General features: G+C 36.9%; 2 protein-coding genes across 16 annotated transcripts; both read right to left on the reverse strand.

Moving 5' to 3' along the window:
• Nucleotides 1-414: 414 nt before the first annotated feature.
• Nucleotides 415-38714, reverse strand: LOC137008155 (urotensin-2 receptor). 4 transcript variants are annotated; one of them, XM_067370013.1, is made up of 3 exons: nt 38252-38714; nt 36475-37566; nt 415-2788 (listed from the first exon to the last, which is right to left on the reverse strand). In XM_067370013.1, the coding sequence occupies exons 1-2, from the start codon at nt 38301-38303 to the stop codon at nt 36476-36478; spliced, it is 1143 nt and encodes a 380-aa protein (XP_067226114.1). In that variant the 5' UTR covers nt 38304-38714; the 3' UTR covers nt 415-2788; nt 36475. The 4 variants fall into 4 exon arrangements, with proteins under 4 accessions (XP_067226114.1, XP_067226117.1, XP_067226116.1 ...); XM_067370016.1 differs by lacking the exon at nt 415-2788 and adding an exon at nt 33782-34665; XM_067370015.1 differs by lacking the exon at nt 415-2788 and adding an exon at nt 33782-34669.
• Nucleotides 38715-69251: 30537 nt separating this feature from the next.
• On the reverse strand, nt 69252-219815 carry cacna1g (calcium channel, voltage-dependent, T type, alpha 1G subunit). Of its 12 annotated transcripts, none has more exons than XM_067368655.1 (37): nt 219691-219783; nt 205484-205617; nt 194029-194126; nt 182633-182792; nt 180986-181277; nt 177899-177991; nt 176327-177146; nt 174516-174895; nt 163909-164060; nt 161261-161446; nt 161054-161168; nt 160379-160534; nt 148277-148351; nt 145307-145400; nt 144435-144616; nt 143288-143767; nt 143004-143104; nt 139143-139266; nt 129341-129409; nt 125930-126114; nt 114905-115031; nt 113749-113874; nt 113454-113543; nt 112345-112537; nt 110060-110107; nt 96341-96492; nt 94265-94374; nt 91863-91996; nt 89242-89312; nt 87274-87352; nt 84645-84766; nt 84100-84519; nt 78695-78817; nt 75524-75713; nt 75260-75429; nt 73995-74127; nt 71094-71225 (listed from the first exon to the last, which is right to left on the reverse strand). In XM_067368655.1, exons 1-36 carry the CDS (start codon nt 219781-219783, stop codon nt 74044-74046), a joined length of 6228 nt encoding a protein of 2075 aa, XP_067224756.1. In that variant the 3' UTR covers nt 71094-71225; nt 73995-74043. The 12 variants fall into 12 exon arrangements, 11 of the variants coding, with proteins under 11 accessions (XP_067224754.1, XP_067224758.1, XP_067224760.1 ...); XR_010892598.1 differs by having other exon boundaries at nt 71114-71225; nt 73986-74127; XM_067368653.1 differs by lacking the exon at nt 73995-74127 and having other exon boundaries at nt 69252-71225; nt 219691-219815.
• Between the last annotated feature and the right edge of the window lie 68543 nt (nt 219816-288358).

Genomic DNA, 288358 nt, shown 5'->3' on the forward strand with positions numbered 1-288358 from the left:
GAAACTATACTATAGAATTATCTGTGTAGGTCTCAACCAAACAGCTTAAAGATAAAAGTTTTTGCATTCCTGCATTGCATTTGAACTGCCTCTGGTTGTTTGTATTTGCACACTAAATGCTCTTCCAAAAACATGTCCATTTGAAAGTTTATATTAGAAATAAATTAACTTGTTACACAGCAGTCGAAAAAGTGTACTGTTTTAGTCATTTGGAACCAACTCATTCTCCCTTGAGGTACAAAATTCAGCCATGGAACTATTAATTCTCATACTCCATGGAAGGCTTCTCCCTCTGATTTACACACAGATTTTTTATTTTTTATTTTATTTTAGTGTCATTTTGCAATAGGTGCAATTTATATATATATATATATATTTATATATATATATATATATATATATATATATATATATATATATATATATATATTTATATATTCTTTTAGATTTCATATAATATAATTCATATAATACATATTTGTGTACTTCACCTGATCTGTGATTGCCATTAGCTTTTGTGTAAACAAAGATGTAGGCAAAAAATTAAATAACATAGCAGTAATATTTACAAGTAATCTGCCCATATAAATTTAACATAAAACACAACACAGTCATTAAGTATTTGGTAAAACTTTACAATAATTTGTCAGCATTAGTGCATTAGGTATCATGAAATAACAACGAACAATATTTTTTACAGCATGTATTAATCATGTATTAATCTAGGTTAATGTTAATTTTTAGATCGCAAAATAATGAAAACGCTGTATATCAGTCTGCACAACCCGTAACTTTAACCAGCACTACATTCATGTCTTCGTATCATACCGCGGACACGTGCTCTCTTGTTTCATACTAACAGAATAGTGACATCTGTAGTGAACATGACCTTCGAGTACTGTTGTCAGAAATATCAATATTTACATAAATTCCCAAAATCAATTGTTCACATGATGCTTTTGCGCCACATTTTTGTTTGTAATTTCAGGAAACATTAGTTAAGTACATCACATATCTTTATTTAGAGCAGGTGGTCTCAAAGGACAACACAACGTAAGAAAATGCGTAGATCACGGAGTGACATGACATGCTGCTTGGTTCAACCATTCCGAACCGCATACAACTACACTACTCGTACTACGATTACAATATTTTTTGGCATAAATAGTAAGAGTAGTACGCAGGTTCGAATTCAGCACTGCAGTATATGGCAGTTTTCCCTGTGGTATCAAAAATGGTACAGAATATCGATATTTTTCAAGGAATCGAATAGAGGTTAGAAATTCCAGTATTGTGACAACACTACCTCAGAAGACTTCAGTTTTAATATTACTGTAATATTGGTGCGATGTTTGTTTTTGTACATTGTAGCTTTTTTCTTATCAGAAGCTTTAAAATATTTTCATCTCAAAATGATGTGAACATGCATGAATTAAAAGTGAACAATTATAAAATTAAATTAGCATTAACCTAGATTAATAAGTGCTTTAGAAAAAGTTCATTATTAGTTTACGATAGTTAATGCATACCTAATGCAGTATAAATATTGTTAAGGAATTAACGTGTTACAAAGTATATTTAAGCTCTCTGTACAAAAACAAAATAGGCATTCCTCAGATTTAACATACAAAAGCAACATACAGACTTTGGGCAGTACTTTCCTGTTTATCTTTTATGTAAAACAAATAGAGAGCCCGACAATAATAAGCACCATTGTGCATTAAGATAAATAATCTGTTCCTTTGGAGTCAGGAAGCTAAAGTTGCCAAGTTGGTGAGTTTTACTCTGCAATGCTCATATTGTGCACATTGTGTTTATCCTATGTGTACAGGCCTTCCGTATGGATGGATTCTGATTTGTCAGTATAGAAAGTATAAATGTCCAACTCATTAGAAGTCAAAGCCAAGAATCCTCTGCATTGTAGTTTGGAGAAACAGCTCTCAGGTCAGTCTGAGGTCGACGCAGAACTTCCAGTCTTGTCTGCCTCAAGGAAATAGGATGGAGGAGACAGAATCCTCACTGATCAAAGAGAATCCATTTGACAGGCCTGGGGAATGGAAAACATCACAAAAATAAAACGGTGTGGAGAAGTTCTTCCCACAGTGTTCTGGAGGGCTTTCCATGGCTGCATTGTAGTACCCTACAATGAAGATCATCAAATCATCAAAGCCCATAAGATCAAATCATCACAGCCCATAAGATCAAATCACCACAGCCCATAAAATCAAATAGAGCAAGAATCTTTTCATAAATATGAGAGAAACTGATTTTTGCACTAGGAAATATGCCTCTTTTTTGATGTGAGTCATGTTCGGAAGGATTCTGATGGCTACTGTTGCAGTTGTTTGAAGGAAATGACTCGCATCATAGTGGGTCACTTGGGAGAGGGGAGATGAAAGTTCTCCCATTTTTCTTTTGGTTATTGCCCTACTTTGAAATTTGATTCTTGATGACAAATTTTGACAGATGATCAAAAAATAAATATATATAAAAAATAACTCAGTTCACAGTGATAATAGCCCAGAGTTTGAGAAAAAATGATGAACTGGGAATTGCTTTTTCCCTCTTAAAAGTCTTCCAGGATTGAAACGGATCAACAAGTGAGGTGGTGGCAACTCCAACCCCATATTGGCAATTTAATGTGGGGATAATCCTTGTGCCGTGACTTGCTTTTCTTCCTTTGCCCACTCTGCTCTTCCTTTGCTCTCCGTCTTCTGTTTGGAGGAGGGAGGTACCAGCCGTCTTGGCTTGCTTTCCTCTTGTCTTGCCCCCAGACAGTCATCTTTCCCTGTAACGGCAGCAGAACAACCAGTTAAACTATGTGGAGCTGATCTGGCAGATAAACATGCGTTTAGTCTGTCGGATCGTGCTAACCCAGACCGCTCTCCCATATGGTCAGGTTTTGAACAGAAGGGAGAAAGAACATTATGTGACTGTGTGGAATTGATTAAGCAGTGCACGAAGGCCAAGACTCTTGCTTTATCTAGCTTTCATTTTCCTATGTTACCTATTACGGTAGTGCTCGATTACTAGAATGCACTGCCTAGGGTGTGATCCATAAAAATGGTGGTTTATAGATTCTGGCTTCTAATAAAACAAATCAAGATATCATTTGCTTCACTTTAAATTTGCTCCAGTATTTTAGAGATCTGGCACTGCAATGACATTTCCATATCTGCAAACTGTTTGAGAACAATGGCATTGCAAACAATAAGATTTTCTTGACATCTATATTACAAAAGCGAAAATTGTCTCTTTATTTTCCAATTATGCCTTACAATGCAGTCTTATTTAGTTTTTCTCTATTACTAACCTTTTAATGAAAGAAAACTATATTTCAATAATAATAAAAGTTCTGAAAGAAGTACTGAAAAAGCATAATTATGAGTGTACTCCAGTTCTTTGGTGACCATACTGCCCCCTTTAGTTACAACCATATTGAGTCCAATCCTAGCTTTGTTTGCATATAAACCTGAGAACAGTGTGCAATCAAACACCTACAGTACGTCGCATGATTTCGGGCTTGTTCCATTGCCCAGGAAGGTGCTGACACACACAGCAGCTGGTGTATGTTGTGTCATGTCATGACATGAGTCAAAATCTGCCATAACCCTTGAAGCTATCAGAAGGTGAGATATAGTCCTGTGCTTTAAATAACACAGTAATAATAGAACAGTCTATTCAGCTGCCTCAAAGATTTGTTGACCTAGTGAACTGAGAACGATTGCCTCTGTGTATTTATGTAAGCACTGCTCACTCAAATACTTGACTGTGTTTAGTCTTGAAGGTCATTTCAGTAGTATAATATTAAACATTAAACTTAATTACATTTTTCCCATGAACTTACACTTGAATATTTATTTTAACACTGTAGCATAGTAAATTATTATTTTTTTTTTTTACACTGTAGCATCATTATGTCAATTATGTAAATAGAAGACTGCATCCACATGTACCTTATCCTATAACAGTTAGTTCAGGTCCTCGAATTTGATTGGCAGAGTGAAGTTCCACTGTGTTTGCAGGTTCCTGACAGGCAGTGACTCTTTCTGCAAGTTACATCAATATAGACCTTAGTCAGTTTAGATGCCATATTGAATTTAAAGGATTAGTTCACTTTAAAAAATAAATTACCCCATGATTTACTCACCCTCAAGCCATCCTAGGTGACTTTCTTCTTTTAGACGAATGCATTCGGAGTTATGTTAATAATCACCCTGATTCTCCAAACTTTATAATGGCAGTGCACAGAAATCACATGTTTGAAGCCCGAAAAAAGTGCATCCGTCCATCATAAATGTACTCCACACAGCTCCGAGGGGTTAATAAAGGCCTCCTGAAGTGAAGCGATGCGTTTGTGTAAGAAAAATATCCATATTTATCCAAGTTATCAAGTAAAATAACTAGCTTCCGCCAGACCACCTTTGTAAGTTGAATACGGAAGGCGTTGGATGTAGCGTAAGCATTTTGAACTGTGAGAGGCATTGCACTTTCTTCGTAAGTTGAATACAGAAGGTAGTCTGGCGGAAGATATATATTTTACTATATAACTTGTTAAATATAGATATTTTTCTTTCACAAATGCATCACTTTGCTTCGGAAGGCCTTTATTAATCCCCAGGGATTAACAAAAGCCTTCACTTGGGTTAATAAAGGCCTTCTGAAGTGAAGCAATGCGTTTGTGTGGAGAACGTTTATAATGGATGCATGCACTTTTTTTCGAGCTTGGTTTCTGTGCACTGCCATTATAAAGCTTTAGAGCATCAGGGTGATTATTAACGTAACTCAGACGAATACTAGATTGTATTCGTCTGAAAGAAGAAAGTCATATACCCCTATGGCTTGAATGTGAGTAAGTCATGGGGTAATTTTCATTTTAAAGTGAAATAATCCTTTAACATGGATGAAAACGAGACTGTGAGGCATATGGCAAGTACTGTATAAAGGACATAGATCATGTAATTTTTACAACTCACAACTCTTAAAACATGAGGTTTTTTTTTTTTCTTTAGAAAGACATTTCGTCAGCTGAACAATCAGTATGTTGTTAAACAACAGTACAATCCATTGAATGCACTCTTATTCTATCCCTCACAGCCACGTTTTCATTCCTGTCAGAAATGAAATATGACACTACTACCTTAATTAAGGTCTATACCAGTAGGTGGCCTCAAGTGACTGTCTTTAAATGGTTAGTTCACCCAAAAATGAAAATTCTGTCATTTATTACTCACTCTCATGCCGTTCCACACCCGTAAGACCTTCATTAATCTTCAGAACACAAATTAAGATATTTTAGTTGAAATCCGATGGCTCTGTGAGGCCTTCATAGGGAGCAATGACACTTCCTCTCTCAAGATCCATAAAGGTACTAAAAACATATATAAATTGGTTAATCGAATCTGCTGTTCGGAGCGCCAAAGTCACGTGATTTCAGCCGTTGGCAGTTTGACACGCGATCTGAATCGTGATTCGATACATTTATGATGCGATGCTTCCTAAAACAGTGTTTTTAAATCAGTCATCACTAAATTAGTCATTATTTAGTTTTTTTTGGCGCACCAAAAATTTTCTTGTTGCTTTATAATATTCAAAACGTGAATGGCTTTATGAGCGCAATACTGATTCATTCTGTTAATCGATGAGGAACAAAACAAGTGACTTGCTTAATGAGTGAGTCATTGAATCATTTAGTTAACCGATTCATTATAACACACTACTTTATTCAGAAAAGAATTGATTCTGCTTTGGCTTAATTTGGAAGTATTTTCCATCATGGAGCAAAACTAACAAAGTAAGATGGAAATACTGTCTAAAAAGTTATTTTCTTCTTATTAACTTTTTTTTTATTGAACTTTTGTAGTATAAAAGCAGTATAACACTCTTGCTTATGTGCTATTGCTTAAATAAAAACACCTAAATGAAGATGGCAACACAGAAGAAATAATAAATCATAACTTACAAGTAAGTGAAGTAAATGATTCTAACCCTAAATCAGAGGGGTATGTGGCAATATGTGCAGCTGTCAGTGGCCTTTTAGGCTATTACTCTGGGCAATAAGAAAATCATGAAGGTCCTCATCCGAGGAATTATCACAGTGGGATTTAAGCAAGGTGACATCTGCCGGACAGACCAGCTGCGCGCAGCCCTACCGATCACAGATTAGCAGACAGATTGTTTACACTGCATTTGATCTCCAACTGTTTAAATTCCATTAGCTGTGCAACAGGCTTCCCAAAAATCTGAGGTCCTACCAACCAAAATCATGTCATGTCCAAAAATGTCTTTCCTAAACGTTTTCCTCTTAACACCTACGATAAATTGCATATCTGCCACTAACCATTCCATGAATATTAATTGAGCAGACACGTTCTCCATTAGTTCTTGTTTAGATTTTCAAAAATAGACTTCTCTCCTGTTGTGTGCAATAAGCGATTGTTTTCCAGAAAAGGCAAGAACAGGAAGAAGACCTCACTATGTACCAGCAGTCATTAGAAATGTCCCCAAAATAAATGAAGCTTGTGCTCATTATAAACAGAATGACTTTGCATCAGGGCCAGAAGATCAGGGGCTGAGCAACAAGGCAGAGCAGTCCACAGTCTCCTTACTGTAATTACTAGGAAATAGAGAAGAAATGTCATCACTGGGTGAAAGAAAGAGGGGGAAATCCAATAAATTAGATTTAGTCAGGCACCAAGCATCTTCTGGCCTGTTAGCACCTACAGCAGCTTGAGTCATGCCCTGAATTCTGAGTACGTTCTGGTCGAACAAAATTGAACTCCTTTAGGGCGGTTGTAATTTTGTATGGTCCTTTCATGCTACTTTAAGTCAATCCAATCACCAGTGAAAATACAATGCAGAAAGAAAATGTGCAAGAAGCTTTTGACAATCTCCATTTCCAAGAGCACAGCTGACACGCCACTCTGCTAGTTTGTTCTTTGGTTAATGCAGTGATTACTGTTTAGGAGCCATTCCAAGTGACATGAATTCTGTTGAGCTCGCTCCAAGCTTTTCTTGTTTGATTTCAAAATTGTTTGTATACTACATACTCAAAAAAAAAAAAAAAAAAAATAGCACTTTGGCTGAACATGATTCAATCATGGACAGTGGTTCCACGTGATTGAAACAAGTAAAACCAAATTGAATCAACCATGTACAAGTAACTAGAATCAATGGTGTTTATTTAACTTGAATGAATTGTTTTTATTTAACTTAAATAAATGGTTTTCATTTAAATTGACATTCAAATAATCCTACAATTAATGCTTTTTTTGTTCAATACTGTGATGTAACAATGTAAATTTAACTTTTCTTTACACGTGTGATTTTTGGTGTTGGCAGTTCAGAAGTGATACTGATTTCAGTGCACTACTAGTTCACTACTATAACAGTTGCTTTATTGTTAAAGCAATTTGAATTCTTAGCAAGTCCTCAACCCAAGCATATGTGGAAGCTCCACACTTTACCACAATGGTAACCCCTAAAACCACTAACATAACAGAAACTTTTAAATACCAACATAATAGAACATTGAACATTAACAAGTCTCTCCATTTTACCATCTTGCTTGAAAATGCATACAATAACACTTTATTTCAACATTTAAGTTGCGTCCTAAATGACGCACTATACACTATGGACTTATACACTATGTACTTGCGCACTATGTATTCATCCATGTAGTGCCTGAATTGTATAAGATTATTTTGTCATTTAACAACAGAGTCCGCTACCCCCTCCCCCTCCGCTACATAATTAAAGCTGCAACAGTTGAGTGCATGAAGTGTCCAACATTCCACACTTTGTTTTTTCCATTAATTTAGTGCATCATCCGGGTATTTAAAGTGTACTTTTTCTTTTTGGAATTTCAGTGTGAACGCACTACTCACACTATTTATACTTAAAAACATCATAGAATAGTGCATATGCAAACTGGGATGCACAGTTACTCTCCTAATTCAACCCCTTAGCAAAACATAATGGGAAGAGAAAGTCCTGTTGATTGGGTTACTTGATTTAAACATGTTATTTAAAAATGAAAACATCAAGTGAAGTCAAAGAGTAACCGTTTCAAATCAAATTAAGATGAAGCAATCACATTTTATCAGAAACCTGATAAAATGGTGTTAAATCAAAATAAATTGTTTAAATAAAGTGAGCATCATTTTTGAGTGTATTGTACACATCAATATAAAGCTTAGTACCCTTCATTTGCTTACTTAAAGGGATAAGTCACCCAAAAATGAAAATTGTTTCATCATTTACTCTCCTTCAAGTTGTTCCAAACCTGTATGAATTTTCTTCTTCTGCTGAAATGGGTGACCAAGCATTTGATGATGTTTGGTTACCCATATTCCTCAAATTCATTTGGTTACCCATATTCCTCATATCTTCTTTTGTGTTCAGCAGAAGAAAGAAATTCATACAGGTTTGGAACAACTTGAGGGTGAGTAAATGATCATTTTTGGGTGAACTATTTATTTATTTATTATGCATGTTTTATCCAATGCAACTTAACATACATTCCCTATATGGACATTCCCTTCTGGCCAGCTATCATAGTGCCTTAATTGTTTCATAGTGCAACAGAGATAAGATATCCTTCTTATAGACTAGATCATAGATCACAATCTTTAGGGGTTTGAATGCACTTCCTTTGTACTTCTTTCATCATCAAAATGTTGTATATTTAAAGAAATGAATAGTACTTTAAAAAATATCTTTAAATATCAATTCAAATGAGATGTAGTTATATCAGTAGCCTAATAAAAGCTGTTTTATTTAATATGCAAAAGGATTTAAAACAGCAAGAATGTTGACAATCTTTCATTACCATTATTTGACTTCAAAGTTACAGTAGTGCTCAGAATTATTGGCACCCTTGGTAAATATGATTAAAGATGGCTGTAAAAATAAATCTGCATTGTTTATCCTTTTGATCTTTAATTCATAAACTTAGCAAAAGTCTAACCTTTCCTTGAAGAAAAAGAATTGAAAGTGGGGGGAAAGTCACATTATGAAATAAATGTTTATATCCAAAACACGTTGGCCACAATTATTGGCACCCTTTTATTCAATAGTTTTTGCAACCTCCTTTTGCCAAGAAAACAGCTCTGATTCGTCTTCTATAATGCCTGATGAGTTCGTAGAACACCTGACAAGAGATCAGAGACCATTCCTTCATACAGAATCTCTACAGATCCTTCAGATTCCAGCTCCATGTTGGTGCTTCTTCTCTTCAGTTCACTTCACACATTTTCTTTAGGGTTCAGGGGCTTGCACCATGAAGCTGGATTAGCTGGCTAGCCAGGTAAGTTTCAGATTAGTTTGCGCCAACCTGGGTTTTAGGTACCATGAAAGTAACTTGGCTTTTAGTGGTGTTCATCGCCATAGTAACTTACGCTCCACGACTAACCTGCTCCAGGGCAGGTTATGTTCTGTGTTAGAGATCTCAAACTGAAATTGGACCAATCAGACGTAAGCTAAGTGACACTGACACACCCAACGCAATAAAGTCACTCCCCCAGTTTCTCTTCATCTAAATTAAAGGTCATTATATAGTAAAAACAAATATTTAACGATGAAATTGTCTGGTTTTAATGATAATATAATTTATATATGATTTTTATAATTATATGATCTATATTTTTATTAATCACATGCAAATTTAGTGTAACAGTAGTTATTAAGCACTTAGTTTCAATGAATATTAATATATATATCATATTTAATATAGGCCTAAATAAGGACTAAATATACTCTTTAAAAATTACTACATGTGACCTTGTATGTTTAAGTCTCTATCGCTATATATTATCAACTAACTTCACAGCTTTCACTTGCACTGATAGAGAAAGATCATTTCTTTTATTTGTCCTCTTTCACAGACAAGTATTTTCCATTAGTGTAAACGCATTTAAATTCTTCATTTTCAGCAAAAGAGTTTTGAATCACGCTGGCTCTCGTGAGAAGTGAATCACAGTTTATTTCTGTTGCAAGACATGTGATTGGCTGTTTGCCACTGATGTCACGGATTCATATGCACGCGCTCCACAAACTCAGGATCAAAGCCTGAGTTGACAGAGAAAGTTGATGATCAGCATCATGGTACCAACAAAGCCAGATTGGAGTGGTTTGGTTTTGCCAACTCGAAACTAATCCTATAACCCTGAGTTTGTTCATCTACCATCATGGTACAGGCCCCAGGTCAGGGAACTGGGAAGATCACGGCAGAAGCTTCATTTTGTGCTCAGTGACACATTTTTGTGTTGGTTTTGATGTTTGTTTTGGATCATTGTCCTGATGGCTCATTAAAGGATTTCTAGCAGAAGCAGTCAGGTTTGACTTTTTATCTGTTGATATTTGGTAGAATACCATATATCTGAACAAGATGTCCAGGACTTCCAGCAGAAAAATAGGCCCACAACATTAAAGATCTAGCAGTATATTTAAATGTGGACATGAGGTATCTTTTATCCATGTGTGCACCAAACCCATCTGGTGGGTTTGCCGCCAAAAAGCTCTTTTTTTAAAGTTTCATCTGACCATAGAAGCAGGAGTTCCAATCATGTCTGACAACTTAATATACTGGAGATTGTTTCTGGATGAGAGCAGAGGATTTTTCTTGAAAACCTCCTGAACAACGTGTGGGGATGTAGGTGCTGTTTGATATATATATATATTTTTTTGCACTTTCTGAGACTCAAGACTCAACTAATCTCTGCAATTCTCCAGCTGTGATCCTTGGAGAGTCTTTGGCCACTCAAACTCTCCTCCTCACCGTGCATTAGACACTCGTCCTCTTCCAGGCAGATTTGTAACATCTTTAGTTAATTGGAACTTCTTAATTATTGCCCTGATAGTGAAAATGCTTTAGCTGTTTTCTTACAGCTACTTTCTATATTGTTCTATAAGCTCAGCAATCTTCTGCTGCACATCATAACTATATTCTTTGGATTTACTCATTGTGATGAATGATTAAGGGAATTTGTCCTTTGTGTTTCCTCATGTTTATACTCCTGTGGGACAGGAAGTCATAGCTGGACAATTTCATGTTTATGGTCACCCTGGTGTGCTAAAAAAAATGTAAATATGAATGGGAATATACTACAGAGATATATTTTTTACTCATAAAAAATTATAGGGGTGTGAATAATTATGGCCAACATGTTTTGGAGAAAAACATTTGTTTCATAATGTGATTTCCTCCCCACTTTCAATTCTTTTCCTTCAATGAAAGGTAAGATTTTTACTCATTTTATGAATTAAAGATCAAAAGGATAAACAATGCAGATTTATTTTTACAGTCATCTTTGATCATATTTACCAAGGGTGCCAATAATTCTGAGCACCACTGTATCTATTTTCAGATGACTCAGAATGCTCTGCACTTGTATTTGTTATCTGTCCTCCCTGTACTTCTCTGTGCTTTGTACATATTTGTACACATTTATAGGTCACAACATGTTCTTGTTTCTATTTCAACACCAGCCCAATATAAACCTGTTTAACTGCCACTTGATTCATTCAACAACAACAATGAGCACTGGATGATTATATAAAAAATATGAAATTGGCGAGACAATTTATGTTTTGGGAAGAGTCTTTTCAGGATATTTTCAGTGGTGTTAGTCACTTAGGTTTTCTGCTTTTTCTCTTCTTGCCTGAAGGATAAGCCTGTTTGATTTACCTCTCATTTAACTGCTAAGAATTTAAGGGAATTAAAATAGCAATCTGTGAAAAATATGGGGAAAAATACATAAAAAGCAGGTATTGTTTTTGTGGTCTGATTTGTGGTCTAATGCATTGCACTAGTAAATCTTTTGTGTTGTTTCTGATTAAATCAAGCTGTTGGAATATAGTGTTTGGCTGGAGGTGGGAAACCATAATGCAGTGCATTATGGCGCGGTCTGTGGAATGACCTGAAATGCTTTGTAAATCAGTGAGATTCAGACAGTGAAAGGCAGAGTAGAAACTGAGGGCAGGACAATCAGCCAGAGAGCACATAAGCGGCAATCGAATGTCAACAGGTGCCATGATTCTCTCTCTCTCTCATTTTCCTTATCAGTTGCGCTTCATCTAACATGTGGTGGGCACAGTGATCCTGGCCAGTACACCCTGCAGCATGCCAGCTGAATATCACAGTATTGCCAAAGCTTCCTCATCAGAGTGCCTTCATTTGCAGGTTAGCAGGGAGGAACTGTGTATGCGGAAGCCCATTAAGCAGGATTTCTAAATGAAGTCCTTGTGTTATATGCAAAAGGATTTATAAAGAAGGTTATTACTGAGTATTATGATATGTGTTGCAGGTCCTCCTGATATAGAGATGGCATGTATGTGAAGTGTTCGCTCCACTACACTTTGTCTGGTTTCCAGCATCACCTCCATCCCATTCTCATTTCAGTTAATCCCAGTGATTTTCAACCCCCATGCTTATCAGTGTACCACAGGGCACTTCTCCTCTACACCATCCTGTGTCTTTGGGTTAAGAGCTGAACAGAATGGGTTACTGGTGATGATTTGTGTCGAGACCCCTGTTGGATTAGCTTGCTGGGTGACGCTGTGTGAGTCACATTTTCCAGTTGCCATAAAAGAATGGCATACCATAAAGAGGGCTTTTGCCCTGACAGTTTTGTGCATGCGAGATGTTTATGTTATATTGGATCTGTTTAAGGGGTTAGTTCACCCCAAAAGGAAAATTCTGTCATTAATTACTCACCCTCATGTCGTTCCACACCTGTAAGACTTCCGTTCATCTTCAGAACACAAATGAAGATATTTTTGATGAAAGACTGCCTTTGTAACTAACATTTTGATGCTTCAAAAAACTTCATAAAGAGTCCATATGAATTGAGTGGTTTAGTCCAAATTTTCTGAAGAGAATCAATCACTTGTTATGATGAACAGATTTAATTTAGGCTTTTATTTGCATGTAAACATTGATCAGTGAACAGAAGCAGAAGCTCTTAAACCACTCGATTCATATGGAGTTATTTCCGATCTCTTTATAAAATATTTGAAACGTCAAAGTGGTAGTTACAAAGGCAGTCTATGGAAAGAAATCTGACAGCATTCTGTCATCAAAAAGGTCTTCATTTGTGTTCTGAAGATGAACAAAAGTCTTACGGGTGTGGAACGACATGAGGGTGAGGAATTATTGACAGAATTTTCATTTTGGGGGTAAACTAACCCTTTAAGACATCTGGTGTACTCTAACTAAGTGATGTTTTGTGCCCAGTTTAGAATCTTTTTTAGAAGATATTTGAAAGAAGCTATAAAAGAATATATTTAGAAAAAAAATGTCTGTCTTTTGTCAATGTTGTTTGGGCCCTATTTTTTTATTTTTTACAAACATCTTTATTTTAAACAAAGTCATAAAGGTATGGAATGGCATGGGTGTGAGTAAATGATGACATAATGTTCTTTTGTGAGTGAACTAACCCATAAAGTTTGCATTAGATGATGGTGAAATTAATCTAAAATCTAAAAACATATACTACCATTCAAAAGTTTGAGGTTGATAAAACTTTTTAATGTTTTTGAAATGTTTATGCTCACCAAGTCTACAATTATTTGATCAACAATACAGCAAAAACAGTAACATTGTGAAATATTATTACAATTTAAAATAACTGTTTCTTTTTTCAAAATATTATACAATGCCAAGCTGAATTTTCAGAAGCCATTTCTCCAGTGTCACATGATCCTTCAAAATCCAGCTGATTTGGTACTCAAGAAACATTTCTTATTAATATCAATGTTGAAAACATATTTTTGTGGAAACCATGATAAGTTTTTCATAACTCTTTGATGAAAAGAGCAACATTTAATTAAAATACAAATCTTTAACAATATACACATAACAGTATGCATGTCTTGACTGTCTCTTTTGACCAATTTATTGTGTCTTTGCTGAATGTAAGTATTAATTATGAAACCATACTTAAAAAAAAATAAAAATACAACTGTCTGCCGATAACAGATGTGATTGCAATATGTTGTGCACTTCAGTGACAGAAGTAATGGGACTGAGATTTTCCCTTTGAGGTTAGAAACCAGGTTTAAATTTCAGTTAAATGAAGTAGTATCTTGCTTTTCAAGGGCATTGGCTGCATTTTCATGGACAAACATCCACAAAAGATCCTGCAATGTCCTTTTAAATACATCTCATGAATCTATAATGTTAAGTTCTGGATTGAGTGTCTGTTTCATATGAACAGCAGCTAAAGCAGCGGGTGGATGGGCAGAAATGTGAGTACACCATGCAGTGCCACTGTGTTTTCTGTGTAAGTAAACCCTGCAGTGAAGTCCCTGTCACTGAGATTAGAGGAAGCTTTTTCCCCAGTTTCCATTTCCTTAAGTTATTATTGTGGCGAGACCTGGGAACACTACCTCTTTGTTGTTTAAAGGAAAAGGAAAAAAAAAACTGCATTTCATGAATCTTGAAACAAATTTTTGGGGAGAAGTGTTTGTGTTTTTCAAACTCCCCTATCTTGTCTTGTACCGATGATGTGTGGAGGGTGAGGAAAAGTTCTCCACTCTATTTCAGATGGATGGTTCATATGGTACATCATGCATCAGACGAGTGAACCTGGGGCACTAATGTCTGATCCTTGTTACTTCCCCTGTGACTCATTCCCTCAATTAGCTCCATCTGTAGTGCTGTAGAGTTCACACATGCACAGACACTCAGATAAATAAGTATGTGTACACAAAAAACATGCACGGCACACACGCTCTTGGTGCAGAATTGGACAACCATGATTTTGGGTGAAATTTGTATTTATTTATTTGCTATTAAAGTGCATGGAAATTTCTGATATTTATGCACTACTTTTTAAAATAAAATGGAATATGCTGAGTTTGAAATACCAGAGCTATTTAGCATCAGCATTTATCTGCTGTGTTTTTAATACGCTGGACATCATCTTTAACAGACTTAAACATATTAAAAAAATGTTTTTGTTTACTTTTAAGAATCACACACCATCCAGAGAGTCAGGGGTAGTCGAATGGTTAAGTATCATTGTGAGGTTAAAGTGACATTGGGGACACATTGAGTTCTCAATCCCGCTCAATAACAACGGGACCCCTGAGCAAGGGTCTTCACCTCAGATTGCTCCAGTGAGACTGCCCTGGCAATTAGTCTGCTGTAGGTTGCCTCGGTTGAAAGGCAGGTCGCAAATAACTGAGCACACAATGTATGTGCCAATGACAATTTACTTTGAGTCTGTGTCTGAGCAAAAATACCAGCTGACAGGGACAACCTTTAACTGCCCTATAAGAGAGAAGTGATGCATCTTGAAGCAGGATTAGAGGTGCTTCATCAGAAATGTTGAGCCCATGTGCCTTTTCAGTTGTATCTGTTTATCATATCTCTGCAACATCCTGTATACTGTTGAAATAATTTGAGAAGTGAACTTCAATTGTTTTAAATCACTAAAAAAATAAATATTGTAATGATTTTGAATTACTTTGCACTACTGTTCATTTATAACTGTCAGAACAGCAAAATTTCCAACATCATTTAAATGGAACCTCAGGACAGAATGTGTCTAGACTCACTAAGCCAAATTTAGGCTTAGCTGAGAAAGCATTTGAGCCAGAAGCATTTACCTGTGCTGGTAATTGCTATTTATGTGACTTGTGCAAAATGTTTTGGTAAGGAAGTATCTGCTAAAAACATAAATCTGTCAGTTATCTCATAATAGGATTATATGGTGGGGTCCAAAATTCTTAAAATGTCTTAAAATTCTAAATGATGTAAAACTAATAAGAAATATTTGAGATTCTGCACTATTTATATATTATATATATATATATATATATACAATTCAATAGTTTTTCCATTTCAAATTTTTAATCAAATTGTTAAGACAAGACAATTTTAATATTTTTTATAGAACTTAAAATGTAATAAAATATATAATTTATTTTAATAAAACATTTTCAGTAGTGCTCTAAGACTTTTGCTCTAAGACCCCACTGTACAGTATTTAGTTTTATTATTTATTTATGTATAATGAAATTAATACTTTTATTCAGAAAGGATGCATTAAATTGATCAAAAGTCACAGTAAAGACAGTTTGTATGTTACAAAAGATTTCTGTTTCAAATAAACACTGTTCTTTTAAACTTTCTGTTCATGAAAGAACCCTGAAAAAAAAAAAAGTTGAAATTTTTCCACAAAAATATTAAGCAACACTGTTATATTAAGCAACACTGTTATCAACATTGATAATAATAATAATGATAAAACAAAAAATGTTTCTTTAGGACCAAATCAGCATATTAGAATGATATCTGAAGAATCCTGTGACACTGAAGTCAGTTATTTTAAATTATAATAACATTTCACAATATTATTGGTTTTACCATATTTTGATCAAATAAATACAGCCTTTGTAAGCATAAGACTTCTTTCATAAACATTTAAAAAAAGTCACCAACCCCCAAAATTTGAACAGTAGTAGATTCAATTTGTTAGACACTTACATTGCCATAAATGGACAAATACACACTGGTGGAAATTTGGGGTGTTCCTTCGTTCTTCCTTCCTTTGTGAATTCCTTTGCTGTATCTATTGAGAGCTACAAATAGAGCACAAAACTTAGATCCAACATTTTTACACCCTTCTGGATCTGGAATAGGATAATTGTTTCTTAACTGCTGCAGTAATGGATCTTACATCATTATGAAGGCTACAAAATACCCTAGCGAGAACATTTCTGGGTCATACTTCACTAAAACTGCATAACACCCTGGTGTATAGCTATTTCAGTTTACTTAATAGTCTTCTGTAGTTTCTTTCACATTCCCATTGTAGTTTATTCCACAGTCGCACTGTATGTACTTTCATTTAGTTGCCTTAAAATAGTAATAGTTGGGTATAAAGTAAGATTGCATGTGCTGGCATTCTGAATACATTTTCTGACTCTCAACAAAATTCAAGGTTGCAGGATTCGGCTGAGCTCACAGGGTCCCATATTTGAATTTGTTCTGGTTCAGAAAAACTGGAAACACTGTGGCACACTTGCATTACTTACGTGCCACCCTTCAATAAGCAAGATGACGCCACACACTGAACTGTGCAAAACAAAGACAGGGATCAGTAACACAAGTGGAAAGTAATATATGACTATATATTTAAAAAAAAAAAAAAAAAAGACCCTTGGGGAAACAGAACACATGAGGAGACCGAATCGAGTTTGCCTTTTTTTCCAGGATCTACGATTGAAACACAAATGGAAATAATTAAGATCTCCAAGCAGCTTTACAGATGTCCTTCTAATTAATGTCAGGTTGTTTACTACACTGTCGCACACATGCTACGGCGAAGAACAACCTGTAATCACTGTTCACTCATCACTCATCACGTGGTCATGTTCTCTGTGTCCTTTTAAACTAATGCTTGCCATAAATAGCCATTTCTCTGAAAACTTTTTTCCATTAGTGACTTTTCCGTGGCATAATGTCTCAAGTGCAGGGATGCGATGGGTGCTAATTGGAACACATGATCTTAAAGACCGCAGGTGATTTATTCAAAGGTCAGGGCTTTGCTCAGAGGAGACAGCAGATAGGAGGATAACTTCATCATAAGCAGTTTTTGGCAAACAGCTTTGCACATTTATATGTTTGCAAACTTACATCAAATAAAATCCTAATTAGTTTAAAAGGAAAAAGAAACTATTATCTCGACAATTAAAATATTTCCAACCTAGGTTTATACTCGCAACCCTAACAATTTATTCACACCACAGGTGCTCTGAATAATTACCAAGGATGCAGGAAATAACAGGCAGTATCGCAACATTTACTGAAAGAGCACATCTGTGATTAACATTGCAGAACCGGTAATGAAAAAGGCAATTTTTTGGACAGTCTAAGTAAAGTTGGATAAGATAAACCATGTGGGAACCTTGGTGATCTGGCTCTAAATGATCATGCTTTTCATTCAGCTTTTATACAGGATTGAGCTTGAACAGCAGCTGTATCATTTAAACCAGTGAATCATGTCTCTTTTGTACAAGCCACTACATTCTTCACGACTGAATACGTTAAAGGTCAGTAAAAAAAGTGTGATTGCATTCCTATTATTACAATGAAACCAGTGTTACCAGACATGATTTTAAAGTAGACCACTTGTTTATTTTTTCAAATTGATTGAACTTACTTTACATGGAAGCTCTTTACAAACATTCAACCAGTGGCTAGACCAATGTAAATTTAATTTTCTGAAAGTCATTTCTGATTACAATAGTAAAGAGTGCATACAAAGGTCTGTCATGAAACTCTAGATGACGCAGGCTAATACTGTAGGTCCTTTAAAGGGACTATCATGTTGTTCCACACCTGTAAGACCTTCGTTCATCTTCGGAACACAGGTTACGATATTGTTGATAAAATCCAATGGCTCAGTGAGGCCTGTATCGACAGCAAGATAATTAACATTTTCAGACAGCCAGACGTATTTAAAACAGTGCTTGTGACTAAAGTTGTTCACTCTTAATGTTATGAAGCGATGAAAATACTTTTTGTGCACCAAAAAAAAAAAAAAAAAAACGACTTTATTAAACAATATCTAGTGATGGGCGATTTCAAAACACTGCTTCATGAAGCTTCGAAGCTTTATGAATCTTTTGTTTCGAATTAGTGGTTTGGAGCATGTATCAACTGCCAAAGTCATGTAAACGAGGCTTCGTTACGTCGTAAACGTTTCGAAATTTCAATGGTTCACATGACTTTGGCAGTTTGATACGCGCTCCGAACCACTGATTCGAAACAAAAGATTCGTAAAGCTTCTAAGCATAATGAAGCAGTGCCCATCACTAAAAAAAAGTACACGAAAAGTTTTCTCGTCGCTTCATAACATTAAGGTTGAATGACTGTAGTCACATGAACTGTTTTAAATATGTCTTCAGTAACTTTCTGGGCGTTTGAAAGTGTAAATTAACTTGCTGTCAATGCAGTGAGGCACTGAGCCATCGGATTTTATCAAAAATATTTTCCCGAAGATGAACGAAGGTCTTACGGGTATGGAACGACAGAATTTTCATTTTTGTGTGAAATAACCCTTTAACTCAACCTGCTCATAAACACATCATTATCTATAGGGCACAGCTGATTGGTTCCTACTGTACCAGCAGCCAATGAGCTCACATGCTCAACCTTCAAAATACTTTGGTAGCATTGCCTTAGCAGTGCGGCACGCTTCAGAAACCCTCCATCTTCCCCAGCTCCACCTGTATAGATCTGCTATGTATGCTATATTGTACAGCAGCAGCATGTCCTACCTGGTCACAGTAGCGTGTTGTGTATGTATCAGCAATATAATGTCCTGTACTTGCTCTGCAGCAGCAGAAATAAAAGCAGCAGCGTAGCAGATCTATTCCACCAAGACCAAACAACATTGTCATACCCATTAGCATGCCAAACACTCTGAGAGCTGTCATGACAGAAATGTAGTTAATCTTAAGAAAGAACAAAATATATATATACTGAAGAAATCAATAGCATTGGGCCCCACTGACTTTCATCATGATAAAATCCATTGATACATTCTTCATAATCTTCTTTCATGTCCCTCAGAAGCAGGAAAGTTATACAGGTTTGGAACAACATGAATGTGAGTAAAAGATGACAGTATATAGTTTAGTTTTATATAGTTTTATAAGTCATTTGTGCCAGATGTTACCCCAAACCCTTTCAGCCCTTGAAGTCTACACTCTTTCTAATGACAGTGGTGCATAAACTGTCAGAAAGTAATCCAAATGCATTGTCCGCATTAATGCTCAGCTGAAGTGTGCATCAAGGGCATGTAGCGGTTGCAAGGGCAGCAGTCATGAGCACTCTTTTGAAACGTAAGATGGGACACCCTTCAGTGCCTTGGATTCCAAAGACCAACATAACCAACTCAAGAATGCAAAAACATGTCAAGTCTGCCATTTGGGACACAGCCACAGTCATGCCATGTTTTTTTTTCATCTTAAAGTTCATCATTGAAATGCAGTTTTAGAATATTTCGAAAGGGAACTAAGACTAAAAGATTAAGACTAGTGATGTTACTTAATGTCACTTTCATTCAATAGGGGTGCACTGGCTGGCTGCCTTTTGCCGTAAGAATTCAAGGAAGAACTAATTAACGAAATTCAGGCACCATTTCAACCTTCAACTCTTGTGAACAGATTTTAATAAGCTTTGCATCTGCCAGGCACCCACTGATACTCACACATGGTGTTTTCGTTCAGCCAGTAGCAGATCATAGTGTTTGTGCTTGCTTTTGTATTTACATGTGTTTAGTTTAGTGTTAATCTTCATTTATTATCTTTGTAGGATGCCTGCCAAGTTTCTTGAGCAATCTAACCTACTGCACCTCATAATAATACACATTCCTGCTTCTTGGACAGACTTCATGCAGTCTTGTGTGTAATGGCTAGTCTGAAGCAGTCTGCACCATCACTTTCTTTAGGCTTTTACCCAAATCATTGGGAAAGAACATTTCTAAATGGCTTAATCAATCAGCTAAATCCAGATGTTTTCTAGATTCTCCCTGTTGCTTAGAAATCATTGCTGGGAAGCATACAAATCTATTCACAAAACAATCATTATGGCACCAATACTCACATTATTAAAAAAAATAGTTTGTAACTATTTTTTTGAAAAGGAACAGTAAGTCTAAACTAATATTTGACTGAAAATCCTCTTTTTTTCATCGGCGTCCAGTCAGAATTAACAGCAGGCAGTCAAAAGCTGTTTTTTAAAGCACTGAACACGCAAGACCACCCAAGAAAGACTTCAAAAGCTGACATTTCACGAAAGGTAACAGCTATTATGTACAAATTAAATTAACTTAGTGCCAAGCAAGTAAGGATTACTATGAGCTGGAATGATCCTGGAAAGACATTCACACACAATTCCCGCACACACACACACACACACACACACACACACACACACACACACACACACACACACACACACACACACACACATTATATATATATATATACATATATATATATATATATATATATATATATATATATATATATATATATATATACATACACAGTACAGTCCAAAAGTTTGGAACCACTAAGATTTTTAATGTTTTAAAAACAGAAAGTTTCGTCTGCTTACCAAGGCTACATTTATTTAATTAAAAATACAGTAAAAAAACAGTAATATTGTGAAATATTATTACAATTTAAAATAACTGTGTACTATTTAAATATATTTGACAAAGTAATTTATTCCTGTGATGCAAAGATGAATTTTCAGCATCGTTACTCCAGTCTTCAGTGTCACATGATCCTTCAGAAATCATTCTAATATGCTGATTTGCTGCTCAATAAACATTTATGATTATTTTCAATGTTGAAAACAGTTGTGTACTTTTTTTTTCAGGATTCCTTGATGAATAGAAAGTTCAAAAGAACAGCATTTATCTGAAATACAAAGCTTCTGTAGCATTATACACTACCGTTCAGAAGTTTGGGGTCAGTAAGAATTTTTTTTTTTTTTTAAATAAATCAAAGAAATGAATCCTTTTATTCAGCAAGGATGCATTAAATCAATCAAAAGTGGCAGTAAAGACATTTATAATGTTACAAAAGATTAGATTTCAGATAAACACTGTTCTTTTGAACTTTCTATTCATCAAATAATCCTGAAAAAAAATACTGTACACAAATATTTTGTACAATTGTACGCATTAAATGTTTCTTGAGCAGCAAATCAGCATATTAGAATGATTTCTGAAGGATCATGTGACACTGAAGACTGGAGTAACGATGCTGAAAATTCAGCTTTGCATCACAGGAATAAATTACTTTGTGAAATATATTCAAATATAAAACAGTTATTTTAAATTGTAATAATATTTCACAATATTACTGTTTTTACTGTATTTTTAATTAAATAAATGTAGCCTTGGTGAGCAGACAAAACTTCTTTTAAAAACATTAAAAATCTTAGTGGTTCCAAACTTTTGTACTGTATATATATAAAGTGTAAAAAACATAATGGAGATATAATTCATTTTCAAGTTTTATTAAGTGTTAACAATGGCATTATGTGGTTTTTATAATCAATTAATACTGCTTTTGTCATTTTTTACAAGATGGACAAAATTTGTCACCAAAAAAAGTAATTCGGTTTAACCAAAATTTCAGTTTTACCGAATGGCACTTTTGGTTATACCAAAAGACGATATTTTCAAACAATGCTAACAGACTGATATCTAGCTAGCTAGCAAAAGGACATGTTTTCCATGTTTTATAGCAGTTGTACCGAAAGACCTGAAGTTTTGGGACATGCGTATTAGCAAATGAAACCATGAATTATTCAAATAGTTAAAAGAGAGTTAGTTACAATGTGGTCCTTTGCAGGTGTCTGAATGATGTTACATCCTGTCACATGATACTGACCGCATGACAACAAAATGGTCCCTTTATATTGGTTACTCCCAATGACATCAATGAAATTTATTTTTCCGGACATTGTTCTCATAACAAACCAATGGCTTCTACACATAATTTTAATAACACTTTGCACTATGTTGATATATGATGTTATAAAAATCATGCCAGGATAAAAAATACATACATTTATTACATTTTAAGATGTTTAAATCACAAATTAAATGGCTGTATTGGCCTTTGGATGGTTAAACCGACTGACCTTTTGACACATCTTTAAAATACCTTTATATGTAGGAAAATATAATTAAAACCATTGGATTCATTAAATGTGATCCAGTTGTACTACCACACATACTTTGGATGTCATGTCTTTGTTTCTTATTATTATCAAGGCCTTTGGACAAAAAAATTACCCATCATGTCATTGACCCATATAATATAGTACTATTACATGTTTCATATTGATATATTTTTTTCATTAGCAGGTTCCAACACCTCCAAAATCATAATTTAACCCCTGCAAGTATGTAATTGACTAAATGAGACTTGAGCGAATGAAGCGTAGCACCTCATAACCAAGATAATTTTTCAGATTATTCCACTAATAATAATAATGTTCTCTGGAATCCTCAGGAAACCAAATTTAGTGCAGATGTAATTGTTATAGCAAGTGTTATGTGGCTTTGTGATGTATTTTGTTAAGAGGTAAGTGATTATTGGAATGCCTTGGGACTTTGACCACCGAGGAGACAGTCAGCTGTGAATTGAAGAGCATATCTCAGGGGAACATGACATAAGCCTGCAATATGATCTGAGCCAGAGGGCACGAGAACCACGTTCCTTTATAAAGCTGCTTGACACCTCTGTCTAGGTCACTTTCTCCTGCAAGGACACACTAAAGAAAATCACAGGCCATGAAGAAACTCTCTCACTAAATATTTCAGTGTGAAAACCCACAAATCAGCAGCTGTCAAATCAGTGTCTTTATTTAGGAGATTATCACAGAGCCATAGGGGTGTAATGAATGAATTACTTTCTCTTCTTCTACATTATATATACCAGAGCAAGGTAGAGCATATAGATAATACAGAATATTAACATTCATTAATTCATTTATTTTCATTTGTTTAAAAATACAGTTTTAATGACAAATAAATGATCAAGAGTTTTGGTTGCAATTTAGAGTATGGATCGTTGACGCATAACATGTCCATGCACTTTCTTTTAATCAAGATCAATATTTTTGGTAAATATTTAAATACATTTATGAAAGGAGTATATATTTTAGGTACTTTGACTGGTCAAATTTTAAATCCCTTTTTGTGTTCATTATTTCACTTCAAATAGTCCTGCAGTGTGACAAGACAATCTTTATGAGGTCATAAAAACTGCATGCATAATAATTCTAAAATAATGGGCAAAATGCAGTTTAAATTACTTTTAGATGAAACAGAAATCTGCAACATCCATCACAAAATTATTGTTATTCTTATTAAAATGTAGTTTAAAATAATTTTACACGAAGTGTAGCATAGGACTGTCAGTGATTAGTGTCCTGAATATGTTTAAAACTTATTTGCATAATAAGTGCAGTAAAATCTACTGATCAGTGAAGATATGAGGAAGTTGTGATAATTCTAAGCCAGTCTGATATCTCATGGTCCTGTAAAGTGACATCTAACAGGAAGTGAGTTGTACTGTGTGTTCAGACTTTCCCCATACATGATTATCCCTTTAGATTTCCCATGCAAATCACAATTCGGCAGTATCACAGAAAACCACAGTCCCTCTGTCCAATGAATAATCGCTATTGGCCTGTGATTATCAGTTTAGAGACCATGTGGCTTGGACAACATACAGCTGTAATTCTGAGGTAGTGTGAAAAGTGCATTCGTTTTCCCCATTACCCTTTCAAGGCTGAAGTACAGGCACACACAAATGCACAGATACATCAGTTCTGTGATGTCACACTTAAAATAATTTACCATGAAGGTCTGCCATTGGACATTGGGGTCCAAAAAGATGGAAAATCTTAAAGGGTTATTTCACCCAAAAATGAAATTTCTGTCACCCTCATGTCGTTCCAAACCCGCAAGACCTCATTCATCTTCAAAACACAAATTAAGATATTTTTAATAAAACCCGAGAGGTTTTTTTATCTCCCATTGAAAGCAACAAAATGACCACATTCAAGGTTCAGAGAAGTACTAAAGACATTGTTAAAATAGTCAACGTGACTACAGCAGTTCAACCTTAATGTTATGAAGTTACAAGAATACTTTTTGCACGCAAAAATACAAAAATAAAAACAAAAATAATTACTTTATTTAACAATTGCGCACAAAAACTATTCTTGTCACTTCATAACATTAAGGTTGAGCCACTCTAGTCACGTTGACTATTTTAACAATGTCTTTACTACTTCTCTGGACCTTGAATGTGGTAATTTCGTTGCTCTCTATGGGAGATTCTCAATTTTATCAAAAATATCTTAATTTGTATTCTGAAGATGAACGAAGGTCTTACGTGTGTGGGACGACATGAGGGTGAGTAATTAATGACACTAACCCTTTAATACAGGATATAATTACATAAACCATTGAGCCTGCAAAACCTTTTACTTCCAGCTGAGATTAATTGAACCGATGTTCTTCGGGAACATAAACGAGCAGTCCAGAACAATTAAACAAGTGATTTGTTCTGCAACAACAGTCATTTTACAGAGGACAATGTGTTTATAAGTTAACTGCAGAGGACACGATTGCAGCACAATCATCATTGTTCAATCCAGCTCTTTGTGTCCCCACTGAATCTCAAAGGGCAGAAGGCCACACAAAGGCTGCTTGCACAGACTTTATTTATCTTTCTTGGACCGTACATCAAGACCATATATCATCCCTGAGTTCCTGTTGCCTTAATGGTTCCAGCACCTGAGAGAATACCCGCTGCGGCAATGCCCTCCCTCTCTGAGCACTTACAAAAACAAAACCACTCCGCGCACAGCACCTGGAATCAGTGTGGAGTTATAACTCTCCTAAGAGTCACCCTGCCCTATCCTGTGTTCCCCGCTCTGGGCTTGCACTGCGGCATCGTCCCAGCTCGCAGTTTTCCTCTTTCCGCTCCTCCCGGTCACTCCACATAACTCTAATTATTGGCCCACCCCGCTGATCCCCAACACCTTCAAGGACTTCCTCTCCATTCAAAACAAGCCCGAAAGCTTCTGCTTCACCGCTCTGATCTGTGGGAAAAGAGAAACTCACAGCATGGGCTGCAGTGATAGGATTATGGTAAAATTATGAGGTGTGAGTGTGTGTATAGATGTGTTAATGTGTGTTACTGGAGCCGTCAGCCAAATTTTCAACTTCCAGAAAGCCCTAAGAAGTTGCCAAGGGGAATCAGAGACTGTTAAGAAATAGCAAAAAGTGACTTTTATATGTGTTTTATGTGTCTTTATATGTGCAGTAAGTGGCTTTTTGGAATGTCACACATAAAATGTCCCTACTTCCTTTCAGATAGCACAGAAATGGGTGTCCTAAGGAATCGGCGCGTCTCGGTGATGCCTCACACAGTGTCCAAACCAGACTCAAAGTGATGAAGCTACAAGCAATAAAAGGTATGTAAATCTGAAAATTTTGTCAGTTGCTCATTTTGGTTTGCAGTCACGCCTTTGGAAGTTTTGGAGTATAGGGTATGTCGAGTTATGGGGGTGGCTAAGCCCAAAAGAATTAGGAAAAATGAGATCCGCCTACAGCACCTTTAAGGTCAAACACAATCTATTTTCACATTTCATTTCTGGGAAACAGAAGTGTCAAAATAGAACCATGTCAAAGTTTGCTAGAGATCTCAAGTACACAAAGGGTGAATTTAAAAGTAGAAAAGGGTGAAAAAAAAAAGCAGGTGAAACGTGCATTTATAGAAGTTTTGCTTTGTCATTGTCTCAGGTGTTTTGGTTTCCTTCCTTCTTTTCTTTTGCAGAACACAAAAGAAGATACACCATTTTGGTTACCACACACATACTGTACAAAAAAAAAAAAAAAACCTTGAGACATTTTTCAAAATATCTTCTTTTATGTGCCACAGATGGAAGAAAGTTGGAATAGCATGAGGGTGATTATTTTAACTATCGCTTTAAGGGAGTAAAAGGACATTGCGACAAAGATCAGAGGGCATCAACAAAATGTTGAGTGTTTCATAATGAACTGTACAGGCACAGCCATGCAGTTGCAGAAAAGACAAGATGGACAAACACAGGGTCAGCACACAGTGTACCATATTTTTACACAACCCATTTGATTCACATTCTGTAAGAAAATACATCCCACTACTCTGAATCTTTGATTTAATTGCCTTACACCTGTGGAATTCAGAATACAGAGCTGCTGTGCTATTTCATTACTGATACTCTGGGGATCAGATGACCCTGTGATCCAGTTCCTCACTGAGTGTTTCACATGGCATTGGGAAACTCACACATCTTAGCTAACAAAATATACTCCTCGGCTATTGCAGTAAGCAAATGTTATGGCAGGAAAAGGGACAAACAGCTCAGAGAGAACATAAAGAGTTAAATTAAATAAAAATAAAAATAAAATGTAATAAAAAAAAAAAAATCAGTATAGTACTATATTATGGCATTGTTTTACATAACACTTCCATAAACAAATAATTTCATTTCAGACAAAAATTGGCCACTTAGTTATTCATATATTTCTTCTCCGCCAACTAAAACACCAAACACAAGCTTTGCATATCAAACAAGCAATGCACAGGCTAAAAAGTCTGGTCTAGAACAGCATGAGTGGATTGACATAGATTCCTTCTCAAACCGCTCTGTAATCGGCATGTTATTTTGTTAATTAGAAAAATGCAAATAAAAGCAATTCCTCTAGTGCTCAGACATTTGGACCCCACTGTATTCACTGTATATTTTTTTTCCCTTGTACAAACACCCTTCCAGAACTGAACACTTTGCCCTAACCACACTGTCAATAATACTTGTTTAGTCTAATATAGGAAATCATTCTTTAAAAAAACTGTTTTAAAGACTTAGCAGACTAAAAAAAAAAAGTTCTTAGAAGAGGTATGTGTGAGGTGGGCTAATAGTGTTTTCATTATTAGTTACAAAGGGGAAAAATTAGCATATAAATTGGCACATGTTCACAAAAACTGAAGTTAAAACTGAACAAATATTGAGGATGAATCCAGCTGCTCCTCTTTAAAAGGAATATAATTTTGTCTTAATTTTATACTGTTTGTCAGGTCATCAGAAGTAAGTATTTCAAAACTAATTAAACTCTAGGCAACAGATTTGAAGACAGTTTGTATCTGTTAGTTTCTCACATGTTATTTTCTCGGTTTAAAGCAGGTCATATTGTTTTCAAACTTTTAGGGGTAGATCTGGTGGTGACATTGTTGATTATCTTCTAAAGTAGGATTCCCTATCCATCATCTAAACCGATGTTATGAATACATGGAAACAGCACGATCCATGACAACAGTGCTGAACTTTGAGGCTAAAATCTTGTGAATCACATCTGCTCATTATTTTTTTTAAACATCTGCTTGTAATTACTATCAGCTCTGACTTTTCTCATCATCAATTGTAGGCTTTTGCAACCAAAAGCTTGCCTTAAATAATTCGGATAGATAAGGCAAACATTATTTTAAAAATGGGTATGTTTATACGCAGGACTGCAACGCATTTCTGAGGGAAATGTTATAAAAAAAATAAACAATGTCTTTAACAAAAGAATATACCTGTTAATGAATATTAGTTTAAAGTCTCTGATGGTTAATATCTGTGCTGTATGTGTTTCACATTCTGTTTCCATGCTCAATGTCAGTAAAGATAATCCTTAATTATTAAGTCCTTTATTAATGGGTCTCTCTGAACTTCTAATGCCCTGTTTGTTGATCTTTGTAATCCCTGTTCTCTCATCTGTCTCTTGCCATTGTAACGCCCTTGTCTCAAAAGCTTAGTCATGCTCTGAAGAACATTCCTGAGTTATCCAAGTGACCGAGTGCAAAATCTCAGTGTGACAAAACGCTTTTTAACTGCCATTATCAGTACATACAGTAAAAACACCAGTACATATCTTTATAGGTAGCAAAAGCACTGAAGGGCTTCTTGTTTGAAATCTTTGTCGAACATTATGCTGGGAATTCATTCAGAATGAATTATGCTTGCTCTTTTTGAATTATGAATTATGTTTTGTTTTTTGTTTAGCTCCCAATTTACCAAAAGAAGTATACAAATCCGCACTGTGCACTCTTGCATTAAGTACATAATTAGGGCTGTCAAGCGATACATTTTTTTATCTAATTAATAATATGATGTGGCGATTAATTAATCTAATTAATCGCAAATTAATTGCACATCAAATTTGGATGAGAAATTACTCTCAAAAGATAATTTAAAGTCATTATTGTGTAAAGCAAGAAACAGCTTAAATGCACACCCTAAATGCACTTACACCATGCGCTTTAAACCATGCACTTAGATCATTAAAATACTCCATTGAGTCATTCATTCATTCATTCATTCATTCATTCATTCATTCATTCATTCATTCATTCAATTAGTTCAAATGGCTTATTCATTCAGGAGTGTAGTAAATGTTTTTCTTTATGAATGGTTCATTGAAGCTCTGCTTTGTCTGTATATTCTTGTTAACAAAATTGAGCAAAACAGAGAATATCGTATCTAAAATAACACAATATTAACTTATTTATTGAAAAATGTTGTCTAAAATCAATATCACATTTGCTATTCTGGACAGAAAAACAGCATTGAGTGATTTAGTTCAAATATGAGACAAAAACTCAAACGGGCATTTTTTGCTCCATATCTTTAATTTTAGGGACCTTCTAAATACATTCTATAGGCTCCATCATGCATTATATTAGTCATCAATCAACTGTATGAAATGTTAGATGACCTACAAAGGTCTGGGGCGGGGCAAGTGCATTAAATACGTTAATAAATTTAAATTCACCGTACTTAATTAAAGGTGCCCTAGAACTTTTTTTAAAAGATGTAATATACTGTAAGTCTAAGGTGTCCCCTGAATGTGTCTGTGAAGTTTCAGCTCAAAATACCCCATAGATTTTTTTTTATTAATTTTTTTAACTGCCTATTTTGGGGCATAATTTGAAACAAGCCGATTTCAGGTTGCGGCCCCTTTAAATCGCGCGCTCTCCGCCCCCTCCCGAGCTCTCGACTCTAACATTGCATAAACAAAGTTTACACAGCTAATATAACCCTCAAAATGGATCTTTACAAAGTGTTCATCATGCATACTGAATGCATGTGTCGGATTGTGTGAGTATTGTATTTATTTGGGTGTTTACATTTGATATTGAATGAGTTTGAGGCTATGCTCTTTGGCTAACTGGCTAACATTACACTGTTGGAGAGATTTATAAAGAATGAAGTTGTGTTTATGCATTATACAGACTGCAAGTGCTTAATAATGAAAATAACGATGGCTCTTGTCTCCGTGAATACAGTAAGAACATTGGTAACTTTAACCACATTTAACAGTACATTAGCAACATGCTAATGAAACATTTAGAAAGACAGTTTACAAATATCATTAAAAATATCATGTTATCATGGATCATGTCAGTTGTTATTGCTCCATCTGCCATTTTTCGCTATTGTCCTTGCTTGCTTACCTAGTCTGATGATTCAGCAGTGCACATCCAGATGTTCTGCCCTTGTGTAATACCTCAATCATGGGCTGGCATATACAAATATTGGGGCCGTACACCCCGACTTTTACGTAACAGTCAGTGTTATGTTGAGATTCGCCTGTTCTTCAGAGGTCGTTTAAACAAATGAGATTTACATAAGAAGGAAGAAACAATGGAGTTTGAGGCTCACTGTATGTCATTTCCATGTCCTGAACTCTTGTTATTTAACTATGCCAATATAAATTCAATTTTTAATTCTAGGGCACCTTTAATCTAATTAACTCGTTAAATCGACAGCCCTATAAATTATAATATAATATAATATAATATAATATAATATAATATAATATAATATAATATAATATAATATAATATAATATAATATAATATAATATTACTTTATAAAACTGTGTAGTAAAATAGTGCTCAGTTTTGAGAAAACAGTTAAAGTTTTTGCAGATAATACCTGTCTTAGAGTAACCTTAATCATTTTCCTTTTTGTACAACATCTTTTATGGTTGATGTATAAAAAACAGCATGTGATTCCGGCAGAGTAGTACACACTGTAATTTCTCACCCTAGAGTCACATTTATCATTCATCATATTAAAACATCAGGAAAAAAACATGTACAAAAAAAGTACCATTAAATCATCAATCATTCAAGCATTTGTTTTTAACATTGCCAAAGTCTGACAAAGCACTAAAACAAAAGCTTTCATGTAAACATCTGAGCGTAACATGGCAAACCTCCAGTGGATATCAGAATAATCAAGAAAATAAAACCAAACTTATAGTTTCTTTTCATCTAAAATGGGGACAAATTTATAGATGCAAAGATAAGAAGTCTGTAATGTTTCTTAAGTTGCACAACAAAACTGTTTTGCAATGTTTGCAAAAGGAAAGGGGTAATGCTTATGGGAAAGAGCTGGTCATTTTGGCACAGCATGCGAGTTTCCTGTACATTTTGACAGGATAAAGACAGAAGGGACCTGAGCCGCACTGATTACTTCACAAAAAGTCATTAGCGCAGATGTGTGCATTAAAAGCAGCTACGTGCTGCGAGAGTGATGGCGGTGTCAACTGTCTGTAATGGCCTGACCTTGTAGAAGATCATTCACCTCTCCTCGTAAGACAGATACTGCAGCAGCCTGCCGGGTGACGTGGGGTGATGGAACTCTGGGAACCTCTAATATCAGAGAAAGCCACATTCACCACTGTCCTCTTCAAGGGGAAACCCTGACACATTACAGTGCTCGGATCAATGGCGGAACAGAAGGAATCTGTGGGCTTGTAAATAGTGATCGATATCTCAGTATCTGACTTAGAGGCACAGATCATAATTAATGCAGATAAATGGATTTTTCACAAGCGTTCGTACGCACAGTATGTGCGAGATAAGATGACCCCACCAGGGTCACTGGAAAGGTATTTACAAGCATGGACAAAAGAGCAACGGGGCCTCATAAACTCAGACAGCTGTCCTGGAATTGTCAGTACGCTGCTGTCTTTAAAAAGGTCTTCAGTGAACCTGTTTCTTGATTTATTTCCATTACCACCATCTATACTCCCACACCATATTGACTCGGAATACAAAATGATGCAACACTATCATCTTAAGGCAAACAAATGCATACCTTTCTGATATCCTGACGTACCCAGAATTGTGCAATGTTTGCACTTGCAGTCATTTTTTATTAGATAATGTAGGCAGCTCTGTGGTTTATGTATAATGCATAATGTATTTGTAGCATAATCTGAATCTGCACTTTTGATGCACATCCTGCTGATATTTTCTTTAATGGCACAAGAATCTCACTCAAAATTACCAACGAAATGAAAGCTAAAAATTTAAATCTTTCTGCAGCCACTGCATTTGTATTTCACTTGCCCAGCTCAAGCTGTTATCACTAGCCCTTCAAGGGAAGCTCAGCATATTTCTGCAAATTCCGACAGAATCCATCAAGTTCTGCACATCCTTCCCCTATCCCTGGAGTATTTTATTTACAAATAGCACTCTCAGCCAGAATGCAACAAATTACACCGATGTTCTCCCACAACTGTGGTAGAAAAGTGGGCAGATTTGTGGTATCAATGTGAATTATAAATCAATTGATCCATGATTGCTGCTTTTGTGAGGCAAGCGAAACATTGATTACTGAACCAAGCCGAAGTTATTTTTATAGAGTATGATGAAATATGTGCCATTCTTCTTATTTCTGGATTACAAAGATCATAACAGTTCATCATCATAGAATTGTTCTGCCAGGAGTATCTCATTCTAGGCTCAAGATGGTCTGGAAAAGCTCCTGGAATATATGAGATGTATTGATTTGGATTCTTATTGGATCAGTACCAGATGAAACAGCCTACCGTCTAGACAAATAAGGTCTTTCACTCGGTGACAGAAAAATATTGGTGTCTAGATTGAAACAACTATGGGGGTCCTTTTAATTTAACTTTAATGTACCTATAATAACTTTGTTGAGTCTACACTGTAAAAGTTATTTTCATGATTTATCAAATTTTTTCTTTTGTAAAATCAACTTCAATAATTAATGCGGTTCAGATAACATAATATTTTGAGTTTCTAAACTAATAGCCTTCGTTGTATTAACTCAAATTTTTTATTTCAATGAACTCAAATTTTTAAGGCAACCTGGAAACTTACTTTTTTTAAAATTAAACCAACAATTCTTTTTTACAGTGTAGTGGCTTTGTCTGGGACACTTTGTCTTTGCGCTTCCTTTTGATTTGAATGCTAAATGTGACTTTTGTTAAGTTATTTCCTAGGCCTTAAGTAAAAGATTATATGGATGCAAATTCAGGTAATGATGTTACCGCCAAAAGCTATTCATGTAGCTAAATTTACTATGCAAAAAATAGATAAGGTAGCAATTCTAAATGTAAATGTTGACCTTCACGTTTTGTTTTTTTGGCAGAATGCCATGGAAACGTTATGTATTAATTTATAATTAAATTAAAATTATTGACAAAAAAAAAAAAAAAAAAAAGACGTGTTCATCTAAAATTATGGTCCCACTTTATATTAGGTGGCCTTAACTACTATGTACTTACATAAAAAAACACTTTTGCTGCTATTGAAGTGGGATATGGGTAAGGTTAGGGACAGGTTTGGTGGTATGAGTAGGTTTAAGGGATGGGTCGGCAGTAAAAAAACGTCAGATGTGGTTGCCAGAACTTTACCGTTAAAAATACAGTAACATAGTAAAAAAAAAATCTGTTAAATTTACGGAAAAATAACATATTTCATTAACTGATATAATGTTAATTTACCAACCTAATGAAGTACTAATATCTGTTTTGTACCTTTATAATACACTGACAGTCACCAAACACAGTGGTGATAAGAGTCACATGATGAATCAAAGTTCATCACAAGCAGATTTTCCACAAGCTGAGAAGGACAACACTACTATATAGAAGGTGCACACAGTGTCATTCACACACACACTAAACACCATCATGGAAACATGCATGAAATTTTAAAAAATGCAATAAACATTAATTTAACAACATTAGATGTAACATAAAACCCTAATGTACATAACTGATTAGAAAAAAATGAGAAAAACTAAGAAGAAACAGAGTTATTTCAACAAAAATATATCAAATGTGAAGTGTCACGCAGGGAATTGTGGGAATGTCAATTTATGTTTTTTCACTGTAAATTTTACAATGAATTGTTATTTTTCACTTACAAAAAACTGTGAATTTAACAGTATTTTACCATAAAATTACATTAAATGTACCGTTAGATCTATTACAGTTATTCACCGTATATAGTACAGAAACTTTCTGTAAACCAACTGACAGTTTTTCACCGCAGCATTTTTACAGTCTTTTACTGTTAAAATCATGGTCATTTTTTACAGTGTACAGATGTAATTACATGCAGGTAATTTTTAAAATATAATTACAATGTAAAATGTAAGTAAATTATAAGTGCATTGTATCAAATGATTCATTTAAATGTAAATAATAGTTAAGGCCACCTAATATAAAGTGTGACAAAAATTATATGTAATATGATGACAAAATCAATTCAGAGTTTCATGTTATTTTGATATTAGGGCCTGGTTTCACAAACAGGGCTTAGATTAGGCCTTAGTTCAGTTAGGGCATTTAAATAGCTTTTTAAAACATGCCATAGAAAAAAAAAAAAAAAAAAACATTACTGGTGTACATCTTGAGAGAAAACAATGGCACAAACATATTTTAAGGTATGTCAGAGCAAGTTGCTTTCATTTAAAACAGCTTAAAATTGCATTTTACTCTATGACTAGGCATGACCATTGTCTGTCAAACCGGGTATAGAAGTAATATTTGTCACCCACCTAATTATAGTATTCACACCCTCAGTTGTTGGTGAATCAATATTTAAACCCAGGGGAAGAGCAATCATTACACGTAATGTTGATTTAGTGTCTGCGCCAAATAGAGACATTGCAGGAGAGGCTGTTGTAGAGGACAGGTTATTTTTAGAGCTGCAGGGACACACAGGTCTTCCTTCTGGCAATGTTCATCACTTCCTAAACGTGGGTCATGTGGCCCACCAAAGACAGATTATCAAAATCCACCCAAGAAGCAAGACCTCAGAAAAATATTTTCATTGCTCTGCTGACTGATTTCCTCTCTCAGTAGTGCACTGAAGTTGTACAACAGAAACATAATATGACTTTGAGAAGAAAAAAAAAACACACACACACAAAAAAAAACAAAAAACAAACTCAAACTGTATACACCTGGGAAGTTATGATATTGTAATCATGGCAGTGATTCAATCGACTGTTTGATACTTTCTTGTTCAGCTCTCTAAAATTTATTTGATTTTTTTCAGTTAACTGGTTTATTTGTTCATATCTTTCTATTAAAAAAATATAACTATAACTTTTTCTTCAAACTATCATTCCAGTAATCTCAGTGTTTATGTTTTTAGATTTTTTTTTGTTTTTGCAGTGCTCGTAAAAATAATAAATTATTATTATGACCATATCAGGCTGCATTATATGTGCAGTAAATAATTATGTTCTTATAACAGTTTGTCTGGTGCTCAGAAGTCTGTTTTATAAATTCGAGAGAAATAAATGAATCATAAACATGCTGTGATCTTTTATATTATTTTTTTTTTTTCAGCACATTATCGTTCATATGAAGACTGAACTCTTTTCAATATAAATGATTACAGATTTTGCATTTATGATACAAAAAGGATTCTGATAACCCAATCAAGAATTTTAAAATTCTGTTACCTGTTCTATCTTTAGTGGGCGTTAAAGAAAACCTAATTACAAAAATACTCTGCTGAAGCTAAACGCAAAGCTGAATAAGACATGCTGAAACCCAAATTGGATCTGAGAGATCTTAATGAATATAATATGAGAAAGGAGCTTTGGTATGTTCTTTTTTTCCCCCTCTCTACTTTGTCTGCTCTGTTTTTAATTTTGTCATTTGGAGGGAAATTAAAATAAATTTTAGGATTAGATCAAGTTCTAATCTAGAGGGAGTTTTGTTGTTTTGTTTTGTTTTTTCCCCTGAGTGATTCCAGACAGAATTATTGCAGAAAGACACTGTAAGTAATTTATTTTTGTTAATGTTAACACATTTTTCTTTCTAACTCATAGCCCATTTCAGCCTTGTTAGAGCTTTATTCTTTCAGTCTACAGTCATTCATAAGATGCAGGTATTCAGTATCATGTAGATGATCTTGAAGGCAGCAGGTCTGCTGATTGGAGAGTAATTTAGTGCTGAGATCCAATCAGTGGAACCCAATTATCATGTAGCCTATTTTATTCAGACCAGCAGTTGCATTATGACCAATTATCTATGAACTACTGCCTCGAGACTAATTAATTTTTTTTTTTTCTTCAAAATGTTTGATACTTAAATTGCAAACATAACATCTTAGAGCTGAAATAAATGAAAGATTGTCATACAATAAGTAGAATGGTGACTCATCCAATGATACAATTTCACCTATTCAAAAAACATTTTATTTCAATGTCTCTCCAGTTTATCCGTCCTTCACCTGCATTGTCTAGTCATACGTGTACTCATGTTTTGAAAAAAAAAATAAAAAATCATAATGAGCAACCAAAAAAGGTTTATCAAGCATTTTAAGTTCTCATATCTCATCTGTAGCCCTTTGCAGCGACACATGCTGATCTGAAAATCAGACCCACGACCACAAAACTAAAACAGTCTGGCCCTGGCTTGATTCAAAACAGATCCGCTGTACTCTAGAATATTTGGTTTTATTCAGACAGGATCTTTATCTTTCACATCGACAGCATGTAGTTCCGATAGAAGGCTAAAAAAGACAAGGTCAATGACCTACCTCAGAGACTGCTATTGTTGGTGCGAGAAGTATGTGCGAGAACAAAACTCTCCGTGCACTGCTGACTGCTGGAGGACAAGGAGCGACGGGGCGACCGCTGGAAGCGGTTCCGTCGGTTGAGGTAGCTGCCAGCCGTCCAAGTCCTCTGTCTTTTGCGAAGGTAATCCTTATAGTTCCTGGTGAGCAGGGTGTAGAGGAACGGATTGATGCAACTGTTGCTGTAGGTCAGACAGGTGGTCAGATAGTTAATGTTGCGCTTGGCCTTGGTGGAGAGATCCAGCGCGGGATGGAACTGACCTAGAAGCTGCCAAATCCAGAAAGGTAGGAAGCAGGTCCAGAACAGGAGCACAATGGTGAAGATCAGATACAGGACCTTCTGGTTTGGGAGCTTCTTGGTCTGCTTGAAAGTCTCAGTCTGGGAGATCCAGTAAGTTCGTGCCAGGCGTATATATAGGTACCCGATTATCACCCCTGGAGCCACAATGCTCGTGCCAAAGAGAAAGGAGATGTAGATTTTATACGAGAGAGGGCTCAGGGTGGGTTGACACATTGGCTTGGAGCTCTCCGTCATCAGCTGGACGCTGATGATCATGGGTAAGGTGAGAATCAGCGAGGCTGTCCACACCAGAAAGGCGATTGCTTTTCGGTAGCTCTTGGAGCGTTTGACTGTATCCAGAGGCTTGAGTACGGCAAAGTAACGTTCTGTGCTCATAACTGTCAGGGTGAAAATGCTGGCATGCATGGTAAGGAAGTCCATGCTGATGAGGATCCGACACCCGGCGTCTCCAAAGTACCATCCCTTCAGGAAATGAGTGCATACCACAAATGGAATCGTAAGCAAGTAAAGCAGATCAGCTAGTGCCAGGTTGATGATGTAGATGTACATAGAGGCAGCCGAGCGCATGGAGTGGCACATGACCACGAGCGTGTAGATATTTCCAGACACACCCACCAGACACATTAGGGATAGGATGGTGCCAATGGTGAAGGTGGCAGCCATGTCTTCAATAGAAGCTTCTACTGGACGCTCTGTGACATTGGAAATCTTTTCCAATATCGCCACTATGGGCTCCATTGACACAGTGGTCATCTCTACAAAGGAATTAATGGTCAAAAGTGGTTAAAAAGTAAGTTGCAACACTTGTTTTGCAAATATGAATAAAATGATTAAAAAAGAAATCAAATTCATATTAATCTGATGATACATATTTTTTAATAATTCCTAATATTTTAAACTATGCTGTATATTAGGTCAAACATTTTATATGACTTTAATTCTGATTACAGGCTTGTAAAGGCTTTAAATAATCATTTTAAATTAGTATAAAATAACATTTTAACACATAATACAAGCTTAGACATGTTTTAATGTGCCCGGAGTTCTTTTAAAGGCTTGTTTTGTAAGTTAATAAAATTTTTATTATAAAATAGTAACATGATAACCTATGGTATATATATGGTTATATATATTTTAGTGTGCCTTAATTTCTTAAAAAAAAAAAAAATCCACTCTTATCAATAAAAATTAGGTAGAGAGGTTGATTAAGGTTCCCACTTTTTGATATAATCGCTTTAGAGTCAGCTGATTTTAATTAACTATATCTATCACATGATTAATACCTAAGCATCAAATGAAATATTTAACATCTGAAACTAGTCCCAGCACCCTCAAATTAATGAAATATGCTTATCTATCATAGCAGTTAAGGCATTTCGGACAAATGACATCCAGAGTCAAACATAATGTCACTACAAGAAGAAAAAAATAATGCTTTACCTTGATTGAATTCCACAGATGGAGTAGCTCCAAGCAGACAGACGTTTAGCATTTATAATGAGTCCAACTCATGGTCTCTCCGAAGAGTTTACTCAGGGATTCCTACCACGTTGTCAGCAAGAAACCCTTATATGGCAAAATAAAACAATTCCAGTAGACCAAAAAGGAATTACTTACGCTGTGTCATGTGTGTTAGGACACACAGATCACGTCAATAAAAAAAGCGTAAATGAGATAGGCAGGTGCTTCAGCCATGTAAGAAAAACTTCTGTTATTCTTCAGCAGAACACTCACTATATCACTAACCTGAGTGGCAGATAAAAAAAGAAATCCTACAGGTTCAGAACAACAAAAGAAAGTGGCACGAGGGGAAAAAGGGCAGAATCCTCTTAGATGGATATGCCCAAGGAGGCGATCACTTTGAGCTACAGCTGGATTTCGAAACCCTCTCCTCCACTGACAGAGTGCGTGCCTGCGAGGGGTAGAGAGAGAGAGAGCTACTCACACACTAGCATAGAGTGGGAGGGGAGATGAGGGAGAGAGGAAAGGAGAGAGAGCAAGAAGCGAGAGAGAGATTGGTTGGGGGGAAAGCATTGTGAGGAAGCATTCGGGAAATGTGTGTGTGTGTGCATGTGATATTTGTAAATGACTAATGAGCTACTACCTGAACTCATTCATTCGGCTGGCAGACAAGAGATTGACACACATGAGGATTCGTATTACACGTTAGTAACAAGCTGCTCTCACAAAATGAAATCTGCAGACATTTTTAGCGAACATGTTTAATGTAAATGTTTTTTGACAGAGGCAATTTACCCTTTCCTTCTGTCAGGTTCCTGTTAGCGATGCAATCAAGATTTTCTCCACTTTGGTGTTCCAAAGTAAACATTTTGCAGCGTTGATTTCACATAGAAAGCACAGACCGAGTCTTGGCAGAAAGAGTCAGAGCTGGCCAAAGTGGGTGTAGTGCCCTGTGACAAGTCCTTTACTTTACAGATGGCGTTTTTTTTTTTTTTGGTCCCAAAGGTCATCCCCTTTATATAAAAAAAAATGGCTTAAAAGACTATTCTCAGTGGGTACTTAATACATACCTGGGAGTTTTCGGCACTTTTATGAAAGAAAGCCACCCTTGTTCAGTTTTTCACAATGATGTGTTACCCTTACAGAGAGGAATCCACATTCATAGCTTGTTTACGACTCTAGAGCTGAAGGATGTGTTGAGATGGCATGGATTTAGAATGAACTTTATACAGAATACTCCCACATCTGCTGAGTTATGAAGCAAACAAATGTCTCCTTTTTTTCTAAATATTGAAGGGTTTTTCTATTACAAACCTTTTTCATGGGGGAGGGGAGCAAAAACAATTAACACTTCGCAGTAAGGTTTAGTTTATTAACGCGAGTTAATGCAATATATACACTCTCTAAAAATGATGGGTTAAAAACAACCCAAGTTGGGTTGAAAATGGACAAACCCAGCAATTGGGTTGTTTTAACCCAACGGTAGGGTTAAATGTTTGCCCAACGTGCTGGGTAGTTTTATTTAACTCAACTATTGTTTAAAAATGACTGTATTGCTTAATAAAAATTAACCCAAAGTATGTTGGAAATGAACATTTATTAATGTTCAATGAATAATTATTAAACAATAAACATTTATTAAATTGCTTATTAATAAATGTATATTAATAAACTACACTCTAAAAAATGCTGGGTTGTTTCAACCCAAGTTTGGGTCAAAAATGGACAAACCCAACCATTGGGTTAAATTTTTAAATGCATTTTTTAAAGTGTATTAAACTATTAAATTTATATTAATAAAATATTAAAGCTTATTAATAAACATTCACCTTTTGTCTATTATTGATGTCTCTAATTGCATCTGGTTTTTAATTTCCCAACTATTTTGGGTTCTTTTTAAGCTAGCCATATAGCAATTTTTAAATAATAGTTGGTTTAAATAAAACTGCCCAGCAGGTTGGGCAAACATTTAACCCAACCGCTGGGTTAAAACAACCCAATCGCTGGATTTGTCCATTTTCAACCCAACTTGGGTTGTTTTTAACCCAGCATTTTTTAGAGTGTATCATGAACTAATAATTAACAACATTCTACAGAATTTAATAATCTTGTAATTCAGAAATATATTGTTCGTTGTTAATTCAAGTTTGTTCAAAATAATATTAACTAATAAATGTAACTTTAAAAGTTAAAATTGTATGGGATTAGGTTAGGTTAATATTTACCTAGATAAATAAATGCTGTAAAACGTGATGTAATGGAGGTCGCAACAGTCTTTTATTTATTGTGAAATATATTCATGTGAAATGGAAACGTAGGTGAAGGACTTGGTTCTATCCATCGGTTGTTGATCGTATGGAGGCAAAGAATACTATGAAGTCAAAAAATACTAAAGTTTTGAGAAATCTGCATTTTCTGGGGTTGGAAATCTAAAATCTCGTCTAGGGCACCAACAGAGCCTGAGCCGGCCCAGTTAATAATCTTATTCTGAACAGTTTTCTTATTGAGTATAACAGCATAACATACTGATAAGTATTAACATAAATAAGTAGTAAATAAATTAATAAATATACAAATTTGACTTACAGTCATCTGAAGAATAACACAAAAATTAATCAACAAAAATTTTCAGAATTACAGAAGTTTCAAAACTGAACATGCCTGAAGGCAACTAAATAAAGGCTACATATTGTAATTTATTTGTAGATGTTAGCCAGCAAGCTAACTAGTTAATCTAATTAGCATACCCATTTCATTTCCATTTTGTGCATACTGTGGAAAATGGCATACTTGAACTTAAATTATTTTAATACATGAATGCTATTATAGTCCTAGTTGTGGTCTTTTTCAACAGACATTTAGTGCACTTTTTAGTGAATTAAAAGCAAGAAGTAATGTAACTGAAATTAAAACAACATTATAGAAGCTAACATTTATTTTAAAGAAAATAAAGTAAAAATAAATGAGCAGTTAACTCAAACAAAAACGTTCCACAGTGTCAGTGCTGCCAGTTAAGATGTTCTAAAAATGCCATTTCAAAATTCTGCATAAACATCACGGGCTAATACACAGTGATTACACTCTAAAAAATGCTGGGTTAAAAACAACCCAAGTTGGGTTGAAAATGGACAAACCCAGCAATTGGGTTGTTTTAACCCAGCAGTTGGGTTAAATGTTTGCCCAACCTGCTGGGTAGTTTTACTTAACTCAACTATTGTTTAAAAATTACAGTATTGCTTACTTAAAATGAACCCAAAATATCTTGAAAATTAACATTTATTAATATGTTTAATAAATGAACATTTTAATTTCATTTTAGATTAATTTTAAGTCAGCCATATAGTCATTTTCAAACAATAGTTGGGTTAAATAAAACTACCCAGCAGGTTGGGCAAACATTTAACCCAACAGTTGGGTTAAAACAACCCAATCGCTGGGTTTGTCCATTTTCAACCCAACTTGGGTTGTTTTTAACCCAGCATTTTTTTAAGAGTGTAACTTGTGATTCTTACCTCTATATTGCTCCTTTTTTCTGCTCCTCTTCTTTGCGTCGCTTCCTGCTTTGTGCTCCTGATAATTTTCTTTTTTTAACTAAATTTTTAGAAATGATACTTTTAGAGCACATAAATGGCAAAACTATTTTTAACTGCTTGCGCCATGCATAATTAATGCATTATGATGATGTATTACAATTACGTCATGATGCAGAAAGTGTTTCAGTTAGTCCAACATGACATGTTGTCAAATCTTATGATTTTTCGTTGATGTCAATTTTATTTTATTCTAACATTATTTTAATCAGTTCGATGAATGATCAGTACTAAAATTCTTAATTGTCAGTATTGACCCCCCATTTTTCATTTTGGGGGGGGATTTATAATCATTTCTATGATTATAAAGGAGCAAAAACTCTCCACTGCGATTTGCATACAGCATTTGTATTCATGTGGCAGTTGGTGTGATTCAATGTTGAGTTAACACATGAGCAAAATTAATACCAGTCTCCATCATCGTGTGATGAGTCCGTGCAAATGTGCCACAGCACTGTCTCAATTAATGGGAAACCATGAAGTGGTGAGAGGTCAGAGCAAATGCCAGAGCACTCATTTATAAGTATGTCAACGCCACCTCAATGTAATCAATGGCACTGGGCTTATCAAAGAACACATTAGGATTTGACTCCATCAAGAATGTAGGGGAAAAACCAGCTGAATTATAATGCACCATTTCGGATGAAATAGTCAAGTCTTCTGGAGTCAACAATATGAATCCGATCTGGAATCCTCAGGAAGTCATATCTCCGACTTTAATATAGCCAGGTTCATATCATGGCACGTTGCCTCGGTTGGTAAATAAAGTTCAAAGGGCTGGAAATGAGTTTTAGAGAATTTTTGCCCTTTCAGATAGATGGGCAATGCAAGCTGATAATACGCTCTGGTACACACGGCACACACCGTCCACAGCTGTAGCATTTTGTTGTAGCTTGTCATTTGATGCAGAGAAAATTATTTGTAGGTCAACCGTTTTGCTCTTGAGCAAATTAGCTGTGCTCGCCTCTCAGAGCCAGAGTAAAGATCATCATAACCCTTATGTCAAAGGCAGCTCATATTTTAGGCCCTTTTCTGCTTGGACTCCAAGATCACTCTCAGATTAATAGAAGTTGTGCCGGTCTCCTGTGGCTCCTGTGAAAGTTACATCTGGAGAACATCGGGAAGGGATACATGGGAAAGGTAGAAGGAATAAAAAGAGAAAATGACAGTTGAGTCATAAACTGAACAGCACGAACACAACGAAAAGTTAAGTGTGTTCGTCTGGCTGGAAAGTAGAGCAGTGTAATTATAATAACAGTGTTCAGCTTGATCAACAGAGATGTGGGAGTGGGTTCAGGAGAACGGCTGTTTTCTTGTCTGATTCCCGGGTTGTCATGTAACTGATGGTGACCAACTGATAAATCCAGTTGCACTAATCTGTTATAATTTGATGTGCTGTCAGCCACTGAAGGCTATGTGGGATCTGACAGTCAGACTTTGACTAATATACTTGTTCTTACTGTAGCTGTAACAATACTAAAATGCAGTGGCATGCAGTGGTGTTCTGAAATGAGGCACTTTTTTTTTATGAATCAATTAAAAAATTAAATTAATGTGCATTACTCTTAAAGTTGACACATCTTCCTTGTTAAATGAACATTACTTTACAGTACATCAAAAAAAAAAAAAAAAAAAGAAACCAAATACAATTCTATTTTGTAATTTTACATTAACAATGTAATGTTCTATTTATCAAAACCAAGTCAATCTCATCAAGTTAGTGTTTTAAGCATTTCTACATTCATTTCAAAATAATAACTAAAGGCAATAATAATTTATTAAACAATATATTTTATTTGTGTATTGCAGTTTTTCTTTTTAATTGTCAACCTAGGATATTTTGGATCATCAGTCATGCTCCGTAAACACGTCTGTCACAGACACAAACTGTATTTTTAATTTCACCAAACTGATTGCACTAAAAACCCCGCAGTCATCATGTTTTCAGTCCATTTCAAGTTTGATTTTGACGTGACATAAAGCGGTGATATCTAATTGTGATCTGTTTACTTACTTTTCAATTAGTCTTCCGATTGACGCCATCATTTGTTCAGTCAAAACCGGTCAAAACCATGGTCAAAACCTACGAGCAGAACGCGCACGAGGCGGGATTTATTGCACAAACCAATCATATCCAATCATAACCAATTACATCCAATGATAGCGCGATGGAGACATTGCCTCCTCTCACGTGACTTTCCCCCATTCATTCTCAATTACCCCCCACAAAACCCACTGCACGCCGGGGGTCTGATGATTTTATATGGTTTTCTATGAGAGGAAAGGGAGGCATGACTCCATGGACTGTAAAGCATGACTCCTCTGTGAACTTTACCTGCGGGTGTCGCTGTTTGACAGTGTTCCTTAAGAAATACGCGTGACTTTCGCTCTTTTTAATGTCATAATTTGTAATATTTGTGTTGTTTTATATGTAGTATGGATTATTTTCTCATCCTATTTTTTGAGGAGGCACTGCCTCTATTGCCTACTCGGAGGAAACACCCCTGCCAATGTTCCATTCCTGAATGTGAGTTTTAGACAGATTGTCAGATTGGTGAGGATTTTTTCGGTATATCACTGTACACTTTAAAAACCTAAGTTGGGTTGAAAATGGACAAACCCAGCAATTTGGTTGTTTTAACCCAGCATATTAATTTTAATTCCAACATATTTTGGCTTCATTTTAAGCAAGCAATAGAGTAATTTTGATTTGTCCATTTTCAACCCAATTTGGCTTGTTTTTAACCCAGCATTTTTCAGTGTATGAACATCATATAAAATATGGTATAAAAAATTCTAAATTTTTATTTTTCTTCATAAAGTTTGTTATGAAGCATCTCTTCAACCCAAAAAAAAAAAAATAATAATAATAATAATAATATATATATATATATATATATATATATATATATATATATATATATATATATATATATATATATATATATATATATATATATATATATATATACACACATTTAATTATTGTGAATGAGTTTTCATTCATTTAATGATCATTGTGAATGATATAATAATTGATTATTAAATTCTATACAAGTCACCTTTATTTATATAGCACTTTTTACAATGCAGATTGTTTCAGAGCAGCTTTATAGTGATGGTAGGAAACATAATTTTGTAAAAATCATTAGTTATTAATATAGTTCATTTAACTATACAGTTAATTTAATAATTTACAACAAACAAGCAGCTGTTTTTATGAATGATTCACTGAATTATTCATTCAACCAATTTGTTAAAAAGAATCTCTTCATTCAGAAACTGAAACACCATTATTGTAACTTTATCTGAAATCAAATAGTTGGACATCTGGGGACTTTTTTAGTTTTACGAGTACTGTGAATTTGGACATATCACTTGTTTAATATGCTGTTATATGTTGCTACACTTGAAGCATCAAAGCTGCACATATCTCAGAACATTCACTCAACTCTACTATACATAGTATAGGCCTATATATCAATCATAGTATGATTGAACATTTTGAGATGATATGAAGCCTTAACGTTTTAAGTATACACAGATTCAGTGAAGATATGTTAATCAAAGCTATGTTAGTTTGAAAGTCACTTTTGAAAAAGCGTCTGCTAAATGATTAAATGCAAATGTTATTTCATCAGTCAGTCAGTTTTTTGTTTTTTTTTGCCCATTTTCTTTTGCCACATATTCACGTGATGCTTTAAAGGCACACTCTCAAACGATGCTTTTTAGGCACACTCTGACAGGCTGTGAGAGTTTAGGAGACTTTAATTTAGCGATGAAAAAAAAAAAAGCATCATGACTAGGAACACTTTGTGCATAGAAACCTGGACAATGTCTGTAAAACTGTGGCAAACGTTCAACATCTGAAAGATTAGCAAACCCTTCATTCAATACGTAAATACATGACATGCATCTCTTGAGCGAGATTTATTGTTCTTGCAGACGTTCGTCTGGTGAAGAAGTGCTTGGCCCGCTGCCGTCTCTGCTGGGGCTGATTGACAGCAGGAAATCACCTCATGAACATAGTGTTCTCAGGTACATGGAATGTCAAGGGGAGTCACGTGTGTTATGACTTTGACGAAGTGCCTTTTGTCAGGACGCCGCATTTGCTGACAACAATCCTTCCCTTGCAACTCTAGAGTGTCTGGAGACACCATTAACCCTGCACTTCTATAATGACTGAATCAGCAAAGAGGTGGTTAAAGTTATGATGTGGCCTGAGAGGTTTTTGTGCCTTCCTAATTAGTTTGAGCCTTGGTGTCATATTCCTGCATTGCTCTGATTCCACAGTCACCTAGAGGAAAACTGAATTGAAAACTCGCATACTAGTATAACTTACTGTAACATTATTGGAGATCTCATTTACGCATCTTTTATGCAAATTGAAGGTGAAGCATGTAATTTATGCAGCACTACTGACAACCAAATGTATCTTTTTTGAGTGAACATAACAACATTGGCTCAACCAATGGCGTGAGTTTGGGGCGGGACAATATCTTTCGAGTGGTGGGGAATATCTTTCAAGCAACGAGTGGTGGGGAAGTGAAACTTTAAACTTTGAAAAAGGCATTATTTTTCAATTATATTGTTATTTTATGGTGGCACCAACCTGATCTCATGAGAGAACATAACTATGTCATGATTTGTAAAACTTTATATTATGTGATTTGTATGAAAATATGCAATTTTTAGAAAATAGTAAGCAAGCAAGGGACTCTATACCCTTACCCTTAAACCTAGCTATCTGTGGGCTGTAAGCAGACCATACGAAAACATACAAATGAGATGTATACTTTTTTTTTTTTTTAATTACCATGAGAGTAGCATAAAAATTATATACTCCACATTTAAGTTTAATGTGTTTCTCCTAAAATTGTCCTTAAAAAAAGCCAATGAGACAGTATGACATATGATAGGAATATAGAGCTACAAAATTGTCCTTTTTGAAATGTCTCACTCCCAATTGCAGACTTGGCAAATCTGAGCACAGTTTGTGACAGAGCTGAGAACTCTGGAGGAGACACATGAGATCAGCACAGTTTTGTCAAGGGGAGACTTCTGAAAAAACAGAAGTCTTAATTTGCACTTTAGCTTTGAGAAACTATTGAGATTAGTGTTTTTTCACCCTTAAAGTCACTTGTTGATCAGCACTCATGTATCAACTTAATCTGTACCAAAACCCCACTAGAATACTGGCTGTGAACATGTCTCCTTGCAATTTTAAGCTTCTACGTGCATCTCTGCTTGTTTGTTTACTGAAACATGTTCTTCAAAGGTTTACAAAAACATAAAAGGAAAAGCTTGAAAGAAAGAGGAATACTTCTTCCTGCTTTATAGGCTTAAAGGAAAAGGATAAAATGAAAGAGAGAGCTCAAGAGAAACAGAGAGAGACTTGATTTTAGTATTAATGGCTGAGTGATATGCACAACCTAACACCATACTGCCCTCTAGCACCATTTAAAAGTTTAATACGGTTTAGTTTTTATGCATCCCTGAGAGCCAATCACAACCTTTAGTAGAGCTCTAATATTTATTCCAGCCACAAATGAAGTCCATAATAAATCTATAATTCAACCCAAGTCAGAGCTGTTGCCTTGTAGACATGGTTGATCACTTTGGAAGGCCTCTCATCACAGCACAGCTTTGATGCTTAAATTAATATAATATAAATATATATGAAATAAATTTTAAAAAGCAATATTATATATAAAATATAAAATCATGTCATATGCAAAAGCAAAATATATAGCAAAATATAGCAGGAAACATACCCTGCTACTGCTGAACTTTGCATACTTCTGCCTACGGCAATTTTAAAAGGCAGAATACACTGTAATTTGGCCCAAACTGGACCTAAAATATAGTAATTTAAAATGGATCCATATATGATATAAACCAATAATATTGTCAAGTGTAATTTTGATTCTTTGTGTATCTAAAAAATAATTGCATCCAACAAAAGTAAAAAGGTAGATGGTTGAAGCTGAAGGTCAAAAGCAGCACATTTCACATTGATCTGTGTCATCCAAAAAGGATTCACATCTAAAGTACTGCCTATTGAAGCATCACTTCCAAGGCTTTAAAATGTCCATACCTCGTTCTCCCAACACACACTCTTTGAAAAAACAACAACAAAACTATCACATACTTATTTTTTTAAAGAAATAAAAGCTGCTTATCTCAGAAAAAGAAATCAGGGGGCAAAATTTTAGTGATTACCCAGCTTAGATTACTTAGACTGTTATATACACATCAAGACTAATTCAACACTGGTTCCTTCAAGATTTTCCTATGGGGTTTTATAATGGGGTTTTTCAATTTATGAGTAAAATAAAGCTATAGTAAACATAACTTGACGATACTTTGATGTTTTGTTCTACAATGTACACTGCACAGTCTCATACCCATATGTTTTCAAAATAACTGACTGAACATAACTGCTTCCAAATTCGCTTTTTCGCTATGGATGTGTGTAATTTACATTGTAGAACAAAACGCCAATGTATCATCAAGTTATTTTATTTTACACATACCCCATTATAAAATCCCATAGAAAAATCTCGAAGGAACCAGTGGCGAATTAGCCTTTCAGGTTCTGACGGGTTCAAATATACTCTATAATCAAATAACTATTAAATTAATCTCAGGTATGCCTTGATGATATGTTTGTTGGTGCTTTGTTTATTATAAGGATGTAAACCAGGATTGGTGACAATGAAGTTTGACCTATTTCAGAACATTCTTATATTAGTTACAGCCATTTCATTTGATGATTTGCATAATCGTGTTCTTGAGCATTGCAAACAGGGGCATAGCAATGATTACAACTTTTATAAATGGCCAAATTGGTTCCCCCTCACTTTCAGTTCATTACATTGTGCTTGACTGCGGTGTGAATAAAACAAAATTGTAGCTGGCCGTGAACAACAATGACTTCTATATCAAGCAAAAAGCCTCTGCTGCTCGACTAATTTAGCAATTTGCTGAAAGAATGCGCTTACGCTCTCCTACCAACATCTTTCAGCAAATCAGTTATGGTGAATGTAATTAATATTCATAAGCCAAGACACACCTGGCACACTTAGCCTCTGTAGTTCCTGTGGAGAGAAGATGCATTTGAGCTTTTATATTCATAGCTGTCTCAACAATGTTTATACCTTATTATTATGCAAAAAAATGCTGTTTTTAGGCTTTCAAATAGCATCTCATATGAGCAAATCCATGACAAGCAGGCATTTTAAACCATGCCATACTTTTGCAGGCAGTTATGCCGGTGAAAACCATTACAAATGGATGCATATTTTCCTTTGCAATACTCTCTAAAGCACTTCACAGACATCACTTATAATCAACTAAAAGGTCTGCCATAGTGCCTTGCCAACTATCTACGAAGAATCTGGCTCTATCAAGCTGTTGTTATTGTAACAACAGCAGTACACAGGTCAAGACAGGCTTGATCCCAGAAATTTGTCGCCTGATGAATCACAGCCTCTTTTTCTTCAGCATCTGGGTTCTGTATGCTTTTACTCTTGTTTTTCGGGAATAGCATGTCCTCGGCCACTTCTCCCTTGCACACAAGTGAGCATGCTCAGAAACCATAACCTACAGAGGCAAAAGATGAATAGAATCAGCGTGATGTAAAAAGCCAGTGGCTCGTATTATAAATTACCTCGCTTTTTTTTTTCTTTTTTCTTTTACGCAGACCTAGGATGACCCCAAGTGGATTTACAAGGGATAGTAGTAATGAAAAAGCATGCAGAGAGTGGGAATTGGCCGGCACACACCACTAATCAAGCAGAGGTCATGCTAGCTGCCCTATTATTACAGCCAGACCTCTAATTTCAGAGCTTACTGTTGCCCACTAATTGCCTCTAGTGACACTTCTCCTCTCCTCTGACATGGAGTCATATTAGTGTCTCTTAGTGTCATGTCGGCGTGTAGAGCAGATATGTATTGTTGTTCTCTCATGACTCTCACCGCTTGGTGAAATCTCCTGTGTACTCTTGCACCATGCCAAATCAAATACCCAGAAAAGCCTCCAGTCATTTTGCTGCAGGCCAAACGAATGTGTGTTTATCACAGAGTGGATGTGCTGTAGTCTTTTGAATGTCGAAATTGCAGTTGAAAGAAATTGGCTCGGAGCCTGGGATACAGAGCACAGGGTGCCTTTGAGTTGTGCTGCCAATTTTGTTTAGCTGTTGTGTTTGTCTCTGTTTACATTTTAGGAAATTGAATGACCTTGTATGCAGTCAAACGAGTTTCCATATATCAGCTGGACTTCTTTATAAGATTTTAAAAAGTGATATGCACAATTATACAAATGTCATTCAAATCCAGCTGTGTACACATAAAGACATTTTTTGGGATCTCATTTGACCATCTTAAACTATGGTCTTACTGTGTTTATCTATTTCTAATGCAACCTTATGCTGTATTTGCTGTTCTGCAGATATGGAAGGATATAGAAGGATATGGAGACTGTTCACTCGACCCCTTAAGCGAAGATTATATCTGGGTTATTGTTGGTCAAGCCATCAATTTTAAAGCTAGGTCAGCTTTTTCCCATGGTTTTTGCATCATTGAGAGGGTAGTTTATCCATAAGTTAAAATTCTGTCATCATTTACTCAACCTCCTGTCGTTTCAAACCTGTTTGATTTTCTTTCTTCATTGGGAGATATAATTTTTTTTGTCTATGCCATGGAAGAGAATGGTCACCAGAACAGTTTATTTGCCAACATTTGTTTAAAATATCCTTCAAAAATGTTCTGCAGAAAATAAAGGTTTTGGAGTGAGGTTTGAAACTTTTGGACTGAGATAAGTGTGAGTAAATTATGACAATTTTCATTTTTGGGGAAAACTATCCCATTAATTTGCTATTGTTTTAAATTATTTCCCAGCTCTTTGAAATGTTTGATTCTGATTGATCAATCGCAGCATTAACTGATGCAAAATTTTAATATAGTGACCATTAAACTGTATATTCAGCTGTTGTTCGTGGTAATATAACAGTGTCTCTTGTAATATTCTGCAGTCTCTCTATTTTTTCTCACTTACCATTTTTCAGAACTTTTATATTACTTTTATGGTATGAAACATTTTGATTGATTATAAGCTCATGAGACCCCGCATAAAGCAATATAATGAAAATGCCACTCAGAAAAACAACAAACCATTAAGAGACACAAAGAGCTTTAAGAGAGAGAACTGAAAATAGAGGGGAATCTTATTTTATAGCTGAATGTGTTAGCTAACTAGTCCATAGAGAAAGTAACCTAGATTGCAGATAATATTGATACTGTCATTTTGTTGCAGTGTTTTCTGTTTCAATGGACGACTATTTTATAGGCCCTACAAGTCACAAAAATAAATCAAATGCACACATCAATATATGATTTATCTATTAAGGACTCATATAATAAGAAATATGGTATAATGTACGGTATAATGTACAGACAGCCAGTCAGTATAGCAAAATGAAGAACTCTCTGTCAGGTTTATTTACCAGTTATGACCAGCTGACTGTACATTATTCCTTAATTATTTATGCTTGGCTTCCTAGAGCTAAAAATTGACTGTAATGAATAAATTAGATGAGAGAGTGCTGAAAGATTACATAGGGAATAAAATTGTATTGCGATTCAGCAGCCAGTCACAGTAAAGACTAATTATTGTTCTTTTTTTTTCTTTTTTTTTTGCTCTCAAACACCTGCGCTATTGTGTCACACATCTTGTTATGGTTGTCTAAAACATTTCCCTAGCTTTTATTGGTTTCATCAAAAGGTGACTTTATCCTCTGTATAGGCAGTCTGTTTCAAATCTAAGGAAGTGTGTTAGTATGAGAATAAATTTGTGATTAAACCATTAAAGTTAAACACATAGAAAGTCCTGGATGTGCAATTATAAATGAGGATTTAAGAGGAGTACGGTGTCCTCAGCTCATCCCAATTTCCCAAATGAAACCTGTTTGTGTTAGGAGATAAGTGGACATAAAGGGTGAGAGTTTCTTTACTTCTGAGATGTGGTAGAATATCATCTTGGCTTGATAACAGAAAAGAGAGAGAAATCGCTCACCCTTTGATATCAATGCTTTGAAATACACCAAATCTAGCATTTGATCTGTTGTGAATAATATTTGTCTCAATCTTTGATATGCTTCTTTATGCTCAGTTCTGCTTGACACTAAAAGCAAACCTGAGAAGAAGCAACTCAAAACTGGAAGATTGACTAAATATGTCTGATGGGGTGAAGATGCGAATGATTGAGGACTAATTTATGATCCAATTAATTAAAAGTTCACTTCAGTTTGTCACTTTTTTTGTTCAAAATTAATAACATGTAAATAATGAGTCAGTACATCATCAATTCTTCTTCCAAAACATGTTTTTTCCTGGTTTACTAAGCCTTCTATAAGTCTTTACATTGTAAACTTGGCGGGATGGTTTTCACAGGAAATTGCATGGGCCTACGTCACTCTCGCCAGTGCGTGTCTCATCATATCCATAAATACAGAAAAGTTGCTCTGGCTACTTTTATGTCTGTGGGCGTGGCATAGGTTAGTTGTCACAACGAGTGAGAAAGGTTGACATGGAACACGCTAAATCTCAAACCTCAGAGGAATCACGCGTTAAAGAAAAAAAAAGGCAAACAATGGAGAGTTAGTTGGCAAAAAGAGAACATGACAGAGCTTGTAATAAAACAAGAATCAACATTGGCTTGGGTTTTCAGAGATGGCGAGAACTGAGGGATTTAACATGTAAAAATCGCGCATAGATGGTGTTTTTATTAAGGTATAAGGTATTTTAACAGTTCATTATAAAGCATTATCTATTGTGAGGGTCATTTCATTATGGTTGTTGTAGTTCTGTACTGGAATTTATATTATATATTATATTAAGTACCATGTCTATTAATGGGTTATACAGCTACAATAACGTCTTCAGCTACTCAGCTTGAGATCCTTTCCATCTTAACTAGTTATATCCAAAGGCTTTACTTTTTTTATATGTCTTAAGCCTTTTAGTGAATGTTTTATGAGCAGTAGGTTAACCATATTCATCCACACATTCGCGTAGAGCCAAAGCACAACCAAAATGTTCTTCTGCAAAAGGTGTGCAGTTTTGTTATTTTAATATTTCAATTCGTAGTCCTCTCCACCGTCACAAAAAAGAAAAAGAAAAAGAAAAAAAAAGAAAAATCTGATCCCAATTAATAGTTCACATGATGGTGAGTGAATCAAGAAATAAATAAAAATCGATGTTGGGTTTCCGTGTTTTATGGGGACTTTCCAAAGACAATGATTTTTATACTGTTTTATACTTTATACTAATCTCCTATTTTCCCCTTAAAAAAAAAAAAAAAAAACTAAAATTGTCAGTGGGTTAAGAATAATAAACGTAATACAAAGTACATACTCTGAAAATAAGTCTTACTATATTATCTTATGCTTCTCAAGTACATTAATGTTGTTCTGAGGATGCTTAGATTTTCTTGCTAGAAACAAGATAATAATCCTCATCAAGAAAATGATTATTATTATTATCATTTTTTGCCGTGCAGCAAGGGTAAATTAAAAGGTTAGAGGGCTCTGGCCACTTGAGCTACAAGCAAAATTAAATGACACAAACAGGATTAGTCAATAAGGACCAGTGCAAAGAGAGAAACACATGACTCATCTCTGAGGAGGAACAGCAAATCCCTGAATTGCCTGTGTTTATTCTCCCCAAAGTGATTATTCTAAGCCACAATTTGTGATGCAAACATCCTTTTTTCCTTCTTTTTTTTTGAAAACTTGACCTAAACTACATCACACACTCTGTGCACACATGAATTGTGAAGCTCATCACGATTGCACTAAAACAACAGGAATGCTTAATGCATGAAATCAAAGCGTGGCAGCTGGTTGTATGTGAATTATTGAAACAAGTCAGTGACATGGAGTCTGCAGGAGCAAGCGACACCACTGGTGCAGAAGGTGGTTGAAAGGAAAATCATCACTGGAACAGACACTGACAGAAACCTGATCCCCAGGCTATTTAGTTCATGAAGATGTGCTACCCATATGTATCTTGTTCCTACATAATTTACTGACACCACAACTTAAAGGGACAGCAACCTACAGAAATATGCACAAATAAATATACACAATTTATTAATTATTTAAAACATACAGTGACTATTTAAATTTAAAATGGTTGAATATGCATATGAGCTGAGTTAGGATTGATGCTATTGGTTTACAAGGAGAAGCTTTTCAGTACTTGGGCTTGAAATCAGTCTTTTTCTCACACAAAACTATCGTATGACTTCATAAAATTTGAAAAACAGTGTAAACGTTTTATGAATTTATTATGCTTATTCTGGAACTTAATAACCCATAGTATTTGGAAAAAGCAGTGTTAACCTTTCTTTTGTGGTCTTTAGAAAAAAGCTTATACAGTATATTCTTTAAATTGAAGAAATATTTACACCTTTCCTTTACATGATCTAATCGTAAGCAACAATCCCAACTAGATATGTACATTTTCTGAAGAAAATTTACAATTTTCTGTCTTAAGTCAAAAAAAAAAAAAAAAAAAACTCACCCTTATGTCTCTATGATATTCTAAGCATGTTACAAACATAATGTTAACATGATTAGCATGTTGTCAACATGATGCTATTGCTAACACAATTAGTATGTTGCTTGTATGTTTTTAGCAAGATGCTAACATGATTAACATGTTGGTAGTATGTTTTAGTTAGCATTTTTGACGTTTTAACACTTAGCTAATCGCTTCTATCCAAAGAAATTCCCCTTTGAATGGAAGTCTATGGAACTTGTAGGGTGCTCAAAATGGTTGCTAGTGCGTGGCTTGATAGCTCCATGATGATCCTGAGAGACTGATTGGTGGTTGCTTGACTAAGACTAGCCCACTCTCATGTCTCTAAACACTGTGATCCAGTTATGTTCAATACAAAATTCCTATGCAAGTTACCATAGTAGAAAAAACATGAATGCGCAATCCCCGTTTCATGGGCTGTCCCTTTACCATTCTATGTCTATAGGGCACATTTGGGCACCTATTGCCCCCTAGGGGTACAACTTGTACCCCATTGTGAGATATGTTCTTACAGAGCCTGCCAGCCACTTCAAATGTGGTAACCCACGTTTCGACAAAATCCTTGCACGGAGCTATGAGCCATCAAAGTTTGTTGCAATGTTAAGTCTATGAGATTTTTTGCCCAATTTTTATATGAACATGGAATGCCCGATCGCTTATAAAAGTCATAGCACACCTCTCTTCAATAAACCTCATGATTTGACACCTCATTCACGGGTCTACGACAAACGTTGTGGTTACACACCAAAGTTTGAACGGAATCTGTAATAATCATAAGCATGTGAGATAACAATTGAGTGCTTTGCCTTACAACAAGCGCCACTAAAAAAAAACATTTGTATAGTAAGCATTTCATGGACAAACCTTTATTTACAAGTACTGTATGACACACTGGAGGTTTCAATAAAATGGTGGGACTATGATTTCAGAATGTTGAAGTGTACAGCCCCCTTTTGCTAATACATGAAGAACAAAATGGAAACTGGGTCATTTTATGCTTCATTGTGAGGGCAGCATAAAGGATGATTGATCCTACAATAGTTTCATCCCACCCACCGCAAGCCAAGACTGTTTGGATCAGTGTTACATCAGGTTAGAGAACTGAGTTTTGAAATGGAGCACCTCCAGAATTAGCAAAGCTTGATTACACATTAATTGAAATGTTTTATTTTTGTATACAAATTGAGTCTAAATCTAAACTACGTACTGGTTTTAACAGATCTTATGAATTGGACATACTGCTGTGCCTTTTGACAATATAAAGCAGGGCATTAATGTGATCAACGTCAGAGTGTCACAGCAATCTCAATAAATGATAAGAAATGGCAGCCAAAATTCCCAGCAGGACTGGCGTATTAGTGAGCCATGTCACATTATACTTTTCACATTGCCTCATGGACCTTATGAAGAAAAAAAAAATTCAAATTTTGCTCATTTTTAGATTTTGCTGAAGTGACTTCATTATTTTTTGACATTCATTGCTGTGCAGTCATGGAATAACTCTGCATGGAGCCCAAAGATTTTTGCTAATTTTATGTGACCAATGTACATTCAAATTAGCTGTATTTGAACAATGTAATAGTTATAATATATTTCAGGCTCTTTATTGTTCATATGCAGTACACTGTCTTGCTATCTGTAGATCTAAAATGTCAAAGAAAATGTCAAGATTTTCCCACACCACCACTGTTTTAACCTCTTAAGATCTACAGGGGTATCGAAGGTTGATTCCCTCAAGTGGAATCCATGATGCTTTCACACTTGTCCTGTATCAGCCATTAATAATTCCTGAGGTGTCACACTGTCTTAGGAATTGAGTGAATCATCAGAGGCTTTCACAATGTGAAGTAAGACTTTGACCGTATATGTGGTGCATTATATGCCAAGGGAGCTGCTGGAACTCAAGGGAACTTATGTGCATCTGTCTTTAGAACTTATCATACATTGTGAGACAGGGATGCTACATTCAAAGAAAAGTGCTGGGCTTCATCATCATAAAGATTGGGTGTGAAGTGTCATGTCAGATTGCCGTTTCAAAATTCTTGTTTTCCAGTAAAATATCTGAACATCCCATCCAACAGTGGAGAGAAATGTACAGGAGACATGATTTCCTTCTTCTTCGGATTATTATTATTTTAATGAATGCAATGCACATATAAGCATCCAAAATGTGTTTACTTGCAAAACATTAAAGGGATAGTTCACCCAAAAATGAAAATTTGATGTTTATCTGCTTACCCCCAGCGCATCCAAGATGTAGGTGTCTTTGTTTCTTCAGTAGAACTCAAATTATGATTTTTAACTGCAACCGCTGCCGTCTGTCAGTCTTATAATGCAAGTCAGCGGGAACTTGGACTATAAGAGTAAATAAAACATGACAGACAAATCCAAATTAAACCCTGCGGCTCGTGACAACACATTGATGTCCTTAGACACGAAACGATCGGTTTGTGCGAGAAATCATTATGTCCAACTGTGTTCAGCACTCGGTTATTGAGGTCTGATCGCGCTCTGATAACGGCAGTGATGTCTCGCGCATATACTTCAATGAGTGCTAGACATCACTGCCGTTGTCAGAGCGCGATCAGACCTCACGAATCGAGTGATGAATGCAATTGGACATAATGGTGTATTAGAGGTAAAAAATGATATAAATACTATTCGGTTTCTCACACAAACCGATCGTTTCGTGTCTTAAGACATCAATGTGTCGTCACGAGCCGCAGGGTTTAATTTGGATTTGTCTGTCGTGTTTTATTTACTCTTATAGTCCAAGTTCCCGCTGACTTGCATTATACCACTGACAGACGGCATCGGTTGCAGTTAAAAATCATCATTTGTGTTCTACTGAAGAAACAAAGACACCTACATCTTGGACACTCTGGGGGTAAGCAGATAAACATCAAATTTTCATTTTTGGGTGAACTATCCCTTTAAGACTTGGGGTAAGAAAAATAATCGGAATTCAAGATTGATTCTCTGAAAACATTCAACAACATCTAGTGATGGGTGGTTTCAAAATACTGCTTCATGAAGCTTCGAAGCTGTATGATTTTTTTGTTTCGAATCAGTGGTTTGGAGCGTATATCAAACTGCCAAAGTCACATGATTTTAGTAAACGAGGCTTTGTTGCGTCACCACTGGGGGGCATGACTTTGGCAGTTTGATACACACTAATATTGATGATTAAAGTCACTATATATATTATTTATTTATTTATTTTTTTTGCAGCACAAAAAGTATTCTCGTCGCTTCATAACATTAAGGTCGAACCACTATAGTGACATGAACTATCTTTAGCAGCTTTCTGGGAATCTGAAAGCATTAATTATCTATTGCCAAATGGAGGCCTCACTAAGCCATCAGATTTTATCAAAAATATCTTAATTTGTGTTCCAAAGATGAATGAAGGTCTTATGAGTGTGGAACGACATGAGGGTGAGCAACTAATGACATTTTTTTTTTTTTTTCTTCATTTTTGGTTAACAGCACAACTGTTTTCAACATTGATAATACGTTTCTTGAGCACCAAATCAGCATATTAGAATGAAGGATCACGTGAGATTGAAAAGTTATTTTGAATTGTAATAATATTTCACGGTTCTACTGTATTTTGATCAAATAAATGCTTCTTTCAAAAAACATCTGACCAACTCAAAAGTGCCCAAACACAAATTAAATAAATTTACAGTGCAACATCCATTTAAAACTGTTCAGATTCAAATGATTTTGTGAATTTAACAGATTCTACTGTCACATTCTCACACTAAAATAAGACTGCAGCAATCCCTAAAAAGGAAGCGGACAGTTCCTACACTGCCATTCCGCTTATCATATCAATCTATTACATTCACAGAGTTCTACAAAGTTTGGCCATGTTCCCAATATGTGTGGTCACTGATAGCGACGTGAAGAACATGGCATAGACCTTAACAACAGGAAGTGGAGGAGATAGCATCAGCAGATGCCGTAACCCTGGCCCCCTATTGCATTAATGTATGCCACACACAATGTACTGCACACAGAACTGAACCAATGACTTAAACAGGTATACCTTAGTATGTTTGCAACAAAACTGGAGTAGAGCTACCAGAACACAATGGCAGTGACTAAATGTGCTGAATGACGTGAACTTTGGCTTGGGAGAGTTCAATGTCTGTGAACTGTTTTCTTTAATACTGTTATATGAGGGGCTGACGTGCAGGATTCCTCCACTTGTGATTATCTTGGGTGGATCAAGCTTCTGTTTGGAACAGGAGATGCAGCCTATTAGTCAGCCTGTTTTTAGCTTCTTCAACCATTGCATAGGTTTAAGGATACAGGATAATGGGTTATAGGTTTTTAATGGCTTGTGAAACATGTTTTTTGAGGAAAATGGGGTATTATATGAGCTGGCATCTCAACGTTGAGCAATCTCCTTAAATGGTTTATTGTTGATGATTTGTTTAGGGCAGAGGTACAGCATGTGCATTTTTAAGGGGTCATGTCATAAGGAATACAAATTTTCCTTTATTTCCTTGACATTTCAGAACTCAAAACATCCTCCCTATTGCAAAAAGAGCATTTATAGTCGCCAAGCCACACGCACACACACACAAAAAGTTGTTTTCTACTGCAGCTTTGTGACATCACAGTTTAATGCTTTACTACAATACACCATAGATTCTCCATTCTGTTATACTGTAAGTTTACCTTTTGTAAAGAAATGTAATGTTTAGTCAAAAGCAAGTGTCAAATGTGTCCGTATACGATTCATCCTGGTGGCAAATAAATAAAAAGAATAATAATAATGAAAAAAATCTGATTTTCAGAAAAATCATGAATGATGAAACAACTCAATTTCAGGATAGACCTGCCCACAGAGGTTACTAGATCTCATATCAGATTTTGACTGCAAGAGATTTTGCACAGATGCTACTTTTCCTTAACCATATATTCTCTCTCTGCTTTTTTAGTGTAAAATGTGAATGTTTACGAAATTTAGACTTTTTGCATTTTGATGACTAAGCAAGTGATATAAAACAATGCTGTTCTCTCTGTTTTTAATACATTTTGCATATACAAAATAACATTTCAGTTCTTCAGCTTCTTTAATACACATTTATAGAAATTCACCATGTTTTTCAATTTCTGAACAAGTTTTATTGCTATGCACTTATGGGATTAGTGCATGAGTCATGAGTTTTATCTTTTTCTTCTGTTTTTCTTCTGGATACCTGTTAATTTAATATAATGCTGCCCAGATAAAAATAAATCTAGCTTACTTTTTTTGACAGTGCAATACATTTTTCAGATTTTAAGCAGTACATTTAATATCAGGCATTGGTTATCCTATTGATTGATTGTACACCTTACACCACAGAATAATGATAGGATCTGAGATCAATCTTTATGAATTTATGTCCACTAATTTATTGTACACATGAGAATGAATGAGAAAAGAGAACAAACTGAATGGGAGACCTTGCAATAAAGCACTGTCAAGCAGATAAAATTAATATAAAACATTAGACAAGAAAAACTTGACTATCATGCGTTAAATGAGAGTGAAACTGATCAAAATCTATAGGTTCAACAACTGCTGCTGACTGAACTACCAGCTCCAGGGAACCAGATACAGCACCTCCAACAGGATAAAGACTTTACCAGGTTCATATCAGGCCCCCTGGGACATCCACACTGCTCTGTCAGACCTCAGGTTCCCAAAACTCCTTATTCAAGAAAAGTGGCATTAAAGGTGTAGTAAGCAATTTGCCCTCAAAATAATGAACACGCTATGCAACACAGCAAGTATGGATGAATCGGCTAAAATAGGATTTCGCAATTTAGCTGTTTCAAAGTTGCTTTTTAGGTTGTCTGAATATGTGACCCGTCACGGAAACCAGGGACACAAGTCGGCAGCACAACTCTCGAGCAAAATGAGAAAGAAGCATTTTTTTTTCAAAATTGGTGATTTTCGTTTTTTTGCAGAATCTGTTAGTTGAGATCATGAAGAAGCCTTTCCATGTTTGAGATAGCAGTATTGGTATATTTAAAAGCATACATTTTGAGGTTGAAATCGGCTTGTTTTTCAGAGATTCTAGCATGCAGTAGGGGCGTGTTATTGTCTGTGTGTATTTCCATACTGGGAAGTGTGGCTACTTATTATGCAGCGCTCTGGCCGGCTCTAGCTGATATCAAAATTCAATGAAGAACCGTGGCCGTTACACCGAAAATGTTTTGAAGTACTTCTTCGACAAGCCGGATGCTTATGAACAAGCGCTCACTGATTCTGAAGACGATCTGAGCGACAATGAAAGCGGCATAATAAGACATTACCTCTCTGGAGTCGGGTAACACGCCGGCGCATTTTGCAGGATTTTTTTCACATTGTAGCAAAACAGACTTAAAATACTCCGTCATTTTTTGTCATAGAGACATAAGTAATATATCAATTGAAACTATAGAATGTCTTCTTTTATTTATATACACTCAGAGTAAAAACAAAATGTTGTGCTTTTTGAAAAATAAAGAAAACTAACATGATGCGTGATCTCTCGTCTCCCTCTGAATGCAGTCCAATCTGATAGTTCTCAGAAAATGAACTGTAACTTAGTGAATACTAATCACAAAAAAATTAACTTATGTCTGAAAAAACGTTGAAATGTCAGGTTTTAAATCGTGTAAGTCAAATCGAAAACAAACCTTCTGTGTTTATGTAATCTGTATGAAAAGAGAGCCATGTCAGACACCCTGATTCAGCTCATTATCCGCTAATGCGGCCACACCCACGGAGCCAGCGCTATTCAGACGCAAATTCAGTCAATACATGCATTTGTCATCTCAATCGTGTATTTATTGTCTTGAATAGCCATAGTTAGCGATCTCTGGCCTCTGTTAGTTCAGTTAGTATCCTTTATTATTAATAGTATGCGGTCCATGCAGCTTTACAGGGGGTATGGCTTATCTAAATGAGATGTAAATGAGCCCTATTGTCACTCCCAGCAGGTGAGAACAGGTGAGAACTGCAACTTTAGAGGCGTTTTTCTCCCTATAGAGCTTTATTGAGTGCCTTCCTTCAAATGGCCACAGCTTCTCCAAATATGATCAGATTACACATCGTTGGAAAGCTCGGAGACTACACTTTCAGAATCGGTGAATAACCCAGAGTCGACTTGTGTCCCTACTTTCCGTGACTGGTCACATATGTTCATTCAAACTAACATGTTAAATATTCACTGCCTCAACTAGTTTGTAAGTTGACTTAACAATAGTATTTGCCGCCTTGACGTAAAAACATATGTTGAATCACATTCATCGCAACATTTATCGCGAGATCTCGTGAAGCAGATAGAAGACATTCGTCGGCCATAATGGAGGGCTTAGTCAGGAAATAGATATTCAGGCAATTTATTTCCCCCAAATTTGAATGATTCAGTGAGAGCTAATTTTGACCCCTTAATGAAAAAGATTTCCTGCGATATGAATAGATGGGCTCCACTGTATGTCAATGGCTGGAAAAGTCAATGTAATTAAAATGAGTTGTATGCCCAAACTGAATTATTTATGACAGTCTCTCCCAATACAAATACCACTTTCCTATTTTAAACAGTTTGACATAATATGCAAGTATGCTTTTATTTGGAATGGTAAGCGACCTCCGATGCATTCTAATAAGTTACAGAGACCTGTTGAGAAAGGTGACCTAGGCCTGTCTAAAGCTTTGTTTTCTTATTATGCTTTCAATTTCAATGCCTTCGATTTCACTATTCTAGAATCTGTCCATTAAACTGGTTGGAGAGGTGAAAAAACATCCTATTATTTCATACTTGCATGCACATGGTTAAAGATTTCCTGTCTGCGTAGCTTTGACCCTTACATAAATGCTTGTTCAGGTATATGCTTGAACCCTAAATTGTGTATTAATAAAGCTCCCTTCCTGGGTGAAGGGTTTGTTATATTAAGCAACAAGAATGGCTAGCAGATAGAGTGGCTGCATTTGAAAATGTCTTATAAACAGACTGAAAAACTAAATTTATATAGTCCAGATATCTAACCGATTTGGAAAAGGGGCTGTAATAATCATGTGTAAGAAACATGATAACAGTCGAAAGTGTAATTGTGATGTGTTATAAGATGTTTTCATTATTATTATTTTATTAACATGTTTCTGTGTTCATGTTTGTATGATGTTCTGTAAATACTTTAGACCAGCACAGAATTCACCAGACTTGTGTCGATGGACCTGAGCAAGTTACTAAAAGAGTCTTGACAAAGCTGCTGCATTTGTACTTCTCAAGGCACTATGCAAAGATCAAAGAAATGAGCACCCTAATGGAAAGCCCGGATAAAAATGTAAGGGAATTTATGCGTCTAAAACTAGGGGTGGGCGACATGGCAAAAATGTCACATCATAAGGCTGTATGTTTCAGGCAGCATTGTGATTTACAATCTTATCACAAGCTCTTAATGCATTATAGTCCTTCACGTTTATTGCGATCTCAGATTTCAGGACAGCTGATAATACCTAGAATATTGAAATCAACCGCAGGTGGCAGATCCTTCTCCTATTTGGCACCTAAACTGTGGAACAACCTTCCTAGCATTGTTTGGGATGCAGACACACTCTGTCAGTTTAAATCTAGACTAAAAACGCATCTCTTTAACCTGGCATACACATAACACATTATATATTTATATTTTCAAATCCGTTAAAGGATTATTAGGCTGCATAAATTAGTTCAGCCGGAACCGGGAACACTTCCTATAACACCAGATGTACTTGTTACATCAGAAAAAAAATGGCATCTACGCTAATATTAGTCTTTTTGTTTATCCCGAGGTTTACCGTAGTCAACCAGATTCGGGGCCTTTTCCAGATGAGACCGAGGACCGGTGCCTTGACACGACCACAACGCAGCCCTGTATCAGCAGAGATCGAGTCGACTAGATCATCCATCGTGAAGACATCATCAACACGACAGGCAGTGCCACAGTTTCCTCAAAATTATAATCACGATTATTAATCATGTTTATTCTATCAAAAGAGTAATGAAACTGGCTATTTTGCAAGTTCTTTACCAACCTACACTTCACCCTAAAGGCCTGTAGGTGGCACAAAGACTTAAATTTAACCAACTATGATAACTTCGTTAGATGGTAAATCAATACAAAACATGGTTTTGGTGAGCGCTTTGTAATATGTATTCACATTAGATTTTAAAGCAACACAATTAGTTTGCAATAAGACAAACCAGATTCAAATTGCCCGACAAATTCGTAAAGCAAAGAAAAATAATTTCTAGCTGATCAACATTATGAAAACTGGTAACCTTTAGGAACTTCAAAAGATAAAACAGCAAAATTCCTAACATTCCATTATTTCCAAATTATGTTCATTTTCATAGAGCGGGCCAATATCGTGACGATTATTTAAAATCAATCGAGAGAAGCAGATATCGTTATTGTGATAAAATACGATTAATCGTGCAGTCCTAATTTAATTTAATTTGACTTGACATTTGATATTCAACAGTATCCTTGACATTTATTCAACAGTGCTTTTGATCTGCCTGCACTGACACTATTCTTTAAAAGGAAAAATTATATACCAATTATCAATGTAAAGCTGCTTTGACACAATCTGCATTGTAAAAAGCGCTATATAAATAAAGGTGACTTGACTTTTGTTTTTTGCATGTCAGTGAGCAGTACAGCCAAACTAATTTCTCTATTTAAAAATAAAGTCCTACAAGCTAATAAAACATGCTTCACATTTTTAAGTCCAAAAAAATTCATCTATCCATCATGAAAATAATCCATACGGCTCCAGGGGGTTAATAAAGGTCTTTTGAAGCAAAGCGATGCGTTTTTGTAAGAAAAATATCCATATTTCTGGCAGCTTCCAGAAGACAACCGTACGCATACTGTGCAAGTCGACATTGCGCAAATGAGTAACCCCCTGACGCAATTATGTAGGAGTATCATAAGCTTGGACGCCTCTCGCGGTTCAAACGAATAGGGCTGTGCAACAAACTCAAGCTCCTCTTCTCTTATATCGAAATCCTCTGAAATTTCTCTTTAAAAAAATTCTCGTTTTAGACTTCTAATTCTTGATTGTTTTGTTTTGCTCTATCCTCCGCGTTCATCATTATGTTATGCGTCGGTTCAGAGGTCAATTTTTCCATTGCAAATCGATGCGTATGACCGTTTGTCAAATCTAGTTAGTTAATACAATTTTAAATATAGATATTTTTCTTACAAAAACCCATCGTTTTGGTTGAGAAAGCCTCCCCTGGAGCCGTATTGATTACTTTTATGATTTCGTATTAATTTCATTTAATTTTCCAACAGTGTTTCTCATAAATCGCTTACTGCACCTTTGTGTGTTTAACTGAATAATAGAAAAAAAAAAGTTACTGCAATGGTATTTTATTAAACATTGGAGTAATTATATCAACCACAAATCAATACTACATGTGAACTGTCCTTCATTTTTTATTGCTTTTTGGTTGAATCTTGACACTTGGTTATAGGTTGAGAAACTAATGTAATCTTTCTTCCATCCTTGTTTTGGTCAACTTGTTAAAACAAAGTTAAAAAGTAAGATAAAGCCAATGGCTGTGCTGAATATCTATTATCTAATATCTGAAAGCTGGTCCACTTGCTGAACAGAACCGACACAGAGAGAGGCGTATGCGCGGCGCGAAAGCAAGACTTACGTGGCAGAACTGGCAAGACTTGAAAACTAGATAAGGTTTGTCCAAGAACTCACTAGATTTGTCGCTTGCCACTTTTTGGGGAAAAAGGTCGCTAAAGGGGTCTTTTAGGTGTTGCTAATGTTGTCATAGAAAGGCATAATTCCCAGCCTCAAGCAGAACGTTACTTGTTGTCATCTCGAGACGACATGTGAACGCAGCATAAGTTTTACAGTGTTCCACATGAAATTAATAATTACACACACACACACACACACACACATTTGTTTTTGTGAATTGTGGGGACTTTCCATAGGCCGCAATGCATTTTATACTGTACAAACCGTACTTTCTATCCCCCTACCCTACCCCTAACCTTAAACCTAACCATCACAGGAAACTGTGCACACCTTTATTTTCTCACAAAAACATTTAGCATTTTTATTAATTAATTTACATTGTAGGGAACGGTGGCTGGTCCCCACGATGTAGGATAACTCAGGTTTATATTACATTAATATAAACAAAAGCACACACACACACACACACACACACACACACACACACACACACACACACACATGTTTGTTTTTGTGAATTGTGGGGACTTTCCATAGACTTCAATGCATTTTACACTGAACAAACTGTACATTCTATCCCCCTACCCTGCCCCTACCCCTAAACCTAACCCTCACAGGAAACTGTGCAAACTTTTACTTTTTCACAAAAACTCATTCTATATGATTTATAAACCCATTTACATTGTGGGGACCGCTGGCTGGTCCCCACGATGTAGGTGAACTCAGGTTTATATTACATCATGGGGACATTTGGTCCCCACAATGTAATATAAACAAAAGCACACACACACACACACACACACACACACACACACACACACACACACACACACACACACACACACACACACACACACACACACACACACACACACCTTCAACAGATTTCAACCATTTTAAAAAACATAGTCATCCTTGATTTCAGACAGCTGTTTGACATCAAATCATAGTTTACATCAGGATGCCTTACCAGGGTAGAAGGGTTATGTGTTCAGACTGTTTCTGTTGGCCTCTTTCTAAAGCTCTTTCTGTATAAACTTACCTGAATAAAGCAAAATTATTAAGGATTTCTTAAAGTGAATGACATGAAGGCTACCTTAATGCCAAAGGAGATTACTTTGTTCTCATGGAAATATTTTAAAGTGCTTTTGGAGTAAGCGCAATGTGCTCTTAGAATTGTTTTTCCCCCCCTTGTGATAAATCGTTTCAGATGACCTGATCCCCTTCAGGATCAAATTATAATAGACAAGAAAATGCTTAAATGAATATGATGTATTCCTATAATTTGCATGTACTTGGGAAAGCAAGACACAAGTGACAAGACATATATGGCTTATTTTTTAAAGTAAAACATAAAATGTTTTTATTCATTGTATTGCCTTTTAAACACTAGTGTTGTCTTTAAAGGTACAATCTGCGATATTTTTTTCCACTAGAGGTCGCTAGAAGCCTATTCAAAACAAAGGCGTAGTTTGATGACGCCAAGTTTTAGAGCGGAAACTTGGGACATGTGGTCTCCATCTCAACGGACGGTGCAAAAGTATAGGGATTGGAGTCTGGAAGAACTCATGTTCGTGGATGCGATTATTAACGTTACTGTAGTATGAAGCAGAGCAGGACCGAGTGTTGCGGGAGCTGAACGAGGAGCTGGAGCGATTGATCAACACACGCCTCATGAGCAGCGGGACTTTTATTATGACACAGTCGCCGGCGCCGCTTTTCCGGTCATGAGTTTACGGGAGCTGTCCTTGTCGACAGAACCAGCGGCAGATGGTAAACAGTAATTAAGTTCCATAAATAAGTAACACAATCCACCATAAAACGTGCAAGAAGTAAATAAGGAACTGCTTGAAGCAAGCTAGTGGTTTGCTGGATGCTAGACTCTACTTCCGCATTTGTCCACGGCACTGTTGTCATGTGGTTTGTACGTCAGTAAAGGCGGTAACAAAGGTAACTGACGTCATTGACAAGGGACTGCACTGCCCCGTGTCACTGTTTAGAATGGGAATTTTCTCATGATTTACAAGTAGTTGAAAACATTAGAGATACTGTTTGTAATCAGCTGGACAACATATATAACACTAGCCTAACGTTAGTGTTTTTTTGGATATTTTACTGCAAAAATTTTACATATTGTACCTTTAATATATTTATGTTTTAGTGTTGATGCTCATGTGATGTAATAGGGCTCGTCTTATCAATTATTTGGCGGTCATGAATGGATTTCTTATAGCTTTCTGAATGCTCTTGCTCAGTGGAGCGCCAGAGCAACATTGATGAGCACACACTCGCTACAGCAACTCGGCCAATCACAGAGAACCTTCCAAAGTGTCTTGATGACTTTTTGGCTGGTAAACAAGGCTTTTGAGTTTTTAACCCACCTCAAAACATCTCTCGAGGTGTTGTTTTCCCAAATGTTCAATTTTCAGCCAGGCCATCTTATCACAGTCTTCAATGGGAACTGCGTCATGTTTTGGAAGTAAAATTGATTCAGCCTGTTCAGTAAATGAAGTTATCATAGATTTTCCAATACTCATCTTCCGCAAGGAGGGATGGAGAGCTCAAATATCGAAGGCTATCAGGCTTCATTTCAGGAGTGGGAACCCAGGGAGAAGCCGAATCACTAACATGATCTACACGCAGACGCACAGCGAAGGTTATTTTGTCATTTCCTCCCGAGGATGTTTACCAGTAACTTCAAATGTTTTCCTTTTCCATCTGGTCCTGTTTTCCAGGATTTTGCAGTTTAATAGAAAAGCTGAGAGGGAACGTCATCATCTTCTTTCAGTGTCAAAGAAGTGTTTTTACTGTGATGTGTAAGCCAAATGTTTGAAGTAACAAAGTATTAATAAATATTATAGCAAACAGGTGACACTCTTGCATTCTTTTGTTTTAGCACCTTGATCAATGAAGATATCCTAGAGGTAGAATTACACACCACCAATAAAGAGTTTATAAGATAACCAAATGTCTGCTGCAATGGAGAGCTGTACAGAACATCATTAGTTACTTTGCACATTCTACAATCATTATAAACCTCATCCTGATGCATCCCGCTCTCAAAAGTAGCATTTGGTACATGCATAATTCAAGTGAGATAAGAAAAAGATTATGGATGCTAAAATGAAGCTGGTAAATCATTCTGAAATTGATTCAATGACAAAAAAACAGGTTCAAACACACACTGAAGCCATATACAAACTGGAGCCACAGATTTGGACTGAATCCAGGGCTTTGTAGCAAAATAGAGGTATATTACTGAACTGGACTTTGTGAAGCGCAAGCTTTCCTGAGTTTGAAAGGAGGCCTGCAGATGTGTTGATTAGCTTTCATGAAAACCAAAGGGAATCGCCTCAGTGAGTCTCCCACAGTGCACTTGTCAACAGCTTCAATCATCATGCATTTTGATTCTGAGAGAGGCTTAAATGGAAGAACTAAATACACCTTAACTAGCACACGTGCGTAGTGTAAAGGATAAAGGTGGCACAATATGCAAATAACTGCTTATAGTCACTTAGGTAGTGGTTCTCAAAGAAGCTGGGGGCTTTGGCAAACTTCCAAGGGGGCTGGAGGATGAACTAAATGTATTTCAAAGCTTTTTAAAATAATCTTAATATCATTTTCAAAGTAAACAATGACTAAGATAATCTTTCACACTTCTTCCAAGTCATTAAGAGTAGAGAAATGTAAGCTGTGTTTCTTACTGATTATTAATAAATTAACAAAACATTGTTTTAACAATCTCATGGATTACTTTCTGTCCACTCTCGACCTCAATGTAGAAATCTGATCCTGCATTTTATTCTTCATGTTCCTACTGTGCAGAGTAAAAAAAAAAAAAAAAGGACAAATCTGTCCAACAAAATGGACATTTTTTTATTTGTCCTCTCAACAACTGTTGTTTTTATTAAAGAACATACAGTTCTTGAGACCTCTATAATCACAAAATAAATCAATAATTTATTTTAATCTATTAACACTACAAAATATACACTCATATATCAAGTATTGTTTTTTGACAATGGGCGAGTCTTGGAGTCAAAAAGGTTGAAAACCACTACCTTACAGCTTTTAGAATACCAAGATCAAATGTTTTTCTTTTCTCACATTTTTTTTTTTTTTTTCCATGTTACATTTTCACACAAATATTGTATGAGCTGTACTGATAATATAGCATTTATTTAACTAAAGACAACCTGGTTTCCAAAAATGTGCCAAAAAATATTTCTGATGAAATGCTCAAAAACACTTATCTGGTTTTCAGAGGCTTGTGTTTTCTGCTTCATGAATTCAGTTAATGCATGTATTTGTTCTCTTCTGCCTGAAAGGCTGTTCTGCAGACAGTGTCCATAGACTTTTTTTAGTCAGGGCACACCAGTCTAATACTTGTGTTTAAAAATCAAAGAGCTGTTTAATGCTTTATTTTTAAAGAGATATATTATATCATCATCATCATTATTAATAATAATAATAATAATAATATCATTATTTCTACAAATACATGGATCCCGGCACTTTGAAAAATGTTTTCTTTCTTTTTGTCTTTGTTAAAACAAGAGAGCTAAAAATATCCTATGGTGAAAAAATAAAGCAAACAACAAACAATTTAAACATTGAGAAAAAGAGAAAAATCACAAAAAGACAAATAAAACTATAACGAAATTGAAAAAAAGAAATTCTACATCCTTTACAAACACTATGGCCCAATAATTTAAGAAAATAGTGTCTCTAAAACGTTCATATTGCTTTGTACCTTCATCAGTGCCCTTTAGGGAGTTCAACAATACAGTGCTGTGAAGACTTCACAACGGCCAGGAGGAGACGTCCTCCCCCGGGTTCTGCACTGACCTCCACGAGGAGGTCATGAGGTTGCCAACGGATCCGCTTGCATGTTTGAGGAGAGAGTCCCGTTATTAGCTTGTTTAATCCTCAGCGCAATGTCCTTTTGTGTTCTTTTGGCAGTAGAGAAAAAAAAAACAAGGTATAGTTACTATTCCTTTTGATCTTGTAGTATTCACCATTGTTGTATTTAGCATTATTACTCTCTAAGATATTATTACTATTACTATCACCATCACAGATACACGGAGTGCATCGTGTGTTGTGTGCGCATGTGTGTGCGTGATCGTGCGAGTGTTCAGTGCTCAGAGCTTGTTTTCTCAAAAGAGAAACTAGGCAGAGTCAATAGCTTGGAGTTCGGGATGGCCTCTTGAGGCAGCCCATCTCCTCCTCCACCCAAATCAAACGAGTCTTTGGAGTCACTGGAGGGAGCGCGCCTCCTCAGGCAAGTGTCCCGGCTTGGCAAGGGGGGTGGCACCATCCCTAGAGCAGGGTGAAAGCCTACCGGATGCTCTGGACCCTCGGGCAGATCCTCCGAGATGCACGGTGGACTCATCTTCTTCTTGCGGGTGCGTGGCGAGGACTGCTGCTGGAGGCTGTCAGCTCGCGAGACGAAGCCGGAGGAGATCGAACTACGCTGGGGACTGCTTTCCACGGACGAGCACACCTCGATGGAGTGCCGGCGTGGATCGTCGAGCCAGGACAAGGGCCGCGGTAACAGCAGAGCTCGCTGGCCCTGAGTGTCCACGCTGTGGTACTTTTTAAGCTGACGTCTTGCACCTTGATCTCCCGTCCCTCCTTTGATTCCATCATCGCTCCTCCCTGCGAGTCCAGCACGGATAATTCGGGATACCTCCTGATCCACAGAGTCTGTTTCCTCCAGCTTCCTGGCAGCCGGTGGTGGCGGCGGTAGTAGGGGAGGAGAGTGGGAACGCCTCGAGAACACGTTGTACTGGTCGTAAGGATTGTGCTGCGTGTGGACGCTAGGTCGTGAAGGTTTCGGGGAGGCGCCTGGAGTGGCAGGGACCAGAAAGAGCGAAGGCTGGTGCTGCTGCTGAGGTGGAAGGTTGACAGGGGGGTCCGACAGTTCCCTAAGTCCCAGGGGACCCTCGTTTTCCCCTCCCTCTGTGTATAGAGTCTCCTGAGAGTCAGCACTCACTGCCACCTGAGGAGAGCAGGGACGGGAGGAGGTGAGGGGAAGGTAGGGGGTAACATTAGGGATTAGGACATGAACAGGTGAGAGGGAGACTGGTTAGTATGAGATGTCAGGGGTGTAGAAGCCAGTGGAAGGGGAAGGGAGCCGTGGAGTTAGAGTGGAGTTCACCATTAGCATTGCACTCCACAAGCTCTCTGCTTCAAAGGATTGGAAGTAAAATTAGAAAAATAGAAAAACCACCTCAGGGCATCTATTTTAAATGGGTTTGTAGCCCCAATCAGAGGTAGCCGACATTTAGAATCTGACACTGATGTTCTTCTTTTTTAAAAGTTTGTATCAAACTTGAAAGTATCAAATGAAGCAACTCGCCACAAAACATCCCAGCCACGCAATAAACCTTTAACCGACAAAAATAGTGCTTAAATTGTGCTAGAAAGTTGCTTAATAGCAGTTACACATTCTGAAGTAACATTCTTAGTTCAACAACCTCCAGTTAACATTCTTAGTACTTTCTGTCTCATGGGCAGTCCTAGGGATGGGCTTCCAGGGCCCTTCCAATATTTATTTATTTATTTATTTATTTTTATTATTAGGTTATTCTCATCTGCTCTATAAATCAGACATAATGAACAAACTACAGGATCTATTGAATTTTTGGTCAGACTTGCACTCGATCCAGATGTAATAAGCAGCAACTATTTCACAGACAAACGGAATTTACATTTGTGCTTGAGTCTGACCACTTGAGGCTCTTGGAAACTCTTTTATAAAGATCATAAACAGGGCCATTTACTTTGCAAACTTTGGTAAAGCAACTATTTTTCCCTAAAAAACACTCTTTTAAACAGTACGCTATCTTATAAACAGCTAAAAACACTGCGATGATAAGTGACAGTTATGACACAACTGTCAATCTGTACACAGAGATACAGAAAGCCTGAAGGGAAAAAACGTATGCACACATGCAGATGAGACCTTTTTATTTTTATCTCTAGTAATATTTAAATATTTACTTCATAACATTTCAACGTTTAGTTTAAAATTTTCTAATATTTAATAATATGACGACTCATGCATCCACAGAGGTTTGGGATAAGCCCTGAATATCCCCTGACCCTAGAACCGCCCCTGGTCCTTCTTATTGTGTTCACTGTGTGCACTTTCAACCAAATCAGAAAGCGTACAGTATACTGGAGAAATTGGCAAATCAATATTTGTCTCCCTTTTGCTCTGTATATTCATGTCTAGGCTTTGACATGAACTAAGTAGCTACTCCCCATGTACTAAACTGACACACTGCCTGAGTAGCAGTACTGTACATGCTACTGCTCTGGGTGAAGTCACATAGGTGAAAACTTACAATTATCAATTGCACTTTCAGAGAAAATTTTGCAATAGGTGTATTGTTTTAACTAGGGCAGAGAAACATTTACCCTAGGGCAAAACTACAGGCACTGTTTGGCAGACTGCACTCTGAGCCACTGAGCTACTGCAATAGACCACAAGACACGTCTCTTCCTGGGGTCACTCTCTCTCAGAACTCCTGTAAACTGTATATTTCTCTGAATCGAGGAAGCCCGAGAGAGACACCGACCCTGTAGGAGAGAGGTGGGTGGGTGTTTTGGGAGGGGCTAAAGATCAAGAGGAACTGTGTCAAATTTGGAAAATTAGCCAAGAAGCCAAGAGTAAGAGACTAAGACATGAGTGTCCTTGTTCTGTGTTGAAACTTGTATGATTGAAACTATGCTGCCACCTAGTGGCAGGATTTTTTTTTTTTTTTTTACATTAGCATGACAAGTGGTTGACTAAAGGTCTGGAACATATACACTAACACAGATAATTTCTTTAGAGTATTTTTCTGAACTATAAATGCAACTAATTGAGCATTTAAGACATTAGTCCACTAGTTTATTTCCCCTTGATCTTTACCCTGCAGTTTTGGCCTTTACAGTAGCCATGGTGAAATGCGTCGGGCTGGAGGAACGGGATTTAAGGGGTGTGGTAGGAGAAAGTGGGACAGAGTTGGGGACGGAGTTCAAGGATCTGTGGAGAGGGTGCTGGAGGCCAGCTGATTCAAGCAATCCATTCCGGCTCTCTCAGAAACAGGAGTATCTGTGTCTCAGGAGCAGCTCGGGGTCAGGCTTGGGTTGGACCATGCTGAGCTGCTCGGAGTAAGTCACATTAGAGGGTATGCAGCCCAAAAAGCAGCAGAAAAAAAAGGAGAGAATGCAGGAAGGATTAAGAGAAGAAATATACTAGCCAGAGGGAGAGATCAACAGTGCAGAGGTGTCAGACTTCATACCAGTCACATTCCCATAAGTCTCCAATCACAATCCATAAAGGAAGACAAAGGATATTACGCATTATGAAAGAAGACCAACAGAGAGAAAATTGTTCTATTAAAAAAACTAGTGAGCTGCTTATGGAGACAACATTTTAAGGAGTCATATGTCACTCCCAATATGTAGGTTATTCCAACTTAATTATTTTGATCCCTACAATAACTTATTTTAGCCAGATTGTAAAATTGCATGCCCACTAAAGTGATTTTAGCCAGCTGAAAATGCCAGGTGCTCTTCTGAAAACACCTTGCTGTGGGGCACTTGAGAGCATTTTTTTTTTTTTTTTCCATTTGAGATGCTTTGGTTGCTATGATTGGAATATCTGTGGAATTGTTACTAGTGTCTGATTTTGCAGATAGTTTGTATCTGAATATAAACATGTCGATACAAACATGTTTAACATGTTAAAACATGAAAACATGTTTACAGTATTTACTCTGCCTCTTGTTTTAAATTATTTTGTTCTGTTGTTGTGCCTGTTGTAGTCATCTGTTGCCGTTGTACAAGCACGATGTGAGGGTTGGTTGGTGTGGTATTTGTCCTGCCCCTCCTCCACTGTGATTGGATGGCTGGGTAAAAAGTGACAGTGATGAGCGCTGCGTTTTACCCAAAATTGAACATTTTTCAACTCTCTTTTTTTTTTTTACTAACAGAAACATTCACTGTTCTTTCAGTAGAAGGAATAACATTAGCACGTTTAACATTAGCTTTAGCATGTTTAGACATGTTTTTTTTGGTTGAACGATGTAGCCTACCGGGTAGCCTACTTGTAGTGCTCCATGCCTTGCTGTGTTTATCAGTGTGAACACACTACTTGCACTATTTGTACTACAAAATGGTGTAGTTTAAAAAAATAATCCAAGATGGTGGATGGAGCAAGAACAATGCTGATTATAAATTATATAAATACAATTGATATTTAAAAGTATACATCAAAAAATAGTCAACATAAAAATAGTCTAATTAAAAATACTTTTTTTTACCCCAAATTTGTGTGTGCTATTTGTATTGTAAGCTTACTAGATTATACCGTTAGCTTAGCAACATATCCTATCTCATGCATTTTGTGTGAAGAGAGCTAGAAATTAATACTTTTATTTAGCAAGGACACATTAAATTGATTAAAAATGACAGTAAAGACATTTATAATTTTACAAAATAATTCTATTTCAAATAAATGCTTTTAAACTTCCTATAATTTAAAGACTACAGAAAAAATACGGTTTCCACAAAAATATTAAGCAGTGCAGCGGTCTTTAAATTTTGATAATAATAAGAAATGTTTCTTGTGCAGCAAATCAACATATTAGAATGATTTCATATGACACCGAAGACTGGAATAATTGCTGGTAAATAATCAACTTTGCAGTCACATGAATAAATTACATTTTAAAATATATGAAAATAGAAAACAGTTACTGTAAATTGTAACAATTTCACAATATTACTGTTTTTACTTTATTTTTGATCAAGTAAATAGCCTTTGTGAGCATAAGAGACTTCTTTCATAAACATTTAAAAAAAAAATTAATTGTATTATGTGTGTCAGTTGAATATATAAGAAGTATGCATTGAGGCAGCTCACTAGGTTTTAGAACAGAACTACTATGTTCAATCAACAAAACCAGAGTGCATCAATGTTTGCTAATAGAACAGACTCTGTAAACACAACACAATCAAAAGCAATAGACCTGAGCTCACCTGTCTGCGTAGGGTGCGTGAGAGTGTGTGTGCCCGGCGAGGCGGGGGAATTCGTGGGATGCTCTCTGAGTCTGATAGGCTATGAGGACTGATCGGTCTGAACAGATCGGAGGGCACAGTCAAGTGCTGCGTGAGTTCTTCTGTTTGAGACTGGACAGAGCCTGTAGACCCTGTGTGAGGATACATTTGATATGACACAATTACTGACATACACGTTAACAACCATATTTAAGACAAATTCAGAAATAAAATGCAGTGCTGCACCTGTCTGAGCTAAGTGAGGTGAGGTTGTGTGGGTACTGTTGGTCGAGTTGGGCTGCAGCGGCTGGAACATATAGCTGTCATTGGGCAGAGAATGCGTGCGGCCCACTGAGGTCTTCTTCACGTACAGCAAGTGCTCATCCGTTGGCTCGTCCGGCTGCAGGGGGTCTAGAGGATCTGGAGGAGCTGTGGTCTGAGGGACATTAAAAGAGATGCAAGTCAAGGTGAGCGCTGGTACTTGTGTTTGGAGCATCAGGGGCCCTTATGAACACATGGACGCACACGCACACACATTGTACCTAATACATAAAGGCTGGACTGGTTAGCATACATGAAAGGCAAACATCACTGCGCACTAGACACAGGGAGGAGACTGATCAAGAAACGTTCTCATAAATCATGTTGTATGAATGCAAATGCATATTTCTTATATGAATATGTACATTTAGTTAAACTTCATATCTATGTGCTGTATTTATATTTAAATTACAGATGACTTAAAGTATTAGTTCAATCAGATATGAACATTTGCGAGTCATTTTAATGAATCGACTCATCCAGTTTACAAAATCCATCTGAATGATTCATGAATCAGATTGAATCACTCAAATTAGGCTACGTTCACACTGCAAGACTTAGTGCTCAATTTTTGATTTTTGGGTTAATTACTCCTTGAAATGACACTTATGCAAGTCCACATATTCTTGCTCAGAGATTTGAGTACTTTTGTCAAACTTTGTCCATATTCATTGTTTGTGATTAAATGTGTTTTGAATAAATTTGCTCTGTTCATTTTTTCATTGTTTATTGTCATTCTTTGTGGGAAACAATTACATGCCCATTAAGGCACTTTTTGATGTTGTGTCATGGTACTGTAGGCATTAAGAAGCTATGCATATATTAGTGCATTTTTCTGCATTTGTCTGCCATTTTTCATCCACATAAATACGACAGAGAAATGAGAACATGCTGGATCTAAATCTCACCCATCTGAAAAATGCTATGTATAAATTATTTATGGATCTATGGGCGAAGTTCTGAAACAATGAATATGAATTCAATTGTGAGGTGACAGAAACCATCAGCCTTCTCCCTTCAGAAGCTGCGCCCAGAGCCTGTACTACTGTAGCTGGCAGACAGAAGAAGCCGACCCCATACCACACTCCTATGTTCTTTTCAAGAAGCATGGTACTAGGGAGAAACTTCACTTTTAATACACAAAAAATAAGACAAAGATAAAATCATGAAACAAAAACAAAGAGACACAGGTAGATATGCAGACAGATAGATTGAGGATGGAAACAGGAACATCTAAAAAGTATGAAGAGACAAGATGGAGAAGAGGTTCAGAAATGGCCTTTAGACGTGTGGGTAGAAGAACGGGGACATAGCTGCAGAACCCAGACAGGAAAGGAGCAGATTGACAGGCAGTAATACTACTCTACTGTACTGGACTAGACCATACAAACACCAGGCTGGTGGGAAATGTACAGAGAGAGGGAGAGAGAGAGAGAGAGAGAGAAAGAACGAAAGAAAGAATGGAGTGGACGGTTAGATACCCTCAAAGTTCCAAACACACTCGCCTCTCAGTTCTGCATTTATGATGTTTATTCTCTACTTTTACTAATGTGTCTTTTATTGTGTCGTGACAGATTGCTGTAATGCCTCAGTTCAAGCGGCTTGTAAACCGATCATCTCTTCCTACTAGTTAATTTATAGCATCAAATAAACATGAATGAACATAAGAAGGAATGTTGTTTCAACTGCGGAAAGACATCAGTACACCATTTTTCGAGCTCAAATCCACCAACGTTAATCTACTAACTCCCCTGAATACTTTGTCGGACAAAACAGCGGATTCGGCGTTATGACTGGTTTGATCGCCTGTCAATCAAAATCCCAGCGAAGGGTCAAATGCGAGTTTATATCTTGCAATTCTGACTTTTTTTCTCAGAATTGCATAATATAAACTCACAATTGCAAGTTATAAAGTCAGAATTGTGTGATATACAGTCAGAATTGTGAGATATAAACGTGAAATTCTCAGGAATGTTTATATTTCGCAATTCTGAGAAGTCTGAGATATGAGATATAAACTAAAAGTCAAAAGTTTCTCGCAATTCTGACTTTATATGTTTATTTGACATTAAACTTGCAACTGCAAGTTAATCTCTTGCAATTCTGAGGAAAAAAAGTCAGAATTGTGAGATGAAAAGTCACAATTATCTTTTATATTTTATATTTAATGATGTACACTGTCGAAAATGTTGGGTCGGTTAGGTTAATTTTTTTAAAGACAATACTTTTATTAAGCAAGGATGCATTAAATTGATAAAAAAGTGAGAGTAAGGTCAATTATAATGATACAAAAGATTTGTATTTCAAATAAATGCTGTTTTTGGACTTTCTATTAATCAAACATTCAAATAAAAAAAAAAAAAAAAAAATGTATCATGGTTTCCAAACAATATTAAGCAGCACAACTGTTTTCAACATTGATGATAAGAAATGTTACTTGAGTACCAAATCAGCATATTAGAATGATTTCTGAAGGATCATGTGACACTGAAGACTGGTGTAATGGCTGCTGAAAATTCAGTTTTGCCATCATGGGAAATGTACTAACATAGAAACGACTTAAATTGTAAAAATATTTCACAATATTACTCTTTTGTTTTCTATTTTTAATTTAAAAAAAATCCCCCTTGCTGTATTTTTTGTGTAAGACACTGACCCCAAACTTTTTTAACAGTAGTGTATAAGTCAAAAGTATAGTGCTTCACAGCAGCATTTGACTAAATATATAAATGTTTAAATGAAAGCAATATTATTATAGAATTTTGTCAGCTGCTGCTCACTAGACAAAGTAGTCTTTATACATTTGACACTTTTTGTTTAGAAACCCCATAGGTACCACATGAAACCAAGGAGTCCTTTAAGGTGCCACTGTTGTTTAGTTAAAACTGTTCTGTAACTAGCTTAAAACAGCAGCATGTTTTATTTATTTATTTTTATTTAACTGAACAAAGAAAATCTATTAGAGGGCCGAAAGACCTAGGGATAAAATATTCAGGGCCAAATACTGAAGCAGGGTGGAGAGGGTGGATGTCTTTGGAAGCAGTGTAAGGCTGAGAGGCAGGAGTGGAAAATGAACGTTGCTCTACTGTTAAATACATTGCACTCCTGACTGGTTAGTAAGAGGGGGTTAAAATCATCTGGGACAGAGTCATCCGTCAGAGCTAAGGACCAGGATTTCTCCGACGCCAGAGATAGAGCCTCCATCTCGGCTAGAGGAATCTAAAGAAGAAGAGATGAGCCAAGAGTGAGATGGGCAACCAGCACATGCATAGTTAGAAGACACGCACAGACTATCACACAGGTACAATTAATACAACTTTATGTGGTGAGGTCAGTTCATTTTTGCGAACAGTTCAGTGCGTGGAAACCAGGGTTGTACACCATTTAGATTTAAATTGAGAAGGTCTTTTAAAAATCAGAATTTTGATTCATGTAGCAAACAGGATGCAGAACTGCAATTCAAACCTCAGTATGATGAAGTAGAATTAAAATGATTTGAAATTCAAATTTCATCAGCTAATTTACTAGGAAAAAAGTTTCAAGACAAACTTTTAATGTTGGCCAAAGCCTTGTATAAAAATTTGGATGGATGGATACTGCTATAAACACTGTAAATTCTTCCTGTCATTCCGATTCCAATTCAATATTCCTGTGAATTGTGGCCAATGCAATTCAAATTCACTTCTTCAATTCAGAATTTTGCCCAGCCCTGATGGAAACCCTCCAAGTCAGCTGACAAGATACACATAACCTTCCGTCAGTAGCCATGATAGATATCGAAATGTTTAATGGTCCTCAGATATTAAAGGTTTATCAGATTACCTTAGGAGAGAAATAATATTTCATAGATCCTCAAAAGTTAATGGGCGAAATCCTGCATACTGCACCATTTAACTGACACTGAGAGTTTGGGCTGGAACAACTTTTTGCAAAGTCGTCAAAATAAAAGCCAGCTATTTCCATAAAGACATTACATATTCTCCAATTACAAAAAAAAAAAAAAAAAAAAAAAAAAAAAAAGCTTTAGAAGCCTCAGTTTTTGCAATGCTAATGCAATTGAATGAAATATTTCTCTGTGAAAAAGAGATTTTCTTGCATAATTCAACAGCGGTCCAGCTCTTTATCGATCCACACACTACTTCTTCAACTCCAGCCTGATGAGTCCATCACTTTTTGGGGTATTTATGATCTTTGGAACGAGGAAGAAATTTCACACAATTTTGCAAGGCTTTGTCACTCTTATGGAATTAGGAAATAAGCACACTTTAACAAATGGATATTACTGGAGCAGAACCAAGTCCTTGCTTCTAAAGGGCGCTGGAAGTCCTAGAGTGCAGAGGTGGTTTTGTAACTTACACACAGAAGCTTCGGTGCAATTATGTATGTTTAAGTCATCCAGAGAGAGAAAAGGAGGGAGAGAATAAGGGAAAGAGACAGGCAGAGAGGGGAAAGGAGTGTGGTACAAGGCATAGCTGGGTGAACAGGGAAGCCATTGACCTGTTTTTCAGTGCAGTGCTTGCTGGGAAGGGGGGGCAGAGCGTAGTAGTGGCAGATGGAGCCAGATAGGTTGTCCATGAGGCTGAGCTCTCCTTCCAGTGAGCCCTGGATCACCAGGGAAACTGAGTCAAGCATAGGCCTCCGCTAAAAGCCCCAAGTGAAGACATGAATGAATGACGAAGAGAAAGAAAGAGAGCAGACAGAGACAGAGGCAGAAGAGATGAGGAGGGTAACATGAATGACATTACACAGAGAAAAAACAGAGGAGAAATGAAGGAAGGAGAGAAGCTTGCAGACTATAACACAATTAGTCAGAAGGAAGATTTACAAAGGAATAAACAAGGACAGTTTACCCGAAAATGAAGATTGAAAAAAGAATTTTGAAGAATGTGCTGCTGTTCCACAGAAGAAAGAAGGTCATCTGATTTTGGAATAACACATGGTTGACTAAATAATAGAATTTTAATTTTTGGGTGAACTGATCCTTTAAACTAGGAGTACCTAAAATATATCACTTAGGTAAACCAGTAGCACGATTGATTTATGTGCTGAACAGAGTAGTGCTGAGCTCTAAACTTACAAAGATGCATTGCTCACAGGTAAAACACTTGATTCTACCACTGACATCCACAAGGGGGAACTAGAGCTCTACGAACATTTGTCCTGATGATGAGCAAAACATTTTGACACGGCCACACTTCAGAAGAGAGCTGGAGGGATAATGTGTTAACATAAAAAATGGCTGGTATTCTGGAAATAGCCAGCCTGCATTAAAAAGAAGCATGTATCACTACTTTCCCATGGCACCAGTCTGACCTCCGACCACCAAGTTTATAAGGAGCAAACAACAGGCACGTACGACAATGACAGAAACTGATGGACTTCCCCGCTTTAAAAATAAGTCTAGTGTTTTAAAACGTCTCTTTCGGGTAAACCTAAATCCATGTTAAAATTCTCTGAAAAGCCCTGATAAATACTAAATCTGCATCTTGACAGACTCATTTTAACTAATAAACGGTTAATTGTTTGTTGGACACTGGTGATTACATTAACCCATGAAAAAAAATAAATAAAAAAAAAAACATTTTGTACATTGTCTGAAATCAAGATATTCACATCATATAAAATATATTTTAAAAAATGGTCTGGTAACAGGGTAAAGGGATAGTTCACCTCAAAATTAGAATTTTGTCATCTTTGCTCACCCTTAGATTGCTCCAAACGCAAAAGAAGATTTTTTTCTCTCTTTTTTCCACAGAGGAAAAAAAAAGTCATACAAGTTTGGACACAGCATGAGGGTGAGTATATGATTAAATAATATTCATTTTTGGATGAAATATACCTTAAAGCTATATGCTGTTAATTACCATAGAAAATAATTTTTACTATGTTTAAGCATTTTTACAATTATTCACTTAAATGGAAGTTAATGGCTTTGCATTGGACATGAATAAATGTTAAAGCACGCAGTGTTTTAAGTATTACCACAAGCCTTAAACATTATACGTGTTTACATGAGACCAGAGTAACACAATTGTTTACTATCTTCTTCAGTTCGTCTCATGACCATATAAAGCCAGTAAACCCAGCAATCTTCCAAAAAGGGGCTTTTCACATAGAGAGAAATCCACAGGAATTACAACGGTAGTGCAGAACCAAATCTGTTTAGAACAGTTGTGCCGCTGCTAAGAAATAACCTACAGTTCAAATAACACATTTTGTACAGACGTCCAAATATAAATTGACTAATATAAATATTTTAAAGGGTTAATTCACCGAAAAATGAAAAAAAAATTGTCATCAGTTACTCACCCTCATGTCGTTCCAAACCCGAAAGACTTTTGTTAATCTTTAAAACACAAGTGAAGACATTTTAAATGAAACCTGAGATTTCTTTCTCTCCACTGACAGTACACTCAACTACTGCTTTGTTGCTTCAAAAAGAGATTGTAAAATTAATCCATATGAATTCATTTTAGTTACTAAATTACTACTAAATTAGTTTAGTACAAATTTTCTGAGGAGACACAGTCACTTTATATGATTGAATTTAGGCTTTTATTCAATATAAACATTGGTTCACAACCTCATTGGTTCTTGCGAAAGCTCTTTTTTTGAGTTGGAAGCGTTTTTCAGTGTCAAAATGGTAGTTGCATGGACTGTATGGACTCAGATTCATTAAAATATCTTCATTTGTGTTTCGAAGGTGAACAAAAGTCTTACGTATTTGGAACAACATGAGGATGAGTAAATGATAACAGAATTTTCATTTTTGGGTGAACTAACCTTTTAACCAACTATGAGCTGGACTTTTTTCCTTTGTAAGTGCACTGCTGTAAACAACATTTTGGTTTGTTTTAACAAATTGAGGAACAAAATCATTTTCAGTGGTAACGGAGAGCATGCAGCAGATGCTTAAGTTTAGTTGAACCAGAAACATTCCTTTATTGTATGCATTAGTGACGTCAATGGGTTCAGGTGCCTATGGAAGCATAAGGCATGTTGTCTAGCAGTATAGTGGGAAGTTAGATAATAGAGCTCTGAAAAGATGACATACTTTAGTAGGCCAACCGAGAAATTAGCTCCCTCGACAAAAAACAGTAAAAAAACAACAACAAAAAAACAATAAGAATATTCAATTGGCTTTAGGATTATTGCAGAAAATAAGCTCTGTGACCAACAAAAGTTAATGTAAAAGACTCATTAATTTTTGTTAATCGTGATAATATTCACAAATGAACATGTGACTTTGGAAATATAAATACAATCAAAGTAAAAGCTGAACATAGACTACAGTAGAAACAAACTACACGATGGTTGCATGACATCAACGCCACCACCATTACAGTTGTCATCAAATGAAAGGTGCAATACTCTTTTCTTCTCTATTGTAACATATTTAAGTGAAACAAACCTGACTTGTTCACAAAGGGGTATTACTTATGCATTTTATGTTGTATAATAAAATGTAAAAATATTGTGAGATTGTGTTAACAACAGACCTTATTCAGACATTTAAAGGGAAGTATTTGGTGTCCCCAGAATGTGTCTGTGAAGTTTAAGCTCAAAATACCCCAGAGATCATTAATTGTAGCTTGTCAAATTTGCTCGCACTTCGGTTGCTCAACAACAACAAAGCTGGAGAATCTCATGCAGCCAAAATCATGATTGTCATTAATTGTGTCCAGCCTTACATTGTTCAAACCAGAGTCAGGAAGAAGTTTTAGAATGCAACTGGACATTTCTGAATGGTTAGGGGATACATTTATGTAGTTGCTGTGGAGTTAATTCAACTCATCGACTAGCATGGTATTTTTTTTAAGATGGAAGAATGCGCCATGGTATTTTTTTTAAGATGGAAGAATGCGGTTTTAAAAATGCTAGAAATTTGGTTTTCAAATGAAAGATTGATAACAATACTCTACTACAGCAACTCTTCCTCTTCTCTAAAGAAGCCCAACATGGCCTCACCATGTTCCCGGGGGCAGAGTTTATGTAAATTTTGGGGTTTGTGATGTCACCAACCCGGGAAGAAGCTTGTTGTAGTCCCTATCAGCCATTTGTTGTAGTCCTTAAAAAGCGATTTCTGTAAAAGAAAATATCTCCCTTTACATCGAACTTTGAGCGTCGTAACTTTGCAGATGTTGCTTATGCTCAAACAGCAACATTACACACTAACTAAAGTTAAAAAAGTGAAATCATAATCAAGGACTACTTTAACTAAAAATCCATTTAAACAAACAAACAAACAAACAACTTTGTTTTCTTGGTTTCAGGTTTTAGCCTACAAAAATGTCATCCCTGCAGCACTTTTCAACAAAACAAAAGCAAGCTGGACACCCCTGCTGGAAAAACAAGCTTAAGCTGGTTTCTAGGTGGACTAATGTGGTTGTAAGCAGCTTAAACTAGCTAGAAACCAGCAAATAGTCTGACTCGTTTTGAACCTGGAAATGACACCATAGAAGGTTCACACCGCTGACCTCACACCTAGCATTTCCACTCACCTCTAAAGGCGGCTCCAAATTATGAGGAGGATCAGGATCTGTCTTTATGTGATCTTCAGAGTCTCTTCGTATGTCTGTAGGTGGGCTGTCTGTGGGGTAAAGTGGTCTAGACAGGTCTCGAGAGTCTCTTGTGATCCAAGGTGACCCCCCTGGCCCACCCATGTCGGCAGGTCCCAAAGGAGGCATGTGCCCTCGGGATATTCCTCCATCTCCACCCGCAGCCTCCAGCTCCAGCTCGGCTTCCATCTCAGCCTCCTCCTTGGCCTCCTTGTTGCTTTCCTCTAGGTGCTTCATGAGCACAGCAATCACTACATTGACCAGCACAAACTGCGCCGTCAGGACGAAGGACACAAAATAAATGGGGGACACCACTGTGTTGTAGCAAATGCCGGTGTCCTGGCCGCAGTCTCTGAGCGTGTCCTGTGATGTGTAAAAATGAAAGCTGAATAGGTTGCCAACAACCTTACCCAGAACAAGTCCAATGCATTTAAAACAAAACTGTGTGCATCATTGAAATTCAGCACAATGAGTTGACTGTGTCTCACCTTCATAATGCCATTCCAGTTGTCCCCAGTGGATACACGGAACAGCAGGAGGAAAGCCATGCCAAAATTCTTGAATGTGGCATAACGGCCGAGACCTTCACAGGGGTGCAGCTCATCACATACTAAGACAGAAACAAAATACAAACCTGTATGTGGGCTGGGAATGTGCAAATATACATGTTCATAATGAACAAATGTGGCCTTCATCATATATAAATTGCTGTGAAAAAGTAAGTGCACCCCATGAAAAGCTGGTTCCTTTTTAAAGGAACTCTTGGGATGCTTTTTAAAGGAACTCTTGGGATCTTAGCAGCTCTTGGGATGAAATTGATGAGATGGACTAATCTGGACAGATTGAAAGAGTTCGGAAACCTTTTCTATATGTGAATTATTTTATGCACAATGAAATGGTTTATATTAAATAACATACGTCTCAGCAACCTTTATTCTGAGGGGCTCAGGTAATTTTTTTTTATTTATTTATTTTTTTTTTATCTTGGCATGATGGGACAACATACTACAATGCTTATGACCAAACTAGACCAGGGCTGCATTTCCCAAAAACATCTTAAAGGGTTAGTTCACCCAAAAATGAAAATTATGTAATTTATTACTCACCCTTATGTCGTTCTACACCCGTAAGACCTTTGTTCATCTTTGGAGCACAAATTAAGATATTTCTGAAAACCCGATGGCTCAGTGAGGCCTCTATTGCCAGCAATGTCACCGAACCTCTCAAGATCCAGAAAGGTACTCAAAACAACAAAGCGAAAAAACAAAACAATATAACGACTTTTCAACAATATCTAGTGATGGCCAATTTCAAAACACTGTTTTGGCTTTTTTTTATTCGAATCAGTGATTCAGATCGCGTATAAAACTGCCGAAATCACGTCACTTTGGCGCTCCGAACAACTGATTCAAAACAAAAGATTCATAAAGCTTTGAAGCTTCACAAAGCAGTGTTTTGAAATCAGCCATCACTAGATATTGTTGAAAAGTCATTATTTAGTTTTTTTGGGGTACAGAAAGTATTCTCGTCGCTTTATCATATTAAGGTAGTACCACTGTACTCACAAGAACTGTTTTAAATATGTTTTGAGTACCTTTATGGATCTTGAGAAGTTTGGTGACATTGCTGGCAATAGAGGTCTCACTGAGCCATTGGATTTTCTCAAAATATTTTAATTTGTGTTCCGAAGATGAACAAAGGTCTTACGGGTGTAGAACGACATGAGGGTAATAAATTACATCATTTTAATTTTTGGGTGAACTAACCCTTTAAGCCTAAGTAGATCATAGACACTGCTGACAATCAAGATCAGTTTATTCTATATAAGGTGTAACTCTACTCTTTTAATAATGCTGTATTCATTTGCACCTGATTTTAATTTTGATGTACACTAGATGTAGTGAGAAATATACAAAATGTACATTCAAAGACTCAAATTATATCAATTTATTAGCTTTTATCTATTGGTGAAATGGCATTTAAATGTCCTAACATGTAATAATAATTAAAAAAACAACAACAACAACACTACACATTCTATGCAGCGTACTTTCACAACATACATACAGTATATAGACAACCATTTAAATGTAAATAAACTACCTAATCTCACTAAATGATTTGTTTGGTGGACTACTATTCAACCAGTCAACAATTTAGCCCAATCCTTAGTTGGGAAGAGACAGAAAAAAAGTTTGCCTTGCAGACAGTCAATCTCAGTTCAGCCAGCAGACGCCATATATTGAACTTGGACAGCACTGTAAAGTTGGATATGAATTATGAAGTCTCTATGTTTATCTTGAGCCGGCTGATTGGAAATGGAAATGACATCAACCCTGGTATTGTGCTGAGCTGCAATGAATCACGGCATGCTGTATTCAGTAAACCAGTGCCAAATGTGCTGCCACGTATTCTAGAGAAAATATGCTGCAGGTACCATATTTATGGTTTAATATTGGAAAACTTTCTAAAATATGTAAAAGTGATCTCAAAGCAATTTAAAACAAATAAACAGTAATAAATCAAGCAATTTAAAATATAATTATGCTACATCAGAGGGTTACAGTTACAACATGAGTGGCCTAAACAGTGTCATAAGGTGTTTCAAAGTTTTTCAGTCCCCTTTGGTGAATAGTGAGAAGGAAAATTGACTCTCTGTACCATTGTATAGAATTGAGATTTGCATTTAAGTCCTATAATATCACATGTTAAGTATCATATTAATGTGTTTACATTTTGGTGTGATACTTGCATTGCAAACCTAATAAAAAGCATATACTGGTGCATTACAATTTAATTTTACTTGATACATTTTGATGGGGCACAGTCAATTAAAGTTAGTTTGGCATCTTTACCTTTATTTCAAGTTAACTTAATATTGCATTTTTGTGTAGAGCATATTTTCATTTTTTACCACAATAATTAGTTTTTGTACCACCTAGCGGGTCTAAGTAATTTACAATTCAGTGCAAATAAAATCCAGACAGAATGATCCTGATGAGTGCATAGGGCATGTATGTGTGTGTGTGTGTGTGTGTGTGTGTGTGTGTGTGTGTGTGTGTGTGTGTGTGTGTGTCTGAGTGAATTAGACCACAAGGTAATTTATTTATTGCTTACTCAGGTCACCAAACAGCTCCACTCCCAGAGCAGCGAAGATGAAGAAAAGCAACATGAAGAGAAGACCCAGATTCCCCACCTGTATAGAGATATACATGTATAGAGAGAGAGAAAGAGAGAGAGAGTCAGGAGAGTTTGTCATGGAGTGCAAAAGAAACTGACAGGGCAGACCTAGCAATACCACCTGTGAGGAGCCAATAAGAGAGAGTCATGAAGTGAGAAGATGACAGCTATGTTCCACCTGATTAGAGCTTGCCAGTTTTGTAAACTTAAATCTCAAACTATGCTGAAGCCATGGCCTACTGTAACAGTACTTTTGCACACATGTTCCAGACATGTTGATGGGGGGCAAATCTGCAGTTTTTTTTCTCATTTCTCATCTCATTTCTCCTTTCTCTCACTCAATAATAAGCGTCAGAAAACTATAATTAAATTCCTCATACCTTAATAAAAAAAACCTCAAAGCTATTTGGCCCTGGGTCAATTTTGTTATGCAGTACATTTTCATGTCACCATCATGTGTCTTAATATATTAGATAAATATTAAATGTATAATTTTCAAAGATGAAAATCACCTTTCTTTTTATTTTTCACAAATCAAACATAAGTGTACATTTTAAATAATTTAACTACATTGATTTGAATTTATTTTGCCAATTTTGCACAGTTATTCTGAATGTAATGAATTTATTTATAGACAATTTATTAATAAATATTCAATTTTTTTCCTAATCAAAAAATTTGTCTTGAGAATATATATATGATTGAACATAATTCTGTGATTTTTTCTTTTGGTATTAGTTGGTTTTTCTGACTTAAAATATTCCATCCTGTTATATAAAAATAATAAAAATTAGTATGATATTATCATAATGTCTAAAAATGGTTTAAAAAAACAACAACAAATCAATCAAAATATATAACATTAAATTAAAGTTAACTCTAAATAAGCAACCTTTTTGTTCATCCTGTTAATTATCAGCATAGTGTAAAATATAATAATAATAATAATAATAATTATTATTATTATTATTATAGTTTAAGTGCCTGAACCTTGTTGTGGTATACCAGGCATACCCTTATATAGAAATGACACTGCATAACAGGAAGAACCGACCTATACCCAGCTGGATTCAGAGAAGAATCTCGTGAAACATATAATGATCACAGATGATTGGTTCATGCATGATTGAAAAAAAAAGGCAAACTGAGGAAAACGGAAAGGAATAAAGAGAGTCAGATTAGATGTGCTGACAAATCCGGTTGCATTGACATTTCTTTTTTTCCAAGGCTGGCTATTTTCCCACCTTAATCTCTCTTAAGTGCACTCTTCACTGGCTGGATTCAAAGTGATTCAAGATACAAGGATCAAGCTGACATAATCTGGCAGGATATCTCAGAACACTATCAAGGATCAGAACACCTCTCACAAGTTGCAGATGAGTGGATCAATAGCGTATCACCATAAAAAGCAACTTTAAAACAAAATAAGAAACTGTGTGAAAGTCACAGTGACAGAGGGAAAGGTCGTTAGGAGGCGATGGCTAAACATGATCTAATCCAATTAGTGACAATTAGTTAAATGTAGAATTACATGTCTGATTGTCTAAGTGCATATCTGAGGAGAGACTGGAATTAATAGTGTGTCCTGTGGTGTGGCAAGTTTCCAAATCAAAAACCCAGCAGGCGGTGATGAAGCCTGATGTTATCAAAGAATGTGCATGCTGGAGATGTTCTTTTCTGGCTTCTGTCATTTCTGCTATTCTCCAAGCAGCCCATCAGAGCCAATCTGCACTGCTGTGGCCTCTTCATGGCAGATCGACTATGTAAATGAGGCCTGTGGAGAGTGGAGGGGCCACAGGAGAACAGGGAACGGGGACCGGGAGCTCTCTCGCAGCGCAGGATACATGGGATATGAGTGGAGAGAGGAACTTTATGAGGGAGACAGACAAAAGTTTTGTGCAGTACCTGAGGCAGGGCCTGGATCACAGTGTCAAGCAGAGCTCGCATTCCCACGGCCATCTTTAATAGCTTCAGCACTAAAAGGAGAGGAGAGCCCGCTTATATACATAAAATGTACACAATCTGATAAAGAATACAATCAAACAATTTTAAAAAATATATATAATAAAATTCTGGTCGATACTGTTAAGCCAATAATTATTTTCATGTTATGACCAACAGATGGCCAATATTAATCCTCAAAATACCACATTTTCCATATTATGTATCAGGTTAAATGCAGAATAGTATGGAAGCTTGTTTCCGCCTCTAAATAAAAAATAAAAAAAGGTAATTGCGACTTTTTATCTCACTGACTTCTCAAATTTGTGATATTTAAACTAGCAATTGCGAGTTATAATGTCAGAACGGCGAGATATAAACTCACAATTGTGAGAAATAAAGTCTAAATTAAGAGTTATACACTCACAATCGTGAGATAAAAACTCGCAATTCTGACTTTTTTTCTCTTTTTGACTTTCCTCAGTCAATTTAACTTTCCTCAGAATTGCGAGCTATAAACTCGTGGAAAAAAAAAAAAAACATCTCACAATTCTGACTTTATAACTCACAATTGTGAGATATAAACAATTCTGAGAAAAAAGTCAGAACTGTGAGTTTATATCACGCAATTCTGACTTTATAACTCACTATTGTGACTATATCACGCAATTCTGACTTTATAACTCACAACTGTGACTATATCACTCAATTCTGACTTTATAACTCACTATTGTGACTATATCACGCAATTCTGACTTTATAACTCGCAACTGTGACTATATCACTCAATTCTGACTTTATAACTCGCAATTGTGACTATATCACGCAATTCTGACTATAACTCGCAGTTGTGACTTTATATCACGCAATTCTGACTTTATAACTCGCAGTTGTGACTATATCACGCAATTCTGACTATAACTCGCAGTTGTGACTATATCATGCAATTCTGACTTTATAACTCGCAGTTGTGACTATATCACGCAATTCTGACTATAACTCGCAGTTGTGACTATATCATGCAATTCTGACTTTATAACTTGCAATTGTGACTTTATATCACGCAATTCTGACCTTATAACTCACAATTGTGACTATATCACGCAATTCTGACTTTATAACTCACTATTGTGACTATATCACGCAATTCTGACTTTATAACTCGCAATTGTGACTATATCACGCAATTCTGACTTTATAACTCGCAATTGTGACTATCAATAATGTGCATCCATGACAGCTCACAAACTTTTTTAAAACCCAAACTGTTTGTTCACTCAAGACATATCTGCCAAAATGGACATTTCGACATATATTTGTGTGTATTTGACCATTCAAGTGCAATAAACCTAGGAAGAGAACACAATTTGCTCCTCGCACGCTGAGAGGCGACAAGTGCATGCACAGAATTCCACAGCCAATCTGACATCGGTCAGTATGTCAGTACCAAAATAAGTTCTTGTTTGTGGTACACTGCTCTTTTAATAACTCTTTTTAGTATTATCAAGCATATCATACTTTTTATTTCTTAATTTTTTAATTTTGCTTCTTAATCGCTTCACCTGATCCTTGGAACTCATGTGAGACGACAGGTGAGAAAGGTTCACTTTTGCTGATTCACGCAGACATCACGTTCACAACATTTGTAGCATCTTGAAAATAATGCATTAGGCATAACAACTTAAATTAAATTAGGCCATTAGAACATGTTGTATTCAGTGATTGCGGAGTCACAAAAAAATTACCAATATAGGTACATTCAATGTGTTACTAATAGGAGTAAAAGAAAATAACTCTTCTAAATGTAACTTAAGTGGCATTTGAGAAAAAAATAAAATGCGATAAATTGTGACTCAATCTTTCAACAGAGCCCTTATTGGACAGAAATAAATGTGCACACAGTGGATGCACTGTTTCTTTAAAAGTAGCCAGTGGAAACTAATTCTCATGTAATTTTCACAGTGGTCAGATCACAGAGAATGTTATTATTGGGGTCATGCACTACACACACGGAGCTTTAATGATGGCCATTCAGCCATGAAAGAGACGCCACTGTGGAAGTTTGGTTAATTGCAATCAGGGCTGTAAGTGGATGATGCCTGTGACTTTCATTACAGGAATGTCTGAATGAATCCAGGAGGAGCCCATACTCGTACGCAAACACACACACACACACGCAACCTGATGAGAACACAGACATCTGAGCAGGTGTGTTTGCTTGGGCATCTCTGTTGAGGGAATAATCAATAACTCGCCCAGCAGCTCTTTCATTAGAGGAAGAATAATCGTTCCAAGCAGACAAGCACCCTAGCTTCCTACACTGTGTGTGTTGAGAGTGTGTGTGTAAGAAATAAGTAGAGTGGCTGTGTGAACTGAATTTCTCATTGCAGCCATCTGGACTCTTTCTACACAGACTACGGCTTCTGCTGAGCAGTCTGTGAAACAACAGAGATCCCAAGGGTGACACACACAACCGGGTCTGATCTACTGAGGCTAACAGGCGGAGCGCTGAGGAGTGTAAACTTTCACAGGGAAGAAAAATGGACCATGGCTGTACAGAATATAAGAGGGAAGAGAATACAAACCACGAGCAATCCGCAGCACTCTCATGATGCGAATGATGGTGGGGTTGATGGGAAGGGAAGCATTGACCTCGATTTCCTCCAGTGTTATACCCATTATAGACAACAGAACAATGGCAAGATCCAACTGGTTCCATCTGCGTAAAGACACATTATTTTAAATTATATATAAGAATAATGCTGCCTTTAAGTAATGTCAGAATGATTGTGTTCCAAATGTTGGGGTCAGCATTCTTTTTTTCAGAGAAAGACATTTTTTACTTTTATTCAGCAAGGATGCATTAAATTGATTGAAAGTGACAATAAACACTTTGACATTGTTTTTTTTTTTTTTTTTTTTTTTTTGTAATAAATGCTTTTCTTTTGAACTCCAGAATTATAATCCTCAAAAAAAAAAAAAATCCACAAAAATATTCCACTCTGTAACTGCTTTAAATGCCGATAATAATAATAATAATAATAAAAATTGCACACCAAATCAGCTTAGAATGATTTCTAAAGTAATTTCTGCTGAAAATTTAGCTTTGCCATCAAAGGAATAAATCGGTTTTAAAATAAACTAAAACAGAAAACAGTTATTTTAAATTGTAATAATATTTCACAATTTTACTGATATTTTGATCAAATAAATGCAACTTTGGTGAGCATAAGAGACTTATTATAAAAAACATAAAAAAAATCTTAACCCCAGTTTTCTTTTTTTTTTTTCTTTTTTCACATGCTAATGTACTGTATTTACAAAATGAGTTACAAAATGAGTTACAAAATGAGTTTTTTTTGTTTTTTTTTTTATTATTATTGGTGTGTACTTTTGATGAACAATTGTCAGATTGCCAAAAACTCTTACTCATTTAGCTGGTTTATGAGGTGATGGGCTCATGCAACAAAACTACATTACCCATAATTCTCTGACACCACAAAAATACTGTTAAAGCATCAACTGCACACCTAATGTGCATTCTTTTGTTGTACCAATTGACTTTGTCAATATGCGAAAAAGACGGAAATAAATATGCAATTGCCCAATATGTTCATTTTCAAAATCACTTCAAATTAATCACGTTACAACTTACTCAATCTTGCAACTTCAGAAAAGGACTTGAAGGTAGCATTATATCCTTAACAAGTGTGCAATACAATTTCAGGAGTCAAAACATGGGGTTTTAAGTCTCTCTGTAAGCAATGGAAATTTGAAATGATCAAAGAAACTTCATTTTGTGCAAATAACCCTTATTTGACCCTGAATGTTACTTCTCTTTTCCAGCAAGCTTCTCAGCATGTTCATTGTCTAAATATGGCTTCAAACTTTGCGGCTAACTTTAAATAACTCCATCTGAGGGTCAAATATAACACTGTCATGGGTGAGGTAGAGCCTAGAGCCTGTTTTAGGACACCTCAATTTGCTGCGGCCTGCAGCCATGAGAGGTGTTTCATTAGAAATGTTGGGAAATTGAAGTCAAATTATTACACAAAGCATTTTTACATTTTTCCCACCGGCTTCATTCGCTAAGGGGCCTAGTGATCAAAGTGTACTTCCATCCTCCATCCCTGCAGACTTGGAGCATGCATGAAAGAACCAATCAAAGTAACAGAAAGCCATTTCAAATGTTGTAAATCAATAAAAAGCCTTAAAGTTTCAACTCTTAAAACCTTCACCTCCTGAACAGCATGTTCTGAAATGTCTCATAGTAGTTTCAACACATGGGAGGGCCTTTGCTGAGAGATTTATTTTGAAATCATATCAATTATATTGTGTCAAAGTTCTCATTAGTATGCAAATAGCTGCTTTACATTTCCCTACACATGGATTAGGGATCTGGGAATATATTGACATGAAATGCTCTTTATTATGCTATTGAAAGAAAAAGCTGATTACATGAGAACTTCTAATGGCCTATCAACTTCAGTAAAGGGCCTAATTCACAAATTGACTTATTATTCAAGACTAATTAAAAGAGTAATGGATCATTTAAACTCTACAAAGAAAATGTGTGTTAAATTGTGCCTACACACATTAACTCTAGCATCAGGCATTTAGCACTTCTTTGTCTCTAATTTAAGAGGGACAAATGCCATTTAGGAGCCTTTCTCATTGTTTAAGCCCCAGGCAGTGTGATTATGCATGCTTCAAGAGGGGTTTCTTTTACCAAAACCACAAGTGATATAAATTCGGTTCTTGTTTTCCACCACAGACGCCAGTGCATTCAGCTTCTGATAGTCTGAGGCAAACCAAGGAATCTCAAAACTGTGATATCATTTCAAAGGATGTGGCTTTAGGACTACTAACAAACCCTATTGCATTCACATCACAAATGATATCACAGTTTTGAGATTCCTTGGTTTGATTGATTTGTTTTGGATCAACTACCTTAGGTGTAGCTTTTGAGAGGGTCACGTCTACTTACCTGTCCTTGAAGAAGCGGCGGAATCCAAAGGCAACGAGTTTGAAGACAGACTCCAGCACAAATATGATTGTGAAAATGTAGTTGCAGATCTTCAGAGCCTCATCCAGGACCTGTTTAAGCAGAGAAGTTGCAAAGAGAATGTAATAGTGATACTTCAGAAGTGATCAATCATATTTCCACTAATTCAAAACAATAAATAAATACACAAACTGTAATCTATGAATGGCCAAAAAAAAAAAAAAAGAAGATGATGATTAGGTATCAATAGTGGTTAGATTAGCACAACAAAAACAGCAGTCATTAGCTGGCATCTTCAGGGTCTGACAGTCAGAGGACAGTGCCAGGGATCTCACCTTCCTTCATTCACCACACAGTAATTAAGGCCAGGCTAAGTGTGACGACGCACCAGAAAATCAATTGATTTTGTTCACGGAATGAGAGTGTATGTGGTCAAAGCCTAACAATCTCCTTTTGCTCCACTTGCTCCAAGATTTTGCAGGCCACCGGGGCTCTAATTAAAACAGACTGCTATTTATAGCCACAGATGAGGTCACAGACCTCCATTAATGATGGGTGAAAACCCTGGGAATCATCCCAACAGAGTTGACTAATAGGGATAGTAAACACTAGTTTTGATTTGAGGAGAGATACCCTACCAAAAAGAAGAAGAAAAAGTATACGTATGTGTGTGTGTGTGTATTATATATATATATATATATATATATATATATACACACACTACCGTTCAAAAGTTTGGGATCGGTAAGATTTTTAATGTTTTTAAAAAAGTTTCATCTGTTCACCAAGGCTGTGTTTATTTAATTAAAAATACAGTAAAACAGTAAAATTGTAAAATATTATTACAATTTAAAATAACTGTTTTCTATTTTAATATATTTTACAAAGTACTTTATTCCTGTGATGGCAAAGCTGAATTTTCAGCATCATTACTCCAGTCTGTAGTGTCACATGATCCTTCAGAAATCAGTCTAATATGCTGATCTGCTGCTCAAGAAATATTTCTTATTATTATCAATTTTGAAAACAGTTGTGAACTTGTGTATTTTTTTCCAAGCAAATTTTACCAATTCCAAACCCACATCAATCTTAATAACTACTATTCATTTTTGTATTTAATCATTTATAAGTGATATATAATTGTGTATGAAGGCTGGAAGTGAGAAACGCCTTATATTCAGGTGTGTATAATTATTAGGCAGGTTTTATTTTACAGATAAAATGAGCCAAAAACAAAAAGAAAAGAGGTTTCACTCAGACTGAAAAGTCAAAAATGATTAAATGCCCATGAGAATGATGTAAAACTAATGCAATACTAGAAATTGCAAAGTAAAAGGCATGACCATTGGAGAGCAAAATGCTCATTGGGTCAGCAGGGTCAGACAAAAAAGGTGGACAAAAAAAGACATGTTAACTGCAAAAATATTACAAATTAAGGTGAAGAAATGGGTAGGCTTCCGTAGGCTACCAAAAGAAAGAACCACAAAACTATCAAGGGTAATTTATAGTGTCCTTTTACAGTCAAAATTGACCTTTGTCATAAAGGAATAAAAAAGTAGTTCAGAAGAACATATTACACCAACGAAATGATTTACAGAAATCCGATCTAAACTCCCAGAGCTTATCTGCGAACTCATGTTATTGTTTTAGCCCTCTATTGAATATTCATGAATTGTCTCTGTAGTGTTATGCAGGGGGGAAAGACAGATGAGGGAATATGCATAAATTTTAGTGCATACACTAGAGTGTGGTTTATTTTGGTGAGGCATTGCTCTCATAAGGCTTTTTTATACACAGGCAATGATACAAAATGTCCTGGAGCAGCACAATGAAAGTGCAAATAAGTATAATAATATAAAGAAAATTATATACTCACCGCTATAATCAAAATGCAGTACAGCAAAAAGAGTACATAAACATTAGCTGCCTAATTAGCAAATATTATGCAGAGCCATAAAGTGAGATAGCGGTGAGCTGAACTTACGGTAACTTTGTCTGCAGTTACATAACCAGTGAGTTCATTTCCTTAATGAAATATCAACAAGTGCATGCAACTACCTTAGGCTGCTGGTAGTGCTCCATGGACATGGTGATGACATTAAGGCCGATGACAATCGTGATGAACAGGTCCAGATAGTGGCTGGTGCACATCTTGTGGATGAGAAGCCGTGTAGGTGAGTAATCGGAGTAATAGGGTTTACTCTGGGCTTCTGAAGAACCATGGGAACAGGGAGGAAGCATGAAATAACTGTAGTGAAACAAACATTGTTTTGTACACACTCATGCCCACACTGAGAAAAGAGTAGAAGGAAGAAAGAACCAGTGGGAAAGAGAAGCTAAGAGATAAATCATTTGTGTATAAGTTCACCCAAGAATTAAAATGTCCTTGCTCATCCTTGCTCATTTTTCAAAACCTGCCTGACTTTATTTCTTCTGTGAAACGCTAGAAGGAGAATTTCTGAAGACTGTGCTGGCTGCTCTTTTCCATGCAATTACAATATTGTAATTGGTCTGGAGCTTTCAGTCTCTAAAAATGGTGTAAATGCACCATAAAGGTACCATAAAAGTGTTCCATATGACTTGTGTATCATATTAAAGTTTTCTGATTCCTTATGACTGCTTTGTGTGAGGAATAGAGCGAATCAATGTTAATCACTGCAACTGAATCATTAAGTTAGTGAGTTGAACTTGAGAGCTGGATTAGTCCAATTCACGAGTTCACACTTACATGTAATCAGATATCCCCCCCCAGTCCCCGGCTGGGATAGGAATAATCAAAAGTGAGGAGTTGGTGTAGAGGAGGGATGCTGGAAAAACTGACATGTAACAGAGGTAAATCATCTCTATATATACTGTACGCCTCCTCTCATGCTGATTGGGTAGATTATCTGAACGTGCTCCTCCCGAACTTTGTTAATAAAACATAATTTTGTGATCGAATAATTCAGATTAGTTTATGAACTGAATCATTTACTGATTTCACTCAAAAGAATGATTCATTTACAAATCTTACGTAACTTTTCAGTGAGTTACAACAATCTGTTTCTCACACAAAGCTATTCTATGACTTAAAATGACTTGTAATATAGTGCATGAGTTGTATGGACCACTTTTATGATACTTTGGTAATGGTTTTTGATGAGCTTGAAAGTAAAACGGTCTTCGAAATGTCTCTGTTTGAACAGCACAGAAGAAAGTCCTATGAGTTTTGAAATAAATAAGGGTGAGTAAATGACAATTTTCATTTTCGTGTGAACTTTTCCTTTAACTGTGATTATGTTTCTGTGGTTTATGCCAAATCAAAGGCAGAAGAGCCCAGATTCAGGGGCTACTGTGCCTGAGATCTGCTCACTCACAGATACCTAAGCAAAATAAATTGTCCTATTACATCATGGACTTTCTAATGAGATTCCATGAAACATTAAAGCATCTCCATTCCACAAGGACAGACTTGTGCATATGCTAGTTTTGCTGATCCATTTCTATTCTTTATGTTTTTTTCTCTGTTGTTCGCTGAGGACAGAGAGGACTGGAGGGATGGCAGAGCAGCAGGGGGCCTGGGGGGCTTATCATCCCGAAACACAGACAGGGCTGTGAGCGGCAGCTGTGTTCCCTGTGGTCCTGTCAGCCCATTAGGCAGGCTTTTCCTGGCACCAGCCACTGGACCAAAGGAACAGGTGCTGCATTCAACCTTTTTTCTTTCTTTTTTTTTTTTTTTTTTTTTAAATATATATATATATATATATATATATATATATATATATATATATATATATATATATATATATATATATATATATATATATGTTAATCTCAATTTTACAGAGATTTCTATAATTCTCGAAAAGTAGAAAAAACTTTCAAGAAAGTATCCTTTTTACACTATATTACTGTTTCAATGGAAAATGGTATTTTACTGTGTACATATATATATATATTTTTTTTTTACAGTTATTTTTTAGAGTGTACAGACTTTGCATCTTTGTATTATTGGTAAGATATTATTTGCTATTATTAAGTAATTATAGTACTTCAACTTAAATGTATTTTATTTCAGTTAGTTTTAAAGGCATAATTTCTCATTTTCATTCAAGTTTCTCATTTGAAATTTATATATTTTATTGCATCTTGATTTCAATTAACAAAAGCGATTTTAATAACTTTAGTTAACAATAACAAAAATGAGAGTGACTTTTTTTTTGCAGGTTAAATAGATATGCCACTTGATCTTTATGAGCCAGTCGTTGATTCATTCAATCAACTGATTTGTTAAAAAAAAGCCAATTCATTCAGGAACAAAACAAGTGACTGGCTGAATTTTGAAACCTGCTCAACTTCCATATAAAAATATGGCAAAAATAGTAGTAGTATAGTAGTAGTATTAAGTAAATAGTAGTAGTAACTATTATTATATAACTATTTTGAATTCACTAGCTGTTTGAATGAGTTAGTCATTGAATCACTGACTCAACCGATTTTGAGCAAAAAAAAAACCAAAAAAAAAAACCTGGAATTTACCTGGAAATGTTGTCTGAAATGTTAGTTACTTAATATTAACTTCTTGTTTATTTAATGTATAAAAGCAATATTACACTCTTTTAAATATGCATGTGATGCATATGGGGTCACTCTGTTGTGATTTCTCAGGACAAGATGTCAGCAACGCTGGTTCTGTGGGCAATTACCAAAGGAATCTTCCAACCCATCTGGCTTTAATTTTGCTAATTGGAGCCATGCTCCTGGTGTTTTTAAATGTGCTGACTCAACATTACCTTTGCTTCATAATGTACAACTTATGAATCTTAAATATCCAGACTTGGCTAAACATTGCCAATTTGGTTGTTACTTATTTATTTATTTAGCATATTTATTGCAATTTTTATGACTCCTAGGATCTAACAAAATCGGAGATGAGGTCACTGTTCTGCTCTTGAACCAATGTGTTCTAAATTAATTTATTTGGGCTGCAGACAACAGTATCCAGGGGGCAGCAACCAAAACCATTCATTGGGACCAAAAACAGTTGCTGTGCAGACTGCCCCAGTTTCAAAGGTGCTCAATTATGGAGGACATTTGGGATGGGAGCAGGTGTATGTTCACAGCCTGGTTTTACAGTAGACAGGTCAGCTCCCACAGGACATCCCCACTTATCTACTTCCCTCCTTCCCTCTCTAGTGAGACTCTCTCCCTTTGTGCACTTTCATTCAAAAAAGCACGTCTTGTAAGATCTCATGTCGGTGGGACAAAACAAAAAGTTTTGATTAGCTTACATTGCTAATTCCAATCCTCCTAAGCACAATAATACTAATTAATTAGTGACAGAGGGAAAGCGGTCTCCATAATCAAATGTTTATATCTACCGAGTACTGAGCTGAGTTTAATGCAAGAGTTTCATATTATCTGGCCTTTTGTGCCCCGGCTAAGAAAAAGAGAAAGTGAAGGTCTTGGCATCACATTTACAGATAATGGATTGAACTTTTGCTTCCTACTGGCAGCGGTGCCACTCTGATGTCATGCCATCGCAAAGCGTCCAGCTAACGTCCGCATCAGCCAAATCAGACTGAACAGAATTTAAAGAGATGGAAAATGGATCAAAACTATTTTTAACCAACACAAGAATGAAATAGCGATGGAGAATGTGGGTCTGGGACCTCTCCATCTCTGTCTCTATTTTTGTGGCACAAGCTAATGATACCATGACTATGATTTAATGAGACATTCTTTGCTTAGATGGCAATTTTAGCCCATTCCAATTCCATCTATGAATACATTTGAGAACGACGGTCAGATTATTGGGAGAGGCAATTGAAGGTTTTGGGCTGAATGATACCACATTTGAATATAGCCACAAAACACTGGTTGCCCACCAGTCCCGGACATGCTAACTGTTAAAACTCAGCGCAATACCCGTCAGCCACACCAAAAGGAGGGTATGACAACAAATCTCTTGGCCTTTTCGTCCCACTGAGACTTCATGCTGGTCTTGATGCTTTCAACATGATTCTGGCTTTGCCGCAGCTCACGTGCACTTGGAGGAAAAAAAAGCTCTTAAAAGAAACTTTAAATTGAGGAACTCTGGACCCCATAAAATTATTTACTAATGGAAAATGCATGAACACCCTAGTTTTTAATATTTGAAAAAAGTACTGATGTAGCAATCATGAAACAAGTTGCTGAAATATATATATATATATTATCCATTTAAATTTTTAAATTATACATATAAACGATACATCAATCAATTTTACACTATTTATTTATTTATTTATTGGTGAGTCTCTAACCCTTATCCCATCTTTTAGGAGGTCCAAAATCCTTTCAGAAATATATTAACAATGAACAATAGAGAAGCGAGAGGAAGTGGAAGGTGTAAATCCAAGAAATTAACCAAATAGCAGCTAGTACCTCAGAAGCTAAGTCAGTTGGGAAATACAGACAAACTCTGGTCCATTATCAACATTATTTGTACTACAAACACCATAAAAAAATAAATAAAAAAAATTAGATTATTAATTAAATTAAATTTTTTCTCCAAAAAAAAAAAAATATTGACAATTTTGAGGGTCTAAGGGTAAGGGTCTAAAGGTGGACATTACCAATGTTCTGATGTTGATTATTCATGTTACGGTTGACATAACCCTATAGAGCGATACTTAAAACAAACTACACTACTAAGAAATATGTCCGAGAAAGATCTGCCCATTATGCAGACTTCATGAGTCATGTGGGGTGAAAGTCATGAGCACTGGGGAATTGTGGGCAGTGGGAGGACTAGACAGTTATTTAAAGGAAGAGCCAGAGAAAAATTCTAAAGCCTGCATGGCAAAATGTCAGACAAAAATAGAAAGGGAAAAAGCAAAGATGATAAAAACAGCCATCTGAATAGGGAAAGCAGCAAATTGCAGCTTTGTTCGCTCTAAGCCGAATGGTTTTTAATTGAGGCTGGTTTTACCCCCCTGAAGTGCATGGTCAATGAGTTGCTCCTAAAGTAATGAGTCGATGTCTGCTGGACATACTGCTGATGCACTGAAATGTAAAAATTAGTTTGGCAGATACACTTCAATTTTTTTTTTTTTTTTGGCAGAATATGCCAGCACACACAGAGTCAAAACCAACAGGAAATGACAGACTAAATGCCTTCTTAAAACAGGCAAAAGAGTGAAAAATAACAGAGGAGGAGGAACATTTTTGAGGCAAAACAAAATTATTATAAGAGAAATAAATAAATCATATATTCAGTAATGGGAAGGCATGGTAAAGAAAATACATTCATACATAAACACCGGCAAACATATACTGTAGGATAGACTAGGGCGAGACAAAAAACACACACACATAATATAGCATGCTGGAAGACGTGGCAGACAAACCGCACTTTCTTTCTGAGTCTGACTTGAGCAAGATGGGCCATCTGAGATGGAAGTAGAATGGCAGAGGCTGGTGGATGGGCAACGGTGAAGATGTGCAAGAGAGCCGCAAGAATGATGTCATTCTATATTACTCAACATTAGAGGTTAGTTAGAGTGCCCGTCATATCTGACAATTAAAACCTGTTCTCATTTGAGGTAATATGTTTGGTACGTGATAGTCAACTCTGTTTACAACAGAAAAGGGAAAAATAATCCCATCTCTTTTCACTGTAAAACCTCCAAATGCAAACACTGTTGATCCAGAGTAAGTAACAGCATATTTAAATTACAAAAAGAAAAAGGATCACTTTCAGCTCATACTTTTTGGAGTCTTACTTGAAAAAAACAAAACAAAAAACAAGTCAGCTATACAGTTATAAAAATGCATTTGCAAGCTACAGTTTTAGAGTAGCTTCCCGAACACTTATGTTGTAGTGCTCTACATTTATAAGTCATTTTTGACAAATGCATAAATCTGGCTAGGTATTAAGGTGCAGTCACATTAGCGAAATGTATTCAAAAATCGGGTGCAAAAAGCAGTAAAGGCTCCTGGCTGTAAATTTAGGTAGGGCAGATTCTGGGTCTTAGCGCTAGTTTATGATAAACATTTTGAACACATTCAGACACACTTTTGGCAGAGGTCTAATGTCCTTGCGTTATTCAGCCTGAGGGTGGCGCTCTAATGTTGATACAGTTTTTAAGAACACACGACACATGCATAGACTGCCATCTTAAAATTACCTTAATGTATTATGTATTGCCTACGCTGCAGTTCCATTTTTCACCACAGATTTACATTGTAAAATTGTAGGGTGCTATAGATCTGGGGAGGGCTCAGTCACCCTCCCCACGTACAATTTTGTCATCAGAAGAGTATGCACATACATGTACGCGCAGGTCGCACATGTGCTTTTAATTTTTCCGGCAGTAATTAGATTATCCACAAGGTGGCAACCCTGCCCTCTGGGCGTTGATTCACAAGGTAGTCAAAGAAAAGCTGCATAAACAGAATAGACAGAAAAGTATGCATGCAAGCTACATCGACAATGGAGGCATAGATGAGACATTGCGCGAAGAGGTAAGAAAATACCTTCATTTGTACAACTCTAGCATCAAAGAATACAAAGATGTTTACATGGGTTGTAACTTGTGACGACAGATTGCTCAAAAGTGCATGTGTCGAACGTCTGTGTATGCGTATGAGTCAGATGAAGTATACTTTCCAAGGCTTGCGTTCGACTGTGCACATGTACTTTAGCGTACGCTCAAAAAAAAAAAAAAACGTTAGTATTCCCAGGGATTTAGTATCTTAATACATGCCTGTCAAAACCATACGCTAAATTTTAATATATCTTTCTCACTTTCCGTCTTAAAATAGTGTAGAAAATCTAAAAATATTTGTTATAGAAAGCTGAACATATTTTCAATTCATTATTGATTCAGTTTATATGTTTTGGATGAATATTTTGGAGGGGCTTTGCCCCACCTGCCCCTTACAGACAGCAAAAAGTCAATTTATGAAGCACAGCACACACATAAGCAAGCAATCCAAGAAGCTTTTTGTTGGTAAACACAGCGAATTTGTGAAACCTACGAGGGCAAATCTTACACCCTAATGTGAAATGCCCGCTTACATGGATCCCTATTAAAATGACTAGATTTCGTCCATGAAAATTCATAGAACAATGGTTAAAAAAAACAAAAAAAAAACCTTTTTTTCTGATTCTGCTAAACAAACAAAATATACATGGCCAATCACATAAACATCTATAATCCATAAGCTGCTCAAGTGATGCTACTTCAGCAGAATATCTTTACGGTACCTCTTCCTCTGTTATTTTCTTTCTATAGCTCACATGGCTTGTTTAACCACCCAGACAGCGTTACATCCCTCTCTCGGCTGGTATTTGTCAAGCCTCTACTCCCACAACATGACAAACAAGCCGGCCGTATCAGTACAAAATCTCTGTGAGGTTACAAAAAGATCAAGTTGTACTAAGAGGTTACAGCAACTCTTGCAGAATACTTTTAACTCTGTTCTCTATCTATTCTGTTAATAAACTTATTCCCTACTGAATGAACCATGAAGACCCATAAAGAGATTAGGTGCACTTCTTGCCAAAAGGCATGAGTCTGCTGAAATGTAGGACACTGTGTGCATTTTAAATCAGAATCAAACTAAGTTGAATGTTTCATGTACCCTCACCCGAAGTAGATTTTTTTTTTTTTTGCCAATTAATGAGCAGTTTTTATTTATATACAATACATTTTATAATGGTTACATGGACTTTATACCACCCACGCATTTCCCAATCACAATCTGCATAAAATATGCATAAATGTTCAAATGCAACTCTATTAGAATGTCAACAGAGCTGACACATTAACTATCTAAAGGTAAAGGATCATATCATGACATATATCGGAGCAAAAGTAATTCTTTCAGCTGAAAACTTTATGCCATCTGTTCAATTTGGGGGGCTGTTGCTTGCCCAAGTTACATAAAGAAGACTTTGAGTCATTTTCACTTGCAGTAGGAAGAAAGGAAATGGTGTTTGGAGCTGCCAGGTTACATAAGAGACCGTGCTGCCTTCTGCTGCCAAGAGTGGAGGTTACATGACACTTAGTAATTTCATTTTCTCCCTCTGTCACTTGGTGTCTCATTGCCCCCCACAGTATCAGTCGAGAGACTATATAGTAGTCTGCTATAGTCTGCTCGAGATGAAAATAAAGATAGGTAAGGTCATCTCCAGTTCTATGTGGGTGCAGAAAGATAAATAAATGCTGAGCTCATATACTTCGTTAAGGTGAATTTGCTGTCGGCGGCTAGTTTTTCAAACAAATGTAACTGTAGATTCTGCGCATGGAACCCGATGAATAGGTCTGTAGATCTGCAGAATTAGAACATCCATCATTCATGAAGTTCTACTGCACACATCCCAGTTCATTAATTAGGTATTTTAGATAATTAGACTGTGCTTACAGCTATGAATAAGAATGTAGAATGCTAGAAAAGGTGAAATGACAAAATGTCAGGGTCATTCTCAAAATATGGTGACAAACATGAGCTTTTAGTCATTAAAAAAAAAAAAAAAAAAAAAATCAATATAGACCATGTAAAAGAGATTGAACTGTAATCCAACACAATCCTGTCCCCTTCATATGGTACACAACTTATGACATTTATCATTTATGTATTACTCGTTTTGTTTTGCGATAGGCAGCAAAAATAAACAAAATAAATAATATAAATAATAATAAATAATACAAAGTAGTTATTTCTTATTTCAAGTAATTACTATACTTGAAAATCCTAGGGTGTTTTTTTGTTATTGCCATTTTTGGCTTGCTCACAAAGGGGTTGTCTAGCACTATTTTTCTCATCCTTTTATCTTCTTTCTTTTTCTATTTTTTATAAAGCTGCTTTGGAACAATGTGCAAAGCGCTATGCAAATAAATTGAATTAAATATTTACAAAGTGAAGAGTAAGAAGAAGCTATTCTTCAGTGTTCAGTGTTTTTTCCCATCACTTTAAAAAAGTTAACTTATCTTAAATACTTCACTATATAATTTGATGTTACATGATTTAATATTTAAAAAAGGGTTAAATGGCATAATGTATTGTAATCATTGTAATCAATGTATGCCGTATGCCAATTAGTATAGTGATTCAATTGTGTGCGTTTTGACATCTACATCATCTTTCATGAAAATTTCATTTTACACTAATTTTACATCCTTTGCTTAATCTTTGAAATAAAATAAAATAAATATCAAGTTAAGTCATTCTTTATGATTAATAATAATGTCAAGGTGTTAATATATCCACCTTATTCCTGACAAGCCTACTGCATATTGAATTATGCGTGGCACTTCCACTTTGGGGAACTTACATTCAAGAAGGCTGAAACGAATCATTTCAAATCGTAAGGTTGCCCTACAAATAAAGCTTCTCCATCAGTTTGACTGAATGAGCTGTCAATTTTCCTTCATGTTTTATTTTCAGACATCATGAGAATAACTTAACGCTTGGTATTTTAACGTGACGTTATAACGAGAATATCTATGGCAAGAGCGCTTTCAGTTGCTGCATTCTTTTCCTCATGATTATTTTCTTTTTCCCCTTTGCATTCCACCATAATAGTATGAAAAAGGAAAAAAATATATACTGCACATTTGTGGTTCTCACGATTTAATTTATAATATAAGTTATCCCATTAATAATTCATTGGAATGCATGAAGAATCTCTAATTTTTCTCCTCAAATCCTCACGTCTCTTTCCAGGATTGTTTTCACAGGTAAATACAATTTATTATTTTTCAAAATGACAGAAATCACTTCTTATAATCACAAATAGCATCAGGCAATGCTGAAGTTAAGGCAACATATGTAACATAATACAGATATCTAATTGCTACAGTGATATTTAACCCATCCGTTATTGAAGTGGAAAGAATTGCGCTTTTTGGGGTTATTCATGGTCTGTTAAAAGTACCTTGTTGATGCTTTTACACTTTTGAATGTCCATTTAGTGTTCAATGGTTGAAGGGTGAATAGAATAATGTCATCTCATTGTACTCAGTAAAAAAAAAAAAAAAAAAAAAAGTACTGTTGAGCGAGCCTTTCACTGATTGTTTACAGCTTAACCAACCAAGTTGCCAAATTCATATGAATTCGTACGGATGACCTACCCCTAACCCCGCCCCTAAACCTACCCGTCACTGGGGTTTAGACAAATCGTATGATTTTGTGCAAGTGACGTACGAATTAGCCACCTCATAAAATATGTACGAATTGGTCATGAGCTAATGTTAACGGAAGTTACACCCATAATTCGCGAAAAGCGTCATGGATGCCCCATACAGAATAAGCTGGATACATACCATCAGCTTTTATGGGAGAAAACAATTGAATTCACAACTTTAACGTTTTATAATTCAGAATGTCAAATTTTTTTTTGAGAATGACCCTTCTGCAGATGTCATCTATGCTTATCAACGATGCACCATCCTGATTTTAAATGGATGGAAAATAAAAACATCCTTCGACAGTAGCAGGATAAGAATTATTACCATGCAGCAGCTTAAAAGGATTTATTATAAATCAAATGTTACCTAATCAAGGACACCTCCAAACGATATGCCTTATTAATACAGTGTGTCCGGGCAAACTGCTGGCAGAACATATTTCTGATGAGGCACCTCAGAGAACGGTTAATAAATGGCGACTGGGGGAGGACACAGGTAGAGGAGAGGCAGATGGTTTCAGCCCTACTGCAGTGTGATATGATTAACCAGCCCTTTGATCCCATACGTGAGCATACAGCAGCGACGGCAGTCCAACAGGAGGGGAACAGAAGCTAATCGAGAGAGACAGACTGGTGGGGGGTAACACCCCCACCTCTCTCAAACAGAAATCAAAAGCAAAATTATAAAATATGCTGAGGCACAGTGTTACTGGACGGTTGAGTAATTAACACATTGCTTCTAATTAGAAGCAAAATGAAGCCTGTCATTTTTCATCCCAAATGCGACAACGTAACTCAATCGTTGTGTGAACAATGCTGATGCATGCAACTGTGAACTGTGTTTAATATATGGAAAAAGTGTGATCGATACACTCCTGCAACATATGTTAATCAATGGTTACACTTACAGGCAAATCTGCAGAGCTCTCATGTTAGAATATATAAGTGTATCCAACTTCATAAGCAATGCCCCTGTCCCAAATGGAACTCTAAGCCCTTGCAATCTTCCCCCGAGTCCACACTTTGTCTTATGCGGAGCTCGTGGGCTCGGCAAAAGTGCCATTGAGGGCACATATCAGCCGCAAAGGGGGCGCTCGCGGGCACCCTTCTAAAACATAAAATGAAAAAGATGTGGTCTGAATGAAGTGTACCATTTGGGACAGGGCCAATATATCAACCATATTAAAAGTGCCTTCAGTTGCCACGTCTGAATATGCCTACTTCCATACTATATAGTAGGCGAAAAACAGTATGTAAGCCAAGTAGTATGTCGAAATTCATAGTATTCATAAAACAGTAGGCGAAAAGCACCCGGATGACATTGAGGATACCCTACTACTTCCGGAGAGATTCCGAAGTGTGCATTTGATTTACACTTTACTATCCCATGAGGCCACAGTAGAGGATTTGTGAATGGAAATGAAGCAACGTAGGTCACGTGACTGACAACATTGCAGATGTAGTATACGTCTGAATTTCATTCATACTACACACATTCATTCTATATAGAACATACTTTTTTTAAAGGTCACAAAGTAAGTTTCAAACCAAATGTAGTACTTACTATATAAGTATTTAATTTCGGATGTAGCAAGTGTGTTTTTTTTGTTTGTTTGTTTTTTGCTTATTTTTTCCACTGGTCTTGGACGCTACACTGACTCCTCCTGGTGTGGATGCATTACATTTGTTTATTTGCTGCTGCTGCTTCATAGCTAAACTATGTACACATTTTAAATCACATAAATAATATTCCCTTTTAAACAATTTGTTTTAAAAAATAACTGATTGCACCTATACTCTATATTTACACATAATTATGGACACATTTATAATAATCATCACATCAGTAGTTTTACTCTTATACTGAGTCTCCATAAAACAATGGTGATAAAACAAAATCTAAGGGGTTTTAAATGGATAATTGAGAAAGAGGAAAAAAAGAGATGTTTTCCAAGAACATTAGGTGAACAGGGGCAAGGAGAGACAAAAAAAAGTTGGAGAGAAAGAGAAGGAAAGAAAAGAAAGGCATGGAGGAGAAAAGAAAAGGGGTTCATGAGGGAGCACTTGTTCACTGAGGCAGAACACAGAAGGGGAGAGATAAGAGTCTCTCAGCTACACTGAGAACAACACGAGCAAACATGTTCTATGCACAAAAATATTCCGCTTTTTAGGTTATATAACTGCCAATTTTATAATTATTATTTTTTTTTTTTTTTAAGATTTGAAAACTGACATAGACATTTGTTTCAGCACAACAGATCAAATGTGGGGAATTGATCCAAAAAATAAAATGCCATTTCGGTCAGGTTTACTTCAATTTCACTTTAATTCGGCTAATACTAAGGCTGCAACAACTAACTGATGATAACTGATAATGAAAATAATAGATAATGAATTTCATTGATTAGTAAGGTCTTTACGCTGTGCACAGAGAACCTCTGTCAGTGATGCCACTTTAAAGCAGTAAAAGCATACAATTTCCATGAAACACATTTACTTACACTATTGTTCAAAATTTTGGAGTTAATCTTTCTTATGTTTTTAAAATAAATCTCCTATTCTCTGCAATGCTGCAATTATTTGATCAAAAATATAGTAAAAAAAGAAAAAATTATATTTAATTAAAAAAATATATATATTAAAAAAAATAAATTATATATTTTTATATAAAAATTAATATTTTAAACTTACATTATATAGAGTTTAATCTGCTCATTGCCTGAACAATTAATCTGCACATTATTTAATTGATTATACATAGAAATAATCAACAGATGAATCGATAAATCAAAATAGCTGTTAGTTGCAGCCCTAGATTATACATACTTGAGAAGTACAGGGAACAAATATCATATTGTATCCTCTTATATACAAACAACTTAGCTGTACTCAAGTTACTATATCAGTTTAAATCATGTGGAGCATCCCAGTACAGAAATATTTTCTAAAGTCAAAGTGGAACAAGTGTGCCATACAAACATTTCACTCACGTAAGTCACAAATGAGTTTCAACACGACATGCAGCCTCTGAACAACAGCAAGGTGTAGTGTCGTGTTTAGCAAGTCAGTAACTTTTGAAAACAGTGTTATGGGATAACATCACAAAACGAAGTGAATCACTATGCCACAACATCAAACCGATGAGAGAACTTTAAAGCAGACAGATCAATAAAAGCTAAAGACATTAACAGTGATACTCTTCCCTTCGAACAGTCAGCCACAGTGCATCACACTGGGGGCAACATCGAGAGATCGAAACCTATAATACCACCAAAGCACTTACTGAAGGCTGAGGTGAGTTTAACTTGATTAATCAAGAACTATAACCATATATATATATATATTAAAAAAAAATAAAAAAAAAAATTGTAGTTTTCCTATCCCTTTCTCTCTCTATACATCCCCTGTGTGAGCTTGATGCTGGGCTGGCTGGAACTGGTGATGAGGTGTGGAAACCGGACATACACACTTCCACAGACAATTCTTGTGTGGCCAGATCAGATCTGATGAGGTGAGAACATGGGCGCCGATGGTGCTCTCCCACCCGGAGTACCCCCCTCCCTCGTCCCAAACCACCACTACCACGGTGAACACATAGACATGACATAAGCAATCTGTACCTTGTGTGTGATCAGGACTGGACCAACTGACACCGGTCAGCTTTACATCTAGAAGAACGAAACCATGTTAATCAGGTAGGGCAAGCAAAGAAACTGTCAAAGGAGCTGAAATAGGATGGATTTTTCTGAGAGAATATGCCGGTGGGTGTTCCAATTATTCTGAGTCCAAAATAACCCTATTACTGTGTGTAAACTCTAATACTAAATCTATTTATCCCGGCTGTTTAAGCTCTAGATCACTAGGTCCTAGATAGCAGTGGACTTTGTGGATGGAGATATCTGACAAGCAAACTTTTTCAGTTAATGATAGAAGTCATACCAACAAGTTCACCTGAAAGGAACCACAACTTTTCTCAAGTTTTTATAGCAAAAGTCCAAAAGTTACCTCGGGATATTTAGATACTACGTTCAAAAAGAAGTTTCAAAATATTAATCGAGCCAGGCAAAGCTGACACACGGTTTAATCCCATTTCCACCCTAGAAACCTGACACATCCCATCAGACATTCACACCTACGGAAAATTAGATTTGTAGCAAAAAGAAAAGATGAAGAACTGAGGGTAAAATGAAGCACTTTTCCATCTCCAGCTAAAGCTGATAGCAAGATAGCGCTATAAAACAAAAGGACACACTAATCAGCTAATGCGCAAATCAAATACAGATCTTAATGAGAAAGTATGGTGTGATAGGACATTTAGAGGGGAATAAATTTGACCTTTGAACTGAGATTAAGTGATAAAAGTTGGTGTGTGCCAATGAGAATAGCTTCATTTTCCTTGCATGAGTTTTAGTTTCTGATCTCAAGGTATGACTCAAATGTAATAGTTTATAGATCACCTATTTACATCTGTATTTCTCAAGGGCTTAAAAAAAAGAAAAGAAAGAAATTCCCATTTTTAACTGTTACTTAAAGATCAAACATGCTGGACCAATGTCCAAGCCAATATCAAAAAAAGAGCTAGGATCCACACAGAGATCCTCAATGAAGTCGTTTTAAAGGAACACTCCACTTTTTTTGAAAATAGGCTCATTTTCCAACTCCCCTAGAGTTAAACAGTTGAGTTTTACCGTTTTCGAATCCATTCAGCCGATCTCCGGTTCTGGCGGTACCACTTTTAGCATAGCTTAGCATAGTTAATTGAATCTGATTGGACCGTTAGCATCGCGCTTAAAAATGACCAAAGATTTTTGATATTTTTCCTATTTAAAACTTGACTCTTCTGTAGTTAAATCGTGTACTAAGACCGACAGAAAATGAAAAGTTGCGATTTTCTAGGCTGATATGGCTAGGAACTATACTCTCTTTCAGGCGTAATAATCAAGGAACTTTGCTGCCGTATCATGGCTGCAGCAGGCGCAATGATATTACGCAGCGTCTCTCACATACGTCTCCATGGTTGCAAGGCACGTTCCCTGTGTAAGCAGGGGCTCACGGGCGCTGCGTAATATCATTGCACTGCTGCAGCCATGGAACGGCAGCAAAGTTCCTTGATTATTACGCCTGAATGAGAGTATAGTTCTTAGCCATATCAGCCTAGAAAATCACAACTTTTCATTTTCTGTCGGTCTTAGTACACGATTTAACTACGGAAGAGTCAAGTATTAAATAGGAAAAATATCAAAACTCTTTGGTCATTTTTAAGCGCGATGCTAACGGTCTAATCAGATTCAATGAACTATGCTAAGCTATGCTAAAAGTGGTACCGCCAGAACCGGAGATCGGCTGAATGGATTCGAAAATGGTAAAACTCAACTGTTTAACTCTAGGGGAGTTGGAAAATGAGCCTATTTTCAAAAAAAGTGGAGTGTTCCTTTAATGCTAACGCCTTGTGCTGAGAATAGCAGGAAATGGAACCAAAAGAGAAGTTCATCAATACCACGCCGTGCATCCTGGATAGCATCGGAGCAGGCAGCTGATGGCTGAAACCAATTTGGTGTGACAAGACTGGATCTTTATTTACTTCTCAGACTGCACTGCCCTACATGCATGAGAGGAGGAGGGTGGGCAGATCCCTGTGGCAGGGGTCCACCACACACCCTGCTCTCTCAGTAAGCAGATCACCATGCAAGCCATGGGACATGCTCTAGAGACGTTCCCAGGCAAAAGGGGGGCAAGCCGGGGAGTGGATTCCTAGCTAATTACGCGCCCGAGCATCTCATTCCTCATTCGCCGGTCACTCTAATTAGCATTAGCATCTAATTTAGCACGCGGCCAAATCATAATGATCAAGCAGGACTCAGAAAGGTGTGGAAAGGCTACCGACCAGCTAGCTCCTTCTCCTTACTCCTTCTTTTTTTCTCCATGCGTTTAAGGCGCTTCTCCTCGCGCCGTTTGGCTTCTTCCGCCTCCTGGTGCCGCCGGCACTTGTGAAAGTTCTCAACCACCACGCCGACAAACATGTTGAGCACGAAGAAAGCCACAATCAGCAAGAAGGAGATGAAATAGAGCAACATCCATGGGTTGTAATTCATGACGGGCTACAACACAGATAAACACAACACGGGTTAATGTACAGAGTACACTGGTGGTTAAGCTATTAGGAAGTCGTATATATATATATCAATTTCCTTGCATGAGTTTTAGCGTCTGATCTCGTGGTCTGACACAAATGTTATAGTTTATAGATCACCTATTTACATCTGCATTCCTCAAGGGCTTAATAAAAAAAATTCCTATTTTTAACTTTTGCTTGGTCCGCAGGAGTAGCCTGAGGTTAAGAATTATGATATCAAATCACACTTCAGTTTAAAGGTTTGTCCTGCTGAAGACTCAAAAACGCCTGCCTATAGGCTAGATTAAGCATTCTGTATGCAATGGAGAGGCACAGGCCACATGCCATGCACTAAGGAAGAGATATCTGTTCCAATTCAAATACATGAATGCCTTGGCTAGGACAGGGGGCTGGGCTCTTTTCAAATAGAGCAGAACAATTTCAGGAGCCCACAGCCACACATGAAGCATGGAGACTTCCTTTTCATGCAAAAAATTATACTTTTTATCATTCAGAAATTCAAATTTTATTATAAAACAGACATTTGGAGGAAAGAGTGTAAAGTAAGGCACTTCAAAGAGATCTGATGAATGGACAGTAAGGAGCTTACAGAAGAACAGATGAATGGGAAAGCAGTTCTTTGAAGCTAGGACAGAAATGCTGATCAATGATTTTTCAGCTCTGATTCAGTTCATGGAGTTTGACCAATCAGAGTTTGCGGTTATTAGAGAATGCGGATGACTGGGATGTACTCTGGCCCACAATTTGTTTGCACTCTAGAAACAGTGACCCACTTATATGAATAAGGTTACCACATTGAATCCACAAGCATAAAAATCCACATAAATACTATTACAATAAAATTTTATGTGGGTAAAAGGAGCTTCTGATACGGTCAATACCTGCTGATCGACACCGACAGCATCCAGTCCATCGTACATTATGTCCACCCAACCGTCTTTGGAAGCCAGAACAAAAAGGGACATGAGGGCCTGAGGGAGGTGAAAGATGATAAAAAAGGTTAAAAGAAATCTTTGACTTCAGTGGCTCCACTTGACTTTGTTGAAAATGGGATGAGACCATAATGGATTCTTTTCAAATTGGAAGTGGCATTTCCAGTCGCTTGTAGGCGCATCTAAAAGGGCATCTTGAGAAAGAGCAACTGTTTGTGCAACCGTTGCCAGGTTAAGTGCTTACCTGCCCGAGGTTATCAAAGTTGTACTTGTGTCTGATCCATTTGTAGTTAGCATTGATGCAATCTGACTTGTTGGTGATATTCCTTGTATCCTCCCCCTGACACACAAAGAACTTTCCTTTGAAGAGCTGTGAAAAAAAGCACTTTTCAGCACACACCCTTTTCTCTGTGAATGATGTTTTTTTGGAATAAAATACACATCTGTGACAACCCTATATGCTCTTTAACTAACTAACTAACTAACTAAATAAATATAATAATAACTAATTAAATTAATTAATTTTTAACAGATTAAGAGCCTATATTATTATTATTATTTTTTAATGAGTACTGACATTAGAATATGCAAATGTTGTCACTGTTCTATAGCCTACTGTAGTAGTTTTTGGACTGAAATTTAAGGTTTTCCTAAAATTGCTATCTAATGAGTAATTCCAAGACATTGCTACAACTTCATACAATATGGTTATGTCCCCATTATTGAAAGTCCAGTATGACTGTTTAGTGGAAACCATACAAGGACAAAGTCAATGTTACTCATTGTACAGGCACAAAGAGCACAGGCATCTTTTCCTGGAAGAATAGAAGATAAATTGCATCAACGTTCCCCTACGGACTTATGTAAATGGTGGAAGTATGGAAAACAAAACATTTTAATCATAGTCAAATTATTCAGCTGTGGACAGGAAGAGTATGTTTCACATTTACAGAAATGACAGAATCATGTATTCGTTCTATGCACCACCTCTTTCACTTCCACTAAGAGTCTTAAAGGCAATCTTGTGGATTAAACACACAGAGCTGTCATATTTTATGTGTTGCTTTATATATGATGTTTTTTTTTTTTTTTTTTAGGAGGAATTACTCCAATTAATCCCTGAAGTTAAGACTGGCTTTTACTTTAATAGACTGATCCAAGCAAGAAATATTATATATCTGTGAGGTGGCATTTCTAACTACCCTACTGAAAAACACAGCTAAAACTGGCTTTGAGCCAGTTAAAATTTGCTAAAAGTTGGTTTAAGATGGCCTGCCAGGCTGACCAAACTGAAAAGTGCTCAAAATCTCTCTAAAACAGAAAAGAAAAGCCATTTAAAACTTGTTTAAGCTGGTGATTTCTGTAGGGTTATGTTTTTTTGTTTTGTTTTTTGTACTCACCTGAACTCCCAAGATGCCAAAAATAATGAAGAAGGCACAGCAGATGACCACTATATTCCCGATAGGCTTGAGTGATGACATCAGTGTCTCAACAACCAGCTTCAGTCCTGGAGCTCTGCTGATCACTCTGAAAATCAAACAGGAGAACATATGTTTAAGCAACAACAACGCTCATTTATAAAGCACATTTAAACACAATATGAACTGATCCAAAGTGCTGTAATGAAAAAGCACATCTACATTGTAAAAGCAATAATTACAAATTTCCAAAAGCTTGAGAATAAAAGTATGATTTAAAAGTGGACTTGAATGTCCAATAACGGAGAGGGGAGACTATACCAAAGCTTGGGCCTAGCCACAGAAAAGACCCAATGATACTTTGATTCACAGCGGCACTGTGACAGAATTAAAAGTAAATGATTAGAAGATCTGGGATGATATGGCTGAAGAAGGTCACTAATATATTTCGGTGCCCATTCAGACAGCACTTTATACACACACAGGAATTTTAAAATCAACCCTGAATTCAATGGCAAGCCAGTGGAGGAATGTTAGAATTGGGGAAATATGGTCCCTCTTTTTAGACCCAATTAAAAGTATTACGGCTGCATTTTGTACAACTTACAAGCGAGATAATCTAAAAATCTATTTTACCCTCATTAAGCTGCAAAAAATGATTGGTTATCCAATATAATATCCTTCATTCATTTATATACAACACCGAAAGAAACAGTGGTGTCAAGCCTTACTGGAAGGTAAAACTTAAAATTGTCAGAATAAGAAAGAAATGTTGTATTTCTGAAAAATGTAGGGCAAATGAAGCATATAAAAGGGAAATAAATAAAGGTCCCAAAATGGATCCCTGGGGCACACCACACGAAAAAGGAGCAGATGATGAGGAAAAATTTCCCAAATTTACAGCAAAAAAGACCTATTCTCAAGGTAAGATACAAACCACTGTAGTGCAGTGCCTTGGATTCAAGACATTCAAAATGTTCAAGAAGAATGGTATGGTCAATGATATCAAATGCCGTGCACAGATCCAACAAAACTAACAATCACAAGAGCCAGAATCCAGAGCAAGAAAAATATCATTTGTAACTTTCAACATAGTTGACTCATTGCTATGCAAAGATCTGAAACTAGATCTGGCATACTAGTAGCCTGCTGATTCTGAACTGCTTTGGCTTCAGGACCCTGATTTACATTTGGAAATAAAGTGTCAACCCAACACAAAAACAATTTTCCTAGAAAAAAATAAACAAAACATTTACTAAAATTATTATCCTGTTGTATAATTATATAATTTACATTTACTTACAATACATAATAATAATAAACAATTTAATTTATCATCATTGCTGCAATCACTACCTCCTCTAAGAGTGAGCATGCCTGGCAATTACCAGCAAACATTTCATACCCTAGCTATTATGCTAAGCAACTGCAATGCAATACTGTAGGGAAACTTTCTGTGCTGCAAAGAAAAGAGAGAGTTTTAATTAAACCGGCAGAATAAAGATGAAGCCTAATTATTAACGGCATCCGGCACAAAACTGCACCTGTCAACCTCTGCAGAGGGTGGCACCCACAGTGACACTAAGACACCTGTTCACAAAGGCACACACAATAACATGTGTAATACAAACACACAGCTGTAACAGGAATTTAGCTGCTTTAGAGCCTGTTCACACAGGACGTGTTCTTGGGGGGAGGAACAACTAAAAGAGGACAGAAAGCATGCGTTTTTAAAGATAAATGCATTCTAACAGTCAAAGATGTCCCTTCTAATGCATGTTTACATAGACCAACAATTAAAAAAAAGCAAAGAAGAGCAACCGTTTGCCTGTGAAAACAGCTCATTACATGTAAAATTATACTCTAACTAAAGGCAACCAGTTTTAATCTGCAGCCTTGTCTGTGTTGAACTGATTTTAATGGGACACAATGAGGACCTAAAGCAGTAGCAGGGGATTCTGATGCATTGCGGAAACATTGTATATTGCAAGATGTTTATGATACTACACAAACAAGAACTTCAAAAGTTCCTCCCTTTAGACTAGAGAATAAAAGGAACATTAGTCCTCATCTGGTGACAGTAATTTCTGTCTGCTCACCACAGAATTGAGCCAAAGCGGCAAAAACCTGATTTGATCCTCAGCTTTGATCTTCTTAAGAAGTGCGCTGTGATTGTATCAGTTTCTGAGAATGAAGAAAAGGCCATGTTTAAAGAGACCAATCAGGTTTAGTCAAAGTAACTGGTTGATAAAGAAAGGAGTCTGCCAAAGGGAGTGCAGATAACAGGCTGCTCTGTCTTTTGTTTGTCTGAATATCTGCGTGCATCTCTCACAAGCTCAAGCGCATTTATCAAAGCTCACTTTGGGGATTTCAGGTAATACCATAAAATCAATTATGGAAATGTCAAACGATGAGAAGGATCAATATGTCTAGACCCACGCTCATCTCTCACTGAATTTGAGAGGGACAATCTAGTGAAATGATATGCTCTGTTCACAGTGGGCACACCAGGTTAGCTATTGTCAATTAAAACTCATAAAAATTGTCTTTGGGAAATAAAATATGAATATTAGGTTTAAAAAACAAAACAAAAACTATAATGGTATCGTATATAAATATAATAGTATATAAATAATTACACTGCTGCTCACACTATGAGATTTCAACCCCTCACCAATAGAGGGCGCTGGTGCCTGAGGTGTTGTGCCAATAATGTTTTTCAATACAGTAAACATTACAGAACACAGTGAAGTCATGTGTTTATATAATTCATTTCATTAAAATTTGTAAATAGGCTACGTGATTTTGTGCAATTTAGTGTGCATTTATATACAGTATTAATAAAAGAGTGCAGTAAGAGCAAAATCAATATGTTTGTAAAGTGGGCGAAAAGCACGGTACTTTCATATATACCATGGTACTACTGATATATGATATCATATGGTACTTCAAAAAAAAAAAAAAAAAAAAAAAAAGCCCTATTGTAAATGCCATGGTATTTTGGGACAAGGAGAAACCAATGGGAGGTGGTCCTAGTTTTTATAATGTGATGCTGATGCGATTCTTCTGGTTTTGGGAACATGTGTTAGGTTACAGTGTTTTGCAAGTCGTCGGAAAAGTGGATTTTCTCATATTCGTCGCTCCGATCTGGTCTTTTTTGTTCTGAAAGGATTTAATAAATAAATAAATTAGGAAGGGAACAATAAGTAGAGCACTGAAGGAGCTTCTTATTCCCAGAACACAGAGACACATTTTCATCCTGGCTGTAATTAAAGGATGCTGTAGTTGGGCTGGGAACCGTCAGTTTGGAGGATTCAAGCTGTGTGTCCCTGACACACACAAACACACAGCATACATTCTGAAGACACCCGTCAAAGGACAAAAAATATTTAAAAAAAAATCAACTATGAATCAAGAAAGCAGGCAGTAAAAACAGCAGCATAATTTTCCCCACTATTTACTCACTCTCATGTCTTTACAAACCTGTATGACTGACATAAAAGGAGATATAGAAGGGATAGTTCACTCAATTATTCAGTCATTATTTATTCACCCGGGTGTTGTTCTGTTCCACCAGGGTGAGACATTAATGGCTGAATCTCTTCCCTAGCCCACTCACATAATCCAGTAAAATTATGACTTCACAATTACACAAGCTATTATCTAAAAACAATAAGACATAAAGGACATCTGCAGCAATGATATGTAAATGAAATCAGCTCCAGATGAAATCCGAAAGAGCCAATCTGTCCTTACAGTCTTTTTGGTGCAATTCTTCATCCCTGTAATTACAGCAAATAGACAAGGCAGAAAAACGAACTTGTTTCAAGTCAAGCATGTATAGATTAGCTTAACAAATGCCTTACTGTGGACAGGCACTGTGAAAGAAGCTGGACTGTAATTAGCGTGAGAATTAATGAGCACAAACAATAATAACGCGGTACATTATGTCGGGTTACTTGCATTTGAAGAGGTCAAACAGGCTAGAGGATTTAACAAAGTGATATCAGTAGATAGATGCTGGCGGCAGGTGTTTAAGGGAGGGTCTGTTCCTCTGGGGCACACACAGACAGTGGAGGATGGATGGGTCTTTATGCGCTTTGAGATCAATTTAGATCCTCAAGGGTGATGTACAGTGCAACATGCAGTGGAGAGGTTTAACCTGGGGTCAAAGAGTTGATGAATTTTTCAGAGTGTGCACATCCCCCCTTAACACAATGCATAAATCAACCTGTCTAAAGACTGAAACACACGTCTCTGTAACAATGCCATTACTACTTGATAAGGAGAAAACAGTCATGAACTGTCCATACAAACACAGATGTCCACATGAATTAATGGGCATATCGACCCACCCTAAAAGGAAATTTTAATTTTGTTATTTGTGTACTCTGATGTCAATCTTTTATGAATTAGATATTTTGAAGGAAAAGCACTATAAAAGCTCCAAAAAGTCTAAAAAGTCCAAACAAACAAATAAATAAAACTATATATATATTTTTTTTTTTTTTTCAAGAAATTAATACTTTTGAGCAAAGATTCATTAAATTGATCAATCGTCAAAAGACTTTTACATTGTTTAAAAAAATCTATTGTAAATAAATGGTGGTGGTATATATATATATTCTAGGGGCTCTATATTCTATCTGAGCCCCCAGTGTGTTTTTTAAGGCGTCCTTTATTTTAGAACATTATTTTAGAACGCATTAATTCTTTGCAGATGCGTCATGCAGCCACACTTTGACAGATTATTTCATTTTTCCTTTTTCATTCAAAACATTCACAAACTTGTTAACTATATCATTAATTTTCAGATATGTGGAAGTGAATGTGTTTTGTCTTTATAATAATCATGTTAGTTGACATAGCGTGCGTTGAATTTGCACCGCAATTCAGAAGATCTACATCTACATAATTGAATTTACATCACGTAAATTCATCCATTTTTCCTGAAGTGGCCAGTGAACTGGGAGAAGAAAAGAGAAAACTTTATTGTTTCATACACAATGTTTATCTGATATAAATAAAACACTTTTCAAATTATAATTGAAAGGATTATTATATTGCAGCATCCATAGACATCAGTGTATGGAATTGGAATTGAACAAACTATATTATATATTATATATATATATACATACATACATACATACATACATATATATATATATATATACATACACACACACACACACACACACACATATATACAGGTGCTGGTCATATAATTAGAATAAGTTCATTTTTTTATTGTAAATTATTTTTAAAAATGAAACTTTCATATATTCTAGATTCCCTACATGTAAAGTAAAACATTTCAAAAGTTTTTTTTTTTTTTTTTTTTTTTTAATTTTGATGATTAGAGTGTACAGCTCATGAAAGTCCAAAATCCAGTATCTCAAAATTTTAGAATATTTCCTAAGATCAATCAAAAAATGGATTTTCAAAACAGAAAAGTTCTTTAAGTTCTTTAAAGTATGTTCATTTGTACACTCAATACTTGGTCGGCAGCACATATTACAGCAAATGACTTGCTCCTAGCACAAATTACAGCATCAGTGAAGTGTGGCATGGAAGTGATCAGCCTGTGGCACTGCTGAGGCACTATTGAGCCTTCAGATCATCTATATATTGTTGGATCGACTGTTTCTCATCTTTCTCTTGAAAATATCCCATAGATTCAGGGGTCAGGCATGTTGGCTGGCCAATAAAGCACAGTAATATCATGGTCAGCAAACCACTTGGAAGTGGTTTTTGCACTGTGGACAGGTGCTAAAGTCCTGCTGGAAAAGGAAATCAGCATCTCCATAAAGCTTGTCAGCAGATGGAAGCATAAAGTGCTCCAAAATCTCCTGGAAGATGGCTGCATTGACTTTGCACTTGATAAAACACAATGGACCAACACCAGCAGATGTCACGGCCCCCCAAATCATTACTAACTTCAGAAAGTTCACACTAGACATCAACCAGCTTGGATTCTGTGCCTCTCCAGTCTTCCTTCAGACTCTGGGACCATAATTTCAACATGAAATACAAAATTTACTTTTATCTGAAAAGAGGACTTTCGACCACTGTTCACTGTCCAGTTCTTTTTCTCCTTAGCCCAGGTAAGATGCTTCTGACGTTGTTTCTGTTTCAGAAGTGGCTTGGTAGTACTTTTCCTGAAGATGTCTGAGTGTGGTGACTCTTGATGCGCTGACTCCAGCTTCATTTGACTCATTGTGAAGCTCTCCCAAGTGTCTGAATCGGCTTTACTATACAGTATTCTCAAGCTTGTGGTCATCCCTGTTGCTTGTGCACCTTTGTCTACCCAATTTCTTCCTTCTAGTCAACTTTGCATTTAATATGCTTTGATACATCACTCTGTAAACAGCCACCGCATTCAGTAATGACCATCTGTGACTTACTCTCTTTGTGGAGGCTGTCAATGATTGTCTCCTGGACCATTGCCAAGTCAGTAGTCTTCCCCATTAGTGTGGTTTCAAAGAACAAGATAATATCAACAAAAAATAAATAAAATAAAAAATAAAAATAAAAAATAAACTTTTGAAATGTTTTACTTTACATGTAAGGAATCTAGTATAAATGAAAGTTTAATTTTTTAAAATAATTTACAAAAAAAAACAAACAAAAAAAAAAAACGTTTTCACGATATTCTAATTATATGACCAGCACCTGTATATATATATATATATATATATATATATATATATATATATATATATATATATATATATATATATATATATATATATATATATACACACACATATATGCTAAACGTTCGTAAGACCGAAGCCATGTTTCACGAGGCGCATTCGGAGAATGCTTTCCTGAATAACCGGTGGGTGTGAATAGAGCTCAAAAGACAAAAGAACGTCACCTCATCTACTCTGAAAGCCCTGCACGTGCAGCTGACATAAACCACACTTTCAGTAAACAAAAAGAAAATCCTATCCAGTGGTGAAGTGTTTTCTGTGTTGCAAATCGTTTGCGATGTCCTAATAACAGTCACGATTCGCACGCCACCCGTCAACGTCCGCTAATATCCAATTCATGACCTAATGACTCATTTGAACAGATTCATTTTAATGAATCATGACAACAACTGATCTGTCCACATGATCTATAATGAATTATTTACTCGAACAACTCTGAAATGAGACCTCAAATAAAAATTACGTGGTTGAAAACACTGAATAGCTGTGATATATGAAAAGCACAGAGCGCGTCCATCTCTGGGTCAGCGCCAGCAAAATACATTTGAATTTTGCAGTGAAACGCTATGCGCTCTAATCACACCGGTGCGAATGTATTCATCAAAGGGTTAAAATAAATCCAATTTCGGAGGTGGAGTGGGGGACAAATTGAAACTGAGGGGGCACAAATCAGATCTGCAGGGGCAATGCCCTCTTTTGCCCCTTCGTGGCACCGGACCTGGGACAACCTGCTAAGAGACAGGTATAAAGAAAGTCATACCCATTTCGAAAGACATTAGAGTGAGTAAACAATAGCAGAATTTAAAATTTTTGGTTGAACTGTCCCTTTAAGCTCATTGCACATTGCACTGGTCCAGATACACATGTGGTCTGGATTACCCACCCCTCCCCGAATTGACTTTTGCCGAAGTAGCCGAGCCCACACTGTGGAGACTTTTTACAGCTGTCTTTGTCTTTCTTTTGATTTCAACTTGGACTTCACACAGAGGTGCATTAATATAAAGTCTGTCGAGGGAAAGATCATGAAGTAAAACTTTCAAAAGGTGTTCAGCGGTGCAGAGGCAGTTGCACACACAGTAATATTCTCAAAAGCAGAGCGTTCTGGCAGTGGAGGAAACGCTGTGTGAGAATCTTTAAAATGTTCACGCAGAGGAGCTCGAGGTGAAAACACAGACCGCTTCATGTTTAATTTACAGGGCGTTTTTTCCTCTCCGGGTGCTCTACATTCTCTGACAGTCATCCGAAGCAACTGTCATTAGTTATAATGGGACCTTATCACATAGACTGTTTAAAGGTTAATTCGCGTTATGTAACTATGCCACAAGTGGATAAAATAATACTTAATTGGAATAAAAACATAAAAATTAATTCAAGTTTTGTTCCACATACTATTCATTATCTATAAGGGTATGCTTGGATCTCTATGCACTATTCAGTAGCAGTGGAGTAATAGTGATGCTCATGGGTAGAAACATAAATCATTCATTAACTGTTTTAGCAAACTAGTGAAGAATGCCTTAAAAGATTTTCTGGGAGACTTATTCCTCATTCTATCATAATACCTCAACCTTATTTGGCACGATACAGTTAAGCAAATAATTATGCTTTATCAGCACACATTAAAATATGAATAAATAAATAAAGACTAGAAAATCATGGAATCAGGAAGAATTAAGTAGGTGCAGGGATAATCCACACCAGAGGTCACTAATTATTCAGACCCAAGATTGCTTCCACCCTGGCTGCTAATTATTTCTAATGAATTAATTATAGTAGGTTTTTCCCCTCAGCATTTTTTCTTTCTTTTTACTAGTCTGCAGGTGCTAAAGTATATAATTTACATTTATGCAATATAAAAATTATTAGGGCTGCCCCTTAATAGTCGACTAACCATTAGTCAACGAGGAGAGGCTTAGTCGACCAAAATTTTATTAGTCACTTAGTCGCATGAAAAAAATCCACAGGAAGTGGCGAAGTCACATAATGGACAGATCATTAACAGCTGGTCTATGTGGTAATTACTGTACACCCAAAAGCTTGACTATTATTCATCAACCTCAAATATGGATTATCATCTGAAAAATGTAAGTACTATAGTAGCAAGTTTAACGTTAACTTAGAAAAGTGTGGGCTTGACAAGTGTTTGTGCGGAGTGTGAAAGCTGAATAGTTACACGTTTACTGCATGACAGCTAACATGGAGGCGCTGGTGCGATCACTTGCACCTAAAATACACCATTTTTGGTCATACAGATAAGAGTAAAACATCTTTTGAATCTGTACTTATATTTGTGTGAGGTCACAATAACAAAATTTAGTGCTTTTTTAAAATAATGAAAGCAAACGTGGTGTGCTTTCTGCCATCAAAAAAAAAAAGGAAAAAAAGAACCGAAACTCCATGTAAACTTGCCTCACAGACATGAAAAATATATCTATAGAAAGGGAAAGGTCTTCTTTTAAATGATCCAATTCAAATGGAAAACAAATATTCTCAGGTTATGTAATCCATATGAAACGTCAGCATCATCAACTTAATCACTGCAGACGAAAATACAGAAAACACCAGTTTATCAATTAATTATTAAAATGTTAAAGCAATCTCCTTGCTGTTTTCCCCCAACTCATTCATAATCATTTCTTCTGCCAGTGCGCTGTGGCAACCTTTATGTGTGCGCTTGAAGGCTGATTGGGCAATAGGCATTAAAGGCTTTTTATTATGATTTATATGGTTTATTAACAATGTGCGATTAGTCGACTAAATTGCTTAAAATTAACGACTGCTAGTCAACCAGAAAAATCTTTATAATAAAAATTATATGATGAATATGCTGTACATGTGGCATCAAAAAATGTTGTTCATTTTACCTATTTATTATTTTAAAGTTCCTTGTATAAAAGGAAATTTATAAATGCTATACATAAAATATATAATATATTTTATATTTATATACATATATATACACATATACATGCTAAACCATTTCTGGTAACACTTTACAACAAGGTCTCATTTGTTAACATTAGTTAATGTATTAACCAACATGAACTAACAATGAGCAATACATTTGTTACAGTATTTATTAATCTTTGTTATTGTTAGTTAATAAAAATCAGCTGTTCATTTATTGTTCATGTTAGTTCACTGTGCATTAACTAATGTTAACAAATAAAACTTTTAATTTTAATAATGTATTAGTAAATGTTGAAATTAACATTAACTAAGATTAATAAAGCAAATAAGTTTTAAATGATTAAATAAGTTTTGTTCGTTCTTAGTTCATGTTAACTAAAGTACTTAACTAATGTTATCTAATGAAACCTTGATTGTAAATAGGGTAACCACAATTCCAAATGGTCCTTTTCCTGAATTAATGCAATTACAGAATTTTATCCTAAACCTTTACTAGTCTGCACGTGCAAAAGTAAATAATTTACATTTATGCAATATAAAAAAATATTTGATTAATATACAAAATATCAAAAATAAGCAGCAAATAAAATAATTATTCTTTTGTTGCTGTTGATTTTTGCTGATTTTACCCATTTCATATTTTAAAGTTCCTTGTATCTGACTGAGAAACATGAATAAATTGCAACAAAGCCAACAATCCTTTTTTCTTCCCAGTTCCTTTTCAGAAATGTTGTTGATGGCACATTTGTTCACTATAACATTGTACTAACGCAGCTGAAACACAACTCCCGGATAATTATGTATTTTTAATACAAGTCTCTCAGTAGCATGAGGAAACTTGCGGAAGTTGACCCCGAATAGAGAAGTACTTGAAAAGAGAGAAGGGAGTGACTCGGGGGTGAAAGACCAGTGTAAGCATTTTGTGGGCAAATTGGGCAGGAAAGATGAATATTTGATTTTTATTTTCTGCTTGAATATGTCATAAATATTTAAGAGTAGGGAAGGCCTCCAGAAGTTCCCTCTGCAGGAGGAAAAGTGCAAGGCGCACACACATATGCACACAAATACACATACATATGCATAAACACAAACACAGCTACATACTGCATCAATTAGGAGCTAATTGATGCACCTAAGTGAGGAAGAGGCAAATTGTGGAACTTCAGTCTTTACATTAATTATGTTTCCTGTAAAAAAATGGATGCTGGTTTAAGATGTGCAAATCTAGCACTCTGACCCAAAGTACATATAAGTGTTTATGTAGCCCACAGCATGGCAGATGGTGGTGCACTTGTGCATTAAACCTTTGATGTAATTGTAACTGGTATTTAGCATAATGACTAGCTGCAGCACTGAATGGATGTTGTGATCAGTGTACCTGAGCGGCCGCAGGGTTCTCAGTAACCGTAGCACCCGCAGCATGCCAAGGATCTTAGTGCCGCTGTTGGAGATCAGGGATACCAGGATGTCAATCACAGAGATCATCACCAGCATGCCATCCAGAATGTTCCAGCTGCTCTTCAGGTAGGTCTTCTCCCCGAAACACCAGCCCAAAGCAACCACCTTCGCAACACCAACAAACAGATATGATTTAAAACACAAATGTTAAATAAAAATTTGATTAAAGCCAAAACATTAATAAAACATGCGTTTCTATCCCAAAATTAGCCATTTGTGACCCTGGACCACAAAACCAGTCGCACGGCAATATTTGTAGCAATAGCCAACAAATACATTGTATGGGTCAACATTATCGATATTTCTTTTCTGCCAAAAATCCTTAGAATATTTTGTAAAGATCATGTTCTTTGAAGATATTTTGTAAATTTTGTACCATAAATATATCAAAAAAAAATAAATAAAAAAAAATAAAAAATATATATATATATATATATATATATATATATATATATATATATATATATATATATATATATATATATATATATATATAGTGAGTGGATATGCATGGGTAAGGACTTCATTTGAACAACTTTAAAGGTCAGTTGTCTGGTCACCCTCAGATTCCTGATTTTCAAATAGATGCATCTCAGCCAAATATTGTCCTGTCCTAATAAAAATCTTATTTATTCATCTTTCAGATGATGTATAAATCTCAATTTCCAAAAAATTGACCCTTATGACTGGCTTTGTGGTCCAGGGTCACATCTGTAGGTTGTTTGACCGACCAACGGAAGACGGACGGATATTATCTTCCATTGGTATACTGTATTTTTTTTTTTTTTTTTTTTTTTACTTGCAAAATAAATACTTCAAATTTAAGAAAAATCAAAACCTCTTCATATCTGTAAAACCATATTAAAACCATATTTTCTGTATCATTCACAATTATGAACTGTTTACTGTAGCTTTTATAACAAATGAATCTGGCAGATGTTACAATTTGGTAAAAAATATGCACCCTTCTTTCTAAATCTAACCCTGTTATAAAAACTTACAAAAAGAATATGCACATGATAGGAAAAGTGCGAAAGCTGAATTTGGGAAGAAACACACTTATTCCCTTGGGTTCTTTTTTATTTCTTTCACACTATTGTGGCATTTCTGAGAACATATCAGGTTAGACTGGCATACAGCTGGCATATAAAAAGGGGCTCAGAGGGGGAAAAAAAGCTGAGATAAACAAACCAGGAGTAAGAATCATCTGACTAAAAAGTGCTAAGCATGAATGCGCAGCTTCTAATGATGTTGCTGGTGAATATATCAAACCACAATGTGATCAGACCTCAAAGTGAACAAAGGCATGTCAGGCAACAAAAGCCAGGAGTTTCAACAGCCCTGTCATCTTTATCCGACCCGGAAAGTTTTTGTCAGTCGGCGTTAATTAACCTCCAGTGAGTATGATTATTCTCTGCCATGATTTTCATTTGAAATCTCTTGGGTGGGTGTGACCTGGCATAAAGCAGGGCCCCAGAATAGAAACCCTAGACCTTTGTGACTGACACCTATGAACTTTTCTGTCTTCTCCAGAGAGGCCTCAACATGTTCTTCCATTTCAACGATAGTCATTTGAATATCTGGCAGACAATTCCACCCCCCACCCCACCACCACTACCACCACTTCGTATTAACTAGTGTGGTGAAGAGTGGAAAAAAGAGAGAGCAGGGCTTTCTAAATAGACTTTTCATTTCAGTGTGCTCTCTTTAGGACCTTTATAAGGCTGCATTTGTTCAAATGTTTAATTTAACTGACTGGCAGCAGTTGAGCATGTCAGAGTGAGATTTTAATATCGTGCTGCTGTAGTCTTTGTTTAGACTTTGTAATTGTCAAAGGGAAGCAGGGACTTAAAGGTGTTGTTCAACCAAGAATATGGATTTTATTCACCTTCATATTGTTCCAAACCTGTATGACTTTCTGTCTTGTGCGAAACATACAAGGAGAAATCAGTAGCTTTTTGTGCAGCAATGAATGGGAACTGACGATTTCAAATACAATAAAAGAATATGACTTCTGAAGCCATCCAATAACTTTGTGTAAGGAACACACTGAAATTCAAGTCGTATTCATTGATAAACTTTCTGTGAGCTATACCACTGCAAGCGTATCATTTCTATTTCTGTTTCAAATACATGTTGTTCTTTCCACTTATCAAAGAATACTGAAAAAAATAAATAAATAAAAATAATGTATTTCCTCAAAAATATTAAGCAGCACAACTATTTTAATAATTTATAAACATTAGAAATGTTTCTTAATATGAATAGTGTATAAATGTGCCACCAATAAGGTTTTTTTTTTAGTTTGCTTAACTTAATTGTAAAAAGTCAATGTAATGTTTAATGTTTTGTCAGTGTAAAAAGATAGCAGTCAAAGTTAAGTTGTAGTTACTTAGAATATTAAGTATTTTCAGCTTGTTTGAACTTATAAAGTTTAGTTGGAATTACTAAAAGTAAGGTATACTTACTTTTTTAAGTTTTTCATACCATAGTTCTTGCTCACTCAACTTGAGTTATCAATTTCACTAAGAATATTACGTATTTTCAACTTGATACATTAAATAATTAATTTTATAATAACTTTCACCTTACAATTTAGTCAGTGGAAATTAATAACTCAGAAAGTTAAGTTGAGTGAACAAAAACATTTTTACAGTGAACTTACAGTATGCACTGAAAACTTAAAAGTAAATATACCTTACTTTCATAAAGTTGTTACAACTAAACTTAAATAACTTTACATTTATCAAGTTGAGCATACTTATTATTTTTATAGTTATTTTAACTTATAACGTTTAGTTGGAATAACTTTATATAAGATATGATTCCACATGATTTGTTTATGGATCAGATGTCATAAATTTGTCAAGGAGAACTAGGACTGATTTGAATGTTTTCTCTGAATTTTCACACTTTTATGATGCTTTTGCGTGTTTTTCAAATGAAAAAAAAAAAAAAAAAAGTGACAATCACAGCTTTGAACACTATTTTGTGTGGAATAAAGAAAGTTCTACAGGTTTACAACAACATGAAGATGAGTAAATAATAATGAAAAAAGTAAATAATGACAGAAATTTCATTTTTGGCTGAACTCCCTCTTTAAAGAACAGTAAAAGGGCTGTATGACTGGCTATCTGAAAAGCCTGTGACAGGAATGTTTTCACCAGACTCCATTAGCCATGCTGATCTAAGAAAGATCAGCACTATAAACAAGCCACAGGGAACTGAAGTCAGTCTGCCTTTGGCTGGTATTCTGGCCCAGGCAGTATGTTAGTTTACCCTCTGTCAGAGAAGACGCCACACAGAGACAAATGCCAACCCTGTCACCTACCTTTATTGTCATTTCGGTCACAAAGATGGCAGTAAATATGTAGTTGGACAGCGTCAGGAAGATGCGTTCCTGCAGAGAGAACCAGACAAGCAGGGAAAGTGAAGGTGAGTCAGTGCTGGATCAGAGAAGATTCATATGTGTGTGTGTGGCATAACACATTAGAGGTGCCTCCTGTGAAGGCATCTATTGGACTAAGACTCTGCCCACGCTTTGAGTACTCCACGGGCATTAACATCACATACTCACATGCACACCACATGCCATAAATTTCATCCAGCATCCTCGCTGGATACTACTAGATAACACAGTGGGTAACAAATGGATAAGTAACAGCTTCATGACAGTAACTATCTTTGAAGTCCAAATAAGTAAATCAAATCTGAAAAATCATTATCAAAGACATACATGTCTGTTGAAAAGAGTTATGAAAAATAAAGATAAAAGAAATTCTTAAAGGGGCCATATCATACATAATTTTTTTTTTCTTCCCTGGTGTTTGTAATGTTAATCAAGAATCTTGTGACAAAACACCCATTATGACCATTTATGATCATCTGACCCCATAAAAAGAGACTTTTTTTGTCTTCAAGGGTGTTCTTCACCAAATATCACACCTCTGGGAATAAACTTTTACTGTCCCCACATAAGTGTCGGATAGATTACATAGAAATTGTAGTCAAATTACATGACAAAAATTTTAACTAGTAATGTAATCCATTACATTACACATTTAGTGTAATGTAATTGGACTACTTTTTGATTACTTTTGACCTGCTCCGGGTGTGTGTTCACAGTGTGTGTGTTCACTGCTGTGTGTGCACTTGGATGGGTTAAATGCAGAGCACAAATTCCGAGTATGGGTCACCATACTTGGCCACATGTCACTTCACTTTCACTTTTCACTTTCAACTCATTTATCACATTGATTTGATTAGGATAATCTTGTACCATATTGATATAAAGTACAAAAATAAAGAAAATATATCATGAAGTGCATTAAATATCACATTACGTCAGTGTTTCCCAGACTGGGGTTCGTGAGTTTAATGAAAATATCATAAAAGTGAAAAATTTAAATAAGTAATTTTAAAGCGGAACTCGGTAAGATTTGCGAAGCTCCCCCTACAGCAGGGATGGACAACTCCGGTCCTGGAGGGCCAGTGTCCTGCAGAGTTTATCTCCATCCCTGATAAAAACTCACTTGCCTATAACTTTCTACTAATCCTAAAGACCTTGATTAGCTGGTTCAGGTGTGTTTGATTAGGGTTGGAGCTAAACTCTGCTGGACACTGGCCCTCCAGGACCGGAGTTGTCCATCCCTGCCCTACAGGTTCCTTCAGTGAATCACACTGTCGTAAATATTCCAAGCACAGCTCTGGACTACAACGCTCACCAGCGCAGTAGTTTTGCAAATACAGTACAAGAATTCTCGATGGAGGTGGGTAATTTTCTAAATTGTCTTATAAAGTTATAATATATACATTGTTCGTGAATTACCGTAAAGCATTTTGTCACTCTCGTAATTTTGATTACATTTTGATTTGACGTTTGTTTGTTTCCATTTGCATTCAAAGTAACCAGAGAAATAAGATTAAATGAAAATTCTGTCATTAATTACTTACCCTCATGCCGTTCGACACCTGTAAGACCTTTGTTCATCTTCAGAACACAAATTAAGATATTTCTGTTGAAATCCGGCTCAGAATACCTTTTATGGGTCTTGAGAGAGAAAATGACATTGCTAGCTATGGAGGCCTCACTGAGCCATCGGATTTCAACAGAAATATCTTAATTTGTGTTCTGAAGATTAACGAAGGTCTTACGGGTGTGGAACGACATGAGGGTGAGTAATAAATTACAGAATTTTCATTTTTGGGTGAACTAACCCTTTAAGCATAAACATTGTTACAAAGCACTATCATCCTCAAATGACACCGCAGACACAAAAACCTCCTGCTCCCCTCGCCCTCTGTCTGTGCCACACGGCCTTCCCACGCAGCAGGTGCTGTCCTCTCCAGCTCTCTGCTCTGACCTGAGCCAGGACTGTTTGTTCCTCTTTCTATAACAGACAGTAACACTGTCAACAGACTCCATCCTCATGCTCTCATACTCAAATGACTACAATTTAGAGACTCCTGTGTAACGAATCTGACTCACCCGACCAGAAACACCAACATCACAGGTGAATTAATATGCTGATCTACAGAAAGAGTCATGTGAAACAGTTCCCTTAAATGGTTCAGTATATTTCTGTTCATCTCTTGTTCAACAACTCCTATGCAAATATAAAATGTGTATGAATTGGGAATTGTCAATTTATGGTAATTCTATGCATTTCTGAGACACCAGACTGACATAATTGAAAAGAAATTACAAATGGATATAAAGAATGAACTGTCCAAAAGTTTGGGGTCAATAAGATTTTTTTTTTTATTTTTTTATTTTTTTTTAAGAAATCAATACTTTTTTGCATTAAATTGATCAAAAGTGACAGTGGAGATATTTTGTAATGTTTAAAAAAAAAATCAGATATAAGCTGTTCTTTTGAACTTTCTAATCAAAGAAAAACTTCATGATTTCCAGAAAAATGTTAAGCAGCACAACTTTCAACAGTGATAATAATAAGAAATGTTGCTTGAACACCAAATAAGTATATTAGAATGATTTCTGAAGGATCATGTGACACCATCAGAGAAATAAATTACACTATAAAATATATTACAATAGAACATTTAAATAGTATGGAGCCCCTAAAGTGACATGGTGGTGGAAAAAATGCAAAAGCATTGAAATATACTTTTTCCTTTCATCCCTCTCCAATTTGCCAAGTTCAAGGGTCCATAAAAAAAGACTGATACAGAAAAAGCGCTCAAAATTTGGCTTTTATGTCATATTTCAAGGCCTTATGTCCACTTTAATGAATTGGGCTGATGGCGCAACAGGTGCCTCAGTGTGCGCAACAGGTGGCTCATATTGGTACAGTAAAATATACTAAAATTTTGTATTTCACAAGATCAAAACACCCTTTATTAAACCACTTTGTCGGATTTAATTCATTCTGATAGGTGACGGAGAAATGCTGATTTTCTTCATTCAATTTTAAGAGCCCTAAAGTCATAGTCATAAAAGTCTTTAGAAAGCATTTCAAAATATTATAAATGAATGAGTAACTAGATTCAGCCTCATACTAGATGAACTGCTCTAATGAAATCCAAAATCCAAGCACTTTTTATAAGCCCAATGCACACAGCCATATTGCACCACAAGCCCATTTCACATCACGGTTTCATGGCACAGAGGATGGATAAAGCAGACATAAGGACATGATATAAACTTTACTGCCGTAACGAAAGCCAAATTTTGAGCAAATAGATCTTTATTAAGTAATTTTAGAAAATGTAATGACTCAAGCTGCATGACAATTTTTTGTAAAAATGGGGAAAAAGGAGAAAATAAAAATTAAAAAAGGACTTTTTAAAAAAAATAAATACTGATAATAAGATCATTCCGTTGCAGTGTTACAATACCAGTTATTGGTATCTGCCTCAAAACAATCTAATAATACATCTCTAATAGCAATGTACAAAGTAACAATGCAGAACAAACCAAACCAAACCAAATTGAAACTGACCACTGAAGTACAATACAAACCAAATGGTCAGCAATTTAAACCTTTCCACTAGTGTTTAAACCTGCCCTGGTACCACTGCGTCACTTTCTCCCTTCGCTTTCCTCTCTACACTCCACCATACTAAACGATAAAGACAAAGAGAACATACATTAAACAAATAATGCCGTTTACATTAGAGGTGACAGGAAAGATTAATATCCACTGTGTAGTGTATGCTACATGCTCTGTCTCTGTCAGGCCTGCATGGATCGTGAAAGCCTAATGGATATCAATGTGTGCTGCTTACACAAAGGTTATTAGTTTGGTCTCAGTTAGGAGTGACCCAGTTAACTGGAGGGCTGCTAAGATCTCACCACGGTTCCTTTGAGAGAGGCATCGATTACTGAATTACTCTATCTATACCTTGACATTATTATTGAAATTCATGAGTGTTTTGGCTCTTTACAGAAAAGTAGCAGCGGAATTAGAATCCCTATACAAATCCGCCCTCGGCTCTGCCAAAAGCCATTTTGTTTAAAGGTGCCCTAGAATTAAAAATTGAATTTATATTGGCATAGTTAAATAACTAGAGTTCAGTACATGGAAATGACATACAGTGAGTCTCAAACTCCATTGTTTCCTCCTCCTTATATAAATCTCATTTGTTTAAAAAACCTCAGAAGAACAGGCGAATCTCAACATAACACCGACTGTTATGTAACAGTCGGGGTGTACGCCCCCAATATTTGCATATGCCAGCCCACGATTGAGGCATTACACAAGGGCAGTACGTCTGGATCTGTGCACAGCTGAATAATCAGACTAGGTAAGCAAGCAAGGAAAACAGCGAAATGTCAGATGGAGCGATAATAACTGACATGATCCATCATAACATGATATTTTTAGTGATATTTGTAAACTGTCTTTCTAAATGTTTCGTTAGCATGTTGCTAATGTACTGTTAAATGTGGTTAAAGTTACCATCATTTCTTACTGTATTCATGGAGACAAGAGCCGTCGTTATTTTCATTATTAAACACTTGCAGTCTGTATAATGCATAAACATAACTTCATTCTTTATAAATCTCTCCAACAGTGTAGTGTTAGCCAGTTAGCCACAGAGCATAGCCTCAAACTCATTCAATATCAAATGTAAACACCCAAATAAATTCAATACTCACACAATCCGACGCATGCATTCAGTATGCATGACAAACACTTTGTAAAGATCCATTTTGAGGGTTATATTAGCTGTGTAAACTTTGTTTATGCTGTGATAGAGTCGAGAGCTCAGGAGGGGTGGAGAGCGCGCGATTTAAAGGGGCCGCAACCTGAAATCGGCTCGTTTCTAATTATGCCCCAAAATAGGCAGTTAAAAAAATTTATTAAAAAAAATCTATGGGGTATTTTGAGCTGAAACTTCACAGACACATTCAGGGGACAACTTAGACTTATATTACATCTTTAAATGTTCTAGGGCACCTTTAAGTCAACAGGTATTGAGGATTCATTCAACTTTGCAAATAATCCTTGGTGTTTTACCAGTCATAAACTGCTTTTTGCAAAGGATTCTGGGTGCATAAGGAAGAGAAGCTGATTTGTACTTTAAATAAGTGGTGTGGAAGCAAAATAAGCAGCGGAGATCTTCACAGCGGAGTGTTGAGAACATGGGCTCTCTGGATTATTTGTCCTTCTCCTACTGTGTCTGAGCAGCAGGGCCCAAGGGCCATCTTTCCCATGACCCCCTGCTAATGCATGTTTCAGTGGGTCATGGCACCATGTTCTAAAACTCCTGTTCTCTCTGAGAAAGCCTCCTGCTGACATCATCACTGCGGTTTGTATTGTTTCTGAAAACAGACTGACGTCTTTGCCATTCCATTCTGCTCTGAGGCTTGTTTTCATTCATTGTCGAGTGAACCGTGTGTGTATGTGTGGGTCAGAAATCATGAATGAGGAAGAGCATGTCTGAGAAGCACAATGTTTGGTCTCTGAAGGAGAAGGGTCAGACAACCCCTGTCCTTCACTCTCATTCTTTAAAGGTTACTGAATGTCTGAGGTAGCGCACATCCAGCTTTGCCGAGAAAACAGACAAATAAAATAATAATAAAAAAAAAAAATGACGTACACATTTCAGTTAATATGATTGTAACCCCTCAATGTAAAAAAAATCCCAGTAAAATTTACAGTAAAAAAACAGCAGCTGTGGTTGCCAGAACTTTACCGTAAAAAATACAGTAGCAACATAAAAAAAAAAAATCCCAGTAAAATTTACGGTAAAATAACATATTTCATTAACTGATATAATGTTAATTTACCAGCCTAATGAAATACTAATATCTGTTTTGTACCTTTATAATACACTGACAGTCACCAAACACAGTGGTGATATGAGTCACATGATGAATCGAAGTTCATCATAAGCAGATTTTCCACAAGCTGAGGAGGACAACACTAACATATAGAAGGTGCACACAGTGTCATTCACACACACACACACACACACTAAACACCATCATGGAAACATGCATGAAATTTTAAAAATGCAATAAACATTAATTTAACAACATTAGATGTAACATAAAACCCTAATGTAACTGATTAGAAAAAAAATGAGAAAAACTAAGAAGAAACAGTTATTTCAACGAAAATATATCAAATGTGAAGTGTCACGCAGGGAACTGTGGGAATGTCAATTTATGGTTTTTCACTGTAAATTTTACAATGAATTGTTATTTTTCACTTCCAAAAACTGTGAATTTAACGGTATTTTACCGTAAAATTACATTAAATGTACTGTTAAATGTACATCTATTACAGTTATACACCGTATATAGTACGGAAACTTTCTGTAAACCAATTGACAGTTTTTCACCGCAGCATTTTTACAGTCTTTTACTGTTAAAATCACGGTCATTTTTTACAGTGCTCTTCCGAGTGTGAAAAATTCAAGTTAAAAACAAAACATTAACTAAATATATACAAACAATTATATGTCTCTGGTTGTAGAGTATGGAGAACCTAAAGATAGATTACAAAAAATATAAAAAATTATGTTATATGAAATAGTAATTTTTAGATACCTGTGTTCAAACATATCAGCTGAACATTGCTGTTGTGTGAAGTTAGATAGTGTAAAACCTTAAAACTTCTCTTTCTGAGCCAAAACTGGTTTACAAATTGATTCATTAGAAATTAGTGTGACTCAAAAGCAATTAGTAAAGAGTAATCTAGAAGACCCACTTCTGCATTTAAATGTGTTTTCTGTGTGTACGTGACCAGAAATAGAAAGAGAGAGAGAGAGTAATCAAAAGCTGCTAAAACTCCCCATGGTATTTTCATCATTCGTTTCCCATTATTTAGGGTCCTGAAAAGACATGCTCATGCCTTGTCTTCAGAGGGGACCTCAGGTGGGGAGTCTGATGGCATTTGTTCATACCCAAATGAAAAATGTCTCCATATGAAATATTGATGACACACATCTGAGCTCAGTGAGGTACCTGCTACTATAGATCAAGTCTGTCATGGAGATGAGATGGTTTGCATAAGCTCAACACTGGTGTTCTATTACAGCAAAAGTTACACAATTCAGTAGAGATGGTAGGACCAAACTGACTTTACCTGGTCGAGAGATTCTGCAATTACTCATAAATGTCATTTCACACTGTGGGTTCATATCGAAACATGTTACAGGTCATTACCAGAAAACATTTAGAAATTTTATTTTGTTTTGTTAAATTTTTGGTTACAATGTTTTATCATTTCAATTTAAGTCTTGAATTTTACTCATTTTCTTCCACATCTTTCATTAACAATAACAATCTTGCTGTGTATGTACGTCCGCCTATATGCAAATACATCATTTGAGATTTTAAAAAGCAAAAACACAGTGTGCCATCTGCCCCAAGTCTGAACAAATTCACATGTGGGGAAGGAAAAGAAGTCGAGCTTTTCCTCTTCTGTGAAGTGCTGACATGATGTCTTTTGGGGGAAGTAAACAAATATCATAGAGGCTCAGAGGCACACATGGTAAAAACTGGATTACATGGATTAAACCGCCGGAAAATAACACAACAGAAAACAACCTTTCCATGCTACATAATGTGTCTCAGAAATTCATTACATGTGAGAGGGTTTAAGGTCCTAAAGTGGGAAAAGTGTTTCATTTATTCCTTTCGTCCCCCTATTTTTTTTTTGCTCCAAATCAAGAATATGTGTAAATAACTGCAAATAACTAAAATACAAATCTATGAAAAACACTCACTAATGTCAGACATTTCATTCTGTGAGTGAGTCAGTATAACTGGATTAAAAATGAATACAGGAATATATTAGCTGTACTCTTCCAGCTCTGATTGGAGATGAGGCCGTCTGCACTACTTCTCTCTGCCATGTGGAGCGCTGTGGTGCTTTCTCTACCTTATCAGTTACAGAGGCAGACACACCATCATTGGATAAAAAAAATAATAATAAATACATAAAAATAATAATCCTAACATATGCATCCCTATATGTGCTCAACATGCAATGGGCCTGATGCATATTTTTTTTTTTTTTCTGTGTGTTCAGATTACATAATGCTATCAAAGGCACATTTACAATAAGTTGGACATTCAAAATACTAGAAATTCCTATATAATTATGTATAAACAAGCTCACCACATAATCGTATGTGGCCCTGACAAATCACTACAGAATGAGCACTAGAGTGACTCTGGATGTAAATTTGATATTTAATTAAGTATTAAGATAATTAATTAATGGTTAGAAGGTCCAAAGGAGCTCTTGATTTAGGTTAACAGACTTTACTCTGTTAAATGTACTCTTTTGGTACAAGAGTGAGTGAAAAGTCTCGATGGACAACATTTTATGAAAATACGTTGCTTGAAATGTCAGAAATCTTGTAGCTGCTGTCTCTTTTCAAGGAGGTTTGCAGCACTGCAGTTCTGTCAAGTCATAAAACCCTTGAAAATAGCAACTAAAATAGCCATTTCCCCCCAAATATGTATTCATATACAGTTTGCCAATGCCACAATGATATGTAGCAAATGTGACACTATAGTACTATTCTTCCCATATAGGTAAGAAAGGAAAAGAGATCATTTTCTTGCTTTCTTTTCTCATGCTGTTCTGTCTTACAGTAGGTGTCCTGAGGGAACATGTAACTGCTGAAAGTAGTAAACATACAAAACTGATAATGAGATGTAGCAAAGCATTTAAGCCAAGCTGATTGTTTCCTTTGGGTCTGTAAGAAAGCATGAATAACAAATTGATTCCGTTCCGTTTTACTGTACAAAAAAAGAACTGTAAAACCATCCAGCTCCCAAACCGTCTAATAATCCACTTTTAATTCTCAGGCCCTAGCAGAACATCCAGCTTTCCCCACATAGGACATGCTAGTTAAAGAATCTGAAACTTACAGATATTTCAAAATAGGAAGTTCAATGCCCAGACACTGAGCATCATTTAGCATTCACATTCATCACAAGGGCAAAGTTGTTCAGCTAGCCAACTTTGAAGGAGGAAAATGATGACAATATTGATTAAACTAAGGGCATCACAAGAAAGAGCACAGTTGCAAACACTTCACTAGTGAATATCTTGAACTATGACGTCAAAAGCAGATCAGAGAAAAAAAAAAAATCAATTTCATGGTTTGAAGTACCATAAATGGAGAAAAAAAAAAACAGCTGACATTTGTTTTTACTCTCTATAGAAGCAACCATATCAACCAAAGATGATATAAGATGCCATAGAAAAAAAAAAAAAAAAACATTCAGAAAGTCCATTCAGAAACAAATTTTAAATTATACTTTTATGAACATCCATGGGTCCACGGTTGGGCTTAGATAATTGAATCAGCAATCAGCACACTGATATTCTGTGACGCTTATTAAATAAATAAAACATTAAATTAAATTAAAATAAATAAACAAATACTCTTGAAACTGAAGGACTGCAGGGGATCAAACCTTGCAACATTTATTTGAATTGACATATTGTTGTTTTAGAGTATTATTTAAATTATTTAAAATCCTCTTTCTATAAAACTGTATAAAAATTATAAAAGGAAGTATAAAAAGGAAGTTCATTTTTAATTAAAAATAAGCATACAACACTCATCTCAATCTGAGCAAATGCTGTTTTGAAAGACTTGGTTGTGTGTTTGTATGTGTATGAAGTTACATTACTCACAGCGCTGGAGGGGTCGATTCTGGGCCTCTCCATGGCGATAGTGATGCAGTTGAGAAAGATGATGACAAGAACCACATGGTCAAACATCTTGTGAGAGATGATTTTCTTGCATGTCATACGAAACCTGCAAGACATAATCACACCAGACATGGTGGGTTGAGTGATGCAAACAGGCGACAAAATGCTGATCATATAATGAATTCATAAAAAAAGCGATTTCCCTGAAAGATGGGTCACAAAGGTCAAAAGTCGCTTAGATAGACTACAGTAATAGAGTTTTTCTTAAAGGGATAATTCACAAAAAACCCTCATGCTGTACTAATTATGTATGACTGACTTTTTTCTCAGAAAAGATGACATTTTGAAGATTGTTGGTAACCAAACAGTTTGACTTCCACTGTATTTAACAAAACAAACAAACCAAGAAAAACATTTCTCAAAATATCTTCATTTATGTTCCATATGTATATAAGGGGGAGTAAATAATGGCAGAATTTTCATTTTTTGGTGAACTATGCCTTTAAATGTTTAAGAGAATAGAATGCTACATTGTTGCAACATTGTAGGTTTGTCAAGATTTAGGTTTAATTAAGTGGCACCCATGTATCATTCTGGAAAACAAAAATGAATTTTAGTCCCATTCTGTGTATGATAATAATAACAAAGTAAGGGTAATGTACTAATTTGTTAACAACCATGGCTGGCATTAATTCGGGTTCATTAATCACAATGGAAATACACATCCCTAATCCCCCACCCCCTTTTCAGTGCAATTGAACTTCTGTTAGAAACAGTGACAAACTTATGCTGAACGTGTGTCTGCCATAAGACATAAAGTGCGCCTGCATGACTCTTTTTTTTTATGAATAAATAGTGTTCAGTTCTCTTTAATGTCTCAAGACTTGGCCTGATGTTAAAGTATTCATGCTCAGAACGGCACTGTGTGGGAACAGACGGCAAACTCTGTGCTGTTGTCATGCCAACCTGCCTCTCACAGCCCCGATCTCTCATGCTGGGGAGTGTGGTCATGCAGGGGTGAAATGGGGAGAGAAGTGTAATGCTGTGTCTAAAACCTAAGGCAGCTGCCATGCTGTCTCGCTACCCAGTTAGTCAATGACTTCACAGGTGCTTCTTAAGGCAACTTCACACATGATTTCAGACAGGATTCCAAAAGTACCATAATGTTACATCTAATAATCTAAAACAAATTCATATGAGCTTTAGATATGACAAAATATTCAAAGTAAATATCCATTGCTTATACAACGCTTATTTCTCAGTAGAAATTAATTCATAAGTTGAAATATATAAAATAATGGATATAATTGCCATGGCAGGAGTAAAAAAAACTTAAAATAGAAAACAGTTGTTTTAAATTGTAATAATATTACTGTTTAAAAAAAATAATAATAATAATAATAATTTCGTCTTACCCGCATCAATATATATATTTATGTATATGTGTGTGTGTGTATAAACAATAAGGTACGAGAGGCTGTGCTGTATCATGAATAAATCACGGCTGAAGGGTGTTGTTAGTCACGACGAGAAGTGGAATGCCTGCAACCCCTTCAGCCCTGACTTATTCACGATACAGCACTAGCCTCGAGTACGTTATTGCTTTTAAAAAAAGGTTACCACACAATCCAAAAATATGTATTAATGCAACTTTCATGAAGGAAACCTTAACTAAAAACCTTCCTTCCGCCGGAAAAATAGTCCCTGCCCATGAACAGCAACAGAAGTTACATTATAATGCCATTAGATGGCAGCAAAGATTGTCTTTAAGAGTGTGTCAGTCAGTAGGGAAGAATTTTACATTGAAAAGAGTGCTGTAAGTCACAGGAAAACCCCTTAACTGTTAAAAGGACAAGATAATACATCGGACATTTAAACAGATTTTTTATTATGAACATAGCACTGACCTGAAGGAAAATGCTAAATCTGAATGCAGGTAATAAACTCAATCTCTTTCTCACAATACTCTTCTACATAATACAGTAAGCTTCAATGAACAATATCAATTAAGAACAAACAGTTTACGTTGCTAATACATACATTTAAATAACAAATACACACATTTAAAGAACAAAATTTTAATTTTACATATTAAACCTCTTTGATTGTCAATGCAACATGGCTCATCTTCTAAGTCTGAAGTGTGACAAGTTGTGTGACAAGCTGTGTCAAGCAATGTCTTTGTTTTACATCATAAGAAAGAGTCAAGTATACATGACAAAATATATGCTTACGACACACAGACACAAACATTTTTGCTTTGGTTTGGTGACACCAATGTATGCCAATCTGTATGTCATAACAGTGCAAAGTGGTGATAGCTTGCATCATCCAGGGCTCACACAGGAAGGAGGAGGAGGATGATCTGAGGTTGTTTGATGTTTAATTAGTAAAGCGCTGACAGAGTGTAACATGCAATGCTGAGTTCTTCTTTCCTCTCCTCTCTCTCTAATAAGTGAAGCCTCCATGGAGCTTAATGTGAGCAGGCATGCATTTCAAAAATGGAAAGCACTGGAAAGAGATGAGACGAAGAAGGGGAATACCAAGAAGACGCCTAGGGGAGAAGCTAAAAAGTACAGGATATTTCTCACCCCCTTTAGCATCTTAATGAGGATATTTTTTAGGGCTTAGGGGCATCCTAAACTGCTGTACTGAATGTGAGTCATGGCACTATGATAAACGTGATTCAGCTTTTGAAATAACCAGCAAATGTTGGATGCTGGAGAGCTTGTGACCCCACAAGACTAGAGGGCTTTTCACACTGTGCTTCTAAAGACGTTCTAAAGACTGCTTTTAACCCCGGGGTAAAGGAATGTTTCACACTTGGGCTTTTGAAATATTTAACCCTGGGTAAATGGAATCCTGGGTTATCTTGCTTCACGTTTCACACTGCTCATTATTTACCTTGGTTTAACAATTAATCCTGGGTATTCATAAAGTGACATTTCACATGGTACATTCCTAAACCCTGGGTTAAAGTTCTTATTTGCATATTTGCAGTGTCATTGTTTGGATAAACGCATCACACAACCTGTTTACATAGCTCTAGCATTGCGCATCCACGTATTGTGCATCTCCTGCGCTATTTACGCTGCAGTGCTTCCGCGTTTACGTTCGAACGCCGGCTCAACATTGGCTGAAGCTGTTCACGTGAGCACCACTACACATGCGTGTGATGCTGACGCAGGAGCCGGCCAATAATGTGCCAGTGTTCTGACGAAGAAAACATGAAAGCGCTGGACGTAAATAGCATAGGAGAATGACAGGGCAGAGACAAATTTGTTGAATAAAGTAATTATTTTTGTTTATGTTTTTGCACACAAAAAGTATTCTCGTCACTTCATAACAAGTTTGAACCACTGTCTATTTTAACTATGTTTTTACTACTTTTGTGGTCCTTGAATACAGTAATTTCATTGCTTTCTATTTTTATAGAAAGATATTTCATCAAAATATCTTAATTTGTGTTCCGAAGATGAACAAAGGTCTTACGGGTGTGGAACGTAATGAGGATGAGTAATTACTGACAGAAATTAAATTTTTTGGTGAACTAACCCTTTAATATATTAATATAATAGTGGTTTTATTATTTATTATAAACTTACAATTAAGATACATACAATCCTAACCCTACAAAGCCTTGAAATTAAATCAAGAAGTATAGGACTTAAGTAGGCTACACCATCTATCAACAAGGCAACCAATCCTATTGGTGAAAATTTTATGGTGAGTCCTCCTCAATGTAGAAGGGATCCCAAGGACAGAATTCCCTTCCTGAAAACGTCTTAGATGGTCTTTTCTGCAGGTAAGACTGCGAGAGCCAAGGAAGCATCAGATACTCACCGTGACTGTGGGGGGAACAGGTAAAGGGACCAGGCAGCCCTCTGCCGACACCATTCAGGCTGCTTGTGATCCAGCCAACGGACGAGACGAGCCTTGCGACTCTGAAAGATGGATGACAATAAGATCAGTAAGTTAGTTTTGTTAGCAATAGAAGATATAGAAGTACTTTTTCCTGTAATCTTATAGCAGCCAATTGAATAGAAGAAAATTGGTAGACATTTGTGATAGATCTATTGTAGAGAACAGAAAAATAGCTGTAATAAATCAAGTGTAGATTTTCTCACCAGGTTTCCTTCATCATCTGCATTGTCATCCTCACTGTGGTGATCATCTAGAGAAACCTGTGTGGTGGCTGCAGATGGAGAACTCTTGCCGTTGCTGAGGAAGTTGGGCGGCCGGGCGCTGTGTATGCTGGCAGAGCGATGCACGTATGGCACCTGCAGGGTGTCTGGAGGCAGATCAAACGAGCTACGCGTCTCCAGGGATTCCATGCGCCTGTGCCGAGGCCTCTGGCCCAGGGAGTCCGTCCTGGCGAGGGAGGCATCATCACCCTCGGACATGCCCCCACCGCCTCCGCTCTCTACCGCTTCTCCTTCATCTGAGCTGGACTGGCCGTCACCGGACAGCAAGGAGCGCCGTTCACCAGACTGACGTTTTTGCCTCTTGAGGCTGGGGGCTCGGCCCAGGCTATTCCAACTGGAGCGCCTGCTGTTCCAGCTACTGGCTGAACTCCAGGGGGCATTAGGGGAGCTCCGTGCACTGGACTGCAGAAACATGGGGAAAGGAACATGTCACTCTCAAGTTAGATCTCACTAGCTAACTGTAAATCCGTGAATGTGAACATTTTTGTGCAGAAATCAACTCCACCATATGTACAGAAAAACAAAAACAAAAAAGCTACCCATTATATTATATTATATTATATTATATTATATTATATTATATTATATTATATTATATTATATTATATTATATTATATTATATTATATTATATTATATTATATTATATTATATTATATTATATTATAAGAATTTGAATAACTATAGGGCTTTCACACTTGAAATAGTTAACCCTGGGTCATTCTAAATCCCAGGTAAACGGAATCCTGGGTTATCTTGCTTCACGTTTCAAGCTGCTCATAATTTACCCTGGATTAAAGTTCTTATTTTCATATTTGCTGGTTCAGTGTCATTGATTGGATGAACGCAGCACACAACCTGCTTACATAGCTCTAGCATTGCTCATCCTCATATTGCTAAATGTACAATCAAAGCAAATGGTACTGAATGGTATACTGAATGGTATTTATTTCAAAATATAATGTTTCTGAGTGCAATGTCAGCAATAAATAAATAAATAAACAGAAAGGAAAATAAAACTGTAGTTTGTCCAACTTTCTCTATCATGACAGAGAACGGTAGTCACTGACCGGAGATTTATCTTGTCCATTGGGATCCATGGAGACATTGCTGCCTCTGCGGGACTCGTAGCCCAGTGCAGGGTCTCCTCCTCCTGATATCTTAGGGATGGGCATGGGTGTTGCAGCTGTATGAGTGATGAGGGGAGGGGTCAGGCTGGTCTTCAAATCCACATGGCCATTGATGGGAACCACTGTGGAAGGGACAGGGATAGTATGCTCAACATCACTGACACTACAAAACATGACAGACAACTGAAAAATGCATTAGGAACCATTTCAAGCATGAATTTTTCAAACAGGCTTTAATCTTCAAACAGGACCATGATGCATTATGTCAAAAAGACAGAAATACATAGTATAAACCCACTGTTAGAAGGGTAAAAGGGTATCTGGGATAGCACAGAAGCTAGCTTGTGGATTTTAAAATATAAGAGTGCACATTAATCATGTTTAATATAAAAAATAGCTTGTGTCTTGCAAAAAAACTGCCAGTATACTGCCAGTTTTAGGCAAGCTCATTTGACAATATCAGGACTAAACAATAAGGATGGTCCGTTCAAACAAAAAATTAAATTAAGTTAAAAAAATCTATAAACTCATATAAAACCATGGATTTATATTACAGCTGCATAATTTCCAGCTTTCTGAAAAAAGCAACAAAAATGTCGTAAAGAACACTTAGTTAATGATAAACATAAATATTTCTATTAAATAAACATTTAAATCAATCAATTAATCAATCAATCAACTATTCGTTTGTAGTGGGCCCAGTTAATTTGTTGACAGGGCAAGTAAAAATCTTATTGGCCAGCAGATTTTTTTTTTTTTTTTTTTTATTGAGCCCTGAATATGCCATGTGCTTTCATGTAAAAAATGCTTACCGGATGATGCCGAAAGATCCTTCTTATGACCTGAAACATCCTCCAAGCTCCGTGCATAGAAATCTGCTTCAGAGTCAGACTTTGAGGCATCACCCTTTATCAAATCCGGAAGATAAACAAACATTAGTTAGCAGGTCTTAGTCCTGCTGGGGCTTAGGGAAGCATATTGCAGGGTGAGGAACAGGTAGGTGGGTGAGGGTGTGGTCTCCCCACTCCAGCAGCCCTCAAAAAAGGCCAGAGGGTGACTGGTATCTAAGGCAGAGACATCCTAATTGGGGTAATCCACAAAAACGAAGTGCCCGCATGCATTTAGCAGCACCAGGTTGCACTACCACTCTGAAACCACAAGTATTGTGTGCTAAATATTAGTTCAATGTATATTCTGTATATTTTTAAGCAGATGATCTCATGGTCAGACCACCTTTTAGAGTGTATCCAGAAAGTATTCAGAGCGCTTCACTTTTTCTACATTTTGTTATGTTATAGCTTTATTCCAAAAGGGATTAAATTCATTAGTTTCCTCAAAATTTCTACAAACAATACCCCATAATGACAACATGAAAGAAGTTTGTTTGAAATCTTTGCAAATTTAGTAAGAAAAAAAAAAAAAAAAAAAAAAAAAAAAAAAAAAAAAATCACATGTACATAAGTATTCACACCCTTTGCCATGACACTCAAAATTGAGCTCAGGTGTTTCCACGGATCATCCTTGAGATGTTTCAACAACTTGATTGGAGTCCACCTGTGGTAAATTCAGTTGATTGGACATGATTTGGAAAGGCACACACCTGTCTATATAAGGTCCCACGTTAACAGTGAATGTCAAAACACAAACCAAGCCATGAAGTCCAAGGAATTGTCTGTAGACCTTAGAGACAGGGTTGTATCGAGGCACAGATCTGGGGAAGGGTACAGAAAAATTTCTGCAACACTGAAGGTCCCAATGAGCCTCCATCATCCATAAATGGAAGAAGTTTGGAACCACCAGGTCTCTTCACAGAGCGGACCACCCAGCCAAACTGAGCGCTCGGGGGAGAAGGGTCTTAGTCAGGGAGGGACTCCAGCTTTTCTCTGTGGAAAGAGGAAAATCTTCCAGAAGAACAACCATCTCTGCAGTACTCCACCAATCAGGCCTGTATGGTAGAGTGGCCAGACAGAAGCCATTCCTCTGTAAAAGGCACATGACAGACTGCCTGGAGGACTCTCAGACCATGAGAAACAAAATTCTCTCTTTGGCCTGAATAGCAAGCGTCATGTCTGGAGGAAACCAGGCACCGCTCATCACCTGGCCAATACCATCCCTACAGTGAAGCATGGTGGTGGCAGCATCATGCTGTGGGGATGTTTTTTCAGTGGCAGGAACTGGGAGACTAGTCAGGATCGAGGGAAAGATGAATGCAGCGATGTACAGAGACATCTTTGATGATAACCTTCTCCAGAGCACTCTGGACCTCAGACTGGGGAAAAGGTTCATCTTCCAAAAGGACAATGACCCTATGCACACAGCCAAGATAACAAAAGAGTGGCTACGAACAACTCTGTGAATGTCCTTGAGTGGCCCAGCCAGAGCCAGACTTGAACTCAATTGAACATCTCTGGAGAAATCTGAAAATGGCTGTGCACTGATGCTCCCCATCCAACCTGATGGAGCTTGAGTGGTCTTGCAAAGAAGAATGGGAAACTGCCCAAAAATAGTTGTGCCAAGCTTGTAGCATCATACTCAAAAAGTCTTGAGGCTGTAATTGGTGCCAAAGGTGCTTCAACAAAGCATTGAGCAAAAGCTGTGAATACTTATGTACATGTGATTTTTTTTTTCATTTTTTATTGTCATTATGGGCTATTGTTTGTAGAATTTTGAGGAAAATAATGAATTTAATCTCTTTTGGAATAAGGCTGTAACATAACAAAATGTGGAAAAAGTTAAGCGCTGTGAATACTTTCCGGATGCACTTTATTTTGGAGTAAGACACATCCACATGCAGGTGAATATGTGTGGGGGGGGGTTTCTCTGCTCACTGGAGGAACAGCACCAGTAGAGGAGGCATTTCCAACGATCAGGCAGGAGAAATAAACACTGCTATTTTTATCAGAGGGCTCATTGTTTGTGTCCTCTTGTCCCCAGTCTTGGGCTAGTCTTGAAATGGCTTAATGCCGCAAGTGTTTCAGTGTGGTGTAGCACAGAAGTTCAACCCTGGTTGGTTTGTCAAAACAGAGACCACTGTTTAAGGACATGGATCACTCTCTCAGTTTGACCATTAAGGCGTCTATCTGTGGACAATGATTGTAATATAAATACAATAAAATAAAGATGATAATGGATTAAACCTTTTTTCGGCTCATCGCGTGGTTGCCTGATGTGAAAACGTCAATAGAAAACTCATTTTAGCATATTCAGAATGGAATTAATGGTCAAAGACAGAGAGGAGACACAGTGGAAACTATTCTGACAAACCTTGCACCTACGAACAATGTATCCCATTGGCTTCACATATTAACATCAAGCTGAATCAAAGCATTGTGTATTTTGCTCTCTGAAAAAAAAAAAAATCAACGCATTAGTAATGGGTGTGTAAATGGGTAAGGAACAAAAACAAAGCAAATTTGAGTTGAGAAACCAGTGGGATCATTGTAACACTAAACACATTACAGTTGAACAGCAATTAATTCACATCATAACAATGAAAAACAGTGAATAGGACTTGTCAATAGGGAATAACACAATATATGTGATACTACAGTACAGCAACAAAAAAAAAAAACTAACTTGAAATAGTTATGACACTGGAGTCAAGCTCTGTAAGTCAAGACATGAGAGGGACTCCTTGTACTTTCTCAACCACAGTGAACAGTAAAACAAAACACAGCTGTGATAGGTTGAACTAGCAGAGAGGCGCTACAAAGCATCTTCAGGAATAGGCGACCACCTTGCAGTTAGCAGTTAGCTTAGCATTAGCACCCACTGGTACTCACTGCATGCTCAGAATTGAGCACTGGGGACGACGTATCTGGGTTGGACTTCACTATCCGAAATCCGATATCACCCATCTGAGTAAAGAGATGTAGCAGAAACATAAAATACCTACAGTGTTAGCTAAATAAGCTATCTGACTTTTTGAAGCCTTAGCAAAAACTATTAGCCACTGTATTCTATGTAAAAAAAATAAATCTAAGGTTTATTAAAGCAATAGTTCACCTTGATGTTAAAAATTTGAATGACCTTTTCGTCTGCACTTAAAAAAAAAAAAAAGTATTTACTCATAATCTCTCTCTCTAGTGAGCTGTTAACAGCAGCAACCAGATGTCAAGAATTGGATCAGTCTAATTTATAAAGGAATAAATCAATTTTGAAAACTTAATCAATTAAATAACTGCAAAGATTTGATTCAAACAAAACGATTTGTGAACAAATCTTTGAGACTAGTTCTGTGAACTGAATCAATTGATTAATTAAAAAGATTTAACTCCAAAAATAAATAAATAAATAAATAAATATCTGTGAACAAATAATTGAGATGATTTTAGTAAATTGAATCAACTGATTCATTGAAAAGATTTGAAAGATTCAAAATAATGATTTGTTTATGAATCAAACAGATGTTCTGAGAACAAATCATTAAGACCAGGGCTCTGAAATCACATACTCTCTTAAATAAATACTCAGTTTGAATAAGTAATTATTTCATGACTTGTTTCTAAAAAATAATAATAATAAAAAATAAATAAATAACACATTTTCTATAATATGAGTGTGTAGTATAAATGTAATCTTGACGTACTACATTCGCAGCATCACCACCATTCACAAATCCTTTCCTGTGGCCTCATGGGATAGTAAAATGTCTATCGTATGCACATTTCCGAATCTCGCCGGAAGAAGTAGGCCATCTTTTTGTCTACACTTTTATGAATACTGTGAATTTGGACATACTTCTTTTGTCACATACTGTTATGGAAAACAGTACTCGCCTACTATATGGTAGGGAAGTATGTGATTTCAGATGCAGCCCAGTATTGTGAAATGAATCAAACAACTCACTGAAAAGGTCTGACTGATGAAAGAATGATTCCTTTGCAAATACGTTTTCAACCCAATCTCATGAAAATGGGTCCTATATTAGATTGCCTTAACTACTATGTAGTTGCATCAGAAAATAAAGTACAATGTACTTACTGTGTTCATATTGTGTTGCAAAACACTTTTGCTGCTATTGAGGTGGGATAGAGGTAAGGTTAGGGGACAGGTTTGGTGGTATGGGTAGGTTTAAGGGTAGGTCAAAGTGTAAGGGATGGGCCAGCAGTGTAATTATAAATGTAATTACAGAAATTAATGACAGATACATGCTGGTATTTTTTAAATGTAAGTACAATGTAAAACATGTATGTACACAATAAGTGCATTGTATCAAATGATTAATTTAAATGTAAGTACATAGTAGTTAAGGCCACCTAATATAAAGTGGGACCTGAAAATTTAATATTTTGAAAGTACTATTTTAAAAATTAATGCTTTAGTGAATTGGTAGTGAATTCATATGAATTTGAACTATTTCTAAGCTACTAAAAAATAAGCATGAACCTCCACTCCTAAACCTAATTTGGTCACACTTTAGATTATTGTCCAATTCCTTACTATTAACTACAACTTTAAGCAGTTTAAGCAGATCATTCAAAAATGTATAAATGAGATTGTACAAATTCATTCAAATTCATCACTAATTCACCAAAAAATTACAAACTGCCATGAGATTGTGTTGTACTTCTTTCATAAATGTCAAGAATTTCATTGAATACCTTCAATTCTAGTCTGAAACATTAGAATTATCTTTTTAAGCTATGTTTGCCAGAACTGCTGTTATGATCACCGTCTGTTCCTGTCAGTTCCCGGACTACATTACCCATAATCCTCTCTGCCAATCACCTGCACTCACTCCACCAATCACTATCACTAATCACCACACCCAGCTGCAGTACATTAACAGGACTATAAAGGACTTTCACTCACACCACCTCACCGCGAGGTTTTGATTACCATTGTATCATTTCTGAGCGTTTCTATCCTGTCTGCCTGCTTGTTTCTTGTTTTTGACCCGTTGCTGCCTGTCCTGATCTTTGCCTGTCCCTTGACTACAACTCTGCCTGTTCCTCACTGCTCCTGTTTGTTCCTGTTTTGACCCTGCCTGTACGACCACTCTTACTTCTAGTAAACGCTGCATTTGGATCCCTGCCTGTGAGTCCCCTTCGTTACAGAAGACCTCGCCCTCTACGATCCAGCAGCTTATACGAGTGTGTCCAGCCTTCATCATGGACCCAGCAATATGTCTGGTCAGCCTTCGTCAAGGTAACTGTACCCTGGAGGCACATATTCAGAAGTTTCTGGATATTGCCCACCTATCTGATCTACCTGACTGTGCCCTCATTGACTTTTTCACTTATGGATTAAACGAACCACTTAAGGACTATTTACTCACCAATGGTCCCCGAGGGTCGTTCGTGGAGTTCTTGGACTTTGCCCTGCTTACCGTTGGTTCACGTTTTACTGTGGGTGTCGAGGGGAAATACGACACCGCAGTGAATCATTTAATGGCCGCTGCATCAAAGAACACTCACAAAATGGCGGTCACGACAACATCACATCACGTTTTCACTGATCCCCTAGAACCACGTCCTGTCTTCGCTGATCACCCAGAGTCAAGTCACGTCTCCGCTGATCGCCCAGAGCAACGTCACGCCTTCGCTGATCGCCCAGAGCAACGTCACGCCTTCGCTGATCGCCCAGAGCAATGTCACGTCGCCGCTGATCGCCCAGAGCAACGTCACGCCTTCGCTGATCACCCAGAGCAATGTCACGTCGCCGCTGATCGCCCAGAGCCACGTCACGTCTCTAGATCAGTCAGAAAACGGCAAGGATTACGTTCCAGTGTGGTTGACCCACCGCTGATTTCAGCGCGAGCGGCTGGCATTCCAAGGCATCAACTGGCCGCTTCGCACTCAAGCCCGGCGACCACTTCGCTCTCAAGCCCGGCGACCGCTTCGCTCTCAAGCCCGGCGGCCGCTTCGCACTCAAGCCCGGCGGCCGCTTCGCACTCAAGCCCGGCGGCCGCTTCGCACTCAAGCCCGGCGGCCGCTTCGCACTCAAGCCCGGCGGCCGCTTCGCACTCAAGCCCGGCGGCCGCTTCGCTCTCAAGTTCGCCTGTTGCAACGCTCTCAAGTTCGCCTGTTGCAACGCTCTCAAGTTCGCCTGTTGCAACGCTCTCAAGTTCGCCGGTTGCAACGCTCTCAAGTTCGCCGGTTGCAACGCTCTCAAGTTCGCCGGTTGCAACGCTCTCAAGTTCGCCGGTTGCAACGCTCTCAAGTTCGCCGGTTGCAACGCTCTCAAGTTCGCCGGTTGCAACGCTCTCAAGTTCGCCGGTTGCAACGCTCTCAAGCGCCCTGGACGCGCTGGACAAGATGGCTGCTTTGCCAGTGCCCACGGGCAAGATGGCCGCCCCTGCAGTGCTCAAGGATGTGGGGGGCGTCCCAGCCATTGAGTCCGCTCCAGAACCCGCTTCAGCCAGTGAGTCTGCTCCTGAACACGCTCCAACCGGTGAACCATCGCCTCATCCTCGGAAGAGGAGGAGGAGGAGGAAGAGGAAGGCTCCTTCTATTCTTCCCCTTCTTACACCCAAGCTCCTCGCTCTGCCGGCGCCACCTGTGCTCCTTGCCCTGCCGGCGCCACCTGTGCTCTTTGCCCTGCCTGCGCCACCTGTGCTCCTTGCCCTGCCTGCGCCACCTGTGCTCCTTGCCCTGCCGGCGCCACCTGTGCTCCTTGCCCTGCCGGCGCCACCTGTGCTTCTTGCCTTGCTGGCGCCGCCCAAACGCCTTGCCCGGCCGGCGCCGCCCGATCTCCTTGCCCACAAACCCGCCACGGTCCCCGTTGAAATCCCCAAGAACTTTTTTGGGGGGGGCAGTATACCTAAGGGTGGGGAGCTTGTGGGTGGGGACCCTGCACGGCCGCGGTCATCAGCGGCCTCTGAACTGCTAGGGCTGCCTGTGGCTCCTGACCTGCCGTGGCTACCCAAGCCATTTGACCTGCCGTGGCTTCCTGTGGCACCTGACCCGCCGTGGCCGCCCGAGCCACCTGACCCACCTGACCTGCCGTGGCCTCCCGTGGCACCTGACCCGCCGTGGCCGCCCGAGCCACCTGACCTGCCGTGGCCTCCCGTGGCACCTGACCTGCCGTGGCCTCCCGTGGCACCTGACCTGCCGTGGCCTCCCGTGGCACCTGACCCGCCGTGGCTGCTCAAGCCACCTGACCCTCCGTGGCTGCCCGTGGCTCCTGACCCTCCGTGGCTGCCCGTGGCTCCTGACCCGCCGTGGCTGCCCGTGGCACCTGACCCTCCGTGGCTGCCCGAGTTCCTGGACCTGCATTGGGGACCCTGTTCCTTTCTGCATGCAGGTCCCCAATGCACCCACCCCCCCTCCCTAGCTGTTCCTTTTACGCCGCGAGGACGCGCCTTCCGGGAGGGGGGCGTTATGTTATGATCACCGTCTGTTCCTGTCAGTTCCCGGACTACATTACCCATAATCCTCTCTGCCAATCACCTGCACTCACTCCACCAATCACTATCACTAATCACCACACCCAGCTGCAGTACATTAACAGGACTATAAAGGACTTTCACTCACACCACCTCACCGCGAGGTTTTGATTACCATTGTATCATTTCTGAGCGTTTCTATCCTGTCTGCCTGCTTGTTATCGTTCCTGCCTGTTTCTTGTTTTTGACCCGTTGCTGCCTGTCCTGATCTTTGCCTGTCCCTTGACTACAACTCTGCCTGTTCCTCACTGCTCCTGTTTGTTCCTGTTTTGACCCTGCCTGTACGACCACTCTTACTTCTAGTAAACGCTGCATTTGGATCCCTGCCTGTGAGTCCCCTTCGTTACAACTGCTTTGGTCAGGTACAAGTTGTGAAAGAAAGCCTACTGGGGCTGTTCTGTCAATTAAGACATTAAGGTTGCTGTGCAACTGCTGCTTAACAATCGCAGGTCTTAATTTGGGAATTCTACTGGGCTTGACCAACCTTGCTGATAGAGAGATTTCAGGCATGTTTTGACATGAAATGTGCTAATAGCCCCTGAGTAGCCGAGAGGTTTATGTAAGTTTGTTTGTCGAGGTAAAGGACTGGAAGGCATAAAAGACAAGTTCAAACCCTCTCAGAAAATAGAAAGGTACAAAAGAGACAACTGGGGTGGTACACTTTCAAAAGGTACACCGTTGTATCTTATTTACCCATAAAGGGTGCATATCAGTAGCCTAAAGGTGCACATGAGAACCTAAATAAATATTAGAACCTTTTTAAAGGGTACCACTGCAATTACAGCTTTTGTACCATTTTTCTGAGAGTGCACAGCGCCATTGGTGCTCTCCATTTCATAGCCTTCCACTGCAAATGTCACCTAGCACAGCTGTATGAATGAAAACAAATACAGGATGTGATGTCCAGAACCACAAACAGACAGAGTCTCCTCAACAGGGTCAAGTGCTTCCACTCAGCTCTGGCTCACTGAATGGACTTTCTCGATAGTAGAGTTAGTGAACTCAGAGGAAAACTTTAAGTCTAGTTAAATAAAAAAAAATAATAATATGATGATATCATGCAGAGCAACAAGATCAAAATAATTAAAAGTAAAGAAAACGTATCTGCGTATTAAACGATTTTGAGACCTATTTAAAAGGACTTCCCAGTTGCCTTATTTGCTTTTGCACAGCAGTCTGTCTGGCTTTGTCTGATTTTGCTGAGGCTTTCCATAAGCCCAAACACATCCTTTCAGCCAGATAAAATAAAGCATGAGGCTCTACAAGGTTTGTACTCTGCCGCCAGGCATTGAGCAAGTGAACCTGAAGAAAGACTTTGAGTCAAGTCTGCTTCTACAAGAAACAATCACAAGTGACACTGTCCACAAACGCTGGTCCTCCTGGTTAGTCTCACTGGGTTACATCATGCGGAGTGCTACATACCCCTGAGTCTATAGGCAGCTGAATACAGCTCAGCTGGCCATGCAAATCGTCCCTCTTGGTTATTTCCTAAAGTGGACACGTGTTAGGATTTTACCACACAGAGCGAAAAGGTAAGAAAGGGGGAAAAAAGCATAAGAAAAGTGTTAGAAAATTGACAAAAGACAAATTATGAGAAATTTTACTCCCACATTTCACTAAATACTTCTGTTGAAGTAAAAACAATTTTGCATTTTGGGTGGAGTTTAGGCTGTTACAGTGAGTTTTTGGAGTTGCTGCTTATAGTAAAAATTCTGCAACAGCAGGTATCAACTCTTATTCTCTGATATTGATTAACTCCTCTCCTGCTCCTTTGAAATAGCACACATTTACATATTGTGAATCTGTCAGAGTTAGTTAGTGAATTACATTACATATTTCAATGCTTATAAAATTAATGTTTTTTTTTTTCTTTTAATTCTGCAAACAAAAGACATAAAATACTCTGCTTTAGGTCAAATTAAGCTTTTTTGACCCACAGCCCGATTTTTAGGTTCCAAAGTTCTTGGAAAATTATGTTCAACAAGAATAACAACACATTCAGTGAATTTTATTGTTACTGCCTCTGTAACAAGGTACTAATTTGGGCACCCTACCTTGGCATCCACTCACTCTAATGAGAGTGCTGGGCATATCATGCTGCAGCTTGTCAAATCTGACATTCTTTTTCTATTAAAGAATCCAGTTGAAGTAAATATTCCATCAAAATATTAAGCAGCACAAATGATTTCAACACTGGCAATAAGTTTCTTGAGCAACAAATCAGCATATTAGAGTGATATATAAAGGATCATGTGACACTGAAGATTGACTCCAGTCAATGGCTGCTGAAAATTTAGCTTTGCCATCATAGGAATAAATTACAATTTAAAATATATTTAAAATATGTATTATTTATTTTTATAATATATATATTTTTTTACATTGTTAAGGCCCAAATATGCTTCAAGCAAAGTTTTTTTTCGTTCTTTGTTTAGGGGTAAAATGAAGTTTTCGAACATCTGACGCTGCCCATCAGTGTTGTCAAGCCTGCGGTTTTCCTGCATAATTGGGCAATTTTTAGACTGTTGTCGTGGGTTGTTTTTCATGTCCGTGGGTTGAAGTGACCCCACATAACATGATATTTAGTCTCTGGAATGTGACTTTTACCTGGTGAGCCCCGCCAAAAACAGTGATTTTACCCTTCGGAACACGATTTTTACTATGGGACCCAGTGTTGCCAAGTCATGATTTTCCAGTGGAATTGGGCAACTTTTAGACTGTTGCCGCTCGTTGTTTTTCATGTCCGTGGGTTAACGCGACCCCAATTTAGCCCCTGGAATGCGACTTTTAACTGGGGAGCCCAGCAAAAAACGTGGATTTTAAATGACATCACATCAGTTCGTTCTTCAGTTTCGTTTGAAGTATATCGGGGACTTTATTGTTTTTGATGAAATACACTACCGCTAAAAAGATTAGGATCGGTACGATTTTTAATGTTTTTAAAAGAAGTTTCGTCTGCTCACCAAGGGTGCATTTACTTAATTAAAAATACAGTAAAAACAGTAATATTGTGAAATCCTATTATTACAATTTAAAATGACTGTTTTCTATTTGAAAATATTTTAAAATGTAATTTATTCTTGTGTTGGCAAAGCTGAATTTTCAGCATCGTTAATCCAGTCTTCAGTGTCACATGATCCTTCAGAAATCATTCTAATACGTCAATTTGCTGCTCAAGAAACATTGTAGTGTAAAATGCTACAAAAGCTTTGTATTTCAGATAAATGCTGCTCTTTTGAACTTTCTATTCATCGAGGAATCCTGAAAAAAAAAAAAGTATACAACTGTTTTCAACATGGATAATAATAACAAATATTTCTTGAGGAACTAATCATCATATTAGAACGATTTCTGAAGAACCATGTGACACTGAAGACTGGAGTAATGATGCTGAAAAAAAACACGAGAATAAATTACTTTGTAAAATATATTCAAATAGAAAACAGTTTTTAAATTGTAATTATTTTTCACAATATTACTGTTTTTACTGTATTTTTAATTAAATAAATTAAACATTGGTGAGCAGACAAAACTTCTTTTAAAAACATAAAAAAATCTTACCGATCCCAAACTTTTGAGCGGTAGTGTAAATGTAGCCTTGGTGAGAATAAGAAACAACTACATTTAAAATGCATACCAACCCCAAACTGAACAGTAGTGTACAGTATATTTGACCTATAAAGGTGCCACTGCAAAGATGGACACAAATAGTAAAAAGTAGTAAAACACAGAAAATTCAATAATTACCAATAAACTACATGGAAGGGTCACTGAACACACTGACATATAATCTGACATGAACAAGACTGTTTACAGCAGTGCGGCTATGTGAAGCTTTTTGCTTCAGTGGACGGGACATTACGCTGTTGAAGGGACATTCATCCTGGCGCTTGATCTCTCTGCTTCACACGCGTCATTCAGCCACCGGTTTCCCCAGCAACCCTGACGCACTGAAAAGTTCGACCAACTAAAAATAAACATGATGTTTGCAGAAAACTATGTAAGGTTAAAATATTAAGTCAACAGTGTTCATCAGTTGTAGGGGAGAGCAGGAGGATATGGGTATTACAGCAGTTGGGATGAGATTATACTATCTGATGCACTTAGCAAAGGTAAAGGCAGATAGGGGTCAGCTGAGTGCGGGCTATCCTCTCTAATTTAAGAGTAGAGAGTTTATTTTGAAGGCTTCTGAGCAACATAATTTCCTCTAAACTGCCATGATGCAGTATGAAAGCTATTTCTATCTGGCAGGCAAGCACAGGAGAGGCACGCTCATCTTTTAGAGAGGGGAAAAAAGCGAAGAACTGAGCTCCGTCCAGATATTACCTTCTCTCAAGTCAACTAAAAGTCAGTCTGTTCATCCACACTTGAAAACTTCCTCTTTCACTTCCATTATGCAAAATAAAATGAATGACAAAGCCATTTTCAATTATATGTTTTGTTGCTCTTGTTGTTGCTCTAATGAGGTTTTACAGAAAAAGCACTTTAAGATGTTTGATTCATCGTTCTTTATTCTAACAATGATTTTGTTCAATTGAATAATCAATCAAAATCTAGAGATACTTATTTTCATTTAAAGTTTTTTTTTTTTTTTTTTTTTTTAACGAATCTTTGGAATCAACCATGTGAGCAGAGGTTATAATAAATTGTCAGGGTTTTGGATTTAAACTAATATTTATCATGAGATGAGAAACTGTTTTACATCCACTAAAAAGCCAAACAACAAGAGTTCAACAAAATGCATATGAAAACAATTTTATTTTCAATACTTCATCATACCGTACAAATAAAGGTGATCAAATCAAATCCTAGATTATGTGCACTGTATACACACGCCGACCTGCATGGTTTGGTTTGTGTCTTTCCAAAGAGACAGTAATAAAACAACCCCTCCACCCAAAATGATGCATAGGTATAACATTTATATCTCTGATTTATCATGAGTCTGGCCATTTTTGTGTGTGTGTCTGTCTTTCTGTCAGAGAAGAATGGCTGCTATGCATTGGGAGATAAGTTGTCTCATAAGATCATGGAAAAAGAAGGCGATAAAGCAAAAGAATGAAGGAAGGAGGATGAGAAGAGTGTGGAGTAGGTACTATTATAAACAGAACAAGAGACTCATCACTTCTAGTTGAATAAATAATACTACATAGTGTCCTAACCAGGCACAATGTGACAAAGCAACAAGCTTTCCAAGTGTCTGTCTTAACCAGCTGTGACAATGACACTACATTTGTCAGTTGCTTCTGTCCTTCTGTGGCACGAAGTCCCAATTCAGCTCTTTCAGCGGCCATCTTGGAAACAAATATTTTCTACAGTACAACTATCTATCTACTTAAATAAGAAAGACCATAATCTCTAAAGCTGTTTGTCAAGATAACAATGATAACATTTTAAATCAACAATAAAATCTGACAAAAATAGTATTGCATATTTAACATTTAGCTCAAATTATGATAAAAAATTGTTGTGTCCCAAAAATACTATACACTATGCACTTAATCTACACATTATGTACTCTATAGCCTAGTGTATATTTTCCTATATTTCCTATATTTTATATTTTCCACATTTATACAACAGTTCTTTCTGGTTCTCGAATCTGATTCACTGAGAGCCATGTGATATTCTGCGGATAACAGCACTCCTGTCTTTTCACCGTTTGTATCACTCCGCTTGAAGCGACTGTTAAGGTGGCAGAGCAAATCACGGTACACTTGTTGTACCACAAACTGTTGATTTAAGAGTATTTTAGGCGAGAATGTAGTTGTTTAGACCTGAAATATGTGACTCATTTTTAATCACAGCACCTATATTACAATTTGTTTAGACGTTTTTGGAGATGCGAGCTCCAGCGGACGTTCGGTGCTCGCGTACCCGCCGAGAACAGTTTCATCTCAGCCAGTGCTTCGGCCGAATCACAGCCGTGCTAATATACAGCCATATCGCACGGCTACTTGTATGATATTGCTCATATGATGATAAACATAACCCACACAGCAGGAGACTCCTAGGCAGATCCGCATTCAAGTCGCCAAACCCGCGTGACTGTCACATTCGTTTTGGCACTGCCCAGAGGATCTTCTCTGCCTCCGGGCGGCGCTGTAAATTCTACTGTCAATCAGCGGATCCTGAGCGGACCCATGTCGGATCCGTGGACGCGCAGGCGCCTTTACTGTAACGGTTGTATCGATTTGCGGGTCCCAAACGGATCTGCCGCGGAGGTAAGGTTTTAATCACCGATGCAGCACGGAGCCACGGCGGGTCCGCGATCCACCGTTGTTGCGGATCTGTCACTGCGCGCAAGTAGACGCCGATACGGGTACGTTCGCGGATACGGTCCAGAAGCCGCAATACCTCCGCGGCCGATCCGCCAAGGAGTTCTTTTGCTGTGTGGGAACTATAAAGATTTAATAAACATTCTTAGTTCTTTGAGAATAGGGAAATCCATTCCACAGCTTGACAGAGAATAAGGATATAATTGGAATCACTTTCAGAATTTTTTTTTTTTCCCAGCTAAAGAATGATGAAAACATCGACAAAGCGGGAACTGTGCGTTGGTGTGAATGGTATAGTTATTGTTCTAAGTGTGAATGCCTTTATTGTTGGAGTTTTTAGTGTGAACACACTACTCAGTATTTTTACTACAAAATAGCATAGAAAGATGCATAAGTATGCAACTTGGGACACATCTAAAATTTTGCATCGGTCCAGTTAAACTGTATTTTAGTGAAAACACACTATCAAAAAGTTTAAAGGTGAGACTTCTATTCTTGGTGGCTGCTATATTAAACATTATGCTTTCTCTAATTCACCCCAATATACTGGCTAAATTCGAAATAGCATACTACTCTTAAAAAATTATACCATGGGAGTAGTATGCTAGTATGCTTTTCTGAAAATCATCTCTTTTATGTCTCTTTTTACCCAAAGTCTCTTTTAAGTGGTTTTTTTTTTTTGTGTGTAACCCACACAAAACTCACTGGACCATCACTTTTTTTTTTTTTTACATATATAAACATCAAAAAAGGAGAAGAGATTGATAAAAAAAGTTTTACATGACAAATTATATGACAAATCCTTCAAGTTTAATCTTTCAAGTACCTCAGAGAAAATCATAAAAAGGCTGCTGTCTAGTGAAGCATCATGAAATTCAAGGTACATGTTCTTAGTTTCACGCTCTTCAGCTGTGGAGTAGAGTGTGAGAAAGCATGCAAACAGATTGGCTGTGATTTTGTTGCGTCGAGCGACATTTTTGCTTTCAGTCTGGACAGAAAAATTGCTTTTCACTTGAATCTTGTCACGTCGTGCCTGTTTAGGACATAGTGTTAGACGAAGGGGACAGGAGAGAGCTAGAGGAGAAAGAGAGAAGAAAGATATGGTGTTGGAATATGTGCTAGACTCTAAAGAACAAAAAGGAGAAGACAGACTGTCAAGTGAAGGGGGGGGGGGGAGAAGATGAAAGTGTTCAGGCTAGGTTAGAGACTGGCTTTACCTCTGTTTGGAATCCCTCCACTAAGATAGCCACCAACAGGTTGAACAGGACATAGTTTCCAAAAGTCATGAGGGCGATGAAGTACAGAGCAGCCACTGGAGAGGTGGAGGCCATCCCATTATACAGTACCTTATTCCAGTCCTCCTGAGTCAATATCTGATGTACATCGACATATCAGACAAACATCAGCAACAAATACTCAATCAAACTGCCATTTAGACTTATGTTCAAAACATTGGGTTCTGTAAGATTTTTCTGAAAGAAGGCTGCATTTATTTGATCAAACATACAGTAAAAACAGCAATAGTGTGAAATATTATTAGAAATATCTGCTGTAATACATTTTAAAATGTAATTTATTCCTGTGATCGTGTTTAATTTATTCCAGTCTTTAGTGTCACATGATCTTTCAGAAATCCCTAGGTGTGTTCGACTTGAAGAGGTGCTGTGCAGACCGAGACTAAGATTAATAAATGCTATATAATTAGTTTTTATTGTTAGTTTTTTGTTAACTAATGTAGTTAATGTAAACAAATTGAACCTTAATGTAAAGTGTTACCTATAAATGTCTTAACTGTCATTTTTGATCAATTAATGCATCCTTGTTTAAGAAATGTATTAATTTCTTAATGAATAAAAAGAGGCCTGATTGAAATTGCAGCTTGTGTAACTTGCCTGAAAAACTGTAACAATGGCCCACAGTAAAGTGTCAAAGTTCTTGCGATCAGGAAGTGTGTCTCCATCTCTCTCAGACCCGAATTTACATCCAAACAGGTGCATGCCTAGAATACTGCAAAACAAAATTACAAAATACAGTTAAATGAAAAATAAATGGACAGAATACATTACATTCAAACTGGAAAAAATTCTCTCTCATCTTACCTGAAAATGAATATGAAAAGCATAAGCAGCATGCAGAAGGTGGCCACATTGTCCATGGTCTTCATCAGGACCACCAGCTGCCTCTGTAGAGCTGGCATGAAACGAACCAGCTTCAACACCCGCATAAGTCTGAAGGTCCGCAGCACAGATAAACCTCCTCCCTGCTGACCAACAATCTCCCAGACACTGTCAACACATATAAGCACACATATCTTACTATCTGGCAGAATGCACAAGAAGGACAATACTAAAACAAATCCCGGCTACTAGTTACTCTTTTAGTCCAATGGGGGAAAATACTATAGATTGGGTTATTTTATGAAAGAAAAACATTCCAACATGTTTTGGTGTGGTGTTAGTGCGGTTTGTTGCATTTCAAAGAAAGCACGAAATGTCACCCGCTAATTGAATAAAAGAAGCTAAAATAAAACTGCTGTGAATGCATGCAATTGAGCAACAAGATGATTCGAAACACCTGTGGATTCTCATACATCTCAAATAGTAAATAATGGCTTAAATAAAGCAGAATGATCATTTCATTTTATGCAAGGTACTGCATATTTTTGAGAAAGAATGCATTAAATTTGGACGCATAAATTTTAGATGCATATTTTTTGAGCAAGGATGCATTACATTGACAGTAAAAGTGAAAGCAAAGTCTCTCGCTGCATACAAAATTGAATACTTCCCTGCTATATATTATGCAAAAAAAAAAAAAAAAAAAAACAGTAGGCAAAAAGTTCCCGGATGACCTACTTCTTCCGCCGAGATTCTGAAGTGTACATTTGATGGACATTTTATTCTCCCATGAGGCCAAAAGAGGGGGGATTTATGAATGGAAGTGAAGTGACGCAACTGATGCTGATAGGTAACATGACAGTAACAACATGGCAGATGTAATATGTCAGAATTTTAATTCATACTACCCATATTCATACTATATAGAGCACGCTTTATTTTAACGGTCACAAAGTAAATTCAAATTCAAATGTAGTACCTACTCAGACAGTACACAATGTCAGATGCAGCTTTTTTTATACAAAAAAAATTATATTTCCAATAAATGCTCTTCTTTCGAACTTTCTATTCACCAAAAAAATAAATTAATAAATAAAAATAAAAATGCATTATGGTTTCTACAAAAAAAATTAAACAGAACTTTGATAATAAGAAATGTTGCCTGAGCTCCAAATCAGCATATTAGAATGATTTCTGAAGGGTAATGTGATATATAAAAAAAATAAAAAATAAAAAAAATCAGCTTTTCCATCACAGGAATTTTAAAATATATAAAAATAGAAAACAGTTATTTTAACTTATAATAATATTTCACAATATTATGGTTTTAAGGCAAGACACTACAGGCTAAAACGCTGGGGTTTTTTTTTTTTCGATTTTGAGCTTTTGGGCTTTTTTTTTCAGGCAAGTGGTAAGAAAACGTTGAAAATCCACCTTTTAAGCATTTCTTTTTTTGGCACTTTATCTTTTTGTGTCTATAGATTTCGATTACAATACATATTTTTAAAGGCCGTTTTCTCAAAATTATTTTTTTCTTGCACTTACATACACCAAACTTTACAGTTTTATTCCTATCTATATTCTAAAAATTTTTCAAAAGGGATTTGTTCATATATAATTTGCCAGATTATTTACAACATTTTATTTCAAACAAAAAAAAATATTATTATTATTAGAGATAAAATGAGATACCCAAAATCCCCTCTGTAAAAACCTTTGACACTAATATGTCAAAAAAATGAAACATTTTGAACCTGAATTCATTCAATGTTCAGATTTTTGTACTAGAATTTTATGCAAATTAGCGCCTTTTTAAGTAAATAATGCCTCATTTGCAACACTTTAGAAAACTCACAATACAAAATGTTTGCAATTCTTATTGTAATCAATCCACTGGGGAAGTATGGATAGCTATTAGTTTTTTGTTTGTTTGTTTTGTTGTTGTTTTTTTACCCTATTCACCTGCAGTGTCACACCTTAACTATTTTTGATCAAAAACAAAAATCTTACCAACCCAAAACTTTTGAACAGTAGTGTATGCAGATTCGCAACACATCATACATTTATGTGGAGGAGACAATTCCTTTAGACTAAATGTATTGTTTTTAATCATTTTAATTAACATTTATTTAGTAATTAATGTAAAAAAGCTGATTATTTTTGCTAGTTATATTTTCTACTAGGATGATTGGGTTACTATGGTAACCAGTATTTGCACCCAACCCCAGGTTAAACCATGCCCCCAAAGTAGTGCGTGTTGGTGACTCTATCTGTGCAACATGTTGAGCATTAATAAATGCAAGAAACCATCATAACGACAAACCATGCCAAATCTTTTGCTTGTTCAGAAGTCTTAGTATATGCTAATTTATGTCAATTGTGAATGGATGGGCGTGAAATTGCAGCACTCATCATGACAGCTGACAGTCATCAGACTGAACAGGCAACAGATGTCCCATCACTCAGTAATAGCTGCATTCTGTCTGGCTGTCACTGTTGTGATATAACACACTGCCAGTGTGCATTTTCAGAAATGAAGATGAACGTCAATAAACAGTGATGCAGGCAGCGTTATTATTGTAACACACATTTAAAAGTCCCGAGAAAGGAACGCAGGGGAGTATGTATACCTGATTACTACAATAATGCCGTCAAAGATATTGTAAGGGTTCTTGATGTAGCCGAATGGACCATAGACCAGCAGTTTTAGGAGCATCTCCAGCGCAAACAAACTTGTGAAGACGATATTGCTGATTTCCAGAGCGTTTGTCAGCTCATCAGGCTGAAAAAGAAAAAAGAGAGAGAGGAAGAATAAACCCAGACTATCACAGAGTTGCCATTGTGCCATGTTAGTACTGATGCGAAAGTCACAGTATGTCATATTTATAATAATTGCAAGATGAACTGCTTACAAATCTGACGATTTTGAAAACAGTGCTCCAGGCACTCATTTGAAGACAAAATATAAATAGAAAAGAAGGGGGAAAGGTTGTACATAAGGACACAACTTTTCATTAAAACATTCTTTTATTAAGCAAATACAGTCTCTGAAAAAACAACAACAACCATCTGTGGGAGCTGTGCAGTGAAATTGGGCATTTCTTTATCTGAATCCCCATCATTTTATGTACCATGGGTTGATTATTATTAAAACGAACACATTTTGACTTTAAATTCTTTTTGTTAGATGAAGGTCAGATTAAAATGGCCTTGGAACGGTTACAAATGGATGAATTCAGATGGATGGATGGATGGTCCCATTCACTGCCATAATAAAGCTTGGATGTGTCAGGATATTTATTAATATATCTCAAATTGTGTCATTCATATACACCTAAGATGGCTTGAGAGTGAGTAAAGCTTTGGGTAATTTTCATTTGAAAGTGAACTAATCTTTTAAAGCGTACAAAAAAAAAAAAATGAAAGACTACAAAAAAACTCTGCTGTATTGAAGGTTGACATAAGCATGTAGCCTCCATAATCCTTAATGGAGGAAGTTTAGAACAACCAGGACTCTTCCTAGAGCTGGCCTCCTGGCCCAACTGAGCAATCAATGGAGAAGGGTCTTGGAGAAATTTACAAAAGGACAAACATCACTGCAATGCTCCACCTGGGCCTTATGGCACAGTGGCCAGACTCAAGCCTCTTCTCAATGAATACACATGAAAACAAAAAAACAAAAGGACTCTCTAAAAACAGTATTCTCTGCTCTGATGAACCTCAGTTCTAATCATGTATGGAGGAAACCAGGCACCTCATCATCTCCACAATACCATCCCGGCAATAAAGTGTGACAGACTACAGATCTATAGAAGTGTCACTCTTTGGTCAACCTGACAATTTGCTACACAGACTCACAAACCATTTGAAATGAATAAATTACATAAGAAAAATATGTTCTAAAAACATACAAATCTACTCATCTCCAAAGGTCCTGAGATATATTTAGTTCTCATTTAATTAAACACAACACAGACTCACACTTTCATGGCCTCATATTCCGTAATAGCTTACGGTGCAGACTGTGCTAGATAAACTCTACGTGGGGATTAACTTTTTGACATCATAAACACCAAGTTTCTCATTGTTCTTTTGTTTTATCAGAGCGTACTGTCTCGAACGACTGCAAGCTGAACTCACAATTCAGATACAGGTGAACTACAAAGAAACAACTGCAGATTCCCTGGTGTAATTGATGTTGTTGATAGTTCGGTATGCAGAGAAAAAGATTTTTTTTTTTTTTTTTTATGAGACACGGGTGAATTGAAGGAGAGACATATGGGCCGGTTCATATTTCGCTTCGGTTTTTTCGATTGTAAAAATGAGACTGGGCAAGAGACCCAGCACGCATAACACATTCTTGAAACATCACGGCTAGCTGGGTTTAATGAACAGAGTCTTAAACGCCTGAAAACAAAACACAACATCCCCAAGCACGCAACTATTTGCCTGTGAAAACTAACAGTGATTTTAAGAGACATTTAGACAGGTCAACGAACTTCAGAGCTTTAAATGATGACAAAAACTATGTAACAACTCTAATTGTTTTACTGAGATGATTGTTTCCGCAAAGTAATGAGGAAAAAATACAATTACATACTGTGCATGAAATGAAAAATAACATCTATATTAGCTAATAGAATTAAATGTAATCTAATCAGATTTAGAAGTGGTCCGTGGAGCGCGATGATGAAGTGTGGGGCTATTTGTGGTGTTTCATAGAGGTAGGGAAGAAAGCCAGCAGTTTTTTGTTTTTTTTTCTTAGTTGTTTCTGGAACTGAGCAGCTGAGGGTTGGGCACCGTCTACCCAGCAGGAGCTTGCACTTAGCCTCTTCATAGGGTGAGGCCCTTCAGTTCAAATCAGGACCACTTGTGGGAAGAGTACATCATACACAAATCTCTGCAGGAGTGATTTTTCCAGGAACGGCAAGTCTGAAGACTAACGCTGAACTCTTTGAAAGGTTTTGATACACGAAACATCAGACTACTTTTTTTCCTCTGTTTTTTACTTTCTATGCCTGGAATATCTAAAAATTATGGAGCCCCTAGAGCAGGGGTGTCTAACCCTGGTCCTGGAGGGCTACTGCCCTGCAGATTTTAGCTCCAATCCGAATCAAACACACCTGAACCAACTAGTCATGGTGTTCTGAGCTTGATAATTACAGGTGTGTTGGAGCTGGGTTGGAATTGAAATCTGCAGGACGGTAGCCTGACGGGAGCATGGTTGGAAACCCTAGAGGGACATGCTAGTACTAGCTAGAGGGTGCTTTTACACTAGCATTTTTGGTGCTCACCTGGGTTCGAATGACATCACAGTTCGGTTTGTTTGGATGATGTGAATGCTGTTTTCTGAACTCATGTGTGCACCCGCGAACCGTCCACCCCTGGTCTGAGGTATGGTTCATGTGAACTCCGGTACGGTTCGTTGCTGATATGAACGCAATCGCACTAAAACATGGAAGTGAACCGCTATTGACAATGTACAGTATGATTCGATAAAACTTTCCTGACAAGTGTGACTGGTACACCTCAAACTGAGAGAATGTACATCTAATTTCTGCATGACTCCAGCGTTCTTTAGATCATTTGCAGTACATTCGTTGCAGATAGACAAAAGTGCCATTATGTGCAGGTTCAAAAACCAAAATATAAAAGTGAGGTTAGCAACGCTTTGTATTTTGTCTCCTTCTCCTGCATAGCCGTTAATATGCAACGGCGTAAATGGTTGCTGCATTGATGCAGCAAATGCACTGCGGTTCTGACCCAAATAATATCATGTGAACACAATCCAGCGGGGATCATCTCTTTCTACTAGTTCATTTATAGCATCAAATAAACATGAATGAACATAAGAAACGTTGTTTCAATCGCGGAAAGACATGAATACACACCATTTTTCAAGTTCAAGTCCACCTACGTTAATCTGCTAACTCCCCTGACTGCTTTGTCGGACAATCGGCGTTATGATTGGTTAGATCGCCTGTGAATCAAACTTCTGGCGAAGGGTCAATTGAAGTGAAGTGTGAAAGCACCCTGGGTTCACTTGCAAAAGTACTGTTTTGTGTTTCCCATTGTTATATAAATAAAATATATTGAAATATAATTTTTCCATGTCTCTTTTCCATCCTCTTATGGTGATAATACACAGGGCAACTTTTTGTGCAATGTTGCCGAATGATGTTGCTTGGGCACTTTCCCATTGAGAATGAACGGACAACAAATTTCTATCTGGATACTTTAGATTGAAAATTGCCAGGCAACATTGCTCAAAAAGTTGCCTACAATGGGTTATTTTACTACAAAAATACTATGAAAAGGCAGTGTTGGTGCAACATCCAGACAGGGAGCTCAGACAAGGCTGAACTTCAGACTCCTCTTCAGATGAACTGCTCTTAAAGGCCATATCTCATCAGCTGCACTCTGCTATCAGCTGCTGCTCATTCCAGCACATAGCAAACGTGGGATCAGTGTCCCTTTATCTAATTATACAGCTCCTATAAACAAAGGCTCTGTGCCCTGGGGAACATAAAGGTATGGATATATTCACTGAGGTGCACATTGAAAATCTGAAAATCTACATATTTGTGAGTCTGTATAAAAACACACCTATTTATTTGTTTATGTTAATATTTGATATGAGTACATACACCGTAAAAAAAAAAAAAAAAAAAAAAAAAAAAAGATCTGAGTAATAAATCAGAATTGAGCACTAAGGTTTGCAGTGTGAATGCAGCCTAAATAAAGCCCGGGATTCACGGCACGAATTTTGGCTCTCCTAGATGAAAGATTGCCATTGTGAAACAATCGTGGCGATTTCTGTGATCGTGGCTCTTAATCGGTGGTCCTATGTCATACAGCGAAAGAAGTTCAAAGACGGATGTTTTCCCGGTCTTGTAACCAAAGATAGCCTATGATAGTTATCTGGCAGTGTCAGAAATTCAGCATGATCAACGCACAGTGTGTTTGCTGCTACGACCTACGTCTACAGACCAGCCAATAAAAATGTGAATTGAAAAAGCGACATGGCGCTAAAACTTAAAACTCTTTACCTCGAGCTCTTTCCCCTTCCTCTTTTGCCGATTTCTGTTTATTTTCAGCACACATAAAAACTACCAAAGTGTGATTCAACATGGTGTTTTTTTTTTACCACTAACGCATGCTGATGCCATAGAGTCTACATGCATGTCGTAGTAGATCCATGTCGCACAGTGTGATTTGTAATGATCTTATAGGATTGCTAAAATCGTGCAGTGTATCCCGGGCTTTAGAGACCACTGGTTTGTCACTGGTGGAAGCTGAAGAAGCTGTTTTCTTCTGAGAAAAGTTTACAGTGCTCAAAAAAAGAAAAAAAGAAAAAGAAAAAAACTTCCCTTGGCAAAGAACGCTGCTATGGTGGCCACTTCCCAAGTATGAGATATGTGTTTCCTCATTACCAACAATGACGAGTACATGCTTTACAACCAGTGAAAAAAGAAGTTGTTTGAAATAATTTAAGCCCATGATGAGCAGTTGAGATTGTTTCATTGAAGCATAAACTAGCTGGTCTCATTTCCTCTCATTATGTAACCTCATTATGGTTCAAATGGCTTGTAGACAAGCTAAAAGTTCACCACATGTTCACCACATAATGGTTTGAATAGCCTAAAACAACTTAGTAAGTAAGTAAGATAAATAAGTAAATAAATGCTTGAAGTGGATGTGCAGTGGACAAAATACTGACATTTTAAAGACCCCACAACATTTTCTATTGAAACAGGAAGTTGGGGGTCATATATTTCAGTTTTTTCCTCACACAAATTATTGATAATTTTCATATTTATGTAAACCCCTACAGTTAAACACCCACATAATACATGCTCTGATCCAAGTTGCTGTATTTCATTGATCTCATTGCTGTATTTGCAGTAATAACTAGGCCTAACTGTCATTACAAAGATTGTGTGAAGTCCCAGGGCAAGTCCTGGAACAAAGCAAGCAACCCTCAGTACTCATTAATTTTTATAGCCACGGCAACAATAACCATTATGCCCCAATAGCAAATTAGGAAGGAAAAGGTAGTAGAAAAGGGGCAGCGTGGGAAGAAGAGGTTGACCGAAACATAGAGAGAGAGAGAGATTCCCAGCAGAGATGAATGTTAATGAGTGGCTTGGAATTGTGTGGAATTTTCTTATGATGCTAAATATTCGCGTCCCTGATTGATGGCAAAGTCTTATATTAACGCATAACACAGGGTGAGGGATAAGAAGTGTCCATTTGAACAGTAACATCCTACTCTCTACACTAGCACATGACCTCTCTACACTGCAGCACAGCCAGTCTGCCGAGAAGTATGGGAAGCTTAAAGGCCTTCATAGCGAGTGTAAGATTAAGAGCTTAAAAAGTTCACTTACAAGTACATGTATGTGTCAACAAGATTCTTGAGCTGGAAAACAGGGTATAGATAGACATGGTACATGACACATTTCTTACGCCACAACAGAAGTTGAAGCTGAGAAGTTTTTGATTTTGAAACACCATTTTTTTTTTTTTAACTTACTAGAAATTCAAGTGAAATCTGTTGATATTCCAACCCGAGTCAATTCAAAACAGTATTTAGCGGGGTGAGAATGAATGCTGTTCATTTGAACTTTCTACCCATCAAAGAATCCTAACAAAATGTATCACAAAATATTAAGCAGCTTTCAACTTTGCAAACAATAAGAAATGTTTCTTAAATTGTAATAATATGTCACAATATTACTGTTTTTACTGTAGATTTTAATCAAATGAATGCAGCCTTGGTGAGCATAGGAAACTTAAAAAAAAACATTTTTTTTTTTTTTTACAGACCCCAAACTTTTGAATGGTAGTGTGGTAGTGTAGTAGTATAGTACACAATAATTAGTTGTATGGGTAAAAAATGTTTTGAGTAAAATCCTAAAAGGTGGCTATAGAGGCAAATATCCCTTTCTGGCTAAAAGAGCTGACAGATATATAGCCCGAATTGGAAGGGAAACAGCAGCAAAGCCAAGAAATAAACGAAACAGAATGGGCTGAGGAGCATTTGAACAACTTGGGCTAAAGGTAGAATGTGAAATCTGATGGAAAAGAGAGATGGAGATGTGCCTGTGGATTTATTTTTAACCTCTAAAATAAAAAGCATACACTTCAGCTCTAAATAGCTGCCATGTGGTCAAGTTTTGTGTGGTTTTCATGCGTAAGATCAAGCGATCAACATGTCTCCACTCCAAGAAACACAGAGCGGGGTCTGGAAGGAGGCAGCACAGAACACTGCTCTGATCAATGTAGCAAAACCTCTTCTGCCTGTTGTTCTCAGTCATTCACACATTCCCCCCTTTGGCTACACTCTGTGAAACTCCACTTGATCTTAACTTCATCCAGCAATGTGTGATTTTTCCATCTGTAACGCACAATGGAACACCGAAACTGGACAACGCAACATCAAATAATGTCTTGAACCCTACTAGCAACATTTCAAGCCCAGGAACGGTAAACAAAGCTGGAATTGTTACAGTCGAGAGCTTCTTCTTCTTTCCAAAGTGGGTTTAAAAAGGGATGCAGGATGTCAGTGATTGGAGGAGAGGAGCTCAGACAAGTATGAAAGACAAAAGGCAATAGAAGCTTCAGGAATGTGAAACAGGAACAGATGCAATTAGCCAGATTGGAAGTTTTATGGGGATCAAAAAACCCAAGTGACCTTGTGCATCCAAATTCTTGCTCTATCTCAGTCTCCAATTCTCCAGATGGACTGCGCCGTAAAGACGATGTTCACTGCCAGAATTCCCCGGGAGTTTACAGGGAACAAAACGAGAGGAGAGACAAAAGAAGCAGAAGAAGTCCTGAGGGGGAGGGGAATGCCATCCGTGTGTTTGTGTGTGTATGTGTGTGTGCTAGCTTCTTTGAGACTATGGTAAGTCTAGACAATGGAAAACACTAGATCACATTTCTTTTGTTACATGTCTACCATACTCACATGCTAAAATTCACTGCACATTACCATTCTAAAGTTTGGTGTCAGTATGAAAGGAATACTTTTATTCAGCAAGGATGCATTACTTTAATTAGTAAAAACATTTAAAATAGACACTGTTCTTTTGAACTTTCCATTCGTCTAAGAATCCTAAAAAAAAAACAAAACAAAAAAAACACTGTTTTCACAAAAATATTAAGTAGCATATCCATTTTCAACATTGATAATAATAAGAAATGTTTCTTCAGCAGCAAATCAGCATATTAGAATGATTTCTGAAGGATCATGTGACATTGAAGACTGGAGTAATGGCTGCTGAAAATTCAGCTTTGCCATCACAGGAGATATATTACTGTTTTTACTGTATTTGTGGTAAAATAAATACAATTTTGGTGAGCATTAGAGGTTTCTTTCAAGACATAAAAAAAAATTACAGAGTCAAAACTTTTGAATAGTAGTTTAACTCCAACCAGTTTCATAGCAAAGATTATAGATATAGAAAGACGGTTCACTCCGATTAGTTATTAATGGGAGAAACGAATTATGGTGGAATACGTCCCACTTTCTAAGTAAAAGAGCCAATCACTGATTGGTAAAATCATTGCATCACTGCAGCTGCCGTTAGAAGCTCTGGTTCCCATAGAAACCCGAAACTCGCGTTTAGGACTGCACATGTGCATTGGCTGGCCTAGCCTGAAAAATAAGCTTTTTTAATGCTATTTGAGCATACGAAACAACATTTATGGGATAGTTCATGTCAGACTTTGTTGCTGATTTGAAATGTGTTATTTAATTGCGAATTCAGCAAGCAGTTTTTGAGATTCCAGGATTCCCCAATTCAATTAGATAGGATTTGGTCTTGGATGCCCGAAATAGATGCCCCGGAGGCGTTGCAAATATGGCCGCCGAGTGACTTTCCTTGAAAGGGTCATAGTCAGGGGGACAAATAAACATTGTTCCTATTTGGTGTCCACCAACAAAAATGTCATCGTGGACCCAGTAAATTCATGCGACGACTCTAAAATCTAATAAAATGCATTCCCGTTGGTAGGGTGGTTGCTTTGAATTCACGAGGCACAGGATCAAAATTCTTACATTGCCCACATATTCGCTCCTGGATGCCAGCAGATGCTCCCATTTATTTCATACTTTTTTGAATAACTCTCAAATTACCAGAATAAATCATTCTAATCAGAATCAGTGATGATGAATGTTGTTTTCTTGTCTGAGAATCAACTATTTTCTGTGAAAAATACAAAACTCTACATCACTTCATCATCCTTCAAAGTTGCAATGTCTCATAAAATACTAATAATTTTCCTAGTTGTTCATGTCAAAGCCCTGAGTTACGACTTCAATCACAAGCAAGGGGGGCCATTGCAGGCGGGCATGAACTATGGTGTGTGCCCTCCAAAGGATCTGGAAGACTGTGAGGCATGCGAGCACACTGTGTAAACACAGTGCAATGAATTTCAGATGTGTGCCAGTTGCCCTTTTTCTTCAGTTCAGACTCGTGCTAACTCTCTAGAATGCCGAATTACCCATACAATGGTAAACAATAAAACATGCTGCATACGGGAAGTCTTGCATTCCGTGATACTGCAGAAAAGGGCAGTGGGGCAGATGGGTACAATATGTGTTGAAAAAGATATAATTGTGAATAATTATGTCATACACTACATTTAAAAGTTGGGGTTTGGTAAGATTGTGTTTTTTTTTTAAAGATATATTTATTTGATCAAATAAATGTACTTTTAGTAAAAAAAATTACTTACAGTAAAAAAGATTAATATTGTGAAATATTGCAAAATGTACTAAAGCTCAATTTTCAGCATCATTACTCTTCAGTGTCACATGATCCTTCAGAAATCATTCTAATATGCTGATTTGCTGGTCAAGAAAGATTTCTTATTGTTATCAATGTTGAAATCATATATACATACATACATACATACAGAGGTGTAAAGTATTTGCGTAAATGTAATTAGTTACTGTACTTAAGTATCTTTTTGGCTACTTTGCAGTTGTACCGAGTATCAAAGATATTGGCAACTTTTACTCTCTACTCAACTACATTTTTGAACAAGTAAATGTACTTTTTACTCCAATACATTTGTGATGAGTAATGCCTTTACACATTACATTTTGCATGACACCTAACTTTTTCTGCAGCAGGTTATTTCTGATATAAAGAAGCGATATCGCCATCTAAGGGCATTGAAGGTACTATATGTTGTGCGTTTTGCCTTTACTTACCCAAACTTGTCAGCAAGGCTTCTTTACATGAATGTGAGAGCATTAGCAGGTAGTTGCTGAATTGTAGTTGTTTGATTTATGAATTGAGGTCATGACTGCAGCCAGTGAAGAGGCCGAAACCAGCACATCCAGTGCAAGTAGACTTTGACTATTTAATCTTACTTAACATTATTTTATTTATCCGCTATATTGACGAGACCTTTTTGCCGGATATTGGTTTATGTATGGCCTTTTTATGCACTTGAGCTTAACTGAGACTTGAGAGTTTGTAGGTGTTTAAAAGGTTGTTGCGTTGACCTTGATATATTGCAATATTGAGGTATTCAGTTTTATTTTGAATTTACAAAATAAACATGATTTATCATCTTACAAATCAATTGTTTCTTATTTTCACCAGCTTGTATATCAGGTGTTGAGGACTAGTGGATCTCTGAGCCTACATTCAGTATGAGTAAGTACTGTTAAAATCAGAACCCTAGAATCAGACTTTTACTCAAGTTGTATTGGAATTGGTTTCTTGTAAATTGTAATGAAGTCATTTTTGATGTTAGGTATCTGTACTTTTACTTTAGTATGGTTTTCAGAAACTCTTTACCCCTCTGTATATTATATATATATATATATATATATATATATATATATATATATATATATATATATATATATATATATATATACAGCTGACCTCCACTTATGAACAGTAGTGTATAAAGTCAGATTTATGAGAATTAAAGGCACAATTACATGTAAATACACAATTGTGAGATATGAAGTCACAGTTACAAGAAATAATGACAATTGTGAGCAATCATTTTGAGGTATAAAGCCATGTGTGAGATATAAAGATGCAATTACTTGCCATTAAAATGGCAATTAGGAGGAAAAATGACCTTTTCTCTTTTTTGATTTGTTTTTTTTTTTTTTACTCTGATGCAAAAACATAATTTTATCTTATAAATGAGGGTTTCCAGATATTAAATCAGTGAGAACAGCATAGAGACATGCACTAACCTGCTCATGATACTCGATGCCCATGCTGAGTGTGTTAATGAGAATGGCGATCATTATTCCTCGTCCGAAATACTTGCTGTCCACAATCTTACGGAAAGTGTCACACACCAGCCTCCAGAAACGGACCACCTTTGCTGCTCGAGCTCCTAATGCAAACTTCTTCTTCCTGTTGGGATCTCTGCTGTCCCGATAATGGGCATCCTGTGTGAACTCATACACGCCCTCACTGTCAGAGTCTGCCGTCTCATTCCCATCCATTCCCTCGGAGTCATTTACCATTGATTTGGCACAATACGGACACGTCTCAGGGTCAAAGGTCAAAGCGGTGTCTAAGTTTGTGCCACTGCTGTTCATGAGGGCATCCTTGCAGACGATCTTCCCTGAAATGTATAAGACAGAAATACATCAGAAAGAAATTATGCATAGAAAATATTTTATAACTATGATTTTTTTCTTATTTAAGAAAAGCCTTTCAGTTTAATTGCAAGTACCAATGCAGTTCATAAAGGCATCCTTACCATTTTTTATTATTATTATTATTATTATTTTTTTTTTTTTAATAAATGATTTTTGTTTATGGTTGATTTATGACCATAAATTTATTTATTTATTTATTTATTTTTTAAAGAGTCACATAACATTTGATTATAGTTTGTACAGTTATGTATACACACACTTTAAGTTCTTAAATTTGTTTTGCTTTAATGCTGAATAATGAAAGAATGAAAGATTTAGAGACAACACAGCTTTTTTTGCCCTGATGCCAAACTTATTGATTTGCTATGAATAATCTTTTAATTTTTGGCACCAGCTATTTGCACTAATTTCAAAGTGCAATAGATGCTATTTACACTAAGTGTGAATAACGATAGATGCTATTTACACTAAATGAAAATAGCATATATTCTTAGCGATAGATGCTCTTTACACTAAGTGCAAATAACAATAGATGCTATTTACACTGAGTGAAAATAGCAATATATTCTATTTACACAGTGTTAATAACAGCATTTTCTTAGCGATATGCTATTTACACTAGGTGAAAATAACGATAGATTCTATTTACACCATGTAAAAATAGCAGTTCTTTGCAATAAGAGTAAATAGTAATTAGATGCTATCTATACTTTATATTGGCAGATATTATTTGCACGTCCGTATTTTTGGACAGTAACATGATGAAATAATATCAGAGTGTAAATGATTTTATTTATTAAAATTATTAAATGGATTCTGCCTTATTGGGAGAATAAAAACCCTCCATACTCCTTCCCCTAACCCTAACCAATAAACACTTTTAATATTATTAAATGCTCGTTTGCAGTTTATTTCCACTTTTAGAACATTATTTTCATTTTTAATGAAAGTAAATGCGAGCTCGGCAAAAGACGGATTCAAATCCATGTCGATCGCGTTAAAAGCCAGAACTGCAAGCCTTGCTCTCTACTGCTGCGCCACTGAAGACATTGACTTCCTTTTCATCTTTTTTAAAACTTGAATGGCCCAACCAGACATTGTTGGGCGGAGCTAGTGTAAATAGCGTTTGCCAACAAGGGACACTATTTGCACTTAGTATATATATATTTTTTATTTTTCAAGAGAAAAAATTAATACTTTCATTTTAATAGTATATAAGTCTCTGACTAGATAATTGAATAGACATCTCAGGGTTGAATTTCCAGCAAATGTAACTATATTATACAGTATTACTATGATAATGATATGAACAAAACATAAAATTACTCATACAGTTATTCAGCTTACTCTAAACTCATGTGTGTCGCACATTCAGTTTAAGTAATTCCATTTACCAGGAGGACCTTGTGTCTCCACCAGGCACTGTGAGGTGTTGATGGAAGTTGGGGGTATGTTTAGGTTGGTAAGGACACCAGCAGTACAACTGCCTCCTCCTGGCTCCAGGATTCTCTGTCTGCGCTGCTCTAAGGCCAGAGATGACTGTAACGTGGGGTAGTTCTTATGTACTGGAGCTGCAAATGGCACTGAGTTTCTCTTATATGCATGGAGCACCGTGGGAGAAGGTGAGGGGCCGCAGCGCAGCGGCTCGAGGTGGCTCGCAACCTGATAAACACTATGCATAGATTCTGCACCGCTGGGGCCCAGAGACCCACAGAAGGGGTCCTGCTGAGGGATAATGACAGGTAGCATGAGAGCACACCCAGAGCTGTTGACATTGCCACTCTGGGAACCGTTGTCCACCTCTCTGCCCCCTTCAGTTCGGACATTTCCATTGCCCAGATGGTAGTGATGGTGGAGGTGATGGTGATGATGGTGCACGACGGGTCGGATGGATCCCTGGCGCTGCTTCTGCCGACGTCTTTTCGTAGGCGGCGGTTCCAGCGGTGGAGAAGCGCATATCCGTAGCCCTGCCCGGCGACCGGTGGCCCGGATGAGGTGGCCGATTTGCCTGATGCCTTTGCGGATAATGTGGACCAGGTACTTGAGCAGCTCATCATAGCAGCTTCCTGGCTCAGAGAAGCTATTCAGCGTGCTGGCGTTGGACCTGAAGCGCACTCTCTGCTCCTTCATAAGCTGACTCTCCCGTTGCTTGGTCTCAGAGAACTGTGTCGCTATGACAACTAGACAAAGGTTGATCATGAAGAACGAGCCCACCTGAAAAACAGTGGAGGGAGTGGAGTAGACCATGAACAGAGAGAACTTCACTGCTCATTAACAACATTGTTACTGTAACAACAAGAAAAGATGGCATGATAAAAATAGCAAGCATAAAATCGATGGTTATTTTCTGTACTAATAGGATTTGAAATTAACAGATTGGAAGTTCAGAACAATACCACATGCTTGCTTACTTCTGTGTAACACAAAAGAAGACATTTTGAGAAATGTTTCAGTGTTTTTGTCCATACAATGGTGGTCAGACAAGTTTTGTTTCAAAATCTTTTCTCGTGTTCTGAAGAAAGATGTCGTGCATGTTTGAATGCACATGAGGGTGAGTAAATGATGACCGAATTTTCATTTTTAGGTGAGTTATCCCTTTAAATACCCATAAATGCCTATCATGGACACGTTTTGTGTCCATGTTATTATAACAATCCATTTGCTAGGCTTAAACAAAACATGATTCATTGCATGCCACAGACACACAGTATACAAATGCACCTATTTTTTTTTTTTTACACTAATGAAGTGGTTTCTTTTTTTAAAATTTACTGGTTTTTCAATTTCCAGTTTTCTATGATGTCACGTATATCATCATCAAAATCTTTCAAATGTGATTCTCTTGTCTCTGTCTAAGTTTTTCTGATGCACAGTTACACCAGAGACAGTATAAGGTAGTCTGTCTGGTCAGGAATCACTCTTATAAATGTGTCTTGTTCTGCCCAGCTCAGCTTAATGCCACTCACTATTATCAGGAGAATGAAGTAGATGAAATTGTAGAAGGAGTGAGCATCCATAACAAAGTACATGATGTCCACCCAGCCCTCCAGAGTAATAACCTTCAGGAAAGAACAAAAGTGATTCAGTTTAGCTTATGCAGTTTATACACAAACAAAGAGGCAGTTTATAAAATACATTCTTTATATAAAAATATTTTCACCCTTGCACTTTAGATACTATGGAAGCTTTTTTAACTTACAAGTGACTTTTTCTCACAATTACAAGATTACATCTTAAAATTTTGACTTTTTTTTCCTCAGAGTTACAGGATAAAAACTCACATTTGCGAGTAATAAAGTTAGAATTGAAGTTTATTTTTCGTAATTGTGAGAAAATCAATGTAAACTCGCATTTCTGACTTTTTTTTCCTTGCAATTGTGAGAAAATGGAGATGTAAACTCGCAATTATGACGTTTTGCTCACAACTGTGAGTTTATATCTCACAATTCTGACTTCTTCGGAATTGTGAGACAAAGTCAAAACTGCAAGTTTACATCTCTATTTTCTCACAATTGCGAGAAATAAACTAGCAATTCTGACTTTTTTCTACCGTTCGTAAAGACCTGCCCCCTTTAGTTACTGTTGCTACGTCCGACAAGCCATGCTGCTCTTAAAGGAACACTCCACTTTTTTTGAAAATAGGCTAATTTTCCAACTCCCCTAGAGTTAAACAGTTGAGTTTTACCGTTTTCGAATCCATTCAGCCGATCTCCGGTTCTGGCGGTACCACTTTTAGCATAGCTTAGCATAGTTCATTGAATCTGATTAGACCGTTAGCATCGCGCTTAAAAATGACCAAAGAGTTTTGATATTTTTCCTATTTAAAACTTGACTCTTCCGTAGTTAAATCGTGTACTAAGACCGACGGAAAATAAAAAGTTGCGATTTTCTAAGCTGATATGGCTAGGAACTATACTCTCATTCAGGCGTAATAATCAAGGAACTTTGCTGCCGTTCCATGGCTGCAGCAGTGCAATGATATTACGCAGCGCCCGTGAGCCCCTGCTTACACAGGGAACGTGCCTTGCAACCATGGAGACGTATGTGAGAGACGCTGTGTAATATCATTGCGCCTGCTACAGCCATGATACGGCAGCAAAATTCTTTGATTATTACGCCTGAATGAGAGTATAGTTCCTAGCCATATCAGCCTAGAAAATCGCAAATTTTCATTTTCTGTCGGTCTTAGTACACGATTTAACTACAGAAAAGTCAAGTTTTAAATAGGAAAAATATCAAAACTCTTTGGTCATTTTTAAGCGCGATGCTAACGGTCTAATCAGATTCAATGAACTATGCTAAGCTATGCTAAAAGTGGTACCGCCAGAACCGGAGATCGGCTGAATGGATTCGAAAATGGTAAAACTCAACTGTTTAACTCTAGGGGAGTTGGAAAATGAGCCTATTTTCAAAAAAAGTGGAGTGTTCCTTTAAGCCACACATCATGTTCTCACACAGTGAAAAATACATCACGGAGCAAAGAGGACACTGACAACGCACTGACAGACAAAACAGGCCAGGTTACTTTTTAAACAATAACTGCAGTTGTGTGACTCTTTAATGTGTCGTGACAGATCGTTGTAGAGCCTCAGTTCAAGCGGCTCGTAACTGATCATCTCTTCCTACTAGTTAATTTATAGCATCAAATAAACATGAATGAACATCAGAAGGACCATTTTTCAAGTTCAAATCCACTGACATCTACTAACTCCCCTGACTGCTTTGTCGGACAAAATGTCGGATTCTGCATTATGACTAGTTAGATCACCTGTCAATCAAACTCCAGGCGAAGTGTCAATTGCAAGTTTATATCTTGCAATTGTGAGAAAGATGTAGAAACGCAATTCTGACTTTTTCTCACAATTTTAAGTTGATATCTCACAATTCTGTGGAAAAGAAGTCAGAATTGAGAAATATAAACTGGCAATTGCAGAAAAAAAGTCAGAAACAAGCTTTCATAAGATACCGATTATCAACCTCAAGTGTGAAAAAAAACGTTGGTAGGCAGCTAATGTCAATACAGTGACATGGGAATTAAAAGCATATAATCTCTGATTATATGCTGCCATGATCAGTTTTTGGTTCTGTACTAAAGCATTCATGATTAGGTCGACAGTACAGATATATTATGCTCAGGGGGGACACCCTACCAAGCATGCACTCTTCATTCCCTTTGATTAATCTGTCACAGATTAGGGAGAAATAGGGTAAGGCAAAACCGGAAAGAAAAGGCACTTTGCTTGCTATTTACAGGGCAATTGGGTGTGCTAGCAGGATGAAGGGATGTCAGGCAGCTAATTCATTTTTAGATACTAAAAATTAAGCGCCTAACCACAGAATTGGCCGCTTGCAAAAGGAAGATTAAGTCATTGGGCCATTCCACAGTTCGGTACACGATAGTCTCCTAAATATTTAATAGATTTCTATGTTGGTGTGTTGTAAACATGAGAAGTGAAAGTTTAATTTAATTTGAGATTAAAATCAGTGGGCACATACTGTCGGATGTAGAGGAATTAAAACCTTATCAACTTTTTGTGATAAAAGAACAAAAAATTTAATACAAACTGCTGATCCCTGCAATTGTCTTCAGGTCAGACTCTAAAAGAGCTAATCTAAAATCCCAGGGCAAATGAGCTTTGATATTCAAACAGTGTCAGGCATTTAAAATATCACTAACCAGTCAGGGAAACTGAGGTAAGCACATTTGGGTTCATGATAGTAAATGTAGTCCCAGTTTGGATCAATCAGTGAATTACATATGTCACTGTTGGATCAAAGAGCCAAAATTTGCTAAAGATTATAGTTTAACAGTGTTTTTAGAGACTAACTTTGAGCATTAGATGATGTCAGTGGTAATCTAAATGGAAAAAATAGGAAAAATGAGCATGCACAATTAAATATATCAAATCTCTAATACTGAACTACAACCGATATGGTAACAATATATTGTGCATGCTTACTAAACTGTCATATTAAGGCATTGTAAGTGTATTTGAAGGTCTTTGTGTAAGTCTTCACAGCATTAAAGCAATAAAAGAAGACTTATAACAGACCTGAAAGATGGCAATCCAGGCATAACCAATGTTGTCAAAGTTTATGGCCCCCTTGAAGGGATTGGCCTCTCCGGCAGAGCAGTTGGTATAATACTTGTTCCAGTTGACGCAGGTGGTGTTGTCTGTGCTATTGTAAGCTGCCATGTCCAGCTGGCACTGTCGGCCCTCCTCATGGAGCGTGGGGATGGAGGTGCACAGGCGCATGCCATTCTCCCGAGGTTGAGAACAGATAAACGGGTTTTCATCATCGTTTTCTGTGTGGTAGTACTTGTGCAAGTCTAGACTGGTAGGCCTGTACAAAAGATAATAACATGAATCACGTTTTATCAGTAGAGTTTGTTTTTACACCAACAATAATCTATAATTATTTCTTGAAATGAGAGTTTACGTAAAAATGAAAATGTAACAAATTACATTTACTCAAATACTTTACACCACTGATGTACCATTTTAAAGATTCTTTTATTAGTTTTATATTTATTTGTAATTTGACAGCTCTAGTTCTCGTTAAATGCAGCAAATGGCCAGGATATTTTTCAAAAATCAACCTTTTGTGTTCCACGAAAGACATAATATGTAATGCATAGACACACAGCTCAGACAACTCATGCAAATAAATGCAAATTAACTGTGCATTGAGCAGTAACTAAGCCAATGAAGTCCTCAGTGCTCTCTGCTCAGCCTCAGTTTCTCCTAGGGTTGGAAAAACACCCATTTAAGAACCAGTCATGCTGCAGCGAGATCAACGCTAACTATCTCCCGAAGAAAAGCGATTGAGCAAGGCCTAGCTTTAATGGCGTTTGGCTCTGACATTGAAAAATTGGGCCGTCTGTCAACACAAATTCACCTCAGAGAGAAAGTGCCATGGCGAATTAGCTGCACAAGTACCTTCAATTACCCATTGGGACAAATCCTAGCCTTCCAAAGAACCCTTCCCCTTGAAATATTTATTTCTTAAGAGCAATTTAACAGTTTAAGACCGTCTTAATGTTACATAATCACCGCTGCAAGCCAATCTCTGTGAGGCAGTGGATTCCTTCAAAACGCTGTGCCAGGCCATGAATCCATGGGGTCTAATTCATGCTCTCAGCGCAATGATAGCTGTGGGGTTTACAGAGCTAGATAGTAAACAAAATGAATTGATTGATAGTTGAAAATTAATGAAAGCAGAAATTAAGAAAATTAGAATTATTAGGACTTCAGTTCATTTTTTTATGATTCATTACATATAAGGTCGTGTCTGCTACATGTTTATGCATTTCTGGAAGGAAATCCCTTCAATTAGTCCCTGTGTGACACTTTCACCTTTGTGGACATTTCATGCACATTTTCCACTATAAATTTAAAAAAAATTCGAACTTTATTTGCTCCCAAAATGGTAAGTAATTGTGTTGCAGTAACATAAAACAGACAACGCTCTAATACTCAACGTGGATGGATGGATGTTTTTATTAATGTATGTATTGCTTTTTATTGTTTTCAATCTGTAGGCCCATAAAATCCTATTTAAATAGATCTGGCTTTGACATTTGGCCTTTCATCATTACAAAAATGTACTCTTACATTATAACCCTCCCCATTTCAAGACTACTGAGGTCACTTAAAAAATTATTAGCGTGATCTTGAAGCCCAAGCCATCGCACTCACAGGGAGAAGTTTTCAGGGAGGAAGCAGCGGTTGCGGAGAAGCCCGGCCCACAACTGGACTCCTACAATCCCAAAGATGAAGAAAACAAAGAAGCAAAGCAGCAGTACATTGCCCAGCATGGGGAGAGTGTCCAGCAGAAGCGTCACCAGGATTCTCATACCTGCAGAACAATGAAAGAGAAACTAGTATTACTTCATCCCTCAAACACACACAAACATTGTAATAATAAAAAGATACTGCCACAAGCATATTGCTCTCAGAAAACATATGAAATGATAGTGCTATAATGCACTAAACAAACTGTTGCTCCATTTCATGGTTATGGAGGCTCATTGTAGACCTACAGTATACAATTGTTTATAGGTTCCAGTATAAATCTCTGCTGATATTCAGTATTTCAGACACTGTTGCCCTGGCTTCTCCAATATATCTGCCTTGTGTCAAACCACAATGCCAGCTGACTGAAGCATAAATGATGAAAATCATTTCCTGTTCAGGGTTTGGCGGGTAATTGGTAGAGCAGGGTAATCCAGCCGGTGCTCCCTGGCAGCCTGCAGTCTGTGGGTGATAACTGTGGCTGGCTGTAATTTCCACATTTGGAGGAAGAGTGAGTGGCGATAAGCAGTGAGGCATTAACAGGAATGAATGACAATAGAAGATCCGTGTCATCACATAAAATGGCTCTGTGCTGTGTGGGTTTACAGAGCTCAGTATTGTGCAGATGCTGCATTTCTCAAAGCCGTTGTCTTCGAGATGGGTTTTAGCCCCTCAAATACACTCTTCAATAATGAGATGCCTTGATAGAAACATGGCCTCAAAATATTTTTATGTCAGGGAAATTAGGACACGCAGTGTCGTTTTGTGAGTGTTTATCAGCGTGTATCTATTTACTTGTAATTAGGAAATGGTGAGTTCAGAACAACAAATCGAGGTCTCTGAAATACGGAGCGTTTCTTCCAATTACGATGTGTTTCTCGTGGATAATCCACTGCTCTGAGATTTCTGCACAGAAAATCACTTCCTAACTTCGGTCATTAGTGACTCCAAATGACTGCGGAGTTCACCCTAGCACAGCAATTCAGCTAAGCTTGCCAAGTCAGGGCTTAACAAGCATTGAATCTGTGACAGCGGCACAGATCTGTGTCCCTTACAAACTGAGAGGTAATTCCCCACAGGGAGGTGAATTTTCTGGAGAAAATCACCTTCCTGAATTTGGTCCCTTAAGAAGACTGACAAATGGAGCACCGGGCCATGTGAGTTTCCTCACAATACGATAATGGACTATTTGAGCATGAGGTTAAGCTAACTTTAGTGTACATTCATTGCTAATGTCACTTGTGAACTCATTTTATGACCTAGATTTTCCAAATTATGTATACAAATCGTGTCATTTTTCTAAATATATTACACTACAAACTATTTAGTGTATATTACACACTTTACTATTCAGATGAAGCTCAATGAACAATAATGGCAGATTTAAAATGATTTGGAATTCTATCCTTCTTTGTCAAAAAAGTTTTGAAAACCATATAGAGAATAAGAAGTACCACTTGAAATGAAATAATCAATGTATAAAAAAGGTAAATAAATACATTTCTGTCATAAAAAATAAAATAAAAAAATGGTTAGTTGAATTCATGAATAGCATATATATATATATATATATATATATATATATATATATATATATATATATATATATATATATATATATATATATATATATATATATATATATATATATATATATATATATATGCATACATACATACATACACACACATATATATAATGGTTAGTTCTTGTCCTTGACTTGAATTGGTCAAAACGGTTCTTTGTATCACTACACAACACCCTTAGCAACCACTCTTAGCAACATAAACTGTGAGTTATCAATTGATATTGTTCATTAAAGCTTAATGTATTATGTAGAAGAGTATTGTGAGAAAAAGATTGAGTGAACGAGTTAATTACCTGCATTCAGATTTAACATTTTCCATCAGGTCAGTTCATAAAAAAAAAAAAAAAAATCTGTTTAAATGTCCAATGTATTATCTTGTCCTTTTAACAGTTAAGGGATTTTCCCATGACTGACAGCACAAGTCAAAGCATTTGTCACTTGTGTCTTGTTCCGTGTTCACAACAATTCAGCTTTTTCAATGTAAAAGTCTTTGCTACTGACTAACACACATAACAGTCTTTGCCGCCATCTAATGGCATTATACTGTAACTTCTGTTGCTGTTCACGGTCAGGGACTTTTTTTTTTTCTGGAGGAAGGAAGGCTTTTAGTGGAAGATTACTTCAAGAAAGTTGCATTGATTCATATTTTTGGCTATAATATTTGTATTGTGTGGTAACCATTTTATAAAAGCAATAAGGTACTTGAGGCTATAGTGCTGTATTGTGAATAAGTCATGGCTGAAGGGGTTGCTGGCACTACGCTTTGTGTTGTGCCTAACAACGCCCTTCAGCCGCGAATTATTCATGATACAGCACAGCCTCTCAATACCTTATTGCTTACATATATATGCATTTATAAATGTATGAAAAATGTAATATCGATTTAATATTGCAATAAAAAAAGAGCAATTTAAAAGCTGCATTTAAAAATGCAATATAAAAGACACAAAATCCTACACAAATTACATTTGAAAATAAGTTTATTAATTTATTATTTACTGTTACTTTTATTTCTCTTTGCAAATGAAAATGGGAGAACACTCCTCCTTTATATGATTATTCCAAAGATGCCAGTCTTTATTGTCCTTATCACTACATTGACTTAAATGAAATCTAGCAAATATTCCAGAAAAATAACTCCTTGTTTACCCGTTTCCTTCTCTGACCCAGCTATGTCAGTCTATAGCAATTCACTAATGCAAAGGTCTCGCTCTACGCAGGTGGCTTAACTCATTTATAAACTCCTCCTGAAAAGATTATTTAGGAGAGAGAGTATTTCCCAAGGGGAGACTGTAAATATCCTGCCATAGCCATTCTATTATGTTAAAAAAGAGAGTCTCCAGGGCCACACAATGTGCTCTGGTCCCTGTGTTATGAAGAAAACTCCTGGGATCCCCTGCCCTTTGGAGTCCTCCACATGCACCAAACAAGCTCAATGACAAAGCACAGGGGGGAAAGAGATCATAACCATGCTTTCTATTTATTTCTCATAAGCTTCCACAGATAATAAAAGAGCAGCTTCTCTCTAGGTTTAATTAAAATTGCTTGAGGGGACATGAAAACCACATAAACACAGGGGTCTATATTCTACTGTTGTTCAGCTGATACATTTTACCACAAGGGTGTTGATACTTGGCAGAAGACTTAACTAAAGAGATGAGAAGCTTAATCTTCACAATATTAATTCAATAAGGTTGTAAAAGGACAACACTCAACCCACTGATTTCATTTCTGCATCACACAAAGCTCATAGAATGAATGGCCTGATGCTAAATAGATATCTAACAATAATGTGATCACATATTGATTCATATCTAAAAACTGCAGGGTTCTATCATCCATCCACCCATTCCACTGGTTATTCATGTGCCTTTGCACTATAAATAAAATCCATAGTTCATTCTGCATTGCCATCACACATATACGCATACACAATATATTGTGTTTCTCATAGATATCCCCTTCGAAAATGTGTATGATTAAGCGCTCAAGAATTTCTTATTATCAATGTTGAAATACAATGCAGTTCTACTGAACTTTCTATTCATCAATGTATCCTAGTATCTCGCACTGCCTCATTCTCATCTCCATAATTTATAAAAATAGTCACTCGTGTGATGCATGGGATGTATGCTGCAAAGTTATCAGTTCCTCTCTTTCTGTGTCTGCATCTCTTTCTCTCCAATAGTTCCCTTGTGTATCTCACAAATCTACATGTCCACCGCTCCAATTACTGCTGGCCTTCTGAAAAAGATGACCGCAACGTCACCACTGGCAGACACTTGACATGATGATGTTCCTTGCCCCAAATAATAATAGAATACAGAAGTGGGCAGCACGGCGGGTTTCCAATTAACCTCCAACTGCCCTCAAGTGCAGAATCATGGTGAATTCTAATCCAGAAGACGAAGTCTAAAAGAGCTCAAGGCTTTCTGACAGACTAATCCACCTTCTAGGGAGAGTTAAAGGGCACATATAGAGGTCTGTCTACATATTACAGACCTTTTAAGAGATCGATTTTCACACCTGCACACCAAAGACAAAGCAGAGCGAGCCAGCTGTACATCACAGCAGTGTTGAGTATTTTGATTTGTGAGGGAACATGTTTGTCATATACTGACAGTTTTCTCCTGTCCCTTCATCAATCAAGCCATGGGTGTGGAGAACAACAGAATGTGATGTTGATTAAGACGGCTTCTCGGAGAACAGAAAGACAGAGGGCACAGAGGTATAGAGGACATAGAAGAAAGTGATGTGAGAAACAGAGTAGGACTGACATGAGTCTGCAAAGTACAGGCTCAACAATTCGACCCTGTTACCAAAGTTACTGTACAAAAAAAGAAAATCGGTACCACATTAGTTTAGTGTGTTACATGTTACTTTAGTAATAACTATAAATTGTGCCTAATTAATGCAACTATCCCTAAACCAAACCCTAATTCTAACCCTATAGTATATACACTGTAACAATTAAGGACACCTTAAAATATCTTATACAATATTTCCTAAAAATTAAGCACCTCTTTTTACATGTAATTTGTAATATATAATAAGTATAAATAAATATTACAGAAAAAAGCAGACAAACAAATTATACAGTTCATTTCTTTGTCTGCTTTTGTTGCACGGCCTCACTCTCATATCCATACTTCTTAAAACTAGTCACTATAATTTTTTTTTTTTTTTTTAATATAAATATAAATGTAAAATAAAATAAAATAGTAAAAAAAAAGTGAAAGTCCCATGTAGAGTGGGAATGCCCACCAACACTTTTTTCTGTCAAAAGAATTTCAACATGTTTATGACATGCTACTTTTGTTTTCAGTTTGACAGTCTAATGAGTGATAATTTGAGCTTTCTCCTATTATGTTTTTTCCCCCCATCTTTTGTTTTGATTAGTGCTGGGAAAAAATGGCAAATAAGATCAACAAAAATCTGTGTCACCCACTCTTCCAGTGATGGTCCGCAGCAGGTGAGCTTGAGATAAAATAATTCCCAAATTAATGCAAACATTAGGCCTTTAATTAGTCTGGGTGGCTCTTGAATAATGAATTAGGCTGTCTGCCACCACTTCACCCCCTGTCTCTGATTGGCACAGGTATTAATTAGGCAATAATGATTATATGAATGGATGCACTTTTGTTTCCTAAGCGAACTGGAAGGCATATCTCTGGATGCCATTTCTGTCCCCCCGGGCCAATGATGGCTGTGTCCGAAAGCTTAAAAATGCTGCCTTCAGACGAAGGCATCAAGGCATATCCAAATCCAATGTTAGCTTCACTTCCTGTCTCCTGAGATACCTTCATCTGATTCATTTTTGTGCATTTTGTGGCGTGCAAAAAACAGCTTCAGAGGGTCACAGGACTGCTGAGAAAATTATCGGGTGCCGTCTCCCAACCATGGAGGATCTACACAGTTCTCATTGCCTCAAGAGAGCTTACAGCATCATAAAGGATACATCTCACCCAGGTCACTCTCTTTTCAGTCTGCTTCCTTCAGGCGGGCGGTATAGATTCATTAGAACAAGGACAAACCGACTCAAAAACAGTTTTTTTTCCAATTGCTGTACAAGCTCTAAATGCCACCTAGCATAATGTTACACTACATATGCAAGAAAGTTTTTTTGTAGTCGCATTTCCCACTCCAGCATTTTTTTTCTTCCTTGTAACAAGAGCTTTGTATTATTTCTGATGTGCAATATATTCTTAATTCAACATAAAGAATACATATTATTTATTACTTATTTACGTGTATTATTTGTATGTGGGTGCACTTGAATGACTAAATTTCGTTGTACAGTTGTATAGTTGTACAGTGACAATAAAGTTTTCTATTCTATTCTATTCAATTCTATTTTTGAAGGCAGCGTAGATGTTTACTTTGCTGCCTTTGATATCCCAAAATTATGTGCTTTCCATTTTAGTTGAGAATGGAATAAAGATGGCATCTGAAAGTTGCAGTTGGTGGTCAGTTTGTGTGTAAATGCACGTTTTTGAAAGTTTTTTCACTTCTGATGTCATTTCTAGCGAGGAATTTCTATTGTAGTACTGTAATTAAATATTTGTTTAGTTATCACCAAAGCTTTGTCTATTTTGCTGTAGATCAGTGGTTCCCAAACTGGGGTACGTGTACCCCTGGGGGTACGTGAGGTGACAAAAGGGGGTACGTGAATAAAATGCTGAGTAGTTTATTTAATTCTACCTTAAAATAATATTAAAACCGAGCATATTTTTTCTAACTGCCAAAATGCTGTAAATCCAGTACATTTAATTAAATTACCTCATCATTTGCAGTCAAAAATTACTGTATCCACACATATGATGGATTGTGTGCAGCATACTGCCTTATATCGCACTAAATTACTGCCGTTCTCAAGTGCACCTTTGTAAAAGTGGGGATTTAGCACTTACTCGCATGAAAAACAAATACAGACACAGATAATGGATTAATTTCGATTAAAGTCTCGAACTTTCTCCGATACAAAAACAAACCTTTTTTGTGAGTTCTTGTATTTAATGATGATAACAAGCAAGAACGCAATTGTTCCCAAATATCCACATGACTGAAAACGTGACATTATTATACAACAGGTCAAAAAACAAAACGGACATTTTAAACGCAGTACTGCCAGTATTTACTCCATTTTGCAATGAAATAATAACGAAAACCACAGCAGAACTACAACACACGTTTGTGTTTCGCGAACAATTCTGCAGCTTTGAACGAATCGTGAGAGTCAATGATTCAATGATTCATTCACAGCCACTTGCTTCTTTACTGAATCAATGACTCGATGACTCACTCATAAAAACAGTGACTTGCTGCCACCTACTGGCGGTTTTAGTTTAATATTTAAAAGTTTTGTTTAGTTTTACCATCATTGCATATTTCTCTATTGAACATTTTTATTTAAAACATTATTTATTTTATAAAGTTATTCATATTTAGGGGGCAAAAATTGTCCCTTAATGGTAAAGGTGTGACTGCAGTACGCAGAGAGGGGGTACACAGTAGGATAGTAATCCCTTTAGCGGGTGCTCCAAGCTAAAAAGTTTGGGAACCACTGCTGTAGAACATTAAACCATTTCGCTGCTTCAGGAGGTTGTCAGAATTCACTTTAGTGAGGTATCCTTCATGCGCAAACGCTGCCTACAAAGTCACTGCCTGATAAGGCAGAGAGGCAACAAGTCAGCTGCCTAAGTTTTTGGACGCAGCCTGCGAGTAACGCGGTCTGGTCCAGTGATGAAGAATGGGTGCAGTTTGTCTGTCAGGCTGATAGACTTACTGAACCGTATCCAGAGGGGTGAGAACTGAACGGGACCCCACGCAAATTACCCTCACCAAAACCTCGTCTGAGCTAGTCAAAACATTCCAGCTAAATACTTCCATTGTTCAATATACATTTTACTACCCTCCACAAATAGGGACATCAAGCAGGATCGGCCAGACATGGTTCCTCGTGAAATAAGAGCCGTGGGGGAACCGCGGGCATCTCCTTGGCACAGAGAGTGATTAAAACATCCGGTATATAACGATGTGGCCAATGAAATATCATCACCCTGCCTTAGAGAGAGAGTGAATGTGTGTGAGCCAGTCTCTATTATTCTTTCTGTGTGTGTGTGTGCCATTCACGTGTGTGTGTGTGTGTGTGTGTGTGTGTGTGTGTGTGTGTGTGTGTGTGTGTGTGTGTGTGTGTGTGTGTGTGTGTGTGTGTGTGTGTGTGTGTGTGTGTGTAAAAAGAGAAGCTGTAAAAAGCAATGAAGAGGAAAATGATCTATAAATCTAAAGTCCCTAAAATGGCATGAACTCCTCTGATATATGACTGAGCCCAGGCTACATTTCTCTTTCAAATGTTGATTAAATTACATTAATTGGCCACAGTGCTTAAATAATGCAATTCAACATAGAACACTGCGAATTTAATAAACTCTTTGATTGAATGCAGGGAATTAATAAATTGAATTAAGTTCTGAGTTCCCATTTTCTACAGCAGAAAGTGATACAAATGTACCTTAATTGAACATTGTATCACTGTAATAATAATAATAATAATTAGCATAAAAATAGTAAATACTGCTGCAACTAAAAAAAACTAATTATTTGGGGTTTACTTACTATTCCAACAAAGAGCACAATAAACAAAACTCAATGTAATATAAATATAAACGCATTACTCTGCATGTTTGTGCACATTAAAATCCACTGATTCATCCAATAAGGTTTCATTAGTTAATGTTTATGCGTTTAATAAAGAGTAATAAATGCTCGATCAAATGTATTGCTAATTGTTATGTTTTTAAATGTCATTTAATAAAAATACAAATGTTCATAGTTAATGTTAGATCTGGGGCCGTATTCACAAAAAATCTTAAGGCTAAAAGTAGCTCCTAACTTGCCGATTTAGGAGAAAATCTTAAAAATAATGGGCGTGTCAGTCCTAATTTTAGGAGTCCTAAATTTTTGCTCTAAGAGTATTTCACAAAGCATTTTAGCGCTAAAACTAGCTCCTAAATCTATGAAACGTTAGGAGTAGTCAAGAGGACTCCTAAGTCACTAAGACCAAATCACACACAATCCTAATCCACCTAAAGACACTGTACACCATTGGGGCAAGAGAGATTTCTTCATAAATGCAATACATTTTGATTTATAGATTTGAATAAATGATGTGACGCTAAAAAACCTTTAACAAATAAATAAATATTGTCTGATTACCTGTAGCAATGTTTTTTATGAGTTCACATTTACAAATGATTGAATAAAGTAAATATACGAGCTTGGAATTTATCCCAAACCCAAAGTTCTCCCCATATCCCCAGCCGAGAGTGAGTAGTGGGGTGGCAGAGGGAAGCAGAAAACTGTCGAAGTAACTATAGGCGAGTCAAATCTTGTCTGTGTATAGATTCCTCCTCTCAAGCTGATTAGAAAGACCGTTTGAATGTGTTTCTCCCAAACTTTGTTTATAAAACATAATTTGTCCCTTGAATTCTGCATTTTCTTGAGGCGGACAATTAACTGTATATATTAGTTTAATTAGTGACACTTAGCCTACATTTTAAAACCTTTATGGCAACAATATGGCAACATTTTATTTTGACTATGGCAATATTTATTACAAAATATTTATTTGAATAGGGCAACATTTGTATTTTAAAACCTTTATTTTAATGTGGAACCATGACACCTCATTCTACAATATTTCTATGATTAAATCATTGACTCCTCCCCCATCAGCCAATCACTGTGTGTATACTCCATAGCAACGAGGTCAACCCCGCCCTTACTCTTAGCTTAAGACTTCAGTCTATTCCTCATTAAAAGTTTGTCTCAGCAGCTTTGTGAATAGGTTTTAAAGGTGGCATCGAATGTTTTTTTACAAGATGTAATATAAGTCTAAGGTGTCCCCTGAATGTGTCTATGAAGTTTCAGCTCAAAATACCCCATAGATTTTTTTTTTTATTAATTTGTTTAACTGCCTATTTTGGGGCGTCATTATATATGAGCCGATTTATGCTGTGCGGCCCCTTTAAATGCTGACGCTCCCCGCCCACGGAGCTTGCGCTTGCCTTAAACAGTGCATAAGCAAAGTTTACACAGCTAATATAACCCTCAAATGGATCTTTACAAAGTGTTCGCCATGCATGTGTCAGATTATGTGAGTATTGTATGCTATTATATTGTTTACATTGATTCTGAATTAATTTGAGGCTGTGCTCCGTGGCTAATGGCTAATGCTACACTGTTGGAGAGATTTATAAATAATGAAGATGTGTTTATGCATTATACAGACTGCAAGTTTTTAAAAATGAAAATAGCGACCGCTCTTGTCTCTGTGAATACAGTAAGAAACTATGGTAACTTTAACCACATTTAACAGTACATTAGCAACATGCTAACGAAACATTTAGAAAAAGTTTACAAATATCACTAAAAATATCATATCATCATGGATCATGACAGTTATTATTGCTCCATCTGCCATTTTTTGCTATTGTTCTCGTTTGCTTACCTAGTCTGATGATTCGCCTCTGCTGCTGTAGACGTTAATACTGGCTGCCCTTGTCTAATTCCTTTCATAATATTGGGAACATAGGCTGAAATATTGGGGCGTACACCCCGACTGTTACGTAACAGTCGGTGTTATGTTGAGATTCGCCTGTTCTTCGGAGGTCTTTTAAACAAATGAGATTTATATAAGAAGGAGGAAACAATGGAGTTTGAGACTCACTGTATGTCATTTCCATGTACTGAACTCTTGTTAATTAACTATGCCAAGGTAAATTAAATTTTTCATTCGAGGGCACCTTTAAGAGAAAACTCTTAGCTAAGAACTTTTACTGCTATTTAGGACAACTCTTAGTGGTAAGATAAAATGTTTTGTGAATGCGGCCCCAGGTCCATTAAATATGAACAATTACAACTTTTTTAAAAAGCATTTTTCATTGTTAGTTCATTTGAACAAATTTGTTAACCAATGTTAAAGGTGCCCTAGAACAATATTTCACAAGATGTAATATAAGTCTAAGGTGTCCCCAGAATTTGTCTGTAAAGTTTCAGCTCAAAATACCCCATAGTTTTTCTATTATACCATGTTTTAGCTGCCTATTTTTTGTATTTGTACATGTTTAAATGCTCGCCCCCAAGCTCACAACTGCCTTAAACATTGCATAAACAATAAAATAAGTTCACACAGCTAATATAACTCTCAAAATGGATCTTTACAAAGTGTCTGATGCAGCATATCAGATCACGTAAGTATGGCATGTATTTTTTGGATGTTTACATTTGATTCTGAATGAGTTTGATAGTAGCCTGTGCTGGTATATGCAAATGTTGGGGGCGTACATATTAATGATCCCGACTGTTGCTTCACAGTCGGCGCTATGTTGAGATTTGCCTGTTTTTCTGTGGTGTTTTCACGCACAAGATTTACATATGAAGGAGGAAACAATGGTGTTTGAGACTCATTGTATGTCATTTCCATGTACAGAACTCTTATTCAACTATGCCAAGGTAAATTCAATTTTACAATCTAGGGCACCTTTAACAAAAGGAATTTTTACTGTAAAGTAAACGTCACTACTGTTTTTTGTTTATAATGTAAATCAGTATAAACTAATACATGCACACATTATTATGTAAGAGAGCACCTTCATTAAGTTACAGTGTTAATACAAAGCCTGCAAGAACATGGCTGTGATATTGTACTCACTGGGCACTCGGTTAATAGCTCGAAGAGGTCGAAGTACTCTGACCGTTCGGACCGCAGAGAAACTAACATTCTGCAGGTTGAGAGAGTATTCCAGCATCCTGTAAACACACACAAACAAAAAGAGTTTCAACTTTTAATAAAGCAAGATATTTGAATACATGCATTCACTAATGAGAGCACATTATCCCCCATTTACAGTGCATCTGTTAATTAATCCACATTTTGGATTTATTGGAATCTTTAATAGCACCTGAAGGCAAAAACTGATCTGCTTTTTAAGCTGATGAACATCCTCCATATTTATGGTAGAATAGCATAAAAGGGCAGCAATATTTTCAAATAAACACTGACAGCCCAGACGCATTAGTGGCGTGTTTTCTGCCGAACTGCCAACGCCATACTGTAGATCAATCGAAAGTTATCAGGATTCATCAAACAATTACACTGAATCGTTTTCAATTAGGTCAAAGAGAGGTGGAAGGAAGGTTAACGTAGAGCTTTCGCAAACAAACACATCCACAGCTGCTTCGCACATGTGAACTTCGGAGTGAGGCACATAAAAGAATTGCATGTTTTTGTAGAAAATAAACAAAGTGTGTGTCTCTATGTGCCTGTGAGCTTGCAACCGTGTAATTGCAAACCCAATAACTGTTTCTGGCCATACAACAACTTAAAAAAGTTACAATTACAATATACGTATCAAGTTCATAAGCAATGCTGATGCTGATAAGCATATGCTCATGTTAATGAGGGTTCTCATGGTCATGTGACCTGCTTAGATTAAAGCTGCGTGATCTGGGGTTTTTCTCCATCCTCACAAATATGGATCGATTGAAGTCGGTGACGTGCAAACAGTGCGAGCCCCATTAGCCAAGCAGGGCAGTGAGGAAATGTGTTCTGACTTTGTTGCTCCTGAAATGTGCAGAACAGCTTTGAAGGCACTGATTGGGCTTGATGGAAACCAGCTGGCAACTGGACTGCAAAAATAATAACAGTGGTGACTAAGACTAAAATTTGAAGAAATGGGGATGAAGAAAACACGAAAATATCAAAAGAGAAGGGGAACACAGGAAGTGGATAGGGAGAAAGGACAGATTTGATGAGAGGGAGACAGAGACGGCGACTCTAAGGACAAAATGCCTGTAAAGAAGGGGAGAGAGACAGGACATGCGTGAGGACATTCAGTAAAAATGTCCCCAAGGGATGCGGGATGCGTCTAAACAAGGTGGACGTGTGTAAATGTGATATCGTCAACAAGCCTCTTACTTCTTTCATACACACATATGAATCACTAATATGGCCGCTCGCAAATACGTAAACAAAAAGTGAAGTGTCGCTGGGCGTTTGTCCAGTCAGCACCTAGACCTCTCTTCTGTTATCTGTTTGTGTTTGGCCGTGGTGAAGGATGACACACCTTCCCAGAATCACTCTGTTTCTTGACAACATGGTCACACAATCAACAACAGCTCCATACTGCGTACACAATGCCAGTTGCAAGGTCGCTATAATAGGAAAAGTATGAGCGAGCCAGTGGTCTCGGATCCAAAACAAGTGTGGCCTTCCACATCCATGAGAAATCTGCTCGATTCGATCTCCGGCTGCACCCGAGAGAGCTAGCGTGCTATCGTGTCTTGTTTGAACAGCTCCACAACAGACTATTGAAAGGACTGAAAGACATTTAAATTCCTGCAGCATTAGAAATACCAGCTCTTTTGGGACGTACTCCATTTCATACGTTATAAAGTTGTTCTGTATGATCAATGCAAGTTTGGTTAGTTTACGAAAAGCTGCAACAGAGTATATGAAGCATTTCAGATGCTTCTATCTCTTTCTCTCTCTCTCTCCATCCTCTCCGAGTCCCTTGTGGTCTTCAAAGCAGCCGTCCTGGCTGCAGTTCAATCAGAGCTTGGTGTCTTCCACCACCTGGCAGGTTAATGAGGCGAGTTTCAGAGGAGGTTCACTTCCGAACAATCAGCTCTCCATTAAGATAGAGAAGGAAGATATACCCCTAACAACACACGCACACATACTCAGTCCTCGCATTCCTTCTCAGTCTGTCCACATGAATCAAATTCTTTGTCTTATTTCAGTTCATTCATTTAAGACTATCTACAAATGAATTTATACAGTGCATTTGTATGACAAATCAACACTATTACAGTTTAGCTTAACGTTAGCAACAAACAAAACTGTTTTCCTCACTGTCCATCAAAAGGTTGGTCTCTTTTTTTTTTGTAATTTTCTGCTTACTATTGCTAATTAGATATATATATATATATATATATTAGGGGGAGATAAACTCTCATTCTAGAGACCATTGGATTGGACAACATTTTGAACACTTCCCCAAAGACAAGGTGAGTCATATATTATTGGTTATTTTTCTGGAAGTGAAAATCCTGGAAGTTTCCTTATTCAGGAAACAATTTATTCTGTGTAAAGTGTTTGTAAAACCTAAAAAAAAAAAAATCAGATTGTCACATTCACAAGGTATATTTAATGTACTAATGAATGTTTTACGCTACTTTTCAAAAGTTTGGGGTCAGTAAGATTTTTTATTATTATTATTATTTGAAAGAAATGAATACTAAGTATTAATTCAATAAAGATGCATTAAGTTGATCAACAGTGATAAAGATATTTATAATGTTAAAAAATATTTCTATGTCCCATAATGCTGTTCTTAGTTTGGAACGTTCTATTCAAAGAATCCTGAAAAAAAAAAAAGTACCAAAAAAAAAAAAAAAAAAAAAAAGCATCACAACTGTGATTAAAATAAGAAAAGTTTCTTCCACACTAAATCAACATATTAGAATGATTTCATGGGGCTCGCCTAGTTGTCTTAGCTCACGAACAAATACAGAAAGAGAGGTTCAAACATACAATACTTCTCTTCAGTTTTATATTTCTGTCTTGTATTTTTCTATATATTTCTCTCTCAACAAGCTCTCAGACACAATTGCCGTCAGGGGTGCTCTGCTGTTTTTTATGGGACGAGACTGATTGATTTACTTCGGTCGGAACAGGATAATCTGCCCCTAGCCTCGGATTCAGATCAGCAAAATGACAAGTTTCTTTCTCTTTCTCAGATAAGTGTTCTTCAAAACAATACCTCAACACCTAAGCCAAACAAGTGACTTCCATTCCAAAGAAAAACAAAGTCTGAGAAAGAAAATAGGGCTGCACTACCTTTCCCATCATTTGGATGAAAAATAAAGTTAGGATTGTGTTCTTTTTTTCTATCTATCTTCCCCCTTGACACTATATACAATATACTATGTCAACACTGAGCCACTCTGGGGCCCCATGGTCACTTTATAGGATAATAATCATAATGGAAGTTAATGCAGATGTATAACTCGAATAGATGAAGAGAAAACCTAATTTGCTCTGTGTGCCTCAGCCAAAGAGCGTTCCTCTGATGGGTCAAAAAATAAATGAATGAGCGGGACCTGTAACTGGCTTTTTTTCTTGAGGAAATGTTTGATAACCTTTGTTCATAATGCTTTGTCCTTGTCTCGTCCTATTGACAAGGTCTGGGTCTGCACATTAAGTGTGTCAGCAGCGAGTCTGGAAACAGTCGAAGCAGTATCATTAAATCAGAAGCAGAGGTGGACATTTGGGTTCTCCTCTCCTTCATGACTAAATGAGGACAGTGTTTTGATTAAGGATTTGTAACAGCAGATGACAACAGAGAGATTTGTATGCTGTTAGTAATATGTAATTTATGCTTTATTTCCAAAAGAGAATTAAGCCTCACTGTGAGTGACAATTATATGAAGCCTGGATATTTCATAAAAGTTACCAATCAAATGAGAACCCAAGTGAATAATAAACCCCCAAAAAATGAAAATCCTGCCATTATTTACTCAGCCTCATGTTGTTTCAAATCTGTTTGACTTTCTTTCTTCCATGGAGCACAAAGGCGGTTAATGACAAAATGTACTGAGCCATACAATTATGGTATACAAGAACTGAGTCTTTCAAGGTTCAAAAAACTTGCAAAAGCAATCTTAAAGCTTTATAAAAAGTCCAGCCCAGGCTTATTAGAAAAACATACCTGTGGGAACATTTTTGCAAAACGAAAATATGTAGCGCCTTGTGCGTTTCGTGACAGTTTCAGTGTGAAATGTCCACTGAGTGGTGCTAAAAGTGGCACCGTATTTCCCGAAACAGATGAGCGTAAATATGGTGCGTTTTATATTATGTTGGTTTTGTACGCATCACCGCAGTTCTGATTTGAAATGTCCGGTGAGTGTCGCTAAAAGTGTAATGCTCCATTATGTTTTTAAATAACATACCATCTACACTACACCTAAACCTACCCGATAGTGTCAACAAAAGCAAATATGACAAAAACGCAATAGTAAACATCTCATTTTAGCTTATTTTTGTATCTTATCTCTCATCTTTAAGCTATTTTATCGTGAGTCATGATTCACGGGATACATACCCAAGGCTTCTACAGTTCCGTACCAGCTGAGCTACCGAGCAAGCTTGTTGTTAAGCGATGCAAAGTCCAAAATGTATTTGTTTACAAATCATGCACTTTGGTAAAAAGTGTTTTGAGATCATAACATAATATTGTGCAAGGAGATGTGAAAACAAGCTTTATTAATCCATAATCTGACCCTGTAATCATAACTGTGTATGAAAACGATTAAAAGTGTTTGCTGTTTTACTGCCTCTAGTGTTCATTTCTGTTGGAAACTGCAGTGTATTTACATATTGGTGTGTATTTAGCATTTTGCATGAGATCAGGTTGCAAAAGTCATGTAGACATAACATGAGTGAGTAAATGATTTTTGGGTGTACTATTGCTGTATTATTTCTAAGCTATTGCTTCACCAAATCTCGTAATGAAAAGGCCAGTAAAAGCAAATATTTTACTGTCCTTTCTTTTTAGGTTAGCAAAAGGATCTTAACCTAATGTATGTGGGGAAGATCTCAGCCATCTGCTAGTACCCGTGTTATCAGTTCCAGGCGTCTCCATATACAAATATGAGATGAAGAACTCCTAAGATGAAAGTGCTGGATGCTCTCCAGTGTAATCAACAGCCTCCCAGCCGAATGGCATTCCAGAAGCCGCCTATACCTAGGCACGAAATCCTCATTCAGGGACAGGGAGACTCCATTAGCACTGCCGATGTGGGTCATGACCTGATCTGGAGCTTTTACTGTGGTTCAATTTAGAGCAGGTTTCCCTCCAACTCTGTTCTCAGTTGTTAGTTAGAAAAGACAAAAAAAAAGGAAACTTCATCAGCTACTGTTGAAGGTTTTGAGCAACGGGATTGTGAAAGCCTCTAAAGAGGTCAGACTGATCATGTTTTGGTGACGGTCACACATAAGACAGTAACTGTCAGTATTCCTGACATGAATGATGGTGAATGAGTTGACAGGTTGTGCTAGCCTTACAACTATTGACTTGACCAGAAAATGACAGCTGTCTACATGAAACAGAATACATGCCTGGTCAAACAACCCAGAAGGGAAGTAAATTATCATAATTTTCTCACCAAGACATTCATCTGAAAAGGCCATTACATGACAAACAAAAATATTCTTAATATTAAAGTGAAGAAAATCTTCAAATAACACATGAAAGTGTTTTTGAATAGTGGAGTATTATGTCAGTCAATCCAGGTCGGCTTGCTGGATTAACCTAAAATGAGCAGTGAGTTTCTAGGAGTTGAGGGATCTTTCCAAGTCAGAGACCTGCAACGCTTCCAGGCAGACTGTCAGAACCTTAACTACCTTCCTTCGGCCAAAGGCCAACCATAGTGTGGAAAAGGAAGAGGAAAGGGGGAAGAGGATGAGGAAGAGGAAAAGGAGGATGTAGATGTGGAAGCAGAACTGAATGTAAAAATGGAAGATGAATACAAAGTTAAGTAGATATGAACATAGAAGAGGAAGATGGAAACAGAAAGAAAGTTGTGAAAAGGGGTTGAGGGAAGGGAAGGGAAGGGAAGGGAAGGGAAGGGGAAGGGAAGGGAAGGGAAGGGAAGGGAAGGGAAGGGAAGGGAAGGGAAGGGAAGGGAAGGGAAGGGAAGGGAAGGGAAGGGAAGGGAAGGGAAGGGAAGGGGAGGGGAGGGGAGGGGAGGGGAGGGGAGGGGAGGGGAGGGGAGGGGAGGGGGGGCGGGAAGGGAAGGGAAGGGAAGGGAAGGGATGATGTGGAACTAAATCAGAAGAGGTTGTAGAATAAGTGGAATGAGGAAAAGGAAGGAGAAAAAAGAAGATTAAGACAATTGGGCCTGTCCTTGATGGTGAAGCTTCCATACTAAACATGACTCACACTCACATCCCAGATAAGGTAGATAACATGTAGCTTATCATTGGAGGAACTCATGAATAATAATAGTGAAAAACACAAGGTTTTCCAGCAAAATAGAAATATTTAAGTAAAAATAAAAGACCAAATTTGTCTAAAAAGTTGGCGCATGATCATTTTGTGCAGCCCTGTAGTAGAGAGAAGATGCATGAGAGAATAATGCCTAAAATAATAACATATTGGTTCCTTGTCAAAGTATGCAACTTTTGGTACAGCATTATGGAAAAAGTCGTAAAACTCACTTCCATCAAGGTTATGGCAAAGTATGCTAGAAGAAATTCTAAAAATGCCTTTATACCCAATCTCTTGTAAAAAATCGTAAAAGTCTAATAGAGCATTTAAAAAGCATTGAAACAATCGCTAAAGACACTGTCACAATCCCTGTAGAAGCCCTGTGAATTTGGAAAGTTTTGTGTATTTAACGCAGCGTGTGTGTGTGAAGACTCTGTGGAAGGGAAAAGGGCAGACTAATTTAAAAGTGATTCAGCAGAAGTTGCCAAACCACTGCGGGTGACTGAAACTGATACATCATCTTGGTGGGGTGTATCGAGGGTCTGCATTCTCTAGGGGTTTGCTTTGAAAGATTGAGAAGTGAGAAGGCTCGCCTCAATGTCTCTGCAGATGAGACACAAAGACATATGATCCAGAGCACAGCAGCCAAGATCTTTAGACTTCTATAAGCTCTCTGGCTCACATCAGATAGAAAAGCACAGAAGATTGAGAAAAACAATAAATGTCTCAGTGAAGGGGGTTTTGGAAACCGAACCATCCAGTTGAACCACCAGCACCAATTTATTCACTTAGTAAGCAGGCTAAAATGAGTTTTAGATTTGTGATTTATTGCGTCAGAATGTTCTCCAGAAGGAGAAGAAAAAAAAACCTCACTAAATGTTAACCTTTAAACTGAAACAAATGGTTCATATAAACCATGCCTCCAAGTTCTCTGGTTTATAATTAAATATGTTTTTATGTTACTTTGGTTGCCAATTTTTGCCAAAGCCCAAAAAATAAATTAAGCTTACAAACAAGTATTGTGGTACTGCCATGATTTTTGGACACGCCACTATGGTACTTTACAACATCAGTGGAAGTATCTTGGAGTATCATGTGAATACCATTTTAGAATCATGGTATATCAAAACCATGGTACAGTACATCACCTGATACCATTACTATACCATGGTACTCAGCACTTTTTTGTAAAAGCAATAACCAAACACTCGCCAGTTTAGTCAGAAGGTACCACAACCGATCAAACTGCTGAAGACTGTCGCAAATTACTGAAGGTTTTGATGGTAAGCATGTCATCTAGAAGTATCAAACACCCAGAGGGAAATTAGATTAAGCCAATGGTGGAACAAGCCAGCAGTCTGTCACTCTTGTATGGTTATCTTGTGAACACACTTTGGCTGATGCCTCCTGAATGTGCTTCCATATGCTCCATATGTTGGGCTAATTTCCATCTCAACAAATAATCCTATGAAATTACCAACAAGACACATGAGGTTAGGTCAGAGGCAGTAAAGCTGGCAATAAAGCCCATACTGCCACTGAGTCAAGACTGACAAGATTCATGGAATGGAAAAGTAGTGTCCTTGTGATTTCTCGAAAGCACACATCATGCCAAGTCAGCACCGAATGCCATGTGTGTATGTATGTGTACATACAGTTATGCTCAAGCCTGAGCAGTCAAACTGCCCAATGTTCTTCAGAAAAATCCCCCGGGTCCCGTAAATTCTTTGGTTTTCCAGCATCTTTTGTATATTTGAATCCTTTACAGCAGTGACTGCGTGATTTTGAAATACACCTTTTCACACTGAGGACAACTGAGGGACTCATACGCAAGTATTACAAAAGGTTCAAACATTCACTGATGGTCCAGAAGAAAACACGATACATTAAGAACCAGGGGGTGTAAACTTATGAACAGGATGAAGTACATTTTTCTTATTTTGTTTAAATATATTGTTTCCTTTTTAGTACTGCCCTTCGAAAGCTACTTATATGTCTCCCAGAATATAAATTAAGTAAATTTACCTTGATCTTCAAATTCAAAAAGTTTTTGGATCAGTGCGTGTTTGAACCTTTTATAATAATTGTGTATGATGAATCCCTCAGTTGTCCTCAGTGTGAAAATATGGACCTTAAAATCATACAGTCACTGCTGTAAAGGGTTCAAATATGCAAAAGAAACCAAAAGAAAAACCGAAGAATCTGTGGGACCTGGAGGATTTTTCTGAAGAACGTTGAGCAGTTTGACTACTCAGGACAAACAAGGGACTCATGAACAACCATCACAAAACAAACAGTCATGGATCATCCAGGTAACGCCACACAGTATAAAGAATCAAGGGTAAACTTTTGAACTGAATCATTTTTTAAATTCAACGATTTTTTGTCTTGTGGACTATACAGGGTTTTTCCTGCACTAAAATGTTTTGGTCAGCCACCAAAACAAATCTTTGTCCCGCTAAAGATTTAATAGATTATTTCACGTGACAAATGACAACACTTGCCATTCTTCAGTACCAGTACTTGCTGATAGCCAGCTTCTTTAAAGCGCTTTCAAACACTCCTGTGAGTGTTTGTGTAAGCACTTTGTGAAGAGTGTCAAAGGTTTCTATTTACAACATGTCTTTGCAGCACTGAGCTTTGAAGGCCAATCACAGAAATGTCTTGAGCATGTGAAAGCAATGGCCAATCAAGTTTGTCATAATCTGCTCAACACCTCTCAGAAGGGCAGACTTTTTGTTCAGCATGCTCACAAATCTTTTCATTATAACCAATTAAGCATAAACATGATGTCAATAAGAGCTTCATTGTACAGCTTCATTGATTATAATGGGAGTTTTTGAAAGAGAGCAGCTATGTGTACCTTATGTTGTAATTGATAGCTTCAGTGAATATAATGGCAGCGATCTTAACTCAGTTTCTGCTTTCTGTATATAATATATAATTTTCAAGCTGATAACTACTGTACACACTGCAAAATTTCTGGATTGACAACCATATATATGAGCGATTGAATCTGATTGACAGTGATAACCATAGCAATGGATGGAACAAAATTGGAAACTGTATGTCAAATGTTTTGTGCATTAAGTCTTGGAATGTAAAAGCTGACATTTTTCCAGTGTAATGTGTTGCTTTATTGTTCACTTTACAAATCAGTCACTCAGTGACTTTTTACATTTAAATTTACAGATTTTTAACAAAATACTTCTAAGCATGTTTGTTTTATGATCGGTCCTGACAGTGATTATTTTTCACAAAAAAAAAAAATCACAAAAAATAGGATGAGATGAGTTAATATTACAAAACGTTTCTTTGCATTTATTGTCAGTACTGGGCTGACAGTTCATGTGTGTTAGTAACTTTATACTGTGTTGTGGGTGACCATGTTCATCTGCCACCACCAAAGACCATATAGCAGGAAAAACCCTGCTATCAATAAATATTTTATGTGAAATATCTTATTCAGGACAGTACTAAATTAAAAATATCATGCATTTTGTATGATCCCTCTCATTTTGTTAAAATAATTAACATTTTGTTGATTCTGCAAGACGTATGTAAACTCTGTGTGTGTGTGTCTGTGTGTCTGTGTCTGTGTCTGTGTCTGTGTCTGTGTGTGTGTGTGTGTGTGTGTGTGTGTGTGTGTGTGTGTGTGTGTGTGTGTGTGTGTGTGTGTGTGTGTGTGTGTGTGTGTGTGTGTGTGTTTGTGTGTGTGTGTGTGTATTATAGTTAACAAACTGCAAATCTTTATCCACAAGGCATTTTGTCTCTTCTGACCTTTTGTGGCCTTTGCAAAAAAATGTACATCTTTATTAGTGATGCACATTTTCTTTACTATATTTCCCAGGGTATGCATCTACATAGCTGACTGTGTACATTCGATACCAGCCTCATTGTATTTTGGTGTTTAATTTGTTGATCAGTGCTTCACATTAAAGTGGTTTGCACAACTGTGCGAAGAGTTGAGATTCACACATACACAAACATAGAAAGTGATTATTAATCAAAGTGATTATTCTGACATTCACAAAGACGAACTAAAGAATTACATATTGGCAGCTAACCAAGTGTGGTATGACTGTTTCAGAAGCATAAAGGGATAAAAGGGAAAAAGCTGTATCCCAATTCTGTCGTTATTGACTTTACATTTTGCATGTTCTTTTTTCACGTAGCTCTTTGATTTCTACATGACAGATCAAATACTAAGTCGATACTGAAATTTAAAAAATGCGATGCTTTGCAGGCTGTTGAGCAGACTCGTAAACACCTCTGATTGGCCACTGTGTTCAAGCTCTCATCAGATTTGTCTGTAATTGACAACAGTGATCAACTTTTCAAAAACATGTTGTAAATAGACATCAATGATGCTCTTGACACAGATACACACGGGAACGTTTGAAAGCAGGCCGGTACACTGATAGACGCCTTCTTTCAAATGCTCTCGCTTCCACTTTCAAAATGCTTTCAAACACTCCCGTGCATTGATCTTTGCACCCAATCACAGACATATCTGATGAGCATGTGAACACAATGGCCAATCAGAGGTGTATCCAAATCCGATCAACAGTGCTCACATTTTTCAAATTTCACTAATGACTTAGTATCGAAGTCGGTACTTTTGATAAAACTAATAGTGGCCATGTTTATCCAGCTCCAAAAAAATAAAACATAAATAAAAACAGAAGAAAACAAGATAAAAGAACAAAAAAGTAGTTAGGCATGTGGAAAATATTCCAAATCTTCTAGACATACAGATAGATAGATCTCTCATGCTCACCAAGGATGCATTTGTTTTATCAAAAATACTGTAAAAACAATAATATTGTGATACTTTTAATTTTTTTTTTTTTTTTTCCAGGATTCTTTGATATAAAGCAATTTTTTTAAAAAGAACAGCATTTCTTTGAAATGGAAAACATTTTGAACTTCATAAGTGTGTTTACTGTAACTTTTGATCAATTTAATACATCCTTACTGCATAAAAGTATTCATTTATTTTATTTTATTTTTTTTAAATCTTACTGGCCAAAAACTTTTCAACATAATCTATATAAATCTGTGCTGATTTTCACTCAAGAAAAGTTTTAGTAAAGTAATTTTAGGACGACTCACCCAGCCAACACAATGAAGAAGTCTAGCCGATTCCAGGTGTCTCCAAGGTAACACTTTTTCCCAAAGATGCCCAGTGCAACCATCTTGATTACCATCTCCACGGCAAAAAAAGCAAAGATGAAATCATCAAAGTCCTGGGGGGGAAGAGAGAAAAATCCGAAGGGTTAGAAAAAGCTTAAAATGCTGCACTGGCCAATTCAGAGCTTGAAAAAAAAATTATTTTCTTCATCAGGAGAAACAACTTAACTCATACTATATTAAGGACAACTTTTAAATAAATAAATAAATAAATAAACTCTCCAAAGGCATATGCAGATAAATATTAAATTTTCACTTTGATGTCACAACAAGCTGTGTGCGCTCATGAATTGAGGGGCTATTCTTGACTTGACTCATCCTTACACAGTGATCTTAGTAAGTCTGAATGGGCAAAAATAGCCAACTCACCCAAGTCTTTACCCACAAATCCTCTGCGTACGTTACCCGCAATGTGTTTTTAAAACCTTATTAAATTTATTTAAGGTATTCAGGGACAAAGATCTGCAATATGGAGCTCGCATGAATATGAATACAAAGTACAGTATTAAAGGTGCCCTAGATTCAAAAATTGAATCTACGTCGGCATAGTTGAATAACAAGACTTCAGTACATGGAAATGACATACAGTGAGTCTCAAACTCCATTGTTTCCTCCTTCTTATATAAATCTCATTAGTTTAAAAGACCTCAGAAGAACAGGCGAATCTCAACATAACACCGACTGTTACGTAACAGTCGGGGTGTACGCCCCCAATATTTGCATATACCAGCCCATGTTCCCAACATTATGAAAGGCATTAGACAAGGGCAGCCAGTATTAACGTCTAGATGTGCACAGCCGAATCATCAGACTAGGTAAGCAAGCAAGAACAATAGCGAAAAATGGCAGATGGAGCAATAATAACTGACATGATCCATGATATTTTTAGTGATATTTGTAAAGTGTCTTTCTAAATGTTTCGGTAGCATGTTGCTAATGTACTGTTAAATGTGGTTACCATCATTTGTTACTGTATTCACGGAGACAAGACTGTCGTTATTTTCATTATTAAACACTTGCAGTCTGTATAATTCATAAACACGACTTCATTCTTTACAAATCTCTCCAACAGTGTAGCATTAGCCGTTAGCCACGGATCACAGCCTCAAATTCATTCAGAATCAAATGTAAACAGCCAAATAAATACTATACTCACATAATCCGACGCATACATGCAGTATGCATGACGAACACTTTGTAAAGATCCATTTTGAGGGTTATATTAGCTGTGTAAACTTTGTTTATGCACCGTTAAAGGCAAGCGCGAGCTCCGTGGGCGGAGAGCACGAGGAATTAAAGGGCCAGCAGCCCTGAATCGGCGCATTTCTAATTATGCCCAAAATAGGCAGTTAAAAAAAGGAAAATTTGCTATTCAGGTCTCCTTTTATTTCATTGCAACAATTTCTGTATATTATGGAGTAAACCACCTTAAACATGTATTTGCCCTAGTCAGATGCAAAAGGCTGTTTGTCAGCTCTTGAGTAAAGACCATAGGCTGGGTCCTTGAGAAATCAGCAGTCATGCGAACTCAGAGACCGTTGTTTCCTCAAGGTTAACTGTCACTGAAAGACACCTGGGCATTCTCAGCCAGCGAGGACATTAGTCAAAGCTCTTAAGTGAGGGATTCCCTCCAGCCAAAGCTCTTGCACTCTGACAATGCAGGGAATGTTAATTAAGCCGCAGTGGAGAGCATTTACTGTCGCGCTGGATATTATTCAGAGCCAAGCACTAATGTATTACCTCATCCCTGATCTGCTTGTATTGTACATAGTGGACATTTGGGTTATAGAGTGCTACAGTTATTGCCAATTCAAAGTTAATGGTAACACACAGCACATCCATAAACAATACTGTCAGGATGAGGACAAGGGGAGAATCTGTGAGATTTCATTTTACATTAATGGTTTGAGGGAGGAGACTGTCTATTCAGACAGAGATTGATCTCCTATGACTATGCCCTGATGTTCTCTAATTATCTGCCTTAATGTGAACATATGGTGAACACATAATAATAATTTCACGACAAATAACAAAAATCTTCATACTGAAATCTCACTTTGAAAAAGATCCTGCCCTGTACATTAACACTACTTAAAGGTGCCCTAGAATCAAAAATTGAATTTACCTTGGCATAGTTAAATAACAAGAGTTCAGTACATGGAAAAGACATACATTGAGTTTCAAACTCCATTGTTTCCTCCTTCTTATATAAATCTCATTTGTTTAAAAGACCTCTGAAGAACAGGCGAACATAACATAACACCGACTGTTACGTAACAGTCGGGATCATTAATATGTACACCCCCAATATTTGCTTATTGAGGGTGTACATATTGAGGGCAGGGAGCACAAGATTTAAAGAGGCCGCAGCCTGAATCGGTGCATAGTTAATGATGCCCCAAAATAGGCAGTTAAATTTTTATTTTTTAAAAATCTATGGGGTATTTTGAGCTGAAACTTCACAGACACATTCAGGGGACACCTTAGACTTATATTACATAGTGTGTAAGAACGTTCTAGGGCACCTTTAACATAAGGATGTTTTCCATTTTTCCAGTCAGCTACTGTTACTGTTTTTGGCAGCGTAAGAAATATATGTGAAATATAATGCAAAAAAAATCTGTTTATGTAATAATTTGCATTTTAATTATATATATATATATATATATATATATATATATATATATATATATATATATATATATATATATATATATATATATATATACACACACAGTTCTGTGCCAGTCTTAGGCCACCATTAGATGTCGTTTTAGCAGTTCTCAGTCTCTTTATTAGAGTATAACCAGAAAAAAAATGTGTATGCAGTATTAAAAAAAAATATTTAGTGACTATTGAGAAATAGAAGGAACCTGGCTCTCTTAAACCTAAATGTGATGGAAAAGGACTGGAAGTTCAAGAAAACTTTCAAAATATGATAAGAAGTTTTGCAGAGTTTCTTCTTTTAGAAACTGGAAGCAGTCCAGGAGATCACACTAAATACAGATTTTTGCTTAAAGAAGCCATTTCGTTCAGATTTATTTTTTTCCTGTTTGTATCTTAATAAATAGACCAAAAAATAAATATGGATGGCCATTAAAACATTGCTTAAAGGTGCCCTCGAATGAAAAATTGAATTTACCTTGGCATAGTTAATTAACAAGAGTTCAGTACATGGAAATGACATACAGTGAGTCTCAAACTCCATTGTTTCCTCCTTCTTATATAAATCTCATTTGTTTAAAAGACCTCCGAAGAACAGGCGAATCTCAACATAACACCGACTGTTACGTAACAGTCGGGATCATTAAGGGGAGGGAGCGTGCGATTTAAAGGGGCCACGCGCTGAATCGGTGCATAGTTAATGATGCCCCAAAATAGGCAGTTAAAAAAATTAATTTAAAAAAATCTATGGGGTATTTTGAGCTGAAACGTCACAGACACATTCAGGGGACACCTTAGACTTATATTACATCTTGTAAAAACTGGTTCTAGGGCACCTTTAAAGTAGTAGACATGGTAATAGTGACAAAATACTGGTCCGAAAAGGCAAAAGACAATCCATCAGTCCAAGTGGCCCAAAACTCTCCTGTGTTGGCCATGCTTATTATTGGTCCCTGCCTTATAGATTAATCTTGACCCCAATACTTCAAGAGAGATGGACGCATCTCACAAGTGTCTTATAAGTATGAAACAACAGTGACTGTCAAATTACTTTTTTTTTTATATGTTTTGTTCACAGTCCATGTAGGGCTCTTGGCTCGCACAGCTCTACAAATCTCTGTGGGCCCTTCTACGGTTCAACAGCTCCCTCCAAAGATAAACGACACAGACCAGGGGAACCCCTCAACAAAATACTCCCAGAGTCTATGCAGCCAGAAAGCAGAGCTTAGGGGTTAAATATTCTCTAAAGCTTCCCCCTCCTCCCTTTCTACCACACACCCTACACACTATATGAATATCTTCCTCTTTATACTTCCCTGTCTCTCATCTCCTTTGTTTCAGAGAGCCTCTTCCCATATTTCTCCTCCCCTCCTTTTTCTCACCACATCTCATCCACCCATTTCTATTTAATACATGTCATCCTTCTCTTTCATATTTCTGGGGAAGCATTCAAAAATAGCTTGCAGAAAGAGTCAGTCTCATCCGCGCGTGTGGAAGCGAGGGCGTTTGTGCTTGTGCGGTGATCTTTTGGCACTGAATAAATCTTCTCATGGTGTCCTCTTTGTTGTACAAATAGCTGAGTGGTGTATTGTCTGTGCTGTGAGAAGGTTATTCTAGTGCAACTGATGGCCTTTCCTGGGAAAAAAAAAACAGAACAATTCTTTAAATCCAGAACTTCTTCAGACTATCCGTCCACCCCCACAAATACACACACACAAAGAGAGGAGGAAGCTGCAACACACATTCACTGAGGGTAAACAAAAATATCTTCTGTGTTCTTCTTACTAATTCATCTAATTCATGTGTGCAGAGAGCGGTTGCTATGCCGATGACATCATGGAGTCTAGAAGGAAAGTGAAGAGACGTGTACAATGCAGCAGCAAAACACCAATCATCTTACTACCATAAATCAACACAACACAATAATACATATGTAATCTCTGATATCTGTTGGTGCTACGCACACTAAAATTGAAATTCTATTATCATTTACTTACTCTTATGTTATTCCAAGCCTGTATGATTTTCTTTCGTCCATCAAACATATTAGAGTATGGTCACATCAGCGGTATTTCAGCAACATTTTGTCAATAGCGCAGCTATGTCTGAAGCACTGCTTTGCAAGCGCTTTTCAAAGCGTTCTATTGTAGGGTGACCTGACGTCCCCGTTTTCCGGGGACAGTCCCGGTTTTTGGTGCTCCGTCCGCGACTGGAGCTGTCCCCGGAAATGTCCCCGTTTTATATCTCGTTCAAAATAATCAGCAAATACATTGCAAAAAAGTCTAGCCAGCATACAGCATAGAGGTTTCTTAATAGTGCTGTAATTTTTTTTTTTTCCTAAACATATCTCTCTATTAAAATATGTTAAACATTTCAACACCGGCAGCGAGTTCACCAACACCGCATACACATCACTCATTGTCACTCACTCAGAGCAGCGGCAGGCCTCGAGACTCTCGTACAAACTAGTATTTTAATTTCCCTATACGTTGTGTAAAGCAGCCTAACTAAAAATATATATATATTTATTTTAGAGTGCATGTGTTACAATAGCCTATATGGATATTACTCTCATTTTAATAATTATATGGGCCTAAAACATTATTATATTATTATTTTATTATAATAATTGTTTGGCATCCTAAAACACCTAAAACAATGTAGACTCTATATCACAACTAAAAATATGTTTAAGCCCTCTTTAATGTCCAGGTACAAGTCTGTTTTTTTGTTCAATTTTGCACACTGTACATGGGTTCAAGCTCTTAATTTTAAGCTTCCCAAGTGCACCAAATTGATGCATTTAACCTTAAAATGTACAAAATTTTGTTCCGGGGGGGGGGGGGGGGGGACATAGCCCCGGACCCCCCTAGAGGAGGTACACCGAACATTTTACAAATTCAAGTGGGAAATAATGTAGCCTACATTTTATGAACTTTACTCAAGAATACTACAACAAAGCTCCTTTCATGTTAGTAAAGCTGTTAACAGAAAGTTAAAATGTCATTGGACAAAAGTTGTCATTTCGTACAGTATAAACAGCTCGTGAAAATTCAATAATAAATGTTGCAAATATTATTTGTGTCATTTATCTCATATTTTGTAATGTGATTTTTCAAAATAGTGTAATAGTTTTATAGTTTTTTGTAGTTAGGCCTATTATTTTGGTGAATTGTATTAAAACCAGACCAAAAATCCTAATAATAAAATTAAATCATAATATTTATTCATGTAAAATGTGGAACCCACAACAATAATCATAATAATAATAAAAAAAATTAATTAATAGATAATAACAAATGAGATTTTGGTGTTATTTTGAACACTCAAATAGGAAATGTCCCCGGTTTCCATTTCAGAAATCTGGTCACCTTATTCTATTGATTAGCATGGCAGTTCGTGTGACCAACTTGAATGGGAGCAAAATCTGAATGTGGAACTTTTTCAACCTCCTGCAAAACTCCCGAGCATGCGGTTTCCTATTGAGATGACTGAATTTCATCTGTGAAACCGCTGAGCAATGCTAAATGTGACCTTTAGCTAGAATGTTCATGCTGCAATTTTGTATACAAGTAAAGTGAATGGTGATCATAAGCTTTAAAGCTCAAATACCAACAAAAAGCACCATGAACATATAAAAGTGGTTATAACTCATCCACCACATTCAAAATCTTCTGAAGCCATACGACTGAATGGTGTGTTGAACAGACCAAAAGCACTTGCCCCTTGCTTTCAAATATGATATTCATATTCATTCAATATGATATGTGCCTCATTGCAATTGGTTACAAAGCCAGAACACATGACAACCAATTGGCATAAAGGACTTCTACTTTAATGTGACAAGTTTTGACACACCGTATTTCAAAATGTGCAATTGAGATATACGATGAAAGAGAAGATGATCAGTGGATAACGACTTAAACTTTGTTCTGTTGTTAGGCTAAAAAGACACATTTGTCAGGTTTTGTCGATCAGTGTGTTACCCCTGTCGGCATTGGTTGGTGCTTGTTTTCATCAGTCGATCATGTTCAATCTGCGTTCACTGGGTCATGGAATGTCTGAGATGTAATGTACTACAATCTGGTGATTGTTGCTGTTGGTTTCCGTCTGTGCAGTGTGAATCACCCTACACAAAGCTGTCAAATTTTCAGAAGATTTGAGAAATAGCTTATATGTGGACTACAGTATATAGCTTTATTGTGCTTTTTAGCCCATGGTCACCATTCAGCTGTATTGAGAGCAGCTTAGGCTGTGTTTGCACTTGCCATTAACATGTGATCAAACAGATTGGATCATCAGCCAATCAGAACACGGCGCAGTTACATTTGTTCACATCAAGTGGCCTCTGTACTGATTGGATTTCTGTTTTCTGCACAATATTTAAATTAGGTCAGTAATAGGCTTTTACCACGGAAGCTTTCGAAAGCTTAAAATGGCCTGGTAGCGTAAAACTACTTATGCTTAGCCAGACCGCCTTCCGTATTCAACTTACAAAAAAAGCTTAACTGAGGCGACGTCAGTTATGCTTTCTTCTTAAGTTGAATATGGAAAATGATCTAGCGCAAACTAGATATTTTACTTTATAACTTGTTAAATATGGACACAAACACATCGCTTCGCTTCAGAAGGCCTTTATTAACCCCCCGGAGCCGTGTGGAGTACATTTATGATGGATAGATGCATTTTTTTGAGCTTTATACTCGTTGGTCCGGTTCACTGCCATTATAAAGCTTGGATGCATCAGGATATTTATTAATATAACTCCGAATGTGTTCATCAGAAAGAAGAAAGTCATATACACCTAGGATGGCTTGAGGGTGAGTAAAGCTTGGGGTAATTTTCATTTGAAAGTGAACTAATCCTTTAAAGAGCATTAATTAGAACTAAACAAGGGTAGACTATACAACACAAAACTACAAGTAAAGATGGTTTAAATTAAACAATGCAAACATTGCTTTCATTCACTTCATTTACTTTTTTCGATACAATCTTCAGTCTTAGATCTAATTATTTGAAGTTGTTTAAATGAAGTAATATATGCATCATGTTAAAGAAGTTATATCATGCGGGTTTAAGAGCAAAGATTATAGTGTGCAATGAATAGGCTAAATAGGAGATAATTTATAATAAACATGCCTAAACAATTAAAACATAACATGAAAAATAAAATTCATAGTGTATTCCGATTATTCCTCTGGCAGCAAGTAACTCTACAAAGATCTCACAACAGTGATTACACCGGCAGCACTGACAATCGCCTCGTTCAGACTCAATTAAAGGTGCCATCGAATTGAAAATTGAATTTACGTTGGCATAGTTGAATAACAAGAGTTCAGTACATGGAAATGACATGCAGTGAGTCTCAAACTCCATTGTTTCCTCCTTCTAATATAAATCTCATTCGTTTAAAACTCAGTCGGTGTTATGTTGAGATTCGCCTGTTCTTCTGTTACGTAACAGTCGGGGTGTACGCCTCCAATATTTGCATATGCCAGCCCATGTTCCCAACATTATGAAAGGCATTAGACAAGGGCAGCCATTAACGTCTGGATGTGCACAGCTGAATCATCAGACTAGGTAAGCAAGCAAGGACAATAGCAAAAAATGGCAGATGGAGCAATAATAACTGACATGATCCATGATATCATGATATTTTTAGTGATATTTGTAAATTGTCTTTCTAAAGGTTTCGTTAGCATGTTGCTAATGTACTGTTAAATGTGGTTAAAGTTACCATTGTTTCTTATTGTATTCACAGAGACAAGAGCAGTCGTTATTTTCATTTTTAAACACTTGCAGTCTGTATAATTCATAAACACAACTTCATTCTTTATAAATCTCTCCAACAGTGTAGCATTAGCCGTTAGCCACAGAGCATAGCCTCAAACTCATTCAGAATCAAATGTAAACATCCAAATAAACACTGTACTTACGCGATTAGACATGCTGCATGACGAACACTTTGTAAAGATCCTTTTTTAGGGTTATTTTAGCAGTGTAAACTTTGTTTATGCAATGATAGAGTTGAGAGCTCTGGGGGGGCGGAGACCGCAAGCAATTAAAGGGGCAGCAGCCCTGAATCGGTGCATTTCTAATTATGCCCCAAAATAGGCAGCTAAAGAAATTATTTAAAAAAAATCTATGGGGTATTTTGAGCTGAAACTTCACAGACACATTCAGGAGACACCTTAGACTTATATTACATCTTGTAAAAAATGTTCGATGGCACCTTTAAAATGAAAGAAGACGCACAGATAAATAAACATTGATGTTTATTGTCAAGTTCTAATAAGTAATTTCTATAGTCAAAACTGCATCCGTTCATTATTTTCTGACAGTCCTCAGAGAGAGTAGGTGGAGATTTATATGACATCAACCTGCGAATGCAGACATGATGGTTAGATTGTGTTTACATTACACTAAGATCATGTCCTCGACTACCTCTGGAGCACAACACACTGATCAGATAACATTCCGATTAAAAACACATTTACGCTTGTCTTTTCAATGTGTATGTGGACAGAATTCGATACAGGTTATTTTATTTATTTAGTTATTTATTTATTTTGCACTCATTGCATTATGCATCTGGTAAACAAACCACCAGTGTCATTATTTGAATCCAAGGCAAATGGAATTCCCAAGTTACACAACTGATAAAAAGAACAACATATGCTCACATTACCTGGAGAGAATGCTAGCTGTATCATACTGTACTGTACAAGAGATATGCAGTTTAAACCATGCATTAGAATCTCATCATCCACAAAAACACACTGACAGGGAGCAGTAAAAAGAACGAACAGGGCAGAGTGAAATAAGGTTATGGCAAAAGAATAATAGTCAATTCAATCAGTGCTGTTAAACACATGGAGCTCTGTTCACATCACAGTACTTCATGCATGACTCTCCTCTTAAACATGATACTACTCATTTTCTGCTCCAGAAACAACTTACTGTACCTACACTCTCTACTCAACTAAAGCTTGCATAACAATACACACATGCATCCTAATGCTGCAATTTGGTATTCAAAGGATTAGTTGACCCGCAAATGAAAATTCTGGAATCATTTACTCACACATGCTCACAACCTGTATGACTTTCTTTTTTGTGTGTTGAATATCAAAAGTAGATGTTTTGAAGAATGTTTTTGTCCACACAATTAAAGTCAGTGTGGCCCAAAACAACAATGGAATAAAATATTTTATGAAGAAAACATTAAAATACCTTTTTTTTGTGTCATACAGGAGAAAGTCTGCGTTTAGAATTATATGTAGGTGACTACATAATGACAGGAAATAAAAACTGCCAAAACTGCAGAGAAAAAAAGGGAAGGAGGAAAGCTGAAGAAATAAATGGTAATGTGTTGTGTGGGCAGAAGAGAAGGGGCACATAGAGAAAAAGAGAGATGCCAGGCATGCTCCCCGGCTTTATTGTATTTCCCTGAATTCCATTATTCCACCAAAGGCATTCTTTTTGAGCTCATGCCGAGGGCTAACCTGAGTCACGTCAGCTATGGAGCCCAGGCGTGTCTCCCTGACAGTGATGGGAGCTGATTGCATGTCTTTGTAAATTTCCTGATGACCAGGTTTGCAATCTTATTTCTGGCAAAGCACACTAATTTCAATATGGCAAGAGGGAGAGTGATTTGATAGAGCAGTTAGAGAAGATAATCACTGTAAATTCGGAGATCTCAGAGATAAAACAGCCCAGGCCATTTATTTCCGATGAGAAGCTGGGAGGGGAACACTCCAAACGTTCTAGGGTTTAGCTGGGCTATGGGTTTAATTTACTATCAGAAAAATCAATTAATCTACAATTCAGAAAAATCCAAGTTTACAAAATAAAAATGAAACAGAGAAATTGAACTGTTCCCATTAAATTCCAATGAAAACTTGGCATTATCCATGGAAAGAAAGCAATCTAACCCAAGCATGTTAGAGAGTAAAAGATAGTTCCAGGAAACTCACAGCAAGAAAGCTTCGATTTCATTTCAAGTTTACCGCATTATAAATGTGTATCATAGGATTTTAGGGCTGTCCATTTAATGTGTTAATTTAATTAATTTGTTATGGAAAAATAGCGTGAATAAAATAATTTACAGAACCTCCCCTGCCCCAGATCTAGGTCATCTTACGTTTCATAAGGTTGACTGGTGACGAACATGATGCAGTGCAACAACTCACTGCGTGCTGTAGCCTATAGAATGCAGTTTAGAATGCCCCTAAAATATCAGATATATGAGTTTTTGTCTCATATATTTATATCATATGATATAGTTAAAGGGATAGTTCACCCAAAAATGAAAATTTGATATTTATCTGCTTACCCCCAGGGCATCCAATATGTAGGTGACTTTGTTTCTTCAGTAGAACACAAATGATGATTTTTAAATCCAACTGTAGTCGTCTGTCAGCCGTATAATGCATGTCAATGGGAACTTCTTTTATAAGAGTAAATAAAACTTGCTTAGACAAATCCTAATTAAACCCTGTGGCTCATGACGACACTGATGTCCTAAGACATGTAATGATCGGTTTGTGCAAGAAACCGAACAGTATTTATATAATTTTTTACCTCTAATACACCACTATATCCAACTGCGCTAAGCATTCGCTTAGTGAGGTCTGATCACGCTCTGACAACGGCAGTGAAGTCTCGTGCATATACTTCAATGAGTGCTAGACATCACTGCCGTTGTCAGAGCGCGATCAGACCTCACTAAGCGAATGCTGAATGCAGTTGGAAATTGGAAATCGCAGTTGGTGTCTTAGGACATCAATGTGTTGTCACGAGCCGCAGGGTTTCATTAGGATTTGTCTAAGCAAGTTTTATTTACTCTTATAAAAGAAGTTCCCATTGACCCACATTATACGGCTGACAGATGGCAACGGTAGGAGTTAAAAATCATCATTTGTGTTCTACTGAAGAAACAAAGTCACCTGGGTGTGAGCACATAAACATCAAGTTTTCATTTTTGGGTGAACTATCCCTTTAAGCAATATCACATGAATAACATGCGCTATTATCACAAGTGCAAATGTGATATGATATTGATTCTATACAACAGTTCAATAAATGAGAAGTTAAAATTGTGATATATTTTTACACACAATATCTGTTTTTGCGTAATTTTGCCAACAAAAATATTATCTATACAGCCAGAGAAGAACTGATGTGCATCTCCAAACAACACACAGCGTTGTTTGGTTTCTGAATAAATCTGCGTTTTCGAGTCAATCGGGTGAACCAATGATTCAATGACCCGTTCACAAAAAGAGCCATTTACTTAATTCCTGAATGAATGAATGACTCAATGACTTACTCATTTAGACATTGACTGCCACCTACTGGCAGTTTTAGTTTCTTATTTAGAGTATCATTTCATTTTTAAAATAATAATAATAATTTCATATTTTGGGCATGTCTTTTCAGACTTATATGACTTTCTTTCTTTTTTGCGAAACATAAGATATTTTGAAGAATGTTGGTAACCAAACTTTTTGGGCTGTAAATCGAATTACCAATTAAGATCCAGCTTCTGAAAGAAAAAAAAAACAAAACATGGCTGTTGTAGCCTAAAAGATTGTGTAATACATTCTATGTTGAATCAAATATTTCTTTCTAAAGCAACTTTTTTTAATGTCTATTTGATGTTTTTTTCTCATTTAACTCAATAATGACTTTAATTTATCTTTTGGGGTAATTTTTCAGCCAAATTTGATGTGCAATTAATTTGCGATTAATTAGATTAATTAATTGGCACATCATGTAATTAATTATATGCACACACAATTACAATTCTATAAATACTAAACAGAATACCTTTTGAGAGATTATGTGCACTAGATAATTATTTTAGTTTGTCATGAGTATGTCAATATTGATTTCAATATCCAGTCTGGAGGCACAGCTGACACAGTATATGATTTATGTGACAGTATGCCTTTGAAAACAATATTATAATCACGTCCCACATGCACTCTGTACAGTGAACTTGACTCGCTGTGACAATGTAAAGATCACAGATTAGTATCATTCATTACAGCAACCATTAGCTTAATAACTCAGAAATAAGAGGTGATTCACCTCATGTCACAATCAGTCACATTGTATTCTGAAGTGCCTGATTACAATGACTGCCTGGATGAGTGGCTTTGAAGTCGTGTTTTAAGCACTTCATTTAATGTGGTTTAATCCTCTCTAGGGCTGGGCCATTTCAGGCTCATTTGTTTTTATATAGCCCTCCAAATGCTTATGACACCCCCATAGCATTAGAGGAATCAAACAGTTCAGTGAGAAAGAGAGAATGAAAGTGTTATATAACTTTCTGAGAGCCAGACCAAAAAAAAAAAAAAAAAAAGTTTTGGGAACTTTCTTCACATGAAATATATTTGATATTTTTATTATTTTATTGTATGTATTTATTTGTATGAGACATTAGGACTCGATGGGAAGATCTGGACAAATGAAGATGAGGCAACTACATACAAAAAGCTATTTTTCACATACAGAATTCTTATGTTCACCAAGGATGTATTTAATTTAATTAAATACATTAATAATAATAATAATAATAATAATAATAAAGTATATGTTTCGCCCGACACTAACACATCATGCTGAAATAATCATGCTGAAAATTGAGCTTTGCCATCACAGAAATAAATCACATTTTTTAAAATATATTTAAAAAGAAAGCTTATTTTACATTTTAATAATATTACACAATACTACCATTTTTTTTACAGTATTTTTGATCAAATAAATCCAGTCGTGGTAAGCATAAGAGATTTTCAAAAACAAACAAAAGAAATCTTACTGACCCCAAACTTTTAACGGTAATTTATATGTGCACATATGTAGTGTTTGTATATATATATATATCAATGTCCCCAATATTTTTACAAATGTCCTCTATGGAGGATAAAAGTGAATTGTTGCTGGGTCCCTTAATGATAAAAGACATCTATAATAGAGGATACAAAGCGGATACAAAGCGGAAAAGAAAGGATAGCTCTCTGATATCCTTAGGGCAAAACACTCATCTGTTAAACAAAGCAAAAGGAATTTAGCAGATTGAAATCAAAGTCCCTGAGCCATGTTCCCAAGTCAACGATAAGCCAGAGCAGTGTCTTTGCTGTGATAATCTGCTTTGAATTACAGGCGAGGATCTTTTTGTTGCCTATCACCACATGTGGTTTTGGGCATTCCTGTGTCTTTTGGAAGTCAGTCAACACAACATGCTTCAGGATATCTAGAGAAACCCAGCGCTCCATGAGAGATGATGACAAATGCCTGAAATAACCTCCCGTTTCTGAGTTGTAACGGTTTCATTTTAACACTAACCATTTCAAATCTGTGTCCAATTACATTTTAATTTGTTTTCCATCTATACTTTGATCTATTTTAAGTACGTGGGGTTACAAAAGGTGATGTATTTTGAGTATGAGACTTACCTGCAGTATCTCGCATCGCTCTGAGTCACAGTGGCTGTCCTCACAAGGTTGAAACATCCCCAGAGTAACGCAGTTCAGCAGGATTACAACCATGCTGGCCCTCTCGAACCATGTGGGAAGCAGGAGTTAAGGAACAGTACACAGAAAATACATGCAGACACAGAAAAATAGCAAAGGTTTTGTTCAGAATATAAATGAGTGACATTATTGCAGCCTAGATACCACATCAAACCAGACATATTTTCAACAATATCTCATGCTGCTAATTGAGCGATAAAGAGTTTGAATAAAGCAGAACTACTGCTAATTTATTGATATATCTCTGTTGTATAAATGATGTAGAGAGCTTCTGAAACACACTGCACTGCAAGGGCATGCGACCAAAGTATTTTGAAGGTTGAGCATGCAAGCTCATTGGCTACTGATACAGCAGGAACAAATCAGCTGTGCCCTATAGATAACAGTTAAGTTAAAGGACCTATTACCCTGTGCCATCTTAAGTTTCATGACATAACTTGTTTGTTTGTTTCGTTTTGTATGGAGCCCCTAAATGGACATGGTGATGGGAAAATTACGAGCTTTTTTAAGCTTCTTTGGGGGACCCATTTCCACTATACCAAATTTGTATTTCTGTACCCCCACTGTATTATAGAATTTGCTGGTAGTGGTATTTGTGAATAAACTCTGTGAATAAAGAGGAAAAATGTATTTCAATGCTTTTGCATTCTCTCATAAAAGTGTTGCATTCCCCCAAGAATCTTTCTGTTCACTGGCAAAACCTTTGCGTTCCCTTGTACAAATTAGACCGAGAAGGTGAAGGTGATTTCACCAAGTACAGCATGTTCCTGGATCAACATTTTTGTCATCTTTTTTCAGACAAAAATGTTGTTCCAGGGTCAACAAAGTATGTTGATCCAGGAACATTCGCTCGCAAAGAACTCGCAAAAGTTTTGAGTGCGATTGCAAAGTTTCTCAGGGGAACGCAAAACATGTAGTATTCCAAAGCAGTGACAATTTTTCCTTTTTTTTTTCCCACCCTAATGTCTGTTTAGGGTCTCCATAGTTCTGGAAAAGAAAAGAAGATGAAATTGTAATAAATTGCCACGTTATTGTAAGCAATCATGTTATTCGGTTATTACGGCTTTAACAAATAACATTTCAAAGGCTAAAATCACTTTATCTCTCACGAAAACAGGGTCAGTCCAGCTAAACGTGTTACAGGACCAATGGTGCTTTTGTCATTATGTTTGTCATTATTTTTCTTGATTTACTCGTGGAGAATAAATGACCCAGAGTTCCTTCATCCTTTAAGCTCACCTCTAGTAATTGATCACGGGGTCGGTAAATGTGTGGCTGGCTCCGCAGATGCCACGTACCAATTCAGGGGTCGAGCTCGCAAATTTACATCTAAATTAAATACAAGAATGCTAATGCCTATACAGGGTGCCGTCTGAGCAAAGTGGCACCAGACAGAAACCAGCTCATTTTTCACAATTACTGCCAGTGGAGGGCCCAAGGGGACACAATTAAAGCCACCAAAACAAAATAAGAAGATGCGCCATCAAACAGGAAAGTTTCCTGCCAGGAGAAACTCTGATCATGGTCAACAATTAAACCATATATTGTCTTATGACATCATAACTGAATAAGGAAATTATGCAACACATAAGACGTCAAGTGAAAACGCTCAATGGATTTATAGTGGGATACGGTCCTCTTATGTGATCATACTTTTACAATGGCATCATGAAATAGCACTGCAGATTTATGAGAAGTTATAAACTTCGATAATGTATCTCTTGGCACATTCTGTGTTCACTGAAATGATTTCTGGTAAAGTCTCAACACTGGTTTTACAGTATTTTACAGTTCTTGACCATAATGAACGTCTCCAGTTGCATAAAGGGGCTCTGGCTGTAATGTATTCTGCATGAATAATGTAAACAGACAGAATGTGTCTTCTTCCCCCAGAAAGGCGGAAGACTAATTACAAGCTGCTAACTTCTCTCAGCCATCATTGATCTATATACACTGAACCAGAGGCACAGGAGAGTTAGATGAACTGAACTTGTGAACTATGTGAGAAAAATCACTCAAAAACAATGTAAAACTAATGGATGATGAAGAATATAGTTTGGGGTCGTTACTAAGATTTTTAGTTATTTTTAGTTAGTCAGCATGGATACATTAAATTGATCAAAAGTGACAGTTAAAGACATTTATAATGTCACAATATTACTTGTTTTGAAAACCTTACATCTTAGGTTCCACTAATTTTTTCAATTTAACCCATTCAGTTTTGGCCTAATGGTTAGAGAGTTGGACTTGTAACCGCAGCAAAAAACGGCTGCCCACTGCTCTAGGTGTGTGATCACGGTGTGTTTGAGTTCAATAATCACTGCTGTGTGTGTGTGTGTGTGTGTGCATTTGAATGGGTTAAATACAGAGCACAAATTCCGAGTATGGGACGCTACGCGTCACGTCACTTTTTTAACACCCAGTTGTTGTCCCCCCCCCCCCCCCCGCACTTTTTGAGTGTAACTGTTATATCACAGCTCTCTAGAATACTTTCTGACTGGTCACTTGTGACCTTTTGCTATCCAATATTTTGTTTGATTGTTTTTTTGCAAAAATTATTAACTGTGTATTTGACTATTGGCAATTATTGTACTACATTTTAGTTTATTGAGTCTCATTTCACTTCACACTCTTTATTCTTGCATAAAAATATAACATGCAATACCAATTTGAAATTCCCCTGGTAAGCAAGGGTTCTGGTCACTCTCTTGGGGTTTATTCTGCAATAATGACTGACTGACTGACTGACTGACTGGTTTCTGTCTCTACATAGAAGCTCCCATAGAAACCTATGCAAAGACAGAGATAATAAGGAAGTTGCCAGGTGCATTTCAGAGAAAACAGCCAACCTACCACATGACACATTATCCAGCAAGTTGTCAAAAGCTCTTCCAAAAGTTCTCTACTTGTATGTCAGTTTAAAAAAAAAAAAAAAAAAAATCTATAGCAACCAAAACTATAAGTACAGATTAAAAACAAACAAATAAAAAAGCAGTAGAGCCTTCTGCAACTTTTAAATCCCCGCAAAATTAAAAAGGGTTAATGAACATAGCAAGTCACAGACATTGCAAATGTTTTCTGTGCCAGAAAGCAGTAATAAAAGATGAAATTGAGAGAGTCTTATGGACAGTAATATCCAGACAAGCCCCCATAAACAATAAATGAGAACACTGAAACGTGTGCTTATAAATTATTTCATAAAGTTTAATTTGGAAAAACAAAGTGAACTAATACAATGGGCAGAATCTGAAGTGAGAAAGGAGCTTAAAAATGCTATGTGATCCTTTACCGTTTTCCACTGTGCACCATGAGCAGACACGTTTTCTCTCACGTGGACCCCCTTCACCATCGCTGAAGGAGTGTAGGTGGGTTTTACTCGCAGGCAACGGTGAGATCAAAACCTCATCAACTCTTTATGTTGTGTTTATGTGGAGCCCAATTCCCACACGACGCTGCCTTCATGCTCTGAAAAGCCTCACTTTCAGTCTTCTGACAGGCTGGAAAAAAGTAACAAGGCATAAAATATGGCGTGTATGTTTGTGTGTGCGATTCTGCAGCTTTCCAGGCCGATTTTGCAGACTAATGCTAGCAAACACACCTGAAAGAGTGACAGAGAGGTGGGCTGAATAAGCAACACGCTCAGATTTGTCAAGCTCCTGGACTTGGATATAAACTTATCTTATGCTAAGTAATGAATAAAAAAAGATGGGGCATCCCGTTTGCAGGATGCCGAACTACTGGGAAATTCTGTTGCAAGGACATGCAATGATAATTCAGCTAAGTAATAAAGCTAAATGCATTTCCTAGAAACGAGATGCACTGAGTATCCATTTTTAGTACTGGTCTGAACAGACCCAACTATATATATTATTTTATTTATATATATATATATATATATATATATATATATATATATATATATATATATATATATATATATATATATATATTATATATATTTATATATATATATAAAATGCAATGCACATAGTATTTTCATATGCGAGCTCCAGACCATCTGTTCATTCATTTTCAAGCTTTTAATCAGTTCATATTTGCATCCTTCTTTCTCTTTCTCTAAATGTGTTCATGTAGGCACTTTAAATGTTTAGTGGCCCTTTCTCCAGGGTCTCAGGAGCCCATATGGATGAACGCCATGCCTGGCTAATAACCGTATTTCATCTGTCCAATGTTTAATTCAGAGCTCTTGGCATTAGCAATGTTTCATCCCAGGCTCTTACATTCTCCAGTGTGACATGTCCTGACATGGTCCTGTGCTGAGACCCTCTCAGAATTATGTCTTCTGGTGCCACTGCACTAAAATGCCCCTCCTGCTCCAATGCTAAAACCACTCCATGATATGTCATCATCAGTACGTTCATTAGGAAAGGACATTTTGCGCTCTTCCCAATCTTGAGACTTATTTGAGTGGGTATCGTGAGTAAATACAATACATGGTAAAACTATTACATCTAAAAAGTCAGTAAACGTGCATCTTTAATTTGAATCATGGTGGAGTTGGGGCAGAATCACCATGCCCATTTAGACATGTTGGTTTTAAGCCAAGATTTTTAAGTAGATTTTGAATGATTGATAAATAAATAAATAAAGTTTCAGGGTAAAGATGAATCTGACACAAGATAGGCTTGAATTCAGTCAATATTTCAGAGACTTGAAGCTCACATCTGACACGTCCACATTCCTCAAACAAGCCCATCTGTCAAACTTGTGCATGTAAAAGTCTAAAGCTGTGAAAAAAAAGGCAGAAATGTGATTCTAAGGACTTGGGAAAGAGTCTATGGGGAATGTGAATGTTTTTATGCCACACAAGCTCCTTTTTCAAGTGCACTTCTTAAAGTTTAACTGTAAAGTTAGCCGCAGTCCTCTAGGGTGAACAAAGGAGAGTTCGAGGTAAAAACTCACACCGACCTCTCTTAAAGGGATAGTTCATCCAAACATGAAAAATCCTCACTTACTCACACTCATGTTATTCCAAATTTTTTGGTCAACAACCACTATTTGTTGTATGATGACATGATATCAAGTCTTTTAAACCACAGTTAGACAAGAGTGCATTAGCAAAGAGAGTCTCATCTAGTGCACACAGTCCCTTGTTTTCCTCACTGTTAACAATTAGTCCTGCATGATCTCCCAGATAAAAACACAACAGAAATAACACCATTTCATTTCCGCATCACCACAGCTATGGAGCATAGCATTAAAAAACACAAAACAATAGAACAGAGAGATGTATGAACAGTTAGCGAACAGATGGAGGTATAAGTTTTGTGTTGCCTCTTACAGCTACTGTACATAAATACACGATGAACTTCTTAGCCATCTCAGATTTTACATACAATGTGTAAAGCAAATATCATAATTCATTTAAATTGGCTGTGCTCTAAATGCCACATAAGTTTTATCACTTAAGTGGTTAATCTATTGGAAATTTGAGACAAACATTTTGTGTGTTCATTTATGTACAGATGTTCCAGGGCCGTAGTCCAAAAGCATTTGCCAGGTTCAGCTTAAAATGAAAGGAGAGTTTGAGAGAAACATTAAAAACCCTCAGAAGCAATTTAAAGGCCAGATGGCTATAAAAAAAAAAAATAGATTTCCTCAGCATCTTATCTTTTGAGTCAACTTCCTGCAAGCGGCAGTTCTGTTACAAGATCAGAAGTCTCAGTGGATCGGTGAAGAAGGAATCATGTGATGGAACGCTGACAAAACTGGGGACATCTGACTGCAGAAGTGCTAAAAGAGCCACTCTCTGCTCTACACCAGGGAGAAGCTTAAAGCTAGAAAAGTTTGCGAGTAACTGTTGCTTGTCTGTTAAGTGTAAAATTCCAAGTTCCTCTCAAAATAAAGAGTGAACTTCCGAGATGAGGTAAAGCGAGGTTCAAAATTAGAAACTTGCTGTGGGACACAAACACAACACGCTGTTCTAACCAAAACACATGGATAAACATGCATCGCAGAAGAGGTGAAATGGTCATGATCTGAAAAAATGTTGTTGGATTTGTTAACCTGTTGTGTTGACATCCACATAGGCTAAGTGTTAGCTTGTATCACAAGCTTGAATCACAAAAAAAGTAGAACTGAGCTACTGAGATGCTTTTTAGGCTTAAATAGATATCGGTATATTTATTTAAGCTTACTATATTTGCTTTGAAAAGGCAGATATTTTTCCCCCAATCAGTCACTGTAAACAGGAAACATTCTCATAACTTTGGTTAACATTCTAGCAACATACTCTCCAAGTTATGAAGAAACGTTCTTCCAGTAATAATACTAGAATGTTTGTTCACAGTTTTCAAGGTCTTTAATAATGTTTTCAAAACATTTGCACAGAAATGTTATTTATATATTTATATATATATTTATATATATATATATATATATATATATATATATATATATATATATATATATATATATATATATATATATATATATATATATATATATATATATATATATATATATATATATATATATATATATATATATGGATGTTATATGTATATAATATAAAAAATAAATAAATAAATTATTATATATATATATATATATATATATATATATATATATATATATATATATATATATATATATATATATATATTTATTTTTTTTTTTTTTTTTATTTTTTTTTTTTTTAAAGAATTGGACGTTTTGAACATTCAGAGAACATTGAGAAATCGTGTTTTCATAACATAAGCGAAACATTCGAAGAACATTTTTGTTAGTGGAACCATAAAATCAATCAAACAGCCACTGTCGCCAATTAGATTCAAAACACTAAAAGTAAGAACTAAAAAACAATAAAAATCTAGCTCAAAATGAAATGTTTCTCTAAATGAGCATTAGGACAAATACTAATCATTCGTAATAAGATGAACAAACATAAAAAACATACTAAGGCAGTGGTTCTCAACCTTTTTGAACATAATATTTAAATAGTTAATTGATTCACTTAAATTTGAACTGATTCATTAAAATGAACTGAACTCCAAAGCCACTATTGCCAGTTACAATCTTAGATGCTATTAAAAAAATCTGTCTAAATGCTCTAATACTTGGCAATCTTAAGATGAGGATTGCAACAGAAAAAATATTGGCCAAATAAAAAAGAACATTAAAATCACTGCCATGTGTTGCGTAATTCTATATTCCAAGCAAAATCATTGTGAATTTTCTATGTATATCACCCAGTCCTAGTAGTCCAGATAGAAATAACGTAAAAAGGCAAGTACATGTCAGGTCAGTTTCAAAATGGCTTTTGATGTGCCTTGACTGGACAGTCTTCACACCCAAATACATTAATTCAACCATCACCACTAAGTCAACCACAACTAAGAATCAAAGAGCCATGACATGGAGTTAAGAGGGCAATAAGGAATAATTGGAAAGTGACAAACATTTCACACTCAGAGAGGTTGTACACGTTGAAAACGAAGCATGTTGTGCCAAGAGACAACGATTTTCTGCCGCGGAGCATTAGCTTGTTCATTCGCTCAATTAAGGCCCTGTTCATACTGTGCAGTACCTCAATGTGTCTCTGTCCTTTCTCCATCTGCCTCGGACTCTTCAGAGCGTTGAGTCCACTTAGTCCAACAAAGATGAATGAGACACTAGGGGCCCCATTACTACCCCCAGTCAGTTATATCCTCTCTGTTCCCTACAGATGTTCCGCTAATCTATACAACAGAGCTCGCTTTGAATCCTATATCAAACCTCTTAAAGCCCTTATTTGCCCTGTAAAGAATTAGCCTTACAGAGACATATGCTGATATCATGGACATTTATAGATTAACTGTTTACATACACAAGAACATTCCAATTACATTCCATGTTCCAATTATAAAAGCATAATGCAAAAGCATTTACTTTATTTAGTGGACACACACACATGCTGAGCAGCAGTCTATCAACCTATTAACAGATCAGCCCTACTGCCACTAAGTTGAGAACGTTTTCGCTGATGCATGCTGCCCCCTGCGATGGCTGTGAGCTATGCTTTGACACCTGACACATGAGTTTTAATTGTTCAAAATAACATGAAATTGCTTCCAAGGGAGATGTGCTCGGGAGTGCAAAGACCTGATTTAGCATTAGGAAGTAGAGTTTCCATGGCAGGATTAGCTGCTTTGATGTAGTAGGAAAGACCAGTGTTCACCCTTGTAGAGGGATTGCCAAGAACTCATCATCTGAATGCATTGCTCTACTACTGTCAATCGCTTCTGTTTGAAGAGAGCTTTGAGAAGTTTAACAGTACATCACAAGATCATGCATTCTTTCTCCTGCTGCATATATCTGAATAAATCAATCATGCCATGATCATCAACACATAGGGAAAAATGCTGTATTATGTATGCCAGGCCAGTAGTTGGCGATGTCACTTTGTAAAGAAACACTACAAGCCTATAGACTGTAATGTAAAACATGTAATATACATGTGCATGACATCACCATTTTCACAAATTTGCATTTTTGTAGTTTGCACAGAGACGATAACAATATTGTTTTCTAAGAACCCATTTTCAAAAGTTTGCATTTTCAGGCCCTCAAAATGCCACTGCTGTGCAAATGAGCAGCCAAAGCACATACGTTTTACGTTTTTATTTGAAAACGGTGTCGTGTAAACGGCCCCTAAGTGTAATGATTAGGCATTGAACGAATGAACAAATGAACAGATGAACAAACGAAAGAATGAACATCATTAGTTTTGAGAGTTTCTCTATATATTTTAATATAAAAAAAGTTATTTTTATTAATAAAATGAATACATCTAATGATTAAGGTATTTATTTATGTCCTAAAGTGAGCGAGTGTGTGAACAAACAAACAAATGAATGATTATTAGTAGTTTTGTTATATATTTTTGTGTCCAAAAGCAATAAATAAACAATCAATAGTTGTTCTACTAAAATCGGTATTAAAAATAAGTTATGTTTGCAAATAAAACAAATAAATGTAATGATTAAGCATTTACTATTGTGTCCAAAAGCAAACAAACAAATAAATAATTTCTGTTCTTGTCAGTTATCAGACAACTAAACCAATTTCCATTGTAAAAAACAAAAAAACAAAAAAAAAAAACACAACTAACCAGCCAATTCTTCCAATGCATATATACATTTAAACATGTGACTGAATTCTTTCAAAGTGTTTCAGGAGCTAGGTAACTTCAGATAAGAAAGGGTTACGTGTTAAGTCTTCAGAACGTAGCACTAATTTTTGCTATGAACCAATAAATCAGTTGCTGTACTATTCTAATGCCTGTCATCAAAACAGTAATTGAGACATTATTCTGCTAAACTATGAGTCTTCATGATGAAAGCCAATGTTGCCTAGCAACAGACATTTCAGAGCACAAAGGAGCAGAGGTGTTTCCTGGCTCGAGTCTGCTGTAAGCATGTGAGTTTTCCACTGGCACAATGGGAAATGTAATATACATACAGCTAATCGCATGCAAGTATGGACCCCATGACGGTGCTAAAACTGGGAATTAAGTAATGCGATGTAATTGATCTTAACTGCATTTGGCAACTCACATTCCAAGTCATACACTGCAATACAGCTCTATAATACATGGACTAACTCTAACATGATGAAGTATGTAGCTCTCTCATTTGATACAAGATGCATTTGGTCTCGCCTCAAATGAGAGTACGTACTGCTGTGTCTGTGTCTCTAATGGTGTTGGAAGAGTGACAAGGCCAATGGTTGTGTCAGAGCATGGTGGCATCTGCCTCTCGCCAACAGGACCCCTGAGGCACGGAGACAATCAGGTCAGCTCACCCCTCGTCTTCCCTCTCTCCTTCCCTCCAACATATCCTCAAAGCCTCTGGCAACCTGTCTCAGGGGCACAGGTGCTAAATGATAAGCCATTTGAGTACACCAGAACTTTTATTTTAAATGATAGTAGGTAACATCCCATCATTCGAGATCATCACACGGAACCTAAATTTTAGACAGAAATTATTCGGATGGATGGATGGATGGATGGATGGATGGATGGATGGATGGATGGATGGATGGATGGATGGATGGATGGATGGATGGATGGATGGATGGATGGATGGATGGATGGATGGATGGATGGATGGATGGATGGATGGATGGATGGATGGATGGATGGATGGATGGATGGAATAAGGCACATTTATGCCGAGTTCAGACTGCACGATTTTCAAAGTAGTCGGGTCACTGTTCTTTTCACACTGCATGACTATCTTGGCCAGCATTCAGTCGCTGCTGTGTTCAAACTGCACGATGGATCGGCGACAGAAGGTTTCACACTGCATGACTTTACAATAGGAAGAATCGCCGACAACTCTGTCTGGCACGCAAACTACGTTTCACAACCAAACACACGCGAGATGTGACAAGGAAACAACGCGCGCAAGACCAGAGTTCTCACGTTAGACTGGCCCTGCGTCTCAATCAGCTCCTTAGCTCCCTAGGTAGTGAATCAGTACATAATGAAAGTGAATGTGGCTGATACCCTGATCAGTGCCCTGACTACTGAACTAGGGAGCTGATTGAGACACACGGTGGGATTATTATTAAAAATAGTAGCCCGCATGAAGCTTGAAATACGAATTGCCTGTGCGCTGATTTGCAGCGAAAACAATACAAAGAAAAGAAGAATATGGAGGAAATGTTTGGGGTTTGTTTTCTACTTTTTTGAAGTATAAACAAATAAATAAAAACAATTTTGTTAAATGCATGTCATTTTGCTCTAATAAATATCTATAAATATATAAATATCTAATTATAGTAGTGTTTATCTATTTTATCTGAAAAGCAATATAAAAAAATAATTAAGAGAAAAATAAAATACTGATGGTGGGTAAAGTTGGTGAAATTACACTACTGTTTAAATATTATTATTATTATTATTTTTATTAACAAAAAAAAATAATTAATTATTGTATTTATAATACTTAAAATGTAGTAGTAGTAGTAGTAGTAGTAGTAGTAGTAGTAGCAGATATATTCTTCTACTGTATGACAAAAGTAGTAGAAAGAGCATAATGTCAACAATTTTATTACCCTGAGAAAATAGCATGCGTCTTCCCTCAGATGTGTGAAGAAAGATTAGATTAACACAGGTATGGAATTGATTGACTTTTGATCGATTTTCAGAAGGTCATGTCTCCTAAACATATGAGCCGACTCACAATAGCAACGGAAATCTTTTATGGAGAGAGAAGATCATCCATCAAGAAAATTGAGCCGAATGGTAAAATGAACATTTCCCAAACGTGCTATCAGAGAAGATCAGTCTCCATCCGTTAGCAATGATTACGGTGATTGTCAGTGGTCATATTTTCATAAACAGAAGAGTATTTTCCCCCTTTCATTACAGTAAATGTAAAAGATTTACAAAATGTTCCACTTTGGGGAAGGTATGAATACATGAACACCCACCACCAAATACATGATTCAGCTTTCAAACAAAACATTACAAAAATGCAGTTAACATCTTCCCATTCCAAACCTTTAATATTTAGTAACCACGACGTCTGTATTAAGCAATAATGACCCCCAGCACCATCTGCACCCTGAGGTAAATGACAGATGCTGAAAATTATGATCTGTGGATGTTTATTCACTTGTGCGTGATCAGGATTAGAAAGAAAATTCCCCCCTATGCTAAGGGATAATGAATAAAACATTTTAAAGCCAAAATATGGAAGGCATCTCATTAGGATCAGAGTGCCGACACAAAGGGGCACAAGCTATTTTTACATTACAGAGCAAACAACAAAAGGCAAGATCCTGAGAGCAAACTGGTCCCAGTTCAGTGGGCTGTTTCCTCTTAAGATGCCTTCCAGTATGCACAGTCTCTGAGGTAAACGCACATCCTTGAATTACAAAACAGAGACAGGTCACAGACAAATCCACGCTAGATCACTGAGCACAGTCATACACGCGGCGCATTAGCGACAGTCATGGTTTGGGTAAATGCTCACAAATCCCCTTGAGAGTTACAATGCATCTCTCACTCATCACAATAAAATGTGAAGGCTTGCTTTGTATTGAAGTCAACATGACATCAAAATTGATGCTATTCTATCTATCCATCCATCCATCTGTCTCTTTCCAGCGATGCACTTATAATGTTAGTATGATTTTTTACATCAAAAATAATTTAAAAATAAATTGTTGACAATTCAATGTGCATTAACTACGTTTTCACTATTACAGCTGTTGAGATAGCTAACCAGTGTCTGATTGTACATGAATCAATACATAGCAGAAATCACTGATCACAGATTAGTTATTTGAATTAACACGGTTACTTGTTATGTTGTGTTATTACTGTCGGGTCCATATCTTACAGTAAAAGTGTTTGCAAAGCCTGTGCTGAAATTGTGACTGATTTACCAAAGAATCTGCAGTGAAATGTACCGAACAACAAAGAGATTCACATAGTTGAAAATAAATAACCACTTTCCTAGCATTAGGATCCTTGGAAGGTAATGTTATTTTGTAGCCCATTGATCATATAGCTCTCCTTCTCATCTCAGTAACGTATATATCAGTACATGACAAAACAAAAGATTAAGGAAAATTTGATTTCTCAATTCATGCCCACTTCAATTAATGTTAACTAGCAGCCAAATTGGTATTAAGGTGTATTCTGGCAAACTTGCATTCAATTTGGCTCTATTCTGGTATGGTAGGGCCACTTTTTATCATCCAATCAATTCCTGATGGACAAAACCCAAGTACCACCCTACACATTTTCCCATATTGAATATCCTATTTCATTCATAAATACAGAAAAGTACATGAATGGGTTTTCATGTTAAAAGTGCCACTTTAATGATGAAAGCCCAATGGTTTTTTGTTGTTGTTGTTGTTGTTTTTTTACACATACGCTAGGATATTCGTATAGAGCGCATGACAAATATGCAAAGTATATGTGCAGCCTGATTTTTCTAAATATGCATATTCTTTACCCTTAGCTCGCACCCACATACAGTACTTTTTTTTGCACTAATTAGTTGGTCTACAAGGTGGCAACAGTGCCTGTTGTTTCACAGAAGAAGAAACGTAAAAAAACAAAAAAAAACTTACTAGTGGAGATGGTATCAACAACAGATGACCACATTAAAGAGCGTTCGTGTTAATGGGTAAAGAGATACCCTCAATTTTTTAAACAAGTACAAAGACATTTTCATCAGTCATATCTTCTGGAGAGAAATAGCACAGACAATGGACATAGATGAAAATTTCTAATGTGCATGTGATGACTATCTGTTTTTGTGCATGCTATTAAATGAAGTATACTTTGAAAGGCTATTAATTGCATGCTAATTGTTTGCGTCAAAACTTAAGTATACTTTAGGCAGGGAGGGAGCCATTTGAAAGTTCATTATTTTTGTGATTCTTTTTGGTGCCACATGTGGCAGAGAAATTACACGCTTTACCTTTAAAGTATTAGTTCACTTTCAAATGAAAATTACCCCAAACTCACCCTCAAGCCATCCTAGGTGTATATGACTTTCTTCTTTCTGATGGATACAATCTTATATTAATAAATATCCTGACGCATCCGAGCTTTATAATGGCAGTGAGTGGGACCAACAAATATGAGCTGAAGAAAGTGCATCCATCCTACATCCTACACCTTCTCTATTCAACTTACAGATAAAGATTAACTGACGTGACGCCAGTTCCATTTTTTTTTCGTAAGTTGAATACGGAAGGCGGTCTGGCGGAAGCTAGATATTTTACTTAATAACTTGTTAAATATGGATATATATACACATGCATACACATAAACGCATCGCTTCGGAAGGCCTTTATTAACCTCCCGGAGTCGTGTGGAGTGTGCTTATGATGGATGGCTGTGGATGGAGGCACTTTCTTCAGCTCATACTCATTGATCCCACTCACTGCCATAATAAAGCTCGGAAGTGTTTGGATATTTATTAATACATCTCCGATTGTGTTCATCAGAAAGAAGAAAGTCATACACCTAGGATGGCTTGAGGGTGAGTAAAGCTTGGGGTAAATTTCATATGAAAGTGAATTAATCCTTTAAGAGACAAGAGAGGGCACATTTCATAAGTTTTTCTTCCAAACAGGAAAGTACTTTGATCAAAAAAATGTCAGATTTTTCCAGACACAAGAACTTTGATCAAAAGCACAAATGACAGAAATAGGTCTAATATGTGTTGCTCATGTTTGTCTGTCTGTTTCCATTTCCTTAAATATTCAACCCATTTATGTAATTCTGTTTGTTTAAATGCTCATGTTAGGCTGGTATGAGAGGCATGTATATTTTAGCAGAAACCATTTTCTCCATCTGTTCTCATACTCTACTATGCAAAAGGACAGTGATACAGCATTAATCTTAAAACTATGCAGATCATAAATCTTTCAGATCTGACCATCCCGAAAAGTAAAATGTACCTGCGGTGACTCTAGTATGTAGTATCTACTCCCACTTTCTTTGGGATACATCTGCTTTTCAAGGAAAATCTCTTGGCCACTGCAATTTCATAACAGACAATACTGATCACAGTAGGAGTTTTGAGAGGGAAGATGATAACAATAGACACATAATTTGTTGATGGGAACATGTCATTTAAAGAAACGGTTCGAATGATTGAAATCCACCCACATAAAATTTGGAGTGACAGTCACAAAACTCCCTTCACATACTGCAAAGAGATTCCATTAAAACCTAAAAAAGGTCTTTGGAATCTTGGAATTTCCTATTGTTTAACTCATTAATCTATATCATTGAGGGAGAAAAAAAAAAAGGTCTGTCTGCTCTTGCATTCCTGGCTGACTGTTTCTTCTAGCTTATATGGGGCTTGTTAGTGAGACTAGATCATGTCTTCCCTCTGGCTGAAACAGTGAGGAGAATTGCAGTCCAGTGAAGATTAAGGCAGACCTATTCAGAATCATCACTGACAGCCTGCTCTCCTTCTCTCTCTCTCTCTCCCACACAAACACACTTACACACACACACAAAGACAGCCGTGAGCATCCAAATTCTCCTGGTATGCATTAGCATAGCGACAGGTGAGACCCTGACTATAGGAAACCAGAGGTGAGGTAAAGTGTTTTCTCTTGATATCCTGAGATCGGTCTGCATCTCTCTTGCCCTTTCTTTCCCCGCTATGTAACAACATTGCCTGCAGCATTTCTAAGAAGCTATTTATCACTACAGCTTACGACCACCACAATGGGGCCCTCAGAGTCAGTGTTGATTATGTTACTGCAATATAAAATAGAAAGCGAAAGACATACATTGTCTTAATATGACCTTGTTATTAAGAACTCTTCGGCAAGTTCCTTAAAGTTGCCATTAATGTGCTGAAGAAAGAAATGGCAAAATCACCATAATTAGCTTTTGAATGGTGTCTAAAATAAAGCAGCACTCAAACCAAGGTCAAGTAAGCTATAAGATTGGCTCACTAAGAGTTTAACCAGTATAAAATGAGGAAACTACACACTGTCAAGGTAATTTAAAGGTAGAGTGAGTGATTTTTCCACTCTGGAGCCTCTACCAGCTTGATTTAGCAAACTAGCATTCTTGCATGACAATGAAGTTGAACAAAGCATTAAACTTGAATGATGCTGTTCAATAATCACACTTTCAGCTTGCCATACATGATTGACAGGAAAGCCTCAAAGTGTTCTTTTTTGCTAAACAAAAGAATTTGAAAGAATTTTGTTAGTAAATTAGAAAACAAAAAAACTGAATTTTAAGAATACCTAATTGTGTAACATCGTACAGGACACTGAAAGTCAATCAATTGTGCACTATAACTACAAAATACGCCTTGAAGACAGATGTACTATAAACTATTAAAAAAATATCAATATGGTTAGATATAATAAAAGACTGAAGAATAGGGTAGGCCACATAAGATAAACAGCTCTCACAGTGTTACACAGTTGTCAGACACACACATGCTACAAAGTAAGGACATTGAGGGACTCGGCCATTTTGCGATTTTTTTTTAAAATCCTGTCAAACCTGATCCCCTCACAGTACAGCTCCGAATGAAAAAATGTAGTCAAACATCAGAGGAGAAAGAGAAAAGTACAGCATGTTCCAGTACCACAAGAACCAAAAATCTCCTATAACACCCGAGAGAACACAATTCTACTTCTTTCAAAGAGCTTTGACAATAATGGATGGATCGAATAATCAAATATTATGCATTCAGTGTACAGAGCTGCCAGGCCTCATGCTCTGAATTCTCTTTCTTGAGAAACAAACCGCAGTTCTTTACTGGGGTCTGAGAAAAACATTATGCTGTTTATATGCTTTTTACAAATAAAAATGAATATAAACTCAGGGTCCACCACTATACATTTATACTATAAAATATATGTGTTTTTTAAATTTATTTTAGTAATTATAGTCATCTTGAAACCAGGTAACACCTGGTAGGGGTAGAAACATTGGAGTTCACACATGCGTCAATAAAACAGAACAAATTTGAACATCTTCACTCCTGCACTTGTCTTGGGTTAGCATGTTTCCTTCCCTTCCCTGCCTCTACACTAGCAGTATTTTTCAACAGGAAAGAAACAGACTAAATAAACCTGAAATATATCCTTTAATCCAAGCAATGGAATGGTGTATATGTGAAGTACAGGCTATTAGTTGCCTTTGTTAAACATTAAACAGCAAAGTTCACATGTTAACAACACTATTAACTCTGGCTCTCGGGTCTGCAATGACGAAAGAGTTATTCCAGCAAACAGACAGAATCGGAACCATCTGGTTGACATGGAGCTTAATTTCAGAGTCTCTCCTCTCACCACAAACAGTGACGAGGAGTTGGAGGGTTGGAGTGGGTGGTCCGTCAGAGTGGAGAGGGCCCTGTCTGCTCGGGAGTCCCTTTATATCACCCCAAAGAGCATCTGGCTGGGTTCCTCACAAAGAACTCGCTCGTCTCCTCTGTGGATCCAAGGCCCTCCCACCACCCGTTTGAGGAACGATCAAAATAGCCCAGCCAATCTCCTGGCATGTCATAACCCATCATACTCAGTAAATAAAGCAGAATGCTTACTTGCTTATGGGGCATCCTAAATAACCCACTTGAGAACGAGTTTCCTGAATGCATGTTAGCCACGTTTTCATAAATTTAACTTGACAAGCAGTTGGCCCTTTCATTTTTCTTTTTTTTTCTCTTTCTTTTGCACCATTTTCTGGACCTAATTGACCGCTGTGTGCATGTGTAGGAGTACAAATAAACCACCGTGTTTCATAACAAATGACAGTACTTCACTTGTGTCGTGAGGCAATCACCCAATGTCAAACAATATTCCTCAGCTTAATTTGATTAATAAATATTTTTCCAGTCTTTAACCCCTTCAGAACAGCAGAACTTTGTGCAAAACTGTTTTAAGTACCATCCGTGTGTCTTCAAAACCTTTATATACAAAATTACTGTAAAATAATGTTATATATATATATATATATATATATATATATATATATATATATATATATATATATATATATATATATATATATATATATATATATATATATATATATATATATATATATATATATATATATAAAACATTATTTTACAGTAATTTTGTGGAAAATAATCTGAACAATATTTACTTTTTATTAAGCACGTAAACATTTCACCAATCTAAACTTAATTTCACAAGTTAACACTGACCAGTTTATAAATACGTCTTGTACATTATTTTCCCTTAAATATTCTGTGGACACCCTAACACCCCCTTGCGGCCCACTGGACAACAGTTTGCTACCATGTTCCCAAAACCATATTCGACCAAACATTCATGCTGTATATGAAATACTGTTTTAATACATGTGCATTTTGAATAGGTGAGCTGTAGAATTAGAAAAAGCTCAAAGACTGAGAGTAAAAAGTTTTTACATGTGCTCCATTGCAAAAGTACTGTACTGAATTTTCACCCTATTGTGTGGCAAGTAGATGTTATTAATATGGGTAACATTAAAATGAGGGAAACAGAAAGAATGTGCCTCCAAACCACCAAATCAAGCAAAAAGAGAGTATTTTATTGCTCTCCTAAAGTTTACTCAAGACTTACAAGAACCTTCCCAAAAATCAACAGGGAGCTAAATTCTTTGCAAAATGTACAGAGCTTTCCAGTCATTTAATATTCCCTGACTATTTTTCAATGGAAATATCTATTTAAAAACATGAATGCATCAAAAATTCTCTAATCCTCCCTTCCCTTTTCAGCTCACTCACACACATGCACAGAGACATACTAAAACTAAAATTTAATGAATAGGAAATGCATGTAAACACTCAGCAACTCGCCATGGAAACACAGTTCAGTTTGACAGTATGTTTACACTCTGCAGAACTTCGTCTCTTTTCATTTTCCGGGTTGTTAGGAGATCCAGTTTCTATGGTAATTGTAGCTCTTATATCTAGGGTCCTCCTTTTATTGAGGTGGTCGCGTTGTAGTTATGCAGACATATTGAAATGATTAACTCACGCATTTAACAAAAGAACAGTGCACAATAGAAAACATTTTAGCCATACGCTACAGTAAAAATTGGTTAACTAAGTTACCTTATCATATACTGTACAATGAGGAAATGATGACGGAAATGGACAATGCATTATTATACATGTAATTTTATAATAAACATGTTTTTGGAAGTAAAAATTATGAATTATAATTTCTGTCATGACAACTCTTGGAGTGTTTGGCATGGTAATGGGTAATGGGTATGACAATGTTGATATGTTTGGTCTTGGTGGAATAGATCTGCTACACTGCTGATTTTATTGCTGCTGTAGGATATTGCTGCTGCTGTAGAGCAAGCACGAGACTCGCTACTGCCAATACATACACAACACGCTGCTGTGAGCAAGAAAGACATGCTGCTGCTGTACAATATAGCGTACATGAATTACCCATAGCAGATCTATACAAGTGGAGCTGGGGAAGGTGGAGAGTTTTTGAAGTGCGCTAAGGCAGTGCTACCAAAGTAGTGAAGATTGAGCATTCGAGCTCATTGGCTACTGGTACAGCAGGAACCAATCAGCTGTACCTTATAGATAACGATGTGATTACCAGCAGGTTGAGTTAAAGGACCTATTAGCCTGCGCCATCTAGAGTTTCATGACAGAACTTTGTATTTAATTTACGCTTTCAATTTATATAAGAGTCAAGAAAATACATTCACCTTTAAGGCCAATTCACACCGCCCCGACGACGGACAACAAACGCCAACAAACTCGTCTGTTGGAGTTTGTTGGTTTGGTGTGATACCCCTGTTGGCGTTCGTTGGCCGTTGTTGGCGTTGGTCGGAGTTGGTTTTCATCCGACTGAACATGTTTAATCGGCGTTTGTCGGGTCGTGGAATGTCTGCGCGGTGTGAACAGTTTTCCAACAGACGGCAACCAACTCGTAATCTGACCTGTTAACGAACCGTTGCCATGACGATGAGGGAAGTCCCCTACAAAGACAGCCATTTGATCGCGCCCGCGCCTCACGCACACACAACAAAGCACTGGAAACGTGACATCGCAGCTTGTTCGTTATAAAAAATAAAATACAGTTTAAAAAAAATAAATAAATAAATAAAATAAAAATATATATATATATATATATACATACACACAAAAAGTGCAATTGTCCATAGTGCAATCCGTGCCATTCAGCAAGAGCAGCTGCTCCACTTCACCGAAAGAGAGAGGTAACGTAACCACCATGAGAGCAACGCAGGTTTACCTTCAGTTTCGTTTTTTAATAATTCGTTTTGACTTGTTTAGCTACTTGGTTGTATATGCTTATGGGTCTCGTTAATAAAAAGGGTCACACTAAAAAAAAGTTTAAAAACTGGTATACCAACTGCAGCGCAATAGGTTACGATCAGATCGATGGCTACAGCGCTTCGGATTTCAGGTTAGTATTTTTGTTTTGCCTCAATACTATAATACAATGAAAATATATATGATACTATATTATTAATATAGTAAACTAACCTGACATATTGTTAACATGGTTACTTGTGTAGTTGTGGAATTTTCCCAGTCAGACGTCACTCGTTGGTCAGTGTTTGTTGGGGCGGTGTGAACATGACAGTTTTTTCTCATAGAATTCTAAATCCAACGGCCAACTTGTTCGTTGGCGTTTGTTGGTCGTCGTCGGGGCGGTGTGAATTGGCCTTTACAGCAACTTATTGTTAAAGGCCATAACTCAGCTATAATTGATGAACTCTGCAACTCTGACACTTTTTTCCTGTTTATTAATGTGAAGCTGCTTTGAAACAATCACAACAAAGTATAAAAAGAATCCAGCTTATAATTTGCAGTGGTAAAACAGCAAATATAAGTGCACACACCAAAATGCTATCCTATATTGTTAGCATTTTATTTTAAATTAAAAATTTCAAATGATAGGTTTTGCTCAATTCTTCATTACATTTCATTCCCCTTATGCATAGGCTACTTGGTCTCCATTTAAACATTCAAAGCCCATGTATAAGGAATTCACAAAAACCCAAAATGCTGAAGTTGATGTAAGCAGACGAGAAGCAGGAAACAGCTAGAATGCACTTAGACCCACTATATCTGTGGAATAACATGGAACCTGACAATAGCTCCATTGATAGGCACCATAATCTAAAACTATCCTTAATAGGGAACCACTGCAGTGCAGACTGCCAGAAAACCCCAAAGAGGCTAATGAGGAGAAAGCCACAGGAGATGGAAATGGAAGGAAAGAGAAAGCAGAGTGACAGAAGACCAGCCAAGGCAATATGCACAAAACGTGCAATCTGGCACAACAATCCTCAGAGATTCAGGGCACCAGCGTAGAGTGGGCGAGGGGCGAGAGAACTCAGCATATACTTCTTTCTGTGATTAGAACATGAAAAGACATGATTCACCCAGGTGCACTGAAAGTAGCAGGGATGAATATAGAGAGTTGAGAGGGAGAGCCATAAAGCTAAACGACTTCTTCACCTGAAACTACAAAGCTTTACATTCAGCATTGATTCAGAATGTGATAGTAAATGAAACACACTCAACTAGTTGTATACAGTGTAAATTTATATGCAAATTTAATACTGTCAGGTTTAAAGGTGCAGTAAGTGATAGGTGGATCAAACTGAGCACCATAACACACTTCTTCAGCGGAAGGGGCGTATATACTCATGATGGGAGAGGAGAGAGTTTGAGCAAGAGGGAGATTGGAAGAAAGACTGTAGAAAGAGAGATGGCTGAGAGACATTACAAAAGAGAAAAGGTCAGAGGAATTTCACTGCAAAAGAAGGATTATGATCACACAAGATCTTTAAGACTGGAGTTAATATTAGAAAAGCTTTCCTGTGCTGAAGAGACCCAAGCGAGAAGGCCTAAAATGGTTGCATTGTTTCTGCTCCATATGTGAGTAACATTGGTTTTGAACCAGGAAATGCTGTTGTCGTAAAGTTAGCTATATAGTAACAGGACAGTTTTAAATTTCATTGACTGTCTGGAGCTGGTGTGCTGCTAGCGACTAACAACGAACCTCTTCTTGTAAATACTCTTGTGTGCAGTATGTTTATTTTTTGTTCTTCTTTGTTCGTTTGTTATCTTCGCAGTATTTTGCTTCACTTCAGCTATGATAAAGAGACATGCACTCTCGCATTGCATGTTTGTGCATTTTGGGGCGGAGCAATGAAGAGAGGGGTGTTTTTATTTGGGTTGATTTCAAATATCAACAGTGTTTCTCAATAATTGCTTACTGCACCTTTAAGGCTTAAAAAACAACTGTTAAATGTGTTGTTTCAATTACATTAGGGACATTTTGCAACTAGATTGTAGCGTAACTGTTTTAAAAGAGTAGCCTCACGTAGTTGAACTACTTCAGATTAAAAGTAGCTTGCAAGCTGAAAGTACATAAAAGTAGCTTCCCTAACACTGCAATGGAGGAAACAGAAAGAGAGAAGGGGATTTAATGAAGTGGTGGTCTATCCAGATAGCACATGTACTGTTAAATTAAGTTAATTAGCTAGCAAAGCTAAAGTAAAGGCTTAATCCCACTGATGAGCTGCTCAACCATGTCTGCAGACACCCCGTCAGGTCTGTAGGTCTGTGCCATCATTCCTAGTCGTGTTTCTGATTAATTTATGGCAGGGAGTTTAACCAATCACCACATCCAAACAAATACTACAGACAGTTGTGAATAACAACCAATTAACTATGAGGTAAGGAATGCATATATCACGCATGATTCGAATAAACAGGGTTGCATTGCCTTGTGGATTGGTATTCATATCAATAATTGCAGTTTATGAAAGAATAATGAAAATAATGAATTCCCTGCTTTCTGTTTATTCCCAGAAAATGTTTTCTCCTCAGGAAGAAATCTGCAAGCATTTCTCTTGGAGACTTTTGTCCACCTGAATAATCACAAACCTTAAAAAAAAAATTTGAATAATGTTTAGAAGTTTATTTGTGTCTAATTCAAATAATAACAGGTAAAATAATAGAGCTAACAATAGCAATAATTAGTTATATTTACTAAATACACTACTGTTTAAAAAGTTTGGTGTCTTTTTTTTTTTTTCCATTAAGAGACATACAGTGAAAACAGTACAATTCTGAAATATTATTACACAATTTAAAATAAATGTTTCCCATTTCAATTAATTTAAAAATGTAATTTATTCCTGTGGTGGCAAATCTGAATTTTCAGTAGCCATGTGTCAAATCTTAACATATAGATCTTTTCAATCAGAAAACATTTTAATATGCCGTAAACCATCAACCAATCACAACAGACTGGGCCGTCTAACCAATCAGAGAAGCGTAAGCTCAAGGAAAGGAGGGGTTTAGAGTGACTGAATCTTTAAACGCACCGTTTTGAGACTCTTTGAGAAATTAGGTGATCTGCAATGTATATTTTGAGAAAACTAAAGTCTTTTTTTTTTTTTTATCTTGTACATAAACCTAACGTAGGAGACCTTCAAAACAAAATTAAGAACATTTAAAATAGCATAACAGCACTTTAAAAGAACAGCATTAATTTGAAATCGTTTGTAACATAATTGTCTTTACTGTTACTTTTGATCCATTTAATGTGCTCATGCATGCTAAATAAAAGTATTTATTTTAGAAAGGAGTCCAAGGCACTTAGTAAAAAGCCTTTATTCACATAATGGCTAATCCCAACAACACAATAAAAACAGCTAAAACACTGCACACTACAAATACATTTTTATTTAATAAATGAAGTGCCTTGGACTCCTAAAGTATGTTCAAGACCTGACCAAAGAGCACCTTCTGGGATTACTTTGCAAGGTCCTTTAAGCAAGTAGCACTCCAAGATGCTTTCTTTGAACCAAAAGTATTCATTTCTTTAATTAATAAAAAAAAATAATAATAATAATAATTACTAACCCCAAACTTTTGAACAGTACATATATACATATACATCCACAAAATACCCAGCCGTAGTTCCTGATACCTTCAAGAAAGTCTTTACAAAAGTAAACGCACATATGGAGAAATCTTCTATTGTCAAGAAAATGCTGGCAGCAGCTAAACTGGATGTGGACATTTGCCACACGACGCATAGATTCTGCGAGGATGCTGAAAGCCCATGGGTTTGCAACACATTTTTATTTATACGGTAGACAGGGTGTGATCAATGCCAACCTTATTCAAGCATCTTGTATAAATGTCACACAAAACCCCCATGGAAGGGCCGCACTGTTTCTATCAACACAATCATGAAACCACTGAAGATAAACACACATGTAGACATGCACATAAACACATATGTTGCACACAATCATGGATACATGCGCAGTTGTGCACACATAAACCAACGCCTTTAAATACACATCAGATGTACATCTATAAACATAGATCCCAGCATACAATTACCATAAATCAGATGTCCTCAAACTGGGGGGGAATACACGCTAATATTTCTGTGAGCGTGAAACTATGTATTTACATTTAGCCTTCATGGAAAACTGACCTTAAATACAGTGTATCAGCAAATGTGTTGGGAATCAATAATCAAATCAAAATTATTCCAAGGCTCTTGACGTCAATGTTTCCTATTGCATGCTCTCTTTACTGTATGGTATGCTTCTGTGATGTAAACCAGAGGTTTTTTTTTTTTTTTTTTTTATGCCAGGGGCAGCAAGATATGTTAATACCCTTGAAGGGACCCCTTCCTAAAGCAGAAAAGGTACATATTTTCATCTATAAAAACTCATTTGCATTTTATACCATGTAAGATTAAGTGTGATCTTACAAATACAGACATACAGATCTTTTTCTTACTATTAAAAACTAATGTTGTCAATAGAATAAAACCAGTTTTAGAAAGTCAAATTAAATAGTATTATTATTAGTCAAATTAATTGAATGTTAATGCCAAGAAAACATTACCTTCAATATATTTCATTAATATCTTAAGTGCAGACATTAACTTTAGGCATTTTGTGGACTCCCTAGCGTCCCCTTGTGGCTCCCTAAGGGTCCCTGGAACCCAGTTTAAAAACCCCTGAAATAAACAACAAATAGTCAGACACACAGTTGCGCAAATAAAGCAGAGCATCTGCTGACAGCACAGCATCAGCAATCAATTCCCATTTGCATTTGGCCATTTCTTCTTATTAGGCCCTAGTATCCGACCTGTCTCAACATGGATGTTCTTTGCCTCTTGTTAAGAGTCCAACAGCTTAATCCCTTTTCCACTTGCTCTTGGACCATTTCCGACAGAGGCTGGCAAACAAGACACAGACGAGTGGAAAACACTATCCTTAAAAGACAGAAATACTGATCACAATTATGCCTTGTCATTCAGGTTCAGAGTGTCAAACATTCAAACACAGAGTGACCCGTTCACATTGACTACAGCCACAAACAATAATACACAGGTTTATGTGGTTAAATCCATGCCCATATGTCTGTCAATGTATGTTTGACCAGCTTAAGAACAAAAAGGCAGTTTTGACAAAGACTAAGTATGTGCTTAAAGCCAGACACAACCAGGAACACTTATTTTTGCAGTTTTCCGTGTCTGCTCCGACATTACCCTTTTAAAGGAGATAAAAACATACACCCCCTGGGAGCACAGAACACAATATTACTGCAAACTTCCCCCAGAGCTCACACGTAATATGGCAAGCCTTTCTGTTGTCAATATTTACAAAAGCCTTGAATTCCAGTCAACATTTTGAGGAACATCTGCTAACAACTGACAAGTAATATGAGAAAGTGTTTACCAAAAAGGCTAATACTATCACATACTATGTAATTTCCCTATGAAAACATTTTTAATACATAATTTTTGTTATCTTAATATATGCAATACTGCAAGCATTTTTAGTGGTGCTTGATAAACCCCAAATCCCCTAATTATTATGACATTTTATATTGTAACTTGTCCAAAACAATTTGTGCTACAGACATTAATGAAACAGCTAAAATGGAAACAACAACAACAAAGAAAAAACACAGATTTGCATAAAAGTAGAGACCCGAGCCACCAGAACATTATGGAACTCATTAACAGTGTGCTAACATCATTCAGAACACATTAGCAACATGCTAAAAACAACCAGAAAATATTAGCAGCATGCTAAAAGCATGCAAAAAAAGCTAACATTTTTTTCAGAAAATATAAACAACTGTTTTCCCTCCAATTTAACTGAGCTTAAAGACAAAAATAGTCAATTCATCAGAAATATTTAAAACAGAAAGAGTTTTTTGTCAAAAGTTTAAGAATAGCTAATGTGTGTTAGGCTAACTGGTAGATTAGATTAGAAGTTATTTTTAAAATATTCAAGCTATAAGCTGTATTCAATATATAAGCTGCTCTGTGCATTTCCTCTTTTCTAAAAACCATTGTTATTTGACAGTTACAGTATCATTATCACCATCTCTAGCTAATATTAAAAGGTGTCATAACACATTTTTAAAAGCACGGAAACATTCAGCGTTAACCACTCACGAGTTAGCAAATTAACTTAAAATCTGCATGTTTTCTTAAAGACATGTTTTCTAAAATGTTCTGTAACAATATGTACTGTAGCATATAAAGTGACTAAAGATAATATGGAGCATGCTCAAAAGAGGGAATAATCACTTAAAGTGAAGGTAAAAAAAAAAAAAAAAAAAAAAAAAAAAGACCCTCCCTAAAAGGGAGACTATATTCCCTGAAGGCCTCTAGTGTTGTTTTTGGTGGCCTGTTTTAATTTTAATTTTAGTCTAGTCTTTGTGTCAAGCGGTCATTTTAGTTTTTAATAGTTTTAGTCACGTTCATACTCTTTTCAGTCTAGTCAAGTTTCAGTCGACTAAAATCTGAGCATTTTAGTCTTATTTTAGTCAGATTTATCCATTACTAATGGATTATTTAGCCAAACCAAAGGTTATCTTATTATTTTTACCTTATAGACAATACCTTATAATGCCTTGAGATGCCTCTTAACCCTTTAAGACCTTGAGGCTTTTTTAGAGGTTTTTTTTTTTTTTTTTTCCTCTGAGCGACACACAAAAAAGTAGACTCATAACTCCAAAACTGTAGCAAGGAGAGTCAAAAGGTAGGTATCATTTGATAGAACACTTTAATTTTTTAGAAAATATAAATTACATTACATTTGGACATTTTCATGCTGAAAAACTGCTGATAAAAGACAAATATAAATATAAATATATATATATATATATATATAAAAATTTATTTATTTATTTTTTTTTTGACATTGAATAACTCAGGAAAGCAAAAAGTTCAGAGAAAAATTAGTTTTTGGTGATGCTCTCCAACATGTGAGCTGCATCTGGTTCAAATTTTGTGGCATAAAGTATAGTTAAATAAAGTGTTATTAATTTTTTCGCAGCTAGACGGCGCTCGCAGCTCTCAGCGCTCGTTAAGAGTTTTGTCAAAATGGTTAGATGCATTAAAAAGCTGAGTTTCTAAGCTTTAAAATTTACCTATTTTGTGTTATTCCACGTTGGAAAACAAACATGGATGGGTCCGGGATCATTGGATACACACTGCATCCCGGAAAGATGAGACACGTTTTTAGCCAAGTATGTTAAATCATATATTATGTTGATTTTGGATTAATTTCGTAAGAATCTGCTTTAAATAATGATGTGCATTTTCTATGATCTGTGCATTTTTCATAAAGTTATGAGCATGTGAAATCTACATATTTCCCTATCAGTCCCTTTCTTTGGTGTGTTCCAAACGGGATATCGCCCTCCGAAGGGCACTTCGGAGTGAAATTAATCATGGCCACCATATTGAAGGGTCGTTCCAAACGGAAGTGCTCAAAACTGGCCACTTTAAAGGGCCCTTCTGAATGAAGGATTTCGAAGGCTGACACTTCGGGCCCTCATGATCCTTTGCACAGGGAAGTTGTTTCACGCTGAATGGGTACAGGAGTTTAGGAGTTCGATTGTACTTATAAATGTAGGTATAATATTTTTCTGTACTACTGTAATATTTATAGTTAGATTTGGCGCATTATTATGGTCAAAACAACATTGTACTTCAACAAAAATACTTTACAGCTTCCTTTATCAGATAATAAAAACTCAAACCCAGTAAACTCCTGTGCTGGACCATTAGAGCTCATCTAACAGCCTTCAGCTTGAGCAAACAGCTTGATTCAAACGCCGGTCAGCCTGGAAGTATTTTAGCGGACACAACATAAATAAATAAATAAATAAATAAATAAATAAATAAATAAATAAATGCACTGAAAGCAGCAACATCACCTTTAAATGTTGTGAATAATGTTGAATGCCCAAACTGCCAAGAAACCCAATTCAAAAGGGATTCACAGCAGATTTATCAGTGTAAACATGTGCAGTATCTCAGAACACCTGTGTTTGCTCTATTTGTGAATAATTCATCATTATCATCATAAGAGTTTGCAATGACATGATTAAATAGAGCCTCAAACAGTATCGTAGAGCAAATCATAATATAATTAGTCTTCACCATCCCAGCATAACGGAGCCCAGAGCTACTTAAGTTTTAAAGCGGTGACTGTAGATCGAGAGCCCCGGGCAATGAAAAAAACCCATAGACTGCATAAACAACTTCAGATAATATGTGAGAGGTAAAGTATTTTGATAAAGGTGATGCCGGTATTTCTCATCAGTAAACTGTGGTGAATCCATCATCTCAGGGCTTCAGGGTAAATCTTGGCAAGGTAAACTAATGAATGTATAAACAGATAAGGTGAGGTACATGGAACGTGTGGAGGTGGGAGATACAGTAGATTAATTCTCTTTTTTAAACAAATGCACGCTGTTATACAGCACATAATGACTCACACACTAAAGCATTTTCAACTCTGTGACAAAATCTCTGTTCCAAATCCTAGACTTGTTGACATCTACATATAGCTGTCTTCCAAGGCAAAATCTTAGCTAAAATGGAACTTTATAAGTGAAGTAAATTATAGCAGCTCTGGTGTGCACTTTTGTCTTTTTTGGCTTGGAATTAAAAGTGGTTCTCCATGCTGTGAACCCCAGTCCACTAGTGGCCCATAAAGGATATGCAAGTGGTCCTCGAGATAATAGAGCGCATTAGCCCTAGCTAGAGCCCTGCATTTCTGCCCGAGCCCGAAGGCCACAGACATATTTACGGCCCACGGGCCGGGCTTCGGGACAATTTTCACGTCATAGCTCAGAGGCGGGCTTGGCCTCAGGCCTGTTTTAGGCTTCTCCTCCTTTTAATACTTTGGACATCCATTAATTAAAATAAACCATGAGAAGCTGATGATGGTAAAACAAACACATCCATAGATATAGTGCTGTGCTGGCGGAAATATGACGACACCATAGCTGCGTCTCATTTCTGAGGCTGCGTGCACGCGTCCTCATGTTTAGTGTAGCAGAGAGTGCACCTTCAGCGCAGCAGCTGGAAGAGTGAGAATTGGAGTAAAATTAGGGATGTTCATTTCGGTGTGACCCATTAAATATACCAAAACGTTATTTTCAAGGCTTTAGTTTTATACATGTGCAAATATGGCATATAAAACAACAGAATATGAGTATTCACACGTCACGTACCCGCAGCGCTTGAATGGAGAAATCGCGCCGGCGCCTTGTGCACATACACAACATAGCCTATCAGTTCTCACATTTTTAACTTGACATCACAGCCTGTTTATTATCAAAATAAAATACAGTCAAAGTTACACTGCTCAATGTATATATAGGCTAGTCTGTACAATTTGTGGCGTTCAGCCCTTTACTATCGACTCACTTAAAAAGCACATGTGAAGGATGTATTGTTGGAACTGCCTCAGCTTGAAAAAAGTTGATTGTTACTGTGGTAGTGCTAATAAACGTTTAAACTAACATTGTGATATGTTTATATTAGTGTTTTATATCTATGGCTTTTATTGAACAAGTGTTGATTTGAGAGTCTAAATCGATCAAACGTGCTCAACTCACTGTCGGCCGCTGCTGTCGTCACTTTAAAAACATAATCTTCAATTTAATAAACAAAGAAGTGCTCCAAACATTTTTCTAAATTAACTTAATAAAAAAACTAAAAGGATCACAACTACTTTGCAATTAAAAACAAAACTGAACATTTTAATGGCTGCAACAAAGGCTGCGTTATAAAGAGGATTTAAAAAAATAAACTAAAAAATTTCGGGCCGAAAATTCTGACAAGCTGACAGACACGGGACGGGCTAAGGCCTGAGCGTCTCGGGCCAGGGCCGGGCTAGGGCCAAGATTTGTGGCCCGTGCAGGGCTCTAGCCCTAGCCCCCTTTTTCAGCGGCGCTGGTTCTGGAAGTATTTTTTCCATTCAATTCTTCCCATAGAGATTTCTACAAAAGTTTTTGTTAAAGAGTAATAAGCCATGAATCACAACATGACAAACTTGATTTGAAGCAAAAAAGTACTTGAAAATCGGACAAAAATACAAAAGGTACAAGTCTGTGTACTTAAAGGCATAGTTCACACAAAAATGAAAATTCTGTCATCAATTACTCACCCTCATGTTGTTACCCTCAATTACTTTGACGCTTCAAAAAGAGATAGTAAAAAAAATCCATATGAATTGAGTGGTTTAGTCCAATTTTCCTGAAGAGACATGATCGGTTTATAAGTTACCATTTAAAATCAGTTTCTCTATGGAGAAAACAAATAGAGGTTTTACTTCCGGAACGCGACCTGTTGCACTCTATTGGCTGATATATATTTAAAAAAATAAATTTTAATAATAACATAAATTTGTAATTTTATCATTTTAATAATTATAAAAACAAAACTCTATTGTTTAAATATTAATATATCATTCCAATAAAGCTTGACTAGTATTTCATAACATTCACATTTTAATAATCAAAAATGTACTTTTTTTTATATTATATAATATTATATAATATTTTTACATTAAATTCTCTAGCTGAAGGATTTCTCATCCTCATACTCTAGTAAAATACTTATTGTAATTCCTTTTTCATTTTTGAGTTTAGTTCTCAACATTCAATGAGTTAGTACAAAACAAAAAGATTCCACACCAAATGCACATTCAGCAACACAATGTGCTATTGTGCATCTATTCATCACCGTGTTTCCAGACAATCAGGTAACAAAACATCTAGCGGCGTGGCATCGGTTGAAGAGTTCTGATTACAGAGCACTATCCTTTATTACACAATCTTTGGCACAAAAACACTGATTTCAAAGCTTTACAAATCAGCCACGCAAAAATCAAAGCTTTTCACGTGTTGTACCTTTTTGAACAACTCAAAATGAAAGACATAAAGAGGGGTATGGTAACAAAGAAGATGTCTTGTCTTATCTTACAGTAGATGTCAAATATGATCCTCTTCACTAAATAGAAAACTGTAATTAGCCACCACAAGATGCTTATCTGAGTGTTGCTCATTAAGGGGCTTATCGCCACATCTTTGGCTGGCTTTGAGAGAGGCTGAATGTCTGATTAAAGCTCGGGATGCTTAAGACATCGCCTTGATTAATATTTCAAGCACGGTGCGGTTTTAAAGGAATGCAGACTCTAGAAAGATCCACTTTTCTCAACTCGACGCTCAGCCGTTCTGAAGCCCGAGCGTCATTAATGCAGCACACGCTGACTTCATCTGGTTTGCGTTACTTTAAATCAACAGGGAAGTACAGGGGTGCTCTATGCCCATTGGCTGATAGAAAACAGCACCTCCCCTCTGAATGGGCTCCCAATAATAGACCCCCCTCAGGCAGCGAGAGTACATTCTGGAACATCGGAGCGACAGCCAAACTTTCGAAAGTTCAGCTAATTGGGGGGACGTTTTCGCCTTGTTCCTTTCACAAACAAACTTCACTTCCCCCAACGTGAGATTCTCCGCAATTAACAGAGCTATTAATACCCCCAGGTCTAGGAAAAAAAGCATCCCGTTTGAGAAGTCTCGGTTTTCCGCAGCCAGAGGAAGGTAGAGTGCGCTTAAGTATTCGAGGGGTTACCATGAGTCACAAGCCGCCCCTTTATTCCAGCTGGAGCCCACGTGCAGACAGACTCCTGCTGTTCTGAGGTCAGGTGGAACCCGCCACAGTCGCTGAACTGAAAGGCCCACTGGAATGAGGCAGTCCCATATAAGTCTCCATTATACGCATTCAAGAAGTGGTTTCTCAAGCAAAACTTGGGGCCAATCTGATCATCACTAGCATTTTCGTTTGGCAAGCGAACAGTGTCAACTTTATGACTACTGAATTCTTGATTTACCCCATCTCTGGCCCCCGTATTACGTAAGGCTATATAGTTGAAAATATGTTTTTCTCATTTACTCAGTCTTAGACAGTGATCGAAGCCAAATAAATATTCCAGACATGCCGTCTAGACCAATACTAAACTATTTCACCACTTTCAGATGAATTGATAGTGTAATGCTATAGTGAGAAGTTTGGCCTAGGCTTCAGGAGCTAAATGGGCCTGAGACAGAAACAGAGACAGTCTGGCTGGGCAGAAACAGCTGTTCAGTGATATTCGCATCTGCATTCAACCACAATATGAGTCTATCAAATTACAAGGTCCGCGATCTCTTGCATATGAGGGTTCAAAATGATACTGTTCAAGGCTAATGGATAATCAAGAACCACTTGTATCATTGAGCACATGCACTTTATACAATTTTGTAAACTTAAAGTCCATTCAGCCACTACAATTAGATGAAATAAAACATTAGTTTGGCCATACAGTATATTCATCACTTTCAGTTTAAATCAGTTAAAACATGATTGACAGAAAAAACTCAACTGTATATTTTCAGGACTCACAGCCCGCTCTCCTCCAGTTATAAAAGCTGCTGTCAGTTAATGAAGATTTGATTGACTGACTTTACAGTTTTATGGACTTTGCTGTTACTTTGGTCACTGTCGCTGTGGCTTGATTCCCGCTGCATGTTCATTCAGACAGTATTTGAGATGCTACTAAGTTGCTGTGTGAACGGGTTGTGGTTGTCATTCCCAAAAACTGACAGTGTGAACATAGCCTAAATGATGATATAATTTCATTTTTGGGTGAACTATGGCTTTAACAAAAATAACCAAAGTGAATTTCCCATGGTACATAAAATTGATTTGGAGGCAAACAAGGACATAATAAAGCCTACTTACTGGTAATGATGTAAAAATACAGACATTGAAGTATGTGTCAGCCCACCTAAGTATGAGCAGTGGGCCTGTATTTGTGTGTGTGTACTGTATGCATTACAGATATTTCTTTGAAGTGTTGGCTGAGGAAGAGCACGGGACTGTTTGGTATTCTCTAATGAGGCTGAAGAAAACACAAGCTGATGCAAACTAGGCTGACAGCAGTGCTTTGGTGGCGTTTGACTCACCATAAAGTTCAATACGCCTCGGGCCCTTGTAATGAGGCTACAAAAGACTTTGAATAACCCAGCCATAGCAAATATAAACACCTCATGCTAAAACACAGACTCCAAACATCTCCAGCACAAAAACTCCTAAAATTATCTAAATATTAATGAAGCAAACAAACTGCAAAACATGCCAAATTAATAAAACAAACTAGAAAACATGCCAAAACAAACCCAGCTTACAAATCTAATATCAGGTACATATTAGCTTAAAGGAATGCTCTGAAACCACCAGTACAGGCCTTCACGTGTTATCAGTTTATTAAATTCAAGTCAAATAAATTTTCACTTCTGTATTTTGGTTTGGTATTTAATAATATAGGAGGGTTTCTTCAACTATGGGCACTTTTGGCTAAAAGATAAAATTGCACAATAAACATCTCTCATAGTTTTAATATGAACTTCATACAACGCATGGATAGATGGACGGATGGGCAGACAGACGGACGGTTTACTTGAAAAGCAAAACTGGATGGATGGATGGATGGATGGATGGATGGATGGATGGATGGATGGATGGATGGATGGATGGATGGATGGATGGATGGATGGATGGATGGATGGATGGATGGATGGATGGATGGATGGATGGATGGATGGATGGATGGATGGATGGATGGATGGATGGATGGAATAAGGCACATTTACTTGAAAAGCAAAACTGGATGGATGGATGGATGGATGGATGGATGGATGGATGGATGGATGGATGGATGGATGGATGGATGGATGGATGGAATAAGGCACATTTACTTGAAAAGCAAAACTGGATGGATGGATGGATGGATGGATGGATGGATGGATGGATGGATGGATGGATGGATGGATGGATGGATGGATGGATGGATGGATGGATGGATGGAATAAGGCACATTTACTTGAAAAGCAAAACTGGATGGATGGATGGATGGATGGATGGATGGATGGATGGATGGATGGATGGATGGATGGATGGATGGATGGATGGATGGATGGATGGATGGATGGAATAAGGCACATTTACTTGAAAAGCAAAACTGGATGGATTGATGGATGGAATAAGGCACATTTACTTGAAAAGCAAAACTGGATGGATGGATGGATGGATGGATGGATGAATGGATGGATGGATGGATGGATGGATGGATGGATGGATGGATGGAAGGAATAAGGCACATTTACTTGAAAAGCAAAACTGGATGGATGGATGGATGGATGGATGGAATAAGGCACATTTACTTGAAAAGCAAAACTGGATGGATGGATGGATGGATGGAATAAGGCACATTTACTTGAAAAGCAAAACTGGATGGATGGATGGATGGATGGAATAAGGCACATTTACTTGAAAAGCAAAACTGGATGGATGGATGGATGGATGGATGGATGGATGGATGGATGGATGGATGGATGGATGGATGGAAAAAGGCACATATACATCCACTTCACACGGAAACTGAGGCAAGTCCTATACTTACTGTTCAAACCAAGTGAAGCAACTACTGAACCATCAACTGAACAATATTCTCAGCAGGTCATCAGAGTCTATTTGACCATACTGTATGGCTCTTTCTCACTGATCAAGCCTTTCCTCTCCATGATCTATACTCCATGATCTTAGCAATATTTCCTGCTATGATGGCCACCCATTAGAGATCACATGATTGGGTCTAATGTAGTGCTGAACTGCACAGATACAAGAATAGCCCCTTCCCATCAACACATGCATTTTGAAATACACACACATACACACACAGAGTAAATCAAGGATAGCTAACTGACAGAAATAAGCAGCATAATGATGCGTGATGAACGGCGGTGTGCCGGCAGAGTGGGTATTTTTCATTAACTCTTGGGACTGACAGAGGTCACTGCATTAATCATTAGAGCTGCTGATGGGATATTGTGTATCCCTCCTCATGCAAGTCTGTATTCCATCAGGACCACAATGAGCACAGTAATTTACCAATCAGCATGGCAGACTACACAAAACACTTAACCATCTATTTTTACTGTTAAACTCCCATGACCACACATCATTTCTCAATTATTAATTAATAATTTAATCATTTATATCCATGTTACATCCCGAAGATCATGAATATTAATGGTTTAAATAAAATATTCTTTATCCAGGGCCATAACCACAATATATTGAAGGGGAGACGAATGCTTTTGCTCATGGTTTAGTTACAACATCTACCCACAGGGTCATGGTAAATGGACCCCTTGGTGGTCAATTATAGCCTAACTTTTTCATACGGTTTTCAATAATACAATTTTGGCACCTGCAAAAAGTGATCATTTTCAGTGTGAATATCATTAGTTAAAACTAAAATGATTCAAAAATCATTTTCAGTAATTGTAATAATATAAATATTCGACGGAAACAAAAATGAGAAATGTTGCATTGGCAACTAACTGAAATAAGATGAAGTACTAAAATTACTATCAACTGAAATAAAAATAAATTGGTGTAAAATAGTGTGAAAACTGAAAATATAAAAACAAAAGCTAATTTAAAATATTAATAAATACTATAATAAATTTAAATACTTCTGAAATAACATTGACATTTTTATCACAGACATATGATAAATGACATATTACAATTCTATAATATTTTGTGCAAATACATTAAAAATACAAGTGAATTTAGGCATCACAACATTATAATGTACAGTATGATAAAATTGATATTCATTTTAAGATTCAATAAAGTTAATCTTTAAAAAATAAATTTAATAACACTGTTAAATGTAATCTTAAAGCTGCATTAGATGGCAGCAAATGTTATTTACATGTAAAAATAAGGGCAAGAGCATGCTCAATTATCCATTTTAAATCAAATATAGACCAATTTGTATCCAAAATGAATACTAATATAACCAATATATTATGCATTCTTTTCTTTTTCAATGACCCTTTTCTGAAAAGTTTATATTCAGTGCCATTAATTCTTTTATGTATCAGTTGTTAAAACAATAGTCCCTATCACCACCCTTTTACATCCAGATCTGTAAAAGAAGAAAAGGATTTTAGCCAATGAAATCAAAATTGTAAATGAGCATTTCCTACTCTGCTGTATGAAAGTGTGAAGAGACCGTAGAAATAACAGCATTGGCAGCTTGAGAAGCTCTTCTGGGAACACAAACACATACACACACTGTTTCATTTCAGCTTCAGAAGCCACCAGTATATTTCTCAAAATCCTTTCTCATAAACCTAAAGGAACTCAGATTTATTCCCCCGGTAGGTTTCCCTTGGTTACCAGAGTAATTGAGGGTTTGCGACTCTGCTTGTGAAATTACCAGATTTTCGACATTAAAGAACTGATTAAAAGACATCCCGTTGAATATACAATACAAGCAAAAGCAGCAGGGCAGCGTTACTTTAAACCCAGACTTCCAGACATATAGACATTTACACAGCACATAACATACACTTTCATACATACACTCCTTCTGCCATACGAGATGTGAGAGAGTCTCCAGGGAAAAAGAAAAGTATAAATACTATCCAGGGAAAATGTACACAAGACGAGGAGCCCAGACTACTTGAGAGGAGAATCGGCCAAATTTACATAGCATTAATGCCTTCGCATAAGAGAAACACAGCACTTGGGACATTCTCTGGCATTATACCTACTGAGCTCAATGGTGCTGTCTTTGTTTCCACAACAACAAAGTCTGTGATGCCTTTAATTAGGGCTCACCAACAGATACATCTGAAATGAAAGGGATTGTTCACCCAAAAATAAATAAATAAAACAAATCTGGCATTATTTATTCACTTTTATGTCATTCCAAAGCTGTATGACTTACTTTCTTCAGCAGAACAGAAAAGAATACATTTTAAAGACTACTTTTGTCCATACAATGAAAGACAGTAGGGTCCAAAACAACACTGGACCCCACTGACTTTCATTGTACTAATATATATATATATATATATATATATATATATAGATATATAGATATAGATATAGATATATATATTTGCTCTAGTAGTTAAAAAAAAAAAAAAAAAAAACACAATAGCATTTACACAAATTTCCAAAAGAAGAGAGATTAATTACAGCAGTCAGAAAAAAGAATCATATACAATTTTCTGTTATTTTTATTTTTAATTTTTTTTTTTATTTACTGCCAAGATAAAATAACACATACAACAGTGTTATAAATGTATAATGAAAATATGAAAACAGTAACACTTTACAATAAGGTTTTATTTGTTAACATCACTTAACTACATTAGTAAATTAGTAAACTAACAATAAACAATACTTCTACAGCATTTAATAATCTTAGTTGATGTTAATTTCACCATTTAATAATATATTTTTAAAATCAAATGTATGTTAACATTACTTAATGCACTGTGAACATGAACAAACAATGAAGAACTGTTTTTTTTCATCAACATGAACAAAGATTAATGAATGCTGTAAAAAATGCTGTTTTTAAATTTGTTAGCTAATTCATTAGGGGACATATAATGCCTCTTTTACAAGAGGTAATATAAGTCTCTGGTGTCCCCAGAATTTTGTGTGTATCCCTTTAAATGCAAATGAGCTGCTGCTCCCAGCCAGCTTTCCAGAAGAGGGTGGAACTTTAACAGCTCACGCTTCAGTTGCTCAACAATAACAAAGCTGGAGAATTTCATGCAGCCAAAATGAGGATTGTCAGTAACTGTGTTCAGCCTTACATTGTTCAAACCGGACTCTGACACTGATGGAGAGACTCGTTACAGTTACAATAAATGCAACTGGATGTTAGTGGATACATTTATGTAGTTGCTGTGGAGTTGATTCAACTTATCGACTAGCATGTGCCGTCATGTTAATCTTTTGTGCAAATCCAGTGTTGAACTGACTCTCGTTTGTGAAGCAGTTCGGTGTAAAATGACAGCATGGCAACAATACTCTACTACAACAACTCTTCCTTTTCCGTAAAGCAGCCGAACAAGGTTTTATGTAAATTTTAGGGTTAGTGATTGTCACCCTACCAGCTGTTTGTTGTAGTCCTTAAAAAGCAATTTCTGTAAAAGAAAATATCTCCCTTTGCAATGAACTTTGAGCGTCGTAACTTTGCAGATGTTGTTTATGCACAAAACTACACACTAACCAAAGTTAAAAAAGTGAAATCATAATCAACCACCCCTAATCTTAAGACCTTAATGTAAAGCGTTACTTGAACTTTACTAGATTTGCGATGTTGATATCTGCGGAAACGCATCATCACACTTGAAGGGTCCAATTGCAAAACGCTATCCAAAAAACATCACAAAGTTCCTCACGATGTTTTGGCTGCATATCTAAACATGGTGTAGTCATGTGAGAGGTGCTGCTTTGACTGAAGGGCCACAGTGCTCATTTATGCCTCACAGGGGCTGTCTACAGTAATAGCAGCAGCAGATGTGTGGAGTGTTAAAATCCTTGCACTCTTCTAATAAGCACCTCTTCTCCCTCTATCATCATTTTGGGCTGCTCTGACTCGCTCCTCTCTGCCCTACTTTCCGCCTCCGTTCTATTCTTCTTCCCCACCACCTCGTCTCCTCTTTCTTCTTCCAAGTTTTCGACTTTTGTACAATATTTATGAGGCGAGGTCTAGGGACGAGAGGAAGCCGTTTCAAACCGCAATGTGCCTTTCTCTGAATGAAATAAGCTATTTGCAGTGGCTGCGAATGCATTGTGAGGTTGTTTCCTGACCTTTAAGCAATGACCACTTAAGAAGAGCATGAGCCAAAAAGATCAAGTGAAGAGCGAGATATTTGCTTTAATAGTTCATAACGTTGAAAGATCTGAAGGTGATACAAATGGCCCAGTAACAGCCGACTTCTCTTCTATAAAACCAGTCTCGGATCCACAAAAGAGGTGCAATAAAGCTTACCGCCAACAGTTAAACATCAATCTGCTTTAAGTTATTACCGGTTCGTTGGGCACAGGCAGCGAGAGGGCACACATGCTTAAAAGCAGGCGATAACTCCTCAAAGGTATCAAACAAGTTATTCAAGTACACTAATGAGAACAGACAGGAACGTGAAGTACATGAAGCAAATGATAACTTTCCTGAGATTGCAAATATAATTAAGACCATGTGCATTGCAAATGAAATCAAAGGCAAGTTTAAGTATATTCAGTCAGTCAGCACATTAAAATCAGAAAAACTCTACATTCTACACTCATAATGTGATTCATCCACTGTGGGCTTGGGGACTGTTTGTTCTTTTGGAATCATGTTCAAGAATTTATTATCAGTCATCCAGTAAACCACTTACCACTTTTATTGTTTAACTATTTATCTTCCCTCTCATTTAGTGGTGTTACTAGGATGCCATCCTAGGGTAGGCAACTCATAAATACATATTAGAAAAAGTCAAATTTAATGTAAAATTTTGACATGAAGACACTCAATTTTGCATTAAATTATTGCACAAGAATAAGATGACAAATAAGAGTTATTAGACGCACTCTATTGTGGTTGGTTTCATATGGTTCTACAAAATGTTTAAAATTACTGACATAAAATGTCATGTGGTGTAACCATCATGAAAACAAAACAAAACAATTTAATAACAAATAAAATATTTTGTTCAAAATATTTAAAATATATTTTTCAAGATTTTTTTTTACAGACATCATGAATAAATCATTTATAAATATAATTTTGTTTTTAGGCAGTCACACTACATGACATTTTATAACCTTGATAAAAATAATAATAATAATAATAATAATAATAATAATATTAGATCATTTTACCTTTTTTTATTATTATTTAAGCATGACAGTTGTCATGAGGATCTATGATATTATGTCCAGTTCTGTTTATCCTGCATGTCTCTACAAACATTAATTATGAAATTAATGTCACGATTCCCTTATCTCTTTGTGTTCCTGGACTTTTATTTTGAAATGCATTTGTCTTAATGTGCCTGTATTCAGTTCCTGTCATTTAGTTCCTGTCTCCATGTTTTCATTGTTATCTTGTTAGTTGCCATAGTTCCCTTTTAGTCGCTATGGGAACGCCTCTGCGTGATGTCGTCGTGAAGCACGTATGAAATCTGTCCAATCGGGAGACGGAACATCATAGGCGGGTGACGTCACTGACTAGGAGCTATAAAGCCGGCCCGAAAACACTCATATTCAGCGGTCTTCAGCAAGCGCTATGTGTGATCTTGTCTGTCATATTTATTGTTGTCCGTCAATATATATATAGTGCTATGGCGAGCGAACAACTGTTCAAGAAGCATGCTCATCCCTGCCCGCGTTTCACATGAAATGTGCGTTGTTTGTCGGAGTCAGGGTTTTACAGCCACTATTTCATTGTGCCAAAGAAAGACGGGGGATTGCATCCGATTTTAGATTAGACTTCGTCAGTTGAATCGAATGGTAACAAGGCTCAAGTTCAAAAGGCTGACAATAAAACATATCGTGTCACAAATCAGGTCCGAGGACTGGTTTTTGACGATAGATCTAAAAGACACATACTTCCATGTATCAATCCTCCCGCATCACAGGAAGTTCCTAAAGTTTGCTTTCGGGGGTGAAGCATTCCAATATCGGGTTCTTCCCTTCGGCCTAGCACTGTCACCCCGCACCTTCACGAGACTAAATGCAAAGAAAAGTGTGCTTTCTTCAGCTCAGAGGACCACTCATCTAGGCGTTGTATGGGATTCGGGATCCCGTCTATCTCCGGCTCGCATAACATCAATCCTCACTACCGTCTCAGACATAAAGCTAGGCCAGTCACTCACTGTCAAACAGTTCCAGAGAGGTCTTATGGCAGCAGCATCCAACGTGATACCTTTTGGCCTGCTGAACATGACACCACTTCAGTGGTGGCTCAAAACCAAGGGGTTCTCACTGAGGGGGAATCCGTTTCGTATGATCAGAGTCACGCGGCGATGCTTACGTGCTCTAGTCATATGGAAGCAACCTTGGTTTCTGTCCCAGGGACCTGTGCTGGGGGCTCTCAGTCGTCGTGTCACGCTAACGACAGATGCATCCCTCATGGGCTGGGGGGAGATCATGAGTGGTCGCTTGACTCAAGGTCTGTGGCAGGACCATCATCTTTCGTGCCACATAAACTGCCTGGAGATGATGGCAGTATTTCTAGCTCTGAAATATTTCCTCCCAGACCTCAGGGACCATCATGTGTTAGTTCGATCAGACAACACATCGGTGGCCTCATATATAAATCATCAGGGGGGTCTGAGGTCACAAGCTGGTGAATCAGATCCTCCTGTGGTCCCAAGGGACATCCCAGGGTACCTAAATGTGGGAGCAGACATCTTGTCGAGGCAGGGGCCGAGGCCCGGGGAATGAAGACTTCACCCCGAGGTGGTGAAGCTCTTGTGGGAGAACTGCAACGAAGCCCAAGTGGATTTGTTTGCGTCTCGAGAGATGACTCACTGTCCACTGTGGTTCTCGATGTCAAACCCAGCACCTCTTGGGCTGGATGCTCTGGTACAGCTGTGGCCGAGGCGACCGCTGTACGCATTTCCCCCAGGAGTTCTGGAGAGTTCACCGGGATGGGACCCGTCTGTTATTAGTGGCCCCGTTCTGGCCGGCCCGAGTGTGGTTCTCGGACCTGGTATCTCTCCTCGACGGGTCTCCAATGGAGATTCCGATCAGGAAGGATCTTCTCTCTCAGGCAGGTGGTTATACCCCCGCCCGGAGTTATGGAAGCTGTGGGTGTGGCCTCTGAGGGGGCACAGCTCATAGATTCCGGTCTCTCAACTGAGGTTGTTGAGACAATACTCCAGTCCAGAGCTCCCTCCACGAGGAAACTCGAAATGGAGATTTTTCACTTCTTGGTGTGAAAATCACCAGTGGGATCCAGTCAACTGCCCGGTTAGCGCAGTACTGGAGTTCCTGCAGGATAGAGTTTCTTCAGGGTTATCCCCCTCTATGCTAAAGTTGTACATGGCGGCCTTAGCTGCTTACCACGCTCCTTTCAGTGGGGTATCTTTGGGGAGACACCTGCTCATTACTCGTTTCCTCCGTGGCACTTTGAGGCTTAGACCCGCAGTATTTTGCAAGGTTTTTCTATGGCCCCCTTCGAGCCCATCGAAGAGGTGCCAGAAAAGTTCCTAACACTAAAGACAGTGTTTCTGCTCACTATCAATGTCTCTCAAGAGAATATGAGACATACAGGCCCTGTCGGTATCTCCATCATGCCTTGAATTTGCGCCTGGTAATGTTAAGGTTTTCCTTCATCCCAGACTGGGATATATACCCAAGGTCCTCACTAATCCTGTGAGACCTATTGTGCTGCAGGCCTTCTGTCCTCCTCCTTTTACGTCATCAGACCAGGAAAAGCTTAACCTGCTGTGTCCGGTCAGGGCACTGGATGCTTATGTCCACAGAGCTGCCATGTGGAGAAAAGCTGAACTGCTGTTTATATATTTCGGAGCAGCTAGGAAGGGTCTCCCAGCATCCAAGCAGAGAATGACCAAGTGGGTGGTCGAGGCTATCTCACTTGCTTATGAGTCAGTTGGACAGCCTTCACCATTGGCTGTTAGGGCTCATTCGACCCGGAGTATGGTTGCCTCCAAGGCTTTAATTTCTGGGGTTTCCCTAAGTGACATTTGTGATGCGGCAGGCTGGTCCTCACCGCATATACATATATACATAACTGAGACGCTATTCATTGTTTCACTGATTAGTGTCTCACCTGGTACTCATCATCCTGTGTTATACCCTCAGTTTTCTTCAGTTCTTTGTCTTGTGTTGAAGTTTCGTGCTGGTGTTTATATGTATGGTTCCTGGTGTTAATTAAATGTTATTTCATTGTTCATCTGCGTAAATACAGTTTTGAAAACATAAATAGATCCTGAAAAAAAGACATGCACTGAAGTCCAAAGTATAGTTAATTTGTAACCATCGGATTGTTGTAACCGTGTGTACTTGTAGGCGCAGGTCGCGCATGCGCATTTAATTTTTCTTGCAGTAATTAGTTTATAGAGAAGGTGGCAACCATGCTCTAGGGGTGTTGATTCGCTGAAGGTATAAGAAAAAAATGCATAAATAGACCGGAACGCAAAGAGGTTAGAAAGTACCCTCATTTGTACAACTCTAGCATGAAAGAACACAAAGATGTTTACATGGGTTGTAACTCGTGGCAAGAGATTGCTCAAAACTGTGCATGTGTCAAGTGCCTGTGTATGCGTACAGGTCAAATGAAGTATACTTTACAAGGCTGAGCGTTCGACTGTACACTAGCCAATGCGTAAAAAAACTAAATATACCCAGGGCTAAAGCAGTGAGTTATACTACCGTTCTAAAATTTGGGGTCAGTGAGATTTTTTATTTTTTTATTTTTATTTTTTTATTATTCAGCAACAACACATTAAATTGATCAAAAGGGACAATAAAGGCTTTTACATTATTATTATTTAAAAAAATACTAGCTAATGCTGTTCTTTTAAACTTTATTCATCAAAGAATCCTGAAAAAAAAGCAGCCTGGGTGAGCATTCGTTCAAAAACATTATAAACATTTACAGACCCCAAACTTTTGAACGGTAGTGTAAACTCACAAATCTGCCAAGCAGAAGATGGAGATGAAGGGCAGAAGCCCTGTTGGGTGGGCACTGGCCAACCCCCGTCCACACAACGCCACGCCCCAGCTGTCTCTCAGTACTCAGGGATACACTCGGCCAGCAATACTGCCAAAGATGTTTGATCTAAGAATGCAGAACAGCCTCATAAAAGAGAAAGAAAGTGATGGAATGTTCGGCCAAAGCGTCCACTTAGATTCTGATGTAAGAAAGGAATGGGATGCAAGCGATATGTGATAAACAACTCACAGCTCTATTTCTTGTCTGCCCAAACCACTTAGCCTCTAAATCACACTAAAACAAATAGTGACATGTTTCTGGTCTAAACACTACGAGAAACACTCCGATGTTGGCAAATGTTTAGCTACATCTGTGCAACTTTGGTTAGAGGCAAGAGTTCTACGCCAGACTCATTACATCCCTCACATTAAAAACACCACTGGGGGCTTCTTTTATGCTAGACATCTTAATATTAGTTCGAACATGCTGCTGAATGTCTCAGTATGAGAAACTGTCATCTCTCCATCACGGCAGACTAAGCAACTGGTTATTTCACTGGTGGAAGGGTGTTTATTACTACAACAAAGTCTGTCAGCGGTTTCCACATGTTTTGTTGAAGCATGACTCGTCGGAGTACGTTTGGGGTGAATCCTGAGAGAGAATGAGGTAACATCTCGAAGAATTCCTTTCTAGACTTTGTGGCTCCATAAGTGAAATGATCCTGACAAACAAAGAGTGCTTTGGTGCAAGAAATAACATTCAGTGGCTTTGCTGTTCTGGCAAACAACCTCTACGGCTTTTCAGCTACGTTAATTCACTCTGCATGCCTGGATTAACCTTTTTATTCAGCAGGGATCCCAAAAAAAAAAAAAAAAAAAAAAAAAAAGAGAAAATTCCCAGTTTCCGATTCCATTTTGAGATATGTAAGGTCGCTCCCTGCGACATCCTCTGATGTAGTGAAAGGTAATAATCAAGTCTTCCATGTGTGATTTTAAACACTTCCTCACCCACACATCCTCTTCACTTCAGCTTCCTACATCTACCTACCAGGAGGAAGAGACTCTTCTGTCAAAGTCGTGAGATACCTCCTTAAAATACCCCCAACCATCTAGCACTGTGGCAGCCTATTCATAAAATATACCATAGGCATATATGATTTATCATTTGACCCTAAAATCAAGGAACCAGGTATGTAATCATTACTCAAATGAGAAAGAAGCATATGACGACAGCTTCTTTCAGTTTTCTGCACGCTTTTCATATCAAACAAAAGAGAAAGGTTATTGTAGCTGACAGCTGAAAATAATTGCACTAGTACTGAACTAGTTGGCTGAATTTGTAAGAATTTGTTATTTTGGGGTGTGTGTGTGTGTTTTCCCCCTGCAAGGATGGAGGCGGTATAATCGTACTGAGAAAATCCAATATCAGTTTTTCAGTGGAACCTTGTTGCCTTCCAGCAAATTAGTGCACATCTCACTTAGGGGAGCCTGTAATACACAGCACACAGAAACAGCTCTGCTGTAAACTTGGTTATATTCCATAAGAAACGCATGAGAGGATTCGTGTTTAAACTCTGGATCTGTTCTCTGATGCATTGTGAGCAATTAAAAAGAACCACCACATCATAAAGTGTTTAAATTTAAGTATAAATTAAAAAATGGATAAATAAATAAGACTGAGAGGTCCATATGGCATGGTGTGGGGAAACAAAAGACTCTTTAATTAGATTGAAAAATTAGGATCAGTTAGTTTAGTCTTAAAACACCACAGCTGTTCTTTGAGCACCTCACTGAAGAGCCACAGATTTTTTTTTTTTAAAAAAAGATACAAGAACAAAGGAAAGAAAATGATGGCAAAAATATGTTTTAAAAAACAGAGGAAGACACTGGAACGGACTGTGGAAAGAAAAAAAAAATTGCAGGTTTGCATAATGTCATGAAGAAATAAGAGAGTGAAAGCATCTCATTTTTGAAAGATTCTCAAAAAAAAAAAAAAAGTTATTCAAATGTGCTTGGTTTTCATTCTTCATTGTAGCACAAAAGGAGATGTTAATTGAGATGTTAGATGTTTTTTCCCGTACAAATGAAAGTGAATGGTGACCAGGTGCTGTTAATCTATTAAACTAGTGCTTTTAAACTAGTCCATACAACTCATGTGTTGTATTCCATAGGCTGGAATAAACCTCTTTTGCCAAGAATAGCAGTTAGTGATAGCTGCTGAAAGTCAGAGCTTGTCTTCCGTTTTCCGCAATTGGATTTCACAGAAAATGTAGTGTGAGATGGGCACAGACCTTTTTAGATTTTTTTTTTTGCTAACTATGATTCCATCTAGAGGATATCAAACATGTTTGATATTTAGAGATTTTAAAACACATTGTTCTTATTTGTCACACATCTCCTAGCAGCGTTTCTTTCTGAGTTTGTTGGGTTCGGGAAAAATTGAATGTTTGTTAGTGTGTGATCCTCAGTCGTTTAGTATAAAGTCTGCAAGGGATTCATGCTTTGTGTTTTAAAATCTGTTCAGATTTATTGTAAGGAGCCGTTCACACAGAACGTGTTTTTCCATTCCAATGTGCTACTTTTCCATTGTTTTTCTGTGTGTTTAAACGTACTAGACGGACGTGCAAAACCATTACACTCGCGTCTTGTGCATGACATGGTACTCTAAAAACGTGGCGCTCCAGTTAAAATCAGTTCAACTTTTAAAAAACACGTCTCGAGACCTTCCATTTTTTCCCTATTCCCTGCCCGGAATAGTGGTCTCATGTTTTTCTAAGCAAAAACGTGCTTTGTGTGAACGAGCCATAAGTCTTTTGAAGTCATATGATAGCTTTGTGAGAGGAAAAGATTGAAGTTGTTGAAATTTAGCATCAAGATGTGACATGCCAGGTTTGATGTCAAACATCATTGATTCTAATGTGACTTATGAATATACCCATATGCAAATTGCACAAATGAGGTCTGAAGTGCTTTTTTGTAAGTTTTGAAGCTTCACAGCCTCTGCCCACCATTTACTTGCATGGAAAAAGAACAGCATGAACATTCTGCATAACATCTCCTTTTGTAATCTATAAAAGTCATAAAGGTTTAGAATGACATGATGTTGAGTAAATGATGACAAACTCGAAAATAACTGAATCATCTTTGGGCAAGATTATTGGAAGTCATCAGAAAACAACAAATATGGTTAAACATCACACAGTTATCGTGGGTGCTAATGTTTGAGGCTGAGAAACAATCATAAAATAATACATTCTTAAGAGGCCAAAGTGACTATACAGGAGAAATAAAAAATAATTCTTTATTTTAAAATTGTCTAACCCTGGATGTTGGTCTATTATTCCCTTAACTTTCACTGAGATAACATTTATTGGCAGAAACTCATTACCACGGTGAAAGGGGAACCTGCGAAGGCTGAAAAAAATCAATGTACCTCAGGTAACCTCGGCTGATGAACAAGAAAAACAGAAATATGGTCACCAGTGCTTTCTGGCCAACAACCACAAGCATGCACATGCTACAGGCTTATAATGAGCTACCTGCACCTGGGTTTCTCTGAAGAAGAGAGGAAACCACGGCAACCATTTTATAAAATAAAAAATAGGACAACATTTAAACGAGGGTTGGGAGTGTTGCAGCTCCAGCAGCTCTCAAATCAGAGACCATTCAAACACAAAGCACATATTATCACTCTGTAATGAGACACCAGTAAAGCTACAGTGAGCTGCTCATTAGTTATTCAAAACACAGCCAAATTAGCCCACACTGATTTATATTTATTTTGATTTGTAAGCCTTTCACAAAAGAATAATGGCCGCTACAAACCGATGGACTACCACCAGTTAAATTCAATATCAGATCTTTCTTCCAAGAAATTCTCTCCACAAAAAGCCAAGTTTCTGGGTATAGCAGCTTTGGTTTAAGTTGAGAAACCGTGGCAATTAAGCAGGTCCATGACTCATACAAACACACACACACACACACACACACTAGCAAAGAGACAGGCTTCCAAACCCCCCTTATAAAAAATCATGAGCGTTCCAATAAGAAGAACAAGCTGAATTTTAAATGTCACTGTTGTTTTACTGAGATTCTCATTACTCTGTCTAAAGCAAATACATTTAGTGGTCAACAAACAATTTTCACAATGATAAATGGAGCCTGAAACCAGCATGTAATAGACAGACAGTTAATAAGCCACAATTACATGCCTAGTATCTCTTACAAAAGTAGTATGTGTCATGGTACAATGATGATATCGCAATACTGTGGTACTTTGAAATGTACCATGATAGTGGATGGTTACCATACAGTAGGGGAGCAACTTTAAAAACAATTATAATGTACTATCCATCTTTTCATATAAAAAATAGATATAAATATATTAAATGTATCAAAACTGACTATATAATAAAAAAAGACTAGTTCATAATATCACATTCATTACTAGACGTCAGAGTGTTACAGTCATTCCCATTACAGTAGCTGGGGGCAATAAAACACTTGAAAAATAAATGATATTAATCTATTGTGTATTAAATATGAGCACACCTCAAAGTAATTCCATTATTAATATTACTGAACAGTTTTCACCTTTATATGGTACCAATTAATTTAGCTGTCAGAAATAATGTGCGTTCAAAGCAAAAGTTAAAAGTGGAACCTTATAATTATCTGTACTTTGTCACATTCTAAAGTAGTTAGAAGTACTAAAAATCTGATTAAATAAAGAATTATAAAGAAAATGTAGCTAAAAAGCAGATGAATATGCAGTATACATCTCTTATGATCATCTTATGATTTTTTGTATTGATTTTTTTTTTTTTTTTTTTTTTTTATTGCTTCTTTGTCATTTTTGAAGCTTGACAGTCTCTGTTCACTTTCATGGAAAAAAACAAAACATCTTTTGTAACCTACAAAAGACAAACTCTTACTGGTTTTGAATGACATCAGGGTGAGTAAATGGTTAACCAAAAGTTTATTTTTGATTAATTATCCCTGTAAAATCATCTGTGTGCAAGAATACTGAAAATTATCAGAAAACAGCTAATATTGTCAACTTATAGCATGAGTGCTTATGTTTGAGGCTGAGAAACATATTTCATGTATCATTATATCATGTATTTAAATTTACATAGATATTTTAAAGGTGCCCTAGATTCAAAAATTGAATTTACCTCGGCATAGTTAAATAACAAGAGTTCAGTACATGGAAATGACATACAGTGAGTCTCAAACTCCATTGTTTCCTCCTTCTTATATAAATCTCATTTGTTTAAAAGACCTCCGAAGAACAGGCGAATCTCAACATAACACAGACTGTTACGTAACAGTCGGGGTGTACGCCCCCAATATTTGCATATGCCAGCCCATGTTCCCAACATTATGAAAGGAATTACACAAGGGCAGAACGTCTGGATCTGTGCAGAGCTGAATCAACAGACTAGGTAAGCAAGCAAGGACAATAGCGAAAAATGGCAGATGGAGCAATAATAACTGACATGATCCATGATAACATCATATTTTTCGTGATATTTGTAAATTGTCTTTCTAAATGTTTCGTTAGCATGTTGCTAATGTACTGTTAAATGTGGTTACCATCGTTTCTTACTGTATTCGGAGACAGGACCTGTCGCTATTTTCATTTTTAAACACTTGCAGTCTGTATAATTCATATAAACACAACGTCATTCTTTATAAATCTCTCCAACAGTGTAGCATTAGCCGTTAGCCAGGGAGCATAGCCTCAAACATCAAAATAAACACTGTACTTATGCGATTAGACATGCTGCATGACGAACACTTTGTAAAGATCCATTTTGAGGGTTATATTAGCTGTGTGAACTTTTTTTATGTTGTTTAAGGCAAGTGCGAGCTCTTGGGGCGTGGAGCACCAGATTTAAAGGGCCAAACACCCTGAATCGGCTCATTTCTAATTATGCCCAAAAATAGGCAGTTAAAAAAATGAATTAAAAAAAATCTTTTTTGAGCTGAAACTTCACAGACACATTCAGGGGACACCTTAGACTTATATTACATCTTTTAAAAAAAAATTCTAGGGCACCTTTAATAAATTTCTTAGTATGTCCAAAAAATATGGTATTACCACAGTACATGGTTCTCTTCCTGCAGCCTTTCTTTACAGAACAGTCCATTCAGCCAGTAAACTGATGGGCTTCCTTTGTTTTAAAAGCAGATCTGGCATACAGACAAACAACAGAGAAAAGATCAGACTCATAACCCTGCAGCTCCATACAAGAATCAAAACATGTATACCAGTTAGACATTCATCACTACAGAGAAAAAATATCCACTGAACATAATCAGCAGAGATTGGAGTCAGAAGCACTAAGACACTAGGAGACAATGGCTGGTGCCAAAACAGGGATGGTTTAGGAAGCAGCAATGCGCTCTACTAAGGTTTACTGCTGCACTTCATACAGTCATGGAGGCTGCCATAACCACACAATCTATAAAAGAAACTGCCTTATAGAGCTCCTGTCAGTTTCATCTGCTAGACAACCTTAAACATCTGGGAATTACAATTAAAAAAGGGTCCAAATAAAAAAGCAAGTGCTTTAAAACAACCTTGGGGTTTGTAGAGCAAATAAGAGCTGAGATGGGAATAATCTGTGCAGATTCTGCATCAGCACAGACTTTGCAAAAAGGGCATATAAATTGACAAATGGGACACCTTACGGTCTCTCGGATGTCACAAGCTAGTGCCAAAGAACACCACAGTACTGCAAGTCCACATCAAGAGCACTATTTTGGAAAATGCCTTTATGTGTGCCTTAAAGTGAGCACTACAGTGAATGAATCCTTATCACAGGATGTCAGTGGCTGGTCCAGTATCTGAGGAGTAGCAACTTGTGTTCTCAGTTGCCCTTTTTCATATCCTCCAACATTTGAGGAGAAAAGAAGCACTCAGACTCAGGGGAAGCAAACAGAGGAATGAGGAGAGGGGAAGAACAAGGCAAAATGAAAGCAAGAGAGCAGAGAGGAAGAGTGCCAGAGCATACTAACTTCTCTTTAATCTGCAACTGGGAGATCTCAGAGCTCCAGCTCTAAACACAGGGAGTGAGGCTATGATTTTTTCAGTGGTCCATCTTGGCTCTGATAAGATGATGGCAGACAATATGATGCAAGTGCTAGAAAGATATTAAAAAAAAAAAAAACACCCACCGATGATAAAAATGTTACATTAGCATTTGCTATGACATTAACTATGGCAATGGAGACCAAAAAAAAAAAAAAAAAGTTTTCTAAAATAGCCTCAAACCAACTTAAGTAGAGTATCCTGTTATTTTTTTCTTATTTTGTCATATCTTTAGTTTCAACCGCCCCCCTGAGCACATCCCTTATGTTTTATTCAGCTTCCTCAAAAATTTTAACAATTAGATGCAAATAACAGAAAACAGCTTGTAAATTTGGACATTTACATTTAAATATCTTATTTCAAGAAATAATTACTACTGGAAAATAAAACTATTCCACATATTTGTTTGGGCACATTTTTATCTAGGAAGTAGGCATTCTAGGATAACTTGAGAAGCTGAACTGAGAGGACGAAAACGAAAGGCAGCAAGCGTATGAAGTTATTGTTATGAACAACCACTGGGAGATGAAGAAAGATGCTCTAGAATGAAAGTATCTCCAAATCAACATGCAATGGTAAAGTAATAGCTTTCTTTCTATGCATATCATCCTATTGAGAATCAGAAACAACAACAGAAAATGGTTTATATCAGCGAAGGTGGTCACATTTGTAGGCAAAATAGCTTTATTGCCTATCGTCAATAGTCTAGTGATGCATGAAGCAAAGCTCACACAGAAATCTGTTAATAGCAATATTTTGACCTCATCATAATTGTGATTGCATGCATTCTTATTGAAATGACTAGATTTCCCTCACTAAAATCCACCGAACAATGGTAAATGTGACCGCACTTCTTAAAGCTGTCATGTTATTCCATTTTTAGTGCAATGTCAAGTTTCATACAGTCCTAAACTATGACATCAGCTGCCAATAACACAGAATCTACGCAAATGCTAATGGCAATAACATTCATAAAGAATAAGGAGGCTTTAGACTTTAGAGTGTCCATAATTCCTACAGAATTACATCATCTTGGCTACAAATTGCTAATGCTCATGGTCCTGTGCTTAAGAGCATTAGCATATCTGTGATCCATATCCAGTAGAAGCAAACCACTGGATTACAAAAACAACAGTTAAAATATTCTCTATGGAGAAACCGTGCTATTACAAACAACTCACTCTGATCAAAAAGAGTATTAACAATTACACAGCTTACAAAGTCTTTACACACTCTGTGAGTGTCACTGATAATGATTTAGTGCCGGATGACTGGGAAATAATAAGGAAACATTTACTGCAGTTTCTAAACTCAGAGAGTATTGATACAGATACAAGCACTGCTACACATATAGCAGTTAAAAAGGTTCTAATTTAGAAATAGTTAAGGTGAACACCATCATAATGACTGTAATATGACGATAATAAGCTAAACCTTATTGAGGTCTAAATGTCACCTTAAACTGTAGATGCCATTACATCACAGACTGGTGAATGCATATAATGTGTATATTTCGCAGAAACCTAAGTGCTCTGTGTGTGCATATAACTATAGCATGTGAAGGGTAAATCTGCACATCTCTCTCATTATATATATATATATATATATATATATATATATATATATATAAAAACACATGTCTAGCATGGAGATGACACTTCATCATGCTGTCCACCTCACACAGGAGTGCCCTATAATTTCCAGTACAGAGTACAGTGCTATAGTGTGTTTACATTTTTGCTCATTATTGCCGAGTCATTTAGAATTAGTCTGTCCTTTGTCATATGCTGGAGCTGTGTCCACATTGGATAAGGCAGGATGAACTACAGAGCTCAGTAGCTGTTATTTCCAGATAACTGTGCAATTTGATTGCTTATAAAGAATGGCTGACTCATAAAAAGGTCTTTTTTCCCCCTCACGCTAATACAATGACACTTCAACACTACCTTCATTCATATACCAAGTCTATACAATTTTATAAATTAAATCTATCCATTTTATTAGATAACCACTAAGTTTTGTCCACCTAATTTTATATATATATATATATTTATATTAAGGACACTATAAAGTAGAATCGATTAAATTATTGTTAATGGATTAAAATATATATTTTAATCATGATTAATTATATTTTTAAGTCCTCATTAAAAATTTAATACATTAAATTTTTTTTTTTCTATATTTACAGATAAACAGGATCTCTACATGTACTGTTTCATGTGTGTTTAACTGCTGCAGCTTTTACAAGAAAGAAACTATTATATTGTCAAATAAATGCATCAGTTGTGTTAAAAAAAAAAAAAAAGTGTTAAATGTTTAATTGTGTGTTAACATGTTAACTTTGACAGCCCAATAAAATACTTTGGAGGGAAAAGGGGGACTTCAATGACATGCATTACTGGAAGGTGCTCAGTGTACAACAGATTTAGTGCTGTCTCAGTTTCACTCCAGGCACAAACATCAGGAGACCACCTGGAATTGAGACTACTAGTGTTCCACCTCATTAATTCATAATGATGAGGTCACCTTAACACAAATCAATGGATCCCCCAACCTGTCAATATAAGAGCACTTGGTTTAGCAAGCTGCCATGAAACTTAAGAGGTAATACACCTATATCAAAATGGCAAAGGGACCAAGCTTGGATTTACAGAATAAGAACTTAAAGTTACATAAGTTGTACATAAGTTGTAACCTATAACATAAGTTATAGGTTACAATAAATTGTATGTGCTTTAAAGGTCCCATTTTTCGTGTTTTTTTTTAAGCTTTGATTGTGTTTATAGTGTGCAATATAACATGTGTTCATGTTTCGCGTGTAAAAAAACACAGTATTTTTCACATAATTTACTTATCTGTATACCGCTGATTCCACTGTCATAAAAACAGGCTGATGACTTCCTTGTTCTATGAAGTCCCTCCTTCAGAAATATGTAACGAGTTCTGATTGTGCCAGCGGTTCCTGTGTTGTGATTTGACAGCAGATTAGCGAACCTTGCCCGGAAAGGTCACACCTCTTACCATAACGTGGAGATGCACGCGCTCAGTGTTATTGTAAACATGTCTCTAATTTTACCCTATCAATTTGAGTCGGAATCAGACCCGGTGATTGGACTGCGGGATGAAAATAACAGCGTTTCGACGACATGGCGACAAACACACTCTACAAACGCAACTCTTGTGTATTCCTGTGGGCGGAGGTTAGTCAAAAAACTGTTTTAGTGACATCATTAAAGAAGGAAGTAGAGGGATGTAGTCCAAACTGGCCGTTCGATGTAGGCGATTTCTGTTAAATAAAATATCTCGCTTGGCATTGAACTTTGAGCTTTAAAATTTTACAGATTTTATTTATACTCTAACAACAACAACAACAACATTACACACAAACTAAAGTTTGAAACATGGGATCATGAAGAACGGGACCTTTAATGTAAATATATTATTTTGAGTTCCTTCAGGAGGAAAACATGGTTCCCTCATTGAAAACAACAGCTTAAACCAGATCATAGCAAGCTAATTCTGGTGTTTAACTGGTTTAGTTGGTCAGCTCATTGGTTTCCCAGCATGACCAGCTTTCAAGGACCCAAAACGGCTCTATAACCACCAAAACAAAACAACTTGGCTACACTGGGAGACCAGCTATACATCTTAGACTGGCTTCAGCATGGTCATTAACTTGGATGACGCTGAGCATATATCCTCAAGTTATATCCTCTTCGATTCCTCTCCGGTCTGTGTGAGACATTAAACTCCTCTGCTTCTATACTGTGCTATTAAGCCAAAACTTCAGAAGGACTCCTAAACCAGAGCATATGTAGTGTATTTGTGGTATGCTGTCAGACTGCTTCAAGCAATTAAAAGTCATCCCCTGTGGCACCCATTACCCAATCATCTCTCTTGGCTTTGATGCTGTCATATGATCTGACAAATCCCAAGGCCACATTCTATGCTGTAATCACATTCCAGCGACCACAATATCACCGAGAAAGAATTCCTTGAAATTACCATATCTTAACCATCTATACCGACCTCAACCCTCCCTTCCCCTTCCTGTTGAGTTCAATGTAATTCAAATTTTCTGGGCTATTTCTTTTCCCCCCAATATGATTTATGTTTTCGGCAGTGGTAAGCTTGAACTAAGTTATTCAAAGCCCACGGCTACTGTAAGCCACTAGTCAGTCAGGTGGGCTGGAAGATGTCTCTGAAGGTCAGAGACATTCAGAACCTACAGTAGCAGATTTCAACCTACATCTCAATCGAACTTCACATTTCTCATACCGAGGGACCTCAACCCAAGACCCCATGAGTACCATGGTTACTATGTGAGACCAAGAGCCTATAAACACAACAAGAACCAGACACCGCTGAATTACTTATAGCCCAGGCGGCCTGTTGTCTGACAAACTGACATCCAATGCCAACTAAGGGCTGAGGAAGCAGAAAGAGATTTGACATTAACCCCGCTTAGCTCAAAACTCTTTACTCTGATACCCCCTAACAACATGGTAATCCAACGGTGACCGCAGAGCTTTAAAGATGCTGAACACACTAAAAACAACATGCTGATGTCTCCCCGAATGCAGAAATGATGTTAGAATTGCAACCAAGTTTGATTTAAGTGACTTCGCTTCAATTCTAAAGCATTATAATGATAGTGACTGAAAACATATTGGCCTATTCTGAATCAAAATGTCATAACTCGACCCTCCAGTGAAATGACAGACTTCTCCTTGGTGACATATGCCGGACTTCTCCAAACATTTAGTTTCCTTAAACCCTGCCGCTTTAATACAATTGACTGTAAGCTCACATTCAGATCTCCCTGTATCCAATGAACAATCATGTATATTAGCATCAATGAGAAAAAATCATTGTAAATAATTTAAAAGTAGAAGAGAAACGGAGTTAAAGATAACCCATGTGACATAAACAAACAATATAGATGGAAAAGAGAACAGAGAGGGCAGAAGAGGTGGCTAGGAGCAGATTAGGATGAGAGTTTGATTGATGAAGTGATCCTGGGACAGTGAACCATCTTTGCGGTTTGGGTGGTTGTTGGGGGGCTGACTTATATGGAAAAGTCTTGGATAGGCTGAGAATCCTCTAGAGAGCAGTTAAAATTAGACCTCTGACCTTACAAAGATGTTACAGTACCAGACGAAAAGGTTTTAGCAGCAGTGACGTCAGCTCGAGCAAGACTGTTTTTTCAGCTGAGCGTTGTTGGCAGAAATATGGAGGCTCTCTCAAACACTCTCAAATGGCGAGTTCAGTAGTTGCTCTTTCAAAGCTGAGGAGACTTGAAAGGATAGTTCACTCAAAAGTGAAAATTCAGTCCTTTACTCGACCTCATGTTATTCTAAACCTCTATGACTATGTTTCTTCCACGGAACATAAAAAAAAAAAAAAAAGATATTAGGCAGAATGACAGTCTTTCACTGTATGGAAAAAAAAATGCAGTGAAAGTGAAACATCTCTTCTGTTCTACTGAAAAAAAAGTAATGGAGATTTTGAATGAGTAAATGATGACAGAATAATTTTCAGGTAAACCATCTCTTTAGTGGAGATCTCAGTTATGTTTGATGTAGGCCTACTGCACATTTAAACTTTACAACATCACAACATTAGAATGTACAGTATAAAATAATGGATATTTATTTTAAGAACTGCTGAGATTAAATGTAACAGCATTGTTAAATTGCTAGTGTTTTTAAAGATGAGTGTTAGATGATGAAAGGTGATCTAAAAAATGTCAATGTCAAAGGATAAAAATAAATAAATAAAATCTCTAATATTGCCCAATAACCAATATGGTACTGATATATTGTGCATCTTTAGAGCCTCCAGGACTGCTAATGCCAACTCTTGAGCCATCATCATCCACGCCATAATCATAACCCTCCTACGCTGTTTAGATTTGCTTTTCAAAGGAATACAGAAGTGCATAAATAGATAAATAAAAGAAAAACAGTCACAGTCCCACAGTGGTGGAGAGATAGCAGTCAAGGCCGCATACCGGACAAGCCCCCTGGGGCAAAGAGACAGGATCGTTATATAGTCGATCTCCAGAGAGCTCAGCCTGGGACCGTTCTCATGGCTACCACCATACAACATCATGGACGTCAATAAAAAACACGGAAATAAGACTCTCCACTCTTCCAGTGTGTACAAACAACAGCTTTTAAGGGCTCATTGCTCTCTATTGGCTTTCTATAAACATTACTAGAGCAAAAAGGCCCATTCAGTTTTCTGCTAGGAGAGATTAAGCTAAAAGAGGACTGTGTCCATCAATAAAGTATATACGATCTTATCCATTCATCACTTTTCTACTCTGAGGCTATCCGACTGAGGGAGGCATTACTATCTATACTGACATATAAAAACAAACAATAATTCACAGGCTTCCCTGCCTGGTTCCCATGCCTCAACTGTAGGACCCAGACCGGAAAAGACTGGGAGAGAGAGTGCAACAGCAAGTCATACCATAAATGTGTAATAAAACAAAACAAACTAGGAAGCCGACAAAAAACAGGAAAGACCGGGCTTACAGTGAAGCAAAAGGCAGCACATTGATCTTTTCCAAAGTGTGAAAGTGGGACACATCAATAGGATGGAGCAAAGAGGCAGTGTGAACGCTACAGTGCTGCTCGCTCGTGGTCCCTCATGACTGACTGCTACAGCAATCGATTGGTGGGAGGAAAGCTGGGTGAAATTCCAGCTTCACACACGGCACACTGGGGGCTCACCGCACCGCCTGCCAGAGGAAGCTTCCTATTGAGTCTTACTTAGAGCTAAAAACACTGAATCTACAAACAACGACTGACATTTACAGACTATGAGCAGACCAACGGTGTACAAGCCATTCTGTGCCTGGCTGAATGAAGGAAAAAAACTATTCAGCTTTATACCAATCACTAAGTGGAGCTTTCAAGCTTCAAAAAGGACACAAAAGCACCATAAAGGTATCATAAAAGTGGTCATACAACAGCTTTATATGAGACAGACTGAAATTTAAAGTTGTTATTCAAAAAAAATCTAGACTCGCCTGCTCTCCTGGAGTGTTCATTCATGAGAGAAGTAGTGAAGTCTGATTTATGAACAAATTATTCTTTTGAGCAGGATCTTTTAAAGGGTTAGTTCACCCAAAAATTAATTACTCACACTCATGTCGTTCCACACCCATAAGACGTTCATCTTCGGAACACAAATTAAGATATTTTTGATCAAATCTGATGGCTCAGTGAGGCCTCTATTGACAGCAAGTTAATTTACACTTTCAAATGCCCAGAAAGGTACTAAAGACATATTTTAAAAAAAGTTCATGTGACTACAGTGGTTCAACCTTAACGTTATGAAGCGACAAGAATACTTTTTTGTGCGCCAAAAAACAAAATAACGACTTTATTCAACAATATCTAGTGATGGGCGCTTTCAAAACACTGCTTCATGAAGCTTTACGAATCTTTTGTTTCGAATCAGTGGTTCGGATCACTGCCAAAGTCACGCTAACCATTGAAATTTCGAAACACTTATGACGTAATGAAGCCTTGTTTACTGAAATCACATGATTTTCAGACTCCGAACCACTGATTCGAAACAAAAGATTCGTAAAGCTTTAATTTAAATTGAAATACTGCTTCTTTCTAACTTTTTAGCCCCTTCAGCCATGGAATTAAAGATAAACAAGTCTGACCTCTACAGGGAAATAAAGGTTTTGAGCAAACCATTTATGAGCGATGGGAGGATGTCCATTCAACAGTCAAAAGAGGATGTTGATGTTTACAGGAAAAGCTCAACCTCTAGCCTTGAAGAGAAGAGGATCTCTCCTTTACACACCATCTGGGTCAACAACTATTTAAAATAGACAAGTAGTGGATTATACTGTCCATCAGTGAGAAGAGAGCATTGATTCATAAAGATTACACTGTCTGATGCTCAATACAAATTTCCTGCAGTGCACATAAATGCTAAATGATGGGTTTATTGGCACCTTCATCAAATACGGCATACAGATGAATATCCATTTCCTAACTGAATGGAAGCTGGGCAATTTCAAGCTTAGTGTGAATTTTATTACACAGATTAGGTACCTGCCTGGCAATAAAAACACAACAGCAGAGACATACTCTATCATTTTTCACATTTTCAAAGCAACTCACGCTTCACGTGAGCTTTGATTAGAAGCTAAATGGTTGTACTGCAAGTGTTCTAAAAAAGTTTTTTTTGTGCATTTTGCACATGTTGTAGTTTTGCAAGACCAGTCAACACAGAGAACGGTGCCATTTCTCTCCGAGCTTAGAGAGGTAGGTCATCGAAACAGGACTGAAACAGAGCGATTAGATCCTGTTACTTTGCTTCAGACCTCCGGCCAAGGAAACACCAAAATGAGCTGTTGTTCTTGCAACTAAGCCAAAAAGCTTATTCAGTGTTACTTATTTAAATCTTAGCTCGGCATCCAATCAGATTGCTCCTCATTTTTTTCAGATCAGTGCTTTTTATCAGGGGAATGTTCTGGTTACCAGTCTAGCAGAAGGTATTTCCTCATATCAAAACCTGATCTCAGAACGTTTTGGCAGCTATGGTAGGGAGCTGGGAGGAAAAACAAGGGTCCTAAACATGATCTGTGGCTAATCTCATTAATCACATGTGTCTTTCATCCAAAACAGTTGAAAAAAGCCTGTATTGTCCAAACATCGTCCTGTACGTGGACACATGTGTATTTGTAAAAACTAACAGATCTGGAAGTATGTTCGTTTCAACCCAGTTGTGATACTGACCTGTAATCTGTAAAGGAAAACACTGATCTTAGTGTGTCTGGAGAACTAACAAAATTCTGCTTCTTGAAATTATTCCAACTTCTAGAGAAAAGGATAAGTAATATGAAATACAGGCATTAGAGGAGCATAATAAAAGCTTTTCACAGTCTGTGAGCTCAACATGTGGATTCGGATGATAATTGTAAAACTGCATAAATACAGCTCCTCTGTTCGTATACTTGAAATGTAGGAGCTGCAGTAGGGCAGATTTGTGAGCAAAAGACAGAGGAAACAATTGAATCCTGCTAGGAAGGAATAAATGGAAGAGAAAGTGCAGTCAGTGAGGGGAAAGTAAATGTCTCTGGAGAGGTGCAGGCAAAAGATCAGACTCGCCAGACATTCGCGGCTCCCCTTGGAGTCCAAAATTTCACTTATTCTTTTGTTTATTGTTTGGAGGCGTTATTGAGGCTACCAGTCACTGCTCTCTAATGCCAGAGATATGCCAGAAAGTATTTATTGGAAATACAGCCAAGTGAAAACTGATTTTAACATTTAACTCCCTTGTCTTCGCACAAAAGTACAGATTATAGGAACAAAAATTTTCTCCAAATGCTCAGTGATGCTTCTCCTAAACCTCTAATTAAAATTAATATGTAGCAAACTTCAGAGTTTGAGTAAGCTCTAAATAATTCAATATTAAAACTCATCAATGTACATTAATTAAAGTTTTTATTTAGATTAAAATATGATAATACAAAACTATTAAAATCATAATTAAAATATATTTCTAATGCTTACAGTTCTTGTTAACTGCATTAAAAGTCAAGGCAAAGTACAGGCTATCATTAGACAATAATAAACAGCCACATATCTATCCAGGTATTGTTTTCTGATATATAATGCCCACTAATATCAAATACTATTTTACTGGGATGTGTCACATTACAGTACAATGTGTTACAAGTGGCAACTCTTGCTGCCTTTAAAAAGCCAGAACTGAAGACTCTCAAACCTTGACAGAATGTCCACCTCTAAACGTCCTCCCTCTTGAAAGAAACATTAGCGGCACTGAATAGAGTAAACAAACCTGACACTTAAAGAAACACTCTTTTACTGCCCTCAGCAAACTTGCACAGGGGTTTGACTCGTCCTACACAAGCAATCAAACTGTGAAAGTATAAAGATGAACCAAGGAAGAAGCATAAAGAAAGGAGGAGACGCTGTCCCACTTTCATAAGCCTATGATAAATAGCATTGTCGCTGCACTTTTGCTGAATCCAGAAATTCCCAACATCTGCGGGTGGCTGAGAATCGTAGGTTAGCCGGGGCTCACCGGCTTGTGCATACATCTTCCCTGATGGTGGTGTATGTCTGGGCTCATGAAAGCAAAGTGTGAAGATCCCCAATCCCAGCGGCCTACTTAGTGAACCAAAGTGCTTCTGCATACATACTCCATTATATCAGACAGAAATGGCTCAACCAGGACAGCCAACATATTTCTTCATTATTTAAAAAATAATTACAGGTGACCAAAGGACCCTAAACAATAATGCACCAGGGAAAGCACAATAATAAATGACATTAACTAAGATGCACAGCTTCCCTGAGTATACAGTAATTCTTTATTTATACAGATGAATTATACAAGAAGGGGCACTGCTGGTGTAGAAAACCTCTCCTGTGGCAAGATAGATGCTGTGCATTCAGTGAGATGGGAGGGTTTAAGAAACTTTAAATGAAACGGGCAGATGGTGTAAACATTCAGACCATTCAGGGCTTTAAGGGACACAAGATGGAGACGTGGTATAAACTCTAAACATAAAAGTCAAACACACTGTCAGTGCTCCTTTTGTGTTGCCGTCACTTGCACACACTAATATACACAGACGTTCCTCTGCTAGATAAGAGTGCTAGAGTTTTGGCCCCGGGCTAAAAACACCAGCTTCTCCCCTCATGAAAAAGCTGAGAACTGCTGAGATGGATTTCTATGGATGCCCCTTTCTATCAAGGTAATTGTCACTTGCAACATTATGTCACAAAACTGCGACTTAAAGTGTCAATTACGGAAAACAAAATTGCTATTGACCTATCATAAAGACCTGCCTCCCTTAGTTCCCGTTGCTATGTCCGACAAGCCATGGCACTGTTACGTCACACCACGTTCTCACGCAGTGAAAAATACATTACGGAGCAAAGAGGACACTGACAATGTGCCGGGAGATACGTTACTTTTAATATAAACAAAGTCTCAGCTAGTCAGCTTTCAAGTTCTATCATTTTTCATATTGTGTGGTGACAGATCGATGCACGTGAAAGATCTTTTTTTTTTTTTCCTACTATAGCACCAAATAGACACTAATGAACATCAAAAGGAAAGTTGTATCAACCGTGGAAAGATGTAAATACACCATTTTTCAAGTTTAAGTCCACCGTCATTAATCTACTCTCTCCCGTTTGCTTTGTCGCACAAAAAGGCAGATTCTGCATTATGATTGGTCAGATCGCCTGTCAATCAAACTGAATGAATTGTGAGATATAAAGCCAAATTGTGAGAGATAAAGAGGGCAGGATAAACTGTCACATGGGATCGCAACAATAGCTAACACCAAAGATCCAAACAATTACCGATGGACAGTGAAGAGTTACATCGTTTTTTTTTTTGTTTTTTTTTTTTAGGAGAAGCCATTTCACTCTGATATACGTCACCATAGGGAAGAAAAGACCATCAAAACTTCCATTTCATGCTGCCTTTAAGGTGGAATGGCCATCTGCCAGCAGATTTCACAAAGTATTCTCTGTGTATACAGAATAACATTCCTTCACATTGTTACGAGGTTATGACTTTTGAGCCATTGAAATTTGAACAGAATCAAAGCACATGCCATTCATAAAATTTAACAAATAGCTGGCCTCAAGTATCTGTTTATTAAATATTTTTGTTACTTTGATTATCTTTTCAGCTCTTTTCAGTTTCAATGAAAAAATTTTACTATGTCTATTTTATTTATTTATTTATTTGCTTTTTTTAAAGAGGACAATGCACATTAATTAACACAAGAAACAAGTCTACTATGTAAATGTGCCAGATTTAGCCATTCTGGCTAATTTTCATCTGCAGTCCCAAGCAGGTTGATGGTAAACACACACACACCCAAAAAACACAAGTACATACTAAACCAGAAGCAAACAAGAAACCACTATTTATGAAGACATATTTGATTATCCAATAACCACCCTTTTATCATTTTAGAGAAAGAAGCAAGAGATGTAATGTTCCTTAGTTCTATGGGTATAGTATTCCAAGTATGTACTGCTCTATAAGAAAATATTGACTGCCCAAAAGCACTTCTTCTATGAGGTATTATACAGTCCCCTCTAGTCGTGGCTCTAGTAGATGAGTTAAATTTTTTTGAATAAATTCATTAAGTGGAGGTGGGGCCATACCATGCAAACTTTTATATACAAGTAGGATATCTGCAAATGCTATCTGCAAATCATATTTTCCTAGTCTGGGTAAACCCAGCCTGATCTGCCGGCGATTTGATTTCGCTCGGCAACTCACTCTGGAAACCTGTGCATTCATTTCTGCTGCGCTGTTACACTTTTACGGGAACCAATCACAGACTGGCTTATCCACCTTGCTCGTTATTGGCGGGTATAACACTATGACGATAGAGAAGCGACGGCAAGCAGCTTTCAAACTCTATCTGATCTACCCGTCTCTCGCACGACCGTCACTCCAAAATAACAATTTACAATCAGAGTGACGTCGATTGTGTTAAGCATTTACCTTATCTGAGAGAAATGTAGCAGAGCGTTGATCCGGCAGTCTCTTCATAGGAAGATTACAAACAGCGATTAATGACACACAGTGATTCTCTGCTGTTATTTTGGTGGTTTGCTTCACGATGTGAGTACAGGACTCTTTTACTTCAATGCCCCTTGATGGTAGACAATATTTTTATTATTTGCTCTATATGTTTCGTCTCCCTGCTTCTTGAATCTCGCGCTGCCTGAGCTGACTGGAATTCTTTTTGGTTGTCATGACAATGACGTAGTTTAGTGTGGCTATATTCCGCGTTCATTTACACTGAACCAGAACAGTATCAGAGTCGCCTTTTAAACTCTCAACGATGCTGAATGACTTCTTTAGTTAGCAAACAAATTGCTTGAGTGGGTGTAAATACCGATCACTTTCATGTTTTTTGCACAACCTGCAAAAATCGCTCGATGCAGATTGAGACACGGAAAACCTGTCTGGAGTTTTCGCATCGCTCTGCAAAGTATGCCACCCGGATCGTTGATCTGATTGGTTGAAGGACTATCCAATTGCGTGACTAATGCTCGTTGATCACGCCTCTTGTGCAGTAGGAAATACATAGCAAACTCCCCAGACCAATGTTCAATTTTAAATTGAGCTTGGTCTGGTGATAGCCAGATTAATATTTTCCCAATTTAAAAACCCATATTTAGTTAAAATTTTACAATGGTGATATGAATTAGACCTTTTATCCAATATTTTCAAAGCCTGCTAATAGAGTCTTTCTAATGATTGCAGAGTAGTCCCACTTGTCTGTGTCCAACTGGTCAAACAGTAATTCATGTGTGATAAAATCATAGCATTAATATATAACTTTGAAGCCTCAGTGGTTAAATTATTCCTAATATGTCTAAAATTTACCAAATTAATTTCCAACAATTTAACACATTTGCTATTTTACCATCTACATTATGCCACAAATGTGCAAAAAAAAAAAAAAAAAAAAAAACATCTGTGCTTACTTATTTAGGATCATACTCAGCTTTTGAAGAGATAAATTCTTTGCTAAAAAAAGAAGGGGGAAGAGCACATCCGCGGCATGATCCCGCATACATTTGACAATGAGAAGTGCTTGTTGTTTTGAAACTGTTCATCTATTTTGAGTCGATTATCCATGCAAATTACTATAGGAAACTGCTGTGCATTTATTCATCCTTCTCTCTTAAACATGTATCTCCTCCCTAGTGCTTTAATCTTTTCTTCCTCAGAGTGAAATTTATGCTGAGGCATCTGCTGCCACAACCTTTATTGTCACTGCTCCCATTCAATAAATGGGAGTGAGAAACCTACAAACACAAAGCTTCTCATCTTCCATTGCACTGGGGTTCTGGCACATTTAACTGTGTACATACTCATCGATGAAAACTAAAATCTCTCCATCAAAGGCCTGCAAAAACTTACATAACATTACACCACTCATCAGTTACTCACCCTCATGTCGTTCCAAACCCCTAAGACTTTCAATCATCTTCGGAACACAAATAATGATATTTTTAATGAAATCTGATTGAGTTCTGTCCCTCTGTTGACAGCTACACAACTACCACTTTGACGCCTCAACATCAAGCAAACTTGCTTCAGCTTCTATTTACCATAACTGATGCATAAGTTGATAACTGTTTATATGTGAAAAAAAGCCTAAATTAAATCCGTTCAGCATACAAAGTGATCGAGTCTTTTCAGAAAATTTTAAATAAACCACTCAATTCATATGGATTAGTTTTACAATCTCTTCATAAACTTTTTGAAGCATCAAAGTGGTAGTTGCATAGCTGTTAACTAAAGCCAAGTTCAGACTGCACAATTTTCAAAGTAGTCGGGTCACTGTTCTTTTCACACTGCATGATTATCTTGGCCAGCATTCAGTCGCTGTTGTGTTCATACTGCACGATGGATCGGCGACAGAAGGTTTCACACTGCATGACTTTACAATAGGAAGAATCGCCGACAACTCTGGCACACAAACTACGTTTCACAACCAAACACACGCGAGATGTGACAAGGAAACAACGCGATATCACGCAAGACCGGAGTTATTATTATTATTAAAAATGGTAGCCGGCAAGAAGCTTGCAATATGAAGCTAGCAATTGCCGGTGCGCTGATTTGCAAAGAAAACAAGAAAAGAAAGAAGAATATGGAGGAGGAAATGGTTGGGGAGACGGTGGAATGTGTGTTCTGCAACGAGAGTTGGCGGTAAATATGTAACTTTTCAATGTGCTGCTGTTGATGGTCAAGCAAAGGTTTGTGCTTTGTTTCTGTTTGATAGAATTGTAATGTTTATCTGAAACGAAGCATGCTTGCTGATATTTTGGTCTATAACTCCTCCCTGAACTCCCCGCTGCTCTGTATCTTGCTCTCTCATTGGCTGTCGGTCATCGCCGATGTAGTTTTCAGTCAGAACACTTTTCACACTGCAGGATTTTGAATCGCCGACAGGTCCAGATATTTAGCATGCCAAATATCTCACGGGTGTCGACGACTCGTCAGCGATTCTCTCAGATCGTGTCTTTGCTCATTCACACTGCGTGATTGTCACTCGCGTGAACAAGCTCCGATTTGCTTGTGATTTCGGGCATTTGTCAGCGATTTCTCAAAACCTGTCGGCGAGCCAAAATCGGGGCTAAAATCGTGCAGTCTGAACTTTTAAAAATATCTTCATTTGTGCTCTGAAGATAAACGAAAGTCTTATGGGTTTGGAACGACATGAGGGTGAGTAAACAATGAAAGAATATTCATTTTTCAACTAACCCTTTAAGACTTCACTTCAGTGTTTTTTGAAGAATCTCTTGAATGAATGATTCAATGACAAACAGTCACTTGTCACCACCCGGTGGGATAACGATGCAAACGATGCAATCCTTATTTGAAGTGCCATGTTACTTTCAAAAGGCAATTTACTCTATTTTGATCGCTTCCGTAGACATCAGTGTTTATATCCGAATTATAAACTTTTATCTTAGTTCGTCTTTGATAATATGAATATCAGTAAAACAGAAATAATTCTGTGTGGTTGAAAAGACTGTTTGTGAAGCAGTTTCATACCTATACATGACAACTGCTTTCTCTGGGTCGGCAGCATGGCTGACGTGGATTTAAATGTTCCAGTGGGATTTTGTCAAAGGTTTAACAGACACAGACGAATTGTTGTCATTTAGGAATGAGAATGTGTTGGTTTTTGAATTGAGATCACAATCTTTTAACAATTAATCGTGCAGTTCTAGGCTCCCTCCACCAAAAACACAAGCTTTTTTTACGGGAGAAAGAAACCCTAACTTCACATGGACACGTGCACCCGACTTCCTGTCAGACTGGATAATAGTGCTTTGAGGTGTGTCTGTGAGGCATTGTCTTCACCTGTCATCATCTCACAGTCTCATAGGTCACATTAGCACCTGTCCGTGCTCTCAGACTTCCTTGCAGTGTATCTACCTTAATGTGTCACAAAAGCAAAGAAAGCCAAAGACAAGAGCTCCATTCACTGGGAAAAGCAATTCTTCATAGATCTCAAAGTAGAGATACACAACATCAATTTCCGTCCTTGACTTTTTTCAAGGTTTAAAAATGAATAAGAGTGAAGTAAATGGAGGAGCTTCTGAAAAGAAGTCAACCTTTTCTATTTTAGTTTATTATGCTCAGGTCCTCGAGTGTTCGAGAGATTGTAAATGTAGCTGAAGACCCTTTCACACGAGTCACGTCAGCATCACCCAATCATGGAACTCTGAACAGGCACACAAAGATCCAAAAGTTTCCAATTTGACTTTTGAACTTGAGCTTTCAAAGCACACCCAAAAAATACCAGGTAATTTGCATGACATACACAATTTTTTGTGTCTTTGCAATGGCAGGTCAAACTTTGCATCAAAGTTTGTCTTTTTCACATAATTTTGCCGCATTCATTTAGAGGACAAATAAACTGAAATTTTCATAAATTGTATGGTAAGAAAGATTATTTTTTTCTTTTTATGTTTATGAAAGAAGTCTCTCAAGGCTCACCAAGACTGCATTTATTTGATCAAAAATACAGTAAAACAGTACTATTGTGAAACATAATTTAAAAGAACATTTTTAAATGTGATGGCAAAGCTGAAATTTCAGCATCATTATTATCTTCAGTGTCACATGATCCTTCAGAAATTATTCTTAACTGCTGCTCAGGAAACATTTCTTATTACACTCAATGTTGAAAACAGTTGTAATGAATAGAAAGTTCAAAAGAAAAGCATTTATTTAAAATAGAAGTCGTTTATAACATTACAAACTACTGTAACTTTTGATCAATTTAATCCATTCTTGCCAAATAAAAGTAGTAATTTCTTTAAAACAATAATAATAATAATCTTGCTGACTCCAAACTATTGAATTGTAATACAAACACATAAATAAGCATTCAATGAACTGTGTTCTTTTTTTACATTTTTTTTCACAGCCTACATGTACTGTAAATACAACCTTGTAGAGAAATGAAAAATGAACAAAGGAAAAGAACAAATCCTTTTGGCTCGCAAAAAGTAAAGCAACTAAACAACTGAAACAAAGAACAAGCAGAATACTGTCTAGTGTGGGCTTTAAATGCAATAAAAGTCCTGAGAGTGAAACAGTCCAGAGCTTTAACGTGGACATTATTTGTATGAATTCATCAAGCCAAAATTCTTTCCTGGTGTTTTGTCAAGCTGAGATTGTCAATAGAGATGTCAGGCTGATTGACAGCACAATGAAAACTAAAGGCATGGGCGGGCTTACACACCTCAACTACACTCTGTGAGGGAAACCATGGCAACCAACACACGGAGGAAAGAAATCATGAAAGGTAGAAAAAGCAAAGAAAGAGAAGCAAGAGAGATTGAGGGAAAATAAAACCAGAGGTAAGAAGCAGTTTAAAAAATGGAAAATAGATCTCCATGACAACTCTGGCTGCGGAACATAAGAGCATACCACAAGGTTTTAAAAACTCTGTAAAAACAAAAGAGAGGGAGGTGGAACTGAGAAAAATGGGCAAGAACTGATTGAGAACGATGTTTAGTTGATACGCACACAGTATCTATATTGGTCACAGGCTTCATGGTGTCACTGACCTAACAGCTAAGCTGTTTTTGAAGTCCAAAATCTATCCATTGTAGTTGTGCAGTCTCAGACGGCACGCCCATAGAGCGCCCACGGTCTGTTCACCGGCTGCCTCATGCATATTGTACAAAACTGAAAAGCACTTGTGAAAATTGCAAGCTCCAATCAGACTGCCCTACTGCAACACTACTTCAAGGAGTCGGGGTGCATAGGTTTTAATCAGGCTGTCAGGAAACAAAATTGTTTAGAAAGTTACTGCGCTGATATTATGAGGGCTCCAACCTATTATTTTGTTTCACTAACTGATTTTTTTTTTTAAACTTTAAAAAGAAAGGATGCAATTTGTAAAGACCAACATTACAATATTTCTGCTAGGTGCCCTTTGCTGTACTCAGCCTGAACAGTCCGAGTGGCTTAAATCATAAATACGGGTAG

The sequence above is a fragment of the Chanodichthys erythropterus genome, chromosome 19 (genome assembly GCF_024489055.1).
Source record: "Chanodichthys erythropterus isolate Z2021 chromosome 19, ASM2448905v1, whole genome shotgun sequence".
Classification (NCBI taxonomy): domain Eukaryota; kingdom Metazoa; phylum Chordata; class Actinopteri; order Cypriniformes; family Xenocyprididae; genus Chanodichthys; species Chanodichthys erythropterus.

Excerpts from the sequence above, each read along its gene's own strand:
- LOC137008155 (XM_067370013.1), bottom strand. The coding sequence starts at position 38,303 with ATGCTAAACGTCTGTCTGCTTGGAGCTACTCCATCTGTGGAATTCAAT. Across the intron at positions 37,567-38,251 it reads ATCTGTGGAATTCAATCAAG|AGATGACCACTGTGTCAATG; the intron begins GTAAAGCATTAT and ends ATTCCTTTGTAG.
- cacna1g (XM_067368653.1), bottom strand. The coding sequence starts at position 219,783 with ATGGTTGTAATCCTGCTGAACTGCGTTACTCTGGGGATGTTTCAACCT. Across the intron at positions 113,875-114,904 it reads TTGGCATCTTGGGAGTTCAG|CTCTTCAAAGGAAAGTTCTT; the intron begins GTGAGTACAAAA and ends TTTTTTTCACAG. Across the intron at positions 94,375-96,340 it reads AGCACTACCAGCAGCCTAAG|GTCCTGGATGAGGCTCTGAA; the intron begins GTAGTTGCATGC and ends CTGCTTAAACAG.